Source organism: Nycticebus coucang, chromosome 3 (assembly GCF_027406575.1).
Source record: "Nycticebus coucang isolate mNycCou1 chromosome 3, mNycCou1.pri, whole genome shotgun sequence".
Taxonomy (NCBI): domain Eukaryota; kingdom Metazoa; phylum Chordata; class Mammalia; order Primates; family Lorisidae; genus Nycticebus; species Nycticebus coucang.
Genome location: NC_069782.1, coordinates 823,145 through 1,109,359, shown reverse-complemented (window position 1 = coordinate 1,109,359; position 286,215 = coordinate 823,145). Strand labels below are relative to the sequence as shown.

At 51.1% G+C, this 286,215-nt stretch overlaps 5 protein-coding genes and 2 pseudogenes across 29 annotated transcripts; 4 read left to right on the top strand and 3 right to left on the bottom strand.

The window, feature by feature from the left end:
* Positions 1-41,315: 41,315 nt before the first annotated feature.
* LOC128582600 (protein-tyrosine sulfotransferase 2-like) lies at positions 41,316-47,699 on the top strand (annotated as a pseudogene).
* An 89,441-nt stretch (positions 47,700-137,140) lies between these two features.
* Positions 137,141-201,245, bottom strand: BRD1 (bromodomain containing 1). 8 transcript variants are annotated; one of them, XM_053583593.1, is made up of 13 exons: positions 200,887-201,242; positions 176,296-177,676; positions 164,378-164,534; positions 162,578-162,709; positions 161,809-161,937; positions 161,014-161,326; positions 156,574-156,834; positions 149,837-150,334; positions 141,719-141,854; positions 140,634-140,761; positions 139,555-139,664; positions 139,227-139,381; positions 137,141-138,251 (listed from the first exon to the last, which is right to left on the bottom strand). In XM_053583593.1, exons 1-13 carry the CDS (start codon positions 201,062-201,064, stop codon positions 138,068-138,070), a joined length of 3,762 nt encoding a protein of 1,253 aa, XP_053439568.1. In that variant the 5' UTR covers positions 201,065-201,242; the 3' UTR covers positions 137,141-138,067. The 8 variants fall into 8 exon arrangements, 7 of the variants coding, with proteins under 7 accessions (XP_053439568.1, XP_053439569.1, XP_053439571.1 ...); XM_053583594.1 differs by having other exon boundaries at positions 161,824-161,937; XM_053583596.1 differs by having other exon boundaries at positions 149,837-149,941; positions 161,824-161,937.
* Positions 201,246-204,541: 3,296 nt separating this feature from the next.
* Positions 204,542-232,276, top strand: ZBED4 (zinc finger BED-type containing 4). Of its 3 annotated transcripts, none has more exons than XM_053584221.1 (3): positions 204,542-204,688; positions 206,365-206,454; positions 226,749-232,276. In XM_053584221.1, exon 3 carries the CDS (start codon positions 227,102-227,104, stop codon positions 230,609-230,611), a length of 3,510 nt encoding a protein of 1,169 aa, XP_053440196.1. In that variant the 5' UTR covers positions 204,542-204,688; positions 206,365-206,454; positions 226,749-227,101; the 3' UTR covers positions 230,612-232,276. The 3 variants fall into 3 exon arrangements, with proteins under 3 accessions (XP_053440196.1, XP_053440195.1, XP_053440194.1); XM_053584220.1 differs by having other exon boundaries at positions 206,235-206,454; XM_053584219.1 differs by lacking the exon at positions 206,365-206,454.
* A 13,327-nt stretch (positions 232,277-245,603) lies between these two features.
* On the bottom strand, positions 245,604-258,521 carry ALG12 (ALG12 alpha-1,6-mannosyltransferase). Of its 3 annotated transcripts, XM_053584223.1 has the most exons (10): positions 258,401-258,521; positions 254,182-254,413; positions 253,964-254,096; positions 251,049-251,222; positions 250,516-250,710; positions 249,955-250,058; positions 249,144-249,367; positions 246,770-246,939; positions 246,605-246,680; positions 245,604-246,457 (listed from the first exon to the last, which is right to left on the bottom strand). In XM_053584223.1, exons 2-10 carry the CDS (start codon positions 254,341-254,343, stop codon positions 246,226-246,228), a joined length of 1,470 nt encoding a protein of 489 aa, XP_053440198.1. In that variant the 5' UTR covers positions 254,344-254,413; positions 258,401-258,521; the 3' UTR covers positions 245,604-246,225. The 3 variants fall into 3 exon arrangements, with proteins under 3 accessions (XP_053440198.1, XP_053440197.1, XP_053440199.1); XM_053584222.1 differs by having other exon boundaries at positions 245,604-246,680; XM_053584224.1 differs by lacking the exon at positions 251,049-251,222 and having other exon boundaries at positions 245,604-246,680.
* Positions 258,522-258,748: 227 nt separating this feature from the next.
* Positions 258,749-270,065, top strand: CRELD2 (cysteine rich with EGF like domains 2). Of its 2 annotated transcripts, XM_053584553.1 has the most exons (10): positions 258,749-259,010; positions 259,268-259,350; positions 259,809-259,919; positions 260,198-260,289; positions 262,528-262,704; positions 264,384-264,479; positions 265,464-265,547; positions 267,190-267,285; positions 267,921-268,061; positions 269,771-270,065. In XM_053584553.1, the coding sequence occupies exons 1-10, from the start codon at positions 258,885-258,887 to the stop codon at positions 269,812-269,814; spliced, it is 1,050 nt and encodes a 349-aa protein (XP_053440528.1). In that variant the 5' UTR covers positions 258,749-258,884; the 3' UTR covers positions 269,815-270,065. The 2 variants fall into 2 exon arrangements, with proteins under 2 accessions (XP_053440528.1, XP_053440529.1); XM_053584554.1 differs by lacking the exon at positions 269,771-270,065 and having other exon boundaries at positions 258,752-259,010; positions 262,460-262,704; positions 267,921-268,055.
* Positions 270,066-270,645: 580 nt separating this feature from the next.
* On the bottom strand, positions 270,646-279,524 carry LOC128581565 (translation initiation factor IF-2-like). 12 transcript variants are annotated; one of them, XM_053584551.1, is made up of 4 exons: positions 277,232-279,524; positions 274,065-277,100; positions 272,416-272,599; positions 270,646-272,042 (listed from the first exon to the last, which is right to left on the bottom strand). In XM_053584551.1, exons 2-4 carry the CDS (start codon positions 274,639-274,641, stop codon positions 271,709-271,711), a joined length of 1,095 nt encoding a protein of 364 aa, XP_053440526.1. In that variant the 5' UTR covers positions 274,642-277,100; positions 277,232-279,524; the 3' UTR covers positions 270,646-271,708. The 12 variants fall into 12 exon arrangements, 2 of the variants coding, with proteins under 2 accessions (XP_053440526.1, XP_053440525.1); XM_053584550.1 differs by having other exon boundaries at positions 274,065-279,524; XR_008378875.1 differs by lacking the exon at positions 270,646-272,042 and adding an exon at positions 272,684-272,739 and having other exon boundaries at positions 272,462-272,599; positions 273,125-279,524.
* A 4,466-nt stretch (positions 279,525-283,990) lies between these two features.
* On the top strand, positions 283,991-284,572 carry LOC128582222 (protein UXT-like; annotated as a pseudogene). The gene has a single exon (XR_008379007.1). The product of XR_008379007.1 is annotated as a protein UXT-like (transcript).
* The last annotated feature ends 1,643 nt before the right edge of the window (positions 284,573-286,215 follow it).

The following is a 286,215-nucleotide window of genomic DNA, read 5'->3' as shown; positions in this document are numbered from 1 at the left end:
GACACACACGCACACACCATGCACAGACACACATGTGCACACACATACAGACACACACATGCACAGACCTACACGTGCACACACCATGCACACATGTGCACACACCAAGCACACACGTGCACACACCATGCGCAGACACACACGTGCACACACTATGCACAGACACACACGTGCCCACACCATGCACACACATGCCCACACCATGCGCAGACACACACGTGCCCACACCATGCACACACGTGCACACACCATGCACAGACACACACGTGCCCACACCATGCACACACGTGCACACACCATGCACAGACACACACGTGCCCACACCATGCACACACATGCCCACACCATGCACAGACACACACGTGCCCACACCATGCGCAGACACACATATGCACACACCATGCACAGACACATACGTGCCCACACCATGCACAGACACACACATACACAAACCAAGCATAGACACACACATGCCCACACCATGCACAGACACACACGTGCCCACACCATGCACAGACACACACGTGCACAAACCAAGCCCAGACACACACATGCACACACCATGCACAGACACACACACGTGCACACACCATGCAGACACACGTGTGCACACACCATGCGCAGACACACACGGGCACAAACCATGCACAGACCTACACGTGCACACACCATGCACAGACACACACATGCACACATGTGCACACTTGCGTAGATGCACACACCATGAGCACAGACACACACGCACAGGCACATGCACACACTTGCATGGACACACAGGTGTGCAGATCTGCAGGTGGCTCCTGAATCTCACGTCAGCCCAGTCTGTGGTCCTCATGGTCTATGTGTTCACATTTACTGCAGAAAATCATCGACCTGCTGTTCAAACCCCCCTTCTGCCAGCAGACAACTGTGCCTGGGGCTGGTCAACCTGCGAGCCCAGCCCACCCCCTGCAGGTGCTTCTCCTGAGACAGGCTCTTCTCTCTGTCACCAGGCAGAAGGCATCACGTAGCTCAGCAGTCCCAGACCCCTGGGCTCGAGGGATGCTCCCACAAGAATGGAATTAGGAGACAGTCACAGGCCTGGACCTCAGGGGAATAGTCACAGAACTGGCCTTGGGAGATGGTCACAGGCCTGGACATTGGGAGATGGCTGCAGGACTGGACCTCGGGAGAAAGGTCACAGGACTGGACATTGGGAGGACAGTCATAGGACTTGGAGAGATGCTTGCAGGACTAGATGATGGGAGGACAGTTGCAAGACTGGACATTGGGAGGACAGTCACAGGGCTGGAATTGGGAGGACAGTCGCAGGACTGGACATCGGGAGGGCAGTCACAGGACTGGGGGAGATGGTTGCAGGACTGGCCTCCCCGAGGCTTCCCTTGAGGCTTGCAGACAGTGGTCACCTACTCACTGCATCCTTGTGGGCTCACTCTGTGCAAGAGGCTCCCTGAGTTCCTCCTCCTCTTGTGGAGACCTCAGTCCTATCTGACACCCAAAGTGTCATCCTTAACTACTGAATATCCCCTGAAGGTCCCATCTCCCAGTACAGTCACTCTGAGGGACCCAGCTCAGACCTCAACAGCTCCCCACACCCACCATCCTCCTGTCTCCATAAGGGACACCGGGAACACCCTCCAGCCTCCAGTCCTGGCTCAGATCTGCTGAGGGTGGGGCACAAACGTGGAAAGGAGAGCTGAGCAGGAAGATGCAGCCCAGCAGCGGGAAGTTCCCGGCAAGACTCAGGGTTAAGATTTCCTAAGATTAAGGCCATCTCTGGGCATGGGCCCCAGTCCAGTGAGACCCATGGACACAGCGCCTGGGGGCAGCAGGTGGCGAACCCCCTCCTGCACACACATCTTTCCTGGGACTGCACCAGCTGAATGCACAGAGACGGCCCTTGGTCCCAGGCACCTGCTACCAGCCACTCTCCCACACTGGCTGCAGCTCATGCTTCATCTGATGGAGGAGGCTCATTCATGTCTGGGTCTGTGTGAGGTGTCACAGAAGTCACCAGCCAAGGTCCTCTAGAAGGTGCTTTGTCCCTGGCTCTTCAGTTCACAGACAAGCACAGGTAGAGACAGGGTCTGAGGGATATGAGTGGGGAGATAGAGGGGTGGCCAGAAGGTAACAACAGGTAGCAGAGTGAGGAGGGGCGAGCTCCATGTGCCCCTGCTCCTGGGGAGGCCTGGCTGGCTGGAGAGACCTGACCAGACCCCTGCACCCTCAACACATCCAGGTGCTTCTGTTAGAGCAGACTGGGGCAGCTGAAGAGTCAGGCCCACACTTTGTTTCAGTAACTGAAAGAAATATCAAGGTTTCTAATGGGGCAGAGGACTTCATTTCCCATACAGTGTTCAGCCCTTGGCGGCCATTCCCCCAGCTGGGAAGCAGGGTTCTCGGCCACAAGCCAGGAACATGTGCTTCAGGGGGACACAGGGACAGGATTTTATGCTCAGCAGCAGCTAAATATACATATTTACCCAGCTGCAGGAGTCATGAATATTCACGAGCAGAGAACCCCGCACCTGCACAGTGGGGCCTTCTGTCCTTTTACAGGGTCCCTATCTAAAAATAGCTGCCCCTGTGTCAGAGGGTGAACAGGGACAGGAAGCTTTCTCTCCAGGTGGGAGGCCTTCATCAGGAGAGAGCACTGGTCTGGCCCGGAGCAGACAGAGCCAGATGGCCTAGCAGGGGAGAACTGAAGGTGTGACCGCCAACCCCACACAAGACTCAGTTTAAGGTTTCTCTGGGGCCCTGGGGCCAAGAGGGGCCTGTTTGGTCAGTGGGGGATTTATTTGTAGTTCATACCCCACCACTGTTAAGTGGCCACTGACCCCAGCTCACATGGCTCTGGGAGTCCCGGCAAGTGGAGTAGCCAGTAGGCCTGGGAGGCACTGGAGAGCAAGACACAGTGAAGACTGCCCCACCAAGTCCCCTGACAGGGGCCACCTGGCCACTATAGATCCTCCACCCCTGCCAGAGCTTCTGCTGGCCACCCTCTTCCTGCCAGTGTGGCCCCTCCCTGTGTCCTGCTGGGCCTGAGGTCTGAAGCTCCAGCTGCCAAGTTTTGAGGGCTATATGTGGCTTTTAACTTCTTAGTCTTACCAAAGTCAAATCATAAACAAGATCCGGGGGAGTGAGCCTACAGGAAACAGACCACCACATTTCCTCTTGGGAAAATGCGCTCAAAAGCATGACTGTTGATTTGGCATCTCATGACGGGATAGGATCTGGAATATGTTTGTGAGCACTGATGTCAAAATGGAACTGGTTCACAGATGCTCACAGTCATACAATCAAATATCCAACCTTCTACCAGTCAAAGATAACATTAAAGGCTTACGTACATGAAAGTAACAAGACCCTGACAAAGCTTAGCTTCTGTCCTCTGCTGTCATATCGGAAATCCCCATTCAGGGGTGTGTTCTGGTTTAAGGCGTGTGGGGCTGTGTGAACAACAGATAAGAAACCATGACCAGGGAAAAGTCTCAGAATTTGTGTCCAACCAAGCCTTGGAAACACTCCCTCCTGGCCCAGCACACGGAAAACATGACTCAGGAAGGTGGCTGCCCAGGCTCGCTCAGTGGACCAGCCATGTGCCAGGAACGTCCTCTGCTTTGGGAGAGCAGGGGCTGTGCTGTGGTTTGCACGTGTCCTTGCCAACATACAGGGGCGGAAACCAGATAGTCAATGTGGTGGGTTAAGTGGGGGTCTTTACAAGGTGAGGCCAGAGGGCTTCTCCCTCATGAATGGAATTAAGACCCTTATAAAAGAGGCTTCTCCCTTTTGCCCTTCCACTTTCCACCAGGTGAGGACACACACTCGTCCTCTGCAGGGAGGCAGCCACAAGGTGTTGCACTGGAAGCAGAGAGAGTAGTCGGTGCCAGACAAGCACATGCCCTGCCTCTAGAACTATGAGAAATAAGTGTCCGTCATTATAAATTACTCAGTCACAGGTATTTTGTTACAGCACAAAACAGGCTAAGACAGTCTTATATTCTTATACAGAAAACAGATTTCAAAACCACGTAAGCAAAATAAATGCCGCCCTGTACATCAGTGGTTTTCAACCTTCCTAATGCCGTGGCCCTTTAATACAGTTCCTGTGGGTCATGACCCACAGGTTGAGAACCGCTGCTGTACATCTTATTAAGGGGACAGATGAGAGTGAGAAAATAGTAATGTGGGAGCTGTTGTGTCTGGTGCCCAGGGCAGGCCTCTTGAGCTGGTGACCTGCAAGCTGACACTTGATGAGGCAACCATCCAAGGAGCCAGGGTGTTCCAACAGAGGCTGAAGATGACCAGCAGGGCGAGCGAGTAGGAAGAGAGGCCCCCCTGACATCAAGGGTCATCAGAGGTCAGGGCAGTGTAGGAGACATGAGCAGGTGTCTACCAAAGAAGCACAGGGTCAAGGAGAAATACTTCATCATTCTTTGGACCTTCTTAACTTAGGTTGCCTTAAATTTGGCAACAGAAAAATTTGGCAGCAGTTACTGAAAATGCCTACCTTGGTATTAATTCCCCATTTACAACATAAACCTAGAGATGTGAATTGAAAGGCTATAACATTATTAGCTACTGGGCTGACACCTTGATCCATGATATTTTAGCCTAGAGCAGAAATTTTACTGCTGCATTATAAAGTCTTTTAAAATAGTGTTCCTCATAGATGTACTTGACAGTAGCTACAAAATTTGTACAAGCATAATTATACTTCCTGAGATGCATAGCGAGGGCATTTTAAAGTCAGGAAGCAGTGATTTTCTATGTTGCTATTTTCATTTCTCTTTAAATAAATGTTTACATGTCACATAAAACCAGTTCCCATGCAAAACCAGTTCATGCTTTTAGCTGCAGAAGACACACAAGGTGAAGGCAATGGGCTCATGTCATTGCTAGGTCAGGGCTCTTGCCCACATTTAAGCACGTCCCCAGCTGCCATCTGCGCCAGCCGTGCTGAAAGGCAGACATCTGCTGGTGACACATCCATGATGAGGAAATGAGTTGTTCAAACCTGGGTCTGGACCAACAAGGGGAACTAAAATGCCCCCAAACATCCTGTAAGAGTTGCAAATGATCTTAGTCTCATCATAATTGGAACTTATATTTATTGGATCTAATTAGTGTTTAATTGGGAGCCTAATAATGCTGGCCAATTGAGAAATGTTAAATATGTCTTTCTTAGGTGGCCCCTATAGGTCTTCAGTTTTCTCAAGGATATCTGTTTCCTACTGCTCAAAATATAGGTTTCTAGCATCACAATCATTAATATCATCTCCACCATCATTACTACTATGATCGCCATCATACAATCATCACTATCATCACCACCATCACCATCATCACCACCATCTCCATCATCACCACCATCTCCACCATCATCATCACCACCATCACCATCATCACCACCATCACCATCATCACCACCATCTCCACCATCATCATCACCACTATCACCAGCATCAGCACAATCACCATCATCACCACCATCTCCACCATCACCACCATCATCATCACAACTATCACCATCATCAGCACAATCACCATCATTACCACCATCTCCACCATCATCATGACCACTATCACCATCATCAGCACAATCACCACCATCACCACCAACACCATCATCATCACCATCATCACCAAAATCTCCACCATCACCACCATTATCATCACCATCACCACCACCATCTCCATCACCGTCATCATCATCATCATCACCATCTCCACCATCACCATCATCATCACCATCTCTACTATCACAATCACCATCATCATCATCATTACCACCATCTCCACCATCACCATCATCATTACCATCATCTCCACCATCACTATCAGTATCATCATCATCATTTTCACCATCAGTATGATCATCATTACAGTTGTAATCACCATAATCATCTCTATCATCATGCCTATGACCATCATAATCATAGTCACCACCACCACCATCACATCACCATCATCATCATCACTATCACCACCATCACCACCACCACCATCATCTTTCTCAAATTAGCTCAAGGAAGGAGAATGAACCAGAGTGGGAATGGTGGGGAATGAGAAAATAAGACACACATAAAACACACCAGAGACAAAGATGGGATTGGGAGGGCTGGAGAAGCTAGGACTGCAGCCAGCACTGAACTGCAGAAACAGCTTTATTTATACGGTATATAAACAAGGTTGCTAAATGACATAAATCTTGGCATATGGGGTAAAGATTAACTTTAGAGAGGAAAAGCTGCATGCTTGCTGGCAGTATGCATGGGCTACATGACTTCTAGCAGAGGAGAAAAGAATGGTTGTTGTTAAAGGAAGAGAAGCAGCTGGGGGTCATTCCGTGAATGTCTCCCCAGTCTGTGGAGGCCCTGCGACCTCACAGCCCATCCTCCACAATCATCACCATCACCAATATCATTACTACCACTATCTTCACACCCCCAACATCATTATTATCACCATCACCATCATCACCACCACTGTAACTATCATCCTCATCACCACTATAATCATCATCATCATCATCATGATCACCACCATCATCATCACCACTATAACCATCATTACCATCACCACCATCATCACCATCACCATCATCACCACTACAATCATCACCATCATCATCACCACTATCACCATCATCATCACCATCACCTTCATCACCATCACCACTACCATCATCATCACCACTATAACCATCATTATCAACACCACCATCATCACCACTACAATCATCACCATCATCACCACCATCTCCACCATCACCACCATCTCCACCATCACCACCATCTCCACCATCATCATAACCACTATAACCATCACCATCACCATCATCACTACCATCACTATAACCATCACCATCATCACCACCACCACTATAACCATCACCATCACCATCATCACTACCACCACTATAACCATCACCACCACCACTATAACCATCACCATCACCACTATAACCATCATCACCATCACCATAGAAATAACTGCTCCTTTTATTGGAAATCTTGATAGAAAGGAAGTTTCTCTCATCGTATCACTTAACCTGCACGCAGGCACGGTTAGGATGGTAAGTATCAGTAGGATGACATACATGAGGTGACCAGGACGTAGTAGACTCAGTTATAAAAGCTTCTGTCACAATAACATCCTTCAGCCTGGGGATCCTTGGAAGCTAAAATTATGAAAGAGACCAAATATGCTCTCTCTCAGTTTTTCCCTCATTTAAAGCATACACCATTCCCCTGACTGTCCACTAATTTATTCAGCTGTCATTGACCAATGATTGCTGAGCACCCAGAGCTATTCTAAACTCTGCTTTCCCCCACCCCAGTCAGGGGTTTCTACAGCAGGAAGATCCAAGCTGGAGGACATCTTAAAATCCAGTTTCCCAACACAGTTGCTCCAAAACTGAAAGTGGGAACCTGTGGGGACACAGGGACATGAGCCATTTCCAGCAGAAATGGTCTAGCTCATAAGACTACTACCTGATCCCTGCCTGTGTGCACTCACCCTGGCTCCACTGTCACTGTCTGTCACCTGTGTGCACTCACCCTGGCTCCACTGTCCCACCACTGTGGGGCTCCCTTGCAGTCTGTCACTTTGCAGGGACTTCTTCACCTGGCATCTCTTCAATTCCATCCCACAGATACATTAAACCCCTCTGGGAGCAACATGCATGTCAGGCTCTGTCAGAGATAGAGGGGAAAATGCAATGTACAGTCTTGCCCTGAGGAACTTCATAATTTGCTCAGTAAAACAAGATATCCCTGCATGAAAATGTAAACACTAGGAGAGAACAGCCAGAAAAGCCACAGGGCAGGCTGTGAATCACTGCGGCAGAGGCAGTGTCCGTGCCCCACACATGCCCCCACCCTGCAGAGGTTTCTGTTGTTCTGCCCTGCCTTGTGCAGCAGACCGTCCTCTCCTCCGTCAGCACCTCCCCTGTGCTGGCCACACCCCCTCTCCCTTCTGGCAGTGCTCAGGGACCTCAGCTTCTCAACACCAGGCTTGTCTTCATGGGAAGTGAATGCAGGCAAGGAGACAGCCGGATGGCAGCACTCAAGGGGCTGGGCAGACATGATCCTGCCAGGCCTGCTCCCAGCTTCCGCAGTGGGACCCAGGGCCAGTCCTGGCCAGTGTCAGTCGGGTAAAGGCAGCTGCTGTCCCTGCCCACTGACACAGGAAGGAGCCGTGGTCCCACCTGGCCTGTCTCTCATGCAGCTTGGCAGTAATTGTGGAGCCCACGTGTCAACATGAGAAAGTACAAAGCGGGCTCACTTCCCAGTGGCCCTGGCAGACTTTGGGCAAGCGAAAGGGCAGTGCTGCACCTGCAGGAGATATCTTCCTTTGTCACAGTCTAGATGGCAGGGTGAACCAGACACAGTCCCAGGCTGCACCTCCAGGGCCCGTTTCCTGCTTGTGGAGCACATGTGGCTTCACGGAGCTTCTTCCTGCTCTAGAGGCAGGGGCACCTTCAAGGCCACTGGCCTTCCTGGGGGCACAGCATCCACAGCACCCGTAGCTGCAGGCTGGGCCCCCAGCACCCCTGCTCGCATGCCCTGAGCCTTCTGAAAAGCACACACCACAGACAGGAGTGCGCCTGGCAGACCACACAGGGAGCTCCCCAGAGCCAGGCCTGCCCTCCCAGCACCTCACACTGGCCACAGCCTGAGAGATCTCTGCAGGCCACAGCTGGGGACCAGGGCCACAGGAGCTGTTGCCTGCAGGTAAGGTGAGGAGGGAGCAACCACCTCTGCACTGGAGCCACCAGCAGTGGAGACTCCCTAGGCAGGTGCCAGCCCAGTCCAGAGGGGAGACGAGGTCACATAGAGGGCAAGAGCCGCTGAGCTCCAGGACCCAGTGCAGAGGCCCCACTGAACAGTGCCCTGAGTCTCCACCTGAGCCATGGGCCCAGGCAGCTGTCTCGGGGGCGTCCCCAAGCTGAAGCACATGCGTTTGAAGAAGCAGTCGGTCAGGCAGGACTGGCCCTCACTCCCATGCCACCTGAGTATAGTCCACAAGCACTTAGGTGCTGCCCGTGTACTGGTGTATTCTAGACATTGAAGACCCCATACTGCAGGGACAGCACCCGGCATCCATGCTGGGCCAGTGGGAACACCAACCGAGGGGCAGAGGTGACAGCCAGCCCAGCGTCCTCCCTTCCAACTCCACAGAGGGGCTAGCAGGAAAGGTAGAGTCCAGACCAAGGCACTAACTGAAACCCTCACCTCAGGCCCTCCAAGTGCAAATGCTGGGCAGGAAACCCACCACCGTCCACCGGGCTGTGAGGGGCCACGTACCCACGGGACAGAGATCTCCCAAGATGGTCTGAGCAGAGCGTCCAGTCTCTCTGACAACAGAACTGATAAAGTGTTTCTCTCATAAATTTTATGGACTACATTCCTCTTTGATTTAAGCACTGAGAAATTACCTAAAGTTTAAATTAAAAGAAAAAAAGCTCCTGAGGTCAAAAGTGAAGCGCAGCAGGCCAATAAATTGGGATTGTAAAACTGCCCTGTCTGAGCAGTGTGGAGGAGCAGCTGGCACAGCCAGAATTGGCCGTGGCCGGATTCCCCTACAGCAGTGCTGGGAGACCATGGCCAGGCGTGGGTGGGGCCTTGTCCCAGCCCAGAACCAGGTGTCCCCCCTGCCTGGGCTCTGGGGTGAGCATGACCAGCAGCCAAGGCAAAAGGGCCAAGGCCAGAGGTGGCAGGTGAGCGTATGGACTGAGCCCCACCAGGAAGGCCATCTGCCGAGGTCACCCCACCAGAAAAGCTGTCCGCTGAGGTCACCCCACCAGGAAGGCCATCTGCCGAGGTCAATCCAATGGAAAAGCTATCCGCTGAGGTCACCCCACCAGGAAGGCCATCACCAAGGTCACCCCACCAGGAAGGCCATCACCAAGGTCACCCCACCAGGAAGGCCATCGCCGAGGTCACCCCACTGTTAACAAGCAGCACCCCTGCATTTTATTTCTTCCCCTTCACTGCAAATCCAGCCCTGTACGGAGTCCCAGGACCCCACGTCCAACTTCTGCATGGCAGATCCTAAGTCCCTGTGTGCATCAGAAAGACACAGCCCCCACCACCCCGAGACTGACAACACTCCCTGAACTCTCCAGCCAGTTGTTTAGGGGATATAAAATTGCTTACACAGAGTAAAAATGCAAATTGGCATCTGTGCGTTTTCAAACCTGAGTAATGGAGTTGTGGAGGTCTGAGACAGGGCTGACACCCCCACATCCCACCTGCAGTGTGGCCCAGGTGTGCAGGCAGGGGCCGCGCCTCAGACTCACAGCCCCGCCTGCCCCAGGCTCATCCTGGTGTCTTTATCCAAAACTGCAGCTGAGAGCAGCTTGTTTCTTGGGCAGGAGCCTCAGATGCCGTCAGCAGCCAGGACTCTGATAGAAGGAACAAGACGTCTGTGGCCTGTGGGGCATAGGAGCAGAGGTGACTGTTGATAGGGCGTTGTCGCTCATCTGTTTTACTTCCCTTCATTCATTTTTTACTCACACCTCTGCAGGCACCCTCTCTGGTGAACTCACAGAGCCCAGCTGGTCCCTGTGGCTGCACTCAGAGCTGCACCCAGGAGCAACCATCCTGAGGCGCCCGTCACTTGCAGCCCAAACCTAGTACGGCCCCACTAACCAGGAGGGCTGATCTTTCCAACGTGCACATGCCGTCCTGAGCGTCTGCCTTCAGTGCCCAGTAACAGATGGTGTCTTTTCACCAAAGCCCAGACTCCTGTGGAGAGGAGCTCCACTCGGGCCCAGGAGCCTCCACAGAGGGGCTGGTGAGGGGAGTCCGCTCCAGCACCTGAGAGCTCCTGACAGCAGAGAGGCAGGAGCCGGGCCCCAGTCAGTGGGAGGGAAGGGAGAAAGGTGTGGGCACCACTCTGAGGCTGCCATGCAAGCCAGGCCCTTCTTCCAAGGTGGCCACAGGCGTCCACGGAGAGGCTCACCTTCCAGCCAGCGTCTCTGGACACGCCCCCAGCACAGACTGACAAGGAACCCGGGCCTGGGAGATTTATTAAGCGCCAAACGTAATTTTCCATTAACATTTCCTATTTTGGCATCTTAAAGAGAGTGGAAGTTGATTTCGGTTCAGCATCCTGTGGGGAAATTAGTTCATTTTGCTAACGTATCTTAATAATTACAGTGACATCAAGGTTAATTGCTTAATCTGGATTGCCACAGAGTAGGCCACCGAATTCCCCACACAATCTGCACTATAATTAGCACTGCCATGTCCATATTTAGAAGCCGCTTTCACCAGAACAAGCTGAACCAGACAAGGTGATCGATGTATGTGGCAGAGAGGACACTGCACCACACACAGGGTTGGGCTCCACGAGGGCCCACAACCGTGGCGCCTTTGAGGTGGCCGGCCCACCCTTCTGAGCCTGCTCTGTGCAGGGCCACCAGATGGAGTGAAACCCAAATTCCCTCTGCAGGTTCACTCCCCACCCAGACAGCAAGGATCTGTGCCAAAGGACACATCTCTCTGACCGTGGCTGTGGATGGGTCACCAAGGACTGTCCTGGAACTCCTTTGGTAAAGTAGTCCATGGGATCTTGGGGTGCAGTATGCTCTAGAGGGACAAAAGCAGGTGTCTCTGCAGGAACAGAGACTCTGGGGCACAGGCAATCCCCACCAGGCTTCCCAACTCGGTCAGGCCTGTGGGATCCAGGAGGAGGGGACGTTCCCTGCAACCCCAACTTGGTCATCTAGTTCAACTCGGTCATCTTCAGATTAAAGCATCCATGTCCAGGGTTTGCTAGGTGCCACTCTCTCCCCTTCCCCGGGAAGCTGAGCCGTCTCCCTGCCCACAGGAGATGCCGCCCATCCCACAGCAGCCCCACCTGCCTGTGAGCACACCCAGGCCTGCACTGGAACTCCTTTGGTAAAATATAGCTGCAATTTTATGTTACTGAAACAAAAGTGAAATATAGTCAGTTTCAAGTTCTGTCACAGCATGAGGTAGGAATGTAGCTGTTTGCACGTTATCAAAGGCCTCTGCTCCCTTGTTCTCCAGGCTTACCTGGGTCTAATCCTTTCTTTTTTTTTTTTTTTTTTTTTTGTAGAGACCGAGTCTCACGGTACCGCCCTCGGGTAGAGTGCCGTGGCGTCACACGGCTCACAGCAACCTCTAACTCTTGGGCTTACGCGATTCTCCTGCCTCAGCCTCCCGAGCAGCTGGGACTACAGGTGCCCGCCACAACACCCGGCTATTTTTCTGTTGCAGTTTGGCCAGGGCTAGGGTTTGAACCCACCACCCTCGGCATATGGGGCCGGCGCCCTACTCACTGAGCCACAGGCGCCGCCCTGGGTCTAATCCTTTCTATCTGAAGAATCCAGAAAGCACATCTTTCCCCACCACAGGGAGGCAGACACAAGGCAGGGGCTTCACTGCACGGACAGTGCTATTTATTAGTAAGTGTGATGTGTGCACACACTGTGTCCAGAAAAAGACCACCACACAGGCCATCCACTCACATTTCATCTGAGAAAAATACCACGAGTGTCTCAGAAGCCCCTTCCTGTCTGGCCTACCGACAGACACCACGGAGTTCACGCTGAGTCACCCTGACCAAAGCTGCAGCCGTGTCACCCAGCAAAGGTGTGCATAGCCCCACGCTAGCAGTTCTAGGAACCCCGTGGCTCTGCATGCCACAAAGGCCATTTGAGCATGTTCACCTGGTCAGTGCACCCACCCCGTCCCCACCCAGCCTCAGCCGTGCCGTGAACAGCCCACGTTCACCCAGCGAGATTACCTAGAGTGACCACACCGCAGGTCACTTATTTGTTTTCTGATCAGCAGACGTGGAGGCTACTTCCAGGTCCTGCAATCATGGACGGAGCTGCCTGGAGCATCCTGCACATGTGTTCCTGTGCGGCAGGCATGTCCCTGGGCCGGTGCCCTGGAGCTACAGGGGTCACTGCATGGTTCTCTTTCCCAAACAGTGCCCACGGTCTCCCAGGACAGCTGCCCTCCCTCCTTCCCGCCCCAGGCTGCGGGAGTCACACCCTTCTCCTCCCAGGCTGGCTCTGCACCTGCCTGGTTAACGAGGACCAGGTCCCCTCGGCCAGCACCCCCTCCTCATCTCCTGCTCTGTCAAACTCCTTGACACATCTTTTTGCTGCATTTTCTGTTGGACTACTAATCTTTCTTTATTAATATTGGGGGGGATCTTAAAATATGCTAGAGACTGTGGTCTGGTTCTGGAGGCCCCTCCATGTAGCATAGCTGGACATGGCCCCTGACCCCACCCCTGCATGGACTGCCCAGGAACGCAGAAGTAACCCCTCTACCCCACAGATCTGGTGCCCTAATCTCACCAATTGGAACTCCCCACAGGAAGCCTGCCTGGGTGATGCCCTGGACCCAGAATGGCCCAACCCACTGTCCCTCTCTCTCTTTCGCCCACCCATAGGTTGAGCACATGTCCTGGACAGCCTCCCCCTTCCCACGGGCACTGCAGGTGAGCTGCCCTCTCCTCTCTAGGCCCTGTCACTCTGTGGGTTCTGTTGTGCTGCCTCCTCCATGCCCCACCTGACCACACACCCCAACCTAAGTCTCTCCCAGTCAGGGCTCTCCTGGAGGGCAGCTGTCTTGGTGGGAATAAACCAAACATTATCATCTGCCGGAATAAAAGAGCTTTCTGTGAGAGAGACAGCTAGTCACTAGTCAGCACTGAGGCCATCAGCCATCTGTCAGAATGAAGAAGAATCCCTGAAAGTTACACCGTGAACACCCACAGCTGCCCCAGAGTCCACTCAGGGCAGAGCTGCACCCCTCTCTCCCCTGCCACTCCTCTCCCTCTCCCTCTCTGCCCCTCTGTCCCTTTCTCCCTCACTCCCCCTTCCTTCCTCCCCCTCTCTCTCTCCCCCACTTTCTCTGCACACATAAGGGAAAGAACACATAGGACACAGTGAGATGAAGCTATCTATAAGCCAGGAAAAGGGCTTCCCCAGAAGTCAACCTTGCCAGAGCCTTGACCTTGGACTTCAGCCTCCAGAACTGTGACAAGAGGAACATCTGTTGTTTCATTCACCCGGACTGCAGTACCTTGTTAGGCAGCCCGAGCAGACTGACACGGTGGCTTCTGTAAGTATGGAAGTTCCTTTTTATCCCTATTTTGCTGAGTATTTTCGATTTTTTAAATTGAAAATGGATGTTGAATTTCCTTAAATGCTTTTCCTGAAGCTGAGATGATCATGTGTCTTTGGTGTGGTCGTCACACCGGTTGAGTTGACTATCAAATGTGAAGCCTCGAGCTCCTCTTACACCAACATGTCACCCTTTCTGGGAGATCACCACATACACACTCATACATGTGAGCATTGCAAGGAACTGCCCAGACCCCCAGCTGCACCCAATCACACACACACACTCAATGATCCCTTTGCCAGGAGGGGACTAGGTGCAGCCACGCTGCTCTTACACCATGAGCAAACTTTCTTTAAAGTCAGAAAGCCGCTCCTCTCAGATGTGGGCCCGAGCAAGTCCAGAGAGCTGGGGCTGCAGGCAGGGTTCTGCTGTGACACAGACGTCTTGTCTTTAAACATCAGAGCTGACTCCTGGGTGGAGGGGGCTCCGCCAGGCCCCCGCCTGAGGAACAGTGTCTGCTTCAGGGGGCAGAGGGCAGCACAGCTGGTGTGGGGGGGATGGAGCACCACAAGGAATGCTCACTACGAGGGAAGCCCAGCTTGTCTGTGACTTCCCTAGCCTTCATTGCTGTGCCTGCTGACGACCTTGGGCATCTGGCTCTTCCGTGATTATTCATCCACCCATAGTTCATTCATTCATTCAACCATTAATCCATTTATCATCTATCTACTCACCCACCTACCCATCCATCCATTAATCCACCTAATCTTCATCTATCCCCCACCTATTTTCCCCCCACGCACCCACTCACCCATCAATTCATCCATCCATCCATCCAGTCATCCAACCATCCATCCTTCCATCTACCCAACTATCCACCTACTTGCCTATCCATCCATTCAGTCAGTCATCCATCCATCCATCCATCCTTCCATCCATCCATCCATCCAACCATCCATCCATCCATCCATCCATCCATCCATCCATCCATCCATCCTTCCATCTACCTATCCATCCATCCTTCCATCCTTCCATCCATCCATCCTTCCATCTACCTATCCATCCATTCTTCCATCCTTCCATCCATCCATCCATCCATCCATCCATCCATCCATGCTTCGATCCATCCATCCTTCGATCCATCCATCCTTCCATCCATCCATCCACCCACCCACCCACCCACCCATCACTGACCCACCCATCTATCCCACAGACATGTGTGCAGAACTGACTCTGAGGACACATGGCATTAGGAAGGAGGTAGGAATTTGGCAATGGGGTTCCCATCTAGGCCCCCCTTCTGGGCAGATCTGGAGTTAGTCAGGAGCCTGTTCAGTTTCCTGCCTGGGTTGGATGCTATCCCATGGACAGACACACCCCACTGGGCTTCCTTTCTGCAGAAACGCAGAGGATGCCACAGCCCCAGGAGAGCCCTGTACTGGCTATAAACCCCCACTGGGGGATTTTCAGCAGCTCTTTGTTGATGGAGATGGACAACAGCCCTGGGGTTGTTGGAGCTTTCTCTGGCAGTATCCATGACAACAGAAAAGAGCAAAGAGCAGCCCCTTCCACAGCCAACAGGGAGTTCGTTTGGAAAATCACCATGGTCTTTGCAGAGACTGGGGTGCCCCTGGAGTCCCAAAAGCAGAAATGACCCCACACAATTACACAATATCTTTGCTCCTCTCTTTCCACACAGAAGGTAAATGAGAACCTAAAATAATTTGCAAGCGGAAATTTATAGCTTAAAAACATCTAGAGGTGTGTTCTTTGGAAGGCCCCAGCCAAGTGTGCTTTCCACAAGGCAAGATAAAGCAGAGGTGAGTGCTCATGTCTGGGGGACACCAATCCCTCACAGGTTGCAGAGTGCAGTGACAAAGGATCAGCAGGTATCGAGGGCACTGATACCCCCACCCCAGTCAGCCAGCGACAACGCTCGCATTCTTCACTGGCCCTCAGAACAGTCACCACGTGTGGTCGCCACATCTGCTCTTGTGGGCTCATGGCAAAGAGAAGGTGCTGCAGACAGGCGCTGCAGACTGCATCCCTGTAAACTCTACAGCCCAGGCCACACTGCAGGGCCACCAGCCTTCCTTGGGCCACTGTGAAGGGGCCGCCGGCCCTCCCACCTCCTGAAGGGTCATTGGCTTTATCAAAACCGACTGACTGTAAATGTTAATCCATCAACAAAACACATTCACAGAAACATCTAGACTGGTGTTTAGCCAAACAGCTGGGCAGGTGGCCCAGTCAAGCTGACAGATGAAGTTAACGGTCACAGACACCGTTGGCCTCACCCTCCCTGTAAGACCACGAAGCTTCACCGTCCTGGTGTTTTTGTTTCCCGTCCCCAGGAATGCAAACTGCCGTAAAGTGACGCGTCTAGGGACCTGCTGCAGTCCTGGCTTGTCTGCACCCACATGCTCCATTCTCCCTCCTTAAATACCACCACAATAAGCAAGGAAACTCAGCACTGCACAAAACCAGCAGCAGGGCCTGGGGTGGGGACTCTCACAGCTGGACACTTGGACCTTTTCCTGGAGTGGTTCCCTCCTGCGTGTGGAAGTCACCGGTTTCCTTTCTGAGCATCGTTTTTTCCCTCCTGCATCTGGGAATGTGGTTTGCAGAGTCCCCAGAGCACGGGGGCTGATAAGTTTCTTCCTTCCCTTCTCCTTATGCCCCACCCCCACCCCATCTGGTGGTCTGCAGACTGCTGCTGGCTGCGTCCCTGAGGTCTGCCCCTGTGACATGGCTGGGGACGATATCAAGCCATCTCATCTGCAGTTACGACAATGGCAGCCCCACTGATGTCCCTCCTGTGAGGGCAGCACCTGTCCCACCCCAAGCAGTGCAGCCTTGGTGAGCAAATAACCCACTTGGGGCAGTTTTTGTAAATGGAGGCTTTCTTTGTAAATGGAGCTGCCCCAGTGGTCAGTGAGCTCAGCTGCAGCCCCTCTCAGAAACCCATGTCCCGGGCAGCTCAGCTCTCAACAACATTCAGACTTGGGCCTCGGCCCTGGCCTCCAGGAAGCTGTGCCTCTATGGCCCATGGAGACGGGTGTCTTGCCGGAAGCTCATTGCTGGTGTTTTATAGCTTGTGGCTTTTGTTTTCACTTTTTTCATGTTTCCCAGCATTGCCAAGTGTGTGGATCAGAGAAAACTCCCAAGGCCAAGCTGACCCCCAGCACCGTCCTCCACACAGTGCCCTCCTGCGCGCAGCCCCCTCCTGCACACAGCCCCCTCCTGCACACAGCACCGTCCTGCACACAGCGCCCTCCTGAGCACAGCACCCTACACACAGCACCGTCCTACACACAGCAAGCTTCTAACTGAATGCAACAAACAGCAAAGCTTTAGAGCCTCTCAAACGTCATTTGTATCACAGAACACCAAGTGACTCTGGGGGACTATCATGAAAGAAAGAGAAGAAATTAGAAACATCGAACAAAACATGAAGTAGAGTTAGACCCAAACCAAGCATTTCTGTTATCAAATAAAACTCAAAGGCACAAACTCTCCAATTAGGGAGAAAAAACAAACTGAGTGAAGCTGGATAGACAAAGGCATGGGGCTGAAAGCCCGACTGGCTCTCTGCAGATCCCAGAGGCCGTCCAGCCGCTGGTGGTCACCTGTGCCCTGTGCCTCAGTTTCCATGCAAGGCAGGAATGAGGTGAGTCATCGTGTACACTGTCAGATATACTAGACAACTCTGAGGCTGTCTCCAGTATTCAGTTACGTGGGTCCCAGACAAGGACAGGGTACTGTCACTACAGCGTTACTTGTGCCGATGACATTGCAGAGACCAAACTTCCAAGCAAGGCTAAGCAAGGGAGGAGTGCAGCAGACCCCAGGCAGAATGACCTTGCAGGCATTAAATGAATCCACAACAAAAGGCACCAATGGGGAAAAAAGTTCTTTTATTTTGCCAGACAAATCAGAGCCAAGTGACACCCACCAGGGCCCTGCTCAGGCTGAGTGACAGACACCCTGCAGAAATCCACACGGAACATCCAGGAAACACAGGGAGCAGTGCCTAAGCCTCTCTGGGGAAGCACAGACTCCAGAGTCCGCTCAGCCCAGCAGACAGGGAGTGAAGACAAAGAGGAAGGCGGTGGTGAGGGGACGCACCTTGCATGCAGTGGGGCTGCTGGAGGCCGCCCTGCAGAGATCGGGCACTGATTCAAGTATCCTTAGGGCATGTAAAGCATGTGTCACATCTGCGAAATAAGAATGTCCATAAATCCCTCCAGTAAATACCCACAAATTTGAAATTGTAGGGACAGCTTTCTTTGAGCACAATTCAGTAATACATGGAATTAGCCGCCTAGGAGCTGCCCCCACCCCCCAAGCCTTTTTAGGGCATGGATGCTCTGGAATGTTTCCCCACCACCCTGGAAAACCCCCTCTAGCCCCAAGGCAGCAGAGGGCAGTCAGTGTCACGCTCTTGGGTCAGACCTGAACTCAGACCCAGTGCTGCCCCTCACACACCACAGGACCAGCTGACAAGTCTCCTTCCTGAAAATGAGCATAGCATTGTGCAAATCCTAAGAAATTCTGCATCTGAATCAGTGCCTGGACACTGTCTTCTGTGACAATCAATAAATCTGAACCCTCCCCCAGAAGGAAAGATGTCTCCCTCTACATGTGTGAGCTACACACAGTCAGTGCATACTAACAGTCCTGAGCCGTGCCCGAGTTCTGGAAATGACAACACACTGACAAAGCTCAGTTATTTCCCCCCCCTTCTTTTTCTCTTCCCAGATCACTATGAGTTCAAGAGCTACTTTCCTTGTTTGTCCACTGAAATTCGTGACGGAGTCCCTTTCTGGCCATTTCCGATCTGCTGTGGCTGAGCTCCCACTCAGCAGCACCCTGCTCATCACTGACACCTGGCACAAACCGTGGTTGCTGAAGCCGGGCTTATGTTTCTGCTGTGCCTAATGAAAGCCACTCTTCCCCAGCAGGGTAGAGCAGAGCTGTGAGGCTCAGGCTGAATCTGACCGCTACAGGCCTGGGGGGCGAGTCAGGCAGAGGAAGGACGTGGCCTCCACACATGTGGAGCATCTGTGGCTCCAGACTGGACCTAGCCCGTCTCACCTTGTTAGCGGGGGACCCAGCACTGGTCACTGACACCCTCACAGCAGTAGCATAGTCCCAGAAGGGACTCTGCCTTTACAGTCTGAAGTGTGTGCAATGCCTGCCATCCACACGAGCTTCCCGGGAGGGGCCATGTGACAGCCAGTGCTCTGCACGGTCCTGTCTCCTTCCCTGCCTCCCTGACCTCTCAGTCCAGGGCATCCATCCAGAGCCACTCCGCGCTTCCCAGGCCTTCCCTGGCCGTGTGCTGGGGCGCAGGTGCAGACAGGATAGAGAACAGCCCTCCTGGGGCCACCACAGCTCGTGGTCACCAGGGCAGGCCTGAGCCTTGTGGCCTCAAAGTAGCACCAAGGAACCTTTGAACTATTTGGTGAGCAATAACCCCACCTGCACGTGTGAGGAAGCAAAACAAACTGCCCACTTTATCCACAAAAGCAAGTGCCACAGCCGGGGAGCAGGAGACGCCTTTGAGAGTAACCACGAAGGACCCAGCCAGGGGAAGCCCAGCCTCTCCCCTACGGCACCTGCACAGGTGCAAGCGGCCACGGGACGGGGAATAAACGTCCCAGGCCCGAAGACACGCCCAGCCAGGTGCGCTCGGGCCCAGCCGAGCTTCGGAGTGAGAGCCAGCGAGGACCGCGGGCTCCCGAGCAGGGCCCCGGTGCAGCTCCAGAGCCCACGGAGGAACGCGCAACCGCTCCACGTGTTTTCGGCGCTTGACACGTAGTCGCAGGAAAAGACGTAACTGTGCGCGATGACGCTACGTCACTCCTAGTGCGTGGCCGGCGTTTGTGTTCCTCCGCGTCATTGGTTTGCTGGCTTCCGTAACCAGTACGTGCATAAGCATTGCAGGTGTAGAAGAGGGAGACGGGTGTGTCCCCCACGGACTTGAGACCTGAGGGAGGCGACGCCGCTGAGCTGGCCGGAGGACCCAGGGTCGGGCCGGGGAAGGAACGCGGGACATGCAGCACTCTGCCCGCTTAGCCAGCAATTTGGAGGCATGGGGGATGTCAGGGGCAAAGGTGCCACCAGCATGGGGGGGCCTGCGGCCAGACGTCGGCCATGTGGGGAATCCGCAGGCGTGGGGGGCTGCTGGTGTGATGAAGGGGCGGCAGCCGAGGGAGCTTTGGGCGCGGCTCCTCCACACCACCAGGTGACACTGCCGCCTTCGCCCTCCTGGAGGATGGGGCGGGAAGAACCAAGGAGGCCCAGGGCGTGTGGTTCCAAGTTATTGAGTTAGTGCCCGCTGCGTGCAGGCCTTGGGTAAGGCCCGAGGGACACGCTGCTGTCCCAGGCTCCCACCCTACCTGCTCCCCACCCCAGACTCACCCTACATCACTGTGGACACTTTCGTCTCTGGATTTCAGCGGGAGGTGGGGGGAAGCATACTTCCTTTGTCCAGGGGTCCCCAAAGCCACACTTACACCTGGCTGGCCGGCAGATGTCTTGGGGAACTTGGGTTATTTTTTGTGAACACCAGGTCCAGGGTTTCCATCGGGGGGGGTGAGGGGGGGTTCTATTCCTGGGAGGGCCAGGACAGAGAGTTTCCCTATGGTGGCCCCTGCTGCCGTCTCCTCAGCCCACCCTCAGCACCCTGGGGTCTCCTGCACCCCAGACTCCCTCCCTGACTCCTTCCGTCCACTCAGCCAATGAACAGAGCCCATGCCCTCCTGGACAGGAGTCAGCCCACCTGCTGTGTGGTGTCCCCTGTGGAGACACCTTCCCATCCACAGGGGCAGAGGTCCCTGGAGGAGGACCCATCTGCAGCAAGCCCTGGAGTGATGAGGGTTTCTCCAACTTGCAAGTGGCCACTCCCTCCTAGTTCTGTACCTGAACAAACTCAGCTGAACCAGTCAGCCCCAAGAAGAGAGGACAGTGTTGATGAGGTGTCAGGGTGCAAGGGTGGGATATGGCATAACTCCTCACCCAATTCCAGTGGGTACCTGGACTTTGGGACCAGAACCAGCTATGATGCTGGACTCAAGGAGGCCTAACACCAGCCAGCCCATGGGGTATGGCTTTTTGGTCCACACACCTTGGAAGTAAGCACTGCTGTCCCATCTTTACCACGTTCTGTGTGGCTGGGCGTCCTTCATGCAAATCTGCAGCCCTGCCCCAGGTCCTTTGCACAACTGTTCCCCCAGCTCCCTGCCTTCGAGCATGACACTTTCCTCTCATTGAGCTTCACAGGAGATAGATCAGCAAACATGTCTACAAAAAGCATAAAAACAATGTCTCCATGAGAATAATTAATCGAATGTCAAACGAGAAGCACCTAGAGTTTTGAATAAATGCAGAGACACAGTTAGAAGAGCAAAATATTATCATTTGTCCAACATAATTATTTTCTTGGAAACATTCAGTGATTAATAAGGCACATTATAAATATGCTCCTGTGCATCAAATTTCATCTCTCCAGTCTAATTAACATGCCGGGGAATTGCCCTTTTGGTGGGTGAAGGCATTTAAAATATATATTTCGTGAAATCTGAGTTATTTGTCATAAGCTCCAAGAGGAAAAAATAAAATATGAAGAATGCTACAGTCATTTAAATACTTTATTACATGACTATAATAAATAAATTAGTTCTTCTGGTTATGCAGGCAAGCACAGAATGTTGCCAGGCTGTGGGGCCCTAGGGGTGGCAGGACATGCCCTGCTGTCCCCATGGGACTGGCCTCTGCTCCCTTCCCATCTCATAGGTCCCACCAGGGTGCTCATGCTATCACCAAGATCTGTTTTCAGTCTGTGAAACCAAACCCTGTGAGAACCGACACTGGCCACGGGGATCTTCCCCTGGGTTAACATGCAGACCCCAGAGGCTCAGGGGAAAGGCCACCACCGGCCCCACTGCAGATGGGGGAAACAGAACCGGGCTGTACACTTATCCTCCCACACAGAGAGCAAGGGATTGTACAAATAATGCTCTAAATAGCACATCGGCAGGAAAAGCCCAGTGACAGCTAAGCAGATAAACCAGGACAGAGAAAAGGGAGGTAGTTTGATGTCCTGAAACCACTGTGGATTTTGGAATACATCTGTGGCTTGTCAGGAATTACTATCTAACTCACTTGGGGGAAGGAACTTTACCTCTGAGTATCTTGAATGGGGGTGGTGGCTCAAAACAAGGTCCCCTGGAGGATCCAGCCCTGCTCCTGAGTTTCTGCCACAGATGCTGCCAACTCCTCTTGACGTACAGAGCCTCCCTCCTCACCTTACAGCACAGAGCCTCCAACCCTGCTGAACCCCACTGCTATGAGCTCCAGGAAGCAGCAAAATATCACTCAGAACCCAAGATTCAGACACAACCAACTAAAATAATTGGTTTTCCTAAATGTTCTGTATCTCCCAACGTTTTTCTTTACTTGAAATCACTGCCTGCTATTCCTTATGCACTTGGGAGCGTTAGCAAATGATTAAACAAATGGGCAATTAGTAAGCAAATATTAATTGGAAAAATGAGGAAAAGCTGTGTTCTGCCACGTATGTTCAGTTATGAAACACTACTTAACTAGGCTGGAGCAAATGTTTTTGTAGTGATGGTGGTGGTGATGGTGATGATTATGTTGGTGGTGTTGGTGGTAGTGGTGGTGATGGTGATGATTATGTTGGTGGTGGTGGTGATGGTGATGATGGTTGTGTTGGTGATGATTATTTTGTTGGTGATGGTGATGTTGGTGGTGATGGTGATGATGGTCGTTTTGGTGGTGATGGTGATGATTATGTTGTTGGTGATGGTGGTGATGGTGACAATGGTGGTGGTGGTGATGATGGTCGTGTTGGTAGTGATGGTGGTGATGATGGTGATGTTGGTGGTAATGATTATGTTGTTGGTGATGGTGATGATGGTCATGTTGGTGGTGGTGGTGGTGATGATGGTGATGTTGGTGGTGATGATTATGTTGTTGGTGATGGTGATGATGGTCATGTTGGTGGTGGTGGTGGTGATGGTGATGATGGTGGTGGTGGTGGTGATGATTAGGTTTGTGGTGATGGTGGTGTGGTTATGCTGATGAAAATGGTGATTCTCATGGTGATGATGGTGATGATGATGACAGTAATAATGACGGTGATGCTGAAAACCTTGCACACAATACATGTGACTCTAACTGCAGGTCAGGCATTGTACAAATACCTGACACCATCCCCTGTTCTCTGGATCCCCAGGCTCCTGCCCTGCAACCCCACCCCATACTTCTGCCTCTATCTTCCTGCCTCCCACCACCCAGATCCTTATCCCCCATCCTCACTCCCCTCATTCCTTCATTCCTCATTCACTCATTCATCTGTTTAGTTGTTTATTTGCCACCTGTGAGTACTGGGAGCAGCAGGTCTGAGGTTAGGCTGTAAGGTTTGTGAATTACTAAAATATTGGGAAGGTCCTTTTGCCCATCTTCCTCCTTCTGCATAGAGTAGTGCATCTTATCCCAGGACGCTTCCCAGGGAGGGGATGAGTATGGACATTTCTGTGTCCCATTTCTGGAGGGCAAGAGGGACCAGCTCAGCCTCCATAGGCTGGCAAAGAAACACTGCCTGACTGGTGAATGGGTCCCACCAAACTCAGATGAGGTAAGATGGTTCTGAGTTGCCGGGTCCAGGCAAGTGCCAGGGCTAAGAGGCACCAGGGGTTGAGCTCACGTTCGCACTTTTGGCACAGCCCCCGTTTGCCTCTCCTTTCTGTGACCCTGCCACAGGTAAGTCATCTGTGTGTGACACATCCTGTGTGTGCAGATACGTCTTCCTTCCAAGGGAACAGAAGTGTGTAACTGATTGCAAAATTGCTTTTCCATCTATAGCAGTTGCCAATTCTGGTAAAATGACTTAAGAAGATGCACCTGCTCTGGCAGCCATCACCTTCTACACGACAGCCATGCAGAAGACTGCACAGATCAGGAGGACAGGACGCAGCCAGGGCCCCTCAGGAACTCAGCAAAACAAACAAGCTGTGAGCAGACACACCACTGACACTACTGGAACCAGCACCCTCCTGCCTAACTCCTGCGACATGTTTATTGACAAGACATAATAAATAAGCCGACAGAGTGAAGTTTCCATTAATATCTCAGGTTCCCGAGGGAGAGGCCCAGCGTCATCTCCGTATGTGTGATAGCAAATGTAAACAAATACATCACACGAATGTCTATAAGTGAGAGCTATTCTCAACATAATTAAATGCATATTTTATAATAACATGCTGGGAAAATCTACACGTCTTTGAAATGTTAATGGAACATAGACACAGTCTTACCTTACCAACTCCTTCCAAGGCTGTGGCTTCAGAACTTGTCCCAGGTGCTCTGAATGCTCCCTGCAAGCCTGTGGCATCTTCCTGCCCACTGGTGAGGAGATTTTGAGTCTTGTACCTGTGTTGAGTGGATTTGCCCTGCGACCCCAAGAAGGGCCTGTCCACACCCCAGGTGAGGTGTGTCTGGGCCACCACACCCCTGCAGATTGCATACAGCAGGTCCTTCCTGGAGTTTCAGGGGTTGACCTGAAACAGGGAACAGCTGCATCGTGTCCGCAGAGCTGGTGTCATTTAATCACAGACACCACCCGGGGCAACTTGCTGCTCCTCCTTGCAGAACCCCACAGCGAGTCGAGTCACCACACCTAGACGCACTCTGCCTCAGGCCCTGGCTGAGGTGCTGCTCAGGTGTGACCTCACCTACAGGACACTGTGGGGACCTCAGGTATCAGGTGCCTTTTCTGCTTTTCTGCGGCCTGGCTCTCCTTCTTCTGGGCACTCAAAGGCCCTCACTCTGACCAGCCCTCTGTGATTAGTGGGGATAAGAGCACCCACTTCTTAGGCCTGTGCATTTGCAGCAGGATGCCCTGGGCGTTGCCATGTCCTACCTGGCTGGGGAAGCTGAGACACAGTGGTACTCAGGGGTCTAGTGAGGCAGGTTTTAGGCATGATGTGTATGCAACCAGCAACAGGGCCTTGACCCTGACCCCAACACCCCACAGCAAGCCGGTTTAGAGGGAGATTTGTAACACTGAATGTATACATCAGGGAAGAATCAGTATCTACAGTCAGCAACCTAAGCTCTCACCTTAGGAAACTAGAAAAGAGACAAATCCAAGGCAAACAGAAAAAGAAATGTTGAAAATTAGGAAGAAATCAAAGAAACTGAAAATGAGAAAACAGCCAAGTGAGCGAGGCAAGAATACACAAATTACTGATATCAGAAAGAGGAGCCATCACCACCCATCTCACAGGCAGCCAGATGAAGGGGGCATCACGAGCACCCCTGTGTCCAGACCAACTCCTCCAGAGACCAAAACTCACACAAGAAGAAATAGACAATCTAAATAGGCCTGTGATGATGACAACAGTTTCAACGATTAATAGCCTTCCAGTAGAGAAAACACCAGGCCCAGATGGGTTCACTGGTGAGTTTTACTAAATATTTAAGAAATAAATTATGGCAATCTCTACAATCTCTTTCAGAGGATAGAAGCAGAGTGCACACTTCCTAACTCACTTTAGTCATGGCATGCCAGATTAATTTCTGAAAGCTTATTTTAAGAAAACCATCAAATGCAGAGACTACCACATAAAGATGTGTGCACCAGAGTTGTGAAGAAAACAAAAACCTGTAACAGCACAGTGGAGAGAACTGGACCAGCTACTGTAGTGAACAGTTTTGTCTACGGTCAAAGGAGCTGGATCCTCCTCGGGGACAAGCACGGCCCCTCCCTCTGTCTCCCTCTCCCACCTCTCTCTTCCTCTCTCTCCCTCCCTCCCTCCTCTCTCTCCTCTCCCCATCTCTCTCCCTCCCTCTCTCTCTCTCTTCTCTCCCTTCTCTCTCTCCCTCCCTCTTCTCTCTCCCCCCTCACATGGATGGCCCAGCAGTGAGCCCTTCCCAGATGCCAGTTTCATGTTGCACAAGTCAAGTGTCTGACAATAGAAACTTAATAATTATTTATACATCCCTATGGTAGAATGAAATGCAATTATTTCAATTTATATCAAGGAAAATATTTAATAAACAAAAACTAACTATCATATATTAATAAATGAAAAAATGGTAGGAAACAGCATGTTTCCCGTAATTCCCATTTTATAAAAGTGAACACTGGCACTGCGAGGACAGGACCCAGAGCCAAGTACTGAGATCTCAGCGTCCGCCATCCTGGGGACTGCAGGCAGGTCACTTGTCCTCGCACGCAGGTGACACATTCGTGCACACACACAGACACACACAAGGTTTTCAAGGTCCTTCTAGAGGCACGCAATGCCTTTGTAATCCCATTAGAAGTAGAGGAACCCCTCCGCGTCCCAGGCACGGAACAGGGACCCCACTTTGTCCTGTCTCTGTGCTGCCACTGGGCGTCCACAGCGTGGATTCTGCAGGGGCCGTCCACACTCCAGCCTGAGGTGCGTGCGGGTGAAGGCGACAACAGCCTTGCTGGCTAGTCCAGGATGCCCTTCTGTGTCTTAGCCCCTACTCTCGCTGCCCTCACAACCAGCAACTGGGTCTTGCAGCCCCAAGGCCACGCGTCCGGCGGCACTGCCCCCCAACCTCCAGGCTTGCGAGCCCCCCACTTCACGGGAGGTGTCTGCTGGGCAGGGCAGGAGCTGCGGGCACCTGCAGGGCAGAGGCACAGTGGGGAGACTCTCTGGAGGTGATGCGCTTTCTCAGGGAGACCCAATCTGGAATCAGATTTGTTAAAATTACATTTTCCTTCTTAGGGCAGTAACAGATAATATTTGTAGAAAATATACTTGCGAGGAAAGTATACAGGATAACGTGGAGCTCATCTGTGCTCCCCAAACCCTGCTGTTACCAGTGTAAATATTTTGGTGTGTTCCCTTCCAATCTCTTTTCTTCAAGTGCTTTCAAGTTAAATGTGAATCACACAGTAAAACATGCCTGGTGTTCTGCTTTTTCGCGCTGATCTCCCACACTGTAGTGGTTTGGACGTGTTCCCCAAAAAGCCTGTGTTGGAAACATAACCCCCAAGCAGCCACAGGAGGTGACCCAGCGAGGGCTCTGCCTTCATGGTGGGTTGGGGCCACCAGCGGGCAAATGGGTTCCTTACAGAAGGATGAGACGGCCTTCTCCTGGGCCTTCTCAAGCTCGTGTGGTCCCTCACTCCCACCAGCACCACCAAAGGATGACACGGCAAGGAGGCCCCGCCAGACGCCAGACCCCAGACCCCAGGACGTAAGCCAATAAATTCAGGTTTATTATAGCATCCCGGCCTGTGGTCTGTTGCAGCAGTGAGACTCAGACTGACACACAGCACAGACTGGGGTTTCCAAGGCTGCAGGGAGCTCTGCCCTGTGGAAAGGGCCCTCCCCAAGGTCCCCTTTGTGTGGACATGTGGTTTTCCCACATTCTGAGTGTTGTGAATGTGTCAGGCCCATCCCTGTCCAGAGGTCCACGTGCAAATCTCCAGGGCTCAGCAAGTTTTTGAGAAAAAGAGGAGCCCAGGCAGATACTGCAGTGAAGGAGGAGAGAAGGGAACACGTTTACACTGCCAGCTGGATTGCAAATAAAACAGCCTTTATGGAAAGAAGTACGGAGAATCCTCAAAGACCTAAAGTCGACCTTCCATTTGATCCTACAATTCCATTACTAGGTATATACCCAGAAGAATAAAAATCATTGACCACAACGACATTTGCACCAGAATGTTTATTGCAGCTCAATTCATAATTGCCAAGTCATGGAAGCAACCTAAGTGCCCATCAACCCATGAATGGATCAACAAGCTGTGGTATATGTATAACATGGAATATTATGCAGCCATTAAAAAGATGGAGACTTTACATCTTTTATGTTTACCTGGATGGGGATGAAATACCTTATTCTTAATAAAGTATTGCAAGAATGGAAAAATAAATATCCAATGTACTCTGTACTAATATGAAACAAATATATAAATAATTACATGCTCATATGGATAATAAAACAAAAATATAGTCTAGTATGGGGACAGGGGAAGAGAGGACAATTGACAGAGGAAGGAGGCATTTGGGGGGCTCTCACCTAATGGGCACAATACCTGGGTGAGGGGCTATTTTACAACTGGAACTTTACCTTGGAAGTGAAAACAATGTATTCTAAAAATTTGTGGGCTCGGCGCTTGTGGCTCAAGTGGCTAAGGCGCCAGCCACATGCACCTGAGCTGGCGGGTCCAAATCCAGCCTGGGCCTGCCAACAACAATAACAGCTATAACCAAACAACAATAACAGCTATAACAGTTGGGTGCCTATAGTCCCAACTACTTGGGAGGCTGAGGCAAGAGAATTGCTTAAGCCCAGGCATTAGAGGTTGCTCTGAGCTGTGATGCCACAGCACTCTACCCAGGGGGACAGCTTGAGGCTCTGTCTCAAAAAAAAAAAAATTGTGCCCTCATGTTAATTTGAATTTTAAAAAGACAAAAAAAAAAGAGGAGCACAGCCCTGTGGCAAGGCTCAGGGTCTCAGGAGTAAGGTGGTGGTGAGACCTGCCAGCTCTCCGGTGCCTCCTGTTCCATCTGAACTTTGGGCAGAGGAAACCACCCCTGACCCCCTGGCCACCACGACGAGCCAGTGTTTCATTCACACAGACACTGGGAACAGCACCTGGTATGCGGGAAGCCTCCATGAGGAAACATGGGGATGGACACATGATGACTGTGGCCTGTGCCCCAGCACTGTCGGCTGGGGAGAATAAACCCCAACCTTGTGGAGCCTAGGGAGGAGGGGGGGTCAGAGGACGACAAAGGGTGAACGTGAGCCCAAGAAGAAGATGAGGGCTAGGGACTGGGGGGGGATGTAGATGTTTGTGGTCAAGGGGGGCAGAGATTCTCAGGACAGGATGGGGGGTGTCCTCATGGAGCACAGTTGTGGAAACACTCAGCCCAGCTGTGTGCATAGGGACCCCTGGCCTCAGGAGGCTGTGAATAGTGGCCCAAATGGGCCCAAGCATGGAGTGGACACCAGGGCAGGAGGCTCCTTTGCCATAGCCCACAACACAGCCCAGGGACACAACAAAGTGATGCAGGGCCATTCAGGGTCCACTCCTAGCATTTAGCACCATAAATAGGGTTAGGAATGGAGGCTGGGAGGCAGCTCTGAGCTCCTCCTGCTGCAGGAGTGGCGGGTCCTGGAAAGCAAGTCTGGACACCAAACTGCCTGGCAGAACAGGCGCTGCGGGTCTGCACTGTCTGCGGGTGCACCAGCCCGGCCACTCCCTCCCAGGTGTCCAGCTAGGGGCCACATTTCCCACGTCTGGATTTGGGGACACAGTGCCGCCTGACGCAACAATAAGAACCCCAAGCAAAGGCATTTCTCATGCCCTCCCCGGATCTCGGGATGCTCTGAAATTCTTCAAATGCTGTCATTGTGAGATGTGGATCGTGGTTGTGAATGTGAGTCCCTGTTCTATGTCCTGACCCAGGGAGACTGGTGACTGGTGTGCAGCTCAGGAAGGATAAAGGAAGCACAGGCCTCATGCCTAATTCTCTTTTGCCAAGTACAGTGCTGTGTGTCTCCCGCTCCCCCTGGCCTGGGCATGTTTGTGGGGCACACATTCTCGTGCCTAGAAGAGGGCACCCCACACTCAGAGGTCAGGTTCCAGGACACTTCATGAAAACCTCATTGGATTTTAATGGGAATGGCCCCACATGGGTCCATTTTCTCTTAAGATGAAAAATGGATGGACGTCTGACCATCTTATGTAGGAACTCAAGAAAAGTGGGATTTCCCTAGACAAGACCAACCTGAGTAGCCTGGTATCACCCAATACCAAGAACTTCAGTGGGGGCCTCCCCATGGGCACTGTTGAGCACACCCTCGGAGTGCGTGTCCCGAGGGGTGTGAACAGGGAGCACCTGTGTCTGACACAGTCCCAGTGCAAGGCTGGGGAGAGCCAGGCTCAGCATGAGACTGAGTGGTTAACCCTAATACCTAAAAAATTCTACAAACACTAAGAGAAAGGCAGACTTACCACAGAGACGTGGGTGCACCTTATTCCTCAAAGGAGCATACGTGTGGTCCATGAGCACACTCATGTCTCTGCATCACGTGTGGTCAGGGGAACCTTGGGGCTTGTCACCCAACTGGAACACTGGGGGCGCCGGGCAGACCAGCAACTCTGCCCGCCCTGCAGGGCATTGGGGGACTGTGGGGAGGAACAGAGGTTTCTTTCTGTATTTCCTACTTTTACACTTTTTTCTTTTCTTAAAAATTTGTTGCTGGGATTTCAATGAAACAAGTGCTTGGGGTGCTGTGGTGTGGAGGCAGGACGATCTGGCGGCGGCTACAGCAATATCCATCAATGTCAACGAATAACCAATTCAGGTTTGCAGCCGTCCCTTTAGATTCTCAATAAGGAAACTTGTATAGTACATGAATATGCACATATTTACCCCTTTATTATAGATGTCTGCATTTGGGCATTTCTGCATGTGCCTCAGACTGAGTGTTCCTGTCCCCCAGATGCATGTGTTGAAATCCCAGCCCACAATTCGATGCTGTTGGGGGCCTCTCAGAGCTGATGGGGTCACCGGGACAGAGTCCCTGTCTGTGAAATTAGTGACTTATGAAGAGAGCCCTGAGGAGCCCACATCCCTTCCACTGTGTGAGGACAGAGGGAAGACGGCCGTCCAGGAAGCAGGGAGAGGCCACCCCAGAACTGGACCCCACCACACCTGCTCTCAGACATCCAGCCTCCAGAACTCTGAGAAATAAGTTTCTGTTGTTTATTAACCACCCAGGCTGTGGTTCTCTGCCATGGCAGCCCAAGCTGAGGCAGTGTGTGTGCATGTGCGTGTCCACATGTGTTCATGTGTGTGCATGTGCATGCATATGTGTATGTGGGCACAAACTGTCCTCATTCTGATTATTTCCAAGTCATTCTGAATCCAGTTCTGCACCTGTTCCTGGCCACGGGGGTCATTTGCAGTTTTCAGCTGTCTGAAGGAAGCTGCAATGGGCACCTGTCCACAAGCCTTTGTGGGTCACCCATCTTCTTATTTCTTAAGTAAATATCTAGGAACATAATGCTTGGTTTTGTCAAACCTTTACATTTTATCCATTCTTATGGGTATGTAATGGTATCTCATTACAGCGTTAGCTTGTTTTTCCAATTAATAATGATGTCAAACATTTTCATGTGTCTGCTATCTTTATTTATACATCTTTTTTGATGAAGCATATGTTCAAGCAGTTAATTTTGATCAAGTATTATTTATTAAATCTTCTTTTATACTTTGTGTTTTTGTGTCTTGTATGACAAAATTTTGGCTTCTAAGGTAACAAAGTTTTTTTCATGTTTTCTTTTAGCAATTTTACAGTTTTAACTTTCCACGTAGATCATGATCTACTGTCAGTCAATGTCTGTGTGATGTGAAGAAAGGGCTGAAATTCATTTTGTTTCCATGCAGATAGCAATTTTTAGGCCTGTTTTTAGATAATTTGTTTTATCCTGTTGGATCTATTGAGCCATCTAGCTACCTTTATGCCAGTGTCACACTGTCTTGTTTACTGTGGTTTTATCATAAATCTTAGCATGAAGTAGGATACGTCTTCCGACTTCGCCATAAAGTAGTATAAGTCTTCCAATTTCACTTTTTTTTCCAAAATGATTTCCCCTATTTTCCATCCTTTGCCTTCTACATAAATTTCAAGTGACTCAGCTTGTCACTTTTGCACAAAGTTGTCTGGGGTTACCTGGCGCGCACAGACCAGCTGAGTAGAAATGAAGTCTCCACGCCGCCGAGCCTCCTGATCCAGGAACTCGGTCTCCGTCTGTTTCCCTCCTTCTCAGATCTCACTCATAGTTGCCGGTGTGTGTGTCTTGCACAAACTTACTTTATTCTTATTTCTTGTTTAGGGTGTTATTGTTTTCAGACTGTTAATATCATCTTTGATGTGGTCATTACCAGCTAAATGACGACCCTGTCTGAGTCTCACTTTGACACATAAAGCTATATCAAACTTTCCCACTGATTTTCCCATGGAATGGACAGCCGTGGGTCCTAGTGCCGACTGGAGCATAGCTGGACATGCCTTGGACCACCCTGGTCCAGGTGTGTCCCCATGTGGCTTGGACCTGGGAGCCCTGCCCTCCCCTCTCCCAACACTCGCTCAGCACAGACATCTACTTCTTGTTCCCCTACTCCAGTCTCTGCTGCACGTCACCCAGCTCCATCCTCTCAGTGACCGCTACATGGGACAGTAGGGCTCCAGGCCCCTTCCAGACCACCACTAACTCTGGAAGGCTATGTCGTTAAGTAACTTGCAGTCGTTATAGGGAGAGAATTTGTGTTTATGTTAAAGATGTTCCGCATGGTGCAAAAATCCTCTCAGCTTCCCTAAGCTAACAGCAGTTATAATCCAGATTTTTCTTGACTTTATAACACTGCCTAGAATTCCATGGTTATAATTATTCTAAAATTGCCTAAACCACACTATTATACAAGGCCTATTTATCAAGTGTCATCGTGGCACTTATGACAATTGTCTTGAATGAGTGAGTTGCATTAGAATTTTTGTTATTAATTAATGCTGCTACTATCGTGCTATTTACCAACTGGAGTTCTCAACACTTCAACAGCAAACATGGCCACACAGGCACAGCTGCCTCGTGCAGGGGCAGGCAGCAGAAATGGAGATTCTCCACAGGATGGTGTTTCTGCAGACAGCTGGCCAGTGGGAGGGGACCCTGCATAGCCAAGACAGGATCTGGGCAGCCTCAGCAATGGCAGAGACTGAAGTGTCCCATCCCTCTGAGGTAGGAAGATTCTCACCTTCTATTCTGGGAAAACACAGGAACACCCACGAGCTGAACCTGCAATCAGACCTGTAGGCCACTGGCCAAAGCTAAAATGTCCCCGTAACTCATGGGGCCCAGCTCTAGTGGGTGGCCCCTGCGGAGGGAGGGGCTCATGAGGGACCCTGGAGTTACCAAGTCGGCTGCTCTCCTGCTGTGGCTGTCACATCATATGGAGCTGGACCCTGACTAAATAATTGATCCGCTTTTCCTGGAGTCTCCTGGCCAACACACCTGGGCTCCTCTAGCCTCTGCAAACTGTGCCAAGCTCACCCAGGCTGCCCAACCTTTCCAGGGGGGTCAGCAACCCCTGCTCTTGTTCTGCAAAAGTTAAACTTACCCACTTTCCACGTGCACTTGGATGCTTTGTAATTTGTTTTAATTGGGAAAGAATAGCAGAATGGGAAAAATTCATCTGTATTCACGGCATCAATAATTTAACATGAAAAGGGAAGAAAATAAGACAATAAGCAATCTACACAGGCAAATCTGGTTAAAATTTATTACTTATGATAATAAAAAAAGCTTTTAATTGAGAATCAACCATTCTACTTTTAGGGTAGGAGTGAGCAGGGACATGACTCTTGCTCTCTACAGAACCTTGGAAAGGAGATACATCAAAAAATTAGCAGGTGTTGTCTCTAGATAGCCAAGTTATAGGTGACTTACTTTTAATTTTCTTTTTGTATATTTTAGTGTTTTGCAAACCCTCTATTTTTAGTTTCATAATAAATACATCTTTTAAAACAAGGGGTACGTCGAAGTTGCAGCCCGGTCACTAAAACGTCTCTTGCCTGGTTGGGACTGCTTGCTTCCTCCTGCCTGCTCCTCAATGCAGAGGGAGTCTCCAGAGACTCTGACTGAACCAGCTGTCAGGACAGGTAAGGCCACAGAGGTAAGGCCATGGCCCTGAACTGCCCTAGGCTGCCTCCTCCTAAACTTGGCAGGGTCAGGGGTCATGCACTGACTCACTGCACAACAAGGCTAATGAAGGGTTCCCTGGAGCAGCCCATAGACTTATGGAGAGGGGTGGTGGCCACAGCTCAGCCCCAGGCCACAAGGAGGGGAAGCCTGCAATTGCTGCCAAGTATTAACCCTTAGACTTAACAGGCACAGTCCTGGTCTACCCTGAGACACTGGAAAACTCGGGGCTCTGTAGGGTTCCACAATGTGGATGGGAGCTGCAGAGTGCAGCAGCGAGCAGTGGTGGGCATGGTGGGGTCCAGGGCCATCCCCAGGACCAGCAGCTATTTTTGGGCTGGACTGTAAGCCTCTGGGAGTGGCCCTGACATCAAGCCTGCTGGCCAGGAATACAGAACCATACTCCTCACAAGGGACAAACCAAAGCAAGAAGGCCCTGCTTTGTGCAAGACTGGCCTGGCTGCAGCTGGTCAGTCCTTAGGACACATGTCCAGCCTCAGCTACTCGAAGGTGTCAATGTAAGCTCCACACACCCGGCAGAGTGGCTCAAACAGTTCTGTGTGTTCTCTCCTGAGCTCGTCCCTTCATGGGCTATAAGACCACCAGGCAGGGACTTGGACCCCAGACCTACCTGGCCAGGCACCAGGCAGCCACTCTGCTGGACAAGCCCATAGCCCTGAGTTCCAGAAGGGTGACGTCCCCAGGGCAGGCATGCCAGACACGCCTGGTGCTTCAGGACACACTGTCACTTCAGGGTGGAATTTGTGCCATGTTCCCCCTAAATGCAGCCCCTGCCCCACAGAAATATCCTGAGTAACCATGCCCACACACAATGGGATGCCAAGCTCAAGGGGCTGCTCCCAAGATCCAGGCACCCTGGGCACAAAGGAAGGGCCCTGCTCCCCTGAAGCGTAGCATGGTCCCTGCTCACCTGACCTCAAGGGGTGAAGACTCAAGGGAGTTGCCCTGGGGAGCAGCCCCCAGGCAGGTGTGGTATGGGGCACCCAGCTGGGAGGGCATTTGGAATCAGAGTCAAACGAGAAAGCTGGACACACCCCAGATCTGCAGCTGCAGGAAGAGCCCTGGAAGGCTAGTGCCAGGGAAGCACGGGCACAGCCAGGCAGTGGGAGCACTGGGGGGTGGGGATAAGGCCACGTGCAGCTGCCTCCCTGTCTCCCCAGCTACTGCTAAGGGGATGAGGTGTGGGACCCTCCAAGGGGCCACTGGCCTCTTCCCAGAGAAAAATCAAGTCAGCAGCTAACCCCACTTCCCAAGAGCCACCAGGGAAGAGGATGAGGGAGACCACCCCTCCACACTCCATCCTGGGACCAGGCCTCCTGAGGGGCCCAACCCCCACACACCCCATCCAGGGGACCAGGCCTCCCGAGGGGCCCACCCCCTACACACCCCATCCAGGGACCAGGCCTCCCGAGGGGCCCAACCCCCACACACCACACTTGGGACCAGGCCTCCCAAGGTGCCCACCGCCCCCCACCCCACCCCAGGACCAGGCCTCCAAGAGGCCCACCCCCATACACCACACCCCGGGACCAGGCCTCCCAAGGAGCCCACCCCCTACACACCACACCCTGGGACCAGGCCTCCCAAGGGGCCCACCCCACACACACCCCATCCTGGGACCAGGCCTCCCAGGGGGCCCACCCACACACACCCCACCCTGGGACCAGGCCTCCCAAGGGGCCCACCCCACACACACCCCATCCTGGGACCAGGCCTCCCGAGGGGCCCACCCCCTCACACACCATACCGTGAAAGACACCTATTTTTCTGTGACTTTGGGGTGCAGCTCATGGGAAGGCAGCACACACGTGCTACCTCGTCTCTGCAGATCAGAAATGAGGCCATTGGCTCGTATGCAGGTCTGAACCTCTGGATGGCAGCAGAGCCCCCACCCATCTCTCACCAGAAGACCCTCCCTCACCAGGAATATCCAGGCCCTAGAGGCTGGAGAACAGGGAAGCTGGAGTCACTGCCCCTGGGACAGACTGTCCCTGTGATTAGCAGGCCCCAAACAGATGTAACCTGACGTGTCCAGTTTGTCCAGATCTGAGCTCACTCCTGTACTGAAGAGAAGTGCATGTTTTCAGGGCAGTGCTTGCCGAAGCCTGGCACTCAAGCAAGAGGTTTGTGCCCCAGGGTCAAACCCAATCTTGGGAGAGGGTGGTGCAAAGACCCAGCACCTTCCCAGAACCATCAGGGTGGAGGGTCCAGGGTCAGGCCAGCCCATTCTTAGGCCCTGTACAGCCTGGACATCTCACCTGCACCACATGCACCCCGCTTCTGGCACCTCCTGTGCCGCCCACCCCCACAGCACTGGCAGAAGACAAGAGGCGCCAGGCGTGTGATGGGGATGTGTGAGGGGTGGTGCACATCAGTCCTCGGGCCCTGGGGGCGTGTCCAGGCCAGGCCGCACCACAGGACCAACCAGGAAAGGGCCTCAGCTCCCAGGCCGGGATCCATCCACCCCACATGGGGCCAAGGGACTCTGTCTTAAGTGAAAGGGTGTGTTAAGTGCCAGCCACCGAGAGAGACTCCTCGCACTAACCAAGGAACTTGTCGAAGATAGCTCATATTTGAAAGGCAGTGACTCCCTAGTTTATGTATTTACTTAATTTTAAGTTAGGCTCCCCAAATCCCTAAATCAACAGTGGATTCTGTAAATTATTGCGTAAGAGGAAATCAAAGGCTGGCAGATCAGAGCATGAGTGTGGGAATCGCCTTCCACAAGAACAGTGGTGGCCCAGCGCCACCTGCAGGGACGTGGGCTGCATCACGTCGGTGAGGAGATAGCCAGGTGCCAAAACAAGACAGCAAACAAGGGCTGCCGTGATCCAGGAAATTCCTGCACAAATGTAGGAAATTAACTGGAATCCTTTTAAGGCTTAAAGCTTCATCTGAACATGTACTTCTGTACCTGGAAGAATTAGGTTGCAATCACCACTGAAAAGAGATGACAGGCACAGACAGTTTCTGCTGCACCTGGGACCGTCAGGGAGGTGCCTCCACTGACCGCAGGACCTGAAGCTCCCTCCACCCAGCAGAGAGAGCTGCCTGGCTCTGGACTGTGCAGCTGTAAAGTCCCAGTCAGGGCCCTGTGGAGACCTAACCCTGTGCGCGGCAGCTCCAGGCTCTCGGGACCTGTGGAGGACAGGCTGGCAAGTCCAGTCCCCAAGCAGAGCAGCTGCCTTTGCTCACCCTGACCCTGCCCTGGACTCTGCCTCCACTGCTCTTTCTGATTCCCTGCTCATCCTTACAGCAAACACCATGTACAGGCCATGAGCTCAGGGTCTGGAGGCCGAGGGCCAAAAGGGCACTTATAGGGACAGGGCTCCTACCCTCAGAATCTGCGATGTGCTCTGGACACTGAATCCTGGGAGATTACCTAGAATGTCCTCAGATCAGAGAAAGGGAAGAGACAAGCAATAGCTGGAAACTCACCAAGGACATCCTGAGACCTGAGAAAGGGAAGAGACAACCGACAGCTGGAACCTCACCAAGAACGCCTGAGGCTGAGAAAGGGAAGAGACAACCGACAGCTGGAACCTCATCAAGGATGCCTGAGACCTGAGAAAGGGAAGAGACAACCGACAGCTGGAACCTCACCAAGAACGCCTGAGGCTGAGAAAGGGAAGAGACAACCGACAGCTGGAACCTCATCAAGGATGCCTGAGACCTGAGAAAGGGAAGAGACAACCGACAGCTGGAACCTCACCAAGGACTCCTGAGACCTGAGAAAGGGAAGAGACACCGACAGCTGGAACCTCACCAAGGACACCTGAGACCTCAGAAAGGGAAGAGACAACCAACAGCTGGACATCACCAAGGATGCCTGAGACCTGAGAAAGGGAAGAGACAACCGACAGCTGGAACCTCACCAAGGACACCTGAGACCTGAGAAAGGGAAGAGACAACCAACAGCTGGACATCACCAAGGATGCATGAGACCTGAGAAAGGGAAGAGACAACTGACAACTGGAACCTCACCAAGGACGCCTGAGCCCTGAGAAAGGGAAGAGACAACCAACAGCTGGACATCACCAAGGACGCCTGAGCCCTGAGAAAGGGAAGAGACAACCAACAGCTGGAACCTCACCAAGGACGCCTGAGATCTGAGAAAGGGAAGAGACAACCAACAGCTGGACATCACCAAGGACGCCTGAGCCCTGAGAAAGGGAAGAGACAACCAACAGCTGGAACCTCACCAAGGACGCCTGAGATCTGAGAAAGGGAAGAGACAACCAACAGCTGGACATCACCAAGGACGCCTGAGACCTGAGAAAGGGAAGAGACAACCAACAGCTGGAACCTCACCAAGGACACCTGAGACCTGAGAAAGGGAAGAGACAACCAACAGCTGGACATCACCAAGGACGCCTGAGACCTGAGAAAGGGAAGAGACAACCGACAGCTGGAACCTCACCAAGGACGTCCTGAGACCTGAGAAAGGGAAGAGACAACCAACAGCTGGAACCTCACCAAGGACACCTGAGACCTGAGAAAGGGAAGAGACAACCGACAGCTGGAATCTCACCAAGGACGTCCTGAGACCTGAGAAAGGGAAGAGACAACCAACAGCTGGAACCTCACCAAGGACGCCTGAGACCTGAGAAAGGGAAGAGACAACCAACAGCTGGACATCACCAAGGACATCCTCAGACCTGAGAAAGGGAAGAGAAAACCGACAGCTGGAACCTCACCAAGGACGCCTGAGACCTGAGAAAGGGAAGAGACAACCAACAGCTGGAACCTCACCAAGGATGCCTGAGCCCTGAGAAAGGGAAGAGACAACCAACAGCTGGACATCACCAAGGATGCATGAGACCTGAGAAAGGGAAGAGACAACCGACAACTGGAACCTCACCAAGGACGCCTGAGACCTGAGAAAGGGAAGAGACAACCAACAGCTGGACATCACCAAGGACACCTGAGACCTGAGAAAGGGAAGAGACAACCAACAGCTGGAACCTCACCAAGGACGCCTGAGATCTGAGAAAGGGAAGAGACAACCAACAGCTGGACATCACCAAGGACGCCTGAGACCTGAGAAAGGGAAGAGACAACCGACAGCTGGAACCTCACCAAGGACACCTGAGACCTGAGAAAGGGAAGAGACAACCGACAGCTGGAACCTCACCAAGGACGCCTGAGACCTGAGAAAGGGAAGAGACAACCAACAGCTGGAACCTCACCAAGGACACCTGAGACCTGAGAAAGGGAAGAGACAACCAACAGCTGGACATCACCAAGGACGCCTGAGATCTGAGAAAGGGAAGAGACAACCGACAGCTGGAACCTCACCAAGGACTCCTGAGACCTGAGAAAGGGAAGAGACAACCAACAGCTGGAACCTCACCAAGGACACCTGAGACCTGAGAAAGGGAAGAGACAACCAACAGCTGGACATCACCAAGGATGCATGAGACCTGAGAAAGGGAAGAGACAACCGACAGCTGGAACCTCACCAAGGACGCCTGAGACCTGAGAAAGGGAAGAGACAACCAACAGCTGGAACCTCACCAAGGATGCCTGAGACCTGAGAAAGGGAAGAGACAACCAACAGCTGGACATCACCAAGAATGCCTGAGACCTGAGAAAGGGAAGAGACAACCAACAGCTGGACATCACCAAGGATGCCTGAGACCTGAGAAAGGGAAGAGACAACCAACAGCTGGAACCTCACCAAGGACGCCTGAGACCTGAGAAAGGGAAGAGACAACCAACAGCTGGACATCACCAAGGACACCTGAGACCTGAGAAAGGGAAGAGACAACCAACAGCTGGAACCTCACCAAGGACACCTGAGACCTGAGAAAGGGAAGAGACAACCGACAGCTGGAACCTCACCAAGGACGCCGGAGACCTGAGAAAGGGAAGAGACAACCAACAGCTGGACATCACCAAGGATGCATGAGACCTGAGAAAGGGAAGAGACAACCAACAGCTGGAACCTCACCAAGGACGCCTGAGATCTGAGAAAGGGAAGAGACAACCAACAGCTGGACATCACCAAGGACGCCTGAGCCCTGAGAAAGGGAAGAGACAACCGACAGCTGGAACCTCTTCATTGCTCTGTTCATTTATCAAAATTCTTTGGTGGCTCTTGTTGATCTTCTACTTCAATAAATGGCCTTTTTGGGTGGCGTCTGTGGCTCAAGGAGTAGGGTGCCGGCCCCATATACCAGAGGTGGTGGGTTCAAGTCCAACCCCAGCCAAAAGCTACAACAACAACAAAAAAAAATAAATAAATAGCCTTTTGCATCCTTGTGTGAAATCACATCATGATGTAGATATCAGGGCTTCACAAAGTGAGTGCTCTGCAGGGCCAGATGCTAATCACTGGGGTGATGGGGAAACATCCAGGCATTTCCCACCCATCCCTTCTCTCCCCCATCTCTCTCATTCTCACTCCCTCCCCCTATTCATCCAACCATCCTTCCACTCATGCATTTATCTTCCCGTGCACTCAACCATCCATCCATCCATCCATCCATCTACCCATCTATCCACTTGGTCATTCATACATCCATCCACCCACTCTCCACCCATCCATGCACCCCCCCCATCCACCCATCCACCCACTCACCAACATACATACATACATCTACACATCCACCCACCCACCCACCCATCTAACCACGATCTATCCACCAATCCATCCATCCACCCACCCATCTAACCATCATCTATCCACCAATCCATCCATCCACATACTTCTCCATACATTGATTCCCCAAAACCACAGGTCAATTTGTAGTTACCATTAGAAGCATCTTGGGCAGAGTATGAGTCCATGATGATGGAAAAGACCGAGGGCCACCCTATATATATGGCCTTTTTGGGGTGTGGTTGGCAGCTCAGAGCCCTGCATCAGGCAGATCCAAAGTCAAGTCTTCACTTACTGCAGGGCTGTCCTTGGGTAGATGACCAGACCTCTCTGAGCCCCAACACCCTCATAAGTCCTGTGAAGCATCACTGGGGTTGGGGGGCTGGCGTGGATCCCTGGGGGCCTTGCTCTGGCCTGCTCACGGCCATCTCCTGCTAATGTCTCTCTCCCACACCTGTCACACTTCTCTCTGCTAGCAAGGCTGGACCAGGAGTGGATGGCCAACCAGACCAGTTTTCAGCACTTGGCTGGAGCAGGCCCACTGGGCAATACCCTGCTCTCCCTGCCCAGCATTGCCAGGAAGGACATGGCCAAAGCAAGAGGAATGGCACCTCTGGGCCACCAGGTGCTGCACTGAGCAGCCACACACAGCCGTGCTGGGAAGGCGGCCTGATGTTATCCTTACTGAGAGATAAGGTCTGAGGGCCGTAGACACAGGACAGCCTCACCCGTGTGTGCCTGAGTGGGCAGAGTGGAGGGAGAGGGCTCCCAAACCCTGCCCATGCCCTCCAGTTATGGGAGTGGTGAGCTTTCTGGTTTTTTGACTTGCCTAGCCTGGGCGTGTCCACGGTGCTGCAGTTCAGACTCAGGTTGGGGCTGCGAGGCAGCAGGGCCACCTCAATGGGACAGTAAACACCCCCCGGGCAGTCGTCAGCAACTGCTCCCTTCCTGGAGATCTGTCTTCTCTCCACTCTCCAGAGGAAGGCACAGCATCTGGGAGCCCGGAAGTGGAGGCTGTGACTTTCCAGCAGAGGGAACGGCCAGGCTTCACCTCACCCTCCCTGTGCCCTCCACAGGCACCATCCCACCTACAGGCCAGGAACCCCAGATTGGTGGGGGCAGCCTCCTGCTGCCTCCAACACTACAGCCCCCACCCCAGGAGGCCTCCTGGAGCCCAACCTCCAAGGAAGAGGCCCCATCTCTGGGCCTCGGCGGCTGGACATGCGCTTTGGGACAGCAGGTGCCGGGGGCCTCATCTCAGCTGTTTCTCTGCTGCATTGGTTTTGCCGGAAGGTTCCAGGCCCAGGCCCCAGAGAAACTGCATGGCACCAGCTGCGCTCCAGGCCCCTCTGATCACAGCCCTCTAGGACACCCTCCCCTCAGGTCCCCAGGGTGGGGTCTGAATGAGCTCCTGGACGGGTGTGTGAGTTCACGGCAGGGCCATCTGCACTCCTGGCAGGGTGATGTGAGCTACCAGCAGGGTCTCTGGACATCCCAGCACCTGTCAGCCCCTGAGTTTCTTTTCCTTGATCTGAGGAATTTGCATAAATACCAGGCACAGTCACGCCCCTGCTCTATCTTACAACTAATGTGAATGAAACACACAGAGGTTCAGGGCCTTGCTCAAGGCCACACAGAGCTTTGGTGACAGTCCAGCTCCAGAGCCAGCCCCTACACGGGGACAAGGGCAGTGGAGAGACAAGAGCTTATGCTGAGACGCGTCTCAGGGATCTGGCCAGGGGCTCGCCTAGGGAGGGGCAGCAGCAAGAATGACTGTGGACCCTTGAGTGCTGGATATGTCCTGCAGGCAGTGGACAGACCCCCCAGGACAATACCTGGAGACTAGGGGAGCAGGTCTGCCAGGTGCGGGGGAGGTGAGGGCAGGGACAGAGGCTATGTGAGTGACACCAGACAGAGGAGATGAGACGGCTGGAGGCTCAGACAGAAAACCAAGCTTTGGGGGTTTAATAAATTGAAAATAAAACTTTAAGCTCCAGCCCCACCTGGGTAAACTTTTCCTTGGAATTAATTTCTAAGATAAATTGTTCTGGAATTGTTTGGTCCATCTCTTCTAAGCCCCAATGTTTTTCTGATTAGACCTTTTCATCTAAATAGATCTGACGTCTGAATTGCACCTCAATCCTGCAGTATTGACGTCTGCCAGCCCAAGGCTTATGAGGGAAGTGTGGCCTCGCTGTGGCTCTGCTCAAATTGAACCATATTCCCAGTGGAATGAGAGGAGGGGCCGTTCCACTCTGCCGGGTGTGGGCGTTGGGTGTGGGCAGGGTGTGGGCACCAGTTGGGCCTTGTCCTTCCAGAGGGGACTGGACTGGGGGTCTTGGTTAGGGAGAAATGGTTTTAGCCCTGCACACACACCTGGCCAGCAGCACAGGGCCCAGTGCCTGTCCACACACTGGCCCCTGCACCCAGAGCCCCCCAGTACCTGGGCCACACTGCCCCAGGACTGAGACCATGGTCATTAAGGGCACTATTCCTGGGTGGCAGAAAAACTGAGCAGCAAACATCTAACAAGTCTGAACAAAAGATGCATTCAGGCATCCCCCACAGGCAGGTGGACAAAGGCCTCAGAGGCTTTGGCACAGGGTAGGCTGCCTTGGAGATGGGGCTCCCCACAGAGGCTCAGCCTCCTCCTCTGCACCCCAGGGGGTGCCAAGCCTTCCAGAAGGCAGGGTCCCAGGAAATGCAAATAAAGCCACATGTTTCAAAAGTGCCACGGGCCGGACAGTGCCAGTCCCTTACCTCCCGCCAGAGCCAACGGCAGCTGAACAGCTCGAAAAGGTGGTTCAGAAAACTCCAGGTGACTCCCTATAGGGCGTTAAACACACACTTACAGACTGAAGCCTCTGATAAGTTCCCAGGTAAGATGGGGAGGCAGGCCCCCAGTGGGAGGGGTCACTCTCTGGAGACAGCCCAAGCCCCTCCAAGGAGTCTCCTTCTGCACCAAGCCCCTCTCTTGCTGCAGACTGACCACCAAGCATCACTGCAGACCAGTCTCAGGACCTCACTGGCCTAGGCCAGCATGCGAACACCCTTGACTTTTCAAAAACTGCTGTTTAGACAGCCTCCCAACAAGTGGGAGAGACGCTAGTTAAAACCCACTAGATACAAATCGAATAAAAGCCACAACTTCCTTATGTACAGCACGCTTGGGAATCCTACAGAGACAGTGGCATTCTCTCTCCATCCTGAGACAGAAGGACAGTGGTAATATGCAAGGAAAGCTCATTACACGGCTGTAAACCTTCTGAGCGCCCACACCTGACAGAATTGAGATTAGGACGTTAACCCCTTTCCCTGAACCCTGCAGGTGTGTGCCCTTGACCCGAGCCCACCAGCGATACCCCTGAGGGTGCAGCTCAGGACACAGCGTGAGCTGGCCCTGCCCCAGCCTTCTACAGCCATGTGCCCTTTGGTCACTTTCTCTAAGATGTCCACCAGGTGAGGCCGACCTGAGGCTCTAAGGCCCATCTCCACAGCAGCTGACACAGCCCTCCCCGCTGGGCACGGCCCACAGCATGGGAATTTCAGCCAGCGCAGGTGGGTCAGGCAGCACAGGTTGGCATCCAGGTCCAGTTAACTGTAGCAACCACAGAGTCATAGCGCGGATGACACTGGGCACCCCCACCCTGCGTCAGCCTATGACTGGTCCTGAGCCTCCCAGGGCACTTCTCAGCCCAGCAGCAAAGTGCAAGGTTGTCTCGCCTCAGTTCCTGGTGATTTTACAGAATAGTCGATCCAAAGTCAAGTGTGTTTGGCAGTTCCCCAATGTGGGGAAAGAGCTCCCTCCACATTGGAGCTACAGGGCAGGAGGTGAGCCCCACTCAAAATGCTCTTGGCAAGATTTTACAAAGAAATAAGACACTTGAGTAGCGCCTGTGGCTCAGTGAGTAGGGCGCCGGCCCCATATACTGAGAGTGGTGGGTTCAAACCCAGCCCCGGCTGAACTGCAACCAAAAAATAGCCGGGCGTTGTGGCGGGCGCCTGTAATCCCAGCTGCTCGGGAGGCTGAGGCAGGAGAATCGCAGAAGCCCAAGAGCTAGAGGTTGCTGTGAGTCCTGTGACATCATGGCACTCTACTGAAGGCGGTAAAGTGAGACTCTGTCTCTACAAAAAAAAAAAAAAAAGAAATAAGACACTTTAATTCTCAGAGTTCCTAGCATTTTAAATTACAGTGTACTATTGGCTTTACTGTTTTTCTTCCTCTATACATTGTATCCAAACATCAAGGTAACTGTCAATGTGACAACCCTGGAGCTCTGCTGTCCTTACAGCTTAGCACCAGATCTGAGGGCGTCCCACCTCATGCATGGCATTTCCCGTTTGTGTACGAGCTCTGTGTGTATCTCCCCATTTGAACTTTACCACGGATCCCTATTGCCCCCAATGTACAGATGAAGAAACTGAGGCACAAAAGACTGAGGTTTGTGCTCTGGATCACACTGGAATTCCAGGGGGAGCCCCGTGGCTCCGAGTCCATGCCCAACATCCCTCTGTACCTGCGCCCTGGCACCTCACTGTCCAGTGACTCAGCTCCCCACTGACCACTCTCCTGGCCCCCTGGGTCTCAAGTTTATTCTGCCTACCAATGCCTGCCTCTGTGACCCACCTTCATCCAAACCCCCTTCCAGGGCAGATCTCTCTGCCCCCCTCCAAAGACCTCTCCTTGTGCTACCAAAAGCTCGGGCTGTAGCATTGCCAGAGAAACTCAGTGCTGGTTAAATGTCTGAATGTAATCCCAGCTCCATAAGGCGTGATCCAGCCAGCTGTGTTACTTGGTTCATTTTCTGCACCAAAACTATAACTTCCTAGAGTTTTCAAAGTGCTATCACTAGATACACCTTTCACAATGTGGGCAGAGTTAGGACCAGCTTAGGAAAGTCATAGCTACACAAAGGGAAACCGAGGCTCAGTGGCCAGGCCCTGCAGACACTTCCTTGGCCAGTTCCTCGGACAGAGCTATTCCTTCAGCTCTGTGGACAACTGAAAGTTCAGAAAAATCAAAAGTTAATAAAAATAAGACCATGCTGTTCTGAACACATTCTACTTCAAAGTATCTGGCTAACTGAATGGGGCCCAGTGACTGTGAGTCCGTCTCACCCATCCTTTCCAAGCCCCCGAGCAGAGTCTGTCTCGGTGGATGGGGCCGGCAGCACCCTCAAGATTTCCATTCTCCCAGCGTGGAGATCCTCAGAGTTCTACCACTTGGTAATCCCATCCATTAATTTGAATGGTTCGATGACAAGTTTGAAAAGGCGGATCAAGTGTCCTTTGGTCCGGGCGAAGAATGAATCATTTAACCACAGCGTGGGGCACAGGCAGGGTAATGGAGGCTTCGTTTGCAGTCTTATCTCGCCTGCAGACCGCGGGCTGCTGCCAGCTGCTTGACCAGGACAGTCCCTCCGTAGTGATTCAGATCAGCTCTCTCCATAGATTTCAGAATAAGCAATCAATTCCTTTGATAGGATTTAAAGACAAAGAGAAGAGCTTATTAAATCAAGTTAAGCCGCTGCCATCGAGCGTTGGTGAGAAGTAGGTGCTGGGCCTGGAGCACCAGCCCCACCCACTAAAGGGAGGAGGCAGGAGCTGGCCTGGGGCGCAGGCGGGCGCTGGTCCCAACCTGGTTCCCCTGCCAGGCCCTCCCCGTGGTTCCTCTCCACAGGTCCCTGCAAGTGTCCTTGTCTGTGTCCCATCGGGGCTCAACTCATACTGAGCCTCCGGCTGGGCACACAGCCCCAGTGACCCTGGGGGAGGGTTCAGGGGAAGAGGCTGACTCAGGGCTTGACTTGTCACACCCCCGGACCTGGCATCAGGATGGCCACCTGGTCAATGCAGGATCCTTCAGGGCAACAGCTCCCGCAGGTCTGGCCAGGGCCCAAGCTGACCCCTCAGAGGCCCTGCTAAGGGGTACACACCCTCGTGTCCTCGTCTGGCCTTGCTGATGAGGCCCAGTGGCCACCTCTGGGTGCTGTGGGGCAGGTGGCCTGGTTGGAATTCCTCCAAGATTCCTGGTGTCCCTGCAGGAGATTAGGGCACAGACAGGCAGAGGGGCGACCGTGTGAGGACTGGGAAAATACGGGGTCTACACACCGAGGAGAGGCCTGGGGAAGCAGCCCTGCCCAGGGCTGCCCAGATCCCCCAACCTCCCAGTGACACTTTTCTGCCACATGAGCCACCCTGTCTGCTGGAGCTTGTCACGGCAGCCACGCCGACCAACACACATCCTCCTGGGACAGAGATTCTCGGAGCAAAGCCCACAGAGTCCCAGAGGTGCAGCCAGCAGCCCTCTGCCTTGAGAAGGACAACCCCACGTCTCTGTCCCTTCGTTGTCCTCACCTGCCAGAAACACCATGTTCCCTTTACACAGAACTCACCAAAGTAAACCATTCCATGACTAAGAAGCCCTCTGTCAGGAAGACGGGTTTGTTTTTAAGGACTCCCGTTCCCACACAGACCTTCAACCTCGAGACGATTGCCAAGCCAGCACACGTGCTCTGCAACAAGGACCCCTTCACGCTCAAGTCCTCGGTTTACCTGTCATGCCTGTTCCCCATTCCCCAGCTCCAAGTTCCCGCTGATAGTGGGGACGGCCAGGCCTCAGTGCACTCCACGGTCACACGCAAGGTCACCATTGCCGTCTTTGACCTCAGCAGCTACCGCGACTGCCTCATCAAGTAGAGCAAGGCCATCGAGGTGATGTGTGCCCAGTGCATGGAGGTGAGCAAGGGCAAGGGCCTGCCTGCGACTATGAGCAGCTGTCAGTGCACTCCCATCGCTCACTCAAGCTCATCCTGAACTTCCTCGGCATCGCCTGTAGCAACGCCGTTCTGCACCACAAGGAACGCACTGAGGCCACATGGCATCAGGCAGTCCACAGACCAGGCCAGCAAACCTGTGAACCTGGAGGTACTTTCCAAATGGACCGGCCACATCCCTGGGGACGAGGTGCGGGATGTGGCCCAGACCACCCCTGGCTGGCTCAGCTGGCTGTAACCCCTATGCAAACCCACCCAACTATGGTAACCCTGACCCCATCATCAACAACACGTACGGGGTCTTGCAAGGGGATTACAAAACACCAGCCAATCTGAAAGGCTATTTTCAGGGGAACCAGAACAGCACCTCCTCCCCCTTAGGAAGTTTGTAATTTCAAGAAAATTTCATTCAAACGGAAATCGGACCTCTAATCCAAGCATATTGCTTGCAATTAATTGCCAAAACAGGACTGCTAATGAGGAATGCATTTGCATATGTTTTCAAAAGTTGAAGCATTGAAAACATACCTTGAAACTATCTTTGGACACTCTAGAGTAGAGAGCAAAGAGTATGGAAAGTAGTCCGGCTTTTGGAACTTAGGTACTTTATATTTTTTCCCCTCACGAAGATATTTTTTTAAGAAATATTTGCCATCCTCCTTAATTTGCATTCAAAGTATCTATTTAAGAATTTAATATGTAAGAATTTCTTTGATTCCTCCTCAGTTCTCAGTTTCACAGGCAAAAAAATATGTATATATATATTATTTGAATAAAGTGAACAGAGGCTCGAAAAAAAAAAAACAAAAAGAAGAAGCAGTGGAGTTATTGCCAAGTAGGAGATGAGGGTGCAGCTTTGGAAACTGACCACCAAGCTGCATGCACCAGCCCAAACTTGTTCTGGCAGGAGGCCCAGGAGAGCTGCCTGGTGCCTCTCGGCCTCAGTTCATCATCTGTGAGACATGACACTCACAACTTGAAACGCTGTTTGCCAGATTACCGAGACATGCATGCCCTCAACAGACTAAGCACCTAGCAGAACTAAAACCAGGTCTGTGTCACACCTCATTGTATCCCAGGGTCTGAAAGAGAACCAACCTGGAGCCTAGAACAGGAGTCGCTAAGTAACTATTTTTGCATGAGTGGGGGGGTGGGCAGGTGGGTGGGGGGATGGGCAGATGGATGGGTGGGCGAATGGGTGGGTGGGTGTATGGATGAGTGGGTGGGCAGGTGGGTGGGTTGGTGGGTGTATGGATGGGTGGGCGAGTGGGTGGGTGGGTGTATGGATGAGTGGGTGGGTGGGTGGATTTGTCGGTGTATGGATGGGTGGGCGAGTGGGTGGGTGGGTATATGGATGAGTGGGTGGGTGGATGAGTGGGTGGGTGGGTGGGTGGGTTGGTGGGTGTATGGATGGGTGAGCGGATGGGTGGGTGGGTGTATGGATGAGTGGGTGGGCGGGTGGGTGGGTTGGTGGGTGTATGGATGGGTGGGCGAGTGGGTGGGTGGGTGTATGGATGAGTGGGTGGGCGGGTGGGTGGGTTGGTGGGTGTATGGATGGGTGGGCGAGTGGGTGGGGGAGTGTATGGATGAGTGGGTGGGCGGGTGGGTGGGATGGTGGGTGTATGGATGGGTGGGCGAGTAGATGGGTGGGTGGGTGGATTTGTCGGTGTATGGATGGGTGGACGAGTGGGTGGGTGGGTGTATGGATGACTGGGTGGGCGGGTGGGTGGGTTGGTGGGTGTATGGATGGGTGGGCGGATGGGTGGGTGAGTGTATGGATGAGTGGGTGGGCAGGTGGGTGGGATTGTGGGTGTATGGATGGGTGGACGAGTGGATGGGTGGGTGTATGGATGAGTGGGTGGGTGGGTGGGTGGATTTGTTGGTGTACGGATGGTTGGCGAGTGGGTGGGTGGGTATATGGATGAGTGGGTGGGTGGATGAGTGGGTGGGTGGGTGGGTGGGTTGGTGGGTGTATGGATGGGTGAGCGGATGGGTGGGTGGGTGTATGGATGAGTGGGTGGGCGGGTGGGTGGGTTGGTGGGTGTATGGATGGGTGGGCGAGTGGGTGGGTGGGTGTATGGATGAGTGGGTGGGCGGGTGGGTGGGTTGGTGGGTGTATGGATGGGTGGGCGAGTGGGTGGGGGAGTGTATGGATGAGTGGGTGGGCGGGTGGGTGGGATGGTGGGTGTATGGATGGGTGGGCGAGTAGATGGGTGGGTGGGTGGATTTGTCGGTGTATGGATGGGTGGACGAGTGGGTGGGTGGGTGTATGGATGACTGGGTGGGCGGGTGGGTGGGTTGGTGGGTGTATGGATGGGTGGGCGGATGGGTGGGTGAGTGTATGGATGAGTGGGTGGGCAGGTGGGTGGGATTGTGGGTGTATGGATGGGTGGGCGGGTGTATGGATGAGTGGGTGGGCGGGTGGGTGGGTTGGTGGGTGTATGGATGGGTGGGCGAGTGGGTGGGTGAGTGTATGGATGGGTGGGTGGATGACAGGGTGGATATATGGATGGGTGGATGAGGTGGGTGAATGGGTGGTATGACTGGATGGATGAGTGGATAAGAGGGTGAGTGGATGGATAGGTGGGGGATGAGTGGGTCGGTGGCTGGGTAGATGAGGGGTGGGTGGGTGGTGGATGGATAAGAGGGTGGGAGAGTAGGTGAGAGGATGGGTGGATGGACTGGTGGAAGGTGGATAGGTTGGTGGAGAGTAAGGACCAGAGGTGATGAAACGACATCCCACTTGCAAACCTAGAGAGCAGCACGTGACGCAGAGGAGCGTCTGGAGGCAGCTGGCTGCTGACACTGCTGCTAACTCTCCAAGTCTTGTTCACTGGCCAGGAAAACACCTACTCCTAATGGCCAGAACCCCAACTACCAAAAGAAAAGGCTGATAATGTCTGAGGGAGAAGGCAGCCTCCTGGTCTCCTGGTCATTAGCTCAAAGCTGCAGTGCCGCCCGCTGTGAAGTCCCCCACGCCCTGCTGCTCCCGCCTGGGAAGGAGCAGATGGCTCAGTCCGCAGCACCATGAATCACCGCCTGGTAATGGGGGGGCGGGGAGCTCACACAAACAAGAACAGGGAAATAAATGAACGGTGCCTGGGAGTGAGTGTGAGGGACACGTGAAGGGACGCAGCCTCCTGGCATCTGCCCCAGCGTTTGAATATTCACTGCACAGCAGTGGAGCGGCACAGATCGTGTCTTCTGAAATACACACATGTGTGAAGTGACAGCCACAGCCAGGATGGCCCATTTGGGGAGAGCTACTGGTGGGGAGAACTGGGGGGGCTACCCCCGGCATGGGGACTACGAAGGCAGGAAGGAGAGTTCAGGGGCAGACAGCTGATACCTCCAGCCCAACTCAGGACAGAGCCCGGGAGAGCCCCATGGCACTCAGTGCAGCTCCAGGAGAAGCCGGTACCATTGTCCCAGGTATGATGTCAAAGTCCTGACTGGGGCACCAGGCCCAGCCCAAGGCGGGACCCAGAATCACAGAGTCTGACCCTTGCTCCATCCCCACATGCACGGCTGGATGACATCCCGCCCCTCCAGGGGGCCTCAGCAGGGACAGTGTTGCCATACCCAGATGTCCCTTGAGCCCCAAACCCTACAGCCCACCTCAGTCGCATGGCCTAGGGGAACCCAGCAGCACCCCAGGCTGAGGGGACAGCCAGGCCAGTGCCCAGACTCAGCCTGGATGGAGAACACAGACCTTCCCCCACATGCAGCAGAGACTGAAACTGAGGCACGTCTGCCAACCTGACCAAAGCAGACAAGGCCAGACAGGGTTCTGGCCAGCAGCCTGCAAGCTGCGGGTCTCCCCAACTTCAGAGGGAGGGCCTAGAGGACAGCAGATGACAGCCTCCCATGCCTCTGTGGAACAGCCCTCCACAGTGGGGAACAGGGCGGGGGTCTCAGCCCTCCACAGTGTGGGACAGGGCAGGTGTCTTTACCCTCCACATTGTGGGCGGCGTGGTTCCCTCTGAGGCTCCCCATCCTCTGGGCTGTGGCTACTGCACGGGCATCCTCCCTGTGTCCTGCCCAAGTTCCTCACTCCGCCATGATGACCGTCACCAGCCAGGCCCTGCTCCAGTGAGGCCTCATCTCTACCACACCTCTAAGACCCAAGTGTCACCCTCTGAGGTTCCAGGGGCCTGGTGTGGAGGCAGCTCAGCCCTGTTTACCTGTCACAACTTTGTTCTCTCCTTACTATGCCAACTGCCTCTCAGCAGACTCATCCTCCTAACAGCCATGAGCCTTATCTGACGCGCTCAGCAGTGTTATACTAAGGGGCCTTGGCTCTCCACATAGGCCCCATCACAGCAAACACAGCAACTAATCCAGGTGGCTTCCCCAAGCCTCCTCCCATCCAGGGCCCCCACACACATGGGCGTCCCCCAGCCTCTGTCCCTGAAGGGCACCTGCATCCCCCACCCACACCCGCCATGGACATAAGGCCCTCAACAGGGATAGCCCCGTAGCCCCTAGACAGCGGCACACCTGTCCCAGCCCAAGCCTTCCACCAGACTCCTGGAGCTCACACGTGCCACCGTCCCCAACAGGGTTGACCTCCCACAGAGAGTTAGGGAGAAGGATGTAGAGCAAGGGAGTGACAGCTTGTTTGCTGGTTGAGATAACAAGATTTTTATTTATTTATTTATTTATTTATTTTTTTGAGACAGAATCAATCTCAAGCTGTCGCTCTAGGTAGAGAGCTGTGGCTTCATACCTCACAGCAACCTCCAACTTGGGCTCAGTTTTTCTATTTTTAGTAGAGACAGAGTCTTGCTTTTGCTCAGGCTGGTCTCGAACTCGTGAACTCAAGCAATCCACCGGCCTCAGCCTCCCACAGTGCTAGGATTACAGGCGTGAGCCACGGCGCCCCGCCCACAAGGTTTTTATTAGAAAACATCTCTAAAGTAAACTATTAAGATGTTTTTACATCACATATAAATTTGTAAAACAAATATTAAGTTATAAAAATCATAAAATGAGCACCTCTGTCAGTACCACATTTGGAGACTAGAAGGACGCTATCCCTGCAGAGGGCCTACGTCCATGGGGTGTACACCTTCAGGCCCTAAACACCCCCCAAGGAAATCACAGTGCTGTATTTGTGCTCCCTGGAAATGAAAAGCAAGAAAAGGCTTTTACCTCATGTTTTATATCCCTAAAAAAATAACTCAGGTGCCTGGTGCTGATGTCATCCAAATGTCACCAAACAGCTAGCATCCACGGCTCTGGGCTTGTGTGGCCCAGCAGTCTCTGCTGCGTCCTGCTCCTCGACACGGTCAGCTGCGACCACTGAGCCAGCCACTGGGTGTGGGCATCTGGGTCGTCCACCAGCACTGAGGCCACCCACATCTTCTTTCAGATGCTTGAAGCTCATGTGTCCTCATTTTGGCTGGACGTGGCCATGGGTGCATGTCATCAGGTCCAAGAGTGCAGAGATGCACACACACCCACACCCACACGTGCACATGGACACACACACATGCACACCCACATGGACACACACGCACACCCACATGGACACACACACACTCACAAAGACCTGCACACATACAGATACACACGCACACGCACACAGAACCACACACAGACACACACAGAGAGACATGCACACAGGCATGAACACACCCACAGACACATATGCACACGGACATGCACACACACACACCCACATGGACATGTACACACCCACACAGACCTGCACACACTCACAGACACACATGCACACAGGCATGTACACACCCACATGCACACCCACACAGACCTGCACACACTCACAGACGCACATGCACACAGGCATGTACACACCCACATGCACACACACGCACGGGTCTGAGTCTAGCATCCAGGTCTAATATCTTCAGGTGAATCTCCAAGATGAATCATCACAACGTCTCTGGCCAACTTGGACCACACACCACACCCAAATAAAGAACCTTTCCGTTCCCAGTGTTTAGCATCCTGGCAGCCTGATGAGCAAATTTTTAATTTTCGCCTTGAATAATGGTGCATTTGAGGATCTGTTCAATGACTCCTGTTTGTTTTCTTCTGTGATCCAACTACTATCACTCGTATTTCTATCAGCTGTTGATTCTGTTATTCTTGCCATCACTATGAGTCAGGAAATCCGCCCAAACTCTGGGGGGTCAGCCTTCCATTGAATATTTTTTAAATTTGTTGTCCCATTCTATTTCTTTTCTTTTCTTTCATGATGGTGTCACTGTTCACACAGACGTTTTTGTTTGCTAACTTTATGTTTAGTATCTGCTCATTGCTCGTCTTTAGGGCTCCGGCTGAGGAAGGCCTTGCAGTTCAATGTTGTACAAATCTCTCTCTTAACAGTGTTGTAGATTTCTGCCACGATGGCTCTTTCATACGTATGTTTTTCAGAATGTTGTGGACTGAGAGCCGTAACTTTATTTTTATTTTTTAATCACAGGTCCAGTGGACCCAAAACATTTATTGAACAGTCCAGTCTGTCCTCTCATTCAAAATTCATTATTGATTATACACCAAATACCCATCCATTCATCCCAGACACTTTCAATCTGAGCATATTGACCAAGAAAACTTTGTGGCCTGATATTCTTTGTTGAGAGGAGGGAAGGAAATGCCAGGTACACGGACGGGGAAATGAGGGACAAACAAGAAAACGGAAGGAGAGGGAAGGTGGAGATGAACTCAGGGATAACTGGAACTCAGTTCCGCTCACCTGTAGTCTTGGAGGTCAACACGAACTCGTTATCAGAGACAAACCAGGTTGTCCCAGCCAGAGCCTAAGCTGCAAAACTGAAAACTGTAGGAAGCTGTGGGAAGGGGCTGCGGTGCCCACAACGGAGAAGTGGAGGACGAAAGGACACCAAAGTCACCACGAGGTCCACACAGGAGGAACCTGAAAACCCCCCAAGTGTCAGAAGAGCCGCAGTGAAAAGCCACAGCCACCCCGAGAGGCCTGCTAGGATCCCACAGAATGCTGTTGGAAGCAAAGGTGCCAAGAAACCCAGCAAAGATAAGAATGGGGCTGGTGCAAGCGGAGACCATGCCTGGGGAGCGTGGGGAGAACCCAGGCCCGGCAAGTCCCACGGGCATCCATGTGCTGCAGGAGCAGAGTGCGTCTGCTGAGCCCCCTACGCAAGGCCTGCCCCCAGTCTCTGGCAGCCTCTTCCCTGCCCCCCACAACCCTCTCAGCCCCAGCACGAGCACCTGTAGAAACGCCCCAAACCTGTGGCCAGTCCCAGGTGACCCCAGCTGTACCCTGGGCAGGTCTTCTGGTCTGAGGTGCCCACTGCAGTCAGCCCACGCTGGTGCCTGACGCATCTTGACAGTGTAGCATCCACAGCTACCCAGAGACCACCGTCCTGAAGGGACTCAGCCAGCCCTTCTCTCTGGGCTCCTCCCTGAACCACAGAGCAGGGAGGACTGTCCAGCTTTCTATACAAGGGCGGCCGGCCCCCTCAGCAGGTGCTCAGGAGTTTCAGCCAGGACCCTGCAGCCACTCCCTCCAGAACCCAGCATGGCAGAGCCCTGCTGCAGTAACCTGGCTGAGAGAGTCCAGCTCCCTGACCTCCTCATCTCCATGGTCTACAGAGAGCCCATTTCTTGCCCTGCTCCCGGGAGCCCCCTACAGACCCAGGGCACATCACACAGGCCCAGAGGGGAGCACTCCAGGGGGCCAGCCCTGCAAGTCTGAGCCATCTGTGGGGCATAGGTGCTGAGAAGACCCCATTGCCACAGATCAGGATGGACTTAGGAATCAAGAAGACCCCGCTGCCCCCACATCAACATGGGCAGAGTGGTGCCACCCGGGTCAGGGCAAGAGGCTGTAGCGATGAGGGACACCCAAGTGGAGCTCCTGGACCATCAGCAGGGCCACCCTCTAGGGCTCAGAGTCCCAACTCTGTGACGGGGAGAAACGAATCTCTGTGGAGGACCAGAGACACCTGTTTGTGCCACAGACACCTGTTTGATACTTATTCAATAACCAGCAAAACTCTCGATTCATCTAGGTTTTCTTTAAAAGGGGAAAATCTGAAAAATGGAAACAATGTGTTTGTGCCCCCAGAAGCAAGCACCCCACCCTGTGGGGTAGACACAGCTGGCTCCCCAGACACATGGTCACCTGCACAAGCAGACGCCCTCTCCCACCTCTGCCGTGGCTGGGGTTGCTCACAGGCTCCTGTTCAGCGCGTCACACCCTCTGGCCAGCGTCCAAGAGCACTCCTGGCCCTGTGCTCCCCTGCATCCAGTGCTGCTCCTGGTGGACACCACCATCTCAGTCACACAGACCCACAGCCAGGACAGGGCCAGCAGGCAGCACAGCAGACCCACAGCCTGGACAGGGCCAGCAGCCACCACAGCAAAACCACAGCCTGGACAGGGCCAGCAGGCAGAGCCCTGTCCAGGCGCTTTGTTGAGAGGAGCCTGGGAGACCTTCCAACCAGAATGGCCATTTTCCACGTGGGGAAATTGGGGCCCTGAGGGAAGGGCTGGCCCGGGGAGGGGCTCCCACCCACTGTTCCCAGCCTACAGGGCCCACCCCAGTGAGTGTTGTCTGAAACAGGCTCCATCCCCTAAGCTTCCACTGATGTGCCCAGGAGAGGTGCAGGCTGCTGCCCAACAGCAGGTGACCCCAAAATTCTGGGCTCACCCTGGAAGAGAACCATCTTCTTCATGATGCCTCAGCACAGATGCCAGGGTGCACCCGGTCTGCATCTCCCATGCCGTAAGATACTCTCCGTAAGCTCGGCCCACAGGCAGAGCTGAGCCCCTTGGCAAGGTTCTCCTGGTGCCTGGAAGCCCCCATCCTCATCCTCCGAGAACAGATGGGCAGCCACCCTGCCCACAAGGACTGACCCACAGAGTCCTAGCCTCTGGCTTGTCTGGTTAGAGCACAGACCAGGGAAGCAGCCGGTCTTTACCTTTAATTAGTCAGGCAGAACTCAGCTGAGGGCTGCCCCAGGTCCCCAGGGAGGGCACAGGCCAGGACAGGGGCCACAGGGTTGTGAGTCGCCTTCCTCTCCCCTCCACGACATAGGTGCTGAGTAAAATGCAGATGATATACTGGGACTTATTGGAAAGGGGGGGCCTGCAATTGATTAAATTACTATCTTTGCTTCCATCAGGGACATTTTTTGTGCCCCTGCAGACAGAGAGAAAATTTCCTGCAAAGAGCAGGCTTGACCCCAGCAAGACTTCCTTTCCAAGGCCAACATCCTAAATGGGGAGATTAGAACAGAAAATCACAAATGTCCGTCCACTATACTGAATACAAATGGAAATGCTTGCTCTGAGGCGTCGCCACACGCCTGTGGCGCTAAACCCGTCCTCTACATCCATTAACCTTTCCTGGGGGACCTCTCGCAAGGAATATTTGTCCCGGCATGATGAATGAGCTGTCCGTCCAGACATCTGATGGTTTGACCTCTGTCCAGCTAAAAGCACTGGGGCTCCTGGTGTTAAGTGGGTGCCACTCCCGGGTAAATTGATCCTGGCATGAGGATCTCTGCAGTCGTCTTAGATAATGTGATGGGAAATGTCCTCCATGCTCTCCACTCACGGATAAATTAAACAAACCCCAATGCAAATAGTCTTCTCCCTGCTGATCTGCTTTACAGCAGAGCCACATTACCCACCTTGCAGAGAAAGCCCTGGTCCTCAGAGACACAAGTCTTTCTATAGGGTTAAAGGGAAGGCCATGCCGTCTGCTGCACAAGCAGCATTCTGGGGACAGAGTGTGGACTTTCATACCTCTACTCTAAGTAGTTTCTAGCAAGAGTGAACTTGAATCTGAAAAAAGTGTCGACATAGTTAAGACTGCATGGAAAAAAAACTGATGGGGAAAGACTCACCCCACCAAAATCAAATGTGTTGAGTCTACTCAACTGACAGCAGAGAGGGGGCAGGGATGTGGAACCAGTCGGGAAACAGGGAGAAACAAGGCAACAACTGTTTAAAGACCCTGGAGGCATCCAGTGCACCGAAGTCAGAGAGGTCTCGGAAGATCCAGTCTTGACAACTGTCAGCTACAAGGGGCAGAACCACGTCCTGCACCAAGGGCACCCCCCAGCCCAGGAAATTTTGACCCACCATCCAGAAAAAGGGAAGTCAATATGAATTGACGTCAAGTGGACCCAAGTGTTAAATTTAGCAGAAAAAAACATCAAAACGAATAATAAAGTAATACATGCAAAGAATAAAAATTAAAAATGTATAAGGAAGTACAAGAAAATATTACATCAATGAATAAACAGATAGGAAATCTTAACAGAGAAATGAAAACTAGAGAAAATGGAAATTCTAGAACTGGTAACCATAATAACTGCAATAGAAATTTACCAGAGAGCTTTGAGATCAGTTGGGAGGTGCCCAAGGAAAAGAACCTCAAACTCCAGGGTACAAGGACAGAAATTTCCTGACTCAAAGTGCAGAAAGAAGAAAGACTTAAGAGGAATGAGCAGAGCCTCAGGGCTGAGGGCAGCATCCAGTGCTCCAGCGTGAGCATGATTCAAATTAAAGAAGGGGCCGGCAGGAAGAAAGGGGAGCACACAGGTGTTTGCCAAATATATGCAGTGGCCAAAAGCTTCCAAAATTTGGTGAAAAGTGTTAACACAGGGGTGCAAGAAATTTAAGAAAACCCATGCAAGATAAACAAGAACAAAACCAGTTTTTGACACATCACAGCTAAAATCCTAGAAGTCAGAGATAAAAATACACTCTTGAAAAAAGAAAAGAGAGAGAGAAACAACACCTGAGATACACAGGAACAAAGAACAGGGGCTTCTGGGGGTGGCACCTGTGGCTCAAAGGGGTAGGGCTCTGGCCCCATATGCCGGATGTGGTGGTCAAACCCAGCCCCGGCCAGAAACTGCAAAAAGAAAAAGAACAGGGGCTTCTCATCAGGAATGAAGCAGGCCCAAAGCTAGAAAAATACTAACTCTATTATTAGCATATTGAATTACTTACAAATCTGGATAAATATTTTAAATTAGCCCTGTTTTTAAATCTATCTATCACAACCACAGAGCCTTTGCCCCAGGAGTTCTGGGTGATTGGGCAGAGACTCAGCCAGTACAATTCATGTTACATTTTATAAATATTACATACAAAGAAAGCATCTGGGCAATCTCGACAGGTGGGATAAATGCGTAGACAAGGTTTCAGCAATCCTTACTCAGGAAGACCTCTGAGAAAACAGCCTTAAACTGATTCAGGATAGCTACAAAACCTAGAGGAAATTCCCACTCACTATAGAAAGGTTAGAACGGGTCCTGTAAGAGTCAAAGCAGCACAGAGATTCCCACTGTCTCCACATCATTCAGTGTGTCCTGGGAGTCACAGCCAATGTGATGAGACAGCGGCACAACTAAGGTGTGAGAATTTGTTTTTAAAAAGAAATATAGTTTTCAGATACTGTAGTTATCTACATAAATAATTCAAATCATCAGAATTACTGTGCAAATTAGTAGTGGACAGAAGAACCTCCAGTAAGGTGGTAAGAATGAAGCATCACCCAGAAGAGCCCAGCGCCCCTCTGCACAGACACAGCGGTAGCGGTGCCATCGCTCAGAGAGCGGTGCCCAGGCCCCTGGGCTCCTCAGACTGTGATGCGGAAAAGCAGACCCCTCCCTCCCCCTGCACACAGAATTAAGTTCTATGTGTCAAAAATAGACCTTTAAATCTCAAGAAACTATACGAGACTAACTTTATGATCATGTTTTATTTATGTTGAATAAAACATAAATTATGGCTCAGCACCTACCAGCCACATACACCAAAATTGGTGGGATTGAACCCAGCCTGGACCCGCGAAACAATGACAATTACAATAAAAAACAGCCAGGCGTCCTGGCAGGTGCCTATAGTCCCAGCTACATGGGAGGCTGAAGCAAGAGAATCGCTTAAGCCCAAGAGTTTGAGGTTGCTGTGAGTTGTGACGCCATGGCACTCCACCCAGGGAAACATAGTGAGACTGTCCCCCCAAAAAATTAAAGTCATAGAGAAAAAGAATCAATATGTGTAACTATACCCACAGCTGAAGGTTTTTGTGACAGCCACACCATCAACTTTAAAAACAGACCGTTGGCCAGGGCGATTCACAACATAAAGGGGATTGATGTCCACACATGTGGGACTCCTGCAAAGAACAAAGTAAAAGAAACACAAACCAAAGTTCAGCCAGATGAACAGCAAATGGCAGAGAGGGGCCCCATGGCATGTTACATACTATATAAAGGACCCAATACATGATGTGCTTGGTGGTAACAGCTCTAGGTAGAATTATAAGGGGCAAAGCCCACCTTTTTGGAAAAGAACAATTTTCCCAGACATGTCAAGAGACTTTGTCTCAGCCTTCTTTTTAAAAATATATTTAAAAACACTTTATGGGCAAAGATGTTTACAAGTAGAAAAAGTCCCAATACTGGGCGGTGCCTGTGGCTCAGTGAGTAGGACACCAGCCCCATATACTGAGGGTGGTGGGTTCAAACCTGGCCCCAGCCAAACTGCACAAAAAATAGCCAGGTGTTGTGGCAGGCGCCTGTAGTCCCAGCTACTTGGGAGGCTGAGGCCAGAGAATCGTCTAAGCCCAGAAGCTGGAGGTTGCTGTGAGTTGTGTGATGCCATGGCAGTCTACTGAGGGCTATAAAGTGAGACTCTATCTCTAAAGAAAAAAAATGTCCCAATGCCATGGCAGTTTTGAGTAAATTACGTATGTCGTCACAGAGGGTAACACCCATCCAGGTGCTGACTGTAATAGTTTGTGAAAGTCAGCAAACATGTGTGTAAGAAATACGAGAGGCTCCTGGGCCCCTCGCAGCCAGGCCTGGGACAGCTTTGCTTACGGACGCCCAGCAGAGCGGGGCTGGCCCATGGCTGACCACGGGTGCTGGGCGGGGGTTCTGGCCCTCAGGTCACTGTCACTCACTCGGTGACCAGGGTGACACTGTGCCTGTCACCAAGGGGCTCTGACACGAGTTGGCTCTCCTTCCCACATCCCCAGGCTCAGGGTGCAGCCTCACTGGGCAGTTCTGGGAAAGGTGGTTCACCTCAGAGTACAGGCCCCCGGGGTAAATGTAGGACCTCATGGGCCACAACGAAACACCCCATCATGGAAATGGAGCCATGTTTTGTGAAACACCCAAGTGTTCACCTGTCCCTGAGAGCAGAGGATTGCACAAGGCAGTCCCAGGGTAGAGGTTGACAAGTTGGTCATGGGAGGGTGGCCAGCAACTCTCTGGCCCACAGCTGCCTCCCTGAAGCCCCTCCCAGCTCAGGCCCCCTCCCAACAGTCTTTCCACATCTCCCAGACCATCCCTGTCCTCTCCTCTCATGGCCCTAAAGCTGCCTCTATTCAGGGCCCCAGGATGGTGCATGGCCGGGCCCTCTGTGGGACTCAGCTCAGACCCGGACCCTGTGGGGCCTCCACAAGCCCCACACCCCCATGAGCTCCTTCTCCAACCCATTCAAAAGTTGCCTCCCCTCCCCCAAGGGGACTGGGTCTGCCCACAGCCTCCAGTCTATGCCACTGCCTGCCCATGATCCGGTGACCATCTCCTCTCCACAAAGCCACAGAGGGCCACACCTGGCCCTTCCCCCAACACCTGCATGATCCCCAAACCATGTCAGCTCAAGCCTGTCATCAGGACTCCCAACCTGTGCACTCCCACCCTCTGCTTCAGGCCCTGAGCCCCCCTTTCCAAATATCCCAACTGGCTGGGTCTCCATCCAGGGGAACCTTGCTGCCCCAGAAGGACCCCACTGCCCAAGGAGAACCTGGATGCCCCAAAGGGACCCTGCTTCCCTAGAGGGGACCTGCCAACCCAGGGGAACCTTACCACAGTCCATCAGCTCCCTCCCTGTCGTGTGGTATAAGGCCACATGTGGGCATTGAGGTCCCACTAGCTCCCCAGCTGCCCCTAGGGCAGAGCCCGACTGCCATGGCCTCTGGGGTGGGCCTTCGCTCTTCCTGAGGCCCTCTGGACATGGTTACCCTGTCTCCTTTCCCTCCAGAGCCAGCAGAGCAGTTGTTGGCATAGGGCTGTACAGAGGGACCATCCAACCTGCTAAGACGTGTTCCCACTGAGAATCTGTGTTCAGTGCAACCCTCAGTAGGAAGGCAGGGCCAGCTATGGGCATTTCCTAGCCCCCCAGAGCCCTGGGAGGGTCCTGCCTGCCTCTCCAGCCCCAGGGGCACAGGGAGCTCCTGGGCTGTGCCTCTAGTCTGTGCCGCAAATGCCTCCTTTATCTTAGGACACCAGTCATGGATTTGGGGGCCCCCCCAATGCAGGATTTTCTCACCCCAAGATCCTTGACATGATCATAGCTGCAAAGACCCTATTTCCAAATACGATCACCTTCACAGGCCCCTCAACAGAATTCTGACTGCCAGAGGTGGGCAGGCTGGGACAGGCAGCAGAGGGTCAAGGGCGCATTAGGGGAGGTGCTGAGTCAGCACCAGATCTCTGGAAGAGCCTGAGTCAGATAAACAAGCAGGCCGGTGACTGCATTGGACTTGACAGTTTTGAAGCCCCGAGCAGAAAGGGAGAGAGACCATTGTTCCATCCCAGAGAAGTTAAAGCTGAGTATCTACATTCAGACATGGGTTAAGTGGACGTGAAGCAAAGAAGGCTGTTTAACCAGAGCCCACAGCCAAAGTGCTCCCCAGCCGCCCTCTTTCCCAGATGCCAGGCTGCAACCAGCTCCCTATCTGGACATTCAGCAGGTCCCCAGGCAGGGCCAGCAGCCCCAGACCAGGAGCCCGGTAAGGGGTGTGGGGGTCCTCAGGCATAAATCTCCTTGGGCATGACCCAGGACCAGCACGTGGGACCCCAGTAACGAGGGGCCCAACCCCCAACCCGAGAGCTACTTCCCATGGACAGTTGGCCTCCAGGAGAGTCCAAGGCTTGGCCCGGGGCCTGTGATCTGTGTTTCCTCCCATCTGTCCCTCTCCATGGGGCAGGCTCAGCAGGAGCAGAGAGCCCAGCTGCCATGAAGTGGAGAGTGAGGTCCAGATGCCCCTGACCCAGGCAGCCCTAGCCTGGGGTTTACATACGGCCAGGATGACCCTGGCCAACAGGGGCAGGGAAGGTCCTGGTATGACATTTAATCACCTCCACCCTGCAACCAGCCAGAAACAGTTTAAAACCAGTCAGCCTGACCCAGAGTGGGACGAGGGGAGGGAGGAAGCTACATCCACGACCCCTGCCCCCCCACCAGCCTGGCCTGTCAGGAAGCCGAGTGGTGCAGCTGGACCCCACTGGGCCGACATTGCTGAACAGGACACTGGTAGGAAAACGGCTATGTCCAGACCCCTGACAAAGGGGAAGGCAGGCAGGGTGTGACCCCTAGGGTTGTCTCCCACCCTGCAGAGAAGTGGGGGCCAGGATGGGGTCTCAGGGTCCACTGTGGCCTGGACACCTTTGCCGGGGAGGGAGGGGGGCATTCCCTTTGACAAAATAAGACTTCCCTGACCCCAGGCCCCTTTCTAAGATGCTTCGTGCTGGTGTAAGGTCTTCCCTATTCAGCTGCACATGGCTGAGGAAGGATGCACAGGTCCCCTCTTGGGCTGCCCCTGGGTACCAGTGAGGGACTTTGACCTGGAGGAGGCCGGAAGGGTAGGGACAGGCTGCACTACCTGGGTCACTCCACTATTTGCCTTTGAGCAGTGACTCCGTCCTCAGCAATATCCCAAGCTTAGCTGGCACTCCATGCTCTGCTCAGACAAGGGCTATAATTATCACATTTTTATTTCAAGCACAGCCCAGTATTTCAAGTTCATCCTGTTGCCTACATTTCAAAAGGAAAACATCCTTCAGAATGAACACAGCAAGCTCTTGGGCCCTTCAGGAGAGCTGCTCACCTCCCAGCACCTGCCAAGGCACCTCAGGGAGAGTGAGGATGTGGCCAGCAAGACAGGTTGTGGGGAACACATGGGTTTCCAGGCCGCAGGACATGGGCTCCTGTAGGATCTTCACGTGGCAGAATTGTCTCACCCAGGAATCCCAGCGGGTAGACACTGACCCTTCTGCCCGTCTCACTCGGGGGGTGCTATCTGGTCTCAGAGATGTGTCCGCAGGACGTAGGCCCTCCCAGGTGGCTCAGCACATGGATGTTAGGGTGGGGGCAGGGAGTGCATCTGCTGACAACCTGACCAGGGACCGAGCAGGGGCCTCCTCTCTGGCCCTAGGATCCTGTTGGGCCTTAGTGCTATGCACCCACCCCTGGTGCCTCACTCCACCATGGTGCAGATGATGGTCTTGGGGATCTGAGCACAGGAAGCTTCCTACAGGGGTCCAGCACTTGGCCATGCATGCACATGTCCCACCGCACCAAGCAGACCAGCCAACCAGCCTGGCCCAGCCTTCCACTGGTGGGAGACTGACCAGGCACCTGCTGTCAAGGTGCCGCCACTGGGGAAAGATCATGGGGGACTGGAGGAGGCCCCAGGGCATACCAGAAATCCCACTAGGAGGCAGCACCCCGTGGGGGCCTGCAGGAGGCGACTGGACACCTGCGGGAGGGTGGTGGACCCTGGACAGTGCATCCCCAGGGGAGTCTCAAGGGGACACTGCCTTTCACGCCTGTGGCAAAGACAAAGGTCAGTGTTTTAATTTTGAGTTGTTAATTTTGTGTATTGTTGTCAATTAAAACTAAAAATTAAACGTGCGTGTGTTTGGGCACTGTTTTATTATTAAATTCCACCAGCGTTTCATCATTTACTAGGAAAATAAAAGGGAGAGGGATGGTCCAACCTCTAGGAAACTCTAAACCAGGAATATTCTTAGAGCAGAGACACAGGACCGCATCCTCATTTCACAGGACATGAATGTGTGGGAAGAATTGAAACACAGTGTTTAACATGGGGCATAAGTATGCAGAAAAAGTTAAAATATGTTGCTGGATAGAGTTTGAATGTATCGTATTTAATTCTCACGTTTAAAGTGACAGTTGTGCCGGGCGCGGTGGCTCACGCCTGTAATCCCAGCACTGTGGGAGGCTGAGGAGGGAGAATCGCTTGAGCTCAGGAGTTCGAGACTCGCCTGAGCGACAGTGAGACCCCGACTCGTGAAAAAAATGGAAAAACCCAGCCGGGCGCCACGGCGAGCGCCTGTAATCCCAGCGGCTTCCGGAGGCTGAGGCAGCGGGGTGCCCGCAGCCCGAGTCTGAGGTTGTGGTGAGCTACCACGCCCACTGCACTCTGCTCAGGGGCATAGGGTGGGACCCTGTCTCAACAAAAAAAAAAAAAAAGTAAAGAAATAAAAAATAAGCAACGAAATAAAAAATAAAATAAAGTGACAGTTGTTTCTTTTGTTTTTATACAACCCTTGTCCTGTTTTTATCCTTAAAGGGGAGAAGGAGTGAAGGGAGGTAAGATTGAAACTGAACTAGCCAGTGGTTTGGCGACTCCTCTGAGTTAAACAGACTTTCTACAAAACCCCACACTCTGCTCCTGACATACGCCCCACACCACAGAATGCAGAGACTGGACACGCGAACGCCACGGTCCCAGCAGACCGCGAAACCGAGGAAAGAAGCCCATGGCCAGCTGAGCAGACAATGTGGCCATCCGGCTAGTGCAGCGCTGCTCAGCCTCGAAAAGGAGAGAACATGACGCCACTACCTTGTGGGGGACACTGAGATCCCCCAGACACCAGAGAAAGTCCCAAGCTGTAGGATTTCATTCATGTGAGAAACCCAAAACAGGCAAATTCCTGGGGACAGAATGTGGAGGAGCAGATGCCTGACTCTGGGTAAGACGGGGCTTCCTCTGGGGCTTGGGAAAATGCTGTGGAATTGGGCAGAAGTGGTGGCCACATAGCTCTATGAACGTGCCAAAATCCACCCAACTGTCCACTCTAACATGGTCAGCTTTATGTCACATGAATTTCATCCCAATGACATTACCAAAAAACCAATGTTGGGGGCCCCTGCTGCAGGCAGGGCTATTGTAAACAATTCCAAAGCAGCAAGGCCAGAGTCCCTGCCCGGAGGGAAGCTGCTGCTAACCGAGGGCTCATTCCCCTCGAAGGGTGAGGCCAGGCCACCATCTCAGAGAGCTGGGCCTCAGCACCCCGGGTGTCCTCCTGAGCGGAGCATTGAATCCCCATGGTCCACCTCCGGCTGCAGAGGGGCCCTATGGGGGCCCAGCTTTGGGCTTTGCTTTTGGGGCAGCAGGAAAATGCCTTGTTCAGAGCCAAGCATTTGGGCTGGTGCTGTCCCCAGGCCGGGCTGCCCAGCAGCTGCCACATCCTATTAGACGGTGATGCATTGAGCCTGCCGTGCCACTGTGCCTGTTAGCACTGCTGATGGAGAAACCAGTGATCCAGAAAGAACAGGCAGCCGGGCTCGCTACCCGGCAGGCAGGGCCAAGCTGCCTGCATCTTTGTCGGGTGAATATTCTGTTAAAATTAGCAATCAAGGTCCAAAAATACAGCCTGTCCTCCCATCCCATCTGTCCCACCCCTGGGATTTTGTGTTGTCTTCACAATCAGAGGAGCCGCTGTCCTTAACAAGACAGAACCCTTAGGCACCCATGTCTGGCTCCCTGCTTATCATTTTATCAGCTCTGTGTCATGCAGAGAGCGGGAGCAGCATCAGCACACTCTGCTCAGCAGAGGTGGCCGGCCCTGAGGGCCCGGGCACCTCATGTAGCCCAGGACCCTGTCCCGAGCCGAGAACTACCCTAGTCACTGGCTGCCACCCACCTTCAGAAAGCCGCAGCCTGGGGCCAGCCCTGCAGGCCTGCTGGGCTGTGATAACCAGGGCCAGAATGGTGGCAGACAGGACAAGGCTCTCCCAGGGCCCAGGCAGGGGCAGGAGAATAGGCAAGAGCAGCCTCTGGACACAGAGTCAGGGCTCCAGAGCATGGAGGCCTAGGGAATCCCCAAACTTGGCCAGAGGGCCTGCAGAGAGGCCTGGGGGGAGAGGAAGACAGCAGGTGGGCTGGCGACATGCAGGCTCCCCATGCCTGCTGCACCGCCTGGTGGGGCCAGTGTCATTCCTGTACTCCTCCTGGGCTGCCCTCGTTCCTGGGGTGCTGATGGGAACCCCCCAGGGCGACCCGTGGTTGGGGTATTTGCCTCATCAGCATCTCCTGAGGCACTGGCCATGCAAACCTGAGCGAGTTCCCACACACCCTGGGGGGAACCCGTGTGTCCATGGCCCATGGCTCTGGGTACTAAGGGGGCAGCCAGGCAGGACACGCCCTTCAGGGACCAGACCACACAGAGCCCAGGAGTAGGGAAAGAGCTTGGTGCTCAAGGCCATGTGGACCGAGTCTCAGAAGGGTGGGTGTAGGGAGGGAGAGCATAGGGTTTGGGGAGGGCACGGGGAGGCATGGTGTAGGGAGAGTGCAGGAAGGGTGAAGGTGCCCTCTGGCTCTTTTTTTTTTTTTTTTTTATTAAATCATAGCTGTGTACATCAATATGATCATGGGGAACCATACACTTGTTTCATAGAATATTTGACACATTTTCATCTCATTAGTTGACATAGCCCTCCTGGCATTATCCTAGTTACTTTGTCAAGACATTTACATTCCACATTTGCCAAGGCTCACATGTACCCTTGTAAGATGCACCACAGGTGTGATCCTTTCAATCCCCCTCCCTCTACCCACCACCCCCTCCCTCCCCACGCTTTCCCCCTTCCCCCTGTTCTTAGGTTGAAACTTTCATAGTAAGGGTGAATACATTGGATACTTTTTCTTCCATTCTTGAGACACTTTACTGAGAAGAATATGTTCCAGCTCCATCCATGTAAACATGAAGGAGGTGAGGTCTCCATCTTTCTTCAAGGCTGCATAGTATTCCATGGTGTACATATACCACAATTTGTTAATCCATTCGTGTATCGTTGGGCACTTGGGTTTCTTCCATGACTTAGCAATTATGAATAGGGCTGCAATAAAGATTCTGGTACAAATATCTTTTTTATGTCTTGCCCTGCAGCCTTTATCCCACGTTGCTCGTCTGTCTTTCTAATAAGACACAGGACAGAAGGCACAGCTTCCTCCTCTCTCTCATGCTGATCACCACAGACACCGCCTCCCCTGCTGCACACACTGGGCTCATAAGTCTCACACACATGTGCACATGGGAGAGACAGAGACACACACAGAAACACGTCTGCGGGAAGGTCCCTTCCCACAGCCCAGAGGAGGCTGGTGGTGGCTAGCAGTGCAGAACAGCCTCCTGCAGAAACAGTACGGATGTGAACAAAACTCAGACACCCTGAGGGACAAGCAGGTGGCCGGCCAGCACGGTAACTCACACCTGTAACCCCAGCTCTCTGGGAGGCCGAGGTGGGTGGATTACCTGAGCTCAGAAGGGCAAGATGAGCCTGAGCAAGAGTAAGACCCCGTCTCTAACAACAGCCAGGCATTGTGGGGCACCTGTAGTCCCAGCTGCTCAGGAGTCTGAGGCAAGAGGATCTTTTGAGCCCAAGAGTTTGAGGTTACTGTGAGCTATGATGCCACGGCACTGTACCAAGGGCAACTGAGTGAGACGCTGTCTCCAAAAAGAAAAAGCACGTCCAGCCACCAGACTCAGTGCTGTGGGAAGACCCAGCCTGCAGGTGCTCTGGGGCTACACATGCACTTATCCCACAGTGGAGGCAGAAATCAGGGCAGGTCACTCCCAGCAAGGGGCCTTTAGGAGACACAGCTGTGAGCTGTGACCCAAGGGTCATACTCCGAAGATATCAGTGACACAAACTAACCTGTCCACCAGACCCAAGGAGCATAAAGAGGCTGCCTTGGCAAAGAAAGGGAGGGGAGGAGGGAGACAGAATCTGTGAAAGAGGAGTTGTGAGAGGCGGGGGGAGGTCTGCACCATGAAGCCACCAGAGCTGGTCTGAGGTCATCCCTGACCTCAAAGTCCCCAGAAACTTGGGAGAAGCAAAACCCATTACTAGATAGAAAAGTAATGATAAAAGGGTTAATATGTCAGGGTGATCTAACCATTTTAGATGTGTGCACACCCAATCAATACAGAGCAAAACGTTACTATCCTTAAAGGGAAATACACGGCTCCAACCACTGCAGGTGACTCAGAACCCCTCTCCAGTAACCAAGAGAGTAAGCTGACAAAGGGTCTGAAAGATTCTAACATCACGATTGAAAACATAACCTAACTAACACACATTTATTGCACATTTTGTACATCCAATACTCGCAAAATGTTTATGAAAATTGCCTGTATACTGAGTCATAAAAGAAGTTTCAGCATATAGCAGGTGTAGGCACCACACAGTCTACTCTCTGCCCACAGATATGCATTTTAGAAGTCTCAAAACCAATGTCTCAAGAAGGTAGAGAAGAAACAGACAAATAAAAAAGATTTAGTAGAAAAATAGAAAAATCATCAAAATTAATTAAACAGAAAACAGTTATACAATGGAAGAGACTAAAATAAAAAAAAAAAGTGTCTTCAACAGGACATAAAATTGAACAACTGGTAATATCAGAAAAGAAAATAGTGGCACAAGTGTCCAGGAGTAAAAAACAGACGTCACAGCAGAGCCCCGCAGCCACTGAACAGATGCTTTGTAAGCTACTCAATGCCAATAAATTTGAAATTTGGATGAAATGGATAAACTTCTAGAAAAAATGTAAGTTAAGAAACCTTATTCAAGAAGAAATAGAAAACTTGAAAATCTTATAATTGTTAGAGAAATGCAATCTCTAACAAAAACAAAATCATCCTGAAAAGAAAGAAAACTCCAGGCCCAGATGACTTTATGACAAATTCTATCAAAATTCAATGAATTTCTGAGCGGCGCCTGTGGCTCAGTGAGTAAGGCGCCGGCCCCATATGCTGAGGGTGGCGGGTTCAAACCCGGCCCTGGCTGAAATGCAACCAAAAAATAGCCGGGCGTTGTGGCGGGCGCCTGTAGTCCCACCTGCTCGGGAGGCTGAGGCAAGAGAATCGCTTAGGCCCAAGAGTTAGAGGTTGCTGTGAGCCGTGTGACGTCACGGCACTCTACCAAGGGTGGTACAGTGAGACTCTGTATCTACAAAAAAAAAAAAAAAAAAATCAATGAATTTCTTTAAAAGTTCAATGAATTCACATCAGCCTTACATAAACTTTTTTGTAAAATATAGAAGGAAAGAATACTCTCCACCACTTCTTACTAGCCACAGGAAAGGCACATTCTCTCCAATAAACCAAGCATCAGAGACCCACCCGAAAAATAATGAAACTGGACCCTACATCCCACCACACCCCAGAGGTCAGCTAATCTTTCTTGTAAAGGCAGTAAATGTTTTAGACCTTGGGAAGCCATCTGGCTGGTATCTGCCAATACATAAACAGCAAATAAATGGGCATGACCGTGTTCCAGTAAAACTTTATTGACACAAACCAGCACTGGGCTGGATTCGGCCCTCAGGCTGTAGCTCACTAACCTCTGTTGTAGCCAGAACTCATTCCTTAAGAATCACAGACTTGGAGGAGGGGCAAGATGGCCGACTGGAGCCAGCTTTCAACAGAAGCTCCTATCCAGAGGGAAGGATAATGACCAGAAAGTACTCAATAAAACTGAAGACTAGCAGCTAAGGCACCAGCCACATATACGTAAGCTGGCAGGTTTGAATCCAGCCCAGGCCTGCCAAACAACAATGACAACAGCAACCAAAAAAAAGCTGGGTGTTGTGGTGGTCACCTGTGGTCCCAGCTACTTTGGAGGCAGAGGCAGGATAATTGCTTGAGCCCAAGAGTTAGAGGTTGCTGTGAGCTGTGACACCACGGCACTCTACCCAGGGCAACAGCTTAGGCTCTGTCTCAAAAAAAAAAAATAATTAAAAAATAAATAAATAAATAAAGCTGAAGACTGGGAGCTGAGCTGAGAGAGAAGAGTGATAACTGCACGTCACCTCTGCTGAGGCAAGCTGCAACTCCAAGAAAGCAAATTTCAGGCACAAAACTCATCCCAAAGGAAAAGAGTCCATCCCCTCCCCCAACAGAGTTGTGTATTTTTTGTTTTTGTTTTGTTTTGTTTTTGGCTTGCTGTAGGTTTTCTACAGGCAAGCAGTGAACTGAGGACCTCTTGCCTGACCCCACGGGACAGAGTTGCAGGAAGTGGGGACTACTTCTCCAGAGAGACCCTGCTATGACCCTAAGCACTCTCTTGCCAGGCATGAAAGTTGAACTAATATTTTCCCTGCCATTTTGAACTTCCAGTCCACCCTCCCTCCCTCACCTGACAGTCCAGAAGCCTAACCCCTGCAGAGACCGGAATGTCTGCAGTTCATTGCCAGATCCAGGCACTGCAAGGGCCATGGTAGAAAAGCTGCACTGTAACAGTGAGCACAGCAGTAGTGCAGACAAAGGGGGGAGGCTGTCGGGCATGGCTCTGTGAAAGTGAAAACCATGTGCAGGAGGAGGTTTGGGAGCTGTGCACTCCACCCTACCAGAGCCAAGCACCATGCACCCCACCCTGCCGGAGCCACCAAGCATCCACTCTGCTAGAACCACATGCCACGTCCCTGCCCTGCTGCTGGAGCTATGCACCCTGAGCTCCCAGAGCCCTGCTACAGCCACCTCCTTGGCCATGGGAGCTGCCTGGGAGCTGCACAGGAACACCTCCCACAAATATTCAGCAACAGTAGAGCGATCCCACCAGGGTCTAATCTTGGGGAGATACCTCAACTCTGAGGACTGCCAGAAGAAACCAGATCTCGCCCAGTGGGGTTACTGGGCAGAGCAGCTGGGGCAAAAGCACGGTGGCTGAGGGAGAAAATCAAGTTTGAACTGAGCTCAGGTGGAACACTCTCCAGTTGCCATTGAGTACCTGAGACAGGCAGGCCTCAGCTCCCACAGCCAGCTGGTGGCACAGGGTGGTTGCCGCGGACCGCCAGTCGAATGAGTCTCAGTCCGAGGGCTTTCAGGGCGAGAACGGCTCAGGTTGATTGAAAGGGCGACGCAGGAAAATGACAAACTGCCACACACCAAGGATGATGAAGAAAGCAGTTGTGTTTTACTGAATTTTAGGTATGGTATTTATACATTTTTGACAATGTGTTACAGACCACAAAAGATATTTTTATGACTTGCTGATGCTTACAAAGTTCTTATCAAGTTTTGCAGATGTGAGTAGTCAACCGTCTTTTCTTACACAATGCTTTTGCCCGCAAGGGGGAACAAAGACTGTTGCTTATCAGCAGTTACTTTTTTACTTCTCTTTAATCTATGTTTAAACCTTTCTTTTTTGTGGGACTGCTTTGTTCACATTTTACATTTTTCTTTTATTACACTTAATTTTGATTTCATATGTTATAGGAGTTATATGTGTATGATTTAGGTGTTAGATTTAATGAGTAAAATTGTGTGGAAAAACAATTATAGTGAAAGAATAGATTTTAGAGAAAAACTTTACTAAGGAATGTAGTTTCAAAGAACGAGATAAGAAGTCAGAGGGAGTGGGTATCTGGTAGGAACATCTTAACTCGCCGTTTCTGCATTCTCTTGATACATTGTTTCAATTAACTGACTTTTATGGTGGGAACATGTTCTCTTGGAGACATTCAGTCTCTTAGAGTAGATGAAGTCATGGATCAGTAAATCATTATGTCTATTCTTAGTTTCTATAGGCATTCAAGCAACAATTAATCATTCAACTCGACAAACAAGTTTCAAACAGGTTTCAGGGTAAAGGTTATTCAGGCCTTTATGCCGCACCTCATGAATTCTTACGTTCACTAAAAGGCATGCTAGGCAACTTATGCGCTGCTGTCGCAAACCAGGGGGACTGGGGGCAACGCTCCGAGAAGCACCCACCGCCTTACCGCAGTTTTTACAACGCGGACAGAGCCATCCCGCCGCGGCTTGATGCCGGGGGTGCGGCATTTCCCCCTTTTTTGTTAATGAAACGTAGTTCAAAGAGGTCTTGGCGAACAGCCTTTAAAGAGGAGAAGACACAACGAAGGAGACAGGGCAACAGTAAAACAACACAGAATATCAGGCATCCAATAATGACAATAAACACAATGTACTGAATCCAAGACACAGGAGTTAAAGATTTAAGATTGTCAGAGAGGGATTGAGCCAGTGAATCAAGAGAAGTGCTAGGTAAATGAGCTTCACTGATGGCAGTGATATCCTTTTGGAGAGTATGTAAATCATGTGTAATATCATTGTCCTTCCAGACACCCTGTAGATGAGCTTTAGTTTTCTCCCAGGAAGTGGACATATTGTAAGGTAAAGGAGTGACACAAATAGCAGGAAAGGCAGAATGACATCTGGTTTGAAGTTTATGTTGTATAAACTTTATATCTTGACCTAGGGCTAAAACCACTTCTTCTAAGATGTTAAGTTTCGCTTCAAGTTTATTATCTATGCTGGCCTGAGTCATTAAGGCTAGAGTGATGTTGTTGCTGAGAGAATTAACAAAATGAGCTGTGTGAACTTCTTGAACCAAAGCAGTAGTGGCTACAGCAAATGTTGTAACTATAGAAATTAAAGCTAAAATACCGAGAATTAAAGCAGCTACAAACCTCTTAGGTCGAATTAACTGATTGACAGTATGTAAAACTTGTAAAGTAGAATTATCATACCAAGGATCATCTTGTAAATCAACAGGTAATAGTACATAAGAGGGTCTTTTAACAATTAAAACAGAATTAAACAAGCGTTCATTGAATAAATCAGTAGAAGTAAGACAATTTGTAACTTTACAAGCGGTACAAGAAATATGATAAGAATTTTTAGATTGTGTAATAGTTAGATACTTATTTGGAGCTAAAAGTAGAGCATATGGATATCCAACACAAGTTCTTATTAATATTGGATTAGGTTTAGGCATATTAGGTTTCTTTTCTAAGATTAAGTTAGAAGCAGCAATAAGTCTAAACAAGTCATAATGTATTTGAGTTCTATTGTTGTATTGAGCCACCCATATGGGCTCAACTAAACCAGGTGTGAACCACCTCCGTACTGGCTGAGGGGAACTAGATCATTGATACTTATGATATTTATCCAATTGATTAGATAAATATTTGTTATGATCATAGCAGGAAGTAGGAGAATAATCCCAGATAATTGTATTAGAATTAATGGGAGAATGTTTGTTAGCAGCGTCTGGGAATCCGCAAGAAAGCCAAGTAGGGGTTTTTGTTAAAGAGGATTCCCAGAAATGATTTTTATCTCTATATTTTTCTTTACAATTAGGGAGAGGCAAGTGGTCCACAGACAAACAAGTTTCATTATAATCAGGACTTCCAATAGTTTGTATTTCATATTCCCACATATAACGTCTATTGGCATCATGAGGATCAGGAGCATCAGATAAAAAGACTCTGTAACTTGTGGGTAAACAAAAAGGAGGCGTTTTGCCTTTTAAAGTAAAGCAAATAGGTAAGGAGTCGGCTTTGCCAGTGAAATTAATCAAAGCCGCAGCATGATGTCTGGATTCTGAGTCAGTTAAACCTCCTAAGCGGATAGAATCATTAGAAAGAATTTTTATGGGGTCTGGATCTAGTCAGCCTACAGGATGTAACAATGGAGGGTTAGGAATATAAGACCAATAAGCTGCAGTTTCTACCGTAGGAGTAGAAATTAATGACAAAAAGGCAATAAAGTACATTGTTGGAGTTAGAGGGTTGTTTTGAGATATGAGAAGTTGTTTAGCTTGTTTCACCAGGGTGCGGATCCGTGTCCATGTGATTTTTGAGGGTTTCGGTGAAACTTTCACAGTCGTCTTCATCTGTGCAGACAGGATCTTCATCCGCCGCAGGCGTTGTCTTCTGCGCCGGGGTCTCTGGAGGAGCAGGTTTGATGAGCCGGTCTGGAATCCAGATGGGAGAGTCGGCATCCTGTGGAAATATGCAAGCATAGCTTCGTCTGGAGGTTAACAATACATCAGGGCCTTTCCATTGGCCCGATAATAAATCTTTCCAAAGAACTTTAGGAAGGGTGGCAGCCGATTGTGGCTGCCAATGGGAGAGAGCAGGGGTTAAATTATTGGAGTTTACATTAAGGTGATTTAGGACGAATAAAGCATGGGTTAAAATATGATGAGGAGAGAAATATTTATGAGCTTTTTGAAGGCGTTCAATTTGTAATTTTAATATTTGATTAGTTCTTTCAACAATCGCTTGACCCTGAGGATTATAAGGGATCCCCGTAGAATGAGCAATTTTCCACTGTATACAAAATTGTTCAAATGCTCGAGAGGTATAAGCTGGAGCATTGTCTGTTTTTAATTGATGAGGAACACCTAGCTGCTGAAAGCAGTAAAATAGGTGTTGTACAACATCTTTGTAGGCCTCGCCAGATCTTGCAGAGGCACAGATAAAATGAGAAAAAGTATCAACAGTAACATGTACATATTGTAATTTTTCAAAACTAGACACATGTGTTACATCCATTTGCCATAATACATTGGGGCGTAAACCCCGAGGATTAACACCAAATTTTAAAGGATGATGAGTAACAGGACAGGATTTACACTTCAAGACTATTTGTCTTGCCTGTTCTCTAGTAATTTGAAACATTTTTCTTAATGCGTTAGCATTTTGGTGATGTAAGGCGTGGCTTTCTTCAGTTTCGGCCACTGATGCCACTATAGTACGTGTTAATAAATCTGCAGTGGCATTTCCTTGGGCCAAAGGGCCAGGTAAGTTAGTATGTCCTCTTATGTGACCAATATAAAATTGATTATTCCTTTGCTGAATTAAAGTTTGTAGTTTCTTTAATAAAGGTAGAATAGTTGAGGTTCCTGTTAAAAGAGCAGTTTCAAGAGCTGGAAAAAGAGAAGCAATATATTTTGAATCTGTGTACAAGTTAAACCTTTGTTTGAAATTATTAAAGGCCGAGATTAGAGCCCATAATTCTGTTTGTTGGGCAGAGGCTTGTGTGACCTCTTTAATAAGAGGAGACAGGCCTGGGCTAAAAACTACAGCTCGACCTGTAGAGGAGCCATCTGTGAACAAGGTTATTGCGTCAGACAGAGGTTGTTTGGAACACATAAGAGGAAATATAAGTGAAACTGTTTTTGTAAATTCAATTAAAGGATGTTTAGGATAATGGTATAAGATTTGACCTGCATAGCCTTGTAAGGCCAATACCCAATCATCATTATTTTGAAATAGTTGTTCCACTTGAGTTTTATTATAAGCAGTTACAATTACATGAGGATCTTTACCAAATAATTCCCGTGATCTTTTTCTTCCTTTATCAATTAATAAAGACACCAGGTATGGATAATCAGCAACAATCTTTGTCTGAACATGTGGTAAATGAATCCATTCTAAAATACCTTCCTGCCATAGGCAAGCTGTAGGAGTATACTCAGTAGAAAAAATGAGTAAAGACCATGGGTTTTGATAATTAATTTGTTTAACCCTAGCTTGAGTTAAAGCCTGTTCAACAACTTGTAAAGCCTGCAAGGCTTCTGGAGTTAAATGTCTAGGGGAACGGGGATTAGAGTCTCCCTGTAAGATAGTAAACAAAGGACTAAGGGTTCCCGTAGTAATCTTCAGAAAAGGTCGAATCCAATTTATTTCTCCCAGTAATTTTTGATAATCATTAAGAGTTTGTAATTTATCTCTCCTTATTTGCACCTTTTGAGGTGCAATATAGTCAGAGTGAATTCATTGTCCCAGATAACTTAAAGGTTTATCTCTCTGAACTTTCTCTGGGGCAATAACTAAGCCAAATTTAGTTAATTGTTCTATAGCCTTTTTTAGCATTAGCTGTACTTTTGGTAGCTCAGGATGAGCTAGCAAGATATCATCCATATAATGAATTATGTAGGCGCTAGGAAATTGTTTTCTCAGTGCTGCTAATGCAGCCGCCACGAATTTTTGACATAAGGTAGGGTTGTTTTTCATGCCCTGTGGTAAAGTTTTCCACTGATATCTTTTAAACGGTTCCTGTAAATTCAAAGAAGGAACGCTGAAAGCAAAACGAGGACAATCCTCAGGATGTAAATTAATAGTAAAAAAGCAGTCTTGCAGATCTATAATTATTAGTGACCATTGTTCTGGTACTGCTACAGGAGACGGAAGCCCAGGTTGAAGGGAGCCCATGTCTTCCATAATGGCATTTACTGCTCTTAAATCTTGTAAAAGTCTCCATTTACCAGATTTTTTCTTAATAACAAACACAGGAGTATTCCACGGACTAGTGGATTCTTCTAAGTGACCTTTATCTAATTGTTTTTGTACTAAAATTTGTAATGCCTGTAACTTTTCTGTTGTCAGGGGCCACTGACTAACCCACACAGGAACATCTGTTAACCATTTTATTTTACAGGCATAGTTTTCTGCAGTGGCCCCTATGAAAAACACTGATCGTTAAGTTGATCACCTGTAACTAGTTTCATGTCTAGGACATGTAAAAGATCTCGTCCCCATAAAGTATAGGGTAGAGAGGGTAACACATAAGGTTGAAAGTAAATTTTCTTGTCCTTATATTCACATAACAAATGAGATGTACTACGCATGACACCAGAAACAGAACCGAGACCAACTAAAGAAGACCCAGTTCGATGAACCGGCCAGGATCTCGGCCAGTCGGAGGCAGCAATGCAGGTTACATCAGCGCCTGTGTCCATCAGGCCCTTAATGGGCCTGCCTTTTATTTTCATTTTTAACATCGGTCTATCATATAAATCATGTATAAGAGCCACACAATCTTTATCAGTAAATCCAAACTGTCCCTCTCCCCTGGCATCATGTAAGTTATAAGTGGGGAGTGGTATATATGGCAACAATAGTAACTGAGCAATTCTTTGTCCCTTATGAATTTGTGTAGTTTCTACTAGAGACTTTACCATGACTTTAATTGTATTTTCAGTATCAGAATCGATTATTCCTGGAACAACTTCAAAATGTTTGGTGTAATTGGAACTTCGTCCCAATATAACACCAACAGTACCTGGTAATAACTTTCCTTTTATTTCTGTGGGAACTAGCACAACACCATCATGTTTGGATATGATTACATCTTTAGAACTGGCAAGGTCTAAGCCTGCACTGCCAGGAGTCCCACGTGGGAGATCATGAATTGTCCATTCAGGTGGTATACAATTAATAGTAGATGTGGGCTCTAACTTAGGTCGTACTGCGGTAGGAGCAGGAGACTCTCCCTTGGAGTCGGGGCTAGGAGAACGCCCCTTATCTAGTTTTTTGTCTGGTTGGTATCAATAAAGTTAGCACCCTTGTCTGACAAGGGGGTTCCATCTTTATGAAATTTAGATTTACATTCATTTCTCCAGTGCCTGCCCTTCTTACAACGAGGGCATGGTCCCGGGGGTAATCCACGGGACTTATTATTATTATTATTAGCACCGGTGGATTTCTTACAATCCTTCTGTATATGACCTGGCTTCCCACAGTTATAACAAGTGGGTAAGTCATGTGGGGGATTACACCCAAAACATGTATTACTGGGGTCTCTATCAAAAGCACCTTTAACATACGAACTAAATTTCTGACCCCGCATAGCTGCAGCAAACGCCATTCCCTGGACAATTGCTGGTGAGGCATCCATGCATGCTTTAATATAATCTTGTAAGGTATTTGTTTTCCTGAGTGGACGTATTAAGTCCTGACACAGCGTATTTGCATTTTCCCAAGCCAATTGCTTGAGTAATAATTCTGTGCCTTCTGATGGTGGAAGCATTCTATTAATAGCTTCTTCCAGGCGAGAAATAAAGTCAGGATAGGACTCTTCCATACCCTGTTTTATGCCTGCTAAAGTTGTGCCCTTGGTTCCCGGAGGAGGTATTTTTCGCCAAGCGGAGACTGCATTATGGCTGACTATCTCTAAAAATTGTCGGGGTAGTTTAATTTGATTTTCAAAAGAAGCAAATTTATCTGTCCCTAGAAGCATGGACAGCGTGGGCTGTGCTTTTCTTCCTACATGTTGATTAATACTTTCTTTACATCTATCTTCATACTCTGTTCTCCATAAAATATAATCACCTGGGGAAAGCGTGGCTTTGGCCGTTTGCTGCCAATCATACGGGGTAAGCCATTGACTGCTAATTGATTCCACAATTTGTAAGGTATAAGGGGCAGAAGCTCCCGATGTACGGACAGCCTGTTGCAGTTCTTTAAGCGTTTTTAACGACAGAGGTTCCCAGGTGGGTGGTGCCCTATCCTCAGTGGGAAAGCGTACCGGGAAAGCAAATGTAAAATCTCCCTGCTGACGGGTTTCTCGCACCGCCGCTTGAAAGCCCGCGGGCGGCGGAGGGAGACAAGGAGGTACACGGGGAAGCGGAGCTTGTGAGGTTGTCTTAGATGTGACTTTTGGGACACGAACTGCCGGGTAAGCTCGGCGGGGGTGAATAAAATCATTCATTCTGTCCCTCTCATCTGGTTTAGTAAATTCATCGACCACATCCCACTCGTCACTGTCTGAAGAATTATCAACCGGTGGGAGTGGTGGTAGAATGTCTTTGAGCGTTGGAGCCGAAGGGACAGCGCTCTCAGTGTTTGGTACCGGTTCAGGATCTTTAAGAACCTCGGGGGGAACCTCATCATAAATCGGTGCCCCTTTAGATTCAAGATCGCCAACCTCCGAGTCAGTTTCTCTTATAAATGCTTCTAAAAAGGTATTGTCAGCTAAAAGTTCTCTAACTTGTAACCATAAAGGAAAAGCCTGAGGGGGCAAGACCTTCTCCCCATGTTCTTGCATGTATTTCCGCATTTCGCGTCCCACCCTTTTCCAGTCGGAGAGAGAGAGAGAGCCTTCCTCCAGAAACCAAGGACTAACCAACTTTATGAAATGCATAAGCTCCTCCAACCGTTTGAGAGACACATGAAAACCATTTTTTTCTAACAAACGCTGTATCATGACACTGAGCATGTGTTCTTCCTTACCCAATGTATGCCCCATGTTGTCCTGCGGATTACTCACACTTAACCGGTCAGCCTTTACCGGCGGGACTGCAGCTCCCTGGTGAGAGTCGCCTTCAATCTGAAAAAGAGAGGAAAGAAAGAAAAAGAAAGATCACCTGTCCTTCAGGTCCCTGTTCGGGCGCCAGCTGCCGCGGACCGCCAGTCGAATGAGTCTCAGTCCGAGGGCTTTCAGGGCGAGAACGGCTCAGGTTGATTGAAAGGGCGACGCAGGAAAATGACAAACTGCCACACACCAAGGATGATGAAGAAAGCAGTTGTGTTTTACTGAATTTTAGGTATGGTATTTATACATTTTTGACAATGTGTTACAGACCACAAAAGATATTTTTATGACTTGCTGATGCTTACAAAGTTCTTATCAAGTTTTGCAGATGTGAGTAGTCAACCGTCTTTTCTTACACAATGCTTTTGCCCGCAAGGGGGAACAAAGACTGTTGCTTATCAGCAGTTACTTTTTTACTTCTCTTTAATCTATGTTTAAACCTTTCTTTTTTGTGGGACTGCTTTGTTCACATTTTACATTTTTCTTTTATTACACTTAATTTTGATTTCATATGTTATAGGAGTTATATGTGTATGATTTAGGTGTTAGATTTAATGAGTAAAATTGTGTGGAAAAACAATTATAGTGAAAGAATAGATTTTAGAGAAAAACTTTACTAAGGAATGTAGTTTCAAAGAACGAGATAAGAAGTCAGAGGGAGTGGGTATCTGGTAGGAACATCTTAACTCGCCGTTTCTGCATTCTCTTGATACATTGTTTCAATTAACTGACTTTTATGGTGGGAACATGTTCTCTTGGAGACATTCAGTCTCTTAGAGTAGATGAAGTCATGGATCAGTAAATCATTATGTCTATTCTTAGTTTCTATAGGCATTCAAGCAACAATTAATCATTCAACTCGACAAACAAGTTTCAAACAGGTTTCAGGGTAAAGGTTATTCAGGCCTTTATGCCGCACCTCATGAATTCTTACGTTCACTAAAAGGCATGCTAGGCAACTTATGCGCTGCTGTCGCAAACCAGGGGGACTGGGGGCAACGCTCCGAGAAGCACCCACCGCCTTACCGCAGTTTTTACAACGCGGACAGAGCCATCCCGCCACGGCTTGATGCCGGGGGTGCGGCAGGTGGTGGCCGGGCCAAGGGGGCATTGACCTTCCTTTGACTCTGGCGCAAAGCCCTGGCACATCTGCTTATTGGAGGGAGCAAGACCACAACCTGGTGGGGTTACCAGTGACTGGGCATGAAAGAGGTACAAGATGAAGAAAGAGATACCAGCCTTCTAGTCCAACTCTGCTACTGGGTGGCCCTTTCTTACTCCATAGAGCACCAGAGTGAGCCACATTTGAGCAGCCAGTAGACCTCTTCTATCTAGTTGCTGGAGACCTTTCGAACTCTCCCACTTGAGAATTGGTACTGACTAGGTCAATTGGTTTTGAACTCCTAACCTGGGCCAATCAACCAAGTACCCTCTTGGGTAGTACCTTGGTTGTGTGGCAATGGGAAGGGTGGATTTTCCTCTTCCAGTTGTTGCCCATGGTGGGTGGGGTATCTTAGCTGCTTCTATTTCTCCACAGCTGAGACTTCAACCCAGAGTCACTGACCCACTAGGATCGGACAAAGACTAGCCGAATACAAGTCAGAGACACCTATCCCCACCACACCAAGCAGGTTTCCTCAGTCTCAGACTGTAATACTGTATGGGTCCTTTGCAAAGCTGTAGGCGAAAAAGCTACAGTCACCAGTCCCAGATCCCTGGCAAAGGGCTGATAAACCACACCTATAGGAGCACCCAATCCCATTTCACCATACCTGCCCATCCAGCCAAACAGTGAAAAATAACCATGGGGCAGAATCAGTGGGAAAACTCTGGCAACATGAAAATCAGAGTAGATCAACTCCCCCAAGAAATTACAAAACAGACACACCAGATGATCCCATTCATAAACAAATGGGTGAGATGTCAGAAATCGAGTTCAGAATTTGGATGGCAAATAAGAGCAACAGAATGGAGGTAACGATGGTATTAGAACTTCAAGGAGTAATTCAAAAGTTGTCTCAAGAATTCAACGAATTCAAAGACAAAATCACCAAAGATTTTGACACATTGAGGCAAGAATTTGCAGCCCTCAAAGATCTGAGAAATACAGTAGAATCCCTAAGTAACAGAATGGAGCAGGCAGAAGAAAGGATCTCTGACATTGAAGAGAAAGCTTTTGAATGCTCCCAAGTGCTCAAAGAGGAAGAGAAGTAGAGAGCAAAAATGGACCATTCCCTAAGAGAACTGTGGGACCACTCCAAAAGAGCAAACATTTGCCTTATAGGAATCCCTGAAGGAGAAGAGGTTGCTTGGAAAGACCCAGATGCTCTACTGCAAGAGATAATAGAGGAGAACTTCCCAAACATGGCAAGAGATTCTGAAATCCAGATAGCAGTTTCAGAATCCCAGCATGACTCAATCCAAATAAAACATCTCCTAAACACATTATAATTAACTTCACCAAAGTTAATATGAAGGAGAAAATTCTGCAAGCAACCAGACATAAGAAAACCATAACCTAGAAGGAGAAGCATATAAGAATGACTACAGCTCTCTCTGCTGAAACTTTTCAAACTAGAAGACAATGGTCATCTACCTTTAACCTCCTAAAACAAAACAACGTTCAAACCACAAGCCTGTATCCAGCTAAACTGAGTTTCATTTATGATGGAGAAATTAAATACTTTAATGACATTCAGATGTTGAAGAAATTCACTATAACTAAACCAGCTCTCCAGGATATTCTCATACACATCCTCCGCAATAACAAACACAATGCTCTACCACCACAGTAAACTCACTCAGAAACTTTTGATCAAATTCCAACTTCCACAGTGGCAAAAGGATTAAAAATGTCCACTGGACTTTTGAAAAACTCAATACCCAAAATACTACCAGGCTTATAAATACTCTCAACTAATGTCAATGGCTTAAGTTGCCCTCTAAAGAGACACAACTTGGCTGACTGGATACAAAAACTCAGGCCAGATATCTGCTGCATACAAGAATCTCATATTATCCTAAAAGATAAATATAGACTCAGGGTGAAGGGATGGTCATCTATAATTCAAGCAAACGGAAATTAGGAAAAAAACAGGTGTTGCAATTTTATTCGCAGATACAATATTCACTTTAAACCAACAAAAGTTTTTTTTGTTTTTTTTTTTTGCTATTTCTCTTTTTTCTTTTTTTTATTTTTACTAAATCATAGCTGTGTACATTAGTATGATCATGGGGTACCATACACTTGGTTCATAGATCGTTTGACACATTTTCATCACACTAGTTAACATAGCTTTCATAGCACTTAATTAGTTATTTTGCTAAGGCCTTTACATTCCACATTTACTAGGATTCACATATACCCTTGTAAGATGCACCGCAGGTGTATTCCCATTAATCCCCCTCCCTCCACCTACCTCCCCCCTCCCTCCCCTCCCTTTCCCCCTTCTCCCTATTCTTAGGTTATAACTGGGTTATAGCTTTCATGTGAAGGTCCTATATTAGTTTCATAATAAGGGTGAGTACATTGGGTATTTTTTCTTCCATTCTTGAGACACTTTACTAAGAAGAATATGTTCCAGCTCCATCCATGTAAACATGAAAGAGGTAAAGTCTCCATCTTTTTTTAAGGCTGCATAATATTCCATGGTGTACATATACCACAATTTATTAATCCATTCATGGATTGATGGGCACTTGGGCTTTTTCCATGACTTAGCAATTATGAATTGGGCTGCAATAAACATTCTGGTACAAATATCTTTGTTATGGTGTGATTTTTGGTCTTCTGGGTATATGCCCAGTAGAGGGATTACAGGATTGAATGGCAGATCTATTTTTAGATCTCTAAGTGTTCTCCATATCTCTTTCCAAAAGGAATGTATTAATTTGTATTCCCACCAGCAGTGCAAAAGTGTTCCCTTTTCTCCACATCCACACCAACATCTCTGGTCTTGAGATTTTGTGATATAGGCTAGTCTCACTGGAGTTAGATGATATCTCAAAGTAGTTTTGATTTGCATTTCTCTGATGATTAAAGATGATGAGCATTTTTTCATATGTCTGAAGGCTGTGCGCCTGTCTTCTTCAGAGAAGTTTCTCTTCAAGTCCCTTGCCCAGCCTGTGATGGAATTCCTTGTTCTTTTCTTTACTCAAAAATAAAAACAAAGCAGGAGGGATCACGCTACCAGACCTCAGACTATACTACAAATCGATAGTGATCAAAACAGCATGGTACTGGCACAAAAACACAGAAGTAGATGTGTGGAACAGAATAGAGAACCAAGAGATGAATCCAGCTAATTACCGTTATTTAATCTTTGACAAGCCAATTAAAAACATTCAGTGGGGAAAAGATTCCCTATTTAACAAATGGTGCTGGGTGAACTGGCTGGCAACCTGTAGAAGACTGAACGTGGACCCACACCTCTCACCATTAACTAAGATAGACTCTCACTGGATTAAAGATCTAAACCTAAGACATGAAACTATAAAAATACTAGAAGAGAGTGCAGGGAAAACCCTTGAAGAAATTGGGTTGGGTGAGTTTTTTATGAGAAGGACCCCCCGGGCAATTGAAGCTGCTTCAAAAATACACTATTGGGACTTGATCAAACTAAAAAGCTTCTGCACAGCCAAGAACACAGTAAGTAAAGCAAGCAAACAGCCCTCAGAATGGGAGAAGATATTTTCAGGTTATGTCTCCGACAAAGGTTTAATAACCAGAATCCACAGAGAACTCAAACGCATTGGCAAGAAAACCAACAAAAGTAAAGAAAGATAAGGATGGTCACTTCATATTTGTTAAGGGCAACACTAAACATGATGAGATTTCAACTATTAACATTTATGCACCCGACCAGAATGCACCTCAATTTATAAGAGAGATTCTAACAAACATGAGCAACTTTATTTCTTCCAGCATCATAATAGTCAGAGATTTTTTTTTTTTTTTGTAGAGACAGAGTTTCACTTTATGGCCCTCGGTAGAGTGCCGTGGCATCACATAGCTCACAGCAACCTCCAACTCCTGGGCTTAGGCGATTCTCCTGCCTCAGCCTCCCATGTAGCTGGGACTACAGGCGCCCGCCACAACGCCCGGCTATGTTTTTTGTTGTTGTTGTTGCAGTTTGGCTGGGGCTGGGTTTGAACCCGCCACCCTCGGCATATAGGGCCGGCACCCTGCTCACTGAGCCACAGGTGCCACCAATAGTCAGAGATTTTAACACCCCTTTGGCAGTGTTGGATAGATCCTCTAACAAGAAACTAAGCAAATAAATTTTACACTTAAACTTAACCATTCGACAATTGGATGTAACAGACATCTACAGAACATTTCATCCTAACAAAACTGAATACACATTCTTCTCATCAGCCCATGGAACATCCTCCAAAATGGATCACAACTTAGGTCACAAGTCTAACCTCAGCAAATTTAAAAGAATAGAAATTATTCCATGTATTTTCTTGGACCATCATGGCATAAAAGTTGAACTCAGTAACAACAGGAATCTGCACACTCATACAAAATCATGGAAACTAAATAACCTCATGTTGAATGATAGCTGGGTCCTAGATGAGATTAAGAAGGAAATTACCAAATTTGGGGGAAAAAATGATAATGATCACATGAATTACCAGAACCTCTGGGATATCACAAAGGCAGTCCTAAGAGGGAAATTTATAGCGTTGTAAGCCTTCCTCAAAAGAACAGAAAGAGAGGAAGCCAACAAGTTAAGGGGACATCTCAAGCAACTGGAAAAGGAAGAACATTCCAACCCCAAACCCAGCAGAAGAAAAGAAATAACTAAAATCAGAATTAAATGAAATTGAAAACAAAAAAATTATACAACAGATCTATCAATCGAAAAGTTGGTTTTTTGAAAAGGTCAAAAAATAGACAAACCTTTGGCTAACCTAACCAGAAATAAAAGAGTAAAATCCCTAATTTCATCAATCAGAAATGATAAAGGCCAAATAACAACAGACTCCTCAGAAATTCAAAAACTCCTTAATGAATATTACAAAAAACTCTATTCTCAGAATTATGAAAATCTGAAGGAAATAGACCAATATTTGGAAACACACCACCTTCCTAGACTTAGCCAAAAAGAAGCGGAAATGTTGAACAAGCCTATATCAAGTTCTGAAATAGCACCAACTATAAGAAATCTCCCCAAAAAGAAAAGCCCAGGACCAGATGGCTTCATCAGAACTCTACCAAACCTTTAAAGAGGAACTAGTACCTATATTACTTAACCTTTTACAAAATATAGAAAAAGAAGGAATACTTCCCAACACATTCTACGAAGCAAATATCACCCTGATTCCCAAAGCAGAAAAAGACCCAATAAGAAAAGAAAATTATAGACCAATATCTTTAATGAACATAGATGCAAAAATATTCAATAAGATCCTAGCAAACAGAATCCAGCAACACATCAAACAAATTATACATCATGACCAGGTGGGTTTCATCCCAGAGTCCCAAGGATGATTCAATATACATAAATCTATAAATATAATGCATCACATAAACAAAATAAAAAACAAAGACCATACGATTCTCTCAGTTGATGCAGAAAAAGCTTTTGATAATATCCAGCAACCTTTCTTGATCAGAACGCTTAAGAAAATTGGTATAGAAGGGACATTTCTTAAACTGATAGAGGCCATCTACAGCAAACCCACTGCCAATGCCATATTGAATGGAGTAAAATTGAAATCATTTCCACTCAGATCAGGAACCAGGCAAGGTTGCCCATTGTCTCCACTGCTTTTTAACATTGTAATGGAAGTCTTAGCCATCGCAATCAGGCAAGAGAAGGCAATCAAGGGGATCCAAATAGGACCAGAGGAGATCAGACTGTCACTCTTCACAGATGATATGATTGTATATCTGGAAAACCCCAGGGACTCAACTACAAAACTCCTAGAAGTGATCAAGTAATACAGCAGTGTCTCAGGATACAAAATCAATACTCACAAATCTGTAGCCTTTATATATACCAAAAATAGTCAAGGTGAAAAAACAATCAAGGACTCTATTTCCTTTACAGTAGTACCAAAGAAGATGAAATATCTGGGAGTGTACCTAACAAAGGACATGAAAGATCTCTATAAAGAGAACTATGAAACTGAGAAAAGAAATAGCTGAAGATGTTAACAAATGGAAAAACATACCATGCTCATGGCTGGAAAGAATCAACATTGTTAAAATGTCCATTCTACCCAAAGCAATCTACTGATTTAATACAATTCCTATTAAAGCACCTCTGTCATACTTTAAAGATCTGAAAAATTAGTACTTCATTTTATATGGAAATAGAAAAAACCTCAAATAGCCAAGACATTACTCAGAAATAAAAACAAATCAGGAGGAATCACACTACCAGGCTTCAGACTATACTATAAATCTATAGTGATCAAAACAGCATGGTACTGGCGCAAAAATAAAGAGGTAGATGTATGGAACAGAATTGTAAACCAAAAGATGAACTCAGACATTTATTATCATTTGATCTTTGATAAGCCTATTAAAATATAAATTGGGGGAAAGATTTCCTATGTAAAAAATGGTGCTGGGTAAATTGACTGGCAACTTGTGGAAGACTGAAACTGGACCCACATCTTCCTCCTCTAACAAAAATTGACTCTCACTGGTTAAAGAACTTAAACTTAAGACATGAAACTATAAAAATTCTTGGAGAGAGTGCAGGGGAAACACTTGAAAGAATTGGCCTTGGAGAATACTTTATGAGGAGGACTCCCCAGGCAATTGAAGCAACATCAAAAATACATTACTGGGATTTAATCAAACTAAAAAGCTTCTGCACTGCCAAGAACACAGTAAGTAAAGCAAGTAGACAGCCCTCAGAATGGGAGAGGATTTTTGCAGGTTATATTTCCGACAAAGGCCTAATAACCAGAATCCACAGAGAACTCAAACTTTTTTTTTTTTTTTTTGCATAATAGGGCACCATACCCTGGTTTTATATACCATTTGACATATTTTCATTACACTGGTTAACATAGCCTTCCTGGCATTTTCTTAGTTATTGTGTTGAGACATTTACATTCTTACATTTCGTAAGTTTCACATGTACCCTTGTAAGATGCAGCATAGGTGTGGTCCCACCAATCACCCTCCCTCCACCCATTCCCCCCACTCCCCCTTTAAACTTATTAGTAAGAAAAGAAAAGTGATCCCATTTCATGTGGGCAAGACATATGAACAGAAGCTTCTCTGAAGAAGACAGGAGCATGGTCTACAGACACATAAAAAATGCTCATCATCAGAGAAATGCAAACCAAAACAATTTTGAGATATTATCTAACTCCAGTAAGAGCCCACACTACAAAATCCCAAAACTACAGACGTTGGCATGGATGTGGAGAAAAGGAAACACTTTTACACTGCTGGTGGGAATGCAAGTTAGTATGTTCCTTTTGGAAAGAAGTTTGGAGAACACTCAGGAATCTAAATGTAGACCTGCCGTTTGATCCTGCAATTCCTCTACTAGGTGTATATCCAAAAAACCAAAAATCACTTGGCAACAAAGATATTTGCACCAGATTGTTCACTGCAGCTCAATTCCTAATTGCCACGTCATGGAAGAAGCCCAAGTGTCCATCGACCCATGAATGGATTAATAAATTATGGTCTATGTATACCATGGAATACTATGCAGCACTAAAAAAAGATGGAGACTTTACCTCTTTTATGTCTACATGGATGGAGTTGGAAAATATTTTTCTTAGTAAAGTATCTCAGGAATGGAAAAAAATATCCAACGTACTCAGTACTACTATGAAACCAACTTATAATCACTGACACTTTCATATGAAAGATGAATCACAACTATAGCCCAGGATGAAGGAGGGAGGGGAGGGGGACGGGAAGGGCAGGGGGTGGTTCAATACAGGGACGGTTAGTAGGGGGACCACACGTATGGAGCATACTGCAAGTACAAGTTGGATCTATCAGGTGCAAAACACAAATGTCTTAACATCGTAATTGGGTAAATGAGGTAAAGGCTACGTTAATTAGTAAGATGTAGGCACTCCAATTTGTACAAATAATCAACACATAGAATCCCACAAAGGCATAAATGTATTCCTGATCTATGAATATATGACTTAATATAAAAAAAAAGAATCACAGACTTAAATATGAAAGATATAACTGTATTGTACTTAAAAGACAAAACGGCAAGTATCTTCATGACCTTGGGGAGTACAAAAAGATTCCTTTAACAAGGCAAAGGGAAAAACTCCTACCTATAAAAGGAAAATATTAATAGATTCAACTACATTAAAAGAAAGAGCTATGTTCACCCAAAAACACTGTATAACCAACCAAAACTAGTATCCACACTACATTAAAAAAACTCCTACAAATCAATTTATTTTTAGAAAAAAAGGCCAAAAACAATAGAATATAGACAATAGAATATAGTTCGGAGTGGGCACTTCATAAAAGAAGAAATCCAAGTGGACGGTAAACATATGAAACGTGGTTAATGTCATTACTTGTCAGGAAAATGCAGGTCAGTCCACAGTCCACTAGTCCACAGGTGGCTGATGAGCTGCGCCCAGGTGCACAACATGGTGGGGTTGCCACCTCTCCCTTTGGGGACCCCTCAGAGAGCCTGCCTTACCCAGGAGAACCCCATCCACCCGGGTTCCTTGGCTAAAGCCATGTGGCGGGGAGGAAAGCAGGAGTCAGACCCTGTTCCATCAGCTGGGAGGCCGGCAGGGTGTGAGGGGATGGGGCAGGTGGAAGCACGGAGGGGCAGGGCAGCCCACACCCCTGGAAAGAGCTGTCCCCGGAGCTCAGAGACACACATCTGGTGCCAGGAGCAGCTTGGGCCCTGGGGCTGGGATCTGTGGGGAGCAAGAGACAATCCCAGACCACAGAAGGGACAAAGTCTACATGGAATGTCATCAGCAGGGTGACCTGAGCTGCACACAGGTCCAAAATGGTGGGACACATTGCCCAGCAGGACAGTTTCAAGCCTGCAGCCTGGACCAGCCAGTCTTCCTTCCAGCCCCAGCTCCAAGGCCTGGGATCAAAGGGAGGGATTAGGGTCTTAGAATGCTGACCCCAACCAGGGGTAAGTGGAGCCTGGGGGCCTCTGTCTGCTCCTACTGCCTTGGGACAGCCCAGCCCACAGGCCACCTCCTGCCCCCCCCCATGGGACACTGTGCCATCACAGTGATGGGAACAAGGAGTTTGGCAGGGACTAGGTGGGGGCAAGTGGCCTGGCCAGGCTCCCAGGAGGAGCAGTGAGGAAACCCAGGTCCAGGCCAGAGCCCAGAGCCTCCCCCAGAGGCAGGGGTACTGAGGGCTGGTACCTGGACAGCAGACTCCCAGCGCCGGCCACGGAGCCCAGACCAACGACTGCAGACACTCATCTCATTTTCTCTGGTGTGACTGCCTGATTTCCACTGCACAGTGGCTCATGGCGTGAAACGAGAGTCCTGGGTGTGGGTGCAGCCTCCAGCCAGCTCCAGGAAAGGTGACAAAATCACTGTGTCTGTCTCTACATCCGAAGTGCCCACCCAGCACCCGGCACAACGTGGCAGACCTGGCTCCTGAGTGTTTAAAGCGTTATGACGAGGGGTGAGCCGGCCGAGGTACTCCCACATCCCCGGGTGTGCTCCAAACACTCAGTGGACACAGAGGAATCGGCTTCGGCAGACTCTGCCGGAAGCAGCTCTACCGCTTGGGTATTCAAAAACTACCCAGATGCCAAAATTTAGCTTTGGATTTTGGCGTGGGAACAGTAGTTCTAATGTGATTCTTGAAACCTATGGAAATACATTATGTCTCCCCAAACATTCTGTTTAGAGCTGAAGATGGGACGGCAGACGTAGGGAACAGAACCTCATTAGGCGTCCTGGACGCAGTGGAGCCTTCGTCCTGCAGCCCAGCAGGAGGGGCTGGAGCAGCAGTCAAGTCCAGCGGGACAGAAGTCAGCAAGTCGGTGGATGTTTTGACGGGGACTCTCAGTGGGAAGCATTCCGTCTGAGCAAGCGCTCTGGTGATGCCCTGGTGATTACCATAGAGGCTGGGCCAGCATCTCCCTGGAACAGCCCTGACCAACACTGGAGGAGCTGCAATTTCTAAAGAGGTAAGTGAGAAAGCCACTTTTTCTGATTGAGGAATTGTTACATGGGGTGGCAGTTTTCCTTAAAAAGTGAATCCCTGAGGCATCTAAGCCTATGAGATTAGCTTCCGGGGAAGAAACTCCCAGGAAGCACTGAAAACCCTCCAGCTAAACACTCCCCAGGAAGCAGTCCTCCCTCCTTCCAACACCTGCTCCAAACAGGTGGCTCAGAGTGACTCCTTAACTCTGAAATTAATTCCTTCTGGCAAACAGTTCAGCTGGGCGAGAGCACAAGCCAGGAGAGCCCCTGGGTGTGTCTGGAGAGGGGCCGGTGTGGACTCACCCCAGAACACAAACTCTCCGCCACTTCATTTTCTGCCACACTTGGAGCAGCCTGAACAGCAATTACGATGAGGGGCTGAGCAATTCAGAAAAAAGAAACAGAAGTAAGTCACGGCATAGCTGATCAAAAGTAACAAAGTCTGTGACTGGGAAAAGACCACCTGCTGGAACATTAAACCACACAAGGACTTGTGGGCAGTGACAAACCGTCATCCCTGCCACTACAGAGACCGTGCAGACAGGCGCCCTCTGTGCCCCAGTTCCCCGGGGACCACCCAGCAGGCTCAGACGCCAGTCATGGCTGTATCACCCACTGCAAATGACCCCAGTTCTCTGGGAGCCATGAACAATCCTCGTGCTCCCAGCATGGTCATGGACTCAACAGTTAGAGGGAAATGGAGACAGGTCAGTGGATAGACATTCACCCCCAGTGGGGTCAGAAAGATGAAAGACAGAATCCTTGTCAGGGTGTGTGGCTGAACCCGTGCAGCATGACAGCAAGTGACAGCAACGTCGAGCTGGAAGCGGGACTGCAGCCAGGGACATGCCAGAGGCCCAACCCCGTCCACCCAGTCTGTGCAAAGTAGAAGTGGTTTGGAGGAACAGAATGAGTGTGAACTTTCCTCCAAATGATCCCCGCCAACGTGCACAGATCTGATTTGCCCTGGCTGCTCTCCCTACTGTCGCAGGGTACGTGTCCATGTCACTGCCCCACATGCTGGGGGCACTTATCCTGTGCCAGGCTGCAGAATGCCAGACCCTGAGCCACCCACCACTGATCTCACACGTTTCCTGCCTAGCACCACCCTCGGGAGATGGGGGCAGAGTGACCAGCTTCATAGAGCATGAAGGGCCGAGCACACCAAATGCCGACAGCCCCTTGTGGCTCTCACACAGAATCACCCATTTCCAGTGAGGCAGCTACTGCTGGCCTGGGCTCCCGGGCAAGCCCCACCCCAGAGACCAGGTGCCAGTCCTGCTGGCCTGCGGGCTCCCGGGCAAGCCCCACCCCAGAGACCAGGTGCCAGTCCTGCTGGCCTGCGGGCTCCCGGGCAAGCCCCACCCCAGAGACCAGGTGCCAGTCCTGCTGGCCTGTGGGCTCCCGGGCAAGCCCCACCCCAGAGACCAGGTGCCAGTCCTGCTGGCCTGCGGGCTCCCGGGCAAGCCCCACCCCAGAGACCAGGTGCCAGTCCTGCTGGCCTGCGGGCTCCCGGGCAAGCCCCACCCCAGAGACCAGGTGCCAGTCCTGCTGGCCCCGGGCTCCCGGGCAAGCCCCACCCCAGAGACCAGGTGCCAGTCCTGCTGGCCTGCAGGCTCCCGGGCAAGCCCCACCCCAGAGACCAGGTGCCAGTCCTGCTGGCCTGTGGGCTCCCGGGCAAGCCCCACCCCAGAGACCAGGTGCCAGTCCCTCCCAGTTGGAGTCGGGCATCCCCAAAGCAGCTCTGAGACAGGGATACGCGTGCCAGCGGCCAACTGGGGAGTGACCCAGGAAGCCCCAAGCGCAGGTGGGTGGGACCAGGAGGGCTGAGCCCACAAGGAGCATGTGCCAGGCAGAGCACAGCCAGGTTGGGGCACAGAGAGCCCCAGGGAGCGCCTCATGCCAGCATAGGGACCCCTGGGTCTAAGGGCGCTGGGGATGGACACCAAGACCAGCCACCATGTGAGCACAGCTGGGGGCAGCCCCTGGTTCTCAGCAACACTGCTAAGAGGCCTCCCTGAGCCTTGACAGGGAGGGAAATGTCCATGCTGGATGCCCCTGGGCAGCCACCCCACGTGGTTGACTGCCCCACTGCACAGCTGACAAAACATGGGGGGTGCAGCTGGTAATTCAGAAGCTGCGCCTGCTCCTGCAACACACCCTGGATAGCCAGGCTGGAAGAGGTAGACCAGATGACTCCTGGTCCTGCTCTGACCCAAGGCACCTGGGCTGGTTCTTGTCATGAGGGCACCCAGCTGGCCTGGGGCTCTGGTCCCTGCTCACCTGAGTCAATAGGTGAAGAGATTTCTGAGATAGCACATCTTGTTTCTTATTTCATCATTTTCAAGGTTAGAAATTTAAATTCCTGTACGAAAAAATAAAGTTTAATAATGAAAAGTTATTACATACAGATACACGTATCCAGGTCCCCAGGAGCTGCCTGGGGCCACTGAGACTAGCTCTTTTTAGACCCAAATGCACATAGCTGGGCACAGCAGAAACATAGCACTTCAGGGAGACAAACACAGAATGAGGGGTCACCAGGCCCCCCCAGTTTTCGGGAAGTGACTGGTGATGCTGCTGCTCTAGCCAGAATTCTGTAGCCAGAGAAGACAGATAGGGGATGACACCTGGTGTGGCAGGCACTCACTGCCCATTGGGGAGAGCCCAGGTCCCTGCCTCCCAGCCCGTGAGCTCAGGAGGGAAGTCCACTGACACAGAAGTGTCACCTGTTGCCACTAAATGAGCTAATGACCTCGTTCTGAGCTGCAGAAAAATTCCAAATGTATTCTGTTGGCAAAAGGCATAATGATAGTAAAATAACTGAAGGGTTCAAAAAGCCAAAGGAAACAAAACCAACAAGACAGACCCAAGCTAAACAAAGAGGAATTGGACAGGAGAAGGTCTGAGACGGCTCTCGGCCAAAGCAGCAGACAGCTTTGGTGGCTTTACGTGCACAGAGGGAACAGTCCACATAATGAAACTACTGCCATGAACTTGGATGTGCCATAACAAGGCCAGGAGATGTTTATAGAAGACAAAAAGGAATAAAAATACTTTCTAACTGGACAACAAACCAATTACGCTGGAAGAATTTAACCTACAATTCAATTCAGTCTTCCACAATGAAATGGGATCCAATTGTAGGAAAATACAAATAATATGATTAGTACAGTTGATTCAATGAATATGCATAGACATAGCACACACTTTTCCTCTAAAATTCATGGAAGATTTGTAAATATTAACCACAAATAAGGCTGCAGAATAAAAATCACAGTGAGTCCTAAGAGACAAACTATACGCCTCCTTGTCTGAAGACAGGACAGTGACACCAGAAGACATAGCAAAATAAATAAGTTGTTAGAAAAAAATCCAACCGTATGCAATTTAGAAATCTGACATGAATAACTGGGATTTTTATCTCCAGATCTTTGAAAAGCAAGTATGCTAGACCAACCTCTGAAAACCGTGGAAAAGATAATGTGGTAACAACTTGCCAAACGTGTTTAATTACAAACACACACTCTGGAAAATGTGTTATTTGGGATAAACTGTCTACTTAAAACCAAATCTTCATTACCATGTCTACCTACTACATGCTGCCCAACATGGGGAACATGTTGGGAAATCTCGGCAAAGTGCGTGACTTCCTGGGAAAGTGCAATTTTCTAAAAGGGTAAGCTGCAGAAAGACAGAACGAGCAAATAATCAGGTAGAAAAGATTGTCCAAAAATCACCTCAGAAGATGGCTTTGAGCCCAGAGAGTTTCAAATGCTGAGAGCTTGAAAATATTCAGACAGTGAAACAGGAACTCTTCCAAAGCATGGAGGGAGCACACCCAGTCCACCGGCGGCTAGGAAGAGCATTAATCCCCAAAACATGACAGAGACAGAACAGAAACAAACCATGGGCCAGCCTCATTCAGGAGACCCTGAAAGGCCAGCTTTTGGAACCCAACGGTATGTTAAAGTCCAGCACGCCATGGGCAGTCTGGGCCGGCCTCACAGTGAGAAGTGGACAGACATGGGGGCAGGCTGCAGACAACAGACTCAGAAAAGTTATTTTGTCAAAAATGGACATTTCCTGAAGGGGGAAAAAGAAAAAAAAAAATTAATCAGAATCGAGCTCAAAGCAAGCTGCATCCTGCTGTGCTCAGGTGGTCACTGACAATGGCCCAGGATCCAGATGGTGACCAGGAGCCTGGGTGACAGGGCTGGGTCAGGACAGCCAGCAGCCAGCAAAGCTGTGGTGGGGAAAGAGTGGGGAGAGGCCAACTCTATCCTAGCCCCAGCCCTGAAATGCCTCTTACAGCCTGGGGATATTAATGAAGGAGCCATCCTCCCTGCCTGGGGCAGCCTGTGCCCTCAGCCAAACCATGTGACACTCCCATGCCCCAGGAGGACATCTGGGAAGAAGGACAGAAGCCCTGACCCTGTGAGTGCTGAGTTCCAGGTCCCTGCTGGGCCAGCTGAGGAGCCCCTCTCCCTGGCCCCAGGGATGCCCAGGTCCTGTCCTCCCACAGATCCTGATCAGCTACATGTGTCCTTTCTGCCAGGGCCACCCTTTGGTACCAACTGAGCCTACCTGTAGCCCACCCTACAGTAAATGGGTTCAGCGAGGTCTCAGGATACCGGGTCACATGAAGGCACCAGGCATACTGCTGCACGGGGTCACAGTCACATAACAGGGGTGGTTCTGAGACACTCATCCTTAGATGATGATGTATGTGAGCCTCACCTGTCCCTACGCAAACCCAGGTGGTGCAGCCTCCCACACATCGGGCTGCAGCCAAGACACTCTCTGCTGTCCTGAATACCCACGGGCAGCTGCAGTAGGATGGCATCTGGGCATCTGAACACAGAAAAGGCACAGTGAAAACACACTTTTAGACATGCTTGACCACAATGTTATGTGGGGCACAAACAAACCAGCCACATACAACTGGCCACAAACATTTAAAAATGATGCCATTTAAAACAGCTCTAAAACATGAAACACCAAAAACAAATAACCACAGAAAGGTTCAGGGGGATCACATGACCTCATTCTCAGCTGGGCCAGGGAGCAGAACACCCCATGAGCAGGCAGCCCCCCGGGTAGGATCACAGGAAGCAGGGAAGGGTGAAGGGAGGCAGTCCAGGGGAAGGCCACAGATGGACAGAGGGACAGATACAGCTATCCCAGGCTGACGGGAAAGCTGCAGTGTTCAAGGGCCCCCCGTGGAGTCTCCTGGCTTACAGGAACCTTCAGATTCAATGGCTCTTTACTGGATTCTACAACTCAGAGCTGAAACGCTCAGCTGACAGCTTCCTACAGACGTGGGTGTAGTATGAGGGTCCCAGCCATTTGAGAGGCCTGGGCATATTCCCACCAGCAGGTACACAAGTCTGGAGGCTTAACAGAAGCTTCTATCTAACAGTACTGGTCGGGTGGAGCCACAGCCTGGACCCCAAGTGGCGAGGGCAGGGGCCTATGGAGCTCTGGTGGGTTCCCCATTCCCAAAGTCATGGCGGGCGAGCACCGTGGAGGACCAGGGAGTCAGAGCCAATGATTTTTCACTGGAAAATACGCCCTTTGAAGCTGAAAGGTTGTGTGTTTTATAGGCCCCACAGCCTGCGGCCCTGCTGTGTGTGGACAGTGACTAATTAGGAGAGACCAGCACGTCGTCACCACGAACAGCAGCCGCAGCTCCAGCAGAGGCGGCTTCGCCATAAATCGCCTCCCAGCTGTCATTACAGCCCAGGACTCAAGGTTGGGTAAAAGGACTTGGGGCTTTAGGATTTACAGGGACCCGGGAACACCGAGTCTCTGCATGGTAGTTAGTCCCAGATGCAGAGCTCAATGGGGAAGACTACCCCCAACCCCTGCCTACACCCCTGGGTTCCCCAGAACAGGAGGAGCAGGTCCTACCCAGGTCACCCCTCAAATAATCAGTGTGACTGAGTGACCACTGGGGCCCAGCTCTGAGCTTTCAGTGTCTGGTTTTCAGTTAAAAAACAGAACGAACAGCAAGCTGTGGGAAGACACGGAGGAACCTCCACGCTCACTGTGCAGCTCCAGCATTCTGCACAAGGCAGACCCCGGAGACAGTAAAGAGAACAGGCCAAGCATAGGGTTAGGGGAGCCTGCTCTGTGCCGCGCTGCCATACAGCGGTGGAAACGGGCCACACGGACCAGTCCAAACCCACAGAGTGTGCACCAGGTGTACCCTGACGTACACTGTGGACTCCCGGTGACAAGGACATGTCACTGTAGGTCCATCAGTTGTAGCAATGAACCTGCCTGATAGGGCGTGTAGACGGTGAGCAGGCTGGAGAAATCTCTGTATCTTCCACGCAATTCTGCTATGAACCAGAAATTGCACTAAAATAAATCCAATTAGTTACAAATAAATAAATAAATACAAACAGAACAGACAACAAAGCCAGGCCTGCAGGTCCCTGTGGCTGAGCCAGGGACTCCTGCTGTGTCCCCACTGTGTCAGGGGAGGGAAAGGCCTCAGAGACCACAGGGTTCTCAGAGCTGCATGAGGCCACTGGAGTCACCCCACCCACCCCCTCACCTGACACCCAGAAAATGCCAGAATCACAGTGAGACAGAGGGCTCAAGACATACCAGATGCTGTGTCCAGCCATCAGCCACATCAGCATGGCAGAGCCCACCTCCCTCTCCACCCACCACTGCCAGCACCACTCTGCTCTTCCCGTCACCTCCCCAGCTCCCCAAATTTCACATCACACTGCTTCTGGGCCACCCTGCCTCGGAAACGGTGCCCTAAACTGCACCGGCCACCATCCCCTAAGGCACCCGGCAGTGACAGCAACATTTCAGTCACCACCTAAGGGCAGCCAGTGCACCCGGCTCACCCCCTGCTGTGAGGATACCCACCCCATCTGGTTAGTGCCTGGCTAGAGCCTCGGGGTGCCCTGCTGGGCTCTGGCAGTGGTCTCTAGAGAACCCTCTTCTGAGGTCCCCTGGAGGCTTCCCTACAGACTCCCTTCTCCACTCCCAAGGATGCCTCTGGCCACAGTGGAGGCACCACCTGTCCCCAGAGACCTTCCAGGTCCACCCTCCTTCCAGCACAGGGCAAAGCAAAAGCCTAGACGGAAGCCACACTGGGGTCACTCACTGGAGCCTCAGTTTCCCCTTCTGAAAACAGAGCCAGAGGGCATGGGGTACCACGATGTGGTCTGAGGGCCTCCCCAAAAGGCGAGCCATACTGAGGACACCGTCTTCAAAGTCACTCATAGGTTTTTAGGGGGAAATGTGACAACAAACTCAGACAGCAAGCACCTTGTTCCATGTGCACAAGGAGGCAAACACTCCAGAGAATAGAAAACCCCGTGTTCTTGGGCAGCACCTATGGCTTAGTGGATAGGTCACCAGCCCCATATACCGAGGGTAACGGGTTCAAACCCAGCCCCGGCCAAACTGCAACCAAAAAAAATAGCCGGGCGTTGTGGTGGGCACCTGTAGTCCCAGCTACTCGGGAGGCTGAGGCAAGAGAATCACCTAAGCCCAAGAGCTGGAGGTTGCTGTGATCTGTGACGCCACAGCACTCTACCAAGGGTGAGAAAATGAGACTCTGTCTCTACAAAAAAAAAGAATAGAAAACCCAGTGTTCTCTTCTGAGAATAAAGTGGGGCTAAGACGCCAGGTTCAGAGAAAGTCTGTAACACCACAATCTTTCCAAAAGGAGGTGATTCTCTATCCCTTTCTGGGTCTCTTGTGGAGCCTCCATCTGGCCCGAAGGCGCCATCTTTTGGCAAGAAAGTGGAGAATTTCATGAATTACACAACAGAGGGAGAGTAATTCTTCCCGGCTTTGGGAGATGCACCTAGTTGAGTTTCTGGCCCTGTGCTTCCAACAGATGCCCACTAGAATCCTTTCCCAGTTTGGAGCAGTTTTTTCCCTTTTTTGGTGGGAAGGAAGCCAGCAGCTGGTTTTAATCAGATAATGCAGAAAAACTAGAGGCCCAGAGCCAGCTGGAGGGAGCCACAGGTCTATCTCCGTCTCAGGACGGCTCAGCTGACCACTGAGCTGCCTCCCCAGATGCAGACATTCTAACACATCACATGGGTGCCTGCAAACCAAACCAGGTTCAGTCCAGGGTAGCTGCTGGGGAGTTAGGGAACAATGAGCCACCATCCTGGTGCTGCGAGGGCTCTGGGATGCTCTCCAGGGCCTGAGGGCACAGGGCAGGAGGCAAGACAGAGTCCCCCTCTGTGTTCCCTGCACCCACAGCACACTGAGCCCTCCCCTGGTCAGTGAAGAACTGTGTATTCCCAAACAGGTTTAGGAGGAGCCCAGGGCACACAAGCCAAACTAACCCCTGTCCTCTGCCTGTTCAGGGCATTACTGAGGATGGGACTCCAGCCTCTGAGGTCACAGGCAGGACAGGCATGGACAGGGGTGGCTGTGCCACACCAGAGCCATACTGGGGGCTCCACAGCCCAGATCACACAGGCACCTGTCCACACGCTGGTTGCAGCAATAACCAGACACATCTGGGTGCCGGAAGAACTTGGCACAAAGGCACACTTTGTGTTGAGATGAAGCTGTGGAATATCAGAGGCCTACAGACATATAGACACACATACCAGACTCTGCTAGACAGCACAGACATTGTCCTCAATGGAAAGATAACAAGACCTGTTAAGCTCCCATAACGATGATGATTGCCAAGGACAATGGGGTAAAATCTTCAATCTGCTGGTAGAAAACACCTGCCAATCAAAAATTCTATACCCAGCTCAAATATTCAAAAGTTCATTTCGACCAAGACCAGAAGTTAACTGTCACTGAAAGAACTGAAAGAGTGTGTTTCTAAATGAGGTCACAGGATGCGAGAAATGACCCTTAATTAATTGGTGAACATCAGAGGAAATCTAGATAACCATCGGTCGTAAACAAAGGGACTGATTTAGGAGAATCATCAACAGTGAAGAACTTTTATATCCATCAGGATGGCAGATAAAATGCCTAATATAATCCAAAGGAAACAGAGAAACAGGAAGACCTTCACTAGAAACCGTGGCCTGAGAAAAGTGTGCACAAAGATGGCTCACGAGGCGCTCGCTGATGAACAGAAGCAGAGGCAAGTCAGAGTCTGCCACGACCGTCTGGAGAGGCAGGGCAACGTTCTGGGCCATGTTACCACCACGATGAAACACGAGTCCACCAGTACAACCTGAAACAGGGTGTCAAAGTGCACGATGGAAGTCAGCCAATTCTCCATGACCAAAAATGTTCTGTCAGTCCAAATCTAGACTCAAAATAATGTTGCTAACCTTTTTTTAAATCAGAGGGATTGTTCATTATGAATTTGTACTAATTGGGCAAAAATCTAACTAGGTTTACAGTTTGGAAGTGCTGGAAAGGCTGCCTGCAAAAGTTAAACAAAAACAACCTGCTCCTGTGGCTCAGTGAGAAGGGTGCCAGCCCCATATGCCGAGGGTGGCGGGTTCAAACCCAGCCCCGGCCAAACTGCAACAAAAAAATAGCCAGGCATTGTGGCAGGCGCCTGTAGTCCCAGCTGCTCGGGAGGCTGAGGCAAGAGAATCGCGTAAGCCCAAGAGTTAGAGGTTGCTGTGAGCCGTGTGACGCCACGGCACTCTACCCGAGGGCGGTACAGTGAGACTCTGTCTCTACAAAAAAAAAAAAACAACAACAACAACCTGAACGTTCCACCAGCTCCTGGCTCTTGCTTCAGGACAGTGCAGCAGCTCACACGGCAGTAGGCGGTGAGGGAGCTTCTCGCCAGTGAACAAGTACTCACAGTGGAACACCCTCCCCACTCACTTCATCTGGCCTCCAGTAACTTTTTACTTTACCAAAAGATAGAGGGAATATTGAAGACATGTTGATGACATTGAGGACATCAAGGGTTATAGGACAACAGTTCTGATGATCATTCCAGAAAAAGTTCCAAAACTGCTTTGAAGGGTAGGCGAGGCACTGGTGTCAGTGCGTAGCTTTCCAAGGGGAGTTCCTCGAAGGCGACCATAGTGATATTCAGCAGTGAGGCAGGCAGCACTTTTTCTAGGATGAGTTCGCAAACTTCATTGTCAGCCCTCATAGGTGAGAATGTTTATGTATACGCAAATACAGGTTTATGTGTACATAATAGGGAGAAAATATGGATATACATACGTCAACGTGGTTTTGAAAGTGTGGTATTGCAGACTGGGGAGAAGAGCTCGTCCAGTAACTGACGCTGGGAAATTGGCTAATTTCTAAAAAAACAAGGAATCTGGAATCCTGCCTCCTTCATACATAAAAATCAGTTCCAAATGGAGTGAGAACTTAATGGTAATATAAACATTTATAAAGCTTTAAGAGTCAACATAGGGGAACATACTCATGACCATGGTCTAAGGAATAATTTCTTCAACAAACCCCAGAAGTGCAAATATTAAGGGAAAGATTGACCGATTCTGCTGCATTAAAATTCATCAAAGGCAGCGTAAATAGAAGGAACACAGAGGCCGGCGAGTGGAAGAAGGCACTCCTGATGCAGTCGGCCAACTGGGCTGGTGCCCAGAGCGTGTAAATAACCACCCAGTGAGCAAGGAAGGACGGGCAGGCATGTGGAGGCCGATTGAAACCATAATTAAAAACACTTTACAAAACTGCCCACAGTCTGGCCATGTTAAGTATTGGCAAGGACATGAGAAGGTGGACCAGGGATGGATACCAGTTTGGATCATTTGGGAGAACCACTGGGGAAGCCCAGTGACACTGGGGGCTGCATCTTGAGCAGCTGCAGCGCTGGGCACATGTGGTCCTGGACGCACTTTCTAGCATTTCCCCCTGCAGGGCAAGGGGACAAAGGGCAGGTGACATGTGAGGTCAGTCAGTGGCCAGGGCCACTGGACCTGTGCCAGCCACCTGAGGGTAGTAGGTTGGACACATAGACTGTGTTTTATTTGGGCAGGGGGTGCAGGCAGGCATAGGCTCAGAGCCAGAGGCTGCTGGACTTCATGTCCAGGGAAAAAAGTATCAGGACATGGGGGAGGGCCCAGCCCCCCACCCTGAGTTCACAGCAGGTGTCCATGGAGGTGGGAGTTATGTTAAGGACAAGGGCTGGGGTGGGGCCCCAGGGAGCTTCAGAAACTCGGGGGGCTCTGTGTCCGTTCAGACATTCAAGCGCATCTGCCTTTATCATCAACGACTCTGCTCCGGGCGACACCCCACGCTCCTGCGCCCCATCTGGCTTTGCTGCTCAACCTCTGGCACCATGCAGCAGCTGTACCCAGGCTCAACAGGAGGTTTTCTGGCCTCAATGGGCCCTCCCACACGTCAGTGGTCAGCAGCCCCTGCAGCTGGGCGTAGGCTGGCAGGGGTCTCCGCTGGACAGCTCATCTCTAACAGCGACTCAGTGTGGGGACGTGCTCGAGCCCCGGGTGGGCTCCCGCGCACTTCGCCTGTGTCTAGTTGGCCAAGCGATCACCAGTTAGCCCTGACTCAGGGTGGAAAAGAACTCACTTTCTTATGGGAAGGGCTGCAAAGGGTCGTGGCATTTTGCCTCCTCCCCCACGTGGAACAGAGGGACAAGCAAGGTGGTGCCCAGATCTCCCCATGTTTCTGGCTCCTGGTCCCCAGGGCAGGGACACCCACAAAAGCTGCCACACCCAGGGAGATCTCATGACCAGGTCCTCCCTGACGGCCTCAAGGCCCTGACCCGGTTCCCACAGCCTCCCGGAGCCTTAAGACCTGTGGGGAGCTGCTGCCAATGTCAGCAGGCCCTGCTCCCCCAGCCTTCCTGCTTCACTCTCAGGCTTCTGGTACAGCCTTGGGAGACCCTTCCCTCCTGCACCCTCAACCCACCCAGGCAGCCTCATCAGCAGGGACCATGGTGGACGTCTAGGGACTATCTTCCTGCCTGCCCTGTGGCAGTCACTGCATCTGTTTCCATTTGTCTCTCTGTCTCTCCCAGGCCCCTCTCACCCTCAGCCCTCAAGGTCTGAGAGCCCCAAGTGTCCTCTGCCCCCATGGCATCCGCCCCATGGACTCTCTGGGTAGTTTACGAAGGAAGAGAAAGCTTTCCATGTGCTCCTAAGAACTAACTAATGTCCTTTTTGAGGGGAAAAGTATTGATTGCTGATATCTGCAATAACGAACCCCAGCAAATTACACAAATTACCTCAGATGGCAGCTTGACAAATACCATTTCAGAGGGCTCCACAGAAATGTCATTTGCCAACCTCATATTAAACATTCTCCCAAGACAGATTTAAAATAACTTTGGAGGTGAAAGTCTAACTTTCTCAGACATAAAAATGACAACATATGCTAGTTGGAATTATATATGTGTGAATTAATTCTGATGTAAAATGAAAATTTGAGGACTCGACCGCAATGCTGTATGTTTTTGTTATTAGCAATTATCTTGTTAACCAGTTTGAATCTATACTCAAAAACCTCATTTACATTTTTCTCACAATGTGCTGCATAAGGGAAATTGGCCCTTTAAGAAAACAACTTGAGGAAAGTTTATCTTTTGGTAAACTCTGAGGCTGTCCTAGCACTTTGAGGTGGCTGAGAGCCAGGGTTGAGTTGGGGGTGGGGCTAAGAGAAAACTGCATTTAAATCATGAGAATTAGCAAACTCAGGGCTCCACCCGAAGCTACCCCAGGTTAGTCCCTTCACCAGCGAGCTCACACAGTCAGGTAAAACTTGGTGCTCAGAGACTTGGGTGTCTGAGGTGCACGACAGACTCCTGGAGGCACTAGATCTGAAATGCAGGGAAAGACAGAGCAGCTGCAAAGCTGTTTGGGTTCTCTGAGCCCTGAACGGCAAATCTCCAGACACAGCACCACAGGGAACTGCTGCCCATTTGCCCCATCTTTCCCATTTGCTTCATGGAAACAGCACTTGATGGTGTGGCTGTTGTGACCACAACTAGAGGAAGGGCCCCTGGCAGCTGGACACCATGTGGCTGGTCTAGTTTGGGTGCACACCAGCCCGTAAGGCTTAACAGGAGTTGGGATGCTCTGTGTCTGCGGGGTGCCCTGTGTCCACGTGGTGCCCTGTGTCTGCAGGGAGCTCTGTATCTGTGGGCTGGAGGAGCCCGGGGTGCAGAGGTGGCTGAGAAGGCAGTTCCCAGAACGGGCCCAGTGGCCTCCCATTGTGTGGTGATGCCAGGACTGATCCGAAATTGGCTTAACCAACAGTTTCAGGTGCTCTGTGAAGTTAGGTTCCTCCAGGCTGAATGGAGTCTAGGATGGAATCAAGGGTTTGCTGCATTTCTAAGACTAAGAAACTGGAGGTGAGAACCATTTTCCAATCCTAAAACAAGTTCATTTTCCATCTTTCAACACAGCCACAGTTTAGTTTAAAGAGGAGCTTCAGAGAGTTCTCTGAGAATGGTTTTGATCTCAGAGAATTTTTCCATTATAAATGGAAAATCCACCATAAGCCCTGGGTTCATATAAGACACCCAGCATTCCTGCTACAGGGTGGGGTAGTTTGGGCGTGATGTCAGACCTGCTGACCCGAGTCTTCCCGGAGAACACCAGGAGAGTAGCATCATGCCCAGCTCAGTCCAACATCCTGGGTTTGACACCTCTCCTCTTGAAAAGGGCTTTTCCCTGGACCCAGAATCCACCAGGCAACCTGGCAGCTCCTGGGAACAGAGGGGGCCCTATGGTGTCAGGTTGGGGGCACAGGGAGCCTTGCCCTCCCCTCCTCTGTGCTCCCCACCAAGGGCTCATCAACATTCCCCTCGTGGGTAAAATGTCCTCAGATAAATCAGTCCACCAATAGCTGGAGAATGCAGCCCTTTCGTGAGCCGTTGTATCAGCACTCACAAACGATCCATCACAACTTCTTACAGAAATAATGTCACCACGGCGTGGTAATTAGGGCCGCATGCTCATATTAAGCCAGGTGCTGCTCCATGCAGACGCCCGCTCCCTCCAGAAGTGCTCATTGCAGGTGGTGATTTATTTTGTGCACAAAAATGTGTTTCAGTGAAGAACTATGATTTCCGTGTTGAGTACAACTAGATGCAGTTTTTAACACACATATCAATTTCTTACAGAAAATACTGAATTTTTCAAAAAGACTCCCCAGAAGACAAGCCAGGAAAGGCCAGCGGAAACTCATGGGAAAACCTTATTACTGTTGTGCCTTTAGCCAGGAGATCCGAGGAGAGGCTCTGGCGAATCGGCCTTCGGGTGGCCTTTTGTCTGCCCAGTCTGTGACTTCAGGGGGACCAGGGCCTCCTTCTTCCCAGCATCAGGCTGAATCAATACCCAGTAAATATGGGGGATGCCATTGCCTGAAAGTTACACACTTAGTAAACATGTGCCAGACCCAGTTGGCGGCATGGCTGCGCTGGGGCAAAGCACGTCAAGGGGGAATTCCTTCCTTCCCCCGGCACAGCCTCACCCCAGACTTCACGGGAATGAGTTCTCAGCAGTTTCTTCCCAGGGGCTGTGATGGCAGCCCCTGCTCCCTGTTTTGTAGAAGGAAGCCATGGTCACCGGCAGCCATAGTCACCAGCAACCATGGCCCAGGCTGCTGGGTCAGCTATGGCCTGGCTGCTCTCAGCTCCTGGGGCCTAGGAAGGGGTCACGGCACAGAGGAACGTCCTGGCCAGGCCACCCACCACCTCTTTGTATCCACAGCCAGGTGAGAGAGAAGCAGATGTGGCAGGAGGGAGGCCCGCACCAACTGGGGAAAGGGGCACAGGGAGAGAACACCCTCCAGATGGACAGTGGCAGCCTCAGGGGAGAGGCCAGACTCATCCCCCTCAGGTCACCCCAGTGTGGAGCCTCCTAGGGTATCGCCCACCCCCAGGAGCTCAGCTCACCCTGGACAGGTGGCACCCTGGGCTCCTGGCCAGCACTCCACAGATAGCCCACAAAGGCCTCCTGCAGGGAACATCCAAGAACAGGGTGGGGAGGACCAGCCATGGCAGGTGGAGCCGCGTGGTGGCTCCAAGGGCCGGAATTGCACAAGACTTGCAGGCTTCTCTCTGTGTCCCCTGCGTCATCATCAAGCACATCTGTCTTCTCTGCTGAGGGGGTCCAATACCCACCAGAGGGGACGCTGAAGACCTGGTGTCCTGTCCATGAGGATGGCCTGGCCATAGGCCCCGGTTGCAAAATAAACCCTCATTCCCACCCAGCCCCAGCCAGGGTCCCCAGGGCAGAGGCTGGGCCCAGGTATGTCTATGAGTGAGCACCAAGCTCTCAGGCCTGTGACAGGAACTATCAATGCCACAGCAGATGCCACGGCCCAGATGATGTACACAGGACAGCTGTGTGCTCCTGACACTCTGGACCTGGCAGTGTGGTGTCCAGATGCTGCATCTTCCCACGGCAGGTGTCAGAAGAGGCATCTAAACCCGTGTGCACCAGGAACCCCTCCTGCAGGCAGAGCCTCCCTTCGTGTGGGTGGCCAATGGCCTCATCTCTCAAATAGCCATGAGGATGGTAGAATTTCAACGTGCGCCTTGGGAGGGATTCAGGCCACAGGGGGCTCTGGGAGCTCTGAGGGCTAGACAGGGAGCTGGAGTACAGAGAATAGCGGGCCAGGGTACAAAAGCCACGCTGACCTCCAGGTGACTTCCATGGGTCACACTCCCCAGAGCGGTCACCCGGCAGAGACCAGCCCAGCCACTCGTAGGCTGACCACTTTGTGCTGCCCACACAGGCCAGCTGTCTCTTTCATGCCTGCCTTTTTCCCAATGTCCCTTCCACATCTCCAGGTGAACGTGTCACTGTGGCCACTGGTGGTCCTGCCCTGTGGGGAGGCGGAGGGTGCTGCAGACAGCCCAACCCTCATACGGAGGGCCAACGCCCGCTCACACCTCTCCTGGACAGGTCATGCACTCTTTGGGCACAGGGCAGGTGCCACTAGGCCCTGAAACGCATCGTGCCATGTCCTGCCAGGAGCCCAGGCTACACCAGACACCACGTTCTGTTGAGCCTTGGGCACCTCGGGACAGGATGCACCCAGCACAGTGGGCAGTGAGTCTGCAAGGTCAACGCCAGCCCCCACTTTGAAAGCAGGAGAAAAGGAAACTGGATATCACAGAGCGTCTTGGGAATCATGGCCAGCCTGGGGGACAGTGCCAGGCTATGGGCAGGAACAACCTGGCCCAGGCTCACTTCCTCCAGCCATGGGTGGGAACAGCCCAGCCCAGGCTCACCACCTCTAGCCATGGGCAGCACAGTGGCCAAGACACCTTCCCAAAGGCCGCAGTCACCTCATCTGCCAGTCCGGGTCCTCCAGCCTCCAGACAGCTCACTAGTCCTGATTTTCTCCCCACAGCTGCTGCCCCTGCCTCCGTTCCAGCAGCTTCCCAAGGCCCCAGAAGGGTTTTCAGGAAAGTGAGCAGCGGGCACAGCTGCTCGCTGCCTGGCCGCCAGCTCCCATCAGGGAAGAGCAGCCAAGCTGTGGCCACCTCCCCCAGGCACCAGGCAAAGCCATGGCTGCTCCCCGCAACTTTGTCTGTGCCGCCCCGGCCCCTCCCTTCTGAGGATGTTGCACCTTCAGATCTGTTTTCTGTTTTGCCTACTTTGATGTAGTTCCTGAATTTAAGGCAATTTGACTAAAAACATCTCTGCCCTAATTTCAATCTGCAGAAAGCAGATTCCAATTTGCTAATTTGAAAGGAGGATGCTCAGGGCATGCTAGGAGTTCAGAACAGAGGGGTTCCTCCCTCCTGGGACGTGGGGTGACAGCACTCATGGCTCTGTCTCTGGGCACCTGCATGGGAGCGGCCGTCTCCCCGGGCAGTCCTGGCATCAGCCCCAGGCCCTTGCTGACTCACAGCCCCAGAGATCCAAAACATCAGGGAGAAAATGGGGACCTCAAGATGAAAAGACATCAGACCTGGGTGAGGAAAGATTTTTCTGCTTAGAGACAGCAAAAGAAAGACCCCAGTCGAGATGGCAACTGAGGGACACATCACCTCTGCCTGTAGGCAACGTCCCCTACCTCCTGATGCCATCCCCTTGGGAGTTAGGGCCCTTCTGGCCACTTGGGGTGGGGTAGCAACACTCACCCAAAATGCCAAGTTTCCTAACCAGTGCAGTGGTCATCGGGCAGCTAGGATTGCAAGGCTCTGGGATGCACTGTGACAGAAACAGACGGGGCACCAGGTTCACCTCCCAGGGCCCCTTCTCGGGGGAGGTTGGATGTTGTATCAACTGCGTGGTGTGCCAGGCCTCCACCAGCCTGCCCAGGCACCTCGCCCTCGCGACAGTGTGACACTGGCACCCCACCCCCACACCCTGCTCAGGGGACTTCTCTGGCAGACCCAGGTTGCTCCCTAGGGCCCCAGGCCTCACCAGTGGGTCCAGAGCATCCCTGTGCAATATCAGCCTCTGGCCACCAGGACAGCCAAGGGGCCAGATGCCCAAGTCAGTCCACTCAGGTGTGCCAGATGGGACAGACACTGTTTGGGAACAGACGCAGTTTTGAAAGTGACACACTTTTTTTCACAATCAAATAGAGTTTTCCAAAAACTATGCCAGTGTTTGTTAATATGGATATGAATATTAATATGGGCATGGATGTTTTTGCTGCTGAATTCGGTTACTGAAAAATGTTTGAGCATCTTCGGAACAATCCGCGTACATGAGTTTACATTTTTAGCTGTTAGTTTTGTGAAAGCTAAATAATAACCAAGCATTTCCATTCAAATTTTAGCCTCCAAGTCAAGCAGTGTTTTAAGTACAGAATATACACCAAATCTCAGATTTACTATGAAAAAATATAAGAGATACCATTAATAATTCATACTGATTAAACATTGAAATGGTATTTTATATATGTTAGGTTAAAAGATACATGTTAAAGTATTTTTTTTTTTTTTGGTTGGGGATTCATTAAGGGTACAATAAGCCAGGTTACGCTGATTGCAATTTAAAAGATACATGTTAAAATGTATTTTATCGATTTTGTTTTACTTCTCAGTGTGGCTACTAAAAAAGGCAAACCCACATCCACGGCTGTCTCTCTGGGACAGTCCTGGTTACAATCCTCTCTGCACAGCCCCTTGGTCCCTGTCAGCCTCCACAGAGCCAGTTTTAGGCTCCCGTTGTTAAAACACAGTGGCCTGTGGGGCTCAGCCACAAACCCTCCCAGAGCCAGCACAGGGTTGAGATCATCTGTGCCCAGCTCCATGTTTAGGTCCCCTCAGAGCAAGGGCCGACAACAGGGCATGGAGGGGTGTGGACCGTGGCAGAGAGGAAGGATGGCCTCAGAGGCAGCTGGGGTCGGAGCAAAGGACTCAGGAGCCAACGCCTGTGGCTCTTCACCAGCCCAGGACTAAATGACATGAGCATGGAGGGGAAAGTAGTGCAGAGCATCAAGACGCGTAGAATATGCTAAACCCCTGAGCTCGGAGTGCCAGGAAAAACCCACCCTCCCTGAGATTTCTGAAAACTGGTAAATAAAGGGGAGGGATCAAGCCCAGCCCTGAGTTTCCTGCACAAACCTTGCGTTGAAGTAACTGAGCAGCAATGAGGAACGTCTCCATAGTGGGAGCTGGAGTGCCAGCTGAATGGGGTGCCAGCGCTTCACGAAGGCCTGGACCAGTGACCGTGGGTCTGGGCAAGGCCATTCTGGACAAGGAGGCACACAGACAGCACGTGCCTGATGGAGAGTGGAGTACCCCACCAGGATTCCCACCAAGACCTCCTGGGCCAGTTGGGAAGGCGGGCAGAGCACAGCCACGGCATCCCGCACACAGCAAGTCAGCAGCCCCACCTGCTTCCTCAGCAAGTAAATTCCCAGGGAAAGGGAGGACAGGGAGAGTGTCCACATGACCCTAAGGCCATCCACTCCTGCAGCCCAAGAGTCAGGCACAGAGATGCGAGGCGCTCGGGCAGCTGAGGGAATTGTGCACAGTTCATGGATGTGGGAATGGCACTACGGTTGTTCTTTAAAAGGAGAGCTCATCATTGGGAGACAAACTAGAAGATCCTATACACAAAGTGACCTGAGACAGAGCCCTTGCCTGCAATTCCCAAGGATAAGGTGCTGGGGGAGTCACTCCAGGCAGCAAGGCTGTCCCAGGTGAGGGTGGGGGAGTCGACAAAATGCGGGGCTCAGCCTGTGCCCCTGGGGTCAGGGCCCTCTCTAGACAGTGTACAGCACTCATGGGGTGGGGGGGTTCTTCCTCAAGAGGGCCAGGAGGTCCAGGGGTGCAGATCAGCCACACACACTCAAAAAATCAGTCCCAAGTCCACAGAGCAGCCCAGTCACTGCCACAGGGAGAGATAGCAGGGTCTGAAGTGGCTGCTCTGGGGAGAAACGCAGAAAATCCACCACAAACCACAAACTTCTCTGCCCTGAGTTACCTTCTCTCACCCTCACAGAGACCCCAGTGCTGCCCTCTCAAACTCCCTTTTCCTCCATGGGGCACCTAGCCCCCCCTTTTCCCTCATCTTCCCAGGGGCCATGCACACTGGGGACAGGCTCAGAAGCCAGACAAGCTAAGTAACTGGTGAGTCCCCTGGGCCCAGGCCTATGTGAAGCAGCCACTTGTGCTGAGAGACAAGGGCCGGAGCCCTCGCAATATTTGATCATGCATCTTTATCAATAAAATCAAATTCCCTCAGAGTAGAGCGTAAATTATGGGGAGAGTGGTGGAGAGTCAACGTGTCAACCACCTGCCACGTGCAGAATTCCAGACTGCGTGTATTTATTGGAGAAAGGCCTGGGCCACTTGTGGGGTCTTGCCAAGATGATTTGAAAGGTATTAACAGTTGAAATGACATTTTCACCTTCAGCAAACACATCTCTGCCTGCTCAGAATGGCGATGCACCCTGCCCGGCAACTGTCATACAGCCCTGCCAGAAACAGGTGTCGGAGCTCATGGCGCTCCTGAGGATGAATCCGCTGGCCAGGCTGTCAGGGTCCCAGGCATCCCCACATCCCCTCCCGCCAGAGCAAGGCCCCAGCCACTGCCTGCTTAACCCATCATCTCCCTGACAATCCTTATTCCTGGCGCTGCTGTCACAGGCACAGCAGACCTGCCCAGTTACCATCCCTTTTTCCCCAGGGCACCTGACTGTCTCTCCCGGAGCCTTTGGTGACAAAGGCGTCAAGGGCAGCACCTACAGACACGGGAGGAGTGCACCGTGGCATCAGCTCCCCACAACTTCCCCGCCACCCTCCACACTGCCCCCTGCTGCCTTCCCCAGCACCAGGGAACAGACAGTAGGCAGAGCTTCGAGGCAGCCGGGACCCTGCAGCCCTGTGTGGCCAGGATATGGTGACAGTGGGGACCCGGACAGAATCAATAAAGACCCAAGGTCAGGAAGAATGGTGCCCACTAGCCACTGTGTGGACTGATGACCAGCCCAGATGGGAAGGGAGACCTGAATGGTGCCCACCGGCCATAACCAGCCCAGATGGGAAGGGAGACCTGTGGCACCATCCCACTCACACATGTAACAGGACACGTGTCACATGCCTGCACAAATATGACAGGGACATACTGCCAACACACACTGTACACACACATGCCAACACAGGCCACAGCACACACCACCATGTACACCCACACACATGCACACATATTTAATTAAATCCACACACTCCACACAGAGGCTGTACATGTGTGCTGACACCAGGCATGTAACATGTACACACACGTGTATATACGCACAACCCACACATCACACACCCCTGCACACGTGCATATGCCACACAAGCAGCTCAGTCCTCACCCGGTGTCTGTAGGGGGTGGCTCCAGGACCCCCACAGACACTAAATCCATAGATGCTCAAGACCTGACAGAGACGCTTGGTGCCTGCCTGTGACCTGTGCACATCCTGGCCAGAACTTCAAATCAACGCCAGGTCGCTTTCGACACCTAGTACAATGTAAATGCGTGTGAATAGTTGTCACAGTGCATTGTTTTTATTTGTGTTCTGTTTATTGTATTGTTATTTTTTATTTTTTTTTAATGTTTGGTATTTGGTTGGTTGAATCCATAGATGCAGAGCCCACGGATGTGGGGGCAACTGTATACACATGTGTGCACACAAACACACATCCATGCAGCACAGCACGTGTCTACCTGTGTCCTCACACATGTCCTCACACGTCCACACACGTGTCTTCACACTTGTCCACACACGTGTCCTCACACATATGGGCACACATACACAGAGCCGCATCCCTGAGGCCACCCTGACACTTCCAGGGGCCTCCCACCTTGGACTCAGCCGTGGTAACTGCTTTCAAAGCACCAGTGAAACCTGCCAGTCAGAGAGGAAGTAGCCAAGAAACCCTGATGAGCGGCGAAGCGCCCCTTACCCCGAGGCCAGGCCTGACCCGCTGTAATTCATAGTTGAATTTACATCTCAGTTTCATTCTGGAGGGAGCCCACCAGTGTTTGCACAACTGCCCTGCCTGGGGCTGTGCAGGGCCCCGGGGAGAGGGGCCGTACTCCCTGTCAGGACGCAGCCCAGACTCACCACATCGGCCATTTGATTAAGAGATGGAATAATGCTGCCATGATCAGGGATGTAATTTATTTAAATGGAACAAAATGTGACACGCTATCGCAGAAACCCAGGACTATACCTGTAGGAGCTTATTTGACACAAATTGAGATTTCAAGGTTTACAGATATTGCAAATGAAAACTCCCCATAGGGTGTCAATAAGAGCTCACTGGTTCCTTTTATTTGGTTTGAATTAATCACAAGATAGGGGAAAAAATAGGTTCTATTTTTGAGGGCTTTTTAAATAAAATCATTCTGGAAAACATAAATTTCTTCCCAAGATATAATTAAGTTTCCCAATGCAGTTTCTACCTTGCTCCTCTGCAGTGGGTGTGTGGAGGGAATCTTGCTAACGCTCAGGCACAGGAAATTCAGCCCTTGACTCAACCCCTCAAATGCACAACATGCCCGGGCCCCCAGCACAAAGTGCCCTGGAGAAGACACCACGTCGGAACCAGAAGCCCAGCACCAGGCCCCCCGCGGGAGTTCTTTCCCATCTGCTTCCCTTTCTCCTCCCTCTCCTTGGTGAATTGAGGAAGTGCCCTGAGATTAGCCGATCCTCACTCCCTGTTTGGGCAGCCACTCCCAGCAGGCCGCTGTATCCGTGGGCCGCTGCTACGTGACAGACACCCCCAGCCCAGTGCCCCAAGAGGTGTCCTTGAGCTCATCATCTGTGGATGCATTGCTGGACCTGTTCTCCGCCGGGTTCACTGCTGAGCCGAGTCAGGTGTGACTTGAGACCCTGGCTGTTCTCTTCCAGGTGTGAGGGGTGGCTGGTAGAGGACGCATCAACTGGAACAGCTGGACTCGCTTCTCTCTGCCCTCTCACACTCTGGCCAGCCAGCCCGGCTTGTGCCCTGGTGTGGCAGGGTCTGAGACAGCAGGAACGTACAAGGTCCCTGGTGGCCTGACTCCAGAACAGTCACACTGAATCTCCACAATCCATTGGCCACAGCGAGTCTTGGGTCGGACCCAGGTTGAGGGAGTGGGGACATGGCTTGATGACACAGACTCCTTCTTATTTGGGGAGCTGCAGTGTGTCAGAGTCATGGCTGTGGATCCTGGACAGCCTTCTGTCCATCACGGCTGAGCAGCTGCAGACACCCCCAGAATCTCCCCCCTGCCCAGCCTGCAGAGTCCGGTTGGCTTCCAGTGCCCGGCCATCCATGGCGCCTCTTCCCCAGGCTGGGCTGGCCCAGCACACACAGCCACACATGGCAGGGGCCAGTCCAGCTCCACCCTTCGGGAACTGCTAGCTGAAGGTATTCCAAGGCAAGTGCCTGTGAGTGGCGAAGCTGCCCACGAGAGCAGATCCCGAGTCCATGCCAACCACCCCCCTGCATATTTCCTTTACCTAAAGCAAGGCCTGTGCTTTCCACTGACCTACCACGCATGTACCCTGTGAAGACCCGTGACGTAACGGCCAGCCTCAGGCTCAGATCTGCCCAGCACGATGTCCTGAGAGCCTCCTAGCAGCGTGGCCTGGAACAATCTCAATGTCTAGGGAAGGGGTGGCTCCTTCTTCCTTCTTTCTGATGGGCCGTCAGCACCCTGCAAGCAGCAGGTGTCAGTGTCGTGTCTCCCGACAAGAACCAAGAATTCGTCTGCGCTGACCCACAACATGCGTCTCCATCACTGGGGGAGGCTCTCGTGCTAAATGTCATAAATATTTTTAATTTGTGTGCTTAGCACTATAGGCTTGGACACAAAAGTGAGAACACATTTCGATGAAAAACAGCTTACCAAGGGGGAGGCACCACCCTCTGCCAGGCGCTTCCAAGAAAGATGGGCATAAAACTCGCGTTTTCTCACACTTAGAGATATGACTAGGAAGATGGGAGACCTTCACACACAGGCGCCAGGAGCATGGCCAGGCATCTGCTGGAAATGGTGTAACTCCTGGGAGAAGAGATTTGACCGAGCACCCACTTCATATTTCCAGAGGGAATTTCCATTTCCGGCTCCTTGGGGGCAGCAAATGTTCTAGTATTCTAGGAACTTGGCCTCAGATGGCTACCTTCCCGACCCTCAGGCCAGCTTATGCAGAGGGCATGGCTGGACACAGCATCCCTTCCTTGGGCGAAGCCCCCGCAGCCCCCCACACCCCACTCAGCTTGCAGCATTCCAGGGTTTGGGCTGCAGTGTGAACGGAAGGTGAGGATAAAGAGGCAGAAGTAAAAACTCTTCCACCAACCTTGGCAGTGAGTACAAAAAGGCTCCTTCTATGCAGAGCTTCTGCTTTACACGATGAAAGGAGTTCTCTGCAGTGACAGTGACAGCTACACGGCAGTGCCAGTGTGCAGAATGTCACTGAGCTGCTTCTGCACTTAAAAGGGGCTAGAATGGTAAATCTCACGTCGTATATATTTTATTAGAATTATTTTAAAAACTTGAAAAGCCGAATTTTGGCAAAAAATGTATGCCCAAGTGACTTTTTTCAAAGCCCCTTCCAGTGGTCACCCCCTTAAATGAACACTGGTCAAGGGACACGCACCTGGTAACCAACCGGGTCTGCCCTGAGGGACACACCTGTTCCTCTGGAGCCCACAGGCCAGCTGGGGCCTGCATGACACTCATTCCTTGGGCCAATGCTCCCTCCTCTGGGCTCCCCAGGAACTGTGTCCAGACTTCACACAGCCTCTCACCTGACACAGGAGCCACATGCTCCACTGAATGAATGCCCAGCCCCTTCCTGCCAATTTTCACTCTAGCAATTCCCAGCCCATCCTTCCTCTAGCCCCACCACCTTGACCCTCTCACTGCAACTCCCCAGCCCATCTGAAGGAGTAAGAGGTTTCTGTAAAAGGAGAGGCCGTCAGATGGTCCCTGCAGGTGGATGCTCCAGGAGAGCAGAGGGCATGGGCAGCCTAGGCTTCTCCTCAGCAGTCTGAAGCTCTCTGACCCAGAGTCACCTGCAGCCAAATGGGCCCTGTGTTTGAAACAAAGTCTCCACACCCCCAACAGAGACCTAGTGGAAAGGGCCTCTCCTAACAGGAGCTGGAGCGCAGCAGACATGGCCAGGACAGACCCTGACAGCTCTGTAATTCTGGAACCTCGGGCAGAACTCAGGACCAGAGGTCATGGCTAAGCTGGAAGGAGCATCGGCCCCACTCTAAAGGACCCCCCATCCACCCGAGCCCGCAGCACAGAGCCATCATTCTGCAGGAGGGCCCCCACTCAGTCCTCAGCCACACAGCTACAGCCTGGCCCCCGCCATTCCCACTCTTCTCTACGTCAATCCCAGCTATCTGGGGACACAAACGGGAGCAGTCAGAGCTTCTGATTTGTTTTCTACTTGGATTTGTTGGAGAATCGTGTCAAATGCACCTCACACAAGAAAGCCAAGTTAAAAGCATTTGCAAGCACTGGCTGGGGTGGAGAGTCATGCTCTTTTCCAGTGTGGCTGTGTTAATCCGAGTCGCCAGAGCATCGGAGACAGTAGGACTTGTGTGCACAGGAAGGGGAGCATTAGGAGACATCAGTGCCCACCTAGGAAGGAGGAGCAATCCGCAGTCAGTTCCTGGGAGTCAGAACCCCAGGGCAGGAGAAGACGGCCCCTCACGCAGTGAGGCGGAGAGAATCTTCTGGCCACCCAGCCTTGGGTTCCATCCAGGCCTACGGCAGGTAGGATGACCTCCACCCTCTCTGGTGGAGGGGCGGCAGTCTGTGGATTTAACTCCCAGAATACTGTTTAGCCAAATATGTGGGCCCCCCCATGCCCAGATTTTAGTTGACACATAAACTGACCATCACAACGCAGACACAAAGCCTGTGGTGGCTGCCAGGTCTGTGCGTTCACCGCACATAGCCCAGCCGAGCCTGGGCGGCTTCACCCACTTCACCAACTCCACCACGGCCCAGCTTGGCAGCCAGACCCCCAAAATGAGGGCAGCAGCACCCCCTGACTTCCTTCCTGCACCTGAAACAGGAAGGCTCCTCCACCCCTGTTCCCTGCCCTATTGCTGGCAGGGTGCACCAAGACCAGACACTGTTCCTGGAGAGTTGGCTGGCAGAGCAGCCACAGCCCCAGGCTGGAAAAGCCACCCCAGGACAGCCACCCCCCAGGTCGAACCTCCCAGGTAGGTCAATAGGGACCCTCTTGGAGGCAGGCAGGATTCCCAGCCCCCACCCTAAGGCCACACCCTGATTCCTCGGAGCAGGCAGAATTTCCTGCCTCCCAGCCCTTGATCAAGCTCTCCTGCCCCTCAGCACCAGGCTCCTGCCATGCCCTGGCCAGAAACTCCTCCTTGGAGAAGAGCTGTTCTCAAAATGTGGCCCATTGAACCCCTGGGGTCAAAACCATTTCCATAACAATATCAAGTGTCATTTAACCACCTCTTTGGGAACTGTGGGTGTCCTGCCCAACCCAGGTGGGGCACCAAGTCTGCTAGTTAGAAAAAAGCCACTTTCATTTAATGACATCCTTGATGAGGAAGTAAGAATTGTAACCACACTGATGTATGCCCCTTCCCAACCCCGCCTCTGCTGTGGGGTGCCCACAAGAGCCTGCTGCCCACACAGGGCGTGTGTCGCTGCTGCTGAGCTGGCTCTTGCGCTGACAACGACTCCCGGAATCATATGCCTCAGAACGGCTCTGATTCCTCAGACTTGGGGACCTGGCAGACATTTCCCCGAAATGGACACATGAGCCTGCCAATCAGAAAAACCACCAAAAGATTTGTTGCCAATGATAAAATTTGAGCTTTCGAGAAAAAGTTAGAATTTCTAAAAATTGCACACACGACTGTGGGCTAGTCAGCTCCTCAACAATTAAAGACCTCTGATAAAGTTAATAGACATACCAGATATGGACTTTCAACATTGTTTAATGAACATTTGCAAGGTCTGCATAACTCAGAGGCCCAGAACCTTCCAAACAGCCCGTGCCTGGGTGACAGGTCCATCCGGGGCCAGACAGACTTTGCCGTAGTTTCAGACTCCACCTGACAACTGGCCTCTCAGAAACCCCCACTGTCCTATCTTGCTGTCATATTGAAGAGTGTCCACAGTTATCTAGAAAAACGACATAAATGGTCAGGTCCTCTCTCCCTGAAGGTGTGGCTGATCCCCTCCCCTATGTGGACATGCTGGACCACACGTGCTGGATGTGCTCCTGTCGGGCCCTGCAAAGGTAGGAACTGCCCTCCTCACTCAGCTTCGAGTTTTGGAAAATAATCATCCCTTTCATAAAAATGTGCTTTATAGGTTAAAATGCAATGTGTTTACTATGGTTATTTGGAAGTGAATAAATAAATGAAGATGTTTTAAACTTCCCAGTATAATGTCTAATACGACTGATATTAAATCGAAATAAGCCACATAGACAAGAGCCTGTTGAGGTCCTCAGTAAGAGTCAGGGGTGCAGAGAGAGAGACAAAGGGGGTGGGGGCAAAGGAAGGACGAGCAGGAAAAGGGGGGAGCTGCTGTTTTCACGCGGCTGGGAGAAGGGGTGACTTCCCCTTCCGCTGAGCCACTGTAAATTTCTCTGCTGTGGGACCAAGTAACCTCTATTACAACATGTTAGTGCAAGTGTCATTTTTATTACAGAAAGGGCCATCAAGGCCACAGCAAATGCTTCTTAGAGCCATCTCAGCCTTCCTTTCCAGCACAGGGCTGGAGGCTGCCCATGAGGCAGGATGCCAAAGTCACCTACATCTCTCAAGCTGGCTGCCCGGATCCAACTTGAGTGGACGTGCCAGGCCAAGCAGGGGCCCTGGGCATCCATCAGCCTGACCTTCATGCTGTCACTACCCTGGCTTATGCCCCTTCACTGTAACTGCGGAGAATGAAGTCTGAGGAACAGACTGGTCTGCAGAGTGAGGGGCAGGGCCCTGTGGAAAGGGCCATGATCTGAAGTGGGTTTGGGGTTTGTTAGCAAACTGAACTGTCCGTGAGCAGGAGGGTCTGATAACCACGGTCCTCAAAGTCTGCAGGAAGAGGCAAACTGAACCGGGGACAGGTATCAAAGAGGTGCCAGTCATGTGTCCAGCACTATGGACAGTTCCAAGGGTCTCACGGGGCCACCGCTCACTTGACAGCAAAGTTCCGGCCAGTGGCCAGGTCTCAGCCAGCCTTCTGTTGTTATAACTGAACACCTAAGACCAGGTCAGCACAGCTCAGGATCCTGGAGGAGGCCAGGAAGCCCACGATCGGCCACCATGTCCGGTTAGGGACTCCTGCCTTGTCGGCAGAGCCTGCGAAGTCCCGAGGTGGGGCAGGGCAGGGAGTGGAGCGGAGGCTCAGGACAGACCCCTACCCATTAATCCATTGACCATGAAAGGACTGACCTGCTCCTAAGGGCAGAGGGCTGACCACTTAGCACCACCGGGTGGGGACGAAGCGCCAACATGCACCTCAGACCACAGCCCACACAGTGCATCCCAGGAGAGCAGCTCATGCGAGCGCCACCCAATCCACGACATTTAGCTGCATCCCTGTCTGCAAGGCGGTACCTTGCCGTCTTTCTTCATAAAGATGCTATTTGTTATGTTCATGCTTTTTCTTCTCCAGATGTTTTTCAAGAACCATTAAAATGCCTCTTGATGTTTTCCAGAAAGTCTCATCATACCTGGGATCATGTATAGAGGTGATTTATGACCTGAGTCTTATCCAGGAGTGAGACATGGGCCTGCACTTACAGAGGCTGTGTCTGTGGCCTTTGGAAAGTTGGGTTTTATTTCATGTTTTGTTTTTATTTTTGTTGCAGTTTTTGTTGCCGGCTACCTCCGGCATGTGGGGCCAGCGCCCTACTCTGAGCCACAGGCGCCACCCCTGGGTTTTATTTATTTTAACAGGCTCCATCCTTCTTGTCCCTCACACTCCCTGGCCTTCTGGTGAGGGCGAGGCCACTGGGTCCTGAAGCCACACTGGCTGGGTTCTAACAAAGCAGCTGCAGACTCACTTCACCAGGACGAGGAGGGACTGAAATGAGGTGTCCCACAGACAGCCGTCTCGTCCGTCCCATCCTCGGGTCACGCTCGTGCTCAGCGTCTTCACTGCAGGGCAAGGGCCAAGCCGCTCGGCCTCCCCAAGTGCAGCAGGGGCTGGCACACCCCGTGTGCAGCTGCAGACACCCCCTGCTCTGTCCCTCATGCGGACACTGGAGTCCAAACTTTGTGACAGTTTTTCTAGCACCTTTCCCTATGATTTCCTTCTGCTTCTACACACATATTTTCATTGAATGTGTTATATAAATTTTGTCGATTGATTTGCCAGTATTAAAAAAGCCTTAAGATCTTGCCAGATTAGATTTACGAATGTTTTATTTGAGAATATGCTTCCATGTTTGCGATGCAATTGGGCCCCCTGGGTTTTTTCCTTTCTGAGCCATTTCTCTGGTCTGGGTGTCAAGGTTCGGCTGCTCCCATAACACAAGTCAGGCTTTCTCCAAAATTCTTTCCCATACCAGGCACATGGCCTGAGGGACCACCCTCCTCCCTCCACCCTGGAACCGCCTCAGCAGGGAAAAGTCCCTTCGGTGGTCTAGTACAAGTTCAGTGACCTGTGTGGACAGACTCTAGCAAAGATGTCAGTGTCATCCCCCACCAGGCATAGTGTGTGCTCTGGACTATATATGTTCATATTGTTTTTAAAGACACTTTTGTCCCAAACCGAGTTTTCCAAATTTGTTCTTTTTTCCAGAACGTCCTTGACTAATCAACCTTCAAGATCCTCATGAATTTTGGGATGAGATTTCTATTTCTGCAGATAGTGTCACTGGGACTCTGATGGGCCTGCTACTGCACAGGCTGCTTTTGGATGGTACTGACAGTCATGAGCACAAGTTTCCCGACTCACTCACTCCGCCGTCTTTGCTTTGTGTAGTTTTCAGTGAGCAAGGCTTTCACTTCCTTGGTTAAGTGAATTCCCACATAGTTTGTTCTTTGCGATGCTACTGTAAATGGAATTTTTTTTCTTAATTTCATTTTTGGTTAGTTCATCATTAACGGATGGAAATGTAACTGATTTTTGTGGGTTGATTTCGTGTCCTGTGACTTTGCTGAATTCACTTATTGGTTCTAACAAGTGTTCCTGTGGAATCCTCAGGATTTTCTGCATGTAAAATCGTGTTGTGTGTGAACGGAGATAGCTGCACTTCTTCCCTTGAGATCATTTCTGTCCTGGCTGGTGCACACCAGGGGGACTGTCAGGACCCTCTGCAGAGCAGTGATGACAGGGATACGGGGTCTGGTTCCCGACCTCAGCACTGAGTGTGACGTTAGCCATGGACTTTTCATGTGTGGGCCCTGCCGTGTTGAGGAAACACCTTCTATTCCCACTTTATTCTGGATTTTGTCAGACACTTCTGCTGCATCGGGAAGCTGGCCGTGTGACTTCTGTCCTTCTCATGGTTGGTGTCGTGTGTCGCCGTCCTCTTATTCAGGAATAAATGCCACTCGGTCCTTATGTATGATCCTTTTAATATCCTGCTGAATTTGATTTGCTAATGTTCTGTGGAAGCTTCCATTCTGTTTCAAAATGAACTTTTTTGTTACATCTATTCATTCTTCTACCCGGAAATACCAATATGCACACTGAACTCCTGTCTATATGCTGCATCTCCGTGACCGTATGTGGGGGGGGCAAAAGAGGGGAGAGGGGGGAGAAGGCAGAAGGGAGGGGAGATGGAAGGAGAGGGACAGACAGATGGAGGGAGGGGAGGGAGAGACCCAGATTCCCAGGACTTGAGCAGGCACAGAGACGGGGGACCCCGAGGCTCTCCATGGGGTGAGGAAGGGTGCCAGTGTGGGATCCCACATGTGGACTACATGATGTTGCCATCCTGTGATGGCCTCCTGCAGTGTGGGAGGAGATGGACACTGGGCACCAGATTGATGTCCCCTTCTGCCTGGTCCAACCCCACCACACTTCCCAGCCCCCCTGGCTTCAGAGTTCTGGAGAATGCATGTGGGTGGGGGCCGGGGGCACCACTGAGAGCCTCCTGCGTGCAGGCCCCCGAGCTCCTTCCCCCCATCTAGAAGGTAGGTGGCCCCAGGGCCACACTTAGAGCCATGGGTCCTGCCTTATTGTCAGCTGATACTCTAGAGCAAAGTGTGCCTGAGTCAGTGAGCACCTGAGAGTTCAAGTTTTCCTCTGTACAGTTGTGGAGTCATCCATCCTCACGGCTGTGTCCTCTGTCCCCAAGTCCCTCCTCTGGAGTGCTCTGGCCTCCTGGTCCCCACACCCAGCTGTGTTCACCTGTGAGCTTCAGTTTAGGGTGTGTCTCCCCTAGAAGCCACCTGACCACCCCAAGTGAGTTCACGTCCCCTGCATGTGCCTCATGGCACTCCACATCCTGCCACCGCAGCCCAGTCTCGCTGTGTCTGCTTCCCTACCAGGCAGGACAGGCCCACCTTGCTCACAGTGGACCCCCACGGACACAAACCCTCCTAAACACAGAGGTCCAGGACCCTCAAAGACCAGCTCAGTGGCCATGCTGATGTCAGAGCAGAGACAATGAGCGAGGAGGCCCCTGCTCTGAGAAGGGGGTGTCTGTGCTGCACCCCCACAGCACAGGCAGCGGGGGCCATGGCCCAGACAGTGAGTGGTGAGATGGATGGAAGTCAGTCTGGGAACCAGGAGGGCATAGATAGAGGTCACCCACACTGCCTGGGGGATCTGGTGGATGAGGACGTGTCTGGCTAGGAAGCAGGCTGTGCAGCAGGGGAAGACTTGGGGTGTCTCCGTGTCCTCCAAGCCCCCCAGCAGCACCAGCCACATGGGCTCAGGGATGCTGGGTACCAGGACCTACCTGTCCAGGGACTGCACACTTCAGGGTGGCTCCTCCCATGACCCCTGCAGTGCCTGGGCCACTGGCCACCTTCCAGTTACATGAGGTGCCTACAATCTGGAGCTATGGCGGGGCTTAGTACAAAGCTGGGCAAAACCTGAGCAGAGGGGCCAGCTGTCATGGACAGTGGGTAACCACAGCCTCCACAAAGAAGACCAGGGGAGGAGGAGACATGTCCTCAGAGTGTCAGGAGCAGGGCGCAACAGTGGGGTGGTGCTGGGGCCCGGGGGACGAGGCAGCAGCTATGCTGGGCAGCTCTGCTGGGTGCAGCTCCGTGGACGGAGCATTCTCTGGGACCTGGAGCTGCCCACAAATAAGCCAGATGTCCATGTGTGGGATGATGCAGCTGCCCAGGCTGGCCAATGTGTCCAAATTAGACAATGAAGAAGGAAAAGTCTGGGTTCCAGGGAGGAGAACTGCAGCCCTGGGCCCTGCAGGGACCTCCTGTTTTTCCAGGACACTCCGCCCTCATCCTCAAGGTCACACTGATGGACCTCGATTCAGGACACTCTGTCCTCATCCCTAAGGTCTCACTGAGGGACCTCTGTCCAGTACATTCTGCCTTCATCCCCAAGGTCTCACTGAGGGACCTCCATCCAGGACACTCCGCCCTCATCCCCAAGGTCACACTGACGGACCTCCATCCAGGACACTCTTGCCTTTATCCCCAAGGTCTCACTGAGGGACCTCCGTCCAGGACACTCTGTCCTCATCCCCAAGGTCTCACTGAGGGACCTCCGCCCAGGACACTCTGTCCTCATCTCCAAGGTCACACTGAAGGGACCTCCGTCCAGGACACTCTGCCTTCATCCCCAAGGTCTCACTGAGGGACCTCTGTCCAGGACACTCTGTCCTCATCCCCAAGGTCTCACTGAGGGACCTCCGTCCAGGACACTCTGTCCTCATCCCCAAGGTCACCCTGAGGGACCTCCGTCCAGGATACTCTGTCCTCATCCCCAAGGTCACACTGAAGGGACCTCCGTCCAGGACACTCTGCCTTCATCCCCAAGGTCTCACTGAAGGACCTCCATCCAGGACACTCCGTCCTCATCCCCAAGGTCTCACTGAGGGACCTCCGTCCAGTACACTCTGTCCTCATCTCCAAGGTCACACTGACAACCTTCAAAGCCAGGCTGAATACCAGAGCTGCTGGGCTACTTCTGCCCAGAACAGCTCGCAGCTGTGTCTACACCACCAGCAGCTCTCACCAAGCAGTTATTTATGTCCCCATCCCAAATGGAAGCGTAAGGAAATGCGTTAGCAATTTTGACTTTATTTCATAAATGCAGGATGAGGCCAAAGGGAAGTCTGTTTCTGGATAAGCACAGATTAGAGATCTGAGTTCACTGTCAGCTGCAAATATTCAGAGGAAATGTCTTGTTTTATAAAAAGGAGCTGGATGTTGACAAACTTCTTCCCTCAAATTCCGGAGGAGTTTCAAAGCTCTCAGTATGTCCTACCTGCCTGGAGGTGACACCCACATCTGAGCACCAGGTCCCTGGACCTCAGTTCTGCCTACGGCCTCACAGTGGACCCAGTCACTGCCTGCCAGTAGATGCCATCCCCAACCCTGCCCAGCCCCGTAGGGTGTGCCTGCCATGGACAGCTGGTCGCACGGCCCTCAACCTCCCCTTGGGCACCTGGAACAGCAGCCCTATGAGCAGCCTCCAGGGAAGTGTCCTGCCCCACCCCACTGGCCCCCAGGCCCAGCATTTAAGTCTCATTTGGCGGTACGTAGAGTTGAGGGTCACCTGCCACAGTGCCACCTCCTCCTGTCAGGCAGCCCACCTGCTGCCTTCCCCAACCAGACCCCCCAGAGCCACACCCACACTGCCCACAGGACCACTGATCCCCCGACCCTGCAACCCCATCTCATGTGCTCCCACCCAGGAATCACGTTCACCAGCTGAGTCTGCACTTGAACTTCCATAGGTCTCCCTCACTCCCTGCTGTCCACACCCCACCAGGTACAGTAGGTGCCTCAGAGTCATTCACAGGGGTGGGGAGCCCTCACTCCCTGCTGTCCACACCCCACCAGGTACAGTAGGTGCCTCAGAGTCATTCACAGGGGTGGGGAGCCGGCATGGAGGCACCAACCCACCAGTCCTGGCTGAGCTGCTGCCCAAACTCCACCAATGTGGACAGTGGGGCCTGGACAGGAAGGTGGGGGCAAAGGCAGGGAGCACCGGGATTGGTGGGTGGGGAGAGGCAGGCCAGGGCTCCCCATGTCTCCCAGAGGGCTTGCTCCCCTGCAGAGCCCAGCATCCCTGGCCAAGCCCAGACTGAGTTCAGGGCAGGGACTAAAGGAAGGGACATGGGGACAAGTCCGGGGGGTGTTGGGGCCGCTCCCCCTTGTGGCCCCTCCCTTTGCTGTCCAGGATGATGGTGGCAATTCCTCCAGGAAGATTCGAGGGGTAAGAGTGTCACCTGTGAGCCCCTCAGACACCTGAGCCCTCTCCAACAGCCAGCATCCTGCCAAGAGGGAAGAGGAAGCCCATTCACACACCTGTACAACAGCAGCTCCAGGTGGGCAGACATCTGCAGGGCAGGGTCTTGGGCAGAGTCCAGAGACGCATAGCTGCTGCCCATGATGGCCCTTCTGATGGACACTCATCTCCTAGTCTCCTCCCATCAGGAAAGGGGGAGCCCTGGGACAGAATCAGCCACTTGGGTCAGCCCCAGGTGCTCCCAGAGAGGAAGAGCTTAACAGAAACAGGAGCCACTCCCCCAAATAACCACCCTTGGGGGCTCCACAGCCCCACAGACTAAGGGGCTTGGAGGCTTCACACCGCCCCACAGAGCCTCCTGCCCAGCCAAAGCCAGCACAGCACCGGTGCCCTGGATGTCCTGGTTTAGTGCAGGAGTCTCTGCTGGTGGACTAAGGAGCCAGGGCCAGGCCACCCTCCTCCCTTGGGGACCCAGCTCTGAGCTGAAACAGACGATGAGACTGGCTGGTGGCCTGGGCAGCAGGCTGGTGGGAGAGTCCAGCACACCTGATGCTTCTCAGAGAAAAGCGATGTAGGGGCAGTGGGGGAGAGGCAGAGAAACACCCCCTTCCTCAGGAGTTTGGCAGCTGCAAAGATCACCAAGACTCGCGCTGCCCCCAGCCCACCCTGCCTCAGCGGGGACCCTGCCCCCATCCTCCAGCCACATAAAGCTCAGCCTGCAGCTCCATCCAGATTGCTGCAAAAGACAATCACCTTTCATAGCTGAGTTGTGCTCCACGGCACACAAGTACCATGTCTTGTTAATCCACTTGTGAACGGATGGGCACGCAGGTAGTGTCCACATCTTTGCAATTGTGAATTGCACTGCAGTAAACAGTTGAGTGCAGGAATCTTTTTGACAAAATGACTTCTTTTCCTCTGGATCAGGAGTAGGATTGTAGAGTCCAACGGTGGCTCTATTTTTACTTCTTTGAGGAGCTGGCGAGCACTATGCTAAGCAAAGTATCCCAGGACTGGATAATCACCACGTGATAATCAGGAGCTAATGGAGGGCAGGTGGACACGGAAGCAGCCCAAGTCACTGGAAACCAAGAAGGGGAAGCTGGGAGGCAACCCCCCACTCTCCTGCAGGTGCGAGTGTCACCCGGTGCTGGGCACGCTTCCAGCCCGGACTCAAGCATTATGAAAGCAATCTGTGTAACACAACGTTTGTACCCCCTTAATATCTTGAAATAAAAACATAAGTAAAACTCAGTTTGCGTTTTCTAGTTACCAAGTAACAAAGTAGACCTCTTTGCTTCCTTCTGGGGAGCACAGCAGAGTGCAGAGGCTCTGTGACCCCAGGTCGGGCCTGGTGGCGTCCTGTCTTCCCTTCAGTACAGGGAGGAACCACCTTGGCAGCTTTCAAAGCAGAGGATCCAGACAGCGTTTTGTACCTGCCCTTTGCCAAAAGCAGCAAGCCTTTGTCCATTTAGCAGTTTTGTCAAAAGGTAAAATGAGTGATTTCTCCTTTCAAAACGCGAGATGTACGGTGGGCACAGAGGGCACCTGCCAGCTTCCAAGCGTCCTGGGACCCCACCTGGAGCCCGCCCAGCCCCTTCCCCATAGCAGAGGGGCCAAGGGCACATTAGGTCCAGGTATGGCCAGCCAAAGGGACTGTGCAGCCGAGCAGAGCACCGTCTGCAGGCCCCAGAGCGGCTTCGTCCTGTCCGAACACCCCCCTGCCCCCCAGCACCCCTGCCCCGGGCTAACTCCGACCTGGGGTCCCCTCAGGCCGCCCCCCTCCACCCAGACAGACACGAGGCTCCCCGCAGGTGCACCCCCACACCGCCGGGTCCGGCTCCGCGGGGTCCCACACTTTTGGGGGCCCCGGGTTGATGCCGGCAGCGCCGGACTCCGCCGGGAATGGCCACGTAACTACCTCCCGCTGAATATTTTAAGCTTTATCCGCCAAACCCGGACTTCTCGGCGGTCAAGCTCGGCCAGGGCAGCACCGCCCTCTGCTGGCCGCGGGGGGACGGTGCCGTGGGACGAAGGAAGGGGTCCTAGGGAAGAGGTGGGGTCTCCTAGGGAAGGGGGAGGGGTCTTAGAGAAGGGGAAAGGGGTCTCCTAGGGAAGGGGCGGGGCTCCTTTGTCAGGAATCCAAAGACCCCAGCTCCTGGGGTGCTGCAGGAGCGCCCACCTGACCCTACCCCTTCCTCTGCTCCTGAGCCTGGCAGGCTCCAGGCAGACCCCCAGATGGGACCCTCAGATTTGAGCACCAAGAAGGAAGGAGGTGCTCTGTCCCTCCAGCTCAGGAGGCTGGGGAGGAGTCACAGGCAGTGGGGCAAGCAGAGGGCTGAGGGTCCTGGAGCCCACCCCCAGGTCGCACACAGACCCTGTGCGCAGAGAGCACAGCCGCCTGGACACCAGGCCCCAGGGCAGGCCCCACACTGACCCCCAGTGCTGAAGAGCAGGTCATAGGACATCCAGTCAGGTGACACAGAGAACAGGGCCACATCTGCCCCTCCAACCCAGGCAAGGTACACCCAAAACTGGGTCCTCCCTGCAAAATTCACCGACTTTTCTTCTTTCATTTATTCATAAATCAGCTACTTCACATAAATTCAAGACTCTGAATGTCTTTTAAGGTGTATTTTCTTACCTTCAGAACTTACTTTTATTAATAAAAATCACTGCATGTGTGTCACAATTTTTTAAATCCTCAAAATAGACCCTGAGCAATTTTACAATTAGTTCTCAGGAAACCCATGTCTGGATGGTAAATGGCCCAAAATGCACAGGCAGCAAGATGGCGTTTCTCAGATCACAGGGAGGCACCTCCCCTGTCCACAGCACACAGCAGGTGGTTAATCGATGCTGTGGGCTGCAGATGGCCAGTCCTTGCCAGACGTGGCCAGCGGTGGTCTGTGCTGCCCACAGCAGCCACCAGACCAAGAACTCAGCGGCAGTCACTGAGTGCTTCTGCAGACAGCTGCTCCCCAGGAACAAAGGGGACCCCTCACACACAACAGAGTTGCCCACTTAACAAATGGTGAGGTGGCCAGAGTATCCGGCACGGATGCCTGGGAGAGCCCGGCTCCGTCCAGTCTGTCTGGGCTCAGGAAATGACTGGCCCAGCTGCTGCAGCCACGGGCTGGTGGGAGGTTTGGGGACTTGCCTCACTTAGGGATTGCAGGCAGCAGACAGACCTATGCTGTCCCCAAGTGCCCACCTCTGCTTCCTCATTACTATCTGGGTGGGAAGGTGGCCTCCCTGGCCTGGGGAGGGAGGATGAGAACCCACAGTGGAGGCAGACGGCAGCGTGGCACCTCCAGTGGGCTCCTCCTGCCATCTGGGCCATGGGGCCTGGGGGCACAGACGCAGCTCCCACCACCTGTGACTTCCAGCACCTGGCCCAGAAGAATACCAATGTCTGAATTGTAAGCCAGGCCAGGGAGATTTAAATGAAAGGTGCTATGTCCCCAGCCAGAGGAATGTGTCTCCCCACCCACTGGAGGGCCAGGACAGAGAGATTTAAACAGGGACCCTCAGACTCTTCAGAGCTCTGCCTCTAGGTTCCCAAGCCACACCTCCAGACTCACCTGCCCAGGCTACACTGGGGATGGATCCGGTAACAGGTGTGAACTTGAAGAGAAGCAATATTTCACCACATCCTTGGAGAGTGAGATCCTCAAATTAAATGCAGATCTGAGCCGAGAACTGAGTCATCTTGGATTTTTCTGTGTGAATGTGCACATTTGGGCATTTCTCCTGATTAGGGGCATTTACTTCCAAAGAGGCAACGGTGATGATCAGTCAGTAATCAGGGGTCCACACTCCCATCTCAGAGACCTGCAGGCCATCCCTGCCCTCAGCAATCCTCGCATGAGCAAAGCCCCCATGGCACTGGCAGGTGGCTGCTCAGAGGAGCACAGGGGACTAGCGAACTCAAACGCCCCCTCAGCTCCCTCCAAAGCTCACCTGGGTGGGGCCCCCAGAACAAGAGTGAGGACCAAACCCTGGCATGAGGACTGTGAGCCCAAAGGAGGGGCCTACTGCCCAGAGGTGCCGACCTGAGCCCTGACAGGCACACAGAGGCTTCCCAGCCTCGGGGAGGAGGGAGAAGCAGGGAGCTTTCTGCACTTGGATGGCAAATGGCTGGATATTCAGGAAGACAGGCAGGGATGGAGACACCAAACATGACCCGCGTCTGACAAATCAGGTGGCCTCATGGCCACTCTGGCTCAAGGCCTGGCCACTCGCACCCCAGCCCCGCTCACTAGTGGTGACACACACGTGCAGGCCTGTTCAGATTGTCCTCCATAGTGGATCTTTCCATTTCTCCTTGAAGTCCTATCGGTTTTTGCCTCCAGTGTGTGGATCCTGCTGTTAGGCACACAGACACTTTTGCCCAAGGTCGGCTGGCCAGGCAGAGGAGAATGATCCAGGTAGCAACTGCAGGGAGGCAGAGGGGCAGGGAGAGGCCGGACAGATGGGGGAGGGAGTTTCAGGCCAGTTTGGCAGACCCCACACGAGGTGCCCGGGCCTCTTCTGTCCTGAGTTGCTCAGAGCCCACCTGCCCTCTGCATGGTAGCCCTTACCTGAAGGGAGGCCCCCCTCCTGGTGTTGGGGCCCTCATGAGCACCCTCCCAGCAAGTGCTACCCAACACGATGTGACTGGAGTGATGGGGTGTGTATGACTGCATGTGTGTTCACATCACAGGTCACACCCCTCCGGCCAGGTCGCTCACTCCTCTGCTGCGTGATGAAGAGGCTGCTGGGCAGCACCACATGTCTGGGGTCCTCGGCAGCCTCCAGGACCAGAGGGGAGCCTCTGGTCAACAGCCAGCAAGTAAATGAAGCCCTTGGAACTCTCTCAGACAGAACCTGTGGTGCACACCCTGCAAGAAGGAGGAAGTGGGTTCTGCCCCAGCTGGCCCTTGCTCCTGGGAGACCCAAGCAGAGAACCCTGCACAGACCTCTGGCCACGGAGAGCGCGTGATGATGAACTACTTTGAGCTGCTCTCGTGGTGACAGTGTTACACGGGAAGAGACAGCAACACAACAGCCTCACACAGGTCCCCAGCATTCAAGCAATTCTAATACTGTGACCCCTGGGTACCTTTTAGCTGAGCCCAGAGGACAATATGGAAGAAGGTCACAGACAGGCACCTAGGGGCAACTCAGCAGCCACTCAACACCCTCAGCATCTAGAGAACTGCCAAATTGAGGCCATGCTCGTTTCTAAGACCCTGCTGGGAAGGAGGAACAGAAAGTGGGCCAGGACCACGCCCTGAGCAGAGTGGTGGGCACCAATGGGCAGTGGGGCTCCTCCAGCTGCTGCTCTCACCCCAGCAACTTCCCAGGGACAGCAGACACCATCAGTAATGTGATTTAATTAAGAGATAATGACAATGAAACCAAAAATTGTAATGTGCCGGTTAATGGTCTCTGCCTGCTTCACAGAGCCAACAATAACACAGAGCTTGGGATATTAATGTATCATAATGTCATTGATTCGGGAGAATTACCATATTTTTCAAATGCCTTCAAACTTTTATTTTCCTTCCATGGTCTCCAAAATTGCTCCAGCCCCTTCACTGATTAGTTCCAGCTAAATCTGCCTTTTCTTATCAAAAAGAAAGATCATGCATCCTATTTTCAATTAATGTGTAGGAATCTGTCAGGAGAGTACACTGAGCCACTCACAATCCAATCTCCCACAGCTGGGGAGTGGGGAGCGGGGGAGTGATGGGGGTACCCGGGCTTCCTGCCTGAGAGCTCTCTCTGGGTCTGCCCCCCACACAGCAGGAGTTGGGTAAGGTCCTGGCTACCACTCCAGCCCTGGCAGCAGGTGCCTGAGCGCCCAGGGCCTCATCTCATAGGCTGGTGGCACCAACTTGGCAGGCTTGGGCCTGTGTGCAGCTCTGGGCTCCCCAGGAGTGGTGGGGAGAGCACCCCACTTCCCAGGACGGTGTCCCAGGATCCTGCCCAGGGTGTCGTCGACACACCTGGCCTGTCCTTAGGCATCCTGGACGTTGGGCCCGAGATTCTGTCCACCGTGTATGTAGGTTTGAAGCAGCCTCACTGGGAGGACAGTGGCTCCTTTAGCCACTGTTAAGAAAAATCCCCTTTTCTCACCAGCTCCCTTCCATAAACCAGCATTTCCTCCCCCCTCCTCCCCTGTGCCCCAAAGACCAGAGGCACCCCGACCCCACCCCTCACTCTTGTTTGAAAGTGACTAGAGTCAGTGATGGATGATGCTCACTGCAAAGGTGGATGGCACTTCTCTGCAGGGCTCGCCCAGGCCCCCGACCTTGGGCAGCAGCAGCAGTGACCCCCTCCTGCGGACAGGTGCACCGATGAGAACCTCGGCCCGCACCCGGACAGCATGCATGACAAGCTTCAGGCCTCCAGAACCCGTGGGGCACCTACCTGCCTGCAGCAGAGACCCTCGGACCTCCTGCCCACTGCCCTGCCCTCTTAGCCATGCTCCCCTGCTTGCCTGCACCACAGCCACCCCCAGGGCCCAGAGGTCACCCTGGCCACCCCTGTTCCTTCCAGAAGCTTCTCCCTTGATGTCCAGGAAGCCTCACTCTGGGCAACATCTGCTGCCTGAGCCCAAACCCTGCCTGCCTCTCGCCTAGGCTCATGAGGACCTGTTCTGGTCCTTGTGTGAACCAGAGAACTCCCAGCCTGGTTACTATAGCCCCCACCTCTTCCAGCTTCTGCACCACCCCCACTGGATGTCTGAAGTATCTCAAACGTTATGTCCCCACCCAGTCCTCTCCATACCCCCAAACCTCCCCAGGACCCCCGCTTTCAGTCGTTCTGGCCCAAAGGTTGGGAGCATCCTGACTCCCTCTAACATTGCGGCTGTCACTCCCCCACCAGCAGCCAGCACTCCAGCACCAGGCCGGCACAGCAGCCCAGACCCCACATAGATAAGAGAGTGCACCCAGCACCTGCTGGCCCCAAGCCCTCAGGCACGGCCCCACCCCTACTCATCTGTGCAGCACCTCCTTGCTTGAGGTCTCTGCTCTGCCACTCCCTCCACACAGGACCAGATGCACGACTTGAACATTAAAGTGTGGGGGCCCTTCCCAGAAATTATGGAGAATTTCAAGGTGGCCACCACAGAGCACGGACCTAATGCAGCCCATGTGCCAACCTAGGCTGGACCCAGCGGGCCTGCCCCTCCCAGGACACCCCCTCTTTCTGCAGACTACTCATGGGGACTTCCCCCACAGGTGCCCCTTCCTCAGAGGCTTCCCTGAGCCCCACTGAGCAGACCTGGTCCTCCCCACCCTCCTTATGTAGCTCCTGAACCCTCAGCACTGGAGCCCGGCAGGGGAGGGCCACTGTCCCTGTTGTCACCGACCTGTAAGGGTGTCCCAGAGCGGCAATGGGATGAACACTGCTGCAGCTCCTGGCTTCAGGCTCTCATGTCCAGGGGCCATGGTGGCGGGCCTGGGGCTCTAGGCCAGCTTCTTCTACACACAATTCACTTCTGGCTATGTCAGGGCTCTGCTACATCCTTTCAGACAGGTGGCCCTCCTTCCCTGTCGCCTTCCCTAAGGACTGCTCTACCCACTGTGGGCTCTCACCCAGCTGTTCTGCCTCCTGACACCACTGGAGCTGCCACTGTCCTTCTGGGCTGGTTGTGCAGACACCTCCTCCAGTCCACTCCCCCAGAATGGACCACTCCTTGACATTGGGTGCACTGGCAACCTTTCGTTGTTGGTTTTGTGTCCTGCCCTAGCCAGGATACCAGGCTCTGGTCTCTCTCTGCCCCCAAACCTCCTGTCCCAGAGCAGCAGCCTGATTAAGGTCCAAGCCCCCTCCTGGGGCTCTGGACTGCTAAGGGAGTCCCTGCTCCTCCTGCCCAGCCCTGTGAGGCTGGCGGGGCTACAGGCCAGGCGGGGAGAGCTCACGACCTCCTTACTGAACTTCAGGGTCCTGCTGGTTACGGGGGTGGGTCTGGGAGCAGGTGCAAAGGTGATAGCACACCAAAAATGAGCCCCATTCAGTGGGCAGGAGAGGAAAGTCTTGCTGGTTTACAGAAACCACGTTTTTCTCAGGAAAATCAGAAGCCTATATCGCAGCCAACTTCTACATATGTTTCAGTGTGACGCGTGTCCAACACAAAGCTGTTTCCATGGTCCCCACTGCCCTCTGCATGCAGGGCACAGTGTGCCCCCCATTGAGCTCCCTGGAGGGGGCCTGGGTTTCTGAATTTCATGAGGAAAGTGAGACCAGCAGGGAGAAGGGCTCCAGCTCCCACTCTGGTGCCCGCTCTACAGATGGGACCTGAGGGAGACCCGGGGAACCACCAGTAGCCTGTCTGCCACCTCTCAGAGCCATCCCCTCAGCAGGCTAGACATGAGACAAGGGGGGCCACTCCTGCTCCTTACCTCCAGGTGCCTGGGGCCAGCCCACTTGCCACTGGCTCCACGAGAGAACTCCAGTGCAGCCGGCACCAGACCAGGTGGGAGATGAGGTCAGGAGTCAGTTCAGAACCAGACCTCAGGGCTCACCGTGTCTCTGTGGGATGGAGAAGGGCAAAGGTACCCAGGGCTCAGAGACAACACTACCACCAGGGATGGCCGTGGGGACAGGTGGGGACAGGGACAAGGTTGGGGCCACACTAGGAAGACCCAGAGTTCATGAAGGAAGGGCCTCCAGGAGCTGGTGCTGGGACCCTGACCTAGCCGAGCTCAGGGAGGGACCCATCTGCAGGAAGGGGCTGCAGCTTCCACCTGCCCCAGGGTCTTGGGGGAGGGCAACTTTGGGTGGCACTTTCTGGGGTCTAGCCAAGGGTCCCTACCTATCCCCAACCCAGCCTAGCCCCTGCCTGTGTGACTGAGGGGCTGCCCCGCTGGCCAAGCACCCGCTCCCTGAGCCTGAGTTCATCTTCCCTTTCTCCACACTGCTGGACTCAGGGCGGTGTCTTCCTCCCTTGAATCTCCCAATCCCAGGGACAAGGACAGGGACGGTCGCAGGGCAGTCCCCAGTCACCCAGCAAGGGCTCAAGGCCTAGAAGGAGGGACACCAACACTCCATGGGACGATCCCCAAGTCACACCCGTGGTGCCCCACACTGGACACCATGCAACCCTCACCGCCCAGTGATGGGTGCCAGCAGCTTAAGCCGAAAGGCAGATGGGTCTCCCCACTCCACAAGCAAACAGGAAGGGCCCACCCAGCACCACTGTCAGGCCATCGGGGGTAGTGGGCACCCCCGTCAACCATCCCTCTGTGTTGTGTAGATTTTCTTACTACATTGCAGATAATCCTGGGAGTGCCTGGCTATGACCTGAGAGATGCCCCACGGAGGTTGGGGGTTGGGGGACTCTCAGGGTGGGCACAGCATGAGAAAATCCAGGGAAAATGAACCCAGGAAAGCTGCTGGAAGCCACCCCCAGCAGGCAGGGCCAGTGGTCACCCTGGGAGGTACCTCCCCTCCAGCCCTTCCTCCTCCAAGTCCCCCAGAAACGGGTTCTGAGCTAGGGCCAAGGGTATCCTCAGGAGGGAGGTGGCTTGGTAGACAGAAAAGGAGCCACCTGTGACTACCCAGCACCTCTCAGCTTTCTGGTGCTCCCATGTGCCCAGGACAATGCCTCCTGCACTTGGGGGCCAGGGGAGGCAGCCCCAGCACTGTGCTGGGTGCTCACTTGCCCCTGTCCATGGGCACTCAGCCAAGCACTGTCGGCCCTTTCGCTCTAGTTAAGTGCCTGGACACCCCCAATCCTGGCCTGAGATGCCACTACAGGTGGGGTGCTGGCTGGGGGTCCCCAGCCACTACATGGAGGAGAGCTGGGCTCTCGTGCCTCTGAGGTTCAGCACGATCTATTCCCTCTGCACAGACACCCTTCCCTGCAACTCGACCCTTCCCTAAGCCTCAGCCCCCTGGACAAGGGTGTCACCCCCTCTGCTCAGTGAGGTCCTCGGCCTCATCTGTCTGCCCTCCTCACGGGGCTCCCTGGACCAGGACCTGGGCACCAGGCAGCTGTCGGGGAGGTGGTGGGGAGAGGCCTCAGGGGGCTATAGGGGTCAGAGCCCATCACAACACTCAGCAGCCCCTCTAAGGATACCAACACCCTGCCTAGACCCTGGCCCAGCCAGGACACAGGGAGCTTGCAGAGGAGGATCTGGGCTGTCCAGCCCTTCTAGGGTACATGCTTCTGCCGACCCTGCCCAGTTGGTTCAACCACTGCTCGCACCCTAAACCCCAGCAGGGCAGACAAGGCCTTTAAGCCAGTCAGAGCCCACCTGGCCCCTCTATCACCCAGGCCGGCATCCTTGAGCCCAGCAGCACCCCTGGCAGGCCCTCCTGAGCCAGTACCCAAACATCACAGGCCAAGAGGTGGACATGGGAAGAAGCGCCTGTCAGAAGCCTCCCCCGAGGTGGGCGAAGTCAGCTCTGGCCTGCTCTGTACACACACCTGGAGGGACTCCTGGTCACAGCCAGAGCCCCTCTGTGTGCTGACATGTGTACACAGGCTCATGTGCACACACTCCCACCTACTTACACAGACATGCACACACACGCACACACCAGAGCCCAGGCAACTTGGTCTGATGGTCCTGGCCTGCCTCTGCACAGGAAGTTCCCGTTTCCTGGCAGGCCCAGGCGCCTGCTGCGGCTGTGGCCCAAGGGAGACATCCCCTCTGCAGCCTGGCACTGCATCCCACTCGGTTCAGCAAGCATCACTGTGTCCCTGGAAAGCCATGCCCCCGGCCCCAGGCAGCACTTCTCTGGCAGGGGGGTCCATACCCACTGTGGCCAGGACCTGCAGATAAATGAATGGGAATAAGGAAGAATTTCACAGGGGCCAAGGCAGAGGGCTAGCAGGACCCGCTGCTGGCCCAGACCCTGTAACCCAGGGTTGGTGGCGGGCTGGAGCGCAGCAGACTTACCCCAAATCTGCAGGAAGGGCTCTGAAACCTCAGTAAGCCCCCTGCCAACCTCGTAAATCACTGATGAATTTTTAATTCTCAGTATCTTAGTGTATATCACTTTTTAAGACCAAATAAAATTTCCCTCCAGGATGTCAAAGCACTTATCTTTAAATACAAGTCTCCTGTGTTAACTGGCAGATACGACAATGAAACTGTACCCATGCCTAGCCTCGTAACTCAGTAGTAATCCAGTGCTGTGGCCGTGATGTGCAGTAAGCTTGTTTTAAGTGAAAAGTAAATTTTTTAAAGAACTGCTGGGTCACAAACCATGGGCTACCTCAGCTCAGGCAACACCCACAGGACCCAGGAGTCACCAAGGGGGCACCTGCACCAGCTGCACCAGGCAGCCCTGTCCTTGTCCTTGCAGAGGGGTCACAGCTGGACAGGAGCCTTGCAGGGGACCCCAAGCTGAGCCTCCGTGTCACTAGGGAAGGTGAGGGACACAGGCTAATGCCTGCCCTCCGTGGTGTGCATTTTCTCACTTTACACCTCTTTGTGTTTATATCACTTTAATAAGCTGCTGAACTTGTGTATGGATGGAAATCTTTCTATGCCACTTTCACGAAATCAAGGAGGATAGTATGAAGGAGACAGGCTTGACAGACTTTTTTCTACATTGTAAAACATGTCAACAAAACATCAAAGTTGTCAGAATCAAACAGAGTTGCTGTGTCAAGCCCTGACAGACATCAGGGGCAGGCAGGCCTATGCCTGAGGACAAGGACCATAAGCAACAGCCGGGCACACGCCCCACCCGTGCACCAAGGCCCAGCCACCTTGGATGGAGCACTGCTGGGAGCACATCTGCCCAGCAACTACTTACCCAGACTCATGCCAACGTCACCCTTGTTACTGATTCTGCAGCTAAAGTAATTACCTCAAAACATCTTACGTCATCCTCCTCATTTTTACCTTAAAAACCTTTGCCTCCCTAAAGGCTCCCTGAATTGTGGAGCAGCACACAATCCTGAGTAAAGACTTTGGAGAGCCTATTGTTTAGACTTTAACAAAAGAAAAAAGGAAGCCGTAGTCACAACCCCCAGGGGTCTTGGGTGCTGACTGAGAGTGGGCAGTGGGACTTCTGCCCTGGGCACCCAGGCCGCTGGGCGTGAAGGAAAGCGGCTGGCACTGAGCCACACTGCATGTCAGGAGTGGGTGCCAGAGGCTGAGGGTGCTGGCTGGGAACTTGTGCAGGGGACCAACGGCCTGGCTACCTGGACACAAGGAAAATCCTGGGCACGTGGTACCAGCTGAGCTGAGTGGAGCACCAAGTCGGTGAGGCCCAGGAAACCTCCAGCACAGCGCTTTGGGGGCAGGAGGGTCTGGGTCACAGCTGAGTTCAAGTCAGGGGTCACAGGCCCTGGGCCTGCCAGGATGACAGGGTCCAAAGCCCAGGCCAGCTGCTGCAGTGACCTGCCCAGAACCAGAGGGACAGAGCCAGCTGAGCTGTGCCCGCCAACACCTCTGCAGCTCCCCACAAACCCAATAGCCTATCCAAGAACATGACCCAGCAGAAGTCAAAATGCAGCTACAGCTGTTGCCAGAAACCAGTACAGAGCTGCAAGTCCCCTCCACACAGAGCCAGCCACAGCAGCACCTCTGTCTCAACATGGACCATGCTGGATGCAAACAGACGGAGGTTCACTTGCCTGTCACTGTGCTGAGAAGCAGCCAGAGAGGGCTCACCCAACATCACCTGAATCCTGCCCCTTCCACAAGGACCTGGTCCGGGCACCAGCCACCCTGGACGGGCCCACCAACCTTCCCTGAGGGAGAGTCCGGCAGCCAGCATGGGCCACAGGAAGGGAGCCACAGCAGTTAGGAGGCGTCTGCCAGACACATAACGAAAACTAGCAAAGGAAGACTTTTTATTTCAAGTTTCTATGGAGATATTACAAACAATGTAGACTTAAAAGAAAACATTTAAAAATTTTTATGTAACTATAGCCATTAAAATAAAAATATGATTAGATGAAATAATAAATAATGTCATCCCATGACAATTTTTAAGATAAAGGCGTGTCTGCCCGGCCAGGTGCCCTGCCCCCAACCCTGTCCTCTGGGCCTCTAGTAATGTAGGAATGAAATGGCCACACCATCCAAATCTTGACTTTATTTTTAATATAAAAAATGCAAATTTGGAAACCCACCCTACTTTCCCTCCCCTAACATAATGCTTTACCTCTTAAAAATAAAAATAAAGTACTAATTCTATATACATCACATGTACCATAAAAAATGTATCCAAAGTTTCTATTGCTACCAAAGTGTTCTAAATTAAAACAAGTTACAGAAAGCCCCTCATTGTAAACAAAAGATTACAAGTTACAAAATCAAAGTACACACAGGCCAGAGTCATTTACACAACGCAACACATCCTGCTCCCAAACCAAGGTGATCTTCAGGTGCCTGTATAAAAATGCATATCAATATACCTTTGCAAATTTATTTTTCATTATAAAGTAAATGAATACACTTACTACAATAAATAACCCGCTGGGGCACACGGTGGGGTCTGGCGGCAGGACCGGGAGTGCGAGTGCGAGGGGCGTTTTTGGTGACTTGCGAGATGCACACGGCACAGACTTACTTTCCACCTCCTTCCACAAAGTACCATCAAAATAATGTCATTTTCTTTCTTAAAATACACATTTGTCATTGTAAATTTACATCCCATCTTATTAAATAAGTGGTACTCTGTGTAAAGAGTATGATTTACAAAATTATTAAACATTCAAAAGTCTTTTAAAAAAAGCTACAAATCAAAGAAAGTGACACAGCAGCACCCCACGTGGCGTGTGCCACACCGCACGGCCCGAACACACCAACCCCACTCACACGGTGCCAAGATGGGGATGGTCTCATAGAAAACTGGAAATAAAGCCTCCCCCCCTCCCCTGGGGAAAAAAAATTAAAGAACTACAACTAAAAATCAGAATAAGTTAAGTTTTGAACCATATACAAATATGTACAGTTTATCAACACTACGCACAAGGCCCTACAGGCCCAGGGCCTCCCACAGGGAGCATCAGTCAATATCACTGAGGTCGCTGGCCGGCTCCCCATGGACGCGGCTCAGGTGGTTCATGGCACGGTCAAAGGCAATCCGCACGGCCTTCCGGATGCTGGAGTTCCTCCCTTCCATCATCTTTAACTTGTCTATAGTTTCATCAATACCAAGAGGAACCATTTTGGACTTAGGTAGCCATTGCCTTTTTAAAAGAAAAAAAGATGGAAAAAAGAGAGTTGCTCACACATTGAACTTCAACATACTCTACCTGATAATCCAACAAATCCAAAGCTCCTCCATGCAGGAGGAGCCCAGGGACGCACCCAAGGCCAGCGGCTAGGGCGGCCTCCTGCGGGGACAGACAGCCTAGGAGGCTGCTGCCCACTCTGTGCCTGAGGGGCTCAAGTAAGGCACAGTCACCACCAATCTCCTCTTCCTCCAAAACACATTCCAAGTGTGTGCTGTGTTCTGAGTTGTGGCCTAAGGCAAGCACAGGTGCAGCAGCGAATATACACCCCCACATGGACACAGCCAGGCACAGGTGGCTGGAGAGACACCCTGCCTGCCCTTAGATGCATGAGGCCGCTGAGCCTCCCTTGAGGCCTGACGACAGCAGCCACCAGTGGTCCCGATGTAGGGGGAAGAGGAAGAGACACCAAGGACAGGCCCAACCACCGGCCCTGCTCTGGGCATACCAGGAGCGGCCGGCTGCACAAGCTGAGTTTGGGGCGGCTGCTCTGGGGGCCATGGGCTCTATAGGCAGCACCCTGGGGGCCGCACAGAAGAGACCCCACTGCAGCAGACAGCTCCTGCTGGGCAACACAGGCTGTGGCCGCTGCCCTGCACCCAGACAGGCTTGGGTGAGAACTGTGGTATATCAGGGTCCCCTGCGCTCTGGGCAAAAGCCTTCCCTACAGGGAATTTGTCCTGGGGCATCTGGGCAGGGCTGGGTGGAGACAAGGCGACCTGAGCTGGTACCAGGGCAGGTGCTCTGTGCACATGGTAAACAGCAGAGAGAAGAGACAGGGCCGGGCCAGCAGCAGGGCCCAGAGAGGACCAGCAGCAGCATGGCTGCTGGTTACACAAGCTTTGGGGCAGTGCCTACAGGCCGGCCACGGCCCCACACTGTGTACAGGCCCAGCACCCACAGCCTGGTCCCGGGTCAGCTTCCACTTACCAGCTTCTCTTATTATCAAAAAAGAGAACGAGGAACAGCTTCTCGTCGGACTTGGTCTGCATGTGCTCCCCGATCTTCAGCACATCCAGGGGCGGGGCTGGGATAGTGACGCCATTGTGGTGGCCAGGCACTCGTGGCATCTTGGGGTCAATGATCTGTCCAGAAAGGACATGCCCAGGTCACAGGTACACGCTCATGCCAGAGCTGCACCCAGCACACCACGTCTGCTGCCCCCACAACTGCACAGCAGGCACGGTTCCCCTGGGGCAGGCTCAGGCCGGGGGGAGATATCTCCAGCCGGGGAGCCACAGACCAGGCACCCACTCACCAGGGCGGGGTAGGAGGGGTAGCCGCTGCACTTGGCCCACACCACCTTCAGGGGCTCCAGCACGGAGGCCGCCGCGTCGGTGGAAATCCACATGCCACTCTGACCCACCTCTGGGGAAGGAAGCGGGTGGTCAGCAGCAGAGCCAAATGCTGCCAAGGCTCTGCTTGGCCAGGGGAGGGCGGCCACCTGTGCACCCACGCGAAGGCCAGGGGGTTGAGGGGGACTGACAATGCCCTGTTGCCCTTCCATGGGCGTCCAGCACAGCCCTCACTGACCCTGCAGGCTTAGGGGCTCCCTCACCCCCCACTGACCCACAGAACCCCACACCCTCCCCAGCTGGAAGGCTTCCCCCTCCTGAGCCCCCTCACTCCAAGGACCTACACCCCAAATTCAAAACCAAAGTCCTGGCTCCCTTCAAAGAGCGGCCACCAGCCCTTCCCCCGCCCTGGCGCTCAGCCCACCTGCCATCCACACACCCAACCACAGCACCCCTGAAGGCCACAACTCTCCACTGTGTGGAGCCCACCAAGTCCAGACTGGCTGCTGGTGACAAGGGTGCCCCAGACCCACACAGACCATGGACTCCACTCAAGAATCTTTGTCAGTCAGCCTGTACCCGCTGCTGCCCATGTAGCCTGCCTTCACCGCACACCAGCCTCCCTGCCCTGAAGCCCCCTCACAGCACAGCTGCCTTCCACAGTGACAGCCACACTGACAGAACCCCCAACATCCAGCTAAGTCCTGGGGCTTCTGTTCCCAGCACTGACCAGTCCTGGCCAACCCGGCCAACACCAGGCCAGAGTGTCATCCCCCACCCCCAGGGCCTGAAGCTGGGGACCCACCACCAAGCAGGTATACAAGTAGCTACCAATGACAAGGGCCCTACACATTCCCAGGTGGCCTCTGCAGTGACTGCTGGGCAGGAGCTGCACACAGCTGAGCATCCCAGGGAGGAGGCGATGCAGGGGAGTCGGCACTGCCCTCCTCACTCGGCCTGCACGGCCCCCCAGGGATGACGCCACCCCTCCTCACCCACGGCCAGGGTGTAGACACAGACCCAGAAGGATGCCAGGACTCACCGGCAGCGATCCTGGCCGCCTTGGCGTAGTTCCCGTTCTCGATGCAGGATATCAGCTCACTGCGGTCCTCCAGCGTATGCCTACGCACCAGGGCAGGCTTGCCCCGCCCACACTTGGGCACGCTAAAGCTGCAGGGAGGCAGAGTGGAGCGGAGGCCCCGTCAGGGCTGACAATGGGAGCCCTGCTGCCTACAGCCTCCCCCGAACCGAGCCAATGTCCCATGGGCCAGGTAGGTCTTGCCTACAACCCTAACGACCCCATGGGCCAGGGGTTAAAGACAAGACTCTGGGAGGAAAAGACAAAGTGTGAATTTAACTGTAGATTGTAAAAGCATGTGCCAAAGTGTGAACTTAACTGTAGGCTGTAAAACCATGTGACAAAGTGTGAACTTAACTGTAGGTTGTAAAACCATGTGACAAAGTGTGAACTTAACTGTAGATTGTAAAACCATGTGTGCAGCCAGGCACAGTAGGATCCCAGCACTTTGGGAGGCTAAGGCAGGAGAATGGCCTGAGGCCAATAGCTCCAGGCCACAATGAGCTGCAGTGGTCCTAATGCATGCACCCCAGCCTGGGTACAGAGTGAGGCCCTATCTCAAAATATAGATAAGGATTCACTTTTACAGACAGAAAGACAAATAAACAAACATATGCTAAGCGGGTGCAGTGCCTCACACATATAACCAGCACTCGGGGAGGCTCAGGTGGGTAGACTGCTTGTGCTCATGATTTTAGGACCAGCCTGAGCAAGAGTGAGACCTCATCTCTGCTAAAAACAGAAAAACCAGCTGGGTGTGGTGGCAGGTTCCTGTAGTCTCAGCTACTCAAGAGGCTGCAACAAGGTGGATCATTTGAGCCCAAGAGTTCAAGGTTGCTGTGGGCTCATAGCAACTTTACCCAGGGTAAGACAGAGTAAGACCCTGTCTCAAAAAACAACAAAAATGTTCTTCTTTCATGTACATTTTTTCTCCCACTTCTGGCTTAACTATGAAGCAGACAAATATGTAACATGGGAAGTGTCCCCAGCACACAGGCACACGCGCACACCCCCCAGGCCTAACTGTCTCGGAAGCTGCCGGTGCCCACCTGGAGTCGCAGAGCGGGCTGCTGCTGGAAGAGATGCTGGACTCAGAGGCGCAGCGCCGGCGGGGCGCAGCTTTCCTCGAGGGGCCACTGCCTGGCTCCTGCTCACTCCGCGCGCCCCCAAAGCCATTGGTGAGACCTAGAACACAGGCAGGTAGGCCCTGAGCTCATCGTGCCGTGGACCTGGCTTGGCTGCTACAAGTGGACGGTGACTCATGAAGAATGCTGCACGCACCGAGACACAGCATCTTGCCTTCCACCCCCAGGTTCCTGAGCACCCGCTTAGTCCTCACAACACAGTGAGCAGAGAAGTCGAGTGTTAAATGAAACAGACTTAACAAATCGTGGTGAACCCTGGTCATGGTTCACTGAGCACCATCTCAAAAAGATGCTCTTCTTAACAAGCAGTGATCTTGAAATGGGGTCCATGGAGGTGAAGCAGCGGGGGCCCTTGAGCTGCCCGCAGACAAGATCAGGCCCTGATGTGAGCACACGGCCAAGGCCAGCCATCCGTGTGGGGGACCAGCCACACCTGGCCAAGGACCCTCGGAACTCCAGAACAAAGACACTATCACATGAGCACAGCTTCAAGTAGCAAATTAATTTAAAAAAATAAATACAAGAAAAACCTTGTTACAAAAGACAGGTGTTAACATAAACCTCAGAACTGCTGATGCAAATCAGTGTCCATCACCTCCGTCTGAGCAGTGTCCCTGCCCAACTCCCACCCGGACCCCCCTCAGTGTGAGAGCTGGACGCGGTATCCGTATTTTTCACCCAAAATAATCCTTTTCTCCTGCCTACCTGATCTTTAAAAATTCAATTTAAAAAACTATTTCCTTTTGGAGATAATGATGAAGATTTATTTGAAAATGTCTAAAATCTATGTATATTTTATAAATATATATTATATATTGTATAAATATATAAAGAATACATATATACATATATATACACACACACGCCACAGGTGCAAAAAATAAATTAAAAAAAAAAAAAAAAACAATTTCCAAGGCAGCGCCTGTGGCTCAAAGGGGTAGGGTGCCAGCCCCAAATGCCAGAGATGGTGGGTTCAAACCCAGCCCCGGCCAAAAACTGCAAAAGAAACTATTTCCAAAGGAAAATGTGCTGTAAGTTTATAAATAAAGCTTTTTTTTTCTTTCTTTCTTTCCAGTTTATGGCCAGGGCTGGGTTTGAACCCACCACTTCTGACATATGGGGCCGGTGCCCTAATCCTTTGAGAGCCACAGGAGCCACCCAATAAAGCATTTTTTTAGAGACAGGTCTCACTGTGCTGCCCAGGTGGGGTGTGGTGGCTGCTCTCAGGTGAGATCACACCCTGGGCCTTCAACTGGCTGGAAACGTTTTTTGGCATGAGGGGCTGGATTACAGGGCTTCCCATCTGCCTCAGACTCCTCGCATTCTCTCGGTTAGTATGCCTTGCCAACTCAGGAAAAGGCAGGGAATCGCCCTTGACAAAGCTGAGAAGTAAAAATGGAGAGGCTGAACTAGTTCTGCTGAGCCCTGAACAGGCCTGAGACATATATTCCTTAAGCAGATTCTGGACATATTGCTGTATTTCTGCTGGACTTAACACTTACTGTGAACTTTAAGAGATGCTGGGTATTTTTTTTATTTTTCAAGTATAGTCATATTTATAAGTAGTAACTGTAGGTATTTGGGGGTATTAGAATCACTTTTGGCATTTGGACATTTGAAAGAATCATCATGACTTCCCTTTAAAAAGCAAGCCCTCAAAACCCACGTAGGGGTAAGGACTAGGGCAAGCTGGCTTCTCCACCCAGCAATATTCCTGGCAGAGGACGGGACAGCTGGTTAGGGGTCAAGGGTTAGACCCCTCGCATTCAAGCCCCTAAGGGTCTCAGGAGGGCAGAAAATACCGTCCTGGGCACCCCTGAAGAGCAGAGACCTGCCAGTCCCCCAGTCAAGGACGTCAGAGACGGCTCACCCAACTGGTATGGACAGGCAGATAGACAGAACCCAGTGCCCTAGGACACAGGTCTGAGAGAAGGGTCTTCAAGCCTTCTGCCATCATGGGGCTGCACAGGCTACGCAGGGCCTGGAGACATGGCTCCTGAATGAGCAGCCACCATCACCACCAACGTCCAGCCATCGAGACTTTGAGGCCACTGCCACGCAAAGGGAGAAACCCAAGGACATAGGAGAGGGCAGCCAGACCCCCACATATCAGCAACCATAGGCCAGAGACCACACAGGGACAAGGATCCAGCCACAGTCCAAGCCTGAGAGAGAACCAGACACTTCAACAGGCCACACCCTACAGCCAAGTGTCCGCTGTGCCCGCAATACCCCAGGGCTCCCCAGGAGTGGAGAAGACAGGAGCAGGCCCAGGTGCCACTACCAAGGCCTGAGCTGAAGCCACATGGGCGGAGACCAGCACAGTCTTTCATGAAACCCACCAGAAGGGCCAGCCAGGGGCCAAGCACCTGAGCCCAGCAGCAGTGGTGAGACCTCCCATGGCCAACTGGGCGCCTGCAGCCCCAGCAAGGCAAAGCTATACATGCGACACCCACAGCAATGTGCTCTGCCAGAGGGGCAGCCTGAAGCCTGGCCCTGAACTGACCTTGAGGGAACAGGAAGAACACACAGGGTGAGTCCTCAATTCTGAGAACACTGCAGACCCACGCTGACTGTCCCCACGCACGTGTATCAGAGGACACGGAACACCAAGAGGGACAACTCACAGCGTGCTGGACAGTCTCTCACATGTCACCCTGGGCACCGGCAGTGCAGACAAGCCTCAGACTCGACCAACCAAGACCATGACAGGAGACAGAGGCGGAGCTGCCTGGGCCTCACTGAAGGGACGTTTGGGGAAAGAGCAAAGTATGCACTGCCCAGGAAGGGCCCCTGGCTGGCCTGCAAGTCTCAGTGCAGAGACAGCAAGTGGCCAAGCCAGGCCGTGGGCATACCCAGGCGGCTGCTCCTACAAACCACAAAGCCATATGGGAATGGCAGGATGGCACAGCACAGCCACCCACAGAGCCCAGACGCCCTCAGGCCCGCCTCCACTGCAGACCCCTGCCCCACCTTCAGTGCTCAGCAGGACCCCCACCCTCAGCAACCCTGAGACACCTTACAGGACATTCAGCACAGAAGGTTCTGGAGCCCATGTCGGCCTCCAGGTCAGGCACAGAACAGCAGCACTGCAGATGGCATCCACAGGGCACAGCAAACAACAGGTGCCCACGCCTTCCAGTCATGTATACAGCAGGGCAGAGTGTTCAGCAACTGCTTCAACATGAGCTGTTTTGTAAATGTTTAAAGTGAAGCCACTGTGAACAGCAGAGAGGGGCCTTCCCACCCATACCAGGCAGCTGCACCGCCCGGAGAGCCACGGGCTGGAGAGCCACAGCCCGACCTTCACAATTTCCTGTGAGGAGAGCAAGGCCCAAATGGGCACCTACACGTCCTCCTCTGCCCACCAAGCTGATGACCCTGGCGGCCCCCAAGGGTTCCATGACACCTCCAGGGTCTGTGGGCCAACGTGGCCGGGAACTACTCCAGACAGCTCATGCCTACCACTGCAGTCACTGGGCCACCCCGGGTGGGTGCCAAGGGTCCTCCAGGTGCCCCTGCACGAGAACAGGCCTTCAGCAGGGGCAGGGCAGGCCAGCCCCCTCCTCCACAGGCCCGAGGGCCACCATGACGCCTAAGGGCAGGGACACACGCGGGCTCGGCCACATGATGCAGACACAAGCTCTCCTGCCTGTTGCCAGTACGCACGTCACAGGCTCACAGGAGGCCGGTGACTCGACTCAAGACTCCTCCACGTGGCGGGAAAGCTGGTGCCTGTTATCTTCTGCTCACATGGTGCTACTGTTGCCAAAAGTATAGTGTTTCTGGTGTATTTTCCAACTTGTCAGTAACAACACAGCACATAAAGACCCCCACACCACCAGCCGAAGGCCCTGGCCAGATGCCACCCAATCCCATGGTGCAGGATTCCTATCCCCACAGCAGGACTTCTGAGGTGACCACAGAAAGCATTTGGTGTGGCGGGCGGCCAGTAAGAGACAGACGTCAGCACTGCTCGATAATCCACTGGCGACTGTCAGGAGGGCGTGGAGGGAGGAGAAGCAACGGGCGATGGGAAGGCAGGGACACCTCCAGTGAGGCGCTAATGGCCAAGGCGGCGGCAGCTCTGGGGCCACATCCTCAGCGGCGCCTGGTTCCCTGAGTGAGGGCTGCTGCCCCAACAGGAACCACCGGCCACTGCAGGGCAGCTCTGTGCACACTTGGGATGGACTCAAGAGCGCTGTGTGCTGGTGATGTCTGTGCCACGGCAGGCTCTCGGACCACAGCACAGGGCTCCCCTCCACATCCTCAGCTGACTATCCACACGGGGAAGGCAGAAGCCCAGAATGAAATCTCCAGCCAGCTTGAGGAGGACTCTGACTTAAGGGGTGGGCTGGGTAGGGACAGAGATGCCCTCCAAGGGCTGGTGTCTGGTTTTAATTTAGAGGATGTCGGTACCGATGGTCCCAACGTGAGCCGTGAGAATTAAGTAAGATGCAAAATGAAGTGATCTCTCTGCCTCCCAAGACGGCTGCTCAGCAGAGCTCCAGTCCACGTTGAGGAAAAAGAAAAGTAACTAGGATCCCAAGAGTGAGCTGCCCAGGACACCAGTGAAGGGACAGCCTGGAGACCAGTGAAAGGCCCTTCGTCTGAATGAAAGGGCGGAAGCAGCTTGGCCTCAGCCCTGCCGACTGGCCGGCCCACGCCCTGTCCCAGGCACGGTGAGCGCCTTGCAGCAGAGGCCCAGAAGAGGAGGGAGCCCCTGGCGCTGGGCTGACGGCTCTCGCTGGACACAAATGAGCAGCCACAGAAGGGGCAGCTATGAGCCAGGTCTGGCTGCAAGGGGACATCCATGTCACCACCGCAAGGCCTGCCACACACGCCTGGCCTACGGGCAAGACGTTGGAGAAGCAGCGGGTCTGCTCTTAACCTAACAGGGACCTGTGGTGCCCCGGAGAGCACCAGAGAACACCCTCAAGTTCAGAGCACATGGATGGAGTCTGGAAAAGACTCAGAAGTCTGAATACTTCAAGTCCTCACACAGAAGAATTGCAACTTGGAGCAAGAAATCCCAGGCAGGCAGAAAGCGCCAGGTCGGGTGAAGGCGGAGCCAGAGTGGACGCGGACACGGGGCTGGCCACACAGGCACGCCCGGCTGAGCAGACAGCAGCAGACGCCTCGCGCCGCGAAGGCTCTTGGCTGCTCAGCAGAGTGCTTAGGGGTCATCATGCGTCCACTGAAATCTACTGCCACTCTGGAATAAGAAAGCAGAAATCCTCATTTCAGTCAGGGTGGTAGGACACAGACACGCGGCTAGAGATGTGCAGATCATGCTCCAGACGGTCGTGGCAGGGCTGCCGGAGGGCTCACTGCTGCCCCTGAAAACCTGCAGACATTCCACTCAAATGTGGAAAAGTGAAACTGAGGAGACATGTGATTCCCACAAGGGCCCTCTGATGAGCAAGTCCGAGCAGCTTCTAAAATGGCAAGAAAACCCCGGCCAGGCTGGAGACCCACGGAGAGCAAAGGCTCTGTTGGGCCAGCTGAGGACATTCACCAAATGACCACCGAGAGCAGGGCAGTAGGCCTGTGCCACAGAAACCAGTCCTCCCTGGGGCCTCGACACACAGCACCCTAGACAGTGCCGTGGGCAGGTGTGAACCCAGAGGAAGTACCTGTAGGCCTGGACCCCACGCTCTGCAGGTGGAGTGGACACCGAGACCAGGAGCCCCTGTTGGCCGGGGTGACCTGCACCAAAACTCCTCCCAGTACACATCCAAGGTTTCAGTGCACTTTTAAACCAGGTGAAAGAGTTCTCCACTAAACGTGGCTAAGAGGCAAAAGTATAGTTTTGTTTTCTTTCTAGATGGGGTCTTGCTCTGTTGCCCAGGCTAGAGTACAGTGTCTGATCATAGCTTACTGCAGCCTCAAATTCCAGGGCTCAAGCAATCCTACTGCCTCAGACTCCTGAGGAGCTGGGACTACAGGCACCCGCCACCACACCCAGATAGCTTTTCTATTTTTTGTAGCGATGGAGGTCTAGCTACATTGCCCAGGCTGGTTTCAAACTACTAGCCTCAAGCAATACTCCCACCTCAACTTACCAAAGTGCTAGGATTATAGGTGTGAGTAACCATACCCTGCCAAAGTATAGTTAAGAGAAATTTCCAAGTTCTGATACAAATTCAATCTAACTGTATTCATATCCTATGAGACATTTAAATAGCTTCCTATTACTTAGAAACAAAAAAAAGTTTCACCAAATTATTTTAAAATTAATTATCAACTCATCAAAATAAAATTCTATGGGTAGAAAATGTCTATAGAATGAATACATAGTATGGGGCCGGGCACGGTGACTCATGCCTATAATTCCAGCACTCGGGGAGGCTGAGGCGGGAAGACGGTCTGAGGTCAGGAGTTTGAGACCAGCCTGAGCAAAGCAAGACCTCATCTCCACAAAAAAAACAGAAAAGCTAGCCAGGCACTGTGGCAAGAACCTATAGTCCTGCTACTCGGGAGGCCTATAGTCCTAGCTACTCGCTTAAGCCCAAGAGTTTGAGGTTGCTATGGGCTACGACATGATGGCACTCTACTGAGGGTGACAGTATAAGACTATCTCAAAAAATAATTTATGTTGGCTTGACTCCTGTAGCTCAGTGAGTAGGGCACCAGCCACATACACCAAAGCTAGCGGGTCTGAGCCTGACCCAGGCCTACTAAACAACAATGACAACTGCAACCAAAACACAGTCAGGCTTTGTGGCGGGCACCTGTAGTCCCAGCTACTCGGGAGGCAAGAGAATCACGTAAGCCCAAGAGTTTGAGGTTGCTGTGACCTGTGATGCAACATCACTCTACTGAGGGCAACACAGTGAGACTCTGTCTCAAAAAATAATTTATGTCAAAGTTTTCACACAAATTGAAATGAAACTCGTAAGTTAACAAAAAGCACAACCTGTTTATTGGCAATAGCAGGTAATGTCCACCCTCATAAAGACCTAATGGGGTTTTCTCTCCTTCTTGGGATGCCACAGGTCAGAGACAAGACAAAGGAGCTGGGAGGGGCCATCCAGAGTCCTGTGGGCTCCAGGACACAAGTGCACACTCCACCCCAGGAAATCAAGCAGCAACCCGCCTATTTCTCAGTGCTGAGATGTGTGAGCTACCCCAGCAGCCACAAGGGAAAAGGCCCTCTCCACCTCTAGGTCTCGCACACAGAAGACGGACCTGGGATGTGGAGCAGAAGGGTGGCTGGGCTGCCCCGTGGAGAGGAGCAGCTGCGGGTCTAACCCAGCCCCGCCCAGAGGCACAGTCAGTCACTGCTGAACCCGTCCTCCTCCTCTAGAACACAAGAGCTCCCCTGGCTTCCACCTGAAAGGTTAGGGACAGAGGCCGCAAAGCGTCCTCCAAGCACAGCAGTCTCTCAAAAACACCACTGACACAACATACGCGGCAACGTCCTGGTGAATTACTTTAACAGACTTAAGTTACAAAAGCTTAGTAGTAAATGAGAATCACATTTAAGTTCTGTTTCGGCAGGTAACAATTCACCATCTATGCACTTAACAGCCACATAAAACAGTGAGGAAATTTTACAATAAACTACAAAGTGCTGCATCTGTGCAGGACAGACCGTCTCCAAGGGCCTGGAAACCCAGGTCAAACTCAAAGGCCCAGGGAGTTCACCCTGCAGCATGTGCCATGGTCAAGATGACCAGTCAGTAACTAAGCCAGAGTTGCTCTGGTGTTAAGAAAAACCAGAGGGGAGGGGGGATGGGGCAAAAGCAGAGAGGGCCTCGGACCCATGGCTTTGCAGCAACTCCCAGAGGCCACGCAGCCATTGGGGCAGGTGCCTGTACCCCCCATGAGGGAACAGCCTCAGACGCACGGTCCAGGGGTCAGAAAGGAAAAGTACACCGTCGTCTTCTCCGGAAATCAAGAGAACGCTGCAGAAACACGAGCTCAGCACCTCACACACTTCACGCTGAGCTCCCTGGAGGGCAGAACACGTCTCAGCATAGTCGCGAGGGCTCTCAGCCGGCCGCCTGTGACATTTACCTGTGTCCAGTCGCTTTCCCGGGGACTCCTCCTCCACCTCGGAGTCTCCACATGTGCTCCGCGACCTTTTCCTTGGCTGCAGAAGAGTCTCCAACCTCGGAAGGACTACAGACAAAAAGGTTTTGGTCCCTAGCTGAGGAGAAGTTGGCTGGGTTTCAGTGTTCTTGGCAGACTTTGGGGGGCTTACACTTTTCGATTTGCAGAAGAGAACAGAAGTGCGTCTGTTTACATCGCTTGATGGCTCCGCCACCGCGGAGGCCGCCGCCGCCGGCACATCGCCACTACTGGCGCGGGTGGGCTCTGGAGGGTGTCCGCTTACCAGTGCGCTCTGAGTGCACGTGCTATGTGATTCATTATCAAATGTGACTCTTTTGAATAGTTTACTCTGCTCTGGGTTGAGTTCTACTGGTTTGAGGGTTGGTGGTTCTGAATTAGTCTCCGAGTTTGAAGGAAGAGGTAATGCATCTGATGGTTCAAGTTTAGGGGGAGATTTATCTCCTGAAAAAATTATAAATAAAGTGATTTTTGAAAACTGAAGATTATAATATCTATTATAAAACTTACTACAAATGTGAAGTCCACCAAAATACTAATTCAATTAAGGAAACAAAACATCACAAATTACTGTCTGCTACACAGGGAACGGCCCAGGGGCCTGGGCCACACTGTGTGGCCTCCCTAGGGCCAAAAGCATGGGCCTGGCACCCTGGGTACAGGTGCCCAACACACATTTTCTGCAAAAAATTATGAACGATTATTCCACATATGCCAACAGCAAATACATCATTCAAGTTCATGACAATTTCTATAATCAACAATTCACTTACCTTGAGGAAGAAAAGATTATTTCACAAAACTAAGGGGCCTTCAACTAGCATTGCCTGGACCACAATATTAGCAGACAAAAGGAGGCAAACATGAAACCTGATTTCAGGTCAGGCTTTTCTAAGTCGACAGCAAAAAAAAAAAAAAAGAAAACAGGAGTGCTGAGTGGCCATGAACGATTGATTCTCCAGAAAGGCAGTAGAACTCCCCCATGTCAGAGCACACGGGCGCCTGCACTGTGGCTCCACACACTATAGCAAGAGCTCTTCCTTTTAAATCTGACTTCAAAAGTAAAAACAGTCTTTGGAAAAAGATTATTTTAATCTCTTTACATCAGGTTTTTAAAAATTACCAACACAGAATGAGAAGGCTGAGGAGCGTGTGGAGCAGAGTGCAGGGCCGGCGCAGGGCCGCGCTGAGGGTGAGGAGCGGCTCCACGGGCCAGGCTGAGCACTGAGGTTCCCTTCCAAGAAGGGATGATATTAGCCACAGGAAGTGTAATGCAGAAACAAGAGCAACAATTTAAGTAACCTAAATAGTATACATTATCACTGGTATCGCTTTTATTAAACTCGCAGATTTTCCAATAACGGTTTGAAATACATGACGTTAATATTTTAATCCAAAAAATCATTTTGAAAATGAAGTGCTATACCACTTGAAAGCTCCATCCACGTCTCTGAGCCATTGGATTAAAAATGAGACAAAAAAAGTCCTCCCCAAATGGGCTGCCTGGCTTGGGCTCTGGGCTAAGTGGTGCCTCCCGCACCTACCCCAGGGCCTAGTGAGCCTCACAGGGACCCAGGGACCCCTGGGAAATGTTACCCCCAACAAAAAGGCTTTTGTTTAAACTTATCTTTTATGAAAATGTTTTAGAGAGAAAACAAACTTATCTGGCATCTGAACAGATGCACAGAGGCACACCTGTGAGGTGGAAACTCTGAGCCCAGTGGTGCTGGGGAAGGAAATTCTCCCCACCCATTATGCTGGGACTCTCCCTGCTAGGCGTAAGGCAGTGTTGACGGGTCACACAGGGGCACTGACTGGATGGAATCAAGCTGCCAGCAACCATGAGCAGCTCTGCGGAAACAGGAGCAGCAGGAGCCTCAGCACTCCCCTGCAGTCTCGAGGTGCAGGCGTCTGGGAGCACAAGGCTAGGGCCACGGGACTGGGCAGGCCCCACTCACTTCCTGCCTCTTTCTACTCCTCCTCCTCCTCACCCTGACCTTGCACTGAAATGCCAGCTGCAAGCCCTGCAGGTCTATGCGGGGCCAGGGCTGGAGATCAACAGAAGATAAACCCTGAAGGAGCCCCTCTCAGCTGGGCTTTCCCCAAGCCGCCGCCAGCCCACCTCTCCCAAGCTAGGGCACGTGAGATCCACCTCTGGTCCAACCCTCAGAGCCACCACGCAGGCCTCCATGCCCCTCCACCTCAAGCCCTTGGCCCAACTAAGACACCCCATGCCAGACCCCCAGCCACCTTGGCCCAACAAAGACTGACCACATTGTTTAACAAGGAGTAGACCCTGGACTGCCTCAGTCAAGCACAGCCACATCCATCCTGCCCTGTGCTCCGCCCTGGCCTTGGCCTAGCCCATGGTCCCAGGCCGTATCCCCACCATGAGCCAGGCCCTGTGCCCCACTCGTCTCTGCCTGGGTCAGCTCCCAGTGTGGAGCAGGCCCTGGCCTGGCCTGAGCTTCACAGGACATGCTCACATTGGCTGACCGGACGCACACAGAAGGGCAGTAGTCAACGGCAGAGGCCACTCAGATAGATATCCAGATGCAAACTGACCCCCACTACTCTGAGCCCACACACAGGCCAGTGAACCTCCCTGCCCCTCAATTTCCTTACCCACAAAATGAGAAAAAACCGTAGCTGGGGCTCATAGCTCCCTGTGACCTGGTACCACCAGTGACCTGGCCCTCACAGAGCAGCTGCCAATGCTGCCCCTTGAGTAGAAATCTTACTGAACATTAACATACAAGTATAAGAAGTCCTTTAAAAAGCCCACTGCCTACTGACCATTCTACACTGTATCAACTCCATGTGAGAGAAGCTCAATTAACTTCTAGAACAATCTCAGACTTTGCAAATATAAAGTCGGCGTCCTAGAATTCCACCCAGTGGTATTTGTCACATTCTACAAGCAGCAGAAAGGTTAACCAGAGTGTCTCCCACTAATCTATGCCTGCCACCGGACAAAAACTGAAGGCCCAGATACATGGGAGCAGTGAGTCTGCACTTCACACACCTGGCCACCACCCACCGTGCCAGTCAAATGCCTCCATACCACAGCCAGGAAATGCTTTGGGAATCACAACATAATGACTGCAAACACTCAGCACAAGATGGGCAACCCCCTGCCTCAGAACATCCCTGCCTAGCACTTCCTTCCTGCAATTCTGACAGGAAAAAGCCACGGACACTGCACATTCTAGAGCCAAACCGCAACGGCCTGCCCAGCTGGGCTCTGGGAGGCTGCACACACCAACATGCACTCTCAGGAGCCCTGACCTGAGATCTCTACAACGCGGAATAAAAGCCCCACTCACCATTACACCCTGTGGACTCGGCTCCCAGACACCTGCCTTCAGGATCTGCAGCCAATGGCTTAACTGAAGCCATGGGGGCGTAGCAAGGCAGACCAGACGTGCAGCACGCAGACTCAGCAACTCCCATCAGCAAATCCTAATTCAGCTCTGCCCTCATCCCTGAGCTCAATCACTGGGAGGTCAGCACAGAGGCCGGAGGACACGAGCGCCTAAACCCTCAACAAACTGAGTCACGACCACAGCCCAGCCCTCCAGGGCCTGAGGACAGGGGAGCCACTGCCACCCAACAGCACAGGGGACATTTTCTCCTTCAGACACTCGGGCCTCAGATGGAAACATCAGTGCCACATGAGTATCAATAGATTATAACTAAGGGAGATTCTGTATTGGATATTAAGGAATTACAACTTTTTTCTTTTCTTTTCTTTTTTTTTTTTTTTTGTCGCCCTGGCTACAGTGCTGTGGCATCAGAGCTCACAGCAACCTCTAACTCCTGGGCTCAAGCGATTCTCTTCCCTCAGCCTCCCAAGTAGCTGGGACTATAGGCGCCTGCCACAATGCCTGGCTAAGAATTATAACTTTTTGGTATGATAACATTGTAGTTATATTTAAGAAATCAAGAGGGGTCTTATCATTTGGGAGAACATGCTGAAATATCTTTTAAATTCCTGGGTTTTGTCTCATGTTAATAAGCGTCATGAGTTGATGTGTCTACACCAAGCTGCGAATGTGTGTGTGGCTGTCTATACCAGGCCAGGCTCCCTCTGCAGACCCCAGACCTTCTCCCAGGGGACCTGCCACTTCCACCTCCCGCCCCCAGAGAGGCCTTTAGCTGAAAGAAAAGACCCTATTCATAAAGCCATTTCAAACAAGTGTCAACAAGTGCCTCCTGGCCACCTTCCACACTTCCCTGGTGCTTTCTTTTTTTTTTAAGACAGGGCCTCAAGCTGTCACCCTGGGTAGAGTGCTGTGGCATCATAGCTCACAGCAACCTCAAACTCCTGGGCTTAAGCAATTCTCTTGCCTCAGCCTCCCAAGTAGCTGGGACTACAGGGGCCCGCCAAAACGCCCGGCTATTTTTTGGTTGCAGTCGTCATTGTTGTTTGGCGGGCCCCGGGCTGGATTCAAACCAGCCAGCTCAGGTGTATGTGGCTGGCACCTTAGCCGCTTGAGTCACAGGCACCGAGCCAGCGCTTTCTTTAAAATAATCCCATAGCAGCAAAGCAAAACACAGTCTCCCAAGGATCCCGCTGCTCCTGCCCAAAATGAGGGCATAAGGAGCCCCACCTGCCCAGGGGCCAGGCTGCCCCGTGCAGATCCTCAGCCCATGCACCCAGGGTGGTGGAGGCAGCCACTGAAACAAAACTGAAAATGAGGAACTTGCTGCTCTGCAGCAAAGAAAGTCAGGGGAGTGTGGGAGGTGCTCCCTCTCCCAGGTGAGCAATACCCAATCTGAGCACGGTCTGCCTGAAGGCTGCTGGGCCAGGACCATGCACGGCCACAAGACTGGCTCTGGAGGTGGGAAGAGGACCCTGCAACAGGCCTGTGCAAACCCCCAGAGTACAAAGGGGGGCAGCCCTCACTCCCAGCTAGGACTGACTGCCATGCAAGCAAATGCTCCTCAGGTAAGACACACGGGACCCTGCATGGCAGAGGCAGCTGTCAGGGCTGGCGACAGAGGCTCATTAGAGAGAAGGCAAACTCTCCACATTGGAAAATAAAGCCTTGGTTCTACGGACTTACTACAGTTTAGATTACCCAAAGAGATGGTATGGATCAGAGTCTGGCTCTTACACTAAGGTGACCTGAACAAAAGACTCATAAAACTCCAAGAAAAATGGGTATAAAAAATGGGTGAAAAAAGGGAACATGAAGAATTCTTAGCTGTGTGCACAATAGGTAAATTTCTAAGAGAAAGAAAAACTTCATGGTTCAATTTCTAGTTCCCTAACAGGACAACAGGACAAAAAGGAGGCGTCACAGGACAGGAGGTCATGCTGAATTCAGAGAGTCAGAGGCCACTGTCCTAGGACCCACAGCCCTGGCTGCCTGCAGGGCCTCCGGACGGACAGCACTGTGTCCACGAGATCAAGGCAAGCCTGTAGGTGTGGACACGGATGTCCTCTGGGGTAAGGGGGGGCAGTTTTTGTAAAAAAAAAGGGCGGCGCCTGTGGCTCAGTCAGTAGGGCGCCGGCCCCATATGCCGAGGGTGGCGGGTTCAAACCCAGCCCCGGCCAAACTGCAAAACCAAAAAATAGCCGGGCGTTGTGGCGGGCGCCTGTAGTCCCAGCTACTCGGGAGGCTGAGGCAAGAGAATCGCTTAAGCCCAGGAGCTGGAGGTTGCTGTGAGCTGTGTGAGGCCACGGCACTCTACCGAGGGCCATAAAGTGAAACTCTGTCTCTACAAAAAAAAAAAAAAAAAAATTATAGAACAGTGATATGTGTGTCTTTTTGCTGGTCCTCTGGTTTGGATACACAGGGCCAGTTGAGAAGATTATAAACCACCCACTGGCTGTGGCAGGGTGGGTCTGATGCTGCTTTCTATCTTGTGTACCTGAAACATGCCAACTTTGATTAGAAAACAAGAGGGCAAAAAAGGTGGACGTCTCTCTCTGCCAGCTTTTCCACGCTCAATTTAGTTTTGAATTTTCACCAGACACAGTTTCCTTTCACCAGACACAGACCTGCCCCCTGCGGCCCCACCCAGCCCAGACACACACTGGACCCCACTGGTTTCCTTACGGGTTTCTCCTCCTATGCTTACTTCCCATCTATAGAGACGCCCCAGCTCCGTCCCTAGACAGTCTTCAGTTACTCTGACAACAAGCGGCCCCCACTGACAGGCACTGGGAGCTGCAGGTCCCAGAAGAGGAGAGGAGTCACCTCATGTCTTCCCCCCACCCCCACCTTCCCAAGACTAGGAAGAGCATTTAAATGGCAGAGCTAAAACAGCCCTTTCAAAAAGCTGTATGAGGTGTGCACAGTTAACAGGCTCTCCCTCAATCTATAACACACAACAAAAATATTTCTTACTCTTATCTGTAAGCCACCTTTAACTCTGTAGCACAGTATAAGATCTAACCCATTCTTTCAAACAGTTCTTCAGGCCCACGTTGGGAGAAAAGATTTTATCCTGTCCTCAAACTCTGTAAACTATTTAAGTGAAAAAACAACCAGGCAGCCCAGATCGTGACATCCTTTCCAAGGGGAGTCAAGCGCCAGGCCTGTGAGCGCCTACCCCACACACACTCAGCATGGGCACTGTGCACAGTGCAGCCCTCGAAGGACGCCCATGCCTGTGCCTCAGCCCCCACCATCAGGTGGTGGGCAAGTGGCCCTCACGTCGCAGCGGCTCACCTTCCTCACGTGTCTCCAGCCCCAGCAGAGCACTGTCCTCTTCAAAGCTTCCACTACCTGACCCCGCTGGAGGGGGCTGGCTGTGCTGCTGGCTCAGCTTGCTTCGAAGAAGAGCGATTTCTTTTTTAAGCAGCTTTGCCCGCTTGCTCCGTGAGCCACTGGATTTCATGGCGCAGGTGAGGTCAAGCATGTCCAGCAGTTCTCTCAGCTGCTCCTCCAGGCCCAGGTGGACTCTGTTGGCTGGGTCCAGCAACCTGTCCACTGAACCAAAGGACACAGGCATCAGTCATCAAGTCCCCACTTCACCTCCTCAGCACACCTTACTGGCCCTGCCTGTGACATCACCCAGAGTGGCTGCTGAAGAGACACAGGCCCTGCCCCTCACGCTACCCCAACAGTGCTGCTCCTGCACAGAGACATCAGCATGCTCCTGACGGAGAACTTCCACTCCCAAGACCATGAGGGGCACCGTGGGGATGGTGTCACTGCAGCAGGGGCAGTGTCCAGGTGACAGCGATAGCCTGTCCTGAAACACAACTCCACCCAGGCCTCCTGTGAAGACATCCTGACTGTCCGAGTGAGGGTGCCACACAAGATCACCAGGTAGTGCTCCACCAACCCGGCAAAGCTGGAGATGGGACTGACTGCTCCTGCAAATGTTAGTGCGAGGCTGTCTGCACACCACAAGTGCCATCCTAGCTGAGGTCTTCAAGGCAGATCACTGTGTGGCTTTATTAAACCAGGCTGCAAAATCCACAGGTCATTCCAAACTCCAGGCATGTTTACTAAAGTCCCTAGCAACTGCAATTTTAACAAAACACTACAATTTATTAGTATAAATTATTTTAATTTTTTTTTTTTTTTTGTAGAGACAGAGTCTCACTTTACTGCCCTCGGTAGAGTGCCATGGCATCACACGGCTCACAGCAACCTCCAGCTCTTGGGCTTACGTGATTCTCTTGCCTCAGCCTCCCAAGCAGCTGGGACTACAGGCGCCCGCTACAACTCCCGGCTATTTTTTTGTTGCAGTTTGGCTGGGGCTGGGTTTAAACCCGCCACCCTCAGTATATGGGGCCGGCGCCCTACTCACTGAGCCACAGGCATCGCCCAGTATAAATTATTTTAAATTAGAAGACGGCCAAGAAAAAAAGCCTACTCTTCAGAACTACCTGAAGATAAAACCAGAGCAAAAGAAAAAGAAAGAGGGATACAGAAATTAACAAATTCGCCTTCCTCCAGAAACACATTTCTTATACAGCAAGGAGGCACCAGTACAGAAAAATAAATCACCACAAATAAAACATGACGCTCTGAGACCTGCCTCACGACATCACTGCACAGACTTCACAGGTGAACGTCTTGACTTCAGAGACAGGGTCCTGCTCTGTCACCCAGGCTGGAGTCTCAGCCTACCAGTGCTGAGATCACAGGTGTGAGTGAACCCCTAAGTCCAGCTGAACTTCTGGGGTAACACCTCAAACACATTCACATGAACAAAATTCACATCACTGGAAGCCCCAAAGAAAAAAGCCTCTGTATCAGTGCCACAAGGAGCCATCTATGCTGTCAGAAGCTGTCACTATGGGTTCAGGCCCTGGGGACGGGAGAGGCACAGGCACCCGGGACAGAGCAGCGGCAGCAGCTGCCTTCCAGTCATCCATTTACACCCCAAACACTGAAGAAGAAATACATCAGTTACTTCTTACCCTTCATTTTCTCCTTAGCAAAAATCCCGGGTAAGTTTATTTGATGTCTGTTATCTGAAAGGTGTCAACATCCAGAAGCCCCCAAAAAAGACAGTGTGGCAGGAGTGGAAGGCAGATGCCCAGGGGGTGGGAGAGCAGCGCCCAGGGCACACCATGAAGATTGGTCTCCCCAGTTCTAAGGGGAGGCAACCAGCAACCACCGGAGCTCAGCCACAGCACTGGGTGGGCCTGGGTGGGCCTCTGAGAGTCGATAGTGAGCAAGAGGGCCAAGCCAGACGGACTGCTGTGGGGCAGTGTTCCCAGGTTCACCATGCAGAGGCTAGAGCAGAACATTCTAGGCAAAGGCACAAGCACGTGAAGGCCGAGCTCACGCTAAGCAGCAGTTCTCAGAATGCCCTGGGCTGCTGCAGGACAGCACGGATACAGGGGTTACAGCTGGGCGCGTTGGCTCACACCTATAATCCTAGCACTCTGGGAGGCCAAGACAGGTGGACTGCAAGCTCATGAGTTCGAGACCAGCCTGCAAAAGCAAGACCCCATCTCTATTAAAAATGCAAAACTGGCTCAGCGCCTGTGGCTCAAGCGGCTAGGGCACCAGCCACATACACCTGAGCTGGTGGGTTCGAATCTAGCCGGGACCCGCCAAACAACAATGATGGCTACAACCAAAAAATAGCCAGGCGTTGTGGCGGGGACACCTGTAGTCCTAGCTACTTGGGAGGTGGAGGCAGGAGAATCACTAAAGCCCAGGAGTTTGAGGTTGCTGTGAGCTGTGATGTCACAGTACTCTACCCAGGGTGACGGCTTGAGGCTCTGTCTCAAAAAAAAATATATTAAAAAAAATAATGCAAAAGTGGCTTGGCGCCTATAACTCAGTGACCAGGGCACCAGCCACATACACCAGACCTGGCAGGTTTGAATCTAGCCCGAGCCTGCCAAACAACGACAACTACAACCAAAAAATAGCCGGGTGCTGTGGCGGGCACCTGTAGTCCCGGCTACTTGGGAGGCTGAGGCAAGAGAATCGCTTAAGCCCAAGAGTTCGAGGTTGCTGTGAGCTGTGATTGTCACAGCACTCTACCAAGGGCAATAAAATGAGATTCCATCTCAAAAAAAAAAAGAAAAAGTACAAAACTGAAGCAAGAGGATCTTTAAAGCCCAAGAGTTTAAGGTTGCTGTGAGCTATGACACCACAGAACTCTATCCAGGGCAACAGAGTAAAACTCTGTCTCAAAAAAAACAAACAAACATGGCTCAGCACCTGTGGCATAATGGTTACAGCACCAGCCACATATACCAAAGCTGTCGGATTCAGGACCGGCTGGGGCCAGCTAACCAAAAAAGACAACTGCAACAAAAAAACAAATATCTAGGCATTGTGACGGGCACCTGTAGTCCCAGCTACTTAGAACGCTGAGGCCAGAGAATCATTTAAGTCCAAGAGTTTGAGGTTGCTGTAAGCTGTGACGCCACAGCACTCTACCAAGGATGACATAGTGAGACTCTGTCTCAAAAAAAAAACAAAACAAAAAACACACTGTAGGGGTTACAGCTCCACCCAGGCTCAGTGACAACTGTCAACTCTGACTTTTGGGCTTGCATTTATTTTCCAAATTTCTCCAAAAACAAGTATTCATCTTAAAATCAGAGATGAAAAATAAAAATATATTCCCATTCTTTAAAAAAAAAAAAAGTATAACCCAAAGGGGCACCCAGGGTCATTTTTGTGCATGGGGAAAGGGCTCCAGGTGCATTAAAAAAAAAAAAAAAGTACAACCGACCCTGCTATGCCCTAGATGCCTGAGCTGTGGAGGGAGACACTCCCACTGTGCCAGGCAGAGGCCTGAGCCGCCACCTGAGGTGCACGCAGGGAGAGCTCAGCCACACTCCTGACCGACTGGACGCACATCACCAAAGCACAGTCTCAAGCACCGGCCAGCTGCTCAACAGGAGAAAATCAGTCCAACAAACCAAAGATATGAGACCTTCAGATGAGGGAACCAGACCTGCCAGGACTCACAAACGACTTTCAATCCAGGAAACACACTCCGTGAGATGCTCTGTCAGCTCCGCTGGACAGTTCCCACAACTAACAGATGCTACCATGGGCTTGACAAGCAAGGTACAGCAAGGAGCCTGGGTTTCTGAGGCCTGCTGAGGATTACTGCACAGCCAAGCCATGCTGTGTGCCGGGGGAACTGAGACACCCAGGCCCAGGCTGGAGCCTAGGAGGCCTGTGGCATCCCACCCTGAGGACCCTTCTATAGTTGGTGCAAACCCTGAGGGGAGGATCACAGGCAAAGCCAATCTGAGCTTCACCACTACAAGTGGACAAAGGCCCACTCTGGGGCCAAATCCCCAACCAAACGGCTTTCTTGGCCAATACGATCAAGGCCTGGGTGGCCCCACAGAGAGCCACTGTCCGCACGTGTCTCCAACGGGGCCCTGAGATGCAGGAGTCCACAGGGAGCACAACACTGACACCACACACCCCGGCACTTTTCACGCTGGGTTTGTGCCTTGTATAAACTGAGATAAAGTAAGACACGTTATTGAAGTACATTTCACCTGCTTCAATTTTCTAGTGATGCTACCAGACAACTCGGAACGTCAGTGTTTGGTGTCCTACTTCTCCCAGACCGTGCCGAGGCAGAGCTGACAGCACGCGGCAGGGCAGAGCCTGCTAGGAAGGGCATCCTCCTGTCTCTTCCTGGACACGGCGCCCGGTTCTTACCGTCTTCCCAGGAGAAAGGCCGCCGAGGGGCCGCAACAGGCCGCTCGGGAAGGTGCATCCCCGAGGCCTCTTCCAAGCCGATGCTGTCCGCCTGGCGCCGGGCCTGCCTCAGAACAACACCTCCCTGATCGCGCAGCCTCACTGCGGCTCTATAGAACACGGTGTCCCTGGCATTGTACTTCATGCAGTTATCTACAATGAGATCAAAATCCTCCTCAAACTCATGGAGGTTTTTATACCCTTGAGCTTCTAACCGTTTCCTCATTGTGGCAAAGTCCATGGGATGTTTAATGTGATCCAGATAATCTGGTACCTAATTTTAGGGAGGAAAAATAATAATTTACAAACTAAAAAAGGATACTTAGTTCACTCTACATTTATTACTCCACATAACCAACAACCGCCCCCTCCTATTTGAGAGCCACACCCACGCACGCTCACACTCACACACTTGGTACAGACTCCCTGCAGGTAACTAGAGGCAGCAGCAAGGCTAGTCAGAAGTGGACTAAGGGAGTGCAGGGACCCTCCTGCCCCACACCCTTGACTGGAACACGTCAGTGGGTGCAGCATGGGGACATGCAGCAGTCTAGTCGGAGAGGAGCCCCTAACCCATCATACTTCCGATGTTTACAATGAAATGTATCACTTGTACAATTAAAAAGTTAACCCCACATGTAAAAATGGGAATTAAGAACACACGTACCCTACTCAGCTGCGCGTATGCTAACCAAACAGCAGCACAAACCCACACTGCCACACGCCACCGCACAGCCCACAGCCGTGAGCACCCACCTCCTTCAGACTCACGGGCTGGGCAAATATCCTCGCAGGGTCCTTCTCTTGCAGTTGGTCCAGGACCGAGCGCAGGAGGACAGTCAGCGGGGTCAGCCGCAGCTCCATGGCGATTTGCTCCACCTTTACCTGGGGAGGACAGCACCAGGCCCAGCTGTGACAACACTGTGGTGCCATCTCAGTGCCCACCCACAGCCGCACCAAGCCACCTGTACCCAGCCTCCCACACCTCTGAGCTTTTTTTTGTTTTTGAGACAGAGTCTCACTTTGTCACCCTCAGTAGAGTGCCACAGCATCACAGCTCACAGCAACCTCAAACTCTTAGGCTTGAGCAATCTTTTGCCTCAGCCTCCCAAGTAGCTGGGACTATAGGCACCCGCCACAACACCCAGTATTTTTTGTTGCAATTGTCATTGTTGTTTAGCAGGCCTGGGCCAGGTTTGAACCCACCAACCTCGGTGTATGTGGCTGGCACTGTTAACCACTATGCTACGGGCACAGAGCTCCTCTGAGCCTTTCTGAAGGCAAGGCTAATACTGGCCTCCACAAAGGCCCCTGCAATCCAAGACAAATGGTCAACCCAATCCTGGCCCACCCTGAGTAAGGGACTATGTGGGGCCCAAAGTAGAGACAGGATATGCAAGAGGTGGGCAGACGGCAGTGAGTGGAGGACTGCAGGGGCCTGAGGGGGCCACTCACTCTGCCAGAGCTGCTGGGCGCATGCCCCACCCGTACACTCCCACCCCCACCCCACCCCCCCAGGCCACACCTGCTCCCGCTTGAGCTTCTCCCGCTTACGCAGCAGCTCGATTAGCAGCCGTGCCCGCTCCAGGTCATGCCGGAGCCGCTGCCAATACTTCAGCTTCTCTTTGGCAGCCTTCATCTCCTCATCATTTTCTCTCTAAGAAAATTAATTTGAAGGTTTTATCAGTCAGGGCCTCAGGTAACTGCACAGGTAAGAAAATCCCAGGAGTCTAGCCGTGCCATAGGGCTGGAGGAAGGCACCAGGTGCACCTTGACACCCCAGCATGGGCAGCCACCCCTGTGCTGGCTCCAGGACCGCCGCTGAAACCCTCCCCACATCAGGGAGATCATTCCCAGCAATGGTAGGGCCCTAAAGGGATACCAGAGTCCTTCCCCACGAAGCCAGCTTGGTGGCAGAGCTATGGGAATCAAACTACAGGCATTCCTGCCACCATGGCCCACAGGCCACACATTGCTGAGCTCAGACCTCAAGGCTCAACCAAGACCCCTGCTCTACCTGCCCTGGGTACCCCACACTGGCCCACAAGCCCTTGGCTGAAGGCCCCAGCCTCTGTTCCTGCCGCAGTGCCTGGGCTCTGATCCAAACTCAAGGGACAGCAAGGCCCTTCCTTGGATGTCTTTCTCCAGCCACCCACCCTGCCCCAGGAGCCACCACAGCCACAATGCAGGCGTGTTAAGAGAGTCTAAGAGCAGAGTCGCCACCTTCAACCCCAAGGACCCTCTGCTCTGCACAGGTCAGAAAATGAAGGACACAGATGACGTTCAAGAGGGAGGCCCGAGAGCTGAGGGGCTGAGGAACCAGCCCTATACCCCACCTCTGAGGTCAGCCTTCTCCATCCCCAGCCAGGTGGCTGGGACACCCACCAAAGTACAAATCACTGAGTTTACTTTGATGTTACTGAAAATTCTGAGGCACAAAAGCTGGGTTAGCAATATGAACCACATAAACAGAGCCAGTAAATTCATTAAAAGGTGGATTTTAAAAACCAGGCGGCACCTATGGCTCAGTGAGTAGGGCACTGGCCCCATATACCAAGAGTAGCAGGTTCAAACCCGACCCTGGCCAAACTGCAACAAAAAATAGCCAGGCTTTGTGGTGGGTGCCTGTGGTCCCAGCTACTCGGGAGGCTGAGACAAGAGAATTGCCTAAGCCCAAGAGCTGGAGGTTGCTGTGAGGTCTGACACCATGGCACTCTACTGAGGGCGACAAAGTAAGACTCTGTCTCTAAATAAATAAATAATAAAAAACCGAATTCCAAGGCCAGACACAGTGCTGGGTGCCTATTATCCAACCACTTTGGGAGGCTGAGGCAGGCGGATCGCTTGAGCCCAGAAGTTTGGTTTGCTGTGAGCTAGGCTGATGCCACAGCATTCTTGCTTGAACAACAGAGTGAGACTGTCTTTAAAAAAAAAAAAAAAAAAAAAGAAAAGAAAAAGGAAGATTCCAGCTCCCCTCATCCACCTGGCTCCTCTGCCTCAAGGTTAAGCCAGCCCCCAAGACAAGGCCCTGAAAGCAAATAGTCCTGCACCTGTCCAAACCCTGGCCGGGCTCAGCATGCAGCACGGACACCCCCCCCCTCAACGCGCAGCGGTAGCAGCATCCCTGGGCAGCCCCTCCCTGCCCAGAGCTATTGCTAAGCACTATGGGGAGGGAGACGGCCCGGGCTGCACACCCATATCGGTGGCACCCAACCACCCATGTGACTTTGGAGCAGACAAGACCAGAGTTTCCAGAAGTGGGCCCCACCCCAGGTCCTGTGGTCAAGTGCCCCGTCCACCCACCCTCAGCACCCTTTACACGCACCTGCTGCGTACTCCTCTGGGACTGCAGGCTGGACTGCAGCCGCCGCAGCAGGGGAGCGCCATTCCGAGACAGCCTCTTGAGCAGCCAGTAGCTGTGGGCACGCTCCACAAACTGCTTCTTCCGTGGGATGGCCACCTGGTTCGCAATCCGATTCAATCTAAAACACAGAAAAGTCTGAGTTTCTTTTTCTTTTTTTGTAGAGACAGAGTCTCACTGTACCGCCCTCGGGTAGAGTGCCGTGGCGTCACACGGCTCAGCAATCTCTAACTCTTGGGCTTACGCGATTCTCTTGCCTCAGCCTCCCGAGCAGCTGGGACTACAGGCGCCCGCCACAACACCCGGCTATTTTTTTGTTGCAGTTTGGCCGGGGCTGGGTTTGAATCCACCACCCTCAGTGTATGGGGCCAGCGACCTACTCACTGAGCCACAGGCGCCACCCGAAAAGTCTGAGTTTCAATTTGAGGCAATGTATTAAAATGTTTTCATCGGGGAAACTAGAAATAAGTGTTACTTTTAATAAAACCACATGGATTTACTTTATTTTTCTCTCTAAACCATACACATAATTTTTACCATCTCTGATACTGTAAAAACAAAAACAAAGTTCACAATCTCCAACTCTTTGAAGATTTTGTCCACTTTTAATTCACTGAACATTTATCAGATCAAGTACCTAGAAAAAAAAACATGCTCAGTAAAAGCTTTAGGTGTTCTTTAGTTCCACATGTATCATTCTACCTACACACACTGCCCTTCACCCTAACGAGAGCCAGAGGAGATGTGACCACATCTCAGACCCCTGGCCACCCTCAAGAGGGACAGAGCTGCAGGCTCTCGTCCTCCTCATCACCTCCAGGACTAAAGGTGACAGGGCAAGGGATGCTGTGGCAGCCGGTGGGGGGGGGGGCAGCTTACAGAGAGCCCCGCTGCTCCCGCTAGACCCACAGCGGGCACCTGAAGATCTCCCAAGAACCATTCCTTTCAAGGACTACAAAATGCAAAGTAGTAAAAACAATGGCATGAGGGGGGAAATTGTAATTTTAAAACCCTTCAAGGCTAACCAGAAACCTTTCCTGTCACTGCTGTTACCCTTCCTGCTGAAACAAGTACACGAATTCAATCACAAACCAAACCAAATCTTTAACAGAAAAATACAGAACACAAAAAGAAGGTATTTCTCATTGTGCACCAAATTTCAAACTTTCACAATGGAAATTAAGGGATTTAAGATCAAATTTTTAAAAGAATATAAGGAGTAGGGCGCCGGTCCCATATGCCGGAGGTGGCGGGTTCAAACCCAGTCCAGGCCAAAAACCACCAAAAAAAAAAAGAAGAAGAAGAAGAAGAATCAATCAAGAAGAGTGTGAGCCCTGAGGATTCCAGTTTGTCCCTGAGACTTGCCCCAAATCAAGCTGCCGTTCAGCCCCCTGGCTGAGTTCTGCCCTCGGGAGCATGAGGAGCCCTCCTGGGGCCCCAATATATCTCCCCAGCACCACGCAGACACAGCATATATACCACTCAGGGCAGCAAGCAGCCTAGGGACTGAGGACCACTCCACACTGGGAACCCTGCAGGGGCTTTGCAGAGTGGCCCATGGGTTCAGACTAGCCGTGGAGGCACCAAGAGTTCCATGCAAACTTGGACCCTGCCACTGCAGGGCAGCAGGTCTGCATGCTCAAGGATACCCAGCTCCTGCACTCAAAGCCACCTCCCAAAACCCCACCAAAGGGTGGGGGGCAGAGGCTGGGCTCTAGCAGAAGGCAAGCTGGGTGCCCCCAGGCTCCCCTCTCCCCACATGAGAACCTCTCCCACAAGGGGGTCAAAGCCTAGACCAGGAGCCAGTTCCATCAACAGTGATTGCTGGGCTGGGTTTGTGAGACATCCAGGACCCTTCAGAAAGCAAGGAAAGATCCCAACCCAGAGGTTCCACTCCCCAGGGAGGCAGGCATGGCTCCAGGAACAGGAGTCAGAGCAAAGGAAGGGGCCAAACAAAAGCTTTAACAGAAAATCATCAAGACCTCAGAGAAAGAAAAATTAAACTATAAACACTAGCAAAGCAATCAGATTCATTTTTTGTTTTTGAGACAGTCTTACTCTGTCACCTTGGGTAGGGTGTCGTAGCATCATAGCTCACAGCAACCTCAAACTCTTGGGCTTGAGCAATCAATCCCCTTGCCCCAGCCTCCTGAGTAGCTGGGACTATAGGCGCCCACCACAATGTCCAGCTCATTTTTCCATTTTTAGTAGAGACGGGGTCTCGCTCTTGCTCAGGCTGGTCTCAAACTCTTGAGATGAAGCAATCTACCCTCCTCAGCCTACCAGAGTGCTGGGATTACAGGTGTGAGTCACTGTGCCCAGCCATGATTGAATTTTTAAATTGTCTTTAAAAGACACAGTTCTCATAAGACAACGGGAGGAGCCATGAGCACCAGCGTCCCAGCGGCCAGTGCAGATTCCTACATGGTTCCTTCAGTTACACCTCATACCCACCCAGAAGTAGGTACCACTTAACAGACAGGGATGCTGGGCCCCAGAGCAGCCACAGACAAGACAAGGTGCTGGGCCAGGAGTCTAACCCAACCAGAACCCACAGCACAGCCGGGCTGCCTCACAGAGCCAGGACAACCACCTGACAGAAACCACATGGACACCAACGGCCAGTGAATGCCTGCAGAGCTATGTGTCCTTCCTGTGTTCCAGAAAATGCCAATTAAGAGCAAACTTAAAAGCCTGATGACACTCAGTGCTATCAAAGCCGTGGAGCTGCAGGCAGGGGCCTGGAGCGCCACACATGGCCACGTCAGGTAGCCCCACACTCACATCACAAGAACACCACCAGACACAAAGCTGCAACAGGCCTCACAAGGTCATTCCTGGTGTGGACTCAGCCAGATGCAGCTCTGCACCCTAGAGAGCCCCGCAGAGTACAGGTGCTGCCAGCCCTGATACCCCACATGCAGGAGCCCTGACACTCCTGTCAAAGCTGATCTGACCCCACAGCACAGGCGACCAGAGGAACAGGTGAGCCAGACTCTATCACCGTGCAAGGCTTTTGTGCTTCAAAGGACACCATAAATAAGATGAAAAGACAACCCTCAGAATGGGTGGAAATACCTGCAAATTGCAGCGTGTCTGACTGGGAGTCTAGTTTCCAGGACACAGACAGAACTCACAACACTAAGAAATCAGATGACCAATGGGAAAGTGGCAAAAGATTCGAACAGATATTTCTCCAAATGAAACAAATACAGAGGCAGGCCAATGTGCCATAAGAAAACACTCAACATCTCTGGCTCCCAGGGAACTACAAATCCAAACCACAGGCGTCCCTCTGCAGCACAGGGGGCTGCAGTCGGACAGACAGACAACCGCTGGGGTGGGAAACAGCCTGGCAGCTTCTGGGAGTGTATCTGAGAGGAGTGAAAACAACTCTCAACACAAGGGTTCAAAGCAGCATTCATCATTAACAGCCGAAAAGGAGAAACAATGCAGACATCCACCAACAGACAAGTAGACTGTCTAAAATGTGGTCCATCCATACAGTGGAACATCACTCAGTCATAAAGGAATAACCACACCATGGACGGATCTTGAAAACATTATGCCAAATTAAAGGAATCAGTTAAAAAACACAAAGAGTGCACAACGCCATTCCTGTGGGTGCCCAGAGCAGGCGGCATCATGGGACAGAAACCATATCAGGAGCTGCCAGGGGCAGAGGGTGAGAAGGTGGGAGGTTTATGGGGGTATGTGGTTTATCTTGGGGATCAGAAAAATGTTCTATCCAAGGTGGAGGGTCCCTTCCAAAACCTCCAGTGGGTGCCTGAAAACCTGAATAGTACCCACCTGAAAACGTGAATAGTATTCAGTGTTCTCAATACCGGCAACTAAGTGACTAACAAGCAGGGAGCGTCCACACCCCTGGACAAGGCGACCACCCACCTCCAGGTGGAACAGGATGGCTTGGGATTTCACCACTCAGAACAGCACACAATTTAAAATTTGCAAATCCTTTACTTCTGAAATTTTCCATTCAACATTTCACACCACAGCTGACTGGGCCCAGAGGTGCGGCTGAGCACCAATGTGGGAAGCCAGGGGGCGGACAGAGGCTACAGAAGCCCAGCTCACTCCAGCCCAGCGACACAGCACAGACCCTGTCTCTAGCTGGGCACAGTTGCTCACACCTGTAATCCCAGCACTTTGGGAGGCCGAGGCGGGTGGACTGATTGAGCTCAGGAGCTCGAGAGCAGCCTGCACAAGATCGAGACCCGTCTCTAAAAATAGCCAGGTGTTATGGCAGGTGCCTGTAGTCCCAGCTACCCAAGAGGCTGAGGCAAGAGAATCACTTGAGCCCAAGAGTCTGAGGTTGGGTTGCTATGAGCAATGCCACGGCACTCAACCCTACGGTAACTAAAAGTTCACGTTAGGGTTTAAGTGAAACCCACACTGTAGAGCATCCTAAAAGAATACCAAAGGAATGGCAACTGTAACCAAAGTCCAGCAAGATGAAATAGCACATTAAAGCCCCTGCACATTGTACAGAGAAGCCCCAAACCCCACACACGCCAGGACAGCCCTAAAGTAGGGTGCCTGCCCCACCCAGACGAAGGTTGAGAGGAGCCACTGCATCATCCAGGACAGGGTGGCCAGAGGTTCAGGGACGGGCCACTCACCCAGAAAGCCTGAGGGTCAGGACTGGCCCTGAGGGCAGCACAAACCAGTCATCATGCTGGGGGTGGGGGGTGGGGCCTCATCAAACAGACCTACCTGTGCCACCCGCAACTGACGCCAGGACGACGCAGGATGACGCTGGACTCCAGGAAAGACAGCAAAGCTATGTGGCCTCGGAGGGGGACAGGCTTCCCAGACCAGACCCAGGATGCATACAACGTCCTTGATCTGGCAGCCCTGACTAGTACATGGGAATCAGCAAGCCAGCTAGTCAAGCACTATAAACTTACGGTTGTTTCTAAGAGTCTTAGAAACACACACTGATACATTGACAGATGAGATTACGTGACCAGGACTTGCTTCAAACGAGAGGTAGGAGCAGGCAAGGGAGGATCCACCAGCAAAAGATTACATTTGACACTGAGTTGAAGAATAGGCAGACCCTATTTTAAAGATTTCCAAATCAAAGAATTTTTAAAGACATCAGCAAAAATGAAACGAAAAGCCAACCCTAGGGGACAGTGGCACAGTGTGCAGGGCACTCAGCAGGGGCCACTCCAGCCCCACAGGCCACATTCAGACCCACACCAGACTGGGCAAGGCCCTGCAGCCGTCCAAACTGAGTTCACCTCAGGGAACTCACATAGCCTGTGCACCCCCAGGAATGCCTGCTCACTGCTCACGTTGGACTCCCCACTGTCAGGACGAGCTGGGGTCTGAGATGGCAAGAGGGCATGTGAGGGAGCTGCCACATGTGTGCAAACGTGCATGCTAACAAATGCAGAAAAACTGCAAGGGCGTGGATGAAATTATCCCACCCCAAATTGATGAAGCATCCAGCTGAGGACAAAGGTGGGCTGCTGAGACTGAAAGGTCCTATCCATGATACGGTTTCTAGTTATTATTATTCCTTTAAGAAACTACTACATTTGATAACTCAGTTTATTTTAAAGTTTCTTATATGAAAATCCTGACAAATAGAAAAAATAACATTTAAAAATGCCATTAAGGACTTTTGTTTCGGCCCACACATGTACGGCCTGGGGAGGGAGCTCAGCAGTGCTCCAGCAGCATCAGGGGTCTGACAAGCTGTCTCCCCCCTTCCAGGCTTGACTTCACCAGGGACAGGACTCACTCTCACAGGAGCTCAGCTCATGTGCCACTGCTTTTTCCCACAGAATATCACTTTTTACCCTCGAAGCCTAAAGAGCAAAACTGCCTCTGGATGTGGACCACCAGCATGCACGAGTCCACACCGTCACCTCTGGTCACCACAGTAGCCATGATACCACAAGGTGGTGGGAAGATTCAACCACCCCACCAGTTGACCACCCTGGGCCACTCACCACAGGCAGCCGACCGGGAGCTGAGTTCTCAGGGCTGCAGAGCCCAGTTCACCGTAAGGCCCACTAGCCTACTGGCCTAGAGCTCCTCCCCAAAGGCTCCCAGGTACCCCAGACCTCCCCACCTGCCTGTGCCCTGCTGCAGTAACAACTCTGAAAATCAGCCTTCCCACCCCACGCCACTGACAGACCACCACAAGGACAGAGAAGGGACAGGCCCTGGGTAGAGAAGCATGAGGCAGTCACTGCTTTTTCAGACCTCACGGAGAAGCCAGCTGTAGCAGAAGCTATCGCCCACGCTCAGGCTAGGCCGACTCTGAGACGCAGGGACCACAGGTCCGAAGTCTCCCCACAGACCACCAAAACTCACCCCAAGGAGACGCTGGCAACACGATCAGCACCCGCGGGGGCAGCTGTCACCCCCAGAGCCCTGGAGCGGGGGACACACGGCACCCTCTCAAGAGTTGGCATAGCCTCAGTGAGCCAGAAGGTAACACCAGAACAAGCCCCAGATGCAGAGCAGAATGCTGGAAGGGGACGGGCTGTCTCCTTCAAGAGGACAGGGAAAACCTCCGGAACACCCAGACCTGAGAACTGAGGAAGACTGGGGACACACCCAGACACGTGTGGCAAGGGCCACCCGCACTACAGGGTGCATGAGTGGTGACTCTGAAGAGGCCTAGCTGTTCTGCGCCCTCCTTGTTTTTGCAACATTGGGTAAATTCAAAGTTATTTCCAAATAAAAAGTTAAAATCAAAGTCTCCACCACCAGCAGCTCTGGAAACAAGCCTATCTGTACCACCACCACCTTCTGGTACAAACACAGAGCCATCCTCCAGCCACCTTGACTGGAGCAGTGGGTGCTGATAATCTGGAGAGAAAACTTAAACTGTCAACTCCACCTCTGCCAAAGCCAGTCAGGTGCGAGTGAAAAACAGCAATAACACAGCTGGCTACACAGGCTGGGTCTCCCCATGCTTGAGTGCCTCCCTTGCACATCTGGGATGCCTCAAAAGAAACTGCGGGTGGTGTAATGGTGCCTGCAAGGCCAGGACAGAGGTAGGTGGAGGGGGTCCAAGGTGGCGGAACTGTGCACACGCTGCGTGACCAGCTCACAGCCCACAGCACGGACTCTGGGAAGAGCACCCCCACAAAGCGATGAGACTCTCCACCCTCCAAACACCCAGACTGTCTCCCCAGCACTGTTTGTATTTGCTTCAGCGCCCTTATACCACACAAACCTGCTCCCAGATGCAGCGGTCCACCTCACTGCCAGAAAGGGCTCCTCTCAAGGCACCCCTCCTCCTGCACCATGACCTGCCCCAAAACAGAGCCCAGCGAAGGCAGCCTGGCAGGAATCTCATGGCACAAAGGCAGCAGTCAGAGTGGCTCCTCACACGGGGCAGAGCTTCCGGAGGGCCCCGACCAGCAGAAAGCAACTGGCAGCAGGCATGGCATGCACCAGCTGCTTCCCACACAGCAGCATTTGCAAACATGCGTGTTTACTTTTCCATTTGTGTTAGAGCATTTTTTCAGAGTAGCCGCTGTTTTAGACCCACACAGACAGCTCCTGACTGCACACAGGAAGAGCAGCCACCTGCAACTGCAGCTCTCCTAAAGCCCTCCAGCCCGTCCACAGGGCAAACACACAGACCCAACTCTTCTCGAAGCCTCACTGACAGGCCTCATTGCCCAGGAAGACCCAGCCAGCGGCTCCCATTTTGCCAATCCATAGCAGATCAAAACTTCAATAAAGTAGGAAAACATGCCAAAAACGTGGAGAAAAAGACATAAAACACAAGCCAGAATGTTTTACTGTCTGTCCAGTGGAATAGCTACTGAGCACCCCACTCCATCTCGGAGTCTGCCTGGTGGCCCAACAGAGGCCCCCCGCAAGGCCCCAAGGGCATACCCTATCCTACGCCGCTGACACTGACTATGCACCCACTGTGCTCACACCCTCCCCACCAGTCAGTCCCCTACAGCCAGAGGATCCACAGCAGACATGGCCACAACTCTCAGAGGTCTCTCTCCAAAGATGCAGGTGCTTCCCCCATACCACCCAGAGCAGAATCAGAAGACTGGATACTCAGCTGACCCGGTCCCCACTTACATGGCAGAGGAAAAGGCAACACAGGGAACAGGAGAAGAAATGTAACTGCCTGCACCAAAACTTGTTTTTCTTAAAGGAAAAAACAAGAGAAGGAAAGGACATTTTCTTTCTTCTTTAGACTTTCCTTTATGTAACTTCCCCAATTTTTTTTTCCTTTTTTCCTCCCCCGCCTCTCTAGGAGAAAACTTCCCTAATTTTAAAGGTTCTCTTTCTGTGTTGGGAAACTCCTTTTGTTCTGGAAAAGTAGGTAAGGGGAGGAAGACAGATGAATGGACACAGACCTGAGATACAGGGACACCTGCTCCAGGGGAGTTCCGGACACCTCTGCAATGACCGCCCAGCCTGACATCCACAACATCGCAGACTCAACCCACAAGGGGCAGAACACAGCCAGCCGTGAGAGGAAGGGCTTAGGAGACCACTGTAGAGGTCTGTGGTGAGTGTCCCCAGAGAAACACCACCCGCGTTTCCCCCACCCCAGGGAGCTGCCCACAACCAGCCCCCCACCACACTGGCTAGAGCAACCCTTGGCGGTGACCCCAGAGATTCCATAATACCCACATCTCTATTCCAGAGTCTATCACTCAGGGAAATAAAAAGCAGTCTTTAGGGTTTAAAAACACTGAGGGGTACAGGGGCTCATGGCTATAATCCTAGCACTCTGGAAGGCCAAGGCAGGAGGATCACTTGAGCTCAGGATCTCAAGACCAGCCTGAGCAACAGTGAGACCCCCGTCTGTACTAAAAATAGAAAAATTATGGCTGTCACGGTGGCTAACGCCTGTAATCCCAGCACTCTGGGAGACTGAGGCAGGTGGACTGCCTGAGTTTAGGAGTTCAAAACCAGCCTGAGCAAGAGCAAGTCCTGTCTTTATTAAAAATAGAAAAACTAGCCTGGCGTCATGGCAGGCACCTATGGTCCCAGCTACTCGGGAGGATCACCTGAGCCCAGGAGTGATGACAAAATATTTACAAAATATTTTCTATGCATTAGATGCCTCTTTGTAAAATTTTATAATGAACATTTTGTAAATGAAAGCACATTTACCTGTCATTTTCCTACATAAGTCACTTTAGGGGTGACTTTTGGGATACCCTGTATCATCTAATCACACAAAGCTAAATATAAATTATTTTAAATCACAAATATACAGTCCCCCATCTAATGATGGTTTGATTTAATTTTTTGACTTTACGATGGTACAAAAGCCACAAAAATTCAGTAGCAACTGTACTTAAAAGAGCACCCATACCAACCAGGTGCAGTGGCTCACATCTGTAGTCCTGGCACTCTGAGAGGCCAAGGCAGAGGGATCCCTTCAGCTCAGGAGTTTGAGACAAGCCTGAGAAAGAGAGACCACCATCTCTACTAAAAACAGGAAAATTAGCTAGCTGTTGTGGTGGGCTCCTAGTCCCAGCTACAAGGGAGGCTGAGGCAAGAGAACTGCCTGAGCCCAAGAGTTTTACTATGTGCTGTGATACCATGGCACCCTCCTCAGGGCCACAGAGTGAAACTGTCTCAAGATAAATAAATAAAGGGGAAAAAAAGAGTACCCATACAATCCTTCTATTTTTCACTTTCAGTATAGTATTCAATAAATCACATAAGATATTCAACTGTTTATTATAAAGCAGGCTTTGGGTTAGATGGTTTGCCCAACTGCAGGCTAATGCATGTGTTCTGAGCCCATCCAAGGATAGCCAGGCTGAGCCATGATCCTCAGGAAGGCAGGTGTGTGGGTGTGTTAAAGGCATGTTCAACTTAGGATATTTCCGACTTACAATGGAATAGGTCTATCGCACTATACCCCATCATAAGCCAAGGACATCTGTATAGGAAAATAATACAAAAGGCTGACAATGTTCAATGTATTAAAGAGAATTTTTACTTTTGTGTGTGTTTGTGTAACAGTTTCTCAATCTGTCACCTGGCCAAAGCGCAGAGGTATCATCACAGCTCACTGCAGCACAAACTCCTGGGTTCAAGCAATCCTCCTGGCTTGGCGCCTATAGCTCAAGTGGCTAAGGCGCCAGCTACATACACCAGAGCTGGCGGGTTCGAATCCAGACTGGGCTTGCCAGACAACAATGACAACTACAACCAAAAAAAAATACACAGGCGTTGTGTCAGGCACCTGTAGTCCCAGCTACTTGGGAGGCTGAGGCAAGAGAATCACTTAAGCTGAGGATTTGGAGGTTGCTGTGAGCTGTGATGCCATAGCACTCTACCCAGGGCGACAGCTTGAGGCTCTGTCTCAAAAAAAAAAAGCAATCCTCCTGCCTTGGCCTCCCGAAACATGAGGATTTCAGCTGTGAGCCACTACAACACTCAGCAATTTTTACTCTTTAATAAAAATATTCTGAAAGTCTATCAGCCACTCAATTTGTAAAATACGTACAATTTTATTAATAAGTGAATCATTTTCAAATGACAAGACAGTCCCTGTCAGGAGTAGACATCCATTTTCATCTTTCCCTCCTCCTGAGTGAGGCTTTACTCACTTGACAAACTGTTCTAAAGCTCCACATCCCACATATAAAGTGTGCCGCCCTCTCAGAGATTAAGGAGGTGCTGATAATGGAGGATAGAGGAGCTGGCTAACCCGGAGGAGTGTTCGTGCAGTACCACAGGCCCTGGTGCAAAAACTCACTGTCACCAACCTCACAGACTAAGAAGGCAACAAGTATTTTTAAGGATAATAAAACAAACGGAGAGAGTTATGGTTAAGAGGAGCAGGCCAGAAAGAGGACATAGTCAAGGGCTGGGAGCAGACCCAAGATACTTGGTAATGAGGACCCTGGGTCACACAAGAAGAGGGGCGGGCGCCCTGGGCCACGTTCGAGAGGGGCAGGCCTGCCCACAGCAAGCTTCCACTTCACGCTGCTGAAGACCTGTGCTCTAGGTCTGAGGGCCTGACGCAGACCAGAGAAAGTCTGCACCACTAAGGAAATCATCAGAAAAATAACAAAGTCTGCAAGAAGACCAGGCGAGGGCTTACGCCTGTGATCCCAACACTCTGGGAGGCCTGAGTTCAAGTCCAGCCTGCAAGACCTGGTCTCTAAAAAATAGTCAAGCGTTGTAGCAGGCACCTGTAGTCCCAGCTACTCAGGAGGTTGAGGCAAGAGATTCACGTAAGCCAGCGGTTCTCAACCTGTGGGTCGAGACTCACAGGAACTTTATTAAAGGGCTGCAGCATTAGGAAGGTTAAGAACCACTGGCTTAAGCCCAAGAGTTTGAGGTTGCTGTGAGCTGTGACACCACAGCACACTACACAGGGTGACAAAGTGAGACACTGTCTCAAAAAAAAAAAAGTTTGCATAAGAGGACGGAGGTCCCCACCCTCACCGAGGTCCCCACAGTTGCTCTCCTCCCCTCCTCAGCTTCTGTCCCACGGAGCAAAGGACGTCTGGTTTCCAAATCACTTTTTAAAAATCCTATAAGTTTCCAAAATTTGGTTGAGGGAACAGCATTTTAATGTGCTAAAGATGGTAACAAAACAGGGACACTGAAGCCTGCAGACCCTGGCTGAGTAAATGCCAGTGTGGCCGCAGTGACCAAGACAGTGTCAGGCTTACCCTGGGAGGCCAATGCAGCATTAAGGAAGCCATCAATTCTCACATCTATAGACTAGAATCCTCTGCAGTGTCTATGCCCCCCAGTGATGTGGCAAGTGGACAGGACCACAGGACATGCAGTGAAAGCAGCCTGGAGCCTGCAGGCTGGCGGGGGGGGGGGGTCTTCCCTCTCCCACTAGGCCAGTCCTCCAGCCAGTGTGTGGATGTGCTTACCTCTGAGGAGGAATGTATGGGGCACACACGGCCGGCAGGACAGCACAGGGCTCGGCCAGCACTTTCTTGGCCTTTTTCGCCTTCTTCCTGACCTTGGACGTGGACCTGACTGCTTTGACTGAGCTCTCTTTCCGACACACACCATTTTTCATTTCAACATCCCCGTAAATGTTCAGAGGCCTCCGAGTGCAGCCAGGAGGCGTGTGCACATCACAGTAGGCGGTCTTTCTGACTGAGAAGGTGGTGCTGCCTCCAGCCAGCTCCTTCACAGGCTCCATCTTCATGTAGAGGCCAGCCCTCTGGGCACAGGTCACGTGGAAAGCCGTGTAGCAGTTGGCCTTGTGGCACTGGATGCAGGCACCCACGCCCTTCTGCTTACAGAGGTAACATGTCAGTTTCCACCGGGCGGGGGGGATGTTCCTCACGCCATCAATGGGCTCAATGAACACCGTGTTGGCAAAGCCGACCTCCGGGATCCACAGGGCACACACCACGTGGCCCCAGCGGTCATCATCTGTCTTTTTGAAGGCACCACCCTTGTTGGGGCACAGCACGCAGTCGGCCGGCCGGGCCCGGGACTGCAGGCAGTGGCGGCACAGCCACTGGCCCTCAGGGATGTAGGGCACCCCATAGCACTCCTGGTGCACAGCCAGGTTGCACATGTCACAGAAGAGGATCACATTGCTATTCTGACACTCGCCATCCATGCAGATGCAGCACACAGCATCCTCGTCAATCAGGGACTGTTGTTCGCCCTGCTTCTGGTTCTCGCAGTACGACTCCTTCTCAAAGCGGTCCATCAGGAACTCGAACATGCTCTGCGACACAGCAGACACACAGTCACCCCTGCGCTTCTCGTTGACGATCTCCAGCCAGGCATAGTCCTCCTCGTCCATGTCGTACTCCACCTCGTTATCCAGCTCCTCCGCTGACTTCTCGATGAACTTGTAGTACACGGGGGGCCTCCTGGGTGCAGAAGGGGGGCTGTACTCCACAATGCGCACCTTGGGCTCAGGGAGAGTGCTGGCCGAGGCCGCGGTGCCATGGGCACTGGGGAGGGCTTCGTTTTTCTTTTTGACTCTGTTGTTTTTGTGACGCTTAGTTCTCAAGCATACAGGTGGCCTCTCGCTATTCTCCTTATTGCTGTTGCATTCACTCATCTCTTGAGCAGTGAGGTCATCTTCTAGTATGATCTCCAGGGGATCAAAAATACTGATCCGGTGCAGGCGCCCTTCGATTTCTATCTCGACCATCCTCTGAGCTTGTGCGTAGGTCAGTGTCTCTCGTGTGGGGGAGTGTTTAACACTGCACGGGGAAGAGGGGTGCCTCGTTGCAGAGCCTCGATGACATCGCCCTTTCCTCCTCATTTGGTAATGATTACCTGAAACGAAGCCAAGCACAAAGTTAGCTCCCTCCAGGGTGACAAACGACTTGAGAAAACCATCAAGGTTCACTGGGCTAGTCACCTCATCAACTCATCACTCAATCAAAATGAAACTCATAGCTCACAAATTTCAAAGGTTTCAAAAACACTCGTCCTCAAACTCACCACCACATGTGACAGCCCTGATAGCTTCCTTGAAAGGCCTCACAGTGACCCCAGGACCAGAAGACAGAGCGGTGGCACCACGAGGACGGTGGAGAGCAGCCACCCAGGCCTCTGCTGACCCAAGTCCCTCTAGACTGCTAGGACCCACCGCTCACCAGTCACACCAACAGGCTGTAGAACTGACAGCAATGCCCTCCAGAGTGGGGTCTCAGGCCAGAGCCCCCCATTGCAGAGCTGCTTTGCTGGCAGGCAGGGTGTCCTCCAGAAGCCCAAGCACAGGGCTGTGCCTGTGAGGCAGGCACACTCAGTGGCTACTTGGTTCTACCAAGCACTCCCCCCAAACCACTCTTTCCCCTCCCCGCTGTAACCCAGGAGAGTGCCCCTGTGAGCCCAGGGCACAGTCCTGTAGCATTCCTGCGGGGGGCCAACAGCAGGAGGAGGGAGGGAACAGACCCCAGCCACACCAAGGCACAGGGCACCAGCCACACCAGGACCCAAGAAGGCAGCCCTGTACTGGTCTCAAGACATCTTACCCCCAGGAGGACCCAACTCAGCTTCTGCAGGGCCTTAGCAGTGATGACCACAGAAACCCCCACAGGCCCAGCCAGCTTGCCTCTTCCCTCAAGGGCACTCTAGCCCTGGCTTGACCATGGTGCTGGCCATGTCCTCCTTGTTTTCAAGCAATCCCAGATACGTGCAACACTCTGCCCACTTTCTGGCACACTTAGAAATAAGATGCCCCATGGCAAGTGCCAGACCCCAAAGCCCCCCACTGCCTGCAGAGCCCCTGAAAATCTGGCCACAGTCATCTATGAGGATGTGCTGTTTTCACAAGTAGGTAAAGCCAGTGGGCTAACAGCCCATACTACCACCTCCTTGTGGCAGAGGCCTCCACTGTCTGAACCACCAACTGCAGTCTTCCCCGGAGTGGCCTGGTGTCCAGGACCTCACCCGAAGACCTGCCAACTCCGGACCACCAGCTGCCAAGGTAGCACCTGAGTACTACTCAGCTCCTCCCTCCAAACCACCACTTTTTACTGACAGGGAGCAAGATGATTGTTAAGAGAATGACTCACAAGCAAAGGCTCCCAGCTGAACCTGAAGCCCCACAGCTGCATCTGGCCCTGCATTGGGCCCTGGGGCGTGTGGGGCAGCCTCACCCGGGTCTACTGATCTTCAGGAAAAGCCCTCCAAGAGCATGCTTCACTCTCCAAGTCCCAAAAGGAAATAGCAGCAGATCCCAAGTACAGTTTTTAAGAAAGACCCTTCAGACTGTGTTTTTCTTTTTCTGAGCCAAGTAGAAATGCATACTTGATGCTGAAATTGGTAGCAATTCCCTATGAAGGGGAACCTGAAGAACCCAACTCACCTGAATCCCCGGGGCCTCCAGGAGCCCCCTCAACCCTGGATTCCAGGGGAGCCACCAGCAAAACCACCCCCCTGGCCCTGGGCCCCTAGCAGCAGCCCCTGCCACCACTCCCAAGGCGAGGGGATGCAGCCCCCAGCAGCACAACCTGCGCTGAGAAGATGCTAACACATCCAGGGACTTCGCATGTTATTACCAAGGTGGGGCAGAAGCAACAGCTGGTTACTCACCAGATTAAAAGCAAACATGTAATTTTCCCTTCTGCAGCAAAGTACCAAGAACTCTAACTACAACCAGCCCTGCAAAACCCACACTCTGCCACAGCACACCCTGATCCTTAGTGGTCTGTAGTCCTAAAGGTACCTGTGATGCAGAAAAGGGCGCCCAGCAGCGCTGGGGGATGAGAGGGAGAGACCCACAGACGCGGCCGCCCTGGGCTCCCCACCCAGAGCCCTGGTCTCCGCCCTTTTGTGGGGACCAGCCCTCCTCGGGAGGAGCAGGACGACATGCACAGCGACGAGCCGTCGCACACAGGCTGGCACTGACGGCCAGCTCGGCTCCAATCAGTTCATTTCCTGCCTGTTCCAGACCAGCCACTGACACCCTGAGGGGGCATCACACCCTCTCCCGTACAGCAGGGCAGCGGGGGCAGCGCAGGTGCCGGCCCGCGCCGTAAAGACACCCGAACCCACGAACCAGGTCCCGGCCCCAGGCAGGGTGAGCTTCACAGGGTGACGGGAGGGAGCGTTGCTTTCTGGGGTGTGTCAATTTGTCAAACTCGACCTACGCTCGAGGGAGCTGCACTCTGTATGGATTAGGCCCCAGCAAAGTTACTTCTCCTGCAAGGCCCAGGCCAGCCCGAAGCCGGGACCTGCGCACGCGGGGAGCCCGCCGATCACGTCCCCGCTCACAGGGACTTTCTCGTCTTGGCAAAACAGACCGAGGTGCCTGTTACATAATGCGAGGGCTCGGGCACGGTGGCGGCTCCCGGCCGGGCTGGCGCGTGGGCTCCGGGCGGGGACCCCCGGCCCGGGCGCCGCCCGAGAGCGCCGAGCCGCCGGCTGCCGCCGCAACCCAGGCCCGGCGGCTCCAGGCCCGGCCCCCGCCGCCCCGCCACCCCGCCACCCCGGGCTTCCTGGTTTCTCGGCCGCCCGGTCCCCCACCTCGCCGGCCTCCCCGCCCGGTCCGCGGACAATGCGGAGCCGCCGCCGCAGCCGCCGCCGCCGCCAAACATGGCGTCGGCACCACAACCCCGAGAGGCCGGGCCGAGGCGGCGGGGAGGCCTTCCCGGCCCGGCCCGGCCTCCGCCCACTCACCTTCGGGGCGCCGCGGCCGCGGGAGCCCGGCGGGCGGGCGGGCGCGGGGGCTGGCGCGGCCGAGGAGGCGCTAATGGCGCCCGCGGCTCCTCCGCCAACGGCCGCGCAGGCCGGGCCCGGCCGCCGCTCCTGGGCGCGGGCTCCTGGCGGCCCCGGCGGCTCCCGGCCCAGCAGCGCCGGCCGCGGGTTCTCGGTGGCCGCTCGCGCGGCGCGGGCTCGGAGCCGGCTGGAGGCCCGGCTCGGGGGGCCCAGCCGGCGGGCGCGGGCGCGGGCGGCGGGCGCGGGGCGCGGGGCGCGGGGCTCGATCGGACGCCCGGGCCGGGTCGCTCGCTCGCTCCCCAGCGAAGCAAACAATGCGGCGAGCGCTCCGCCCGGCGCGCTGCGTGCGAGACGCGCCCCGCCCGCCGCCGCCATGACGCGCGGGCTCCACCGCCTCCGCCGCGCGCGGGGGAGGGGCCCGCTGGGGACGCGACGGGGCCGCTGGGGACGGGACGGGGCCGCTGGGGACGCGACGGGCGGGGGGTCCTGGGGACGGGCACGGGCGTGGGGGTCCTCGGGAAGAGGTGGCTGGGAGTGAGGAGCCTTATGGGGTGAGGGTGGTCCAGAGTGGGGGACCCTGAGGAAGGAGGGTCTGGGCACAAGTGAGGGGGCCTGAGTGGCCAGCAGGGAACCCTTGAGGGGCAGGGCTGGGAGTATGTGAGTGGAGGACCATGAGGGAGGACAGAATCGGGCGGAGGAAACTGGAGTGCTGTTGGCCCCCCGCGGGAATGCCGCAGGACGGTGCCCTCGGGCTCACAGGGGCACTCTCCTGGGTTACAGCGGGGAGGGGAAAGAGTGGTGTGGGGGGAGTGCTCGGTAGAACCAAGCAGCCACTGCGTGTGCCTGTCTGACAGGTACAGCCCTGTTGGAGGCCCAAGGGGACAGGGGCAGCCCAGTCTGAGGGGTCCACCCCAGCTCAAAGCCTCCTCTTTTCAGCATTGTACACCTAGTGTGGGTTGATTAGGTCCTGAGCACCTGCCCAGGCTCTAGGTAGAACAGATACCATCTAAGATTTAAGAAGAGACCCTATGGCAGAAGTTCTGAGACCTGAGTGTTACTCACCAGGAGACTACTTCCACTTTGGCCTTTTGTTTAAACTCAGAAATTCAGTGGTGTCAGGGCAGGTTTTCACTCTGAGTCCCAAAACGTTTTAAGATAAGAGCCTAGATGTTTCCCTGATTCCCTTCAAGGATTTGTGCTTAGTACATTGCTGAAGAAGGAGCCCCGAGCAGTGTGGGCAGACCCACAGAAAAGAGACACTGCCCGCCCCAGGACAGAGTCAGGTCCTCCTGAGCTGGTGACACCTTCCGCCATGTGGGTGGGTAGAGCAGGCCCAGGCCAGGTGCACCACCAAACGCCCTGTCGGAACTGGGACAGCCTTGTTCATGTGTGTCCCCTGTGGGAGCCACAGCCCCATGGGTGTTTTGCAGGCCAGAATTCGTGCCCCCTGCACCCAATGTATGTGTTGTGAAGTAAAAAATTGGAGGCTGGATTGGGACCATGGCCAAGGTCATCTAGTGGTCCTGAGCATGCTCCCACCTGGAAGCTGATATTCCCTTCAGACATACCTTCAGCCATGGTGGGACAGGCCCAGCACTGGAGCCCTGATCAGGAGCCACAATGTCCCCTTCTGCTCTACAATGCCTGTTTATCTAAGTCCAAATGCACCACAGCAGCCAACAGCAGAAGGTAAGCAAGCTGAGCCCACACCCCTCTGTCCTCCACCATGGAGGAGCCAGACATAAACCAACAAGCTGGAGGCGCCCCCACGACACAGCAAGAGTAAGGCAGTTCATGAAAGAGAGGTTGAAAAGACATGAAATTCTTCTCCACAGAACAGAAGAAACGGGACAGTGCCTTCTCCAACTATGGAAATGATGCTCAGGAATGAAGAAAAAAGCCCCACACTTAGGCATGTCAGTCATATTCTGGGGTTCCAGGGTTGAAGAGACTAGCTTAGAAGCCTGCAGAGAGGAAGGATCTTCATTAGAGTTAAGCAAACTGTCCTTGCAAACTTTAAGAGAATTGAACCAGAATTCATACACAAGGAAACTAGCATTCAAGTGAAACAACAAAATAGAGGAGTCTTTATGGCCTATAAACATCCACGTTTACCACGCACAAACTCTCTAAAATATATACCTTAACAAAATGGATATAAGAATAAGAAGCACACGCCAGCAAAGAAGCCAGATTGGACTGTTAGAAGAAAATCAGATAATAACCTGAGAGAAATTCCAGATGAACATAACGTGTGGCAAGGCAAGGGGGCTGCATGAAGTGACAGGAAACTAAAGTTCTTGTTTAGAATCAACAGAAAATGGGTCCAGGCACAATGGCTCACACCTATAATCCCAGCACTCGGGGAGGCTGAGGTGGGTGGATTACTTGAGCTCAGGAGTTCAAGACCAGCCTGAGTGCAGGGCACTGTGACTCACGCCTGTAATCCCAGCACTTGGGAGACTGAAGTGGGGGATTGCCCAAGCTTATGAGTTCAAGACCAACCTGAGCAAGAGCGAGACTCCATCTCTAAAAAATAGCTGGGCACAGTGGTGGGCACCCGTACTCCCAGCTACTTAGGAGGCTGAAACAAGAGAATCGCTTGAGCCCAAGAATTTGAGGCTGCTGTGAGTTAAGATGCCACGGCACTCTACCAAAGGTGACCAAGTGAGACTCTGTCTCAAAAAAAAAAAGCCAACCTGAACAAGAGCCCATCTCTAAAAACATCTGGGCATTGTAGTGGGCACCTGAGATCCCAGCTACTTGGGAGGCTGAGGCAGGAGGACCACTTCAGCCCAAGAGTTTGAGATTCCTGTGAGCTATGACACCAGGGCACACTACAAAGGCAAGAAAGTGAGAGTTTGTCTCAAAAAAAAAAATAGAATCAATACCAAAAAAAGGTTTCAAGTGTTAAAATATCAGAAAGTTTCCACTAGAAAGATGAAATTGGGACTTACAACTTTCAAAACAGCTGAGGAAATAGTGAAATGAAAAAAAATTGACAGTGCCAACTATAAACAGGAATGATAAACAAGGAACGTAATATGAGTTGGCAGGACCAAGTTCAAACATTCGAGTAATCAGAGAAATGTAACTGTAAGATAAATTCATCTATTAAAAGACAGCCTCTCTGATTGGAATATAAATATCGTTAAAAGAAATACACCTGAAAAATAACACATATTAAAAATAAAAGGATAGAAAGTAGGTATCACATTTTTGTTCCTTAGAAGACACCATAAAGAGGTGGGGCGCAGCAGCTCACACCTGTAATCCCAGCACTCACGGGGGTGGATTTCCTGAGCTCACAGGTTCGAGACAAACCTAAGCAAAAGCAAGACCCCGTCTCTAAAAAATAGCTGCACATTGTGGCAGGCATCAATAGTCCTAGCTACTTGGGAGGCTGAGACAAGAGAATTGCTTGAGCCCAAGAGTTTGAGGTTGCTGTGAGCTATGACTCCATGGCACTCTACCCCAGGGAGACTGAGGGAGACTGTCTCAAAACAAACAAACAAAAAAAAAAAAGACACCATAAAGAGAATGAAGAACAAAGAGTAGAAGATAATTTGTAACATATAAACTTTGCAAATGATTAATGCTCAGAATTTATAAAGAACCCTTTCAGATCCATTAGAGGCAAACACGTCAATAGAATTATGGGCAAACCCCACAATCGGCAAAGAAACCTGTCATGACAGGCTCCTTGCAGAGAAGAACGTGGAAGGGATTGATAACCTTCCCAGTAATTTTGGAAACATAAACTAAAACCACACCAAATAGGCACAAATGTCAAAGTCGACAACACTCAGTGATGGCAAGGAAAAGCCACTGAAGCACACAGCCTGCCGGCCAGAACGTCAAAAATACAGTCACCTCGGTGAGCAACGTGGCCACTAAGTAAGTGAACATGTGGGTCCATTGTCTGCTGCTGGGTGACAAGCCACTCAAAAGCTTTGTAGCACGAAACAACAGTCATTCCTTCTGCTCGTGGATCTGCTCCTGGGGCAGGACTCAGCAGACACAGCTAGACCACTCTGCGGCTACAGGACCCACTTCCAGGCCAGCACACTCATGGAGCAGGCAGCTTGACTCAGGCTGTGCACTGGGGGCCTTGGGGGCTTCCTTGTGGGTGGTGGGCATGTTCCAAGAGCAAGAGTCTCAGGAGAACCAGCAGGTCCTGTGTCACTTTTTCACATCCTGGCCTCGGAAGTCATAAGCACCACTTCTGCCACAGTGACAGCCTATCCAGAGTCAAGACGTGGTGGGAACACAGATCCTGTCTCTTGTTAGGAGAAGAGTCAGAATCACATCTTAAGAGAAGCATGTGTAGGAGAGAATTTGCTGTGGCCACTTTGGGAAAATTCAAGCCGCCACACTGGGAAGTCAAGGTGTGTACCTAGACACGTCTGAGACCTGGGTGTGTGCCTTGGAGACTGCTCGTTCATCAGGCACAGGGGTCCTCAAACTGCTGCCGCAGGCCAAATGAGGTGGTGTGATTGTACTTGTTCCCGTTTTGTTTTTTTATTTCAAAATAAGATATGTGCAGTGTGCACAGGAATTTGTTCATAGTTTTTTTTTTTAAACTATAGTCCAGCCCTCCAACGGTCTGAGGGACAGTGAACTGGCCCCCTGTTTAAAAAGTTTGAAGTTTGAAGATGCCTGATCAGGCACCATGTCTGTGAGTGTTGAAAGCAACATAGTGGGGAAAAACCTCCAAAGTCCAAGAACAATTAAGAGTAGAAGATAAATAACTCAACAATTACATAACCGAGGTGAATGTGTGATGTAAGCATTCCAAATTACATACGAAATCAGCACATTGTACCCCATAAATGCAGTAATGTACACAGTTATGATCTAATAAAAAATAAGTTTTAAAAAAAAGTCCAAGAACAGTAAAATGATAAATAAAGTGAGGCATCCCCATACAGTGGACTAGCACACAGCACAAGATGAACGGATGCACCACCTTTTATTTTATTTATTTATTTATTCGTATAGACAGGTTTCTCTATTGCCTTGGCTGCTCTTGAATTTCTAGGCTCAGATCATCCTCGACATCCCAAAGTGCTAGGATTTACAGACAAGACACCGCACACAGCCTCCATGTCTTTTTTGTTAAGGAAATTGAACCAGACCCACGTTCCTCAGGCTCCCTCACCTGCAGTGAGGACTCGCGCCTGAGCAAGTTTCCATCCTCTGGAGGACCCCAGTGTCTGCCACGGTTCTCAGCTTGCAAAGAAGTGTCTTCCTGTGTGTGAGGCTGAGACCTCCTATGCCAGAACATAGGGTATGCAAGGTATTTCATAACAAACCTTGAGTTCCTGCTGAGACCTGTAACCTCTCATTTCAACCCAACATGGAGTTCATTCCATCCTCCCTCTTTCTTCATATATCTCTCTTTAAACAGCAAGACAGTTGTATGCATCAACTTAGTAGTTCACTCCCACCATGTGTAAACATCTGTTGGGCCATACTGGGTGGAAACTTGGCCTCAGATACAACCACTGTCCCCCTTTTATGCCCCAGTCTAGAGCTTGGCTGGGAACACCTCTTGTAACTATCAGCTAAAAGCCCAAAAGGGTGAGGAGGAGGGAGTTAGTGGTTTTTAATGTTCTAGTTTATGGCAGGAATAAAATAAAGCCCTTTTCTTCTTGATCTGTCTCTCACCTTTAATTTAGTAGACTATCCTCTCACAAACAGAATGCTCTTTAAATGGTATTTTTCTCACTTCAGTATTCAGGAAAGATAGTTTTTACTGACCTTTACTTTTAATGAAAATCTAGTAATTTACATCTTTTCAGAATAGAAATCAGTCTGTTTTCACCAGGATGTAATTGCACAAATTGATTGTGTAACCAAGGCTTACATTGGTGCATATTTGAGAATAAATTTCATGGGGTTTGGCACCACACGCCCACCATTAAGGAACAAGGATTGTAGCCTGTGTTGAACTGACGTCCACAGGCCCTCAGATCCACACTGCTGGGCACCTGTATTCTGGCCTCCCAGGTCTCAGCCTACCACACAGGAAAACACTTCCCTGCAAGCCAAGAGCCGGGGCAGACACTGCGTTCCTCCTGAAGATGGGGACTTGAGCCTGAGGAAGATGGATTTGGTTCAGTTAGTTTCCTGGTCTATGAGTAGAAGAGCAAGTAAGAGAATTTTTAAAAATCTCTGGCATAGCATAAGCTCAATCCTACATTCCTTTTTTTTTTTTTTTTTTTGCAGTTTTTGGCCAGGGCTAGGTTTGAACCCCCTACCTCCAGCATATGGCCCTACTCCTTTGAGCCACAGGTGCTGCCCCCAATCCTACATTCCTTATAGTGACATCTCCAGACAGAAGTTAGTTTTCTGGCGTTAGTCAGTGCATAAAGCTAACAAGAAGGCTTGTGGGTGTTAATCACCGCTTCTTACAATGCCCATGTAGATGAATCAGATCAGAACACAGTAAGCCAAGCTTTCTGTGATCTAGAATAAACTTTAGAAGCCGGGCATGGTGGTGCACACCTGTAATCCCAGCACTCTGGGAGGCCAAGGCAAGTGGATTGCCTGAGCTTATAGGTTTAAGACCAGCCTGAGCAAGAGTGAGACCCTGTCTCTAAAAATAGCCAGGAGTTATGGCAGGTGCCTGTAATTCCAGCTACTTGGGAGGCTGAAACAAGAGACTCGCTTGAGCCCAAGAGTTTGAGGTTGAGCTATGACAACACAGCACTCTGTGGGGCAGTAAAGTTAGACTGTGTCTCAAAATAAATAAATAAATGGTAAATATAATTCAGCAATATATAAAAAGAATTATGCATTATAATTAAGTGGTGTTTATTCCACACTGCAAGGCTGGTTCAATATTCAAACACAAATTAATGTAATACACCACATTAAGAATCTACGGAGGGTGGTGCCTGTGGCTCAAATGAGTAGGGCACTGGCCCCATATGCCGGAGGTGGCAGGTTCAAACCCAGCCCCGGCCAAAAACTGCAAAAAAAAAAAAAAATAGAATCTAAGGAAAAAAATCATGTGATATGGCCAGATGCAGTGACTCACGCCTGTAATCCCAGCACTTGGGAGGTTGAGGTGGGTGGATGCCTGAGTTTACAGGTTCAAAACCAGCCTGAGCCAGAGTAAGACCTTGTCTCTAAAAATAGATGGGCGTTGTAGCTGGTGCCTATAGTCCCAGCTACTCAGGAGGCTGAGGCAAGACAATCACTTAAGCCTAGGAGTTGAAGGTTGCCGTGAGCTATGACACTATAGCACTCTACCAAGGGTGACAAGGTGAGGCTCTGTCTCAATAAAAAATAAGAAAAATCATATCATCATATGAATTAATGCAGAAAAAACATCTGACAAAATTCAATACCTATCCATGTTTAAAAAAAAAAAAAAAACTCTCATAACCAGGCATTGTGGCAGGCACCTGTAACCCCAGCTACTCGGGAGGCTGAGGCAAGAGAATCACCTAAGCCCAGGAGCTGGAGGTTGCTGTGAGCTGTGATGCCACAGTACTCTACCAAGGGTGATAAAGTGAGACTCTGTCTCAAAATAAATAAATAAATAAATAACCCTCTCAGAAAAATAGGAATAAAGGAGAATTGCCTGAACTCAATGAGCAGATCTACAAACAACCCACAGCTAATGTTACATAAGAATGAATCCTTTCCTCCTAAGATCAAGGTGAGGATCTTCTCACCACTGTTATTCACCATAGTTTTGGAAGTACTAGCCAATGCAATAAGCAAGGGGGGGGAAGGCATTTTTATCTGAAACAAAGTAATAAAACTGTCTCTATTTGTAAATGATATGATTAAGTACACAAAATAGCTCAAGGAATCTATCAATAAAACTCTTAGAACTAATTAAGTGAGCTCAACATAGGCTCAGGACACAACACTTTTGGGGTTTTTTTGAGACAGTCTCATTTTGTCAGCCAAGCTGGAGAGCAGTGGTGAGATCATACCTTACTGCAGGCTTGAACTCTTGGGCAAAAGTGATCTTCCAGCTTCAGCTTCCCAAAGAGCTGGGTTTGTAGGAGTGAGCTACCACTCCTAGTAACATAAAAATTTTCTTTTTTCTTTCTTTGTCTTTTTTTTGAGACAAGGTCTCCCTCTTGCTCAGGCTGGTCTCAAACTCTTGACCTCAAGCCATCCTCCCACCTCGACCTCCCGGAGTGCTAGGATTACAGGCGTGAGCCGTTGTGCCAGACCAAGATAAACATTTTTAAATCATTTTTATTTCTATCTACTAGCAATGACCACAGAGACGCTGAATGCAACACAATTTACAATGGCTCAGAATAAAATACTAGGTGTAAATTTAATGAAACATGCTTAAAATTTGTATGCTGAAAACTATAAAATGCTGATGAAAAAAATCAAAGATCTGAATAAATGAAGAAATATATTATCTTCATGGACTGGAAGACTCAAAATGGTAAAAATGCCTGTTTTCTCCAAATTGTCATGTAAATTTAACTCAATCCCTATCAAAATCCCAGCAAGAATTTTGGTAGAGACAGACAAGATAATACTAAAATGTCTATGGAATTTCAGGAACAATAATTCCAAAGCATTGGAATTATTCCAATTTCAAGCATTTTGAAAACAGAACAAAGCAGGAAGGAGAGACAATCCAAGGTGGTGGCCGAGTAACAGCTTCCCTGCAACTGGGCACGGTTGGTCTGGGGAGATAAGACTCCAGGCATCTCTGGCTGGTGGAATCTGCCTACAATCATCCCTTTGAGGATACAGGGAGTCAGCAAGGGACTTCTGGACCCCAAGAGGAGGACAAAAACAGTGGAAAACTGGCAAGTGGTTGCATGTGTCCGATCGACCTAATCCCACCTACACCCATAAGTACAAGCAGCAGTGAGACTGCAAACCAGTAAGGCCTGACCTGTGAACTGTTTCGGTGTTTTTGGACTTGGCACTCAGTTGAACTGCCTTTGGGAAGAGCTTGAGCAGGAGTGAGAAGAACTTTGGGCATTGTCTAGTGCCCCAGACTGAGCCACTGAGCTGGACGGAGCTAATAGTGTTCGGCTGTGGGCCGCAGGGAGCCATTGTGAGAGAATTGCCTGGGCAAGCTCCACCCTTGGGTCGTAGAGCAAGGATCGGGCAGGAGCTAGTAACCTAGTGACTGAGCAGCCTAAAGGCAAGGACTGAGCTGCCTTACAGCTTTAACCCTCCGGGGCAGACTGAGACCGGTTTTGGTGAAGTTGATTATGATGTGTCTGGGGGATGTCTTATTTGGGTTGAGTCATGCTGGAGTTCTGAAACTGTCTGCTATCTGAATTTCAGAATCTCTTGGCACGTCTGGAAAGTTCTCCTTCATAATCTCATGGAGAAGAGACTCTGTGCCTTGTGAAGCCACTTCGTCGCTTTCGGGGATCCTTATAAGATGAATTATCCCAGGGCTCTCTGAGAGAGTGATCTGTTTTTGCCCTCCATTTCTCTTCCTCTTTGAGAGTTTGGGAGCATTCGAAAGCTTTGTCGTCAATGTCAGAAATCCTTTCTTCTGCTTGCTCCATTCTGTTACTGAGGGATTCTACTGTGTTTCTCAGATTTTGAGGGCTGCAACTTCTTGTCTCAGTGTGTTAAAATCTTTGGTCATTTGGTCTTTGAATTCGTTGAATTCTTGAGATATCTTTTGGGTTACTGCTTGGAATTCTAATTCAATCTTATTTGCTGCCCAGACTCTGAATTCGATTTCTGACACCTCAGCTATTTGTTTGTGCATGGGATCTTGTGCTGTGTCTGCCACATTGATCCTTGCGGGAGTTGATCTACACTGACTATTCATATTGCCAGAGTTTTTCTGTTGATTTCGCCTCATGATTGTTTTTCACCGTTGCCTCTGGCCATGTTCAGAGTTGGGGAGGTGTTTCTCCAAGATTAGACCCCAGTAGGATCACTCTATTGTTGCTGGATCTTTGTAGGGAGTGCCCCTGTGTAGTTCCTCTGGGGCTTCCCCAGCCAGGGAGTTCTGGTTGTGGAAGCAGCTCCGGAGTGTGACACACCCGGATACAGCAACAGGGCGGGAGGTGGTGCTCACGTTTCTGGGAGTGCCTGGCACCCAGTGACTTTGGCACAGAGAGCCCAAGGCTCCAGCAGTCTCTGGCCAGGAGAAGGGCTCCGCGCAGAGGCAGGGAGGGCTCCAGAGGGCACACGGCTACCAGAATCCCTAGCCAGACAAGTGGGCCAGTGTGGAGGCAGGGAGGGTACAGGAGGGAGGACACAGGGTTGCACAGCTCCCGCAGTTCCTTGTCAGGGCATGCGGAGGCCTGGCAGGCATGGGTCCCGGGTCGAGGGTCGCGGAGCAGCTGTTATGGAGGTTGGGGCGGTGCCAAGCCCAGGAGTTTGAGGTTGCTATGAGCTGTGACGCCACGGCACTCTACCCAGGGCAATAGCCCAAGCCAAACCGGTCAGCACAGGTTGGCTGACTGGATACAAAAACTTAAGCCAGATATCTGTTGCATACAAGAATCGCATCTTAACATTGAAAGACAAATTTAGACTCAAAGTGAAGAGATGGTCATCTATACTCCAGGCAAATGGAAAGCAGAAAAAAGCAGGTGTTGCAATCCTATTCGCAGATGCAATATGCTTTAAACCAACCAAAATAAGGAAGGATAAGGATGGACACTTCATATTTGTTAAAGGTAATACTCAATATGATGAGATTTCTTTTATTAATATTTATGCACCCAATCAGAACGCACCTCAATTTATAAGAGAAACTCTAACAGACATGAGCAACTTGATTTCCTCCAGCTCCATAGTAGTTAGAGATTTTAACACCCCCTTTAGCGGTGCTGGATAGATCCTCCAAAAAAGAAGCTAAGCAAAAAAATTTTAGATTTAAATTTAACCATTCAACATCTGGACTTAACAGACATCTACAGAACATTTCATCCCAACAAAACTGAATACACATTCTTCACATCAGCCCACAGAACATACTCCAAAATCGACCACATCCTAGGTCACAAATATAACCTCAGCAAATTTTAAAAAATAGAAATTATTCCTTGCATCTTCTCAGACCATCATGGTATAAAAGTTGAACTCAATAACAACAGGAACCTGCATACCCATACAAAAACATGGAAGCTAAGCAACCTTATGCTGAAGGATAGATGGTTTATAGACGAGATTAAGAAGGAAATCACCAAATTTTTGGAACAAAACAACAATCAAGACACGAATTACCAGAACCTCTGGGATACTGCAAAGGCAGTCCTAAAAGAGAAATTTATAGCACTGCAAGCATTTCAAGAAAACGGAAAGAAAGGAGGTTAATAACTTAATGGGACATCTCAAGCAAATGGAGAAGGAAGAACATTCCAACCACAAACCCAGCAGAAGAAAAGAAATAACCAAAATCAGAGCAGAATTAAATGAAATTGAAAACAAAAGAATTATACAACAGATCAATACATCCAAAAGTTGGTTTTTTGAAAAGATCAATAAAATAGATAAACCTTTGGAAAAGGTTTATCTAACCAGGAAAAAAAAGAATAAAATCTCTAATTTCATCAATCAGAAATGGTAACGATAAAATAACAACAGACCCCTCGGAAATTCAAAAAATCCTTAACGAATACTACAAGAAACTCTACTCTCAGAAATATGAAAATCTGAAAGAAATCGACCAATACCTGGAAGTACACCACCTACCAAGACTTAGCCAGAATGAAATGGAAATGTTGAACAGGCCTATATCAAGTTCTGAAATAGCATCAACTATACAAAATTTCCCTAAAAAGAAAAGCCCAGGACGAGATAGCTTTACGTCAGAATTCTACCAAACCTTTAAAGAAGAACTAGTACCTATATTACTAAACCTCTTCCAAAATATAGAAAAAGAAGGAATATTACCCAACACATTCTACGAAGGAAACATCACCTTGATCCCCAAACCAGGGAAAGATTCAACAAGAAAAGAAAATTATAGACCAATATCGCTAATGAATATTGATGCTAAAATACTCAATAAGATCCTAACAAACAGAATCCAACAACGCATCAGAAAAATTATACACCACAACCAAGTGGGATTTATCCCAGGGTCTCAAGGCTGGTTCAATATACGTAAATCTATAAATGTAATTCAGCACATAAACAAACTAAGAAATAAGGACCATATGATTCTTTCAATTGATGCAGAAAAAGCTTTTGATAATATCCAGCGTATCTTCATGATCAGAACACTTAAGAAAATTGGTATAGAAGGGACATTTCTTAAACTAATAGAGGCCATCTACAGCAAACCCACAGCCAATATCGTATTGAATGGAGTTAAATTGAAATCATTTCCAGTTAGATAAGGAACCAGACAAGGTTGCCCATTGTCTCCATTGCTCTTTAACATTGTAATGGAAGTTTTAGCCATTGCAATTAGGGAAGAAAAGGCGATCAAGTGTATCCATATAGGTTCAGATCAAACTTTCACTCTTCGCAGATGATATGATCGTATATCTAGAAAACACTAGGAATTCTACTACAAAACTTTTAGAAGTGATCAAGGAATACAGCAATGTCTCAGGCTACAAAATCAACACCCATAAATCTGTAGCCTTTATATATACCAACAATAACCAACCCAAAAAAACAGTCAAGGACTCTATCCCATTCACAGTAGTGCCAAAGAAGATGAAATATTTGGGAATTTACCTAACAAAGGACGTGAAAGATCTCTACAAAGAGAACTATGAAACTTTAAGAAAAGAAATAGCTGAAGATGTTAACAAATGGAAAAACATACCATGCTCATGGCTGGGAAGAATCAACATTGTTAAAATGTCTATACTACCCAAAGCAATATACAGTTTTAATGCAATTCCTATAAAGCTCCATTGTCATATTTTAGAGATCTTGAAAAAATAATACTTTGTTTTATATGGAATCAGAAAAAACCTCGAATAGCCAAAACATTACTCAGCAATAAAAACACAACAGGAGGAATCACGCTACCAGACCTGAAACTGTACTATAAATTGATAGTGATCAAAACAGCATGGTAATGGCACAAAAACAGAGAAGTAGATGTCTGGAGCAGAATAGAGAACCAAGAGATGGATCCAGCTACTTACCGTTATTTGATCTTTGACAAGCCAATTAAAAACATTCAGTGGGGAAAAGATTCCCTATTTAACAAATGGTGCTGGGTGAACTGGCTGGCAACCTGTAGAAGATTGAAACTGGACCCACACCTTTCACCATTAACTAAGATAGACTCTCACTGGATAAAAGATTTAAACTTAAGACATGAAACTATAAAAATACTTGAAGAAAGTGCAGGGAAAACTCTTGAAGGAATCGGCCTGCGTGAATATTTTATGAGGAGGACCCCCAGGCAATGAAGCAGTATCAAAAATACACTACTGGGACCTGATCAAACTAAAAAGCTTCTGCACAGCCAAGAACATAGTAAGTAAAGCAAGCAGACAGCCCTCAGAATGGGAGAAAATATTTGCAGGTTATACCTCCGATAAAGGTCTAATAACCAGAATCCACAGAGAACCCAAACGTATTAGCAAGAAAAGAACACGTGATCCCATCTCAGGGTGGGCAAGGGACTTGAAGAGAAACTTCTCTAAAGAAGATAGATGCACGATCTACAAACACATGAAAAAAAGCTCATCATCCTTAATCATCAGAGAAATGCAAATCAAAACTACTTTGAGATATCACCTAACCCCAGTAAGAGTAGCCCACATAACAAAATCCCAAAACCAGAGATGTTAGCATGGATTGGAGAAAAGGGCACACTTCTACACTGCTGATGGGAATGCACACTAATAGGTTCCTTCTGGAAGGATGTTTGGAGAATACTTAGAGACCTAAAAATAGACCTGCCATTCGATCCTATAATTCCTTTACTAGGTTTATACCCAGAAGACCAAAAATCACAATATAACAAAGACATCTGTACCAGAATGTTTATTGCAGCCCAATTCATAATTGCTAAGTCATGGAAGAAGCCCAAGTGCCCATCGACCCATGAATGGATTAGAAAATTGTGGTACATGTATACCATGGAATACTATGCAGCCTTAAAGAAAGATGGAGACTTTACCTCTTTCATGTTTACATGGATGGAGCTGGAACATATTCTTCTTAGCAAAGTATCTCAGGAATGGAAGAAAAAGTATCCAATGTACTCAGCCCTACTATGAAGCTAAATTATAGCTTTCACATGACGGCTATAACCCAACTGTAGCACAAGACTATGAGGAAAGGGCCAAGGAAGGGGAAGGGAGGGGGGAGGTTAGGGTGGAGGGAGGGCGATGGGTGGGGCCACACCTACGGTGCATCTTAGAATGGGTACAGGCGAAACTTACTAAAGGCAGAATACAAATGTCTACATACAATAACTAAGAAAATGCCACGAAGGCTACGTTGAACAATTTGATGAGAATATTTCAGATTGTATATGAAACCAGCACATTGTACCCCTTGATTGCACTAATGTACACAGCTATGATTTAACAATAATAAAAAAAAAGAACAAAGCAGGAAGAATCAGTGTACCTGATGACAACCCTGGAGATCAAAGCTGTGTGGGACTACAGAGGGGCAGACACACCGATTAAGGGGACAAAAAGAGCCCAGAAAGAGACCCACATAAGTATGTCCAAGCATTTCTGCAGACAAAGGAGAGCCTTGTCAACAAGGCAACAGTGGCATAGCAATGGGACGCGTAGCAATGGGACGTCCACAGGAAAGGAAGAGGAGGAGAAACACCTCAGTCTTGTGTCTCACACCTTATACAAAAATTAATTCAAAATGGATCATGAATTTAAATGAAACCCTACAAAACTTTTAGGAAAAACTTAGGGAACAATATTTGGGATCTAGAGCTAGACATTACAAGCATGCACCAAAAAAGAAAATACTGATAAATGGGACCTCTTTTAAAACTTTTGCTCTGCCAAAGTCCCTGTTCAGAGGATGAAAAGACAGGCCACACACTGAGAAAATATTTATACCTGTCTGACAAAGGACTTGTGTACAGAATATTTACAAACTCTCAAAACTCAACAGTGAAATAATAAGCAGGACCAGACATGGCTCACACCTGTAACCCCAGCGCTCTGGGAGGCCAAGGTGGGTAGATTCCTTGAGCTCAGAAGTTCAAGACCAAGAGACCAATCCAAGCGAGAGAGAGACCCTGTCTCTAATTAAATCAGAATAACTAGCCAGGCATTGTGGTGGGCGCCTGAGACAGAAGTTCAAGGATCGCTTGAGCCCAGGCATTTGAGGTTTGCTGTGAGCTATCGTGTGTACTCTACCCAGGCCAACAAAGTGAGACTCTATCTCAAAAAAAAAAAAGAAAAAAAAATTTCAGCTTAAAAAGCAGCAAAAGAAACGAAGAGACATTTCAAGAGGAGGATAGGCAAAATAAGCCCTGCGAAGATGCCAGTTCAGAAAAAATGGGAATGGGAAATGCAGATCAGAGCACAGTGGGATGTCACACCTATTCAAATAACTAAAATAAGGCAACGCCCATGGCCATACCCAGTGCCCTGGGTAGAGTACATAGCTTAGTGGGTAGGGTGCAGGTCACAGTACACCCAGACTGGCAGGTTCCCCAGCCAGCTAAAACAACAGCTGCAAAAAAAAAAAAAAAAATAGCCCAGCGTTGTGGCAGGGGCGCCTGTTGTCTCAACTACTTGGGAGGCCGAGGCAAGAGAATCACTTGAGCCCAGGAGTTGGAGGTTGCTGTGAGCTGTGATGCCACAGAACTCTACCCAGGGCAACAGCTGAGACTCTGTCTCAAAAAAGGGGGGGGAGGGGCCTAAAATAAAAGGCAGTGATAACACCAAACACTGGCAAAGATGAGGGGAAACACAACCACTCATACGTTGCTGGCAGGAATGTGAAATGGTATAGCCATTCTGGAAACAGCTTGGCAGCTTATTCCAAATTGCACTCCTGGGCGTTCATCCCGGAGACATGAAGACTTTTTGCTCACATCAAAACCAAAACTTGCATGTGAATGTTCGTAACACCTATACAAAGTGTCATAATTAAGTCCGGGAACTTGGCACTTGGCACTCATGTTGGAAGCACCGTACAAACAGCTCAGTAAGGTCCATAACTTTGGCACATCCGTGTGTCACGGTGGTGTTGGTGTCAACGTGCGGCAGTGTCTTGCTAGATGGCATTCATTAGTGTTGCATGTTTTTTCGGGTCGTCGTGAGAATGTCGGAGTTTGAATTAGAGCAAAGAACAAATATTAAATTTCTTGTTAAACTTAGCAAGAGTGGACATGAAATCAGGGACATATTAGTCCAAGTTTATGGGGATAATGTCATAAGGAAAACGGCAGTGTACAAATGGCTTAAACATTTTTCTGAGGGGAGAGAGTGTCACTTATGAAGAGATATCCGGGTGGCCAGTAATGAGAAGAACTGATGAAAACACCGCAAAAATTCATCAAAGTGTGCATCAAAATTGTTGGCTGACTGTGAGAAGCACAGCAGATCAAATCAACATCAATAGAAAAACAGGAAAATCTTGGGCAGCGCCTGTGGCTCAGTGAGTAGGGCACCGGCCCCATATGCCGAGGGTGGCGGGTTCAGACCCAGCCCCAGCCAAACTGCAACAGAAAAATGGCCGAGCGTTGTGGCGCGCGCCTGTAGTCCCAGCTGCTCAGGAGGCTGAGGCAAGAGAATCGCGTAGGCCCAAGAGTTAGAGGTTGCTGTGAGCCGTGTGACGCCACGGCACTCTACCCGAGGGCGGTACAGTGAGACTCTGTCTCTACAAAAAAAAAAAAAAGAAAGAAAGAAAAAGAAAAACAGGAAAATCTTAACTAAACATCCTGGCATGAGAAAGGCATGGCTCTTACATCACCAGATTGCACCAGCTCACACGGCACTGTCTATGGGGGAGTTTTTAGCCACTAAATTAGTAACTATACTGGAACTCCCTCCCTACTCATCTGATCTGGCCCCCAGTGACTTTTTTCTTTAACCAAAGATGAAATATTGAAAGGAAACAACAGCCTGAAGGTTGACTGAGCCCAGGAATTCAAAGTGACAGAGAGCTATGATCACGCTACTACCTGGGTGACAAGAGTGAGACCACGTTCCAAAGAAAAAAAAAGCAAACAAGAAAGGGAACGCATGTTTGATTTATTCAACAGCTTGGATAAACCTCTAGGGAATTACACTGAGCAAAAGTAGCCAATCCCAAAATGTCACTTACTATGTGACTGAATTCATGTAACACTTTCTAAATGACACCATTTTAAAGAAGGCAGATGAGTGGTGGCCAGGAATTAGGGTCAGGGTGGGGACAGGAGGAGGTGGTTGTCATTATAAAAGAGCTGCAGGAGCAACCCTGCAGAACTGGACTCTTCAGTACCTTGCCTGTGGGCACGAACCTCCCTGGGGGATGAAACTGTGTAGCATGTAATGGGCACACACCAAGGAGGACATGTAAAACTGGGCAAACCGGGCTGAGTCAGGGCGTGGGCATCGCCTTGACTATCGCTCTTGCTATGGTTTTGTAACATGGTCCCATTAGGGAAAGCTGAGCAAACCATACACCACATCACTGTCTTATTTCTTAGAACTGCATGTGACTCTACAATTATCTCAATAAAAATTTCAGCTAAGAAATTTCATGCTACTACTTTTTTCTAAGGAAGTATCCAGAAGGGTCTGTGTAGGAATAATAATGGTCATGCTACTGCTGCTTCTTTTTTTTTTGGTAGAGACAGAGTTTCACCTTATGGCCCTCGGTAGAGTGCCATGGTATCACATAGCTCACAGCAACCCCCAACTCTTGGGCTTAAGCGATTCTCTTGCCTCAGCCTCCCAAGTAGCCGGGACTACAGGTGCCCGCCACAACACCCAGCTATTTTTTTGTTGCAGTTCGGCCGGGGCCGGGTTTGAACCCGCCACCCTCGGTATATGGGGCTGGCACCTTACCGACTGAGCCACAGGTGCTGCCCTTTTTTTTTTTTTTTTTTTGAGACAGAGTCTCACTATGTTGCTTGGTAGAGTGCCATGGTGTCATAACTCTCAGCAACCTCAAACTCCCGGGCTCAAGTGATTCTCTCGCATCAGCTTCCCAAGTAGTTGGGACTACAGGCGCCTTCCCTGACACCTGGCTATTTTTAGGGGTAGGTTTTCGCTCTTGCTTAGGCTGGTCTTGAACACCTCAGCTCAAGCAATCTGCCCATCTCAGCCTCCCAAAGTGTTACGGTTACAGGTCTGAGCCACCGTGCCTGGCCTGTGGTCACGCTTCTCCGTGAGTTGTTTTCAATAAAGAAACCAGACACACCTGGGATCCTGACGAAAAGCAGAAAACTGTCTTTTCTTTATTTTCACACAGAGTGCTTTGCTTCTGACACCAAATGTGGGGCAGTTTTCACATATCAACTAACTGGGCACTGAATGGATGTCCAATAATTCAGTTTACTTCTGACACTATGTACGTGGCATCAGTGTCCGATCTCATAGGTTAAGGGCTCAATCACACAAGATAGCCCTCACTTCAGATGCCAGTCGGAAGTCTTGGCCCTTGGCACTTCTGCTCAAGCAGGTGTAAATCAGGGGCTCCTGTGCTCCCTGCCTTGAGGTGGATAATTTGCTAGAATGGCTCACAGAACTCAGGGAAACACGTTTACCAGTTTATTATAAAAGACACGATAAAAGATACACACGGTCAGATGAAAAGGTGCCCAGAATCATAAGACAAAGTTGGGACCCCTCCCAGAAGCTTCTGTCCCGAAGGAGCTGGAGTGTGCCCCCTCCCCCCAAACGTGGATACATTTGTCAACCTAGGAGCTCTCTGAATCCCACTGTTCAGGGATTTTTCTGGAGACTTCATCATGTAGGCATGTTGGATTATTAATTCAATCTCCAGCCTCTCTGACCTTCCCAGAGATTAGGGAATGGGTCTGAAAGTTCCAGTCTTTCTGGTGACCAGCCCCAATCTGACAGCCACCAAGAGTTGCCTCATTAGAACAAAGGGTATCTGTATTGCTCAGGAAATTCCAGTGGATTGAGGAACCGTGTGTAAGATGCTGCTGTCACCCCATCACTCAGGAAATGACAGGGTTTGGGAGCTCTATGTCAGGAACCAGGGCAAACACGAGACCTTCTTTCTTGGTATGTCTCAACTGCAGAGGGCTGTGTGCTCACACTTGCCATGCAGGGTCAGGCAGCTACAGCTGTGATGTGGGGGACTCATAAGTGGAAACAGCAGTTCACAAAGGAGTACGTATAGCACAATATTTCTTCTTTTCTTAATCTACAGTGTAGTATAAAGACCTGGACAATACATGTACCTAATTGTTCTCAAAGTTATCCTTTCGGGATGTGACTTTTTTTCTTTTTTAAAGAATTTTTGCTGCTGTCTGAACTATTTAGGAGGAATGGCATTCTTGTTACTATTAGGGCATGTGTCCCATGCAATATTTGTATTTTTATCTGCTAAATCTGGCAATTTCAGCTATGATCATAAACTCCAAAGCCATTTCCACCTTGAAAAATAAGACAGAAGCACCCCCCAGCCTGGTGTCCCCATGCCAACATGGGTAGAGGACTCACATCGTCCACCTGAACCCTCTGCTCTGGGGAGACCCCCCACACACACACACCTGGCTCTGGGTCCAGCCTCTGTTGCTTACTAAGGACCCTGAGGGGATTTTCTCAGTTCTCCCCACTGGGTCATTCTCTCACTACCTCCTGCACACCTCCACCGGCTTAGGAGCCCCTTAAGCCCCTTCCTTCCTGGCTCACTGTGGCCCCAGCACAGGCCTCGTCTCCCAACTGCAGGGCTCCAGCTGTTGGACTCTGCCTGAGTGCTCCTTCCCAGGCAGGCCAGGCACCCCACCCAAGCCACAAGCCCCCTGCCCTGGAGCCACCAGTTTTCCTCCTGGCGCTTCTGTTATGAACCTCCCCCTGCCCTCTCCTCTCCTCCCCAAAGCTCCATTTCCCCTTAATTCACTGTCCCCTGCTAGGTAGTTCACCTGCTGCTTCTCCCACGGTCATCCCTCACCAAATGTCCCTTTGCTCTCCAGAGTCCCCTCCTGGAGCCCGCTCACTGCCCCACCACACCTTCAACCGCATCCCCTGACCCCAAGAAGAGTCCAGCTGCAGCTGAACACACCAGCCCTTCCCAGTCCCCCGCAGCCTCTCTCTTCGCCCTTTCCCTTTAGGAAAGTTGGCTGGCTGGAGGATCCCACCCTCGGGGCCTCCGCCCGGACGGAGGCTCAGTCTGGAGGTGCGCGGGGGCCTGGCCTGTGCAGGTCGCTACACCTGCCTCTGCCACTGTCCTCACCCTTTCTTGCGCAGAGGAAGTGGCATTACCGTCATTCCGTTGCTTGAGACTTGGCAGTGGGGGGTGAACCTGAACCGCTGCCTGCCATGGGGTGCAGCTTACTGCCGCCTGGCCCGCACGAGCTTCCGGCGGCGTCAGCCACTGCCCCGGACTGGCGGCGCAGTGACATCCAGGTACGCCCTCGCTCTGGTGGCCGTCCCGTCCCATCCAGCGGCGCAGCTCGAGGCTCAGGACCGGCCGCGGCAGCCTCTCCAAAGAGCACCTGCCCGCCAGAGGCCCAGTTCCAGAATGGAGCGCTCCTATCTGCCGATAGGGGCAGGGGCTTCCCCCAGTCTCCCACCACCCCGGGGGCCGAAGAGGTTTTAGGACTCGCAGACCAGACAGACCCGGAAGGGGGAGACAGAAGGGGAGCGAGTTCCGGTTCCCTAGTGCCAGCGCGCAACTCCTCCCCAGCCCCGAGGTGCGCCCTGCCCGCCACCGCCTCCCGAGAGCGCCCGGGCCGGCAGCGCCGCGGGGCTTCTCCGAGTGCTGGGCGCTGTTCGAGGGACCTGGCTCCGGATTGTCAAGGGTCCCGCGGGCCGGGGACGACCCCACGCCGGGCTTTGGGCTCACATCGCCTCCTTTCATGGGCGCGCGCCCCGGGCTCCCGAAGGAGACTGGAACACAGAGGGGGTCCCCGCGGGGCCGCAGATAGGCGGGGCTAACGCAGGCGGCCGGTGGGGGTTCTGTGACACTCGCTGGCCCGCGGCGGGTGCTGAGGGTCCCTAAGTCCCGCGCGGGCGTCTCCCCCTCCCGGCCTTTCCGCGGCCAGCTTCTTGGGGCGAGGCCGGCGGAAGGAAGAAAGGCAAGCGGGCTCGGGCGCGGCGCAGGGTTTCCGAGACCCGGTGAGGAGTCAGCTCCACCCCTGCGAAGCAACCCTCACCACCTGCTGCATGGAGCGGGGCGGGCGGGGGTTGACGTGAATGAGGGGGACAGTGTGGTGCGGTCCCTATCGTGAATGCTCGGAGCCTTCTCCTGCAGCGTGCAGCTGCCCTTCCCTTTAAAGAGACCCCCTCCCCATCCCCCGTCCTCCTGGCGGGCAGCTCTGGAACCTCCTCTGCGCACATAGTCCCGAAAGGGAGGCAGGGAGGATTACAGAGGTGTCGCGGACCCCAAACATGAGAGCTCCCCGTGGGGCTCCGTCCCCCGCACCCCACTGTAGGCTGTGAGACTCTCAGTAGGGTCACCCTCCTTCCAGTCCTGGGCCTCAGGACCCTGGCACAGCAAGGTCTGTGCCTCTCCAGTGACCATTGGCCACCGAGGTCAGTTGACCCAGCTGGACTCATTAATTCACAACTGTGAAGCTCATCCCAGATCACACCACTTGGAGGTGAACCCTGCATGGGCCACAGTACTCCAAGCACAGAGGAGGGTCACCTGCCTGGGGCAGCCCCCTTTGGTGTTCTGGCTTCACCATTAGCATACTCCAATGTGTCCCACTTGGACATCAGGTGATAGGGCCACCCTACACACAAATCAAGACCCTTCCTGCGAGGAGTCAAGATAACAGGCCATGCCTGATCGGCTTGCACAATTTGGAAGGAACAGGAGGGACCTGTCGCCCTGCCCTGGTTGGGGCAGCACTCACCAATGGGTCCCTCTGGGAAGAATTGCTGCTCTTCAGCTCCAGCAATCTCCTATTTCCACACTCAGCTCAGTGTGGGGGCTCAATCAACCTGGGCATAATCTGTCAGTGCACACACCCAATAAGTCCCTGCCTTCCTGCAACGCCAGTGGGAGTGGGAGTGTCAGTGCCGGCCGTGAACAGATACACTACTCTATGTTGGAGAGAAACAAACCCAGGAGAGGGGATGAGGAAAGAAGTCTTGCTTTATAGACAATACTCAGGTTAACCTCCCCAATACGGTGACACTGGGCAAAGGTTTGAAGTGAGAGCATGACTGGCAGGTATCAAGAGTAGAGCATTCCAGACAGAGAAAACAGCTGTGCAAAGGCCCTGAGGAGAACCACCGAGGATGGGGGTGGCTGCAGCATGACTGATGAGGGAAGAGCAGGTACAGATGCTGTAGCCTGGCAGCCCCTCGAAGGCCTGGCTTCATCAGGTGCAGATGCTGTAGCCTGGCAGCCCTTCGAAGGCCTGGCTTCATCAGTACACAGCTTCTGCGTCCACTCCTCAGCTTTGCTCCTGAAAGGAACAGCACTGTTGGCACTACCTCCATGAACCCACATGGCTGCGTGGCTGTCTACCACCAATACAGCTGCATTTAGGACACTAACTGACATCAGAACTTCGTATGATTTTTCACACATCCTGAAATATTTTTCTTATTTTGATTTCCCCCCAATTAAAAATGAGAAAACTATTCTTAGCTCAGGGGTGGTGCAAAAACAGAATAGTGATGAGCCCAGCCGCAGAGCAGGGGTGGACGCGAAGGGGAAGGGCTCTGAGCAGAGGGAGGCATGACCTAAGTCAATCTAGTTACTGAGTTAAGGCAGGAATTGCTAGATTAACTTCCTAACCATTTCAGGGGTGTCCAACCTTTTTTAGTCTGACATATATTGGAAGAAGTTGTCTTGGGACACACATTAAATATACAAACATTAACTAATGCTGATTAGCCAAAAAAAAAAAAAAGGCCCCTGTATGCTGTTCTTGATATCCTACACCATAGATAAGAAGAAAATCTCTCCCAAAAGATCAGCACAAGTCTGTGGACCGCAGGTTAGACACCCCTGCGTAAGTTAACATAAGGTGAACTCATTTGCCTCGTTTTTCATACATAAACAGCGGTGGTCTAAGCGTCACAAACGAGGGAGCTCTGGACCAAATTCAGTCTGTAGAACTTATCTAGTCTGCACATAAATCTGCGTAAGGAAATTCTACTTTAAAAGTCCAGATTTTGGGCGGCGCCTGTGGCTCAGTGGGTAGGGCGCCGGCCCCACATGCCGAGGGTGATGGGTTCAAACCCGGCCCCAGCCAAATTGCAACAAAAAAATAGCCGGGCGTTGTGGCGGGCGCCTGTGTGTCCCAGCTACTTGGGAGGCTGAGGCAAGAGAATCGCCTAAACCCAGGAGTTGGAGGTTGCTGTGAGCTGTGATGTTACACCACTCTACCGAGGGTGACAAAGTGAGACTCTGTCTCTACAAAAAAAAAAAAAGTCCAGACTTTTCCCAAACCGCGAAAAGGCTCGAATTCCTACGTGGTCTGCCTGGGGATCCGCAGTCATGTAGGCCCGGTCCCAGGGCCTCGTGGCCGGCCGACCCTGCCGGGGTCAAGTCCTAATCCCAACTCTCCGCACCCGGGCCCAACGGGGAAGCCCCTTATCGCCTTAGACTTAAGGACTTAACTGCCCCGCCCTCGAGGGTCCTGCGGCGTTGCACAAAAGCGGGTCGCGGACACCGCGCCAAGTAAGCGGGGCCCAGAGGGCCCGGGGTCTCCACTACCTAGCAAAGCGCTCCGCAGGGTAGGGATCCCCGAACTCCGAGCGGTAGGAAGCACCCACCGCGGCTGGGTCAGCCTACAGCCCGGGCCGGCAGTGGCCTGCGCCTGCGCGGTCCGCCTGACCCCGCCCCGTCAGCGCGCCGCGGCGCTCCAGCCCTCGGGCCGCGGCCCGACAGGGAAGGGGGCGGGGCGCGTGCGTGGGGACTGCGCCTGCGTGCGCCGGGCCCGCCCCGCGCCGCGCGGGGCCCTGGGAGGGGCGCAGCGTCCGGCGGCGTCGCGGGCGGCGGGCGGCGGGGCCGGGAGGGGCCGGCGGACAAAGCCGCGGCTAATGAATGGGCTTCCGCCCTCGCCGTCCGTCGTGCGCAGCCGGGCGGGACCCGCGCTCCGAGGTGAGTGTGCGGCCCGCGCCGCCCCGCCTAGCCCCGTCGCCGCGTCCCCGCGCCCCTAGTCCCGCCGGGCGGACCGCGCCGGGCCGGGCCGGGCCGCTATTGTTTGCGCGGGGCCGGGCGGGGGCGGGGGGACTGGGAAGCCCTGAGAGCTCCGCCCGCCCGCGCGCGGCCAGCTGACAGCTGGCGGTGCGGCGGCCCCGCTGACAGGACACCGCGAGTGGCCCAAAGTTGGCGCCGCCCGCGGCGGCCCCACGTGCGGGCTGCGAGCTCAGGCGGCCCGGGCCGGGCCCGGCCCCGCGCGTCACTGCCGGGAGAAGCCCTGCCCCAGGGTCACTCCCGGGCCCGTGTCCAGGAAGAGGCCGGCTGGGGCCGGGAAGCGTGAGGCAAGTGCCCCCGCGCGCCTGGAGCGGCTGGTCACTGTACGTGCCTCTCGGCTTGACCGTTCGCATTTAGCGAAGGAAAATACAAATTGCAAGTTGCAATTTCAGATGTTTTCCCAAGTGCACTTGCTTTTCCACACCCAAGCTCGCTCGCTTCGTGCCTGCTTCCCCTTTGTCCTCCCGGTGTGACCCGCATCTCTGCTGCCCGGCAGAGTCGCCTGCGGGGCCGGGCGTTTGGTGCGTCTCTGCGCCCTCGGGAGAAGCGTCTGTCGGTTTCTGGTGTTTGTGAAAAGGGAAGTTATTTGTTTTGAATTTAGCTCTGGTCGGATTCAGTGCATAGTTTTAAAAAATGTCCTCTAGACCTTACAGTGAGTCTGCTAAAGCGGGGGGCATCCTCGTGACTTTTTATATAGAAATACTAACTTTTGTTGTATTGACTGTTTATAGTGGTGGTAAAATCAAGAGCCTAGGAAGGATTTAGTTGGATTTTTTTTTAAAGTGTTATGAATAAGACAGATTTCAATTACGAATTAATTTCAGTTGCTAGGTAAGGTAGTTATCTCGCCAGAGGAACCCTTACAGGATTTTGACTCCGATGCTCAGAGAGATGGCCATGCAAGGATGCACACTTCTGTAATCCTTAAACAGATTACGTCTGTTTATGCTTTTCTTTTTCTCAGAAGATCCAGCACAAATTAGAGAGATTTCTGTGAATCTTCAAAAAGTTTCAAGGGCTTCATCCTTTGGGTAGAGGACACTGTTTTGTTTTGACTTTTTTAGAGACAAAGTCTAGCTTTGTCGCCCTCAGTAGAGTGCTCTGACGTCACAGCTCACAGCAACCTCCAGCTCTTGGGCTTAGGTGATAATCTTGCCTCAGTCTCCCAAGTAGCTGGGACTACAGGCACTCCCCACAAGGCCCCGCTATTTTTTTGTTGTGGTTGCAGTTAGGTATACGGTATACAGGCAGGTGCCCTACCTGGCCACTGAGCCACAGGCGATGCCCAGGGCACAGGCCACTGTTAAATCTATGGTAGAAGAAAGCTAACACCTTTAGTTCCTTGACTCGATTACTTTGCAGTCCCCCTGCCCTTGTTCTGGTTAATTCCTGCATAAGGTGGTTGATGTTTTTGGATGTGAAAACTCTGCTGTTTAATGTCCACCCCCAGCTCCGCTCTAATACACAGGGAGTCCCTCAAGTTGTGTGAAGAATGCCCCAGTATCTTGGAGAATGGTCTTCAGTAAATGATTAGGGGAGCTGACTGACTTCAAAGGAGCTGACATGCAGTATTTATTTAGTGGAAGAAATGTGTGTGTTTCAAGTTCCTGGTGGGCACGGATTTGGAGTGAGGAGCACTGGGAAGAGGAGCCCTGGAAGCATGAGGAGCAGTAAGTGGCCATGGTCAGGGCTGTCCTTCTCTTCACCTTGATTGTGCATTTGCTCTTTGCCTGGCTTCAGCTGCTTTGATTTTTCCTCTCATCTGGTTCTCTCCTCCTCTGGTGTAATGGTTGTCCTGCGGGAGCAGGTAAAGCTATTGGGCCTAGCTGGGCTAGAAGTAGGACCTAGCTAGCTCTTCCTCACCAGCATTCTGTTTCCCTTCATTTCTCTTTGATTGTCAAGTCATTTAAAATCTCAGGACTGGAGGATGCAGCTGTAGGATCAGGTCTTACATGTCACTGCCTGGAAAGTCAGTGTACCTTTAGCCTGTCCTGTCCTTGAGCACCTTGGTTTGAGCCTTCTGCCAGCTGACAGCTGGCGGCGCTGTTCGGTGGGTTATAGCAGCTTTCCAGCGTCACCATCCTTCCGAGGCTCAGCTTTCTGCATCCCGGTCTTCGGTACCTTCACCTGCACTCTACTTGTCATTGCCTTGTTCTTCATTCTGGAATGCCTCAGATCACTTCTTTGCTAATTATTTGATATGTACTTTTGGTAGTTCAAATTCTGGAAGGCATTGCTAGGAATAAAGAAAAGCTTCTGAGGCAAGAGAGTAGGAGAGACAGAGGGGACGAACTGCGCAGGGGCAAGGGTGGTTTTTCAAAAAGGCCCTGGCCTCAGAGAACATAGTAGTTGTGGTGAGGATCATTGTAAACCAAAGGAAAAGACCCATTAAGTGCTCCAAGAAAAACTTATGGTAGATGAGGATGGAGGTGTTGCTCAGTTTGAAAAAGTGTGCTGGGGAAAACCTCGGAAGGAGGTCATGTTTGAGTCTAGCCTGGAAGAGTCTAAGGGCAGCAGGCAGAGGCTCCTGTGGAGGAAGCACCTGTGTGGTGCAGGCTGGCCTCCTGGGCAGCACAGCCCCTCTGCACAGCTACACGCTTATTGGTAAAACCCCCTCCCCAGTTCCTCAGGGATTGTTTTGGGGATTTGGTGGATTGAAAGTGCTGAGCCAGCACCTGGCGAGGGTGCTGTGCTTCTGATCTCACTGCAGCTGAAGGACTTTCAGCAGTCATGGCCTGGGTCTTTTCTAGCAAAGTCTGTGTAGAACAAAAACATTTGATACTGGGGTGGCTTCTGTACCTCAAGCGGCTAAGGTGCCAGCCACATACACCAGAGCTGGTGGGTTCAAATCCCACCCAGGCCTGCCAAACAATGACAACTACATCCAAAAAATAGCCAGACACTGTGGCAGATGCCTGTAGTCCCAGCTACTCAGGAGGCTGAGGCAAGAGAATTGCTTAAGCCCAGGAATTGGAGGTTGCTGTGAGCTGTCACGCCAGAGCACTCTACCAAGGGCTATAGCTTAAGGCTCTGTCTCAAAAAAAAAAAAAAAAATCTGATATTGGCTTGTGACTAGGGGTGGGGCTGGGTCCCTGCCTGCCGTCCCACCAGGGTGCTCTGGTTGCTGCAGCCACCAGCATTGTTCTGGGTGGGAAGACCTGACCCCCTGGAGCTGTCCTCCTGCCTTGTGACCTCCACAGATGTGACCCTGAGGGGCTCCTTCATTCCAGAATGAAACTTTTCACCCAAAGCTGCTGCCAGTTGAGGCGCACTTGGTGGTCTATGCTCCACCTGCTCACTGCAGAGAGAGCAGAGTCTATGTTCTGTGCCGGGAGTGCTCCAGCTCCTATGTCACAAACCATGTTTCACATCCTGGAACATCCATGAGAGGCTATTCCAGCAGCTTTCAGTCACAGCTTTGATTTCAGGCCTGTCACTGGTGGGACTGTCTGGACCCCAAAGGAAAGGGTAAGTGTCCAGAGTGCTGGTGTTAAGTATAGCAGACCCACAAAAAAAGTGATCAGAACAATCCAGGGAGCCCTGGTATGTGACCCAGAACATTTCAGGGACAGAACAGGGATCAACTGACCTTAACGTGGTCTGTTTGCTGCTTTGGAATGTGCTTTGTTTCCAAGGAAGCCTTATCGGGGTTTCTGACCACATCTCATGGAAATAGCTCTGGTTCTAAGTTTCTGAAGTTTAACCCTTTGCTTTTAGCTTTGAGCTCCCCGTATCAGTTTAGCCCGGTCCTGGATGATAGTTTTTCTTTGTGTGGGCACAGTGGCTCTTACTGGAATTTCTAGTTTTGAGGCAGTTGATGGCTGTTGCTATCCCTAGGATGTGTCGGTTATGGCTGTGACCCTCAGAGTGTTAAAGTTACTCTCGGGGGTAGATAGATCTCAGTTTGTGTCTTCATCTTCCAGTTTGAACCAGGCCCGGAGTCTGACTTCAGGCTCTTTGATTCCTGGGTGTGCTTGACAGCTCGCTGAGGGCATGTGTGCTCACAGTGAGAAATGAGTACACTTCAGTTTTTAAAGGTTATTATTATTTTTTTTGTTTGTTTGTAGAGACAGAGTCTCACTTTACCGCCCTGCGTAGAGTGCCATGACATCACAGGACTCACAGCAACCTCCAGCTCTTGGGCTTACGCGATTCTCCTGCCTCAGCCTCCCGAGCAGCTGGACTACAGGCGCCCGCCACAACGCCTGGCTATTTTTTTTTTTTTTTGCAATTTGGCCAGGGCTGGGTCTGAACCCACCACCCTCAGTATATGGGGCCGGCGCCCTACTCATTTGAACTTTCTAACTCACACTCCTCTGTGCCCTTCCCTGAGACATAGAGCCTCAAGTACCACCTGTCTGAGGCTTGCCAGACCTTTTTTGAAGGAAATGGCAGATATCAGAACACTTCACCTCTAAATGTCCTTTTCTCCCCGGAGAAGGGAAAGGACATTCTTCTCAGTAATCAGAATCCCGCCTGAGAAATGTTAACAACACCCCTCAGTATCATTCATTGGCCTATCAACAGTCAGGTCCCTACTTGTCCCCAAAAGGTCCTGAGTAGCTGCTTTTTCTGAGTCAGACTCTAGGATAGGGCCACACATCACATGGTGTCTGTCTCTTCCTGTGCCTCTGCCCCTGTGTACACCCTGTGATTGGGTCCAGGTGGCATGTTTTGGGCATGTTCATGTGGGTGATACTGTGTGCTTTGGCTTGCACTGTGCTTGCAGACCGTCCCCCTGGGCCTGGGGGATCACTGGCCTTTAAATGTACTCCCCATCCCTCAGTACGTCATCCCGGGGGGGGCATGGGGACATGTGAACACCCTGCTCCCATGCCATTCCATGCAGTATGATTGTTGGTACATTTCAGAACTGTTAGGCGCCTGTAATCCCAGCTACTTGAGAGGCAGAGGCAGGAGAATCACTTGAGCCCAGGAATTGGAGGTTGCTGTGAGCTGTGATGCCACAGCACTCTACCCAAGGCGACAGCTTGAGACTGTCTCAAAAAAAAAAAAAAAACAGAACTGTTAGGTAACAACATGTTGCCTTTCTAATGCTATTTATTGTTCCTTCTTATCTGTTTTCCTCACTCCTATAGACTGGGCACCCTGGCATGGTGTGCATACCTGTAGTCCCCACCACTCAGGAGGCTGGGCAGGAAGATTGCTTGAGCCCAGGAGTTTGAGGTTACAGTGAGCTATGATTGTGCCACATTGCACTTCAGCCTGGGCAAGAGAGTGAGACTCTGTCTCTTAAGCATTTGTCTTTTTTTTTTTCTTACCCTTTATTACCAATTTTTTGGGGGAGACAGTTGGTATCATAGTCACCTCCATTGTGGCAGATGTTTTTTATTTTTGATTAATGGTTTTGTATTTATTCAGTATGCCATAATCTGTTTAATTCTTGTTCTGTGATGGTCAAATGTGACCGACTGGGAGCCCTTCCAAGCTGGCTCTCGTGTCCTTTTTACTTTGTGTGTCGTTCTTGAGCAGGTTGTTTCTGGCCCAGTGTTGCTTTCCTTTCCAGCCCTGTGGGCAGCCATTTCTCCAGAGTGCTGGGTTCCTTTAGTGCAGAAACCAAGATCTAGACATAGATGTGTTTATTATATTTGTGAGGAGGATGGAGCTAGGAAATGTATTTTTAAAACATTGCGAGTTCATACTGGTATTTTCAGATATTTTAAATTATATAGTTTTAGCTAATTTCTCTTTTAAATTTTCTTTTTCTTATACTGAAAATCTTAATTCTTAATACCATTGGCATATTTGTTTTATGTTAAAATATATCTAAAATAGGTTGTGAAATTATGATATTATTTTACTACTAATAAAACTACTTAGCAAATTTTATGATTTTTTTTTTTTTTTTTTTGAGACAGAGTCTTACTTTGTCACCCTTGGTAGAGTGCTATGGCATCACAGCGCACAACAATTTCAAACTCTTGGGCTCAAATGATTCTCTTGCTTCAGCCTCCTGAGCAGCCAGGACCACAGGCGCCTGCCACAACACCTGGGTATTTCTATAGACAAGGTCTTGCTCTGGCTCAGGTCAATCTCAAACCCATGAGCTCAGGCAATCCACTCACCTCGGCCTCCCAAGTGCTAGGATTACTGGCTTGAGCCACCTTGCCTGGCCCTGTTTTTAAATTCTTTTTGTCCTTATTTGTATTCCACTTAGGATGAATAAAGGACTGTGGTTAAAATTTTTATTTTTATGTACAAAATAATGACGTGGTTCAAAGGTCCAAACCATATCCACTATATGAAAGACACCTTTCCTATGTCCTCCACACTTCTGGGCAGCCATTTTCATTTCTACTTTATCCTGCAAAACGGAGGCACAACCGCTCGCCCCCCATCCTGTCAGGAGAGGTAGCAGGTGTCCAGTTTTCATTCAGGGCCTCTGTGGATGGACACCATTCTTCTGCTGTGACTAACAGGTGTTGTCTTGTGTTTGGTGAGGGTGTCTGCTCCTAGGAGGGTGTTGCTACATGGTGGGGTAAGTGTCGTGCTATCGAGTGACTCCAAGTCCCATCTGTGGGCTCACACCCCTATCAGCATGGGGTGGAGGGCTTCACCACCAAAGGGTGTTACTAAGCATTTCTGTGTTTGCCAGCGTGATGGGGTGAGAACTCTTATCTTGAAGTTGTTTTCATTTCATTTGCTTTAATCTGAAAATGAAAAATGAAAAAATATACTTGGGTGGCGCCTGTGGCTCAGCGGGTAAGGTGCTGGCCCCATATGCCGAGGGTGGCGAGTTCAAACCCAACCCCTGCCAAACTGCAACAACAACAAAAAACAAAATAGCCGGGCGTTGTGGCAGGCGCCTGTAGTCCCAGCTACTTGGGAGGCTGAGTCAAGAGAATCGCCTAAGCCCAAGGAGTTGGAGGTTGCTGTGAGCTGTGTGAGGCCACGGCACTCTACCGAGGGCGATAAGATGAGACTCTGTCTCTACAAAAAAAAGAAAGAAAGAAAAGAAAAAATATACTTTATGAAATTGGATATATGGGATAGAGCATTTAAGATTATTAAGCGCGAATTGATAAATATTCATAAGACACTGAGTGATGAACCACTGCAGGGTGAGCTCCTGAGAATGCGTTCTCTGAAATTACACATCATGGTAGTTTGGAAGGTAGTTTCTTTGAGCTTTTTGTTTGTTTATTTCTTTATTTTTGGGGGGACAGGCTGTTGGCTATTGTTGGTTAGTGATGTTGAGCATTTTTGAGCATTTTTTTCATGTATTTATTGGCCGTTAAATTTGGTTTTTAAATACAGAGCCGTTCAGGTTATGCTTAAGGGAGTTTTTGTAGTTTGTGTCTTTCAAGGAATTTGTCCATTTCATCCAAGTTGCAGGATTTGTTTTCAGAAAGTTATTTATACATTGCCCTATTCAACCCTTTTATGCCTCTAGGATCTATAATAACATTCCTTCTCTCCTTCTGGGTATTGTAATTCATCTTCTCCGTTTTTTCTTCTAATCAGTCTGTATACAAGTGTATGAATTTTATTGATCTTTCCAAAGAATCAGTGTTTAATTTCATAATTTCATTTATTCCTTTTTCTCTTTCTTTCCTTTTTGTTTTTTGAGACAGTCTCACTCAGTTACCCTACGGTTGAGTGCTCTGGCATCGTAGCTCACAGCAACCTCAAACTCTTGGGCTCAAATGATCTTATCTCAGCCTCCCCGGCAGCTGAGACTATAGGTGCCCAACACAATGCCTGGCTAGTTTTTCTTTTTTTTTTTCCAGCAAGCCAGTTTAATGGATTGATTACTTTCCTGCAGAACACAGTTAAATAGGTTATTGTTTTCTTTTAATTTCAGTATCAATTATTTTCTAGGTACATTTACTTTTTTTAAAGTTCAGTAGATTTAAAGGGTGTCAGTGTTTTTATTACATGGATGGACTGTATAATGCTGAAGTCAAGGCTTTTAGTGTGCCTGTCACCAGAACAGAGTACTTGACCAGTAGATTTTTATACCTCATCCTGCTCCCACCTACCTCCCTTTTAGTTTTCCATGTCCATTGTGCCACTTTATGTACACTTTTCATTTTGCTCCCATTTATTTATGACAACATGTGGTATTGGTTTTTCCATACCTGAGATACTTCACTTAGATAAGGGTCTCTAGTTCTGTCCAAGTTGCTACAAAAGACATTAACTCATTCCTTTTTACGGCGTAAAAAGTATTCCATATTATGTAAATAGCACATTGTCTTTTATCCACTCATGAGTTGATGGGCACTAAGGTTGATTCTATATCCTTGTAATTGGGAATTGTACTGCAATAAAAATTCAGGTACAGGTGTCTTTTTTTGGTGAAATGGCTTCTTTTCCTTAGGGTAGATATCCAGGAGTGGGTTTGCTGGATTGAATGGTAGGTCTAATTTTAGTTCTTTGAGGAATCTCCATACTGTTTTCCGTAGAGGTTTATTTTCCCACAAACAGCATTACTAGTTTACATTCTCACAAACAGCATATAAACTGTTCCTTTTTCACATTGGTGCCAACGTCCACTGGTTTTTGGCTTTTTAATAATGGCGATTCTGGCATGGGTAAGGTGGTATCACACAGTGGCTTTAATTTACATTTTCCTGATGATTAGTGATGTTGAGCATATTTTCATATGTTTCTTGGCTGTTTGTAGGTCTTCTTTTGGAAAAACATCTTTCTATGTCTTTGTTTTTGTTTCTTGCTGATTCATTTGAGTTCTTTGTAGAGTCTGGATATTAGTTCTTTGTTGGATGTGTAGTTTGGAAATATTTGTTGATTATTTCCTTTGCTGTATAGAAACTTTTCAGTTTAATTAAGTCCCATTTATTTATTTTTGTTGTTGTTATATTTGCTTTTGTGGTCTTGGTCATAAATTCTTTGCCTAGGCCGATGTCCAGAAGGTTTGTTCTTACATTTTCTTCTAGGATTTTGATGGTTTCAGGTCTTACATTTAAGACTTTAGTCCATCTTGAGTTAATTTTGTATATGGTAAGAAAGAGTGATCCAGTTTCCTTCTTTCACATATCCAATTTTCCCAGCACCATTTATTGAATAGGGCATCATTTCTCCAGTGTGTGTTTTTGTCTGCTTTGTCAAAAGCCTGGCTAGTTTTTCTATTTGTAGAAACAGGGTCTCCCTCTTGCTCAGGCTGGTCTTGGACTCCTGAGCTCAGGCAGTCACCCACCCTGGTCTCCCAGAGTGCTGTGATTACAGGTATGAGCCACAGTGCCTGGCCTGTGATTTTTTTTTTCTTTGATATCTATTTGGCATAATACAGAATTTTAAAACATTTTGGATTTTTCCATACATTCTGTTGATTCCTCATTCAGGTGCCTTGTTTGTTCTTTTATTTTAGGTCTTTTAAACATATTGAGATTTGCTCTTTATTTCAGGGAACGGTCTGTCTTGGTGAATGTTCTGTGTTGCTTGGACTGTCCAGTAAATGTCAATTAAGTCATTTTTGATAATAGTGTTTAAATCTTCACTGATTTTCTGTCTCCTGTTCAATTAACTGTTAAATGGGTGTGTTGGAATCTCCATCTATCATTGTGAACTGGTGCAGTCTCCCTTTAGTTCTACCAGTTTTGCTGCATGTACTTTGAAGTTGTGTTAATAATGCACCCCATTGTGTTATAATTACATCATGCTCATTATTATCCCTGCTGCATTATTGTAAAGTCTTTACATTTTTTTTTTTTTTTTTTGGTATTAGCAGGGTATAACTTTTCCTACACCTTTGTTTTCTTTTTTTTTTTTTTTTTTTTTATTTATTTATTTTTTTTGTAGAGACAGAGTCTCACTTTACCACCCTGGGTAGAGTGCCGTGGAGTCACACAGCTCACAGCAACCTCCAAGTAGTTGGGACTACAGGCACTTGCCACAACACCTGGCTATTTTTTTTTGTTGCAGTTTAGCCCAGGCCGGGTTTGAACCCGCCACCCTCAGTATATGGGGCCAGCACCCTACCCACTGAGCCACAGGCGCCGCCCCGCCCCCGCACCTTTGTTTTCATCCTATTTATGTCTTAGTTTAAAATGTGTTCCTTGGCCAGGGGCAATGGTTCATGCCTGTAAACCCAGCAATTTGGGAGCCCGAGGCAGGAGGATTGCTTGAGCTCAGGAGTTCGAGACCAACCTGAGCAAGAGCGAGACTCTGTCTCTACTAAAAATACAAAAACTAGCCAGATATTGTGGTGGGCACCTGTAGTCCCAGGTACTCCAGAGGCTGAGGCAAGAGGATCCAGAGGCTGAGGCAAGAGGATCCAGAGGCTGAGGCGAGAGGATCTCTTGAGCCCAGGAGTTTGAAGTTGCTGTGAGCTATGACACCGCTGCACTCCAGCCTAGTGATAGAGACCCTATCTCTAAAAAAACAAAAAGTGGGCTCAGCGCTTATAGCTCAAGCAGCTAGGGCACCAGCCACATACACCGGAGCTGGCAGGTTTGAATCCATCCCCGTACCGCCAAACAACAATAACTACAACCAAAAAATAGCCAGGCATGTGGCGGGTGCCGGTAGTCCCAGCTACGCAGGAGACGGAGGCAAGATAATCACTTAAGCCCAAGAGTTTGAGGTTGCTATGAGTGGTGACACCACAGCACTCTACCAAGGGCAACATAGACTATATGTCTCAAAAAAAAAAAAAGTAAATTGGACTTCAATTAAAAACTTTTACTCTTCATGCTTGGCACCTGTGGCTCAAGCAGCTAGGGTGCCAGCCCCATACACCTGAGCTGGTGGGTTCACATCCACCCCAGGCCTGCCAAACAACAATGACAGCTTCAACCAAAAATGGCCGGGCATTTTGGCGGGCACCTGTAGTCCCAGCTACTTGGGAGGCGGAGGCAGGAGAATCGTTTCAGCCCAGGAGTTTGAGGTTGCTGTGAGCTGTGATGCCATGGCACTCTACCCAGGGCGACAGCTTGAGGCTCTGTCTCAAAATAAAAAAAACAGGCTCAGCACCTCTGGCTCAAGTGGCTAAGGCACCAGCCACATATACCTGAGTTGGCAGATTCGAATCCAGCCTGGGCCCATCAAACAACAATGATGGCTGCAACCCAAAAATAGGTGGGTGCCTGTAGTCCCAGCTACTTGAGAGGCAGAGGCAAGAGAATCACTTGAGCCCCAGAGTTGGAGATTGCTGTGAGCTGTGATGTCTCTCTACCCAGGGTGACAGCTTGAGGCTCTGTCAAAAAAAAAAACAAACAAAAAACTTTTATTCTTCAAAATGCACTATATTAAGAGGACCAGAAGACAAACCACAAGCCTAGGAGAAAATAGTTGCAAATCACATACGTGATAAATGGCTTGTTTCAACATATATCAGGAACTCTCAGCAATGCATGAGAAAATGTATAACCCAGTACAAACCTGGGCAAGATATTTGAATAGACACTTGACCAGTGAAAAGATACAAATGGCAAATGAGCATATAACAGGTTGCTCATTATTAGTTATTTAGGGAGTTGCAAATTAAATCACAATAAAATACCACTACCTGCTATTAAGAAGGTGGGGGATGGGAAGAGAGACAGATGAGACAAGGTTGTCCACGTAGTGATAATTGTTGACACGTGGTGCTGGGCACAGGAGGGCTCAGTGGATATAATGTACCGTTCTGTCTACTTTGTGAACACTTGAGTTTTCCATAATGGAGAAAACAATTTTTATTTATTTATTTTATTTATTTTTTTTTTTTTAAGACAGAGTCTTACTATGTTGCCCTTGGTAGAGTGCTGTAGCATCACAGCTCACAGCAACCTCCAACTCTTGGGCTTAAACTATTCTTTTGCTTCAGCCTGCTGAGTAGCCTGGACTACAGGCGCCCACCACAACGCTCGGCTATTTTTGTTGCAGTTGCCACTGCTATTTTAGCTGGCTGGGACCTGGTTCAAACCTGCCACCCTCACTGAGCCACAGGCGCCGCCTGCCTTTTTTTTTTTTTTTTTTTTTTGAGACAGAGTCTCTGTTGCCCCAGGCTAGTGTATCCTCGGGGTCATAGGTCACAGCAACCTCAAATTCCTGGGCTCAGGCCATCCTTTTGCCTCAGCCTACCAAGTAGCTAGGATTTCCAGGCACCTGCCACAGTGCCCAGCTAGTTTTTCTGTTTTTAGTAGAGACTGGGTCTTGATGTTACTCAGGCTGCTCTCAAACTCCTGAGCTTAGGTGAACCACCTGCCTCAGCCTCCCAGGGTTCTGGGATTACAGGCGTAAGCCATCGTGCCTGGGCTTATATTTCTAATTCTTATTGTCTGTCTATATGATTCTTTTCCAAATCTGGTTTCTCATTTCTTGCGGTCTATTTTTTGCTTGTTTTTCTTTGTTTTGTGTATTTTGGTTTTAAAAAGCATTTTATGTATATACATATATAATTATACATATGAGATATATATAATATTTTAAGAAATACAATTACATATAATTTGTATCTTGTATATGGTAATTCTAGTAAATGAAGTCCTAGTTGATTTTGCTGACTTTCATGGTGGTCCTTACATACTTAGTGATTTTTATTTTGTTTTGTTTTGTTTTTTGAGACAGACTTTCACTATGTTGCCCTCGATAGAGTGCCATGGTGTCATAGCTCCCAGCAACCTTAAACTCTTGGGCTTAAGTGATTTTCTTGCCTTAGCCTCCCAAGTAGCTGGGACAATAGGTGCCCCCCACAATGCCTGGCTGTTTTTTGTTGTTGTTGTTGTTGTTGCAGTTGTCATTGTTGTTTAGCAGGCCCGGGCTGGGTTTAAACCTACCAGCCTTGGTGTATGTGGTCAGTGCCCTAACCACTGGGCTACAGGCGCCAAGCCTGATATTTTATTTATTTATTTATTTTTAATTTCATGTAGTAGTTTTATTGTTAGTAATTTTTTTATTAAGTCTTTTGTACATAGATGATAAATACATTTATGCCCATTTCGGTGTGTTGATTATTTGTACAAATTGGAGTGCGTACATCATACTAATCAGCATAGCTTTCATCTCATTTACCCAATTATAGCATTAGGACATTTGTGTTCCACGCATGATAGATCCAACTTGTACGTTCAGTGTGCTCCATGGTTGTGGTCCCCCTACTATCCCCTACTATCCCTCCCCCTCCCCTCCCCTCCTTCATCATAGCCTAAAGTTGTGTTTCATTTTTCATATGCAAGTGTGAGTTTGGTTTCACAGTAGTGCTGAGTACATTGGATATTTTTTTTCCATTCCTGAGCTACTTTGCTAAGAAGAATATTTTCCAGTTCCATCCATGTAAGCATAAAAGAGGTAAAGTCTCCATTTTTTTTACTGCTGCATGATATTCCATGGTATACATATACCACAATTTATTAATCCATTCATGGGTCGATGGGCACTTGGGCTTCTTCCACGACTTGGCAATTATGAATTGAGCTGCAATGAACAATCTGGTGCAAATATCTTTATTGCCAAATGATTTTTGGTCCTTTGGATATACACCTAGAAGAGGAATCGCAGGATCAAACGGCAGGTCTACATTTAGATCCCTGAGTGTTCTCCAAACTTCGTTCCAAAAGGAACGTACTAGCTTGCATTCAAAACGGCAGTGCAGAAGTGTTCCCTTTTCTCCACATCCACGCCAACATCTGTTGTTTTGGGATTTTGTGATGTGTGGGCTACTCTTACTGGAGTTAGGTGGTATCTCAGAGTAGTTTTGGTTTGCATTTCTCTGATGATTAAAGATGACGAACATTTTTTCATGTGTCTGTAGGCCATGCGCCTGTCTTCTTCAGAGAAGCTTCTGTTGATGTCTCTTGCCCACAATGAAATGGGATCACTTGTTTTTTGCTTAGTAATAAGTTTGAGTTCTCTGTGGATTCTGGTTATTAGACCTTTGTCAGTAGTATAACTTGTAAAAATCCTCTCCCATTCTGAGGGCTATTTGCTTTACTTAGTGTGTTTTTGGCAGTGCAGAAGCTTTTAATTTGATCAGATCCCAGTAATGTATTTTTGATGTTGCTTCAATCACCCGGGGTGTCTTCCTCATGAAGTATTCTCCCAGGCCTATTTTCTCAAGTGTTTCCCCTGCACTCTCTCTAAGAATAATTATAGTTTCATGTCTTAAGTTTAAGTCCTTTAACCAGTGAGAGTCAATTTTTGTTAGAGGAGAAAGTTGTGGGTCCAGTTTCAGTCTTCTACAAACTACCAGCCAATTCATCCAGCACCATTTATTAATAGGGAATCTTTCTCCCAATTTATATTTTTAATAAGCTTATCGAAAATCAAATGACAATAAGTGTCTGGGTTCATCTATTGGTCTTCACTTCTGTTCCATACATCTACCTCTCTATTTTTGTGCCAGTACCATGCTGTTTTGATCACTATCGATTTATAATATAGTCTGAAGTCTGGAAGCATGATTCCTCCTGATTCGTTTTTATTTCTGAGTAATGTCCTGGCTATTCGAGGTTTTTTTCTGTTTTCATATAAAACGAAGTACTAATTTTTCCAGGTCTTTAAAATATGAGAGAGGTGCTTTAATAGGGATCGCGTTAAATCTGTAAATTGCTTTAGGTAGTATAGACATTTTAACAATGTTGATTCTTCCCAGCCATGAGCATGGTATATTTTTCCATTTGTTAACATCTTCAGCTATTTCTTTTCTCAGAGTTACATAGTTCTCTTTATAGAGATCTTTCACATCCTTAGTTAGATACACTCCCAGATATTTCATCTTCTTTGGCACTATTATAAAGGGAATAGAATCTTTGTTTTTTCCCCTTGTTGGTGTATATAAAGGCTACAGATTTATGAGTGTTAATTTTGTATCCTGAGACGTTACATCTAGGAGTTTTGTAGTTGATTCCCTGGGGTTTTCCAGATATATAATCATATCGTCTGCAAAGAGTGACAATTTGATCTCCTCTGGTCCTATTTGGATCCCCTTGATTGCCTTCTCTTGCCTGATTGTGGTGGCTAAGACTTCCATTACAGTGTTAAAAAGCAGTGGAGACAGTGGGCATCCTTGCCTGGCTCCTGATCTGAGTGGAAATGATTTCAATTTTACTCCATTCACTATGATATTGGCTGTGGGTTTGCTGTAGATGGCCTCATCAGTTTAAGAAATGTTCCTTCTATACCTATTTTCTTAAGTGTTCTGATCAAGAAAGGATGCTGGATATTGTCAAAAGCTTTCTCTGCATCAATTGAGAGAATCATATGGTCTTAGTTTTTTAATTTGTTTATGTGATGTATTATATTTATGGATTTACATATATTGAACCATCCTTGGGACCCTGGGATGAAACCCACCTGGTCGTGGTGTATAATTTGTTTGATGTATTGTTGGATTCTTTTTGCTAGGATCTTATTGAATATTTTTGCATGAATATTCATTAGAGATATTGGTCTATAATTTTCTTTTCTTGTTGGGTCTTTTCCTGGTTTGGGTATCAGGGTGCTATTTGCTTCATAGAATGAGTTGGGAAGTATTCCTTCTTTTTCTATGTTTTGGAAAAGATTAAGTAATATAGGTAATAGTTCCTCTTTAAGGGTTTGGTAGAATTCTAATGTGAAGCCATCTGGTCCCGGGCTTTTCTTTTTGGGGAAATTTCTTATAGTTGATGCTATTTCAGAGCTTGTTATAGGCTTGTTCAACATTTCCACTTCTTTCTGGCTAAGTCTGGGAGGGTGACATGTTTCCAAGTATTGATCTATTTCCTTCAGATTTTCATACTTCTGAGAGTAGAGTTTTATGTGGTATTCATTAAGGATTTGCTGAATTTCTGAGGAGTCTGTTGTTATTTGGCCCTTATCATTTCTGATTGATGAAATTAGGGATTTTGTGATATTTTATTTTGATGCCAGTTTTTTATTTCAACTTTTTATCTGGCTAAACTTTGTGGAATTTACTATTAGGAATGCTTTTATTTGGACACAGTGATTGATGCCTATAATTCTACACTTTGGAAGGTTGAGGCAGGAGGGTCACTCGAGGCCAGGAGTTTAAAAGCAGAAATGCTTTCTTTCAGAAATAACCTTCAGGCTTGGCACCCATAGCTCAGTGAGTAGGGTGCCAGCCACATACACCAAAGCTGGCGGGTTCGAGCCCAGCCTGGGCCTGCTAAACAACAATGACAACTACAACCAAAAAAAAAAAAAAAAAAAATTGGGCGGCACCTGTGGCTCAGTGAGTAGGGCACCGAGGGTGGCGGGTTCAAACCCAGCCCCGGCCAAACTGCAACAAAAAATAGCCAGGCGTTCTGGCAGGCGCCTGTGGTCCCAGCTGCTTGGGAGGCTGAGGCAAGAGAATCCCATAAGCCCAAGAGTTAGAGGTTGCTGTGAGCTGTGTGACGCCACAGCACTCTACCCGAGGGCAATATAGTGAGACTCTGTCTCTACAAAAAAAAAAAAAAAAAAATTATCCAGGCGTGGTGGTGGGCACCTGTAGTCCCAGCTACTCAGGAGGCTGAGGCAAGAGAATCGCGTAAGCCCAAGACTTTGAGGTTGCTGTGAGCCGTGATGCCATAGCACTCTGCCCAGGGTGAGATAGCAAGACTCTTCTGGGGAAACCTAGCAGTTTTTATTAACCTGAGAACGTTTCATAGGGTGACCATCCGTCTTGGTTTGTCTCAGATAGGTTTGGCTTACGCCTGTTATCCCTGCAGTAAGTGTTATTCCTCTCCTTCTGTGTTAGCGGTGGTGACCTCAGGACCTTGGTTGCTTCACAGTTGAGGAGCGTCAGGTTGGTCGTGGCCCAGTGTTGGTCTCAGCGCATGTTGCCCTTGGACAGCTTCTGTATGCATAGCTGGTGTCTGCTCATGGCTCCCTACATTTGCTACTCACTGTCCCTTGAGAATTCTTCCCCTTTCTTTTATGCCCAGTAATACATTAAAAATAAGTTTATTGGGGCCGGGCGTGGTGGCTCACACCTGTAATCCCAGCACTCTGGGAGGCCGAGGCAGGTGGATTGCCTGAGCTCACAGGTAGCAGACCAGCCTGAGCCAGAGTGACCCCATCTCTAAAACTAGCCAGGTTTTGTACCCGGGTGCCTGTAGTCCCAGCTACTGTGGAGGCTGAGGCAAGAGAATTCCTTAAGCCCAAGAGTTGGAGGTTGCTGTGGCACTCTTCTAAGGGCAACAAAGTAAGACTCCAGTCAGGATCCCTTTATTCCTGTTGGGTGGTTGGAGTGCAGTGGTATTTGTAACTAACTGATCACAGCCGGTCAGGATCCCTTTATTCCTGTTGGGTGGTTGGAGGGCAGTGGTATTTGAAACTAACTCATCACAGCCGGTCAGGATCCCTTTATTTCTGTTGGGTGGTTGGAGGGCAGTGGTATTTGTAACTAACTGACCACAGCCGGTCAGGATCCCTTTATTCCTGTTGGGTGGTTGGAGGGCAGTGGTGTTTGTAACTAACTGACCACAGCCCGTCAGGGTCCCTTTATTCCTGTTGGGTGGTTGGAGGGCAGTGGTATTTGTAACTAACTGATCACAGCCGGTCAGGATCCCTTTATTCCTGTTGGGTGGTTGGAGGGCAGTGGTATTTGTAACTAACTGACCACAGCCAGTCAGGATCCCTTTATTCCTGTTGGGTGGTTGGAGGGCAGTGGTATTTGTAACTAACTGATCACAGCCGGTCAGGATCCCTTTATTCCTGTTGGGTGGTTGGAGGGCAGTGGTATTTGTAACTAACTGACCACAGCCGGTCAGGGTCCCTTTATTCCTGTTGGGTGGTTGGAGGGCAGTGGTGTTTGTAACTAACTGACCACAGCCCGTCAGGGTCCCTTTATTCCTGTTGGGTGGTTGGAGGGCAGTGGTGTTTGTAACTAACTGACCACAGCCCGTCAGGGTCCCTTTATTTCTGTTGGGTGGTTGGAGGGCAGTGGTATTTGTAACTAACTGACCACAGCCGGTCAGGATCCCTTTATTCCTGTTGGGTGGTTGGAGGGCAGTGGTGTTTGTAACTAACTGACCACAGCCCGTCAGGGTCCCTTTATTCCTGTTGGGTGGTTGGAGGGCAGTGGTATTTGTAACTAACTGATCACAGCCGGTCACGGTCCCTTTATTCCTGTTGGGTGGTTGGAGGGCAGTGGTATTTGTAACTAACTGACCACAGCCGGTCAGGATCCCTTTATTCCTGTTGGGTGGTTGGAGGGCAGTGGTATTTGTAACTAACTGATCACAGCCGGTCAGGATCCCTTTATTCCTGTTGGGTGGTTGGAGGGCAGTGGTGTTTGTAACTAACTGACCACAGCCCGTCAGGGTCCCTTTATTCCTGTTGGGTGGTTGGAGGGCAGTGGTATTTGTAACTAACTGATCACAGCCGGTCAGGATCCCTTTATTCCTGTTGGGTGGTTGGAGGGCAGTGGTATTTGTAACTAACTGACCACAGCCGGTCAGGATCCCTTTATTCCTGTTGGGTGGTTGGAGGGCAGTGGTATTTGTAACTAACTGATCACAGCCCGTCAGGGTCCCTTTATTCCTGTTGGGTGGTTGGAGGGCAGTGGTATTTGTAACTAACTGATCACAGCCGGTCAGGATCCCTTTATTCCTGTTGGGTGGTTGGAGGGCAGTGTTATTTGTAACTAACTGACCACAGCCGGTCAGGATCCCTTTATTCCTGTTGGGTGGTTGGAGGGCAGTGGTATTTGTAACTAACTGATCACAGCCGGTCACGGTCCCTTTATTCCTGTTGGGTGGTTGGAGGGCAGTGGTATTTGTAACTAACTGATCACAGCCGGTCAGGATCCCTTTATTCCTGTTGGGTGGTTGGAGGGCAGTGGTATTTGTAACTAACTGATCACAGCCGGTCAGGGTCCCTTTATTCCTGTTGGGTGGTTGGAGGGCAGTGGTATTTGTAACTAACTGACCACAGCCGGTCAGGATCCCTTTATTCCTGTTGGGTGGTTGGAGGGCAGTGGTATTTGTAACTAACTGATCACAGCCGGTCAGGATCCCTTTATTCCTGTTGGGTGGTTGGAGGGCAGTGGTATTTGTAACTAACTGACCACAGCCGGTCAGGATCCCTTTATTCCTGTTGGGTGGTTGGAGGGCAGTGGTATTTGTAACTAACTGATCACAGCCGGTCAGGATCCCTTTATTCCTGTTGGGTGGTTGGAGGGCAGTGGTGTTTGTAACTAACTGATCACAGCCGGTCAGGATCCCTTTATTCCTGTTGGGTGGTTGGAGGGCAGTGGTATTTGTAACTAACTGATCACAGCCGGTCAGGATCCCTTTATTCCTGTTGGGTGGTTGGAGGGCAGTGTTATTTGTAACTAACTGACCACAGCCGGTCAGGGTCCCTTTATTCCTGTTGGGTGGTTGGAGGGCAGTGGTATTTGTAACTAACTGATCACAGCCGGTCAGGATCCCTTTATTCCTGTTGGGTGGTTGGAGGGCAGTGGTATTTGTAACTAACTGATCACAGCCGGTCAGGATCCCTTTATTCCTGTTGGGTGGTTGGAGGGCAGTGGTATTTGTAACTAACTGATCACAGCCGGTCAGGATCCCTTTATTCCTGTTGGGTGGTTGGAGGGCAGTGGTATTTGTAACTAACTGATCACAGCCGGTCAGGATCCCTTTATTCCTGTTGGGTGGTTGGAGGGCAGTGGTATTTGTAACTAACTGATCACAGCCGGTCAGGGTCCCTTTATTCCTGTTGGGTGGTTGGAGGGCAGTGGTATTTGTAACTAACTGATCACAGCCGGTCAGGATCCCTTTATTCCTGTTGGGTGGTTGGAGGGCAGTGGTATTTGTAACTAACTGATCACAGCCGGTCAGGATCCCTTTATTCCTGTTGGGTGGTTGGAGGGCAGTGGTATTTGTAACTAACTGATCACAGCCGGTCAGGATCCCTTTATTCCTGTTGGGTGGTTGGAGGGCAGTGGTATTTGTAACTAACTGACCACAGCCGGTCAGGATCCCTTTATTCCTGTTGGGTGGTTGGAGGGCAGTGGTATTTGTAACTAACTGATCACAGCCGGTCAGGATCCCTTTATTCCTGTTGGGTGGTTGGAGGGCAGTGGTATTTGTAACTAACTGATCACAGCCGGTCAGGATCCCTTTATTCCTGTTGGGTGGTTGGAGGGCAGTGGTATTTGAAACTAACTCATCACAGCCGGTCAGGATCCCTTTATTCCTGTTGGGTGGTTGGAGGGCAGTGGTATTTGTAACTAACTGATCACAGCCGGTCAGGATCCCTTTATTCCTGTTGGGTGGTTGGAGGGCAGTGGTATTTGTAACTAACTGACCACAGCCGGTCAGGATCCCTTTATTCCTGTTGGGTGGTTGGAGGGCAGTGGTATTTGTAACTAACTGATCACAGCCGGTCAGGATCCCTTTATTCCTGTTGGGTGGTTGGAGGGCAGTGGTATTTGTAACTAACTGATCACAGCCGGTCAGGATCCCTTTATTCCTGTTGGGTGGTTGGAGGGCAGTGTTATTTGTAACTAACTGACCACAGCCGGTCAGGATCCCTTTATTCCTGTTGGGTGGTTGGAGGGCAGTGGTATTTGTAACTAACTGATCACAGCCGGTCAGGATCCCTTTATTCCTGTTGGGTGGTTGGAGGGCAGTGTTATTTGTAACTAACTGACCACAGCCGGTCAGGATCCCTTTATTCCTGTTGGGTGGTTGGAGGGCAGTGTTATTTGTAACTAACTGACCACAGCCCGTCAGGGTCCCTTTATTCCTGTTGGGTGGTTGGAGGGCAGTGTTATTTGTAACTAACTGATCACAGCCGGTCAGGATCCCTTTATTCCTGTTGGGTGGTTGGAGGGCAGTGTTATTTGTAACTAACTGACCACAGCCGGTCAGGGTCCCTTTATTCCTTTTCCACTCCTGCTGCTTCACTTGACTACACTTGAAAGAAAAGAAAAATAAGTTTGTGACAAGTTTTCTGGAGTCTAGTTTTATTATGCTGAAGCACTTTTACAGTATTTATGTTGCGATATTACCACATGGGTTGCTTTATTTATTTATTTTGTGCTTACTCTGTCACCCAGGCTGGAGTTCAGTAACATCACCACAGCTCACTGCCGCCTTGAACTCCTGGGCTCAAGCGATCCTCCTGCCTCAGCCTCCACAGTAGCTGGGACGACAGGTGTGCACCACCATGCGCAGCTAATATTTTTTATTTTTTGTAGAGACGGAGTCTTGCTAGATTGCTCAGGCTGATCTTGAGCTCCTGGCCTCCAGCGATCCTCCCAAAGTGCTGGATTGCTGCTGTGAGCCCCCATGTGTGCCCAGGCCTTTTTCACTCAACTTCTCTACTGCTGCGCCATACACCTTGACATCCTTCACTGATCCTGATCTGAGTCCTGTCCTGGTCTTTTGTGCTCTCATAACATGGCCGACTTTCACTTCTAGCATTTACTGTAGGTAAAATCTCATAGTTCCTGGCGATTGTTGTCTGTGCTGTGGACTGCAAGGCAAGGGCTGCACCTGTCCACAGCCACCTCCTGGCACAGTGTCACTCAGGGAGGGGCCTTTGAAAGAGAGAACAGAAAGTTGGGCTGGAGGTGGCTTTACTTTTGTGGGACTTTCATCCATTCTTAGATGCAGGGAGTCGTTATTGTGTTTTTTTACCTTTGGTTATTAGTCTGAGTTGATGATTTCATAGGTTCTCACAGCAGGTGGCATGACTTGGTTTTGAGGAATTGAGCGTCACTGACCACAGCAGCTGCAGGTACCTCTGGTAGACGGTTTGAAGGGTAAGGGCATAAGTTCCCAATGAAAATGACCTCCTTTACCATTGTTCATTCTAGTTTATGTTCCCAGTACATTACTAATAGGTCATTTGCATTTGAATTCCTATTTTTACTTTTTGCTTGTTTAGCAAGATTAGGATATTTTCATGATGTTAAGTGGATTGCTGAAAGTCAGGGGCTGAGTTTTTCTATTCCAGTATTCCATCATAGACTTTTTTCTAATGCATAAAGAGGCTGATATATCCATAATAGAGTCAATTTAAAATGTGTGATTTAGCTCTGTGTTTCATCTGATTTCATCTTTTATAGGTAATACAAAAGGACCATGTATGTGCTATCAAGATGGCAAGCATCCTGTGTTTAAGACAAGAAACAAGTCTCCACTGCATATATTTATGTCTACACAATGAAATATTTAGTTGCAGAACTCCTGGAAAGCAGTGATCTGTGCTCTAAGATGATTTGCTTGTATGAGCTACATGGTCTATTTTTCAGTAATATTTATAATCAGCCATATTCATAGGAACATCCTGAAAGATGGAATTATTATGAGAAAGTGAAGATAATCTACATTTGGGGGACAAATGAGCATTTGGATCAATTTTCTTTTAACCTAAGATGATGTTAACATGATGAAGCAGCCAGAATAGTTATGGTCAGTCATGGAGAATAACCTGGAAACTAGTCCCAAAGGGGATGGTGATTTTGTTTCTGATAAAATACATTTTAAAATCAAAGATGACGATGATCCAGTTCCTACTCATAGTTTGGAAAGAGTGGACTTTAAGCAACAGCAAGAGAGCCTGAGGCAGGCAGACAGCGGCGATGAGCATGCCGAGACCAGAGAGGTGGGCTGCCCCTGGGAGCGCCCCCAGAAGTGCCCCTCTGTGGAGAGTGAGGATGACTACGGGTCTCTGTTCTCCCGGTACAGCAGCACGCTGTATGACGCAGCGATGGAAGCTGTGACTCAGAGCCTTCTCTCCGGCCGGAACATCAGCTCCAGGAAGAAATCGCCAGCCTGGAAACACTTTTTTATCTCCCCTCGGGATAATACTAAAGCAATATGTATGTACTGTATGAAAGAATTCAGCAGGGGTAAAAACGAGAAAGACTTAAGTACCAGCTGTCTCATGAGGCACGTGAGGCGGGCACACCCCACCGTGCTCATTCAGGAAAACGGAAGCATCTCCGCTGCATCCTCCTTTCCTTCCCCTCCACTCCTGCTTCCGCCACAGCCTGCAGATGCAGGAGACCTCAGCACCATACTGTCACCCATCAAACTCGTCCAGAAAATGGCACCTACGATCCCATCCCCTGATCGGATAACAGAGGAATCTGTGTCTGTAGTTTCTTCTGAAGAAATCTCCTCTGACATGTCTGTTTCTGAGAAGCACAGCAGAGAGGAAGCCCTGGTGGGGTCATCTCCCCACCTCCCTATCCTCCATTATGACGACACTGCAGAGAACATAGCGGAGAAAAACCTTCCACTCCCCAAGAACACCTCAGGGTCCAGAAGAAGGTCTGCTGTCTGGAAGCACTTCTACCTGTCACCTCTGGACAGCTCCAAGGCCGTCTGTGTCCACTGCATGAACGAGTTCAGCAGGGGGAAAAACGGGAAGGACCTGGGTACCAGCTGTCTCATCAGGCACATGTGGAGGGCGCATCGCTCCATCGTGCTGCAGGAAAACGGGGGCACTGGCATCCCACCCCTGTACTCTGCCCCTCCCACCCTGCTGCCTGCCCTGCTGCCAGAGGGGGGTCTGAGCTCCGTGTCATCATCTCCAGGAAAACTGGTCAGAGAGTTCCCTTCTGCCTCCTCCTCCCCCGATCGGCTGGCCGAGGACCTGCCACCGCACTTGAACCCCGGAGATGCCCTGATAGAAGCCGTGTCAGTGTTGTCATCCTCCGATGATGTTGGGGAGGCCTCGGTGTCCTCTCCTAAGAAGCAGCAGCCCCATGGGTTGAGACCTAGAATGTTTGAATCTGGTGCTGTCTTCCAGCAGAATAAAAAGGTCATGAAACGACTGAAGTCAGAAGTTTGGCATCACTTTTCGTTGGCCCCCATGGACAACCTCAAGGCAGTGTGCAGATACTGCAATTGTGTCATCAGCCGGGGGAAGAAGGGTGATGTGGGCACAAGCTGTCTGATGAGACACCTGTACAGACGCCACCCTGAAGTCGTTGGGAACCAGAAGGGCTTTCTAGGCGCAAGTTTGGCAAATTCTCCGTATGCTACTTTGGCTTCTGCAGAAAGTTCTTCCTCTAAATTAACTGACTTACCAACAGTGGCCACAAAAAATAATCAGGTTATGTTTCCTGTTAATAGCAAAAAGACCTCAAAGCTGTGGAATCACTTCTCTGTTTGTTCTGCAGACTCCACTAAGGTTGTGTGCTTGCACTGCGGCCGGACGATCAGCAGAGGCAAGAAGCCCACCAACCTGGGCACCAGCTGTCTCCTGAGACACTTGCAGAGGTTCCACAGCGGCGTGCTGAAGACCAGCGTCTCAGAGACAACGCGGCCCTCTTCCCCGGCCATCCGTGCGCCGCTGAACACAGAATTATCAGGAGCTTCCTCTTTTCATGACACCAATGAGAAGTTTTATGACTCTCACCCAGTTGCCAAAAAAATCACTAGTCTCATAGCTGAAATGATCGCACTTGACCTTCAGCCATATTCGTTTGTAGACAATGTTGGCTTTAACAGGCTGCTTGAATACTTGAAACCTCAGTACTCTCTGCCCTCCCCGTCTTACTTCTCTAGGACGGCCATCCCAGGTATGTATGATAATGTGAAACAGATAATTATGTCACATCTGAAGGAAGCTGAGAGTGGCGTGATCCACTTCACTTCTGGAATATGGATGAGCAACCAGACCCGAGAGTACCTGACCCTTACGGCTCACTGGGTCTCTTTTGAGTCGTCAGCCCGCCCGCAGTGTGGGGACCACCACTGCTCAGCACTTTTAGATGTGTCACAGGTCGACTGCGACTACAGCGGCAACAGCATTCAGAAGCAGCTGGAGTGCTGGTGGGAGGCCTGGGTGACCTCCATTGGCCTTCAGATTGGCATCACGGTGACGGACAATCCAAGCATAGGGAAGACGCTGAATGAAGGGGAGCACACGAGCGTGCAGTGCTTCAGCCACACGGTCAACCTGATCGTGAACGAGGCCATCAAGAGCCAGAGGATGGTGCAGAACTTACTGAGCATTGCACGGAAGATATGTGAACGGGTACATCGGTCACCCAAAGCAAAAGAGAAGCTGGCAGAGCTGCAGAAGGAATACGAGTTGCCACAGCACCATCTTATCCAAGACGTTCCATCCAGATGGAACACGTCACTTCACATGCTTGAACGACTCATTGAACAAAAAAGGGCAATTAACGAGATGTCGATTGAGTGTAACTTCAGAGAACTGATCAGCTGTGACCAGTGGGAGGTCATGCAGTCTGTGTGTCACGCCCTGAAGCCTTTCGATGCTGCGAGTCAGGAGATGAGCACCCACATGTCCACGCTAAGCCAGGTCATCCCCATGATCCACATCCTCAACAGGAAGATCGAGATGCTCTTTGAGGAGACGATGGGCATCGACACCATGCTGAAGTCCTTGAAGGAAGCCATGGTGAGCCGGCTGTCTTCCACCCTCCACGACCCCAGGTACATCTTCGCTACACTGTTGGACCCTCGATACAAAGCCTCCCTGTTTACAGAGGAGGAGGCGGAACAGTACAAGCAGGATTTGATCAGGGAACTAGAAATATTGAATCCTACCTCAGATGACACCCCTGCCTCCAATGGGTGTGATGCAGGTTCCCCATCGAAAGACTCCACTGGAGAGGAGGACCTGTGGTCACTCATGGCCAAGGTGAAGAAGAAAGGCCTAAGGGACAAGCTGCCTGAAGACATGGTGCTCGCGTACTTGGAGGAGGAAGTGCTTGAACACAGCTGTGACCCGCTCACCTACTGGAACCTGAAGAAGTCATCCTGGCCAGGGCTGTCCACTTTGGCCGTCAGATTTTTGGGCTGTCCCCCAAGTATTGTCCCTTCAGAAAAGCTGTTCAGCACACCCACTGAGAATAGTAGCTTTGGCCAGTCCAGGTTCATGATGGAACATTTTGAAAAACTTATCTTTTTAAAAGTGAATCTTCCCTTAATATACTTTCAGTATTGAAGCTCACGATGGAGCCACCCGACTAGAGATGTTGTTGCTTTGTAGGCATTAGCAGTTGGTACCAGGGGCTGTGACTGCCCAGGTCCACGTGCGGCATCAGCCAGGTACTCTCAGGGCCGCTCTCAGCTCTCACCGTGACGTCTGCAGGTGCCTTACTCCCACTCCTTCAGGCCAGGTATCAGCGGTGTGTTTTTTAAGACATCCGCTAGAAATAGCTTGTCTTGTCAACTATGAAATATGACTGGTTTTAATTCATAACTGTAAAGTTTTTTTAAACTTGGGGTTTAGTAATTTGTTTTACTAGAATGGCAGAAAAGATGTAAATAATTTTATTCTGTAGGCTTTTTACTCGATTATGTAAAAAACACAAATCAGGTACTGTATTTTAGTTAAACATTGCTTTAATTGCAACAAAACAGCTTTTGCGGCTGTCAGATGAAATCTGTAAATAGGAGGTGGAGGTCAAGCCATCACTGAGCAGTTTTTAACTGCAGGCTCTAAAGTGTGTCGAGGAGTATAGGGAATATTCTGGAAGGTAACTGTTTACTACAACAGAGACGTGGCATTTGAAAACAAAAGTAAACGTGGCTGTGTCATGGACTGTTAGTTATGTGGTGACTTGGTAATGAGAATTTCCCATTTCAGGTTTTTGCATTCAGGTTTCACACGGTCACTTAACTCAGAGAGATCTCAACTGTTTATCACGAGCTCCTTCAAAATTTAATCCAAGTCTGTAAATTCTTGCTTATTGTTTAGCCAGTGCATAATATGACGTGTTTACAGCAGATGGTCTAATGCTGAATCTCCATGCCTCTGATTTAGTGTCTCTACGCTAGGATGCGATCTTTAAGATGTGTGCACTGACCCCCTTGTTTGATCAAATTATGTGTAAAATTCTTTTTAGAGAGATGGCTTACTAACAGGGAGGAAGCTCACTCTATTCCAGTTCTAAGAATAGCCTTAGGTGTTTAGATTTCTTTTTATGATAGGGAAGATTCAGCCATCACTGGGGTATTTTAGAACCCTCAGGATTTCAGAATGAAGTATCAGTTGTCAGATTCTTTTAACAATTATATCTTCAGAGTTTTTGCTTTATCTTAAAAATGTTAAGTTTCTCATTTCAACCCCATTAATCTGGGTGAGACACATCACTCATTTACCTATGACCCTTTAGAAAAGTTGTTTTGTTAAAATACTGTACCTATGCTTAATCTAAAGTTGCATCGACTGTTTTGGTGTATTTATAAATGGTGAACTCAGATTTTGAAATTAAACTTTTTATTTGGAATTTCTAGTCCTGGCAGACACCGCCTTTTATCTTTAGGGTAATAAAACAGGCAGTCTTTGTGGACCAATATCTAGAAAATATGCTCATGTAGCATTTAAGAACCTTCACTTCAAGAACCACGTAGGGGGTGGCGCTTGTGGCTCAGTGAGTAGGGCGCGCCGGCCCCATATGCCGAGGGTGGCGGGTTCAAACCCAGCCCCGGCCAAACTGCAACAACAACAACAACAAAAATAGCCGGGCGTTGTGGCAGGCACCTGTAGTCCCAGCTACTTGGGAGGCTAAGGCAAGAGAATCACGTAAGCCCAAGAGCTGGAGGTTGCTGTGAGCTGTGTGACGCCACGGCACTCTACCGAGGGCGGTACAGTGAAACTCTGTCTCTACCAAAAAAAAAAAAAAAGAACCACGTAGGGATACTGGCAAAGTAGAGGTGTGATTCTCACAGTAGCCGTTCTGATCCTTCTAAATGAGAACTTTCCAGGTCTTATGTCCAAAATGAGTGTTGTTACCAGTGTGGTGCTAGAATGGAGGAGCCCAGAGGGCAGCTGCAAGGGTTGGCTGCCCTCTCCCCCCAGTAACTGTGCAGGGAGGCTGATCAGGTGTGGGGAGGAGGTGGGTTTCATGGCCACGGTCTGGCCAGCAGCTCTGGCAGCTGTCTCGGGGTGGGAGAGGCTGTGGACTGGGGGGAGGGATGACATTTCATGCTCAGGGTTGGCCATGGCCAGCCTGCAGCCCTGTTTTTCTTAGGACTGTATTTGGAACGGTGATACCCTTAGAATCCTGGGATCTCGAGCTTCATGACTTTACCCTTTGAGTCCAGTCAGCATAACTCACTGGCAGAAATGCATCCAGTCCACCCTTGGGCAGCAGTGACATGCCTCCTTTCTCCAGGGCCTCAGCTAGTTTCTGGGATGTGGGTGCTGCAGACTCATCCCTGCTCACGGGGACATAGTCTAGGCCCCATCTGGCACTCTGCCTGGTTTCCTAAGTGAACTTTTCTCAGAATACACAGCCATTTGTGTGCCTGTTGTCTACGCCTGCCAGAGCAGAATCAAGTCACTGTGGCCAAGATCACAGGCTGTGGGGCGGGAAACACACACCATCTGACCCTTTCAGAACAAGTTCATCCACCCCGATTCACTCAGCTGTCGTCTGCTGGGTGAGCACAGTGGGCCGGGTCTCCTATGAGCAGCAGGGCAGCCCCTCTGCTCAGCACTGTGCTGCAGGGAAGGCTGGTGTTCTCCCCCTCAACCCACCCTGTCCCTTCCCACTGCCTCTTCTCAGTGAGCCCATCTTTTGGGTCAGTGTTCCTGTGCTTTCTTGAAGTCTATTGATGGCCAGAGAAAACCCCCAGATGCCACCCAGGGATTACAGACAAGTGCGGTCTCTCCTGTACAGGACTTGGGAGCCAGAGGAGGTGTGAGGGCTCCTTGATGACAGTGTCTTGGCCCTCGGTTTCCACTCAGGCATCGTTATGAGCATGCAGGAACATCTGTGGCTAATGATCCTCCCTTGAGAGGCTCACTCTTTAAGAAATAAAGGCTTTTGGGGTGATGCCTGTGGCTCAGTGAGTGGGGTGCCGGCCCCATATACCGAGGGTGGCAGGTTCAAACCCAGCCCCAGCTGAACTGCAACAAAAAAATAGCCAGGCATTTTGGCGGGCGCCTGTAGTCCCAGCAGTTTGGGAGGCTGAGGCAGGAGAATCGGAAGCCCAAGAGCTGGAGGTTGCTCTGAGTCCTGTGACGTCATGGCACTCTACCGAGGGCAGTAAAGTGAGACAGAGTCTACAAAAAAAAGAAATAAAGGCTTTTGGCTCGGCACCTATAGCTCAGCAGCTAGAGCGCCAGCCACATACACCAGAGATGGCTGGTTCGAATCTAGCCCAGGCCTGCCAAACAACAGTGGCAACTACAACAAAATAGCCGGGCACTGTGGCGGGCGCCTGCAGTCCCAGCTACTCAGGAGGCTGAGGCAGGAGAATCGCTTAAGCCCAGGAGTTGGAGGTTACTGTGAGCTGTGACACCAGGGCACTCTACCCAGGGCAACAGATTAAGATTCTGTCCCCCACCAAAAAAAAAAAGAGAAAGGCTTTTCTGGAATGTCCCAGCAGCCCCCAGTCACAGGGGCCATTTTCAGTGTCTTCCCATGGAGGTGCATGAGGGAGGAGGGGGCCACATGCCATGTAGCCCCAGCCTGCACCAAGGGGCTGTCATTCTCTGCTGGTCCCACACCCCGCTGCCACAACAGCCTCACGACACAGCCTCCCTAGTCTTCTGCTCTGTGGTCTGGTCCTGTTGTCCTTCTGCCATGACCACAGCATCCTGGAATTTATAACATAGAGAAATCGGGATATCCTCCCCTCTTCTTTCAAAACTTACCTTGAGGGCGGCGCCTGTGGCTCAAAGGAGTAGGGTGCTGGCCCCATATGCCAGAGGTAGCGGGTTCAAACCCAGCCCCAGCCAAAAACTGCAAAAAATAAATAAATAAATAAACTTACCTTAGTACTTTATCTTCTGAAATTTTTTATATCAGTGGCCAAATCCTGACAGTATTTTGATTGAAATTGCGTTGAATTTATAGCTCAATTTGGGACACATAGTTTCAATATAAGGCTATGGATGCTTAGATAACGAGCTGTTTAGTTTAATACTGGCCTCTACAAACATGGTGGCTGGCTTCTGCTGTAGTACTGGCAGCTGGGTCTTTAGGACTGGCCCCTCCCGGAAGGTAACACAGGAACATCACAAAATTCCAGGGGGTAGAGGGCCAAGGAGGTCAGTGCTGCTGCCACGGCTAGGTTATTGTCATTCTTTTTTTTTTTTTTTTTTTTGGCCGGGGCTGGGTTTGAACCCACCACCTCTGGCATGTGGGGCCAGCACCCTACTCTGTTAAGCCACAGGCGCCGCCCCTATCTTCATTCTTTTAAAGGAGTTGTCATGGGGTGGCGCCTGTGGCTCAAAAAGTAGGGCACTGGCCCCATATGCTGGAGATGGCGGGTTCAAACCCAGCCCCAGCCAAAGAAAAAAAATTAAAGGAGTTGTCATGGTCCAGCTATTTCAATAGGAATTCCTATTGTTTTTTTTTGTTTTGTTTGTTTGTTTTGGTGACAGTCTCACTGTGTCACCCTCAGTGCTGTGGCGTCACAGCTCACAGCAACCTCAAATTCCTGAACTCAAGCGATCCTCTTGCCTCAGCCTCCTGAATAGCTGGGACTATAGGCTTCCACTATAATGCCTGGCTAGTTTTTCTATTTTTAGTAGAGATGGGGTCTTGCTGTTACTCATAGTGGTGGTAAACTCCTGAGCTTAGGCAGTCTACCAGCCTTGGTCTCCCAGAGTGCTGGGATTACAGGCAGGAGCTACTGCACCTGGCCAAGTGCAGCTAGTTTTTTTTTTTTTTTTTTTTTTTTTTGTAGAGACAGAGTCTCACTCTACCGCCCTTGGGTAGAGTGCCGTGGCGTCACACGGCTCACAGCAACCTCTAACTCTCGGGCTTACGCGATTCTCTTGCCTCAGCCTCCCGAGTAGCTGGGACTACAGGCGCCCGCCACAACGCCCAGCTATTTTTTTTTTTTTTTGTTGCAGTTTGGCCGGGGCCGGGTTTGAACCCACCACCCTCGGCATATGGGGCCGGCGCCCTACTCACTGAGCCACAGGCGCCTCCCCAAGTGCAGCTAGTTTTAATAAAATACATATCCAAACTAGTTTTTAAAAATAATTTTATGTTAAAACAATCTCCATTTACAGGAGCATACAAAAACCTTTTTTTCTGGAACCATTTGAGAGCAAGTTGCCAACCTGATGCCCATGGTCCCCGATCCCCTCCCACACCAAACAACCTCCTCCCCAACCACAACACACCATCAAACCATGGAATCTCACCTGATGTTGTGTCAGCAAACACTGAGACGAGGTAGGAGTGTGAGAGGAAGCAGGAGGGGCAGGGGGAAGCCTTGGACACACACAGGAACAGCAACACCAGGCCCCAGGCCCTCACTCTGGCCTCCACAGCAGAGCTTGAATAGGGCTGCATCTGGGAGCTGTCGGGTACATCTGCTTCCCTCTATGGAGCCCCAGGCCCTGCTCCACAAAGCATTTGACAGTGGGTTGCCCTGACAACAGGTTTCCAGCACAAGGATTCGGCCCTGAAACTGGTGTTGCATTTAGTGCACATGTCTCTGCTTTCCTCCAGTTGGAACATTCCTCGGTTTTCCTCTGGTTTCTGTCACTTTGGTGCTCTTGATAAGAACAGGCCAGTCATTTTGTGGAGTGTCCCTCAAGAGGGCTGGTCTCGTGTTGCGTCAATTAGATCAGGGTCATGCATCTTTGCCAGAACATCACAGAAGTGATGCTATGCTCTCTGTGCCCTGCCAGGGGCACATGGGCTCCCCTTCCTCCATAACCTCTGTGCACGTGGTTAAGGTGGTGTCGGCCAGGCTTCTCCCTGTGAAGTTAGTTTCTCTTTGTTAAAAAATAAATTTTAGGGTGGTGCCTGTGGCTCAAGGAGTAGGGCACCAGCCCCATATGCCGGAGGTGGCGGGTTCAAACCCAGCCCCAGCCAAAAACTGCAACAAAAAAAGAAAAAAATAAATAAATTTTATAGGGCGGCGTCTGTGGCTCAGTGAGTAGGGTGCCAGCCCCGGCCAAACTACAACAAAAAATAGCCGGGCGTTGTGTCAGGTGCCTGCAGTCCCAGCTACTCGGGAGGCTGAGGCAAGAGAATCGCCTAAGCCCAAGAGCTGGAGGTTGCTGTGAGCTGTGACACCGTGGCACTCTACCGAGGGTGACAAAGTAAAACTCTGTCTCTAATAAATAAATAAATTTTCTAAATGCTCTTTGAGAAAATGTAAATATCTCATTCTTCACAAAACTACATTTATTTACATTAGGAGAGATTCAGGGTTTCCTATGTCATTTATGAGTTATCTGTTACTATCATTTTGCTCAAATTTTCCAGATTTGGCCAGTGGGGGCTCCTCAATCTGCCCTTCATGTCCTTGAACGCTGCCTTCTTTTCTAGAGGAGAAGATCCTCCACACTCATCCTCTCCCTTCTGCCTTGCCCTGGAATCGCTTTTCTCCAAGGAACCCTCATTCCTCCCCTGGGAAGTGGTATCTGGAAGCCAAAGCCAGGGTGCTGGGGGTGCTTGTTGCCCATCAGGACTCTTGGGGCATACATTTGTATTTATCTAGATATATTAAAAAACATCTTTTGTGTTTCCATACCAGTATCTCCAATACCACAGGGATCTTTTTAACATCCTTTCTCCCCTTCTGTGTTTAGAGCTTCTTTCCCAGACTCTCATCCTTACCAGGTTTATTTGAAAAGTCCCTCTGTCCTCTGGAGAAGGCACTTTCTGCCGCCCTTGCCCACACCAGATGCTCTTACCCCCCGGGGCTTTAATACCCCACGCCAGGCCATTAAGCCCCACTCTTTCTGCTACCTGTGAGGACCCTCCGCATCCTGCCTGGCTTCTAAGGTGTGAGGCATCTCCCAAGTGATGCCCTTTCCAGGACACTTGGCCTCAGGCACTCCTTGCTGGCCACAGTGGTTCCTCCCGCCCTTCTGTGGCAGCTTCCCTTCCCAGGCCCCCCCTAATGGTTTAGGACTGAATTTTGGGGGCGGGAAAGTAGAAGAGCTTTCAGCTATTCTCCCCATGAGGGCACTTGCCAATGGTCCCCTTAACCATGGGATCAAATGCTCATCTTTGGCCACCATGAGACGATGTCATCGTGCACTCTCAATGCAACGTGAAGAATTTATTCAAGCCTTTTGACTTGATTTCTGCGTTACAAGAAATGCAAGAAATATAGGACCAGGATAAATACCTGGGAGGAAATAATTGGGGAAGTCTATGACAAACATTCCACAAGGCACTCAGGACAGGCGTTTTAAAAGTTAGTATCACAGGCTCGACACCTGTGGCTCAAGCAGCTAAGGCGCCAGCCACATACACCTGAGCTGATGGGTTCGAATCCAGCCCGGGCCTGCCAGACAACAATGATGGCTGCAACAAAAAATAGCTGGGTGTTGTGGTGGGCACTTGTAGTCCCAGCTACTTGGGAGGCTGAGGCAGGAGAATTGTTTGAGCCCAGGAGTTAGAGGTTGCTGTGAGCTATGATGCCATGGCACTCTACCCCAGGGCGACAGCTTGAGTCTCTGTCTCAAAAAAAAAAAGCTAATATCACAAATCTGGGTGCAGTGGCTCATGCCTATAATTCTAGCCACTTGGGAAGGTGGGGTGTGAAAACTAAGGCCAAGAGTTCCAGACACGCCTGGGCAACACAGCAAGATTCCATCTCTAAACATACAAAAATAAATAATAAAAAGTTAATGTCACAGAAGCCTCTATTTGTCAATAATTACTTTAAATGTAAGTATATTAAACTCTCCAATCAAAAGACAGATTGATAGAATGGATAAAAAGAGAAAGAAAAAACATGATTCAGCTCTGCCATCTGTGGGAGACACACGTTAGATCCAGAGACACAAAGGTTGACAGTGAAAGGATGGAAAAGGCTATTCCATGCAAATAGTAACCAAAAGAGAGCAGGGAAAGCTACACTGACATCAGGCAAAATAGGCTTTAAACAAGAAGGGTATCATACATTAATAAAAGATTTGACATAGCAAGAAGATAAAACAATTACAGGCAGTATGCACCTAATAACAGACCATCAAAATACAGTCATGCATCATTTCATAACAAGTGTATGTTCTGAGAAATGTGTTGTTAGGTGATTTTACCATATGAACGTCACAGAGTAAACTTACACAAACCTAGATGGTACACGTGTAGCCTGCTACATACCTAAGGTATGTGACATGGCCTCGTGCTCCTAGGCTACAAATCCAGAACATTACTGAATACTGTAGGCAATTAAAACACAGTAGTATTTAAGTGTCCAAGCGTAGAAAAGGTACTGTAAAAACAAAATAATCTTATGGTACCACAGTAGTTTATGTGCCCCATTGTTGACAAAAATGTCATGGAGTGCATGACTGATAGGAAGCTAAAATTGACAGAGGGAAAGATAGCTCTACAATAATATTCCACTCAATAATGGATATAATAATCGGAAGTAAGGAAATAGAGACTCGAATAGCACTATAAACCAACTGATCTAACAAAGAACATGACCAAACAACAGCATACACATTCTCCTCAAGTGCACCTGGGATGTTTTCCAGGACAGACTATATGTCAGGTCATAAATTAAGTCAAGATTTAAAAAGATACACAAAAATACATGTATGTTCTCTAACCACAATGAGATGAAGTTAGACATCAGTAACAGAAGGAAAACTGGAAAATTCACAAATTTGTAGAAATTAAACCACACACTCAACCAATGGATCAAAGAAGAAATAAGGAAAATTAGAAGGTACTTAAATACTTAATGAGTGAAAATGAAAACAACATGCCGATACTTACGGAACACAATGAAAATGTGCTAAGAGAAAAGTTATACCTAAAAGCATTGAAAACCAGGAAAGATCTCAAATCAACAATCTAACTTTAAAACTTAAGTAACTGGAGACATCTGAACAAACAACCCAAACCAGGCCAGTGTGGTGGCTCAACACCTGCAATCCCCGCACTCTGGGAGGCTGAGGAGCATGGACTGCCTGAGCTCACAGGTTCAAGACCAGCCTGAGCCAGACTAAGACCTCATCTCTAAAACTAGCCAGGCATTGTGGTAGACGCCTATAGTCTCAGCTACTTGGGAGGCTGAAACAAGAGAATCACTTGAGCCCAAGAGGTCGAGGTTGCTGTGAGCTGTGATGCTACAGCACTCTACCCAGGGTAACAAAGTGAGACTAGACTCTGTCTCAAAAAAAAAAATTCCTCAAACTTTTCAAAAATATTGAAGAGTAGAGACTACGCCCTAAACTTACTGTGGAAGACAAAGCATTACCTTGAATCCAGAGAAAGGTACTACAAGAAAACTACTAGCTGGTTACGATAGCTCACACCTGTAACGCCAACAATTTGGGAGGCAGGAGGATTACTTGAGCATAGGAGTCTAAGACTAGCTTTAGCAACACAGCAAGACCCTGTCTCTACAAAAAAAAATTTTTGTGCTGGGTGCAGTGCTCATGCCTGTAATCCTAACATTATGGTAGTCCAAGGCAGGAGTATCACTTGAGCCCAAGAGTTTGAAGTTGCAGTGAGCTAGCCAGATAACACAGCATTCCAGCCTGGGCAACAGAGCAACGTCCTGTCTCAAAAAAAATAAAAAAACAGAATTGCCGTATAATCCAGCCATTCCAGTTTGGGGTATAAACTCAAAAAAATCAAAATCAGGGTTTCAAAGAGATAACTGTACACACATGCACATAGCAACATTATTCACAGTAGCTAAAATGTGTAAGCAAACCAGGTGCCCCTTTATGGATGAATGGATGAGCAAAATATTATTTAGTATTTAAAAAGGAATTTGGACACATGCTACGACATGGGTGACTCTTGAGGACATTATGCTAAATGAATTAAGCCAGTCATAAAAAACCCAAGTACTATATGATTCTATTTACGTGAAGTATTTACAGTGATCCAAATCCTGGAGACAGGAAGTGCTTCTGTCCGGGGGCTGGGTGGCTGGAGAGGGAAATAGGAGTTACTGTTTTATGGGTATGAAGTTTCAATTGTATAAGATAAAAAGTGTTCTGGAGATGGATGGTAGAAATGGTTGCACATGGGCAGCGCCTATGGCTCAGTCGGTAAGGCGCCGGCCCCATATACCGAGGGTGGCGGGTTCAAACCCGGCCCCAGCCAAACTGCAACCAAAAAATAGCCGGGCATTGTGGCGGGCGCCTGTAGTCCCAGCTACTCAGGAGGCTGAGGCAAGAGAATCACTTAAGCCCAGGAGTTGGAGGTTGCTGTGAGCTGTGTGAGGCCACGGCACTCTACCGAGGGCCATAAAGTGAGACTCTGTCTCTACAAAAAAAAAAATGGTTGCACAATAGGAGTGTAAGTACCACTGAACGTTGTACTTAAAAATGGTTCAGGGGCAGTGCCTGTGGCTCAGTGAGTAGGGCGCTGTCCCCATATACCGAGGGTGGCAGATTCAAACCTGGCCCCAGCCAAACTGCAACAAAAAATAGCCTGGCATTGTGACGGGCTCCTGTAGTCCCAGCTTCTCGGGAGGCTGAAGCAAGAGAATCACCTAAGCCCAAGAGCTGGAGGTTGCTGCGAGCTGTGACACCACAGCACTCTACCGAGGGTGACAAAGTGAAACTCTTGTCTCTTAAAAAAAAAAAAAAAAAAGAGTGCGGCGCCTGTGGCTCAGTGAGTAGGGCGCCGGCCCCATATGCCAAGGGTGGCGGGTTCAAACCTCAGCCCCGGCCAAACTGCAACCAAAAAAAAAATAGCCGGGCGTTGTGGCGGGCGCCTGTAGTCCCAGCTACTCCAGAGGCCGAGGCAAGAGAATCGCTTAAGCCCAGGAGTTGGAGGTTGCTGTGAGCCGTGTGACGCCACAGCACTCTACCTGAGGGCAGTACAGTGAGACTCTGTCTCTACAAAAAAAAAAAAAAAGAAAAAAATGGTTCAGTATAGGGCAGCGCCTGTGGCTCAAAGGAGTAGGGCGCCAGCCTCATATGCCAGGGGTGGAGGGTTCAAACCCAGCCCTGGCCAAAAACTGCAAAAAAAAAAAAAAAAAAAGGTTCAGTACAAGAAGGGTTATGTGTTTTGTTTGTTTGTTTGTTTGTTTTTGCAGTTTTTGGCTGGGGCTAGGCTTGAACTTACCACCGCCGGTATTTGGGGCTGGTGCCCTATTCCTTGAGCCACAGGCACCACCCAGGTTATGTGTATTTTATTACAATGAAAATATTAGGGAAAAAGTTAATGTCACAATTTTACCAGATATTTAAGGAAGAAATAATACCAATTCTACATGAACTTTTCTAGAAAACTGAATAAGAGGAAATATTTTCCCACTCATTCTATGAACTCACTGTTATTTTGATACCAAACCTGACAAAGACATTACAAGAAAAGAAACTGCAGACCATATCCTTCATGGACACAGACGCAATGATTCTAACCAAAATTTTAGCAATTCAAACAGAACAGCTTGTCAGAGGTATACATCGCAGTCTGGGGTATGCCAGGAAGATAAGCTTGATTTAGCCTTCAAAATCAATATAATTCACCAGATTAACAAACTCAAAAAATGATCATGACAAAAGATGCAGAAAAGCCATCTGACAAACTCCAGCAACATACATTACTGATTAAAAATGCTCAACAAAGAATACAAGGAAACTTTCTCAATCTGACAAAAGACATCTATAACAGTTGTAAGATAACATCACATCTAATGCTAAAGTACTGAAATCTCTCTCCCAAGATGGGAAACAAGGATGTCTGCCCTCACTGCGGCTATCCGACACTGTACTGGAAACCCCAGCCACTATTAAAAGGACAGAAATGGCAGCCAGAGGGAGTCGAAGCTCTTTTCACAGATAACAAGAACATGTATGTAGAAAATCCTATGAAATCTAAAAGCCCCTTAGAACTAATAAGGGAGATTGGCGAGATCAATATGCAGCGATCAGGTATATTTCTATATACCAGCAACAAAAATGACAGAAATTGATGTTTTAAAATACCATTTACAACAATATCAAAAGTATGACATATTATAGCAAATCTGACAAAAGATAGTCAAGATCTGTGACTGCAGGGTCCTCCAGATTTCCCCACTTCACCTCTGTGTCCTGACCAAAAATCACAGGGTCCCTTGACCACGCTGACCAGCCAGCTGCGGGTTTTTCTCAGCAGGCTTGAACCCAAACCAGGACCTTGAACATTCATTCTCAGCTTCTGATAAGGGTATCTAGGTAGTCGCCCAAAACAGTAAGAAACTGGCCCTGGCCTCAAGTGGCACATATGTTGAAAATCACTGCCCTTAGAGAAATTTAAAAAGGCCCAAGTAAATGGAGAGAAATACCATTTTTATGGATCAGAAGACTCAATTTTGTTAAAATATTGAAGCTTCTGAAATTAATCTGTAAATCAATGTCATCACAACTGACTGACCAACTGATTCTAGAAATCATAGGGGAATGCAAAGGATATAAAAAAGTCAAACCAACTTTGAAAAGGAAGAATAGTCTATGGCCTGAAAGTGCCTGACCTTATCTGAAAGGCAAAAATAATGTTGGAGACTTACCCTACCTGACCTCAGGACTGCTGAGCAGTTGTGATCAACACAGTGTGACAATGGTATAAAGACAAGTGGATTAATGGACAGAATAGTCTCGAATCAGATCCTCACCTACACAAGTCCATTTTTTTTTTTTTTTTTTTTCGGCCAGGGCTGGGTTTGAACCCGCCACCTCTGGCATATGGGACCGGCACCCTACTCCTTGAGCCACAGGCACCGCCCCACAAGTCCATTTTTTAAAAATCTACTTTATTGGGTGGCGCCTGTGGCTCAAGGAGTAGGGTGCCAGTCCCATATGCCGGAGGTGGTGGGTTCAAACCCAGCCACAGCCAAAAACCACAAAAAAAAAAAATCTACTTTATTGAAATATAAAATATATCATAAAGAGACCCATCTCCAGTGTACGGTTTTATAAATTTCGACAATTGTAACCATCACAATGTGATGCTTATATTCTACAAATCTCAAAGGATAGGCAGCGATGTGAGGGGGGTTATCATAAGTGTGAAAGCAAACGGGAAGAATAAACTGTATTTAGAGTAAAAAACAACCACACTGAAAGTGGGGACGGGAGAAGAACTGATTCCAGGGATTTATTAGTATATTTGATGATAAACCTCCAGTCATGAGCAGGGGAGTGAAAACCACAAATTCCAACCTCTATAGTGAATTTATTTTTGTAATCACGTGGCAAAGCATTTCTTAAACTATTTAATGTGTACCTTACTATTGAACAAATAAGTGTATATATACTTTTCTTTTTTGAGACAGAGTCTTGATCTGTCACCTAGGCTAGAGTGTAGTGGCCTCGGCCCAGCTCACAGCAACCTCAAACTCCTAGGCTCAAGCCATCCTCCTGCCTCAGCCTCCTAAGTAGATGGGACTACAGGCACCATAATTCCTGGCTTATTTTCCTATGGTTAGTAGAGATGGGGGTCTCACTCTGGCTCAGGCTGGACTTGAACTCCTGGCCTCAGAGTGATCCTCCCACCTAGGCCTCCCAGGATGCTAGGATTATAAGCATTAGCCACTGCACCAAGCCAGTAAAACACACAGATATTGTTGGGATCCTGAGTTCTCACTGTGGAAGACTGGACATAAAGATGTGGAATAAAGGGAGCCAAAAAGAACCCTGTGGAGATGGGATGGAGTGGTGGTGTAGGGGCGGCTCTGTGACTTCTCAGGGATGCATGTGAATGTGTGTGTGTGCATGTGGGCATGCCTGTGCCCGCCCACTCTGTCCCCAGAAAGGGCCTAAAAGCACAGACATCCCAATAGCAGTGAGCACTAGTGCCTAGATCTTGGCCTCTAAAACCATTCCCACCAAAAGGAGTCAAAACCCTTCAGAGAAATACCTGGTTCCAGAGGCTGAAGAGGACGTCGCGTTGAGCCTGGAAGTAAGGAAGTGATCCAAGAACAGAGCAGCTCAACAGGGTTTCCACTAGGCAGGTCTTGTGTAAGTTGAACATCAAGGGTCAGGCACAGTAATCCCAGCACTCTGGGAGGCCGAGGTGGGTGGATTGCCTGAGCGCAGGAGTTCAAGACCAGCCTGAGCAAGAGTAAGACCCCATCTCTAAAAATAGCCAGGCATTGTGGCAGGCACCTGTAGTCCCAGCTACTCAAGGCTTGAGACAAGAGGATAGCTTGAACCCAGGAGTTTGAGGCTGCTATGAGCTGTGATGCCACAGCACTTTACCCAGGAGACACAGTGAGACTCTGTGTCAAAAAAAAAAAGAAAGAAAGAAAAAGGAATGACTTACACTCCACTGAAGCAGCCATCCACAGGAAGGTAAGAATAGAGAAAATGTGAATTGGGTGGGTAACACCACTGACAAACAAAGGCACTGGGGAAGGAGGCAGTCACTCTCACAGGGTGCCAGATGCTGGCTGCCGGATGTGGACCCCACGCTGGCATTGCATTCTGCCACCACGAAGGCCGGTCTCAGCAAGACCAGTCAGCCAATGCCACGTTCAGGAGATCTGGAGGAGATTGTCCTAGTTGGAGGGGTCTGTACAGAAATGTTTATCAGTTGCCAAGGAAAGCAACACTGGGTCAGGGAGGCAACCCTGAGGCCTATAGGGGTTCATAACTAACCTACTCTGAAAAAGCTCAGAAAAATTATTTTCTTGTTCTGTTTGGAGACAGAGTCTTGCTCTGTTACCCAGGCCGGAGGGCAGTAGCTATTCACAGATGCGATCACAGCTCACAGTAGCCTTGAACTCCTGGCTCAAGCAATTCTCCCCCATCAGTCTCCTGAGTAGCGGGGACTGGGACAACAGGCACATACCGCTACACACAGCAAAAGCCTGTCTCTGAGCGTGTGTGAGCGTACACATGTGTGCTTGTGTGTGCACTCATGTACAGTGGCACCCATCCTCTGCTGTCTCTAGCACCTAGCATGCTACACATTCTTTGGGTGCTTTACCAATGCGTGTCCAGTAAAGTGTGACAGCACCAAACTGTCCCCTAACAACAGCACCTGGGTGAAGGTAATCTCTGGAAGTAATCATAGATCATAAGGTTATGCAAAAGAAACATTTACAAGATTTTATTTTCATTCTTTTTTTCTTTGAGGTTCTAATTGACATTTTATTGGCTTGTTTTTTTTCTTCATTCCTTTCTGAACACGTTCATCTACAGTTTAATCTGAGATGGAGATGACGTGCCTGTGAATATAGAAGTCACAGTGGCAGTGGTGGGTGGGAGGCACTGTCAGCAGTGCTGAGGCCCCAATTTACAGGTAGGGTCCGTGAGAGCAGGTGCTGCCTCAGGCACACTACGAGCCTGGCAGGCATCAGGCATTGTGCTGCCAAAATGCAGCTCCACATGGGTGGGCAGGAAGGACGTGGCAAGGGCCACCATGTGTCCAGAGCATCCCAGGCTGGCCCACTGGCCCCTGATAGTTACGAACGATGCCCAGCCTGGATGATAAATTATCTTGTCACCCACCCTGGCACCATGCAGGAAGTCTGAGCAGGGCACTGTCACCTGGGCCCTCAGGCGCTGCCACTGTGAGCCTGGTGTGGCTGTGCATGGGAGCCCAGTCCTGCCTGGTCAGGGGCATGTTTATGGTTCTCCTCTTTGTTCTTTGTACTGTCCTAGTTGAGAACAAGTTCTTGGATGGATTTTGGTTGCTGGAGGTCTGTCACAGTTCCTCCTCAGGATGGTCTGAGGAGTCTCTCCAGAAGTACCAGCTTTGTCTGCATGTTGATGTCAAAGGGAGGCAGTTTGGTCAGGTTCAGACTCACGCCTGTAGTGCCCATGATGCTGGCCAGGACCCGGTGTGTGTCCCTGTACAGGGCCAGGTGCCCGGGGACAGCCTCCATGAGGATGTGGGTGTAGGCCAGCATGCCTGCAGCCCCGGGCTGCATGTCCTCCCTCTTATCGTACCTGTAAGGGAAAAGCCAGCCCGTCCCCGCCTGTGGCCCCACATCACCCCCACACGCCACCCCCAGCACTGGGGTGCCCCTAAGGGGACCTGTACATGGCCTCCAAGAGGAACGGCGCCCACTATAGCCATGTAGACTGTAAACATACCTCCAGGCGCTGTTGACTTGTAAAAACCGAGACACACCTGTCTGGGCAGCAGCAGCATCAATGTGCAGAAAGACATCTAGGGAACCACACCTGCTTGGTCAGAACCCTGAGTGGTGCCTCTGTCAGAGCCGTGGCTGGTCCCCAGGCAGCATCCCCAGCACTGACCTGTCCAGGGGGGCACCAGCTCATGCAGCCTCCGCATCGCAACGCCTCCAGGATAGTTGGAATGGGACACACAGAGGGACGCAGCCGCATAGGTGGCGTTCACCACCAGGTGTCCTATCACAAGCAGGGACCCCATTCTATACAGCCAGGACTTTTTGTAATTGTTCAGCCTGAAAAAAGAATGATTACATTCTGTAAAAGGAATACAGCAGCAATAAAGTATCTGTAATTATTATATCTAGACACACATTAGGGCATAAACCTGTTCATGTAGTCATACACATGACACACAGAAAAGTCAGCCACCAAATACAATAAAGTTAATGAAAGTGGCTAAGATACTACCTTGAGAATTTTGCCTGTGAAATTCCACCCAAGATCCCAATTTAGAATTTATATTAGATTTTCAAATAATATTTTCTTTCTTTTTTTTTTTTTTTGTTGCAGTTTTGGCCGCAGCTGGGTTTGAACCCGCCACCCTCAGCATATGGGGCCGGCGCCCTACTCACTGAGCCACAGGCACCTCCCCAAATAATATTTTCAAACATCCTGAGTTCCTACTTAGTTCAGAGCCCCATACAGCCCCGCCCAGGCCTGCATTTGTAATGAGCTTTGTCGGGACATGGTGCTGCCTGCCCCTCTCCTGTCAGAGTCGGAAGCTGCAACAGACAAGAAGACTCGCTGTCTGTCCCTTACTAGAAGAAGCTGACCCCAGTCTCAACTCAAAGTTGGCTACTGACAGCCTGTCAGGCTCCTCTAAACCCTCTTCTAGACTAGGCCTTAGCATTGGCCTATAAAAACATAGACTTTCAGCACAAAGGATTTTGTCCAACCCATTTGCTTCCTTGGCTGAGAGATTTGAAACTCTGGCATAGTTTCTAAGAACTCAAGGGCACACCTCTGTGATAAACCCAGCCCCGAGCGCCTGCCTCAGAGAGCTCAGCACCACTGGGAATTTACTGTTAGTTCCAACCCAAAGCTGGTGATGGCAGAGGGCCCGGCCCCCCTATAGCAGTCCCTTTGGCAAGCCTGCAACCACAAATCCTTTCTCTGCCCTTCAAGATGCATGCCCACACCCAGAGCTGTCTGAGAACCTGGAACTGTGCTTGAACACAGACACACAGGGAGAGGCCTCTGCTCCCTCAGTCCCCACAGGGGTGAAGGGCCTGACATCAGGGGGCCTCCCTCTAACCTACACATGCCCCATCATAAAGATGCCACAGGAATCAACTCCTACTCTGGCTGCAGCCAATTTGCACACCCACACGGACCAGCTCCCTTCACACCCAGCACACCAGGCCTTGGAGACATCTCTTGCCTTTTGTCTCAGCAAAGCCGAGTCTAGTTCTTGCTGGACCCTCCTCCCCGTCACAAAAGTCTATTACCAGGCCGGGTGCAGTGGCTCAGGCCTGGGATCCCAGTGCTCTGGGAGGCCAAGGCAGGTGGATCCCTTCAGCTCAGGAATTCAGACCAGCCTGAGAAAAAGTGAGACCTTATTTCTGCTAAAAATAGAAAAACTAGCAGGGCATTGTGGCGGGCATATGTAATCCCAGCTACTCGGGAGGCTGAGGCAGGAGGATTACTTGGGCCCAGGAGTTTGAGGTTGCTGTAAGCTATGACACCACAGCACTCTATCCAGGGCAACAAAGTGAGACTCTGTCTCCAAAAAAACAAGAAAATAAAAAATAAAAGTCTAGGACCAGGCATGGTGGCTCACGCCTATAATCCCAACATTCTGGGAGGCCGAGGCGCATGGATTGCCTGAGCTCAGGAGTTCAAGACCAGCCAGAGCTAGAGCAAGACTAAAACTAACCGGGCGTTGCGGTGGGTACCTGCAGTTCCACCTACTCGGGAGGCTGAGGCAGGAGGATCACTTGGACCCAGGAGTTTGAGGTTGCTGTGAGCTATGACACCACAGCAGACTACTGGGGTTAACAAAGTGAGACTTTGTCTCAAAAAAAAAAAAAAAAAGTCTGTCACTGAATAAAACCCATCCTGCCTCTTTAGCATGTGCCTTCCCCTGGCCAGTCCCCCTTTGAGCTCCCAGGTCTGGCCACCCTGCACCCCCCTGCCCTGTGAGCATCCCTTCCCCCAGTGACCAAGCCCTGGGGCAGTGAGCAACATACCACAGACAGGCACAGTACTCACGGCCAAATTTACGAGACAGACAAGCCAAAAGACCACTGGCTGGAGCTTCACTGCCCCTCCTGGCCACGCAGCCCTCAGGTGGAGGGAAGCCACAGCCACCCTCCTTTGACACAGGTGCCAAATTAAACATGTCCCATATTTACTTTAAAAACTTTCCCCATTATAAATTATAAACCTGTTTCCAAGAAAACTATAAAAATAACCATCCTGAAAACAAAGCACTCACATGTGGGAGCAGCCTCTGGCAGCCACGATGTTGAGCATAGGGAAGGCATAGATGACAAACCGCAGCTCTTTGTGTGGGAGCAGGGAGTACAAAGCCACGAAGCCCAGGGATGCCAGAAGGAGTGCATGGGTCCTCCTGTCCACCATGCCCAGGGGGACAAAGAGAAGGCTGAAGCCCAGGCCCCGGGGCAGGGCTGAGTAGAAGTACCACAGGAGTGGGGAGGTCTTTAGGGGGTTTAAGGAAGCTGCACATCAGTGATGGAGACGCCGAGCCACAAGGAAATGGGCAGGTGACAGGATCCAGGATCAGGCTAAGACAATGCCCAAAGGCAGCTGTGCTAAAAGATGCCGCTGGGACCATGGCACAGGCAGAGGGACACAACTGGGGCTCAGGTCACGTGGGGCTGTCCCCTCCAGGCACAAAGGCTGGGACCAGGCACCTGCTCTCCCAGCAATGGAGGAAGCTGCAGGCCCCACACCCAGGGCTGCAGAAAGTTCTTTGACCTTTCCCTCCTCTTCTCACTGTAAAAATAGATTATCGTGAGTGGTCTATACCTTGGGGATGCATTATACTGCTTTTTCTACTTGTGTGTATATTTGAAATTTCCATGATAAAACGTTTTCAAGCAGCAGACCACCCTGAGGATTACAAGTGAGGCTGGGACTGCAAGGAGAGTGATACTTCTGCAGGACCTCACAATCTGGGGCCCAAGAGGGAAGACTCTGGGCCTGACCCTACAGCAGGGCCACACAGCTGGGAGTGCAGCTGCTCCCACAGTGGCTGGCCTCTGGCAGAGGCACTTAAAGGATACACCCCAGTTGGAACTTTTATTCAGGATGGTGTTGTACCAAAGCACCTTTCCTTCCGGCCACACAAGCTGTCGCCAAAAACAGGAGTCCACAGCAACTGTCAGTCCTAATAAAATAAGAGGCTCTCAGTAGTGAATGTGGCCCCTAAAAGGCTCACACTGACACTGCTGAGTGAGGAACAGCCATCAGCGAGTGTCCCTACAGAGCAGCCTGCAGGTCCCATAGGAACCAGGAGTCAGTTTCACACAGAAAAGCTCACTGGTTGGGGATGGCACTTCCGGGAGCCCATCCCCTCAGCCTAGAGCCTGGGACAAGCTACCCTCCTGCCCTTGTGTCCTCCCCCAGCCTCAGCCAGGAACAAAGGACAGGCAGGCAGATAGATGCTCCAAGGCACAAGGGCAGGGACCTGGACTAAGTGGACCTGGACTAAGACATGTGACACCTCTAAGAGTTAAGGCAACTTGATTTCATGTAAAAAAGCAAACTCCCAAATGTCTTGTCATCTTTGTAGGATAAGACAAAACAAAAACCAGTGAGAAAATGCCACAGTGAGGCTAACTCACCCAGACAGACGGCCCCAGCCGGGATGGCGTGACGGAGAAGGCTGGGCATGGAGACCTTCCCACTGTGCAGCGTCAGCAGCAGCAGGAGACCCAGCAGCAGGCACAGCTCAGCCCTGAAGACAACAATGGCAAACGCAGAGAGCCAGATGAAGCGGGCCGAGCTGTGCCGCAGCCAGGCTTCGAGGGCCAGCAGGACTGCAAGACAGCACGGGAGGGACACTGTCAGGTGCGCCGGATAGCCATCATTCCAGAAAACAGGCGACTGTTCAGAACCACTAATGCAGGCATCCCCCGCTCCTCACTCATGTCACTTGCTGGAAAGTCCATCCCAACCCAGTGCCAAGATTAAAGAACCCGAGTTTCCCATCGCAGACAGCCTGAACCGGCACTTCTGCTGTGCCCAGTGGGGAGTGGCTGCCCCGGGCAGACATGCCTCAGGTTGCACACATGCCCCTAACTGGGAGGGCCCCTCACTAGCCACTGAGAGTGGGGCCCAACGCCAAGTGTGCAGGCACAGCCAGGCAGCTACGTACCCACAGGCAGGGCCAGCACGTTGGGCAGTGTCCGCGTGCAGTAGAACATGAGGTGAAACTGTGTGGCTGTTGCCCAGCAGAACATGGTGGCCACGGTGGCCCCAAACTGTCGCCTCACTTCTTTTTGTAATGTCCAGAGTCCAAAAATCACACCAAGCCCAAGGACTCCTCTAACTAAACAAAGAAAATAGCATGCAAGTGACCCTGCAGTGGATGGTGAAGCAGAATGGACTTTCAAAGTAGCACTGGCAACGGTGAGTCAGGTGATGGCAAAGCCACCTGAGGGGGAGCTGTGCCTGACATTGACAACAGCCTGTGCCAGCATTTCCGCCAGACCTGCAGGTTCTGGGTGCTGCTCTCCAATGGCTGGAGGGAGAACTGGGCCGGCTGGCAGCAAAGGCGGCCTTCTTGTCCCACACCAAACCAGAGACCCCACCACGTGGCGAGACATCTGTGAGGGGTAGTGTTTTTGAGGGCCTGACTCAATCTTAATCTAACCAGCAGCCAAGAGGACAGATGTGGGAAAGCTGGTGTCTGGGGCAAGACACACACTGGCAGCTGTCCCAAGAAGAGGAGGTGACATGGTGCCCAGGCAGCGTCTGCAGACCACCCACCCTCAGTGGACCAGCCTATCAGCTGCAGGCAAGAAAGGCTGAAAATAGGAAGGAAATGAACTTCTGGGCTGTTCTTGCCATCTTTCTAGAAGGCCAGGAGAGACTTCGAAGTCCCCATGTAAGAGGCTAACAGACTTCCTCCTGGCATTTCTAGATGCTGCTGATTCAGACTATACGTGTCTTATGTAGGATATTTTCTAACCGATGTCCATAAATGGGTCTTCCTTTCAGTTTCTGTAGTTTTAGTGTTAGAATGCTCATCCTGGCCCTGTTAAGCAGCTCACAGCACTCTTTTTTTTTTTTTGAGACAGAGCCTCAAGCTGTCACCCTGGGTACAGTGCTGTGGCTTCACAGCTCACAGCAACCTCCAACTCCTGGGCTTAAGCAATTCTCTTGCCTCAGCCTCCCAAGTAGGTGGGACTGCAGGCACCCGCCACAACACCTGGCTATTTTTTTGTCGTACTTGCCATTGCTGTTTGGCAGGCCTGGGCTGGATTTTTAACCCATCAGCTCTGGTGTATGTGGCTGGTGTCTTAGCCACTTGAGCTATAGGCACCGAGCCAGTGCACAGCATTCTGGTACAGTGCTCCACCTTTCTTTCATTTCCTTCAAGTTCATGTCTGACGAGGCATCATCTGTATCCTGGGTGCTTCTCTGGGTTTCCCAGCTTCCTGAATTTCTGTCTCTGAGTGTCTGACAGCGACTGTTTATGAAAAGTTATGGAGAACCTCAGTCCCAGGATGACCTTTGTCCAGAGAGGGATAATTCTGGCCTATGGCAGGGGATAAAAGCAATTCCAGATGGGCTTAACCATCCAGCTCCTGCCCACTGCCTGAGGCCACAGCCCTCCCAGACCCTGCCCAGCCTGAGTCTGTCCAGCTCTGGCTAACTCCCCTGTGATAAGCAGAGCTTCCAGGGGAAAATACGTCAAACACTGGACTCACCTGTAGATTTATTTTCCCTGAATTATGGACCCCTAACTGCCCTCCATCTGGGGTTCCCGAAACCTCTGTGCAATAAGCATAGCTTGTCTAACTGACCCCCTTTGATGGTGAATTCCCATTTCCTAATCTGCCCTGTCAAGACTTAGCAGAACTGCTTCTTCCCCAGAAATCTGCATGTTTTCTAAAGCTCTCCATACGGTGGACGGGACAGCTGAAGAATGAGTTTGGCTCACTGGGGAAATCTAAATATGATTTGGGTATTAGATATAATAAAAATTTACTTGGCTCAGCGCCCATAGCACATATACATTGAGACTGGCAGATTCGAACCTGGCCCAGGCCAGCTAAACAACAACTGCAAAAAAAAAAAAAAAAAATAGCCGGGTGTTGTGGCGGGCGCCTGTAGTCCCAGCTACTCGGGAGGCTGAGGCAACAGAACTGCTTAAGTCCAAGAGTTTGAGGTTGCAGTGAGCTGTGATGCCACAGCACTCTACTGAGGGCGACATAGTGAGACTCTGTCTCAAAAAAATAAATAAAAATAAAAATAAAATGTACTAAGACAGAAAAGTGACTGTTAACTAAAAAAAAATTAGGTTGCAGAACAATATGTACAGAAATGTTCTAATTTTTTTTTTTCAAGTATTCCTATGGGCTGGGCATAGTGGCTCACACCTTAGCACTCTAGGAGCTAAGGCAGGAGGATCCTTTGAGCTCAGGAGTTTGAGACCAGCCTGAGCAAGAATGAGACCCCATCTCTATTAAAAATAGGAAAAAAGAAAAACAAATTAGCCAGGTGTCAACTGCCTGTGGTCCCAGCTACTGGGGAGGCTGAGGCAGGAGGATCTCTTCAGCCCAGGAGTTTGAGGTTGCTGTGAGCTGGGCTGATGCCACAGAACTCTACCCCAGGGGATAGAGTAAGACTTTGTCTCAGAAAAAAAGTACTCCTATGGACACAGAGAATGACCCAGAAGGATCTGCACACAGGCCTAGTAGCCGCAACCTCTGGGAACCTAAGATTTCTGTTTGTTATGTTCCCTGATATACATGTGCTCCTTCTGCAAAGAGGAAGGACCATGTCATCGCACAGGGCTCTCCAGGGGGACAGGTTGAGGTGGCTCCAGCAATGTAAGCACCACAGAAGGTGCCTCACCGGTGTGTTTCCTTCCCTTACCCAGCCCTGGGAAGGAAGCCACTGTAACCCTGCATTTCCCAGGTCAGACCCACCATGCTAAAGTCTTCACAGGCAGGCAAGACCGTCACAGACAGATGTTCCTGAATGGGAGGAACCCCAAGCTGACCGAGATCATCGGATACCACAATTATGCATTTCATATGCCTTTTTTGGAGACCTCCTTACCTATTAGCTGAGAGTAAAACTTAGATACTTCTAATAGTGAAAGCACATAAACCATAGGGCCGGAGAATGCTGCCAACAACACTGGCCCAAGGAACGTCCTGGGGACAACTCCAGGGAATTCATGATGGTCATACTGCAAAGAGAAGGGCAGTTCAGTACAAAGAGGTCCTTGGGAGTTGGATCCTGCGATTTTCAGCCAAAGGCAGCAGTGGCCTCACCTTCTCCACATCCAGCCGGTGGTAGAGCAGGTCGTGTGTGGCCTGCAGGTTGAAGCTTTCCTCCACTTTGGTGTAGGGACAGGTGACCAGGTGGACAGTGGCTACAGCCACGAGCAGCCCCAGCAGCAGGGACCGCTTGCTGGATGACCTCTTCCCAGCCATTCAGGGCTTTGAACTTCATGTGCCTTCACAGAACCAGCAGTGCAGGACAACAAATGGGACGACTGCCACTCTAAGCATTTTGAAAAAGAAAATATAGATCCCTAAGTTTCAAAAATCACATTTGGGACATCTGGGTAAAGGGTAAGCAGGAATTCTCTGCATTACTGTCATAAGTCCTATAAATCTAAAAATAAGTCAAAATGGAAAGTTAAAAGAAAAATCATGCTTGAGGAGCCTTCATATTTTAACCAGCTATCTTGCACTTTAAGGTCTGTAAATACTTTTCTGGGAAGACTTCAGTTGTAGAACCCTGAGTCTAGCCAGGCCATGGCTGGCCCGGGTGGTAGCGAGTATCAAATAGCCCCTGCCCTTGAGAAGCTGAAATCTTGCCGGAGAGTCAGCAAAACCCAGGTGCAGCCCCATGAAACTGGCTGAAGAGATGGGACAAGAGGCTTTGAGGTAGGGGCTGGTGAGGGAGGACTGTGGAGAGACAGTCCAAAGTGGCACCAAGCTGGCCACAAACCTGATTGTATCCTCAGCAGACCCTGCAGTTGGTCACCTAGACATCACCAGGACAATCTCGAGGGACCAACGGCAACAAGCTTCCTGAAAAATCATGAAAGTGTCTAGCTGCTATACATGGAAGACAGGGAGGGGGATGGCAAGTTCTTCTTGTTTCTGGATTCTTCTAAAATGCATTTGATTTTCTTCAATCAAAACCAGAAGGGGCAGAGCAAAGGGAGAGAGAATCGTGGTGCTTACTATTTGTTAAAACTACCTTTTGATTAGATGCAAAATTAAGAAGTCTGTACTTTCCAAAATAGCAAATAAGGAATTAACAATTTAAGGAAAATCACCAGCTACTTGAGAGGCTGGGGCAGGAGATCACTTGAGCCCAGGAGTTCAGGTGTATGTGGCTGGCACCCTAGCCACTTGAGCTACAGGCGCCAAGCCTCATCATTTAATTTTTGATAAACCTGACAAAAACATGCAATGGGGAAAAGAATCCTTATTTAACAAATGTTGTCGGGAGAACTGGTTATCTACATGCAGAAAACTGAAACTGGACCCGTGCCTCCGACCATTGACAAAACTTGATTCTCGTTGGATAAAAGATTTAAATTTAAGACATGAAAGAATAAAAATTCTAGAAGAGTGTGTGGGGAAAACACTTGAAGATACTGGCCTGGGAAAAAACTTTATGAGGAAGACCCCAAGCAATTGCAGCAACACCAAAAATAAATTAACTGGGACTTGATCAAGCTAAAAAGCTTTTGCACAGCACAGAGTACCACAGAGTAAACGGACAGCCTTCAGAATGGGAGAAGATTTTTGCATGTTATGAATCTGACAAAGGCCTGATAACTACAATCTACAGAGAGCTCAAATTAAACAGTAAGTGCAAACAACCCTCTCTATAAGTGGGCAACTGATTTGAACAGAAACTACTCTGAGGATGACAGAAGAACAGCCAATAAACACATGAAAAAATGTTCATCCTCTTTAATCGCCAGAGAAATGCAAATCAAAATTATTCTAAGATATTACCTAACCCCAGCACCATTAGCCCACATCACAAAGTCCCAAAACACCAGATGCTAGCGTGGATGTAGAGAGAAGGGAACACTTCTGCACTGCTGGTAGGACTGCAAACTAATACAGCCCTTTTGAAGAGAAGTATGGAGAATCCTCAAAGATCTAAAAGTAGACCTTCCATTTGACCCCGCAATCCCATTACTAGATATCTACCCAGAAGAACAAAAATCATTTTACCACAAAGACATTTGCACTAGAATGTTTATTGCAGCTCTTCGTAATTGCCAAGTCGTAGAAGCAACCTAAGTGCCCATTAACGCATGAATGGGTCAACAAACTGTTGTGTATGTATACCATGGAATATTATTCAGCCATTAAAAAAGAGACTTTATGGGTGGCGCCTGTGGCTCAGTGAGTAGGGCGCCGGCCCCATATGCCAAGGGTGGCGGGTTCAAACCCAGCCCTGGCCAAACTGCAACAACAAAAAAAAAAAATAGCTGGGCGTTGTGGCGGGCGCCTGTAGTCCCAGCTGCTCGGGAGGCTGAGGCAGGAGAATCGCGTAAGCCCAGGACTTAGAGGTTGCTGTGAGCCGTGTGATGCCACGGCACTCTACCTGAGTGAGGTACAGTGAGACTCTGTCTCTACAAAAAAAAAAAAAAAAAAAAAAGAGAGAGACTTTACATCTTTTACATTCACCTGGATGGAGATGAAATACATTCTTCTTAGTAAGGTTTCACAAGAATGTAAAAATAAATATCCAATGTACTCCATACTAATGTGAAATCAATATATAAACAATTACATGCTCCAAAGAACAATTAAACACTATTATGGTCCAGTTCCGGGGTAGAGGGAAGCGGGAGGGGGGAGGACGATTGGCAGGAGGTGGGCTCTCACTTAATGTGCATTGTGAGGATGTATAACACGCTCCTTGGGTGAGGGGCTCTTTTTTTTTTCTTTTTTTTTGTAGAGACAGAGTCTCACTGTACTGCCTTCAGTAGAGTGCCGTGATGTCACAGGACTCACAGCAACCTCTAGCTCTTGGGCTTCCGCGATTCTCCTGCCTCAGCCTCCCGAGCAGCTGGGATTATAGGCGCCTGCCACAGCGCCCGGCTATTTTTTGGTTGCAGTTCAGCCGGGGCTGGGTTTGAACCCGCCACCCTCGGTATTATGGGGCTGGCGCCCTACTCACTGAGCAACAGGCGCCACCTGGGTGAGGGGCTCTTTTACAAATAGAACTTTACCCTGGAAGTGAGAACAATGTGACCTAAATATTATACTCTCATATTAATTTGAATAAAAGTAAAAAAAAAAAAAACACAGAAAATGTTAAGTGCAAAACTCACCCCAGCCCTCTGCCAGGCCCCAAAACAGGGCAGATTATTTCCAAAGGCATGAGAAAACCAATTGTGAGTCAGAAGGCTCAACCAGAAACACAAAGACAAACGAGACATAAACGGACATAAAACCCACACCCATCCCAACAGCAACTATTGTAATCAGAAGCAGCAGATGCCTTGGCAGCATCCACAAGTTAAAACAGGCACTGGACAAGACTCTAAAAGATGGGCTTTACAGGCTGGGCGCAGTGGCTCACACCTATAATCCCAGCACTCTGGGAGGCCGAGATGGGAGGATCCCTTGAGCTCAGGAGTTTGAGACCAGCCTAAGCAAGAGCAAGACTCTTCCCTAAAAATAACTAGGCATCCTGGCAGGCGCCCATAGTCCCAGCTACTTGGGAGGCTGAAGCAGGAGGATCGCTTGAGCCCAGGAGTTTGAAGTTGCTGTGAACTTTGACGCCACAACACTCCATCCAGGATGACAGAGTACGACTCAAAAAAAAAACCCGCAAAGAAAGATGCGGTTTGCACACTGTTCCTCCTTGGAGCCGCCCACTGTCTACCATCGTTGAGTGCTTAGAAAAGTGTCTCAGAACAGAAAATGACCTGCGCGGCCCTCTTGTACCTTTCAATTTGGATTCCAAGGCCTCTACTAAAATCAGACGTTATTATTAATTATTATTAATCTCTCAGCTGGAAACGCACATGATCTGATGCAAAGGAGACCTGGGGCCAACCACAGACCAGATACAATTCTATTATTAGCACTGCTTCCCTCTGGCGGTTTTTCCCACCTTACAGGCAGGGGTTTCCCTAAAACCCACACCAGGCGCACTTTTATCTCTCCTGATAAACCGGGGTCCCTGAGCACCAATGAGCGCCGCCACCCCAGGCTTGCGGGGCAGGGCCGAGCCCTGGGCCCCAAGGACACGCTGGCGTCCGGCGATGAGCCCCCTTCCCCATGAAGACCCTGGACCCCGGGGGTGAGGGGCTAGGGTTGAGGCGCCCCCACGTTGAGGAACCCCCGAGGGAGGAGCCTGGGGGTGAGGTGCCCGCGGGCTGTTACCGGGGGACACGACTGGTAAGGCCAGAGGAACGCTGTGCCCACCGCCCGCCGGGAAAGGGAGGGTCGTGCTCCACCTCCCACCCTGAGGGCCCCAGCCGTGACAGCGCATACTGACCTCTCCCGCCCTTGTCGTCGTCGTCCCTCAGAACACAGTCGCCAGGCGGCTCTCGCTCGGAAGCGAGCGGCGGAAACAGAGAGCAGAGGTGAAGCTCTTGCCCAAACCTAACATGGCCGCCAGAATCCCAGCCGCTGTGGCAGAGGACCTGCCCGGAGTAAATATGGCCACCGCGGGCCTTTCACGCGAGGGGCGGGCTCAGATCGTCACGCCCCAGCTCCAGCATCCCGGCAGGACGCTGACCCGGGACCTTCCCATTGGTCGCTGCTCGTGGCGATCCTGGATTGGGCCACATAAGGCCGGGGCAGGTCCCTCCCACCAATAGCGGCGCGGGGTTGTGTGACTGGGCGGGGCCTCGCCGGCACGGTCAAGTAGCCGGGGGAACCGCCGGCGCGGCTCGGAGCGTGTGGGCGCCCGGGAGGCCGGAGCCGCGCGGCTGCGGGACCTGGAGCGCCAGCGGCGTTTTCCCGCAGCGCTGCCCGCCATGCGCCCGCCGCCCCAGGCCGCGCTGGGGCTCCTGCTGCTGCTGTTTCTGCCGCACATGCCGCAGGCCACCAAGAATCCAACGCTCTGCCAGCGGTGCCGGGGGCTGGTGGACAAGTTCAATCAGGTGGGCGGGCCGCGGCGGGGGACCGGACCCGGGCGGGGGCTGGGGGCCGGGCGGCTGGGAGGCTGGGCCGGGAGCTGAGGGAGCGGCGGGACCTGGGGGTCGGAGGCCGGGCGGCTGGGGTGGGGGGCGCTGAGGGGCTGGTTGGGGCTGGGGCGGGGCCGCCCTCCTCCGGGCTCAGGTCTCCCGCACACTCTGTGGGCCTGGGCTGGCGTTGAGGATGGGCAGCTTAGAGCCAAGTGGGCACCTTCTTCTCTCAGGGAATGGTGAACACAGCAAAGAAGAATTTTGGCGGTGGGAACACGGCTTGGGAAGAAAAGACACTGTCCAAGTATGAATTCAGGTGGGTTCCCTTGAGCACCTGCGAGCTTCTTGGATGGGTCCTGTCCTGAGAAGCCCAATGTCCTGCCTAGGGGATCTGTGTTAATAACAGGTACACAGAACAATCCCTTTGACACCAGTCACTTGTTCAAGTCGCCTTTGCCTCTGGGCTGTGACTCATGCACTGCCCCCTCTCTGGCCTTCCCCCTTCCACAGTGGTCCTCACAGCCCACTCTCATTCGGGAATGTAGATGGGAACGCTGGTCTCATGTCTGGAGAATTACAGCCCAGCGAATTTCTCCACGTGAAGAGAAAGCCCCTGACTTCCCTTCCCTCTCTGCTAGTTCAGGTGTCCTGTAACCTTCCTGACTGCAGTGCCACTGTAGTTCCAGCCCAGCACCCTGCAGGACCACAGGACATCCCTGTGGAGTGAATGCTGCCACTGTGGCCTCCTGGGTGTTGACAATAGTTGTGTTTCAGCGAGATCCGCTTTCTGGAGATCGTAGAGAGCCTGTGTGCCAGCAGCGATTTCGAGTGCAACCAGATGTTGGAGGAGCAGGAGGAGCACCTGGAGGCCTGGTGGCTGCAGCTGTGAGTGCCCACATCTGCCTCCCCACACCCTGCTCCATCCCTACTTTCTAACTCACAGGTGTGAAATCATTTGAGACTTGGAACAGTGGTGGAAACAGAACAGAGTTCTCACCTGTCCTTGTCTTACCCACATGTTGCCATCTCTGTTACTGCAGGGTACCTACGTCCTGGTTTCCCAGATGCTAGAATACTCTGGAGTATATATCATATGAAATTGCATTTTTGTTTTAATGCATCTAACAGGTACAATTTAATGAATGTTTTTTCAAAATTTTTAGGAAAAATGAGTATCCTGACTTATTCGAGTGGTTTTGTGTGAAAACGCTGAAGGTGTGCTGTTCTCCAGGAACCTACGGGCCAGACTGTCGTGGTATGTTTTTTTCTTGGGGAAATCTCAAGTCTCCTACTTCATACCCATTAGTCTTCTCTTGATTCCCAGGTGGTAAGAGCACAGAGGGGTCCTGGAGTGCATTAATTCTCTGTACGGTCTAAGACCCTGCCTCTTCCATAAGAAAAGACACTCCTCCACACCCCACTCCCCTACCCCCGGCCAGGCAACATGGAACACCTCACACTCTAGGCTGTGGCATCTCCACTAACGTCAGGTAGAGAAATTTGCTGGGCTGTAAAACTCTTGAGAATCTAATCTCAGCTGTGCTTTTCATTCAGGGGTTCACAGACTCACGGTAGCTTACAAGTGAGACGGCCCACCTGGGGGTTGGTCCTAATTGACCTGCCTGGGGTTTCTCTCCTCGTGCCAGGGGTTGGCCATACTCTGGCTTCCATAGCCCCCAGCATAGCCCTGCCCACAGAGCAACACAGACCCTTCTGTGAAGGGCTAAAGGTGGTGGGTGTCCTGTAGCCTTCATGGGTGAAGAAGTGGGCATTCAAATTGAAGCGATGGTTTACAAATGCTAGTCCTGGCAGTCAAGCTGGGTCAGGTAGCTTAAGTGTCAAGTTCAGACCTCCCCCTGCTGGCTACAGCTGCCTCCTGCTTTCCTTGGCGTAGACACCACAGTTGGGGTTCGTTCTCTCTCTTCCATAAGGCCCACGTCCCTGATGTGTAAGTGTCTTCCTCATCCCTACATATTCAGTGACACTGCTCCAAACCACACAAGGACAGTCATGTGTTGCTTAATGACAAGGTCCATTCTGTAGGTGATGTCCCTATTGTGGGGATGTCATAGAGCTTCCCTGCATACTCTGTCCTACTTAACTATTTCCCATCCTCCCCATATGTTGCTGTCTTTACTACCAGAGGCACCTAAAGTCAGTTTCCCCTGATCAGGCGATTCACTTTTTCTTCTTTCTGAGACAGGCTCACACTGTCACCCTGGGTGGAGTGTCATGGCATCATCATAGCTTATAGCCATCTCTGGGCTCAAGCAGTCCTCCTGCTTCAGCCTTCCGAGTAGCTACAGGTGCCTAGCTAGTTTTGCTATTTTTTTTTTTTTTTAATTTTTAGATTTATTCCTTTTTTTTTGTGGAGACAGAGTCTCACCTTATCATCCTCGGTAGAGTGCCGTGGCATCACACACCTCACAGCAACCTCTAAATCCTTGGGCTTAGGCGATCTCTTGACTCAGCCTCCCGAGTAGCTGGGACTACAGGTGCCCGCTATTTTTTTGTTGCAGTTTGGCCGGGGCTGGGTTTGAACCCGCCACCCTCGGCATATGGGGCCGGCACCTTACCCGCTGAGCCACAGGCGCCACCCTAGTTTTGCTATTTTTAATGGAAATGGGGGGAGGTCTCCCTCTTGCTCAGGCTGGTCTTGAACTCTTTTTTTTTTTTTTTTTTGAGACAGAGTCTTACTATGTCACCCTCAGCAGAGTGGAATCACAGCTCACAGCAACCTCTAACTCTTGGGCTCAAGCAGTTCTCTTGTGTCAGCCTCCCTGCTGAGCACACAGGCACCCACCACAACGCTCAGCTATTTTTTTTTGTTGTTGTAGTTGTCATTGTTTGGCAGGCCTAGGCCAGTTTGAACCCGTCAGCCTCGGTGTATGTGGCCAGCACCCTAGTCGCTGAGCTACAGGTGCTACAGGTCTCAAATTCTTTAAGCTCAAGTGATCTTCCTCCCTTAGCCTTCCAGAGTGCTGGGATTACAGGCGTGAGCCACCAAGCCCAGCCTAGGCTACTTACTCTTCTCTCTCAGTCCTTCTGGAGAAGGTGCTACTGCCAGCTACACATCTGGTCTGCACACCTGTACAGATGCAGTGCTGAGGACTGCTGAGTGCTACAGGCAGTTTTGACACAGTGGTGCATGTTTGTGTATCTAAACCTATCTAAGCATGAAAAGACAGCTTAACTTTTTCAGCTCCATTATCTTGTAGCAGCACTGTGGAACACTCAATCCCTGGTGGCCTGAGTGTCATCATGCACATGTTGTCAAGTCTGGGAAGCTGTGGCCCACCCAGGCCAGCCACCTGCTCTTAGTCATGCAGAGACCCCAGGAAACAGGTTTCTCCAAACACCCTGGCCATGCTTGAGACTGTTTCCTCAGCTGGTTGCACGAGGCTCTACCTGTGTGTATGTTGCAGGGCACAGTGTCTGTCTCTCCACCTGCTACCACCAGATGTTCTCAGAGACGGGTTTGTGTTCCCCAAAGCGTGCCAGGGCGGGTCCAAGAGGCCCTGCAGCGGAAATGGCCACTGTAGCGGAGACGGCAGCAGACAGGGGGACGGGTCCTGCCAGTGCCACATGGGCTACCGGGGTGCACTCTGCACCGACTGCGTGGACGGCTACTTCAGCTCACTCAGGAACGAGACCCACAGTGTCTGCACAGGTATGGAGGTGGCAGCCTGCTCACGTGGTAATCTCTGAACCCTAGATGTCCTGGGAAGCTTAGCAAACTCAGGAGACATGACCCTCCCGAAACGTGTGAAGGAGAAGGACAGGTTCTTGTGGTGCTTCCTGTCCCTAAGCAACCCCAGAAGGGAGGAGCTACTTGCTTTTCTGAGTCCTTCTGGAGAAGAACTTAAAGTTCCATCAGTGCTGAATTGGCAGGTTCTGTTATCTCTGTGCTTGGTTCTCCTGGTTTTTAGACCTGGCACCTGGTGGGCCTCACTCTGCTGGTTTGATTGCCTGGCACATTCTGGCAGCAGGCTTGCTCTCCCCTGCAGCTATCCCCACAGCACAGGTTGCCCTGGGGCACCCACAGGCACTCGGGACATGTCACAGTGCAGGAGTGAGCAGAGAACAGGGCTGAGCCCCACCAGTGACGTGACAGGAGGTGGGATGGAGAGATGGTCTCACGTGTGACTTAGGGTTCTTGGAGGCCTCCTATGCCTCACCCAGCTCCCCTTCTAGGGCACAGTGTCTTGCTTACCCTGGTGTTGTCACATGGCCTGGCACTGGGTGAGGTAGGCGGAACCACCCTGGCTATTACTTCAGTGCTCCTGGGGGAGTTTTCAGACCATCCTGTCTGGCTGCCCAGAGGTAGCTGAGACCACCCACACTGCAAAGATGAGCTCAGCCCATGCCCACCTCGTGGTGTTGCCTCAGCCTCGTGAGCCAACAGGGCAGTGTCCTCTGTACACACGTGGGGCTCCTCTGGGTTCAGTGTGGCCATGCCAGGATGTGTTTGCCTGCTCCCAGCACACCTGCCACCCTTAACACCTGCACAGAAAGCTGTGCCGTGTCATCTTTCTGAAATGTATCTTCTCACTGCCTGTCAGTGACACGCAGGAAAACTGGGTGTTGACGTCAGAAAATCAAGTTAGTGGCTGGTCTGTGGCTCCCTGGAATGTCCTCTGTAGGTAAAGTGTCGATGCCAGTCAGGACCTGGCCTGTGTTTCTTGTTTTTTTTTGGTTTTTTTTTTTTGGTTTGTTTGTTTTTTTATTGCGGCAGAGTCTCAGTTGGTAGAGTGCCGTGGTGTCAGCTCACAGCAATCTCCAACTTTTGGGTTTAAGCATTTCTTTTGCCTCCGCCTCCCAAGTAGCTGGGACTACAGGTGCCTGCCACAACACCTGGCTATTTTTTGTTATTGTTTTAGCAGGCCCGGGCCAGGTTCAAACCCACCAGCCCTGGTACATGTAGCTGGCGCCCTAACCACTGAGCTATGGGCGCCTAGCTGTGGCTGTCTCTGATTCCTACACCCTGTTTCTCCCTGGCTCTTGGACATTGCTGCCATTTAGGACACATGTGGCTTGGTGACGAGAACATGCACCCTAGCCAGGTGTGGGCTCCAGAGTGTGGGCAGCTGCCTTCTCCAGGCCATAAAAAATTCTCTTACCGTCGTGGTTTGCTGAGGATTTTATCCTTAATGGGTTATCCCATGTGTTGTTTTCCTCTTGAATGTGGGAATACTATGAATCCGTGGGTAGATTTTTCTGTTGAACTAATCTTGCTTTCCCAGGGTTTTTCTGGTTTTGGTTTTTGTTACCCCCTGCTGAACTTAAACCCCTTATTTCTCAGGCGCATTGCCGCCTAAGAATGGACTCACACTTGCCTTTGCCTCCTAGCCTGTGACGAGTCCTGTAAGACGTGCTCCGGCCCGACCAGCAGGGACTGCAGCGAATGCGAAGTGGGCTGGGTGCTGGAGCAGGACGCCTGCGTGGGTGAGGAGGGCAGCGGGGCTCTGCTAGGTCTGCTCCCACCCAGCCTCCTGCTCTTCCCACCTCTGCTCCTGAATGTAGGAGGGTAACTCTGGCGTTGTACCGGAGCCCACGTGGCAGCCAGGCTCACACCAGCCATGGGCAGTTTCAGGAAGGACTGTATGGCTTCCTTTGTACCTTCCACAGCCCAAATCCTGGCTGGGCAGGCACTGCTACAGCCAAGCTCACCGTCAAGGGTCCCAGACCTGGGATGCCATGGTGCCTATGAGAACTCACCTGATGCAGGCCCTGCAGGAGGCCCTCGGGTTATAAGCCCATTGTGTCCCTTGTGCTGGTTTCATAAAACTCAGACAAAGGAGTACAGGGGTGCTTCTGGCTGGCAGGAGGTCCTGGGGAGCCTGAGTGGGGCAGGAATAGAGACATAGCCACATCCAGGAGCAAGTGGGCTGGGGAGAGCCACCTTGCCAGAAAGGGCACTACCTCCCTGATGGGGAGCTCCTCTGGGTTCTGCACGGCCCTGCCAGGTGGTGTCCGCCTTGCTCCCAGCACACCTGCCTCAGTGGGCATCTTTTCCTGCCATCCCGTATCCATCTGTCTGAGAATGGTGCCTGCACAGCACCATGGGCCACCCCCCCTCCCCCCACGCCCCCATACAGTCCCCAGTCTTGGTTTCACACCTGCAGCTGCTTGGCTTTAGGCAAATTAGGGGCTGAGTCCAGGCGGGTTTCACACCTTGAGTAGGGATGTTGAGCGACCTTGAGGCGCTTATACATCAGCCATGATCATTGTCCTTCCACAGCCCTCCCCCAGTGGCACCAAAAGTCTATAGGACAAGGCATGGTGTTGAGAAACGTTCATGTGGAGACTGCTGCCTTTCTCTAGCCACTTAGGTTGTGGGTTGTGTTGGGCAATGAAACCTGTCCTCTAAGATACTCCCTCAGCCCAGCCCTCCTGGAGTCTACTCACACCTACCCTGTTCTGTTCCAGATGTGGACGAGTGTGCGGCAGAGACCCCTCCCTGCAACACCACCCAGTATTGTGAGAACGTCAACGGCTCATACATGTGCGAAGGTGTGTCTGGACCTGGCATCTTTTCTACCTGATCAGGACTGGGGACCAGGGGCAAGCTTGCACTCCCAGGAGCACTGCTGGAATTTTATTACTTCCTTGATGTTTTTGTTTTCTTCTGAGACAGGATCTCATTCTGTCTCCTGGGCTAAGGTGAAGTGGCCTCATCATCATAGCTCACAGCAACCTTAAACTCCCAGCCTCAGCCTCCTAAGTCGCTGGGATACAGGTGCATGCCACCATGCATGGCTAATTTTTCTTATTTTCAGTAAAGACCAGGTCTCTGTACATTCCCTGGGCTGGTGTCAAACTCCTGACTTCAAACTTCCCACCTCAGATTCTCAAAGTGCTGAGATTACAGATGTGAGGCACTGCATCCAGCCTATTTCTTCCTTTTTAAACATTTACCTGTGATTTATTAGCTTGACTTTATATATATTCTGTCTGCTTTAAAAATATATATATATATATTTTTTTTTTTTTTTGTAGCGACAGAGTCTCACTGTACCGCCCTCGGGTAGAGTGCCGTGGCATCACACGGCTCACAGCAACCTCTAACCTTGGGCTTACGCGATTCTCTTGCCTCAGCCTCCCGAGTAGCTGGGACTACAGGTGCCTGCCACAACGCCCGGCTATTTTTTTTTGTTGTTGCAGTTTGGCCGGGGCTGGGTCTGAACCCACCGCCCTCGGCATATGGGGCCGGCGCCCCACTCACTGAGCCACAGGCGCCGCCCTGCTTTAAAAATATTTAATGTGGGGACACAAGTAAAAGAAATTTGCTGCAGAAAATCATTAAATTGAAAAGACATTAAGCCTCATAATCCCACTTCAAGTGAAACCTATTAATACCCTGATACGTCTTGTAGGCTGGTCCTGCCAAAGGTTATTTTACATAGTGCCCTGTTTTCATTCCGCAGTATGCTGCGAATATCTGTGTACATATTTTTCTACATGTTAATAGCTTTGTAACATACCATTTCACACCTAAACAATCTGTACTACTGGACATTTAATCAAACTGGCTGTTATAAACTTTGAATACCCTTGCAAGGGAAACTTTTTGTATTCCTCATTATTTTCTTTGGATTAATTTCCAAATTCTTCAGTCAAGGGCATGTGTATTTTAGGGCCACATTGTCCCCAGTGACACTGCCAATTCATAGTGCCAGTGGCAGGGAGGAAGCTCTCTCCCCCATGTCTAAAAGCACTGGGTAGTTTTAGTTTATTTAGCACTGACTATGGGATCTCTGACAGCGAGAGGTAGCCCTAGAAGCCCCACGAGGGTTTCCATTCAGCTCTTTTCATTGAACTCCTAGTAGGCAAATCAGCCAATGTCCCCAAGTTCGAGGTGGCTTTTGTTTCAAGAACGTGTTGTGTCCAGTTTGCACTTCCACGGGAGGATGTGCAGGCTTGTTAGTCATGGGTGCATCTCCTGCTGCAGCGCTGCAGGGGCGGGTCTGGTACACAAACCAGAACTTCTGCCAGGAGAAAAGGATGGGTTGATCACTACAAGTCAGTGTAGTGATCTATGGGGAGAAAGCCCAGATCCTTGCTGGTGTCAGGGCCTCTGTCATCTCTGTGGTGTGGTTTCAGATCTTGTTTTGTTCGCATGGACAGTGGTCTGATCTTCCCTTCTTATCCCTAGATTGTGATTCCACTTGTGTGGGATGCACAGGAAAAGGACCAGGAAAGTGCAAAGAGTGTGTCCCTGGCTACACGAAGGAGAGTGGGCAGTGTGCAGGTCAGTGCTGTCAGCCCTGTGCTGGGCTGAGCTGGGAATTCCTGGAGGGGCCCCCGATGTGGACAGCCCAGGAGGTGCTGCCACCGGATGCTGTGGACTTCTGCAGATGTGGCCCCACAGGCTTTACTGTGCATACCCCAGGGTCTCATGACCCACGGAAGTGGCAGGCATGAGTTCAGGGCTCTGCCACTGGGTGTCAACGATGCTGCTGTGACAACTACCCCACAGCTACCTTGCTCTCTGGTCCGGTCTCCAGGGCCCAAGCCTCCACTTTCCTGGTCACCCCTGTAGCTCCAGGTGAGGGCCTATTTGTTTGTGGCCTGCCTGTGAAGTCCTGGGTCAGCTGAACTGAAGTGCAAAAGCAGTGGATTTGTAGATGCCTCTGCTGCCCTCCATCGTGCGTCAGCATGAAGGGCTTTTCATCCCCACCTTTGCCTGCATGTCTCTCCGCTGGATTTTCTACCAGTTCAGGGTCTGACCTTTGCGATGGGAAATTCTACCCTCTGAAAGCCTTTCCTGACCTTTTTTCCTTTCAATGTGATATTTGTAATCTTTGTGCTTTCATTATAGGAGTGGATGGATTTCATAATCCATTAAACCAAGTAACTTACTAAAAATGGGGTATTTTGTTTTAGATATAGATGAGTGCTCACTAGCTGAGAAAGTATGTTCCAGGAAAAATGAAAACTGCTACAATACTCCAGGGAGTTATGTCTGCGTGTGTCCTGATGGCTTTGAAGAAACAGATGACGCTTGTGTGCCAGTGGCAGAGGGTGGTAAGTGGCACGGTGCTCATTCCATACATTCTGCCCTCCCCTGGGGTGTGGGGTTTGCATGTACACTGGGTGCTTGATCTGAGAACTTCAAAAAAGAAATTAACATGGACAGTGGCCTCGGATGGTGATAGCCAGGGTTCTAGGAAGACAGGTGTGTAAAACCTCTGTGGTTGAACACTCAGGCCAAGAGGTACCAGCTTCCCAAGGATAAAGCCCTAAAGGAGTTCACGGCACAAACAGAAGTTAAGGAAATGAAAGGGCAAGTTATTGAAACTTGAAATTCAGTAGGTAGTTGCCAGCAGAGTTGATGTAGATAAAGATACAATTACTGAATTGGAGCACAGGTCTGGGGAACTACCCAGATTGCCACAGAGACACAGTGGCCTGCAGGGAGATCCCACTGATTTGTTTCCTGGGGCCATTATAACCAAGGACCACAGACTTGAGGCTTCAGCAACAGAAATGTACTTTCATAGTTCTGGAGGCCAGCCATCTGGGATCAAGACATCAATCAGCACATTGCCAGGCGCGATGGCTCATGCCTGTAATCCTGGCACTCTAGAAAGCCAAAGCAGCTGAATCACCTGAGCTCAGGAGTTTGAGACCAGTCTGGGCAAGAATAAGACCCCACCTCTACTAAAATAGAAAAATTAGCCAAGCAGTGGGGGTAGATGCCTGTAGTCCCAGCTATTCAGGAAGCTGAGGAATAAGGATCTCTTGAGCCCAAGAGTTTGAGGTTGCTGCGAGCTATGACACCACAGCATTCCACCCAGGGCGACAAAGTGAGACTCTTTTTGAGACAAAGACATCAGCAGGCTGGTTCCCTCTGAGGCCTGTGAAGGACCCGTTGGCTCCAGGCTCTGTCCCTTGCCTGCAGGTGCCAGTCTCTCTGTCTAATGGCTGTCTGTGTGTGCATGTCTGCCTCTGTCCAAACCTCTCCTTTTCATAAAGACACCTGACTGGGTTAGGCTCACTGTAATTACGTCTAGTCTTGATCATCTGCAAAGACCCTATTTCCAAATAAGGTCACAGTCACAGGAACTGGGTGTTAGGACTTCAGCATCTTTGGGGGGCACAATCCATGCCAGTCTCGTAGAAGTTCTAGAAAAATAGAGAGCATGTGATAGAAGGAATGTCCAATGAGGTAATGGCTAAGCGACTTCCAGAATTAATAAAACATTCATACTCTGGAACCTCCCTGAGTCCTGAAATGAGCAAACAAAAGTGATTCCACATACAGAACTACATAGCAGTAACCGAAACACCAAAGACAGGAAAACTCAGGGTCAGCAGAGGACAGGCGGGAGGACAGGGCCAGCTCCTACTAACTCTGTGCCTGTTTGCTGTGAGGCTCCAGCCTGCCCTGTCCTTTGCCCCAGGATTTCCTGATGGAGACTCCTTACCTCCCCCATCACCCAGGTTCTTCCTGACCTGACCCAGCTAATTGCTGGCTCCCAACTCAAGTCTTCTACACCTACTGCAGAGTGGTAGCTCTGAAATGCTGCCTGGCCATGTTGGGGGAAGAGGCATTGGGGCACCAGGCTCCTCATCTTAAGCTGGGCTTGGAAGGGCTGGTGTGTCCAGGGGGGGCCGTGTGCTGGGTGAGCCACACCAGAACATCACCTGTAGGTAATACTGTGGCCCCAATGAAATCTAGTCCTCAAGATCCTAGTGCTAAGTTTTTTACTCAACGATTTGTTTTCTGACAGAAGTTGCAGAAGGAAGCCCAACACCCTCCCATGAAGACTTGTAACATGCACCCAGCCTCAGACTTGCCCTTTAAATTATTCAGAATGACGTCCTCTGTAGAGTGGTGTCTGAGGACGTTGTCCTCCTCCTGCAGGTGGACAGTTGGAAGAAGAAGCTTCTTTGAAACAGTTGATACTCACTTGGCCCTTAAAGCTGCATTTCTTGGTTGTTCACAAACAGACTTGTATATTTTGATATAATTCTTTATAATAAAATTGACCATTGAAGGTAGTCAGGAAAGGAACACGCATGGGGTTGCCTGTCTATGAATGTATAGGCCTTTAAAAGTGAGTTTGCGCCATCCTGCCAGAGCTGGGAGTTGGCCAGGACCACCCAGGTCTGCAGAGGACACAGAAGCAGCAGGTCTTCTCAGGCACTTGGCTTTGCTGTCCCTGAACAGGGTTGGGAGGGAGACAGTATGCTTGGTATGGGGGAGAGGGAGGCTCCAGCTCAGGCAAGGTCCTGCCTGTGGGGCCCTGCTATAGCGAATGTCTGGGGACTACAACGAGGAAGGGGACCCTCAGGTGGGGGAAAGACCATCTTTGGGAGCAGAATTGGAGAAAAACATCAATCACAAACCCCAAGGCCAGTTCTTCATCTGGAAATGAGACTCCAAGAAAAAAGCTGGCTGTGGGGTGGAGAGGCTGTGGCTCTGGCACATGTGCAGCAAATGCCTAGGGCAGCCAGTGGCCCCTAAAGCCCACTCCACCTGGCCCATCCCTCTGGGTGGATGGCTGCTCCCTTGCCTGTGCTGGCCCGTTTTGGCATCAAGGACCTCTAGTCCACACATCATGCTAGGCCCTGGGTGGTCACTTACCTGGGCACTGGTGGGTATGGGTCAGTCTTACCTCTGGCTCCTCCAGCTGCTCCCGTCTGGCCCCAAGGCAAGGCACTGTGAACTAGAAAGCACCTCAGACCCATGCTGGGGGCACGGCAGCACCTACAGGCTGGCACTGCAGTCTCGCCGTATGCCGGGTGGTCCCTGCACAGCAGCAATCATCATAGTGCAGGCTGAGGTAGTGGCTGGGTAAGCTACAAGGTGCTTTGAGGTGCTGAGCAGGCCACAGGGATGGTCATGGGAAGAAGGCAGGGGCTGGCAGAAGATGAGGTTGACACAGGCTGTGCTGAGGACGGGAGGGTGGTCAGATGGGTATGATGCAGTGCAGTGGTGTAGTGGACAGGTGGAAAACCAGGAGGGTTCGAAAAAAAGGCCCCTGGCCTAGGGAGCACCTTGGTGGGGGGTGAGGTGTCTGGGGGAAGAACAGGACATAGAGTGGCCAGGAGGAGAGGCTACAAGTCCAGCCAGGACTAGAGCAAGGTCTTCCCACGTGTACACTGGGACACTCAATGCCACCTGCATACACGGCCCAGCGAGTTCCTTGCGCAGGAGGCACTTGCTGGACCCAAGCCGCCCCTGAAATGCGCGACCCTGTCAGGCTCAGGCCCAAGGCGCCAAAGCCACCTCTCAGATGGTACTGCGCATCCGTGCGCCGGACCGACACCACCTCCCAGCTGGGAACCGCGCGGCTCCAGATGCTGCTGTTTGCCTGGCCTGGGAGACCGGAGCGGGGCGCGGGGATCCACCTGCCAAAGCGCGGGCAGGTGGAGGCCTTGGGCTTGGGTGTTGGTGACCCCTAGGGGCTCGGGCCTGTGCCCCTTCTCACACAGCTCCTGCGCGACTGGGCCCGGGGACTGTGGCCTGCGCACGGACAGCGGGTCCCCGCGTGAGCACGGCTTGGCGCCAGCAGGTGGCGCTGCGGGGCCGCTGCCCTCCCGCTGCGTTCGTTGGGGGCGGGGGGAGCAGGAGAGGGGTAAAGGGTCTCCGGGTCCCCTGGCGATACTGCGCACACTCAGGTCCGGGAACGCCCTGCCAGGCTAGAAGCTTCCGGAAGCGCCCCTCAGTGACAGCCTGTTCCTGCTCTAATGCCACGGATGTTGCTGGGGCCCCGGGGGACCATAGGCAGCCACCATGTCCCCACGAACACAGGCCGTGTCTGGAGTTGCCTGTTTGCCATGACTAGGGGAGGGGGTGCCACCAACATGGAGCTTGGAGGCAGGGGACACCCCACCCTGGGACACCCAGACCGGAGCCCATGGGCAGCTACGTGGCCCTCCTTCAGCAGGGGTCCTCTGGAGGTAAGTTGGAGGATGTGAATACAGGTCTCTTCCATGAGAAGGTCACTGCTCATGCAGGACACTACTGTCCTGCTGTCCCAGAGGTACCCTATACATCTGGAAACAAAACCATCCTTGGGCCTGCCACTTTCTAACAGGGCATGTCTGGAGAACTAGGGCCAGAGGGCAGTGTGGATGCATGGCCAAGGGCATCCTGTAGCCAGACAGTCCTCTGCCAGGACCCAGAGCCATCCCAGGAGTTCTGCACCCTCCATGGGCACTCGGCCTGGAACCCCACCTTTTCCCCCCACACCTTCAGTCTTGGGGTCACACTGCATGTCACAGCAGGGACACTTGTGCTGCTGCTTAGACCAGCCCAGCCCTGCTCTGTGCCCCAGAGCTGCCCCCAGGCTGGCCCAGGGACTGGGTTGGAGCAAGCGTTCCCTGAGTGTGGAACGAGCCACTGGATACCTAGAAGCCTTTCCCATACCGTATTCCGGTGGAGAAGCAAGTGCGACCACTTGTCCTCTGCTTTGGGGGGGAGGTTCTCACTCCAGAGCACAGGCATCCCCCAGTGCTCCCTGCCACTTCTCCATCATGTGGTTTCTTCCCAGGTATGGGCCTGGGGTCCAGGGAGGTGGTAGGCAGGTCCCGAAGAGTCAGGAAACTGTGGGCTGAGGATTCTAGGTCTGTTGTGCCCATTCCCGCTCAGGCAGCACCCTGACCCTTCAGGCACTGGGCTCCGTCTAACCTCCTACCCTTTCAAATTTTCTTTCCAGAGCATCGGGGCGGCCAGCAGCAGCCTGCAATGACACTGTCCCCAAGGTGATGTCCCATATCCAACTAGTCCCTCACTCAACCCTCTCAGCCCACCACACAGATAGTTGTGAACCAGCCCCCCCCCACCTCCCACTCTTTGTGTCCTCAGTCGACCACACAGTGGCATGAAGCTGAGGCAGCCTTCAGAGGAGTCTGGCACTGTGGTAGAGGCTACTCCAGCTGAGGCTGTCCCCACAAGGGCTCCCGGCAGGGCCCTAGCATATCCTCTAGGTCCAGCCTTCCCACCCCCATTCCAGGTCCTATATCTGGCACTGGCCCACAGCTGCCGTCCTGTCAAGCCTCACCTGTAGGCCACCTCCCTCCCCAGCCTCTTCCCCAACCAGGGCCTGTACCGCTAGACCTCATTACCCAACTCCTACCTGCTCCTGGTAGAAGTGCCAGGGACACCACCCCCAGCAGCCCTCAAAGACTGAACACAGGTGGCAAACACTGCAGGCTTCCTCCAGCTGATCAGCCTCCACCAGCCAGGGCTATGGCCGGTGGGTACCCACCCAGCACTCTGACTCCCTGCCACCACAGCCCTTGCCTAGGCTTAGCCCTTTGGGACCCCAGCCCTCCTCTAGCTTGGACGTGGCCCCTCTGGCGCCTGCTCTGCTTAGGTAGAGGCCAACCCACCTGGGACAAGCAGCCATGTCAGGTGACTGCGGCTAGGCTGGGGCCATAGTGCCCACAGCCTGTATACAGGGGCTGATAGGGACCATGTACCTGCTAGGCCCTGCAGGGGACATCAGGGGGCAGTGGGGAGCACAAGAACCCAGGTCCTATGGGCGGTGTGGGGGCCAGCCATAGGCTTCATTTGGAGCCTGGAGCTCAGGCCATATCTATTCTGGGACCAGGAGCCTTTCAGAGGGCTCATTTGTGTGGGGTCAGCACAAAGGCCAGGCTGGTGGGCTCTGCACTAGCTGGGACAAAGGGCCCAGCCTGAGGGGGGTCTGGGGGGACTGGCCTCTTCAGAGACCCCATCCTCCCACTGCTGGTGGGGTCCTTCTGGAGAGAAGTTTCGGGGTGGCATCACTAGGCTGGGGCTGTCCAGCCAGCACCGCTCTCCCTCCAGCCTGGCATCTGGAACACCCTGGGGGCCCTCAGCCCAGCATTGTCTAGGCCAGCTCTCTGCGCCCGCCACCTGAAGCAGGGGCTCCCACTCGGGAGAAGGAGGCGTTCAGGCCCCCCAGGCCTGCGGGCCACCTGGCGGTCACGGCCCCCCTCCAGGGTCACCCCTGGGCCTCCGCGTCCCTGCCCTGGAAGGGGGTGCGGCTCGTCGACCCTTCGTCTTGGTAAGGATGGGGCGCGGGGACCCACCTAGAGACCTTGGCCTGGGCCCTCCCGCTGCTTGGGGCCCAGTTCCCTTCCAGCCGCGCAGTGCAGATGGGGGCAGGGCGGGGCGGGGCGCGGGCGGGAAGTGCGGGCGCGGCCCTGCCGGGAAGGGGGCGGTGCCGGAAGCCTCCGCTGGGCTTTCCCGAGCGGGAGGGGCGGAAGCGGGGGTGGGGAGTTGAGGCTGGTGGGGTCTGGGGCGGAGCCGGAAGTAGAGGAGGGTTTCGGGGAAGTGGAGTTCGGGGATGTGGCAAAGTCCTTGGAGACGGCTCCACGGGGCCACCGTGCGCCGGGAGCGAACAGCGACGCGGCTGGCCACGATTTTCTTGGGAAACCGGAAGAGGTGGTGGCCGCGCTGCCGCCCTCTGGCCCCGGAGGAGCCGAGCCTTGCCCCCACCGCTTCCCCAGGCCGGCCCGCCGGGCGCCCCTGGCGCGGGCTCGATCCTTCATGCCTCTGCAGCCCAATGGGCCTAGGGCGAGGAGGGGACACCACCAGCCTGCGGACGCACGTGGTCCGAGGAGTGGAGGCTGCAGCCAAGGCCTGAAGCGGTGGGACCCCAGCCATGCTGCGCCTTCTGTAGGCCCAAGTTTGATCTTTCTAGGAGTTTGTGCCGCTTTTGAAGTTTCAGAAAACCCAAAGAGATTGAGCTTCAGACAGAACAGGAGCCATGGGCCTGCTTGTTGGGGCAGCTCCGGTGCAGCTCAAAAGCCCAGCTCACTCGTCTCAGGCCACCTGTGTACTGCCCTGATGCCTAGTCATCCTGCCAGAGACGGCTTGGGAACCTACACATCTCTTCCCCTGCAGCCCCACCACCCTTTCTTAGCCTTCCCCACCCCCTACCTGTGCTGCGACCTGAGAATCAGGAAGGTGCCCTGACCTCAGCACCCCTGCTCCATCCTGGGCACCCCTGCTGTCCCACCCACCCCCAGGCCCACCATCAGGACATCTGCTCAAGGTAGTGAGCTGGATGCACTACCCAGACCCCCACCTGCTGTCCCCCGTGAACTGCAGACCGTTGCTCAGCTGCTGGCCGGATAATGGTCCCTTGTCCCGGAGCCTGGGTGGGGGCTGGGGTACCAGCCCCGGGTGTCTCCGCAGAGAATGGCCCCCACCCCCACCTCCCCAAGTCAGCAGCAGTCATTGTCCATTCACCCTCCCTCGCTATTAATAGCTCCTCTCTGCTTGGAGCTGCTATAAATAGCCCCCAGCCCCTCACACAGGCCCATTCAGGCACTTGCTGCCTACCGTAGCACAGGCGCCCACACAGGCTCCCTCAGAGTCGCACATGCTGGGCACCATGCCCACCTGTCTGCCCGGCAGACAGGCCCAGTGCTGTCCCTGTGGCTTTCTCTAGGCCTCGCTCAGGGCAGAGAGGCCCGGCCTGTCTTGCACCTTCATTCTGCTCCTGTGGGCCCTGTTCAGGGACTTTGCATGTTGGGGACATTCTCTGAGAGCAGGCACCAGGATAAGCACCTGGCACAGTGCCCAGGGCAACTATCAGGAGACCCAGCCCTGGTCCTCTGCTCCAGGCACTGTAGCACCATGCCATGAGGCTCAGCTCATGGGTTCTTCCAAGCTCCACAGAACACAGACTCGGCATGGCCTGCCTCACTAACTCTGCAGGTTCCACAGACTCCAGAGCTGGTCCAGCCACCTGCCTGCCTTATGGGACAGCCTTATTGAGGTTGGGCAAGGTGCAACTCATTCCTAGCTTGACAAGGCAGCCACTGGGCCCAGGAGACCCACTGGATCCTCTCTACCTGCCTGGCCTCCCAAACTGCCTGGCCCCTGTGGCTGGTGGTGACAGACCAGATGGTGGCATGGGGGCTGCTGTTACTGTGTTGAGAGGAGAAAAGGAAAACAATGCTGTTTACAGGAAAGGCTTGCACTCCCTCTGGCCAGTGGCCTTCTAGGGGGACAGAGGTCCTTTGTTGGGGAAACAGGAAGCAAGGATTTCCAGGAGCTGTCAGGCCACCCGTTGGCCGCCTGACCCAGCTTCCGCTGATTCTCAGCGGCCTCTGCCGGCCACCAGCTGCCCATCGTCCACCCATTTTCAGTCCGTGCCTCTGACCATGGGATCCAGGCTTCCGGCTTTGGGAAAAAAAAGCTGTCCATAAACATTCAACCCCACGGTGGGGGTGGGTACCTGGAGGCCATTTCCTCCTCCACTCTGGCCCTAGTCACACAGGATAAAAACCCTGCAATGTCCATGGGGGGGATGGGAAGGGTTGGCTCTGAGTAGAGCTGTGAGCACAGGAGGCCTGGCCCTTTGAGCCTTGCCACCTACAGGGCTACAGACCCATGCAGGAAACCCACTGAGAGACCGTGTGGGCAGATGTCTCTGTTAGGTGGTGCCAATGGCCTCCTGGAGATGGTGCTCAAGTAGTGAGTCCCTGACCACCAGGCACGTCACATGGGGAGGGGCTGGAGCCGTGGACCCTGGAACAGCCAAAGGCCACCTGGGCTGCACTGCCGAATAACCAGGTAGTGCTTTGGGGTCAGTAGATACTGTGTCTTTGCTACCCAGGCTAACATAGGGCCATGGCCCACACAATGCTGACTCTACACGGCATGGGCAACTGTTCACTCACTGTGCACACACACAGGTGACATCTCACGTGTGGGCCATGCACACTCGAGTACACACCCACAAGCACAGACATGGGGCCACCAGTAGGCACAGAAATGCCATCCCCACATACAAGACATAAGCAGTTGACCCCTTAGTGCCCAGAGCTGCTCCCAGGCCCTGCAGAAGCTTCTCTGGTTCTCTAAGGGGTTCCATGCTGCATGCCCTGACGGGGCCCTCCATGTATCAGTGCGACTGGCGTGGCACCTGCTGGGTCCAGTGTGACATCAGTCCTTGGGGTGGGTGTGCAATGGTGCCAGGGGTGTCCAGGGCCAATCCAGGTGCACAGAAGGATGAGTGGTCACTGGACCCTGGTGCTGACTCTCCTCTCTGTCCACAGATCACCATGGGTGCCACCTGCCACCTACCATGCCTGTCCCTCAGGGTCGCATCTCTGGGGGTGGAGAAGACACCATGCTGCCCTGAGTGAGAGACTCTGTCCAGCCCACTGGCTGACTCTCTGCCCCCCACCTCCATAGCCCAAGTTTGTAGTTTCCTGTGGTAGGTCCGTGGTTAGACTCTCACCCAAGCTATTCCGAAGGTTTCCATTCTTTCTCCTGTTCAATTAGCAACTCCTAAAGGGAGGAGGAAGGTGCTCAGGAGTTCAGCCTGTCCATGCTGGCAGGGTGCTGGGGGGACTGAGCCTGGAAAGTGGCCCCCAGCACATAGGCAGTGAGCGGTGGAGCTGGGGCTGGTCTGCAGTTGGGAGACAGCGCTGCGGGCCATGGGCAAACTGTTTGCATGCTCCTGGGGGGACAGAAAGTGAGAACTCACCCCCACTGCCCTTGCCAGCTCCCCGAGCAGGAGCTAATAGGCTCTGGCCCCAGATGAAGACTCAGGCTGAGTAGCAGGAGGACACTGAGGGCTCACCCACAGGAAGAGTGGACTGGGCTGTGAGGGACTGAGGGACCCCTGCAACCCCTGCCATGGGGGAGGTGAGGGAGAGCCGCATGGAGGTGGAGTACCAAGCATGATGTGTCTGTGCTGGGGGCTGCATGGTGCCAACAGAGGTTGGAAGGGCCACCTGGGGGCAGAGGTGGGGCCTGAGGCTTGTTCTCACCCACGGGCTGGAGCTGCATCCAGGGGCTGTGACTGTGTCTAAGGAGGTGCTCCTGCTGCTAGGTGAGCACAGCCTGGGGCCTGGCAATGAGGCTTGGAGCAGACAGGAGGGGTGAGCAGTGGCGGAATTCCAAGCCTTCCAGAGGCTGGGGAAAACTGGGAGAGGAGTGTGATTCCAAGGTTGGGGTCAGAGGCCAGGTGGGGCCAATTTAGACATATTGCCCTTGACCTACTGGACAGAGTGACTCCCAAGAAATCCCCCTTTCTGTGGTGGACACAAAATTGAGCAAAGAGAGGCAAATTAGGGGAGAAGGAGTCAGAGAAGAGCCCGGCCCTCCCGTCAGATGATGTCCCCTCCCCTCCATCTGTAGTAGCCACGAGCCCAGGCCAATCCTCCAGGGTCCAGGTTAGTGTCTGTGATCCATGTGTCCAGTCCTTGGCTTTCCTCCAAGGGCACACTGAGGGCCTGTAGTCATTTTTCCACCAGCCAGGCCCCCTGAGAGGGCAGTGACCCCTGATCTCTCACCCAGAGGCCCCATTAGCCATGTTGGGCCAGACACATAGAGGGCCAAATGCTGGGCCCTCCTCTCCAGACACTCCCTGAGCCTACGGAGTCTGTCTGCCTGTGGGAAAGGACAGAAGTGGCTTCTGGGAGAGTTGGAACTTGCAGTAGGTGGGAAAAAGGAAGGAAGGGGGACCTACCTCCACGACATCTGCTCTGTGAGAGGGGACACGGAAGACCCCACTGGAGGTGTCACCTTGGCCAGCAGGGCAGCCGCCTGTGTCCCAGAAAAGAAGGGGGTACCCAGAGGCCTGGTGGCTGGTTTGCTTCCAGGGAAGTGGTTGCTTCAGGGAAACTCAGCCAAAACCTCAGGCCATGTATCCACCCATCTGCCTGTTCATCTGGTTCATGAGTCCACCCATCCAGCCGCCTCCAGTGCTGCAGACTCATAGGCTCCCCAGAAAGTTTCCCCAAGAAAGTTCATTTAATGATGAGTAAATGAATTAACCCATTTTCAGTCCATCCTTCACTCTCCCTCCTTGCATCCTGGGGCCTGCCATGAGGGAGCTTTTAGGGAAGCTAGGAATGAACAAGCAAGTGAGTAAATGAATGATTGAATGAATGAACGAATGAATATGTAAGCGAATGAATGAATGTGTGAGTGAGGGAATGAAGGAGTGAGTGACTCAGTGAGAGAATGAGTGAATGAGGGGATGAGTTGCCCTGACAGCCCCCAGGCTGCTCACGGGACCTCAGACCTGGAAAAACCCAGCTCCACCTTACCCCCAGCCAGCAGAGGTGGGAACTGGTCCCAAATGCTGTGCAGTAACTTCTCCCAGCACTGCCTCACCTGGGGTGGCCAAGGCCACGCCTCCCTCTTCTCAGGACACAAAGCTGCACTGTTCATGGCCCCAGCAGAGCCCCTGGCAGGGTGGCTGACCAGTGTGAGGCCTGCTCAGGGCAGGGGCAGCTGGGCCCAGGCTGTGCCCTGATGGGTGGAGGTAGCACCCCACTGGAGACTCCTCTGCTCTGGAGGGGAGCTGGGACCCAGGGTGCCCCTTAGATAGGACATCCTAGTGTACAATCCCAAGGGGTGGGTGATGAGCCTGTCAGAATGCCCAGACCCAGCACTGGCCTCAAACAGGTCTAGCTGAAGGGGCACAGGCACCCCTGGCCTGTGGGGTTTCTGCTGATGTAGCTGCAGGAGAGGAGGGCCAGGCAGACCACAGCACAGGCACTTTATGGAACAACTTCGAAGCTTCAAATACTTTGCTTGAAGTGCCCATCAGAGAGCCCAGACCCAGCACTGGCCCCAGACAGGTCCAGCTGATTCTTTTCCTAAAGAATCATCCTAAGATACCTGTTCCCTAGGCCCCCAAACCAGAGCAGAGCCCCTAAAGCTGCAACTGCCTATAGGGGCTGGTGAGTGGGCAGAGGCTTTGTGCTGAAAGATTCCTCCTCAGGACAGCCTGTGGAGGACGGCCCTGCATCTGGGGGTCTGCTCCCTGCCCCTCACAGCCCCCCCTGGGGTGGGGCTAGCTGTTGCCCCAGTCCCACCCAGGCCAGGCTGTGGCAAGCCCCTCAGCTCAGAGCCCTGGTGCTCCCACCACAGCTGAAGGCAGGACTAGGGCCCTGGAGGTCCCCTACCCCCCTGCCCAGGCCTTTTAGGGAGGACACACCAGGCACGTTGAGAGGGAGGGTTTTCCCTGCTGGTAAGGTCCTTGCCCTTGGTGATTCCGGGCCTGTGACCTCTTTCTGGCCCTAGGGGACCCAGAAGGGAGAAGGTGGATGTGGGAGGAGGGGCCCTGGGAGTAGCACCTCAGCTGGCTGTGCACACAGCAGATGGTGTGTGTGCACACATGTGGGTATGTGCACACACGTGTGATTGCATACTGTGGGAGAGGGAGGCTGGACACTCTGGCCTTGTGGCTGCCCGGGGTAGGCTCCTGGTGGTTTGAGGTTCCAAGGCTGTAGCTAAGCCAGGCCTGGCTGTGCAGGGACATTCTCCACTACTGGGCTCCACCGGAATTCCCCACCTCTTGGTCACCCAGGATTCCACACCCAGGTCCCTGTGCAGGGCCTCAGAGTGATGGACAGGCCCTCCCTGGCCTTCTGCCCCAGCCTCTGGGAGGCATCTAGTGTCCAGCGTCAAGTTCCTGCTAGCAACATGCCAAGTGCTGGCTTAGGCTCAGTCACTCTCATAATTGCTGTGGGTGATTCATGCCTCTCCAGAGGCCATCACATCTGAGTCCCAAATGCTGTGCAGTAACTTCTGGCACCGCCTCACCTGGGGTGATGCTATGGCACCAGATGACCAGGCCTGGGGAGGCCAGCTTTCAGCCTGCCACTTAGAGACAAGTTCTAAATACCCTGGGCAAAGTTCTAAATGCCCTGGGCAAAGCAGGCCCTCTCAGGGCCTGCTTCCACTGGCCCTGGCTTTAGCCCAAGCCCCTCAGCCAGCAGAAGAGATATTAGGGGCAGGCGGCACCTGTGGCTCAAAGGGGTAGGGCGCTGGCCCCATATGCCAGAGGTGGCGGGTTCAAACCCAGCCCCGGCTAAAAAATGCAAAAAAAAAAAAAAGAGAGAGAGAGATATTAGGGGCTTTGGCTTGTACGTGCACTGAGTGGCAGCTTCAGCCCCTGGGCCTCAGGCTGTGGTGCCATGCACCCCCAGACCCCCACAGGCCTGCAGCAATCACAGCGACAGCAGCAAAGAAGCCTAGAGGGGCCTGGGGAGCCTGTTTCAGGGTGTGCCTTTGATTCTTACAGAGCGCCCAGCCCCTTGAGCTGCTGCAGGCTGGGGGCTCAGAGACTGACAAAGGTTCCACTGCTCACCAGACTCCCCAGGAAGTCCAACAGCTGGGGCCAGAGATGCCATGAGAATTTGCCTTTTATTATGTAACAATTGCATTATGCAGCATTTGAGATGGACATATGACCCTTCAGATGAGACCACAGCCCCGATTACCCCCTTGATTTTAGCCTGCAGAAGGCCCTAAGGCAGAGGGAAGGAACTAAACCACAGTCCAGACCCAAGTGAGATGCAAACATGCCTTGTTTTAAGCCACTGACATTGGGGTAGTCAGTTACTTGTGGAAGGTGGAGCTGGTGGGTATTTTGGCTGAGAAGCTGCTGTGTGTTTGTCCTCTCAAAGCTCATGTTGAAATATGACCCCCAGTGTTGGAAATGGGGCCTGGAGGGAGGGTGCAGGTCTTGGGGCACATCGCTGGAGAGGGGCTTGGTCTGTTTTCATCCTGGTCCGTCCTGGGGAATGAGCTCTTGCTCCATTAGTTCCCGAGAGCTGGCGGTTGAAAGGAGTGTGGCCCTTCCTCCCTTGCCCGCGTTGCCTGCCATCCCTGCACATGCAGCACACAGGGCTCCCTCTGCCTTCCCCTGAGAGTGGAAGCACCCTGAGGTCCTGCCCAGATGTAGTCCCTGAGCTAGAACTTTTCCAGACATTAGAACTGTTAGCCACAGGAGCCTTTTTTCTTTTCTTTCCTTTTTTTTTTTTTTTTTTTTTGAGACAGAGTCTCACTCTGTTGCCCTCGGTAGAGTGTCGTGGCATCACAGCTCACAGCAACCTCCAACCTTGGGCTTAAGTGATTCTCTTGCCTCAGCCTCCCGAGTAGCTAGGACTACAGGTGCCCGCCACAACACCCAGCTATTTTTTGTTGCAGTTGCCACTGCTGTTTTTTTAGCTGGCCAGGGCCAGGTTCAAACTCGCCACCCTTGGTATATGGAATCCATGCCCTACCCACTGAGCCACAGGTGCCACTCAGGAGCCTTTTTTCTTTATGAACTGCCCAACCTCAGGTGATCTTTGCAGCAGCACAAGTGGACGATGGCAGATGCTGAGGAGGACGCTGGGGTGCCCACCTGAGGCCCAGCAGGTGGAGCTGGCAGCAGCTGAAACAGGAGAAGGAGGGCTGCTGGCCAGGGACATGGTGTTGGCCATGTCACCTCAAGTCATTGGTTGAGCTCTCAGTGGGGGCCAGTAGGGATGGTCCTGGAAACCCTGGCACCTGTCAGAGCATTAGATGTCTTCGGGAGCAGAATAGCTGCCACAGTACCACGCCTGAGCCAGCGACATCTGTTGGTGAGAAGAGGAGGACAAGCCTGCTGGGGAGACAGTGAATGAGTGGGAGTGAGAGGAGCAGGTGGGCTGGGCAGGTGGCCGGGAGCTGTGGGTAGGGGTGTAGGACAGCAGGGTCAGCAGCACTTGGAAAGAGGAGAGGAGAAGCATACACTTGTGTGTCAGGCACCACACTGGGACACTGAGGTCAGGGAGCTGGCCAGGAGTCCACGGAGGAGGCAAGACACCCAGGGAGGGGACCAGGTGGCAGACCACAGAGCAGGCAAGGGTGGGGGTGGGGCTGCTGGGAGGGCAAAGGGATGAGTCCAGTGTGGCCGTGGAGTCTGAGCTGGGTGGGGAGGACCTCAGTGGGTTCCACCTCACAAGGAAGGCTGTTATGAAAAAATGAAGACCAGCATGTGTCGGTGAGAACTTGGAGAAACTGCCACCCTCTTGCGCCACTGGTGGGAATGTGAAATGCTGCAGCCGCTGTGGACAACAGTCTGGTGGCTCCTCGTGTGCTCAGTGTAGAGCCAGCACATATCTCAGTCGGGAAGAGCACCACAGACAGGAATTTATTGCTCAGGGTTCTCTAGGCCAGGGCGGTGCCTGTGGCTCAAAGGAGTAGGGTGCGCCAGCCCCATATGCCGGAGGTGGCAGGTTCAAACCCAACCTCGGCCAAAAACTGCAAAAAAAAAGGGTTCTCTAGGCCAGGAAGGCAAATCCAGGGCTGCAGGCAAGAGCCTCACTGCTGCGTCATTCATGGGGGCAGGTGGAAGGGGAGGAGACAGACAGAGAAACAGAGACTGACAGGGGAGACACAACAGAAGGGGTGTCTCCTGAGCTGACAGCACTGATTCATTAGTGGGACGGGTGCCCAGATGCCCCCTCCCCCAAACCCCACCTCCTCATACCTTCCATTGGGGATCAAGTTTCTTAACTTCAGGGGACATACTCAAATCATATGCACCCAGAACTGAGGCAGGTCTGAAGAGGACCTTGTACACCATGTTCATGGCAGCAGCATCATAACAGCCAAAGGAGGGAGCAGCCAGCACTTTTCAGCTGATGAATGGCTGGGCAGAGCTGTGTGTGTGCACAGTGGAATGGGTCGTGCACAGTGGAATGGGTCGTCCACAAAGGAAAGAAATTCTGATACATGGGGCATCGGGGATGCGCCTGGAAGACTTCGTGCTAAGTGAGATAAGCCAGATCCAGGGACAAATACTGCTGATCTTACACGAGGTCTCCAAAGTTGTGGGATCCTTAGAGACAGAAGCTAGAATGGTGGATGCCAGGGGATGGCAGAGGGTTAGTGATTAACAGGTTCAAGGTTTCTGTTTAGGGTCATGAAAAAAGTTCTGGAAATAGATAGCATTAATGATCTTAAGGCCACTGAATTATATGTTTAAAAAATGGTTAAATGGCAGCTTTTATGTTATTTATATTTTACCATTATCCACATTAAAAAAAAAAAAAAAAACTGAGTCGGTGTAGCATTTCCACAATCCTGGTAGGAACAAACTGCCCATGGCTGTATGAGCGTGGAAAAAGAACGGGGTGATTTTAGAGATTCCACATAAAAACTCAATGCTCCAACACTTGCCTTAAAACTCACCTTGGGAGAGGCTGAGATGGAAAGATTGATCGCACAAGAGCTCTAGACTTGATACCCACCGTTCTTTTTGCCGGCGGCCCTAAGTCACCAGGTAACTCATCATGGCGATGCCCCCTAAACGGCGGGCAGTGGAGGCCACGGGGGAGAAAGTGCTGCGCTACGAGACTTTCATCAGTGACGTGCTACAGCAGGACCTGAGAAAGGTGCTGGACCATCGAGACCAGGTATATGAGCAGCTGGCCAAATACCTTCAACTGAGAAATGTCATTGAACAACTCCAGGAAGCTAAACACTCGGAATTATATATGCAGGTGGATTTGGGCTGTAACTTCTTCGTTGACACAGTGGTCCCAGATACTTCATGAATCTATGTGGCCCTGGGATATGGCTTTTTCCTGGAGTTGACACTGGCAGAAGCCCTCAAGTTCATTGATCGTAAGAGTTCTCTCCTCACAGAGCTCAGCGACAGCCTCACCAAGGACTCCATGAATATCAAAGCTCATATCCACATGTTGCTAGAGGGGCTTAGAGAAATACAAGGCCTGCAGAATTTCCCAGAGAAGCCTCACCATTGACTTTTTTCCTCCATTCTCTGACATTAAAGACTCCTAATGCCTTTGAAAAAAAAAAAAAAAAAGAGCTCTAGACTAACGTGAGTTATGGTTGGGCCACTGCACTCCAGGCTGGGCAACAGAGTGCGACTCTGTCGAAAGAAAGAAAAGGAAGAAAGCAAGGAAGGAAAAAGGAAAGAAGGAAGGAAGGAAAATTCATAATAATGAGTTCAGAATTTAATCATTCTTTACTTAGAATGAAGTTGAATCACAGAAAATGCCATGACACGTTGAGAGAGGGACACATACTTTAGCACCTATGGTACCACATTTCTTGTATGGCGAAGGCCCCAGAATCACCCTTGTGCACTGGACCCTGCTAATCCACTAGCCGGGCCTGGCCTGCAGGAAGGGGAGGCAGGGAAGGTGCACTGCCAACTGCGATGGCGCCCGTGAGGCTCCCTGCCCTCGGTGGGTCTCCCCGCTGGTGCGGACTGACACGGCCCCTCTGTGTCAGGTTTCGGGCAGCTTGGCCCCGGGGCAGGCTGCTGTGGTGGCTTCACTTCTGCTCAACTGCATGAAGCATTTTGTGCTCTTTTCTACCCATTTAATAATTTAAACATTAAAATAAGTGGGTTTTTTTGTTGTTGTTGTTTGTTTTTTTGTGGGTTTTGGCCGGGGCTGGGTTTGAACCCACCACCTCTGGCATAGGGGACCGGCGCCCTACCACTTTGAGCTACAGGCACCGCCAAAATAAGTGTATTTTTTTTTTAAAGAGCTGTTTCTTTGTGCTTATCTCCCCTACCCTCAGAGGGCCCCGGGGGTGCCACACATTCAAAGGTGTGTGTGGGATTCGATTTTCCAACCAGCTCCAGGAACGCTGGCAGGGTCCAAGCTGCACCCTCCTGGCCTGTCCGAGCCTTCGTGAGAGAAAAATGTAAACTGCCTCAGTGATGCCTGTCCATGCCGACTGCACATTCAAGTGACAGTGCTGTGGGGACACCAGGTTAAATAAACTGTCACCACAGTTCACTGGCTGCTTCTACTATTCTAGAGAGTTCCTGTCACTACAGCGCTGGGTCAGTGATCACACCTTTTTCTTTTTCACTGTCTGCTCAGTCCAGCCCAGTGCCACACCCACCCAGCCTGACCCATGTGACCTTGGCTCACCCTGGCCTGCCCCCACCACCCGCCAGTCGCCCCCAGCAAGCAGAGGTGCCCACTTCCACGCAGGGCTCCACCAGTCTCACAACCCCCAGCCTTGTCCACATGCTTCCTGGCCTCCCAGAGGAGGGAAGCCCTGGGCATCCACTCAGAATCCACCTTCACCTACCCCAGCCCTGCAGGCCCTGGGTAGGGCTAAGATCCTGGCCCTCTGACCGGCAGAGCCCACCACCAGTGCATGAGGATGCTGGAGGCCCTGGACATTGCTGTCTCTGGGCCTGGGGGCAGCCCCCACCTCCCAAATTGGGCCAGGACAAGACCTCCTGACAGATCTGCTGGCCAGGCAAGTGTTCCATTTCATGAATGAGAAGACAGTCTGAGGCCCAACATCTCTGGGCTCCCCGGTGACCAGCAGGCTCCCTTCCTGTGGGGGCTCAGGCCCACTAAGGCATGGCAGGCAGGGACCTTTGGTGAGAATGACCAGATTTGGGATGGGTGTGAGTTAGGGATTTGGGGCTGGCTGTGAGACCATGGGCAGCTCAGT

Bases quoted from the DNA above. Each gene is read 5' to 3' on its own strand.
- ZBED4 (XM_053584219.1), top strand. From the start codon at position 227,102: ATGGAGAATAACCTGGAAACTAGTCCCAAAGGGGATGGTGATTTTGTT.
- BRD1 (XM_053583593.1), bottom strand. From the start codon at position 201,064: ATGGGACGGGACGGCCACCAGAGCGAGGGCGTACCTGGATGTCACTGC. The intron at 161,938-162,577 runs GTGTGGCCTGGG...TGTCCTCCCCAG, and splicing joins AGAAGCTCAAGCGGGAGCAG to GTAAAGGTGGAGCAAATCGC. The intron at 161,327-161,808 runs GTGGGTGCTCAC...CCCTAAAATTAG, and splicing joins AGCCCGTGAGTCTGAAGGAG to GTACCAGATTATCTGGATCA.
- CRELD2 (XM_053584553.1), top strand. From the start codon at position 258,885: ATGCGCCCGCCGCCCCAGGCCGCGCTGGGGCTCCTGCTGCTGCTGTTT. The intron at 259,011-259,267 runs GTGGGCGGGCCG...TTCTTCTCTCAG, and splicing joins TGGTGGACAAGTTCAATCAG to GGAATGGTGAACACAGCAAA. The intron at 267,286-267,920 runs GTCAGTGCTGTC...ATTTTGTTTTAG, and splicing joins GGAGAGTGGGCAGTGTGCAG to ATATAGATGAGTGCTCACTA.
- LOC128581565 (XM_053584550.1), bottom strand. From the start codon at position 274,641: ATGGCTGGGGTCCCACCGCTTCAGGCCTTGGCTGCAGCCTCCACTCCT. The intron at 272,600-274,064 runs GTGGGTCCCCGC...TAGAATCCTCAG, and splicing joins GCCCAGGCCAAGGTCTCTAG to CCCACAGTTTCCTGACTCTT. The intron at 272,043-272,415 runs GTATGGGAAAGG...TTTTGTTTCCAG, and splicing joins TGCTTCTCCACCGGAATACG to ATGTATAGGGTACCTCTGGG.
- ALG12 (XM_053584222.1), bottom strand. From the start codon at position 254,343: ATGGCTGGGAAGAGGTCATCCAGCAAGCGGTCCCTGCTGCTGGGGCTG. The intron at 251,223-253,963 runs GTAAGGAGGTCT...TTCTTTGTTTAG, and splicing joins GTTTTACTCTCAGCTAATAG to TTAGAGGAGTCCTTGGGCTT. The intron at 250,059-250,515 runs GTGAGTTAGCCT...TTATTTTATTAG, and splicing joins GGCTGGGGCCGTCTGTCTGG to GACTGACAGTTGCTGTGGAC.